The sequence below is a fragment of the Choloepus didactylus genome, chromosome 10 (genome assembly GCF_015220235.1).
Source record: "Choloepus didactylus isolate mChoDid1 chromosome 10, mChoDid1.pri, whole genome shotgun sequence".
In the NCBI taxonomy this organism is placed as follows: domain Eukaryota; kingdom Metazoa; phylum Chordata; class Mammalia; order Pilosa; family Megalonychidae; genus Choloepus; species Choloepus didactylus.
Window position 1 is genome coordinate 118,157,589 of NC_051316.1, and position 288,358 is coordinate 118,445,946.

Sequence of the window (288,358 nt, forward strand, 5' to 3'; positions counted from 1 at the left end):
GCCCCCTTCTTGATCCAGCAAACTCCCACTGATCCTTCAGATCTCAGCTGAAGAGACCCCTGCTCTGGGAAGGCACTGGTGCAGCCCCCACCCCCACCCCAATACGCCCCCACAGATGACCTTCTCTGCGCTCCCCTATTATCCTCTGCTAGCCTCTGACCCTGTCCTTGATTTATTTGTCTGTTTTTCCCAATGGCCTGTAAGCTATGCGAGGGAAGAGTCATTGAACTGTACAGTGGGGCATTATAGTGTAGGAATTCAGCAACAGTATATAAGCTTTGAAGTTGGCTTTAGAGATGCGGTTCAAATCCTGACCCAGCATTTATGGCTGGGCCTTTGGGCATCTCACTGACTCTGAGCCCGTTTCTTGACATTTTAAGTGAAGATACAAATATTGTAGGGCTGTCGCGAAGGTTATGAGAAATGAAGAGCATAAATTATTCAGCAGACTGACTAGCTAGCACATACATAATGCTCAATAAAGATGTGCTGAAAAAAAGAGAAAAAGAAAGGAAAAGAAGAGAAAAGAGATGAAGGGAGGGGAGGAATGACTGCTGGTGAAAAGCAAATGGACGAAAAAGCCCCACAACAGTTCAAAGATTCTAATCCTGAGGGTTGTTCTCTAGTTAGCTATGTCCAAATTAGAGGCATGAACATTCTGAAGTTGAATTGCATACATTTGCACTCAGTCTTTTATGGAGAAAAACCTGTTTTCCCATTCCTTTTAGGCCATTGCCCCGTGGGCCATGCACTGATCTGCCTTTTCCATTTCTCCTTACAGACTGATGTGATTTCCATCATTCTGCTGCTGTTGTGTGTCTTTGGGCTCATCCATTGATGAAGGGCTTGTATCCTTTATCAATTTGAAAATTATATTTACTGGGCATCTATGAGTGTGAAGCGTTACAACCAAGACAAATATGAAATGAGATAAATATGAAAAGAGTTGGCAATATGAAGTGTGCATGAGGCAACATAGCGAGCCAAGAAGCTCACGCACTTGGGCATCCACTTGTGGAACGGGTCTCTGAATGCTGGATACTTTCTTCTCTCCAGAAAAGTTCCACCATGAGACCATGTGTCTGGCACTGTAGTAAGACACTGCAGGAGACAGCAAGGGAAGTGAGGCCCAACTCCTGTCCTCAAGGAGCTGATCACTGGGGAGAGGAACTGGTTAATGAGATACGTGCAAGTTAAAGAAAATGTCACAGGAGAAACCCAAGGCAAGTAGGTGAGGTTTCCAAGGAAGGAAAGGATATGTCAGGCTGGAGATGTTATGAAAGGCTTTCTCTATTCATCTATTCAATAAATAAATACTTATCAGGTGACTACTATATGCCAGGCCCTGGGCTAGCTATTCAGAATAAGAGATAAGTGAGCTGATATTCCTAATTTTGAAGACTTCGTAATAAAATGGAAGGGACATAATGTAAGCAAACTATTTCATTCATTCATTTATTCATCATTTATTGTCTATTAAGTCCCTGGTCTGGCTCAGGAGACAGGCATAAAACAAAAAATGTCAATACGGTGTGATGGGTATATTAAAAGAATTGCAAAGTCACAAAGCAGACTTCCAAGGGGAACACAGTGGAGTGGGTAGGAGAGGATGAAAGGAATTTTCCAGGGAATCGTAGAGAGGTGGGAGGAAGAGTATTCCAGGCTGAGGGAAAGGCATTTATGTAGCATGAAGGCATTTAAAAAAATGGGACATTTGAGGCAGGCGCTGTGATATGGCTGGAGGAGGGGGCAGGAGATGTGCTGGAGATAGAGACCAAATTGTGGAGGGCTGTAACCCGTGCAGCTGAGCAGAGCAGAATGTTGAGGTCGACTGACGTCAGGGGACCAGGTGAGTCCCTGAGGCCAGGAGGGCGTGGAAGGAATGGCAGGTAAAGGGTCATGGCGGAGCAGGTGTCCGAGAATCTTCAAGGTGCCTGAGAATCTTCAATGACGTGTAGGAGTTCGTTAGGGATGAGAAAGATAAAATCATTCGATCGGGAAGGAACAGCATTCCTCAGGAGGATGTCCTCTACCTGGATTTTGATAGGTGCAAATAATGGAGGGAAGGAATTCCAGAAAGAGCAGGCAGCTCGAGGGATGACTCGGAGGCAGAAAGCTCATGTATAATCAGGGAAGTGAAAGCTCATGAAGCAGCTTTTGCTGAGTCTCTAACCTCAGTGAACTTCTGTGTCTGGCCATGACTTTGCCCAGTTAACATAGTGGAGGGGCCAGGAGGGGGGCTACACAGCCTCTTTCACCTCTTCAAGGGCAGAAGTAGGCCCAAGTAGGCAGAGTTTTCTGAATTTAGGAGACCAAAGTTATTTTAAGTCCTCCAGACCAACAGTGGCTGCTACCTGGCTTGAGGGCTTGGTGAGGAAAAGGGCCCTGGCTATTAGGAATAAGAGATAAGTGAGTTGATATTCCCAATAAGATAAGTGTGTCTGGCTCCCAGGGCCAGACCCTCCTTCCAGGCTGACCCAACCCAAGGCCTCCTGTCCTGGGTTTGGGGCTGGGAAGGCCAAAAAGGAACATTCCTGTTTTTTCCTTCTGGGTTTGGAACCAGCCAAGAAAGACTGGAAGGCAAACGGTTGGAGATTATTTATTGATAAAGAGGCCCCAGACAGTGTGCCCTGATCTACAGACAAATGGGTTTCCTGAACTGTCCCTCCAGATCTTAGCTTACTGGACAAAACTGCTGGTGTCCCTGTGCAGGGCAAAGCTTGCTTGGCCATGTTTACTACAGAGCAGAGCAGGTGCAAGTGTCCCGTGGTCAGGCTGGCTCCAAAAAGGACAGAGAAATGGCAGAGGCAAATTCTCTAGTCAAGTAAGTCACCCCCTGGAGTGGGGAGAAGTTGGAGAATTCCTCTATACTTTTCCCGTTTGGGGGAATGTCCTGGAAATTCCCTTCTCTCTATAGATAACTATGACCCCTTATCACCACCCCCATCACCCCACTGACTTCACCTTCTTTCCCTTGTAGGATTTTCATTTTCTACCACCTGACTATGCATTTAGTCATTTGCTTCCTTAAGTGGAGAATCTTTATCTCAAGTCTTCAAATGCTTTAAGGTCAGAGAGAAGGAAAAAAGGGAGGGAGGGAGGGAAGTAGGGAGGGAGGCAAGGAGGAAAGGAAGGAGGGCAGACCTATGAGCTGTGGAGACTCTCAGTGACTGGCTCCTTGGCCTTTCCTTGACCACAAGTGGCCCCCAGCTCTCCCCACAATGGAGTGGGGAGCTGTCTTCAGCTGCAGGCTCTGAGCAATCCCAAGGACCAGAGCTGCGGCTCCCAGTCTGGCCTCAGGTCGCCCAGGGTGCAGGTTCCTAGAATGGGGAAACCTAGGATTCAGTCGCAGCCAGTCATTCTCTTGCTTGAATTCCGTTGACTCCCCCTGGTCCTCCTGGAGGTTGACTCCTCTAACTGAACCTTCACTCTTGGGGCAGAATCCGTTTCCCATCTCCTGCATTCCCTCTCTCGGCTGATTCCTGCCCCTGGTGGCATGAAGCTCCAGCACCCTCTTCTCTCTTTTCAGGATCCCACTTCTTGATGGGACCTTCTTCCCCAGCACATGTACTGTTCTGAGCAAGTCTTGCTGGTCTTTGAGCTTCTGCCTTCTATCTCCAATTTGGCCCGTTTGATGTCACCTGATTCCTGGTTCTGACATCAGGAGGCTGATTCCTATGAACAAGAGCTAACACACGTCCAGCTTCGGCCTGCCATTGGAAGGGGTCCCCTGGGTAAGGCTGAGTTACATGTCCAGTCCAGGAATGCTGCTATTGTTCAAGAGCATTTCTGGAATTCCTCTGTTGGAATTCCATAGATTCACAGCCAGAGCAAGATAGGTCCACAGACACACACACACCCTGCCCCCCAGTTCTGCACTCCCTTTATGTGCAGGAACATGGAGGCTCTGGGAGCTCTGGGACCCACTGAGACCACACATGAAATTATGGGCAGAGCTGCAACCTGCCCTCTGCTCCCCTAACATCTGACTCTCCTTTGCAGCCAGTTCACAAGCCACAGAAATGATCTCATGACTCTACAGCAGTGGTTGTTAATCTCTTTGGAATCATGGAGCTCTTGGGGAATCTGATAAAAGCTAAGGGCATGATCCCCCAGGAAAATGCACATACACCCAAAGCACCCCAGGATGAGAACCCTGCCCCATGTAAACAGACCGACACCTTCCCCCCAATTTCAACAGCACCGATGATGCAGCCTGTTTGCCATCTTGTCCTGCCAACCTGCATCCAAATAACTTCTGGCTGTACCCGAACATCAAATCCCAGAAGGAACAAGATGTTCCAGTGCCAAGGAGGTTCAAAGAATGTGCTGTAAGCTTGAAAAGGCACTTCCACAAAGAGCATTCCAAAGATGTTTGAGGAAAGCCAGGGTCCTTGGAAAGTGCAGCTGCTCCGGGGGACCATCTGGAGGAAGACAGCCTTTGGGTGCCTGCCCTGGTGGGCTCTTGTCTTCAGCCCCCTTCTCTCTCTGGCATAGCTCACAAGAGGCTTTGGGGCCATCACTTCCTGTCTGCCAATATGATGGAGACTCCAGTACTGCCTCCTCCATGCAGGCTTCCGGCACCTCTCCAGGCAGTTATGTGCTTCTTCCTTCCTGTTCTTAAGCTTTGTATAAACCTGTATCTCTAGCTTCATCTCTCCTTCTCCCAACAGACTTCAGATACAGACCGGCTGGGCAAAGGCTGAGTTTATGCATTCCATCATTTATGTGTTCTTTTGGCATTTATTAAGAGCCCACCATGTACCAAACCCTGTTGGGTACTGTTCACAGATACAAGTGTGAACAAGACAGTGCCACAGCCTCTCAAGAAAGGCTGACAAACAGGAAATCACACAACAAAGTAAGTGTGATTAATGCTATCCCATGAGAAATACAAGGTGCCCTACACCCCAACCCGACCTCTCTGGAGAAGGGGTCTGCCCTTTATGCTAAAATCTGATGTCGATCTTTCCAGGGCCCAGCACCAAGAACGAGCTCCAAATCAAACATTTCCATAGGCAGACTCCTCAGGGCTCGCTAAAGAGGCCATTAGCTCAAGGGCAAGTGGTCACTAACTTGCAGTGGCTGTGGCCAACCAGGGTTGCATCAGGCCCAGCTGGCTACCTCCTTTAGCTCTTTCTGTGACATCTGTGAATCGGTGGGAAAAGCGCTGGGCTTGGAATCTGTAGGTTGTGGTCCTGGGACGCTGCCACCGACTACACTGGTGTGTTCTCGGGCCACTCACTTGCCCTTCAGTATAACAATGCCATCTCCCAGAGCAAAGGCGAGTGTGTAAGCTTACGGACTCTCCCTCCTCCCCCCACCTCCCTCCCTCCCTCCCTCCCATCTATCTAATCTGTCTCCTAGCTAGTCTTGGCTTTGCAGAGGAATTTAGGGGAGCTGATTTGGGGCAAGACTGAGCAGGGCCTGTTTCTCAAGCCTTTTGCTGCCTTGCAAGACTTCGATTTAGCAGGGAGGGGGCAGCTTAAATCCCAGGCGGCCTAAAAGGCCTTGGCAGAGAAGGTCCAGCGGATTTCACAACAAAGGCAGGGAAACAGTTTCCCACGGAGAGACGGAGGGGGAAAGTTGCGATTCTGCACGTTGGGAAAGGGTAGGAGGTGGAAGGGACCCAAGAAGCAGGATCGGGGGAAACACACCCCCACCCCCCATTATTGGGACCTCCTCGGTCTCCCCGCTAATAAATGCATCCCACAAGGCACACGCCGGGAGCCCTCGCAGAGCTCGCGGACATCACTGTCCTCCAACTCCGGCGTGGATGGAGCAGGGGGCGCCCGGACACCAGCGCATGCGCGCCGCTTGGGCCGCCGCCAAAGATTTTCTAAATCCCCATCAACGGCGCGTCGACCGGCAGGATTAAGGGCGACTCCTCAGTTTTTACCCCGGTTGTACCCCATGTTCAAGCCATTGCGGCTCCAGAGTCTGTAGGAAGCCAGGCAACGGCGAGGCCGGGAGGAAGCGAGTAGAGAACTACAGAACTACAACTCCCAGCGGACGCCGCGCAGGCCACGCCCACTTATAGGCGGGCCCGAGGCCCCCGGCTTCTTAAAGCGGCGAGTTCTGTCCTGAGCCTTGACCGCTGGGCTCCGCAGCTAGCGCTTCTTACTGTAGCTGGGGAAGCTGCGGTGTCTTCCTGATTTAGCCTGTTTCACCTGAGCTGGCAAAGAGTATCATAAAAATCAACAACATCCCAGGTCGTTTAGAGGCTTCCTCAGGTTCCAGCTTGTTTCTCCTGCTTCGCAAGTTCTGAATTGTCGATGTAGCAAATGAAAACCTGAAACATGGTACATTGACTATCTGTAAAATGAATTATTTTCCCCTTTATGTCGGAGCAGCTTTATTTTCTTTTCTAATTTACAGATGGCAGTGACTGATATTTAGTCTCGTTTATTTTCTCTAAAGACAAAGCAATAAGTAAGAAGGGAGTCTGTTTAAAAAAAAAAAACACTGTGATTTGGTCCTGAAAAAAAAAATTATGTTGATTTGGATAATAGTTTCTACTTTGGTTTTCTTAGCTCTAACTTTTGTAATGAAATGTCTTTAAAATGTAACAAACTTGAAATCCTGTTTTTTAAAAATAAGACATTTTGACAATAAAGGGCAGGTTTTAAAATCCATTTTCAGTTGTAATCTAATCTTTAAATAGGCTATAGAGGAATGAGGTTTAACACAACAGATTGCTTCTTGCTATAGGGAAGCAAAAAGTGACTTCTTAGATGGCCTGAGGGGTAACTACCAGTGTCACTGGGTCCTGGGTCCTCACGGCTATAGTGGATTACCTGAACTGAGTAGTCAATGTGAGAACTGATTTAACGTTTTGTTGGCTTATGGTACTAGAATTTGGGAGCTTTTCTGCTGTCTTCCTACCTCAAGTCCTAATCCTGATTTCTTACAGCCTCTAATTAACAACCTCCACATGTTAACAATCAAGTCCTTTTGTTTTTTGCAAACAAACAATATTTAAGGGCCTCAAAGGCAATCAGTTTAGAACTTGAATGTGGAATAATTTGAGTTTTTTTTCTTTGTTTCTGGACTTCTTCACTTCAGCCTGCTGAGTTTTTCCCCCCTTGTGTATATTGAGATATTTTGTTTTCTTTTTATTAGAGACACTACGGGTCACAGAAAAATCATGCATAAAACACAGGGTTCCCATATACCACCCTATTGTTAACACCTAGCATTGGTGTGGTACATTTGGTACAATTGATGAAAGCACATTTTTATCATTGTACTATAGGCCATGGTTTAATTTAGGGTTCACTGTTTGTATCGTGCTGCTGAATCTTATGACTGTGTTTGTGTTGTCTGTTTACTGTGGCATTTGTGGATAATACGAATTTGGCCAACTTTGCCAAAAGTTAATATGTATAAATTTTTCATTTGTTCTCTGTGTGGGAAGTCCAGCAAAAGGCCTACTGAAAAATGGAAATAATAGCTGATATATAGTGATGTTAGAGATGACTAGAGCAGCTATTGTGCTCTGAACAAAACCTCCATACATTCTGAAACATTAAATGGGGGGAAAACGTAATGATATTTGGTAATATTTAAATTTTTCCAAAATTCTCAAGTGCTCTCTTTATAGTCACAAGCAGAATAAGTGGTGTAGCTATCCCCTCTTCTATTAAACATTCGATTTAGGAAGATCTATCCAGCACAGTAAGAAAAGAAAGTATAAGAGATAAGGCAATGTTAGTATCTATAAGAAAATTTCAAGAGAATCTACAGAAAAATAATTAAACTTTTAAGAGAGGACAGCTGAAATAAGTGCAATATACAATAATAAATGTTATTCCTATCATCACCAACAAAGGACAACCATTAATATGAAAAATATATACCACTTATGTAGCAACAAAAAAAAAAATAAGGAACCTAGAATAAATCTAAAAAAAGACAGTTAAGATCTTTATGGAGGAAAGTATAAAGTTTTATAGAAAAACATTTAGAAAACATTTAAATAAATGGAGGGATGCATCATGTTTATAGATGAAAGGACTCTATTTTATAAAGCTATCAACTCTTCTCAACCTATACATTTAATGCAACTTGAATCGAATTCTCAATAATTTTTAAAATGTGTGTGTGACTTACAAGCTTATTCTAAGATTTATATGGAAGATCAAGGCACATATATAACATATTCCTTAGACAATAAAATGAAAGTGTTTGCCCCACTAGATATCAAGACATCTTATGACGCTGCAGTGATAAGACAATGTGTTGCTGCTGCTGCTTTATGCAAATAGAGAACAGAACAGGGATGCCAGAGCCAGGAGACGGAAAATTCAATAAGCGGTGCCAGAATACAGTAACTGGCTAACCAAAGGAAATAAAATAGATCTTTCTCTTACCATACCAAAAATGAATGAATAAATAAATTTTAGGTGAATTAAAGACCTAAATGTGAAAAAAGAGGAATGGATAAATATTTCAATACATTCAATGGAATAGTATAAAACAGTGAAAATGAATGAACTAGAACTACACATATCATCTCATATGAATCTCAAAAAATATGGTTTGTGCAAGAGGAGCACATTGCAGAAGGGTATGTACAGTTTTGGTATGATACCACTTATGTGAAGTTTGGAACATACAAAACAAGACTAGTTATTGATTTTGGACATTCTCATATGTAGAGAAAGTATAAAAAACACACAAGGGATTAATAAATGTCAAATTCATGGGGAAGGAAGGAAATTAAATCAGAGTTTCAAATGTATCTGTGACATTTTCTTTCCTTCTTTCTTTAAATCATCCATTTAAAATGAAAGAAAAGAAAAAGACTGAGTGGCCTGTTTGATGAACTGAAGTTCCACCTCTATTTTCAAATAACTTTCCAAGTTTCCCTATAATTCAAGCCAGTGATCGATCCCTTTCTGCAGTAGCTCATCAGCACTGAAGACCAAGGCATGTAGATGTCTTGTGAGGCCACCTGCGCAGCTCTGTCTTCACAGCCGTACAACACAGCGGGACGAGTGGGGATGACATGGCTAGCTGGCACCAGGAGCCTAAATGTGGCTGAGAATCCTTACTCGTGAAGTGGGAGAGGAGCATGCTGAGGACATGATTCTCTACTACTGATTCTGGAGTAGAGGCAGATAGAAGATCCAATTTCAGGACTTAGACACCCCATTTCTCTGCCAGCATCTTCCCATCAAAATGGGCATATGAATCTACTGGAATCCTACACATCAGAGGTTGGCAGTTAAGCCAAATTCTTGGATGAAGATCACTTCTCTCCCTCTGCAGTTTTTCATGTTTTTTTTTTTAAAGGATGCTTTTTATATCATTTTTAAGGGATTGAAACAGTAAGAGACCCATCGGCAGAGAACATACTATTTTTTGCTTTATTAAAGATACCTAATAGTGAAAATCAAATTTTGCTGAGAAGTTTTAATCCTTGCTTTCTTATTATGTTGGTACCACATAGTCATTATTGTAGTAATTAGCTAGTGAAAAATGTATCCTATTTGTTTTTCCATTACAACGGCACTTAGAATGAACACTTCATAAGATTTGTTGGCGCTTTACCACCTTTGTCTTTATACCTTGAATTGCAGGTCCAACCTGGATTCTCAAGTGATGTATGTGACCTTGGAATGCTTTTCCATTTATCAGCAAAGTTTATTAATTAGTCACCCACATGTGTACAGTACTCTGTTGAGCTCCTAATAAATAGGTATTAAAAAGACACTGACCCAATTGAGCTTACAAACTAAAGCAGACCAGTTGTACAGTTTTTCATTCTTCCTCCTTAGCCAAACTATCACTGCTTGCCCCTTTATAACCTCTAGATTGTTGGACTGTTTGTACCCAGGACTATCCTCCCGTGCAGTGAACATTTACCACCTGCTTTGCCTGAAAGGTGGAAGGAAAGAGTTTCTCTGTCTTTAGGGATGTCTGTTAGGGTTTGCTGTAGGCAATTGGCTTTTTACTTTCTCATCCAGTTTTAAACATGGTTTTCTGGGAGTCCAAAAGCTAGATCTAGCCTATTCCAGTCAAGTTGCACCCAGAGAAGGGGCAAGCAGCCCACACTGAGTCCAGTGTATGGAGCTCCAGCAAGCAGGAAGTCCCCAAGGCGGAACCAGCTTCTAACAACACCCACCCATGTACACACGTGAATTCATTTTATGGGGCTTCTTCCCATAAGAATTAAAGCTAAACAGCATTCACCTGTATAAACAGTGATAGCGTTCTCTCATACCACTGAAAAAAATAGCAGCAGTTTAGAAAAAAATCTCTTGGCCAACAGAAATGTGCTCTGCACAGTTTAAGGGGAGGAGTTCCATTTGTGCACACATACATACACACACAAAGAATGATGGTGTTTTTTAAAAAATTTATTAGAGAAATTGTAGGTTTATAGAACAATCATTCATAAAATATAGGATTCCCATATACGACCCTATTATTAACAACTTGCATTGGAGTGGAACATTTGTTACAATTGGTGATAGCACATTTTTATAGTTGGGGTATTAACTAGTCCATGGTTTAACCTAGGGTTCACTGTGTAGTGTAGCTGTGTGGAATTTTTAATTTCTATTCTGTTACCGTATATACAAACTAACATTTCCCCTTTTAAGAGTGAGTTTCTGTCTTAAAGCTTCCCTTGTTACTTTACTTGGTTCATCAACTTACAGCCCAGGCTACCTGTCTCTTGGAAAATGGGGCTCTCCAGAGCCCAGGTTTCAGACTTGTGGGCAACTAAAAAGAGGGACTTAGCTTTCTTGGAGAAGTGTGTGTGTGTGTGTGTGTGTGTGTGTGTGTGTGTGTGTGTGTGTGTGGTGGGGATAGTGGTTGGCCTGTGCTTTCTAACTTGAAAGAACAGGTAGTGCTGGTGACTGGTGGAGCCAGGTGTATGGGGGCTGGAGGGGTTTGTCAGTGCATGGGAATGCCGCACAACCTTCCCAGAGAGAAATGGGGGTGTGCAATTTGTTTCTCCACCTTTTGTTGTATCATTAATCATCAAATACTATCCACATCGACAGTAGAACCCTTGAGGAATGGAGAAGGGGAGAGTTTATTTCTTAGGGCTTTCTCTTCCACTGAGAGATCTGAGAAATTGAGTGTCACAGTGTGGTCATTTATTATTTGCAAATACTCTATCTACATGATAACAAAAAGAACTATACCCATCTTTCTCTTCCTTCCTTCTTTCCATTATTTCTCTCCCGTTTTCCCTTTCCTCTCTCCCTTCCTCCCTTCCATCTATCCATCCTTCCTTCCATCCATCCATCCATCCTTACATCCTTCCTTCCTTCCATCCATCCATCCATCCATCTATCCATCCAATATTTACCAAGTATTTCCCATGGGCCATGGTCCTTAGACCAATGGCTTTGGTCCAGGGATAGAAAGGGTAGAGGCTGTTCAAGGTCAGGGAAGGTGGGGATGGAAAATAGGGCAGAGGAGTGGGGGAGTTGACAAGCTAAGATAACCAGTAGGAAGTGAGGGATGATGGAGGAGAAGCCAAGGGTAACTCCTGATTGGAAGCCCCCCCCCCCCCCATCTTGTGGAGGTCTACAGTCTCTGCCAGAAGCTCTGGAACAAACAAAATGTAATAAATACTGTGCTATCTCTGTGTGTATTTAAAATGCTTTGGCATGCCTCTCCAAGGTTCTGCTGGGCAAGGTTTTCACTTAGTAACTGTAGTCAACCAACTGACATGCCACCATCCATGATTGTTTGAATATCAGTCTGCCTAACCAAAAGTTATAAAAAGCTAAAATAGCTAAACTGTATAAAAGAACCCCCAAACATCATATGAGGAAAACTATTGAAACATAGAGCAGTCGAATAGCCCAGGAGACCAACCCTAAAAACAGAACACTGATGAATGAGGAAAAGAACTAGAAATTAGACTTGTACAAATACCCAAGGATGAATCATATGGAAATGCTGAGGGTCAAGCCTCAACAAATTTGGAGAAACAGCACAAGAAATATTTGTTACAGCAAAGAACACTTCAATGCAGGAGTTAAAAAATAAAGATGGTCATGATAGAAAGATTTATTGTGACCAGCTGTTTGAGACACCTACTGTATCGCAAGAGCTGTTTACAGAGGCCATGGGTAGAGCCCAAAGCTTCAAAAATATGTACAGGAGGACAAGTCAGTACAGACATTTCTGTGTTGCCGAATCTAATCACAGACAACCACATGTTGCCGTCCCAAGAGCCCAATTATTGAACTCATCGAGTGTATCTAAGAACGTATTTGTTACTTTTGTTTAAAATGAAATTTATGAATAAATTTCTGCATTAAGACTTGTGATAGTTTGAAGCTGTTATGTACCTCAGAAAAGATCATGTTTTTTTTTCATTTTTTAAATTGTAGAATATAACATATATACATAAAAGTGATAACTTTCAAAGTGTGATTTAACAAGTAGTAGAGAGAAAATTTCAAAGAATGCTATGGGTTACAGTTTCACAGTTTCAGTTATTTCCTTATTGTGGAATATAACATATTACAGAATGGTGATAACTTTCAACATACAATTGAATGAGAAGCTATAGAGAAATTTTCAAAGAATGTTATGGGTTAGAGTTCCACAATTTCCATTATTTCCTTATTGTGAAATATAACATATATGCAGAAAGATGTTAACTTTCAAACTATGATTTAACAAGTAGTTATATAGGAAATTGCAAAGAATGTTATGGGTTACAGTACCATGGTTTCAGTTATTTCCTTATTATGAAATATAACATATATACAGAAAGGTGATAATTTTCCAAGTACAATTTAACAAGTAGCTATAGAGCAAATTTCAAAGAATGTTATGGGTTACAGTTCCACCATTTCAGTTCTTCCCTTCTAGCTATTCTAATACCCTAACAACCATGAAAAAAAAATTATATAAAGATTCAGTATTCTTTTTTTAAAATTTTTTTTTCTATTTTTTTTATTGTGAAGTTTAAAATAACATTGATAACTTTCATTGTACGATTTCACAAGTAGTTAGAAAATCTCAAAGAATGTCATGGGTCACAGAGACTCAGTATTCTTATCTGTTGGTACCCCTTCCTCTAGTGTAATCACTTTCCCAATCTTCAGGGATGTCTAGGCAGTGACCATCCTAACCTGTTCATGTTGAAAAGGGGTGTTGACATTATGGGAAAGGGGGATATATCTGGTTGATGTTCTTGAAGATGCTTTTGCCTCTGGATCTTGGGATGTATCTAGCATAGGAGCTCTCTGGAGGATTGGAGTTTCTGAAGAATAAACTTAGTGAGCGACACTTTTATGAGTCTCAGATAGGGACCTGGGTATTACTTAGGGTTTTCAGGACTATTGTTGATTTGGGCATGGCATACTGTGGCCATTTGGAATATCTAGCTGAAGCTTGCATAGGAGTAACCTCTAGGACAGCCTCTTGACTCTATCTGAAATCTCTTAGCTACTGAAACCTTATTTTGTTGCCTTTCTTTTCCCCCTTTTGGTCAAAAAGGCATTCTCAATCCCTCAATGCCACGGCCAGGCTTATTCCTGGGATCTGTGTCCCACGTCGCCAGGGAGACTCACTCATTTGGGACTCCTGTCCCACGTTGGAGGGGAGGGCAATGAATTTATCTGCAGAGTTGGGCTTAAAGAGAGAAAGGCCACATCTGAGCAACAAAAGAGATTCTCTGGAAGTGACTCCTAGCATAATTATACGCAGACTTAGCCTTCCCTTTACAACCATAGGTTTCACTAGAGCAAGCCTCAAAATCAAAGGCTTGATTCATTAAATAGGGGGTTCCTAATTTCACATAGCATATGTTCTGTCCAAGATAAGCAATCAATGTCTTATATTATTTTCACTTAGTTGTACAATCTTCATCACTCTCCATTTTAAACAATTCTCATGACTCAAAACACTCCAAAGCTCTTATCAACCCTTATTTTTTATCCCTAGTATTTGTGTAGTACTAGTGTGGTTTTCCTATTAATTACAGTCCCTAGAATGCAATAGGTAATTTTTCCCATTTACCACTCTGTTGTTAACTCTTTGTACCAAGGTCATACCTTAGAACTATATCATGCAAGCACTTATTTATATTTGTAATGCTAATCTGTGGGACACCTGCCTTTAAACAACCCCTTTCAATTAAGTTCAACTTCAATGCATCTCTGATACTTATAATCCCATTAACAAACAATCATCACCCCTGTCTATTTCCATACCTTTAAATTCACCCTCATTAACATATCTGAACATATTGGGTTATCATTTCCCCTTCCCTAGCTTTTGTCTATCTCTAGGTCCCCAATATTCTACATTGTAAGACACTGATTTTACATTGTTCAGGGAGCTCATAGTAGTGGTAACATACAGTATTTCTACTTTTGTGTCTGCCTTATTTCACTCAGCATTATATCTTCAAGGTTCATCTATGTTACCATATGTTTCAGGACCCTGTTACTTCTTACTATTGCATAGTATTCTATCATATGTGTATACCACATTTTGTTTATCCACTCTTCTATTGAAGGGCACTTGGATTGTTTCCATCTCTTGGCAATTGTGAAAAATGCCACTATGAACATTGGTGTGCAAATGTCTGTTCATGTCACTGCTCTCAGATCTTCTGGGTATATACCGAGAGGTGGAATCGCCAGATTGTAGGGTAACTCGATATTTAGTTTTCTGAGGAACCGCCAAACTGTCTTCTACAGTGGCTGTGATCATGTTCTTTTAATCTATTCCTGTGGGTGTAGACCTACTGCGGGTGGGACCCTTTCGATTAGTTATTTCAGTTAAGATGTGACTCACCTCATTCAAGGTGGCTATTAATCCTCTTACTGGGGTCCTCTCACTAGGGTCCTAAGAGGATAAAAGACAGAAAAAAGCCCCAGTGAAGTTTAGAGAAAAGCCCTGGAGAAGCTAAGAGAGGACCCACAGAAAACAGAGAGGAAGCCACCGAAACCAGAAGCTGAAAGCAACAAAACCTGGGAGCAAAGGACCAGCAGAAGTTGCCATGTGCCTTCCCATGTGACAGAGGTGTCCCAGATGCAGGCAGCCTGTCTTCAGAGTCCAGGTATCGTCTTGTTGATGACTTGAGTTGGACATTTTCACAGCATAAGAACTGTAAATTTTAAGTTAATAAATCCCCATTGTAAAGGCTAGCCATTTCTGGTATATTGCATTTCATCAGCTTTAGTAAACCAAAACAATTACTAGATTAGTAAAATCTAGTAAAACACGATCATTCGTGGAGGTGCAAAGCACCAGGGAGGCCTGGGAAGGGGGAGCATTCGACTGCGAGAGATGATGGTGATTTGCTGGTTGTTGCCTCCAATGCCCCAGAACATTTCCTAGTGGCCCGGAGGTATTGGAAGTTGACATTCCTCCCCACCTCCCACCCCATGTTTTACTTCTCTGAGAGGAATCTTAGAAAGTCTTCTAGTAATAATAAAATAAAACATAAAATTTGGCTGTTGTTTTAGAAAGGGGAATGTAGCTAGCAGAAGCAGAACTTCCATCCCCTGAATTCCAGCCCAGTGGTCTCCTCCTACATCACACAGCAACTTAAGGTTTTTTTACATTTATTTATTTAACGAATTGACACAGTAAAATTCACTCTTCGTGGCATACAGTTCTACGGGTTTTGACAAATGCATACAATCATATAACTACCACCAAAATTAAGATGCAAAACAGTTCTATCACCCCCAAAAGTCTCCTTGTGCTCCCCCTCTTAGTCAAATCTTCCCCCTATTCCAATCCCTGGCAACCACTGTTCTATTCTCTGACCTTTTAATTTTGCCTTTTCCAGAATGACATACAAACAGAATTGTACAGTAATGCAACAACATTTTAACCAAGGAATTAAAAACAGAACCAAATCCAAAGAAAAACAGAACCCCATTCCCTGAATAGTTGAGTTACATGGAATTTACTATATGGGACTCCTGACATCTTCCTCTTATATCCCCATATATTTTCCTGATCAAAACAACTTTTGTGTCTCTTTCTCTGGGTCCTTGCCCTTGACTGCTTAAGCATTTGGGGGGCAGGGGGGCAGATAACTTGCAATTGTTTCCTGTGTGGCGATAGTAGTGACTTGGCTGCAGAGCGGACACTTGCTTTGTAATATTCTGAGAGGCAAAGTTGTATTTTGCTATTCATTGTATCAAGACAATCTGAACTATAGAGGAAAACTCATTTCATGAAGTTCAATTTGGATTTTTCTAAAAGAAAGCAGACAAGAAGGGTGTGGGAAGCACAGCTAGCTACATAAAAATTGGAAAACCCGTAAGGTTGACTGGGAGGGTCAGCTTCCTACACGGAAATACAAAATTGCAAGGCATGTAAAGGAAAAACAAGTGCTTGTGGATTTGTTCCGAGGCCACACAAGCTCCGCTGCCTGCTTTCGTGAAGCAGACGGAGCCACTCTGGTTCAACATGAGTTCATCGTCCCGTTCTCCATCACACAGGCTGCTCTTAAGCTTCCTGATCCGGAGCACATGGAAAATAAAAATGAACATCACGAGAGCAGGATTTTACCTTGGCTATTATTATTATGACTTTAAAAAGATTTGGGAATGAGCTTATTTTGCTCCATTCCATGAACTATGGGAACAGGCAACATTAAATATGAGGGGTAAAAACAGGGCAGAATATGGGCTCCTTGCTGCTTTCTCTATCTTCATTGATAGCGTTTTCTGGATTAGGATGGTTGCTGTTTGGCTGGTGCTATCTTGGTGGAGTTAACCTTCTTTCTAGTATGTCACCTTGCTTTTCCTATCAATTGGTAAATCATTTGGGTCAAACCACTATGTATGGCTGCTGGACTGGCTCTGCCTTTGTGCTTATCGCCTGCTTTAGATAGACAGGATCATAGAAGGGCAGTAAGGGAATCACCACGTAAATGCAGCATGGAGATAGTGGCACGGTGACGCAGGAGAAGGACATGTGGGTAAGACACCATGTTTTCTCAACTCGGGCATTAAAATAAAATCAAGATTCTGACAAGCCATTAACATACATTTTTGTTTGTGAATGCATCATTTTCAAAGTCTTAACCTAATCTGTTATGCTTTACTAATAAACTGTAATAAAACAGAATTAATAAATTCTGTTCTGCATGTGATAAATATAACTTTCAAGATGGGATAAAGCAATTCTTGAAGTGGTTGAGTTTGCTCTTCAATTCCTGGCATCAGATGGAGAAACAGATGGTTTATAAGCACATAGCAAAGAAAACAGCATGGGTTTCCTACCAGTGAGCCATGCTGAACTAACCTTGCTCCTTTTTTTTTTTTTTTTTTTGGATAGGATTGACATAGACGGAAAAGAGAAATTCCTTAAAATCAGTGTTTCTGATTTTAGTAATATTGAAGTGGTTCCTTGGGGACAAGATGGAAAAAAAATTCAACTGAAGGGTGATGTGGTAGATGTGTCACAGGTTGAACAAGTGGGTTCAACTTCAATGGAAATATATGGTGGCTTGCCAGAGGACTCTTGGTTGTTCCACAGTTTTATCAATAATTTGAATGAAATTTGTACATATCTGCACACAAAAATTTGAGAAATATTGAATAGAATGAATATCAGAATCAGGATTTTAAAAAAAAGAAGGAAAAAAAGCAGGCTGGAACAATATCCAAAAAGTAACAAATGATTTTTAACGTAGATAAATGTAAAGTCTTGAGTGTGTGTTTTTAAAAAAATGCACAAGTATAGAATGGTGGAGAACTCACTTCTTGTCAGTTCATAAGAAGGAGACACGGGGTTGTTGTCAATTTCAAATGTAATTTGAGTCAATGTGATCCCATCACGTGAGGGAAGGGGAAAGGCTCCACCACGTTCTGTCTCCTTTGAGCATAAGGGAAGGGAGAAAGGGCAGAAGTAGAAGGGAGAATGGAGTAAGAATAGGTCAGCTCCTTAGGGGTTTAAATACTATGAAAATGTTATGAGAAGTAGCTGCAGAACACAAGTTATCAAGAAGAGGGAAGGACTCAGGCAGGACACATTCCACAGTAAGGTGTGTGTGTGTGTGTGTGTGTGTGTGTGTGTGTGAGGCGGGGGGGGGGGAGATATTGAGAGAGAGAGAGAGAGAGAAAATACTGACCCACCTCCCTACCCCCTACTCTCCAGGGGACTCTCATCTGCTATCACTTAGGCATTTTGTTCATTCCCTTTCCACTCTTGTCACTTTGTGCCAGGCTTTGTGGTAGGAACTGGGGACTCACGGTTGCATAAACCCAGTTTCTACAGGGGTCCCAGTCTAGAGGGGAAATGGGCAGCGTGCCCACAGGTTGGCCCACTGAGAGCCAGAGAAGCGAAGTTTTAGGTCCAGATTCGCTCAGTTACCCGTGAAGGGCCTAAACCTCATCTGCACAGACTGCAGAGCTGGGGAGACTTGTGGAACCCTAGGGTTTTGCAAGGCCTTCCTAGGGGCTGCTGGGAGTGAGAGGGGAGAGCAAACCAGAAGGTCTATGTGGTCCTTCCCCACTCACATTTCAAGCAGAGCCACCTTGCTTCTATCTCTTTCATTTATTTGTTATCCTTGTATGAATTAATTTGAAGAAAGGGCACTACTGCTGGTAGGCACTGAAAAACCATGCCCCAAGCCCATGGAGGAGGACATTGAGCAGTGGTCAAAAGATACTGTGATTTGCCTGATTTACTTCAAGAAAACATTTTTGTTCTGTACCTATTATTGTGCCTATAAAGAATAGAAATCTACTCACTCAGTGAGGTGTTGAAATACCAAATAAGCAAAGAGCCTATGCACTTTCTTCTGAAGTCATCCTAAGATATTCTCTCTAAGGGTATATTTTGCTCTTTCATAGGACTTCAGACTCCCTGAAGGCAGGAACTTTACCCTATTTATTTTTGTTTCTTAAGTGTCCAACACAGTGCTTGGCACATATAGGCATTCCTAACATTTGCTTAACAGATGAGTAAAGAAATAAAATAACCATGAATTGGACTTGGAACAGATGTTCAGATTGATTATGGAAAACAAAATACAAATCTGAAACCTTATTCAATTCTCATTAACCTAATAAACTGAAGATACGTGCATGTGTAAATACATACATTCGTACATATACATATATATATATATATTTACACAACCCACCTTCCTTTTTCTAGAGTAAATGGAATTATTTTACAAAGTGTTCCTCAGATTCACACTGGTACATTGTGAAACCATGACCTTATAGGATAGGATCTTCCTCATTCTGGACAACCAGCATCTGTAGCTGAGACACTGAGGCAAACCTTTAGTTGAGTATAGATGAGGGATATTGTTTCTTTGCTAATGAACATGAAATGGCACAGGAAGCAAAAGCCCACTTGCAGCTCTGTGCCCTAAATCAAAAGTACCTGTTTTATTCAGATTTCATCCCCAAATTTCAAGATGACCTCCTTGTTTTCAGTGAAGCTCTTTCTTTCTCTGAACTTGATTTTCAAAACTGGAACCATGTTTTATTCTTTCACCCATTTTCTTTAGTGACTACTTATTGAGCACCTATTACATGCCAGGCACCATGGCTGGGTGCTGGGTATACATCAGTCCATTAGCCACCATCCTTGTCTTTAAGAGGTTTACAGTCTACTGGGAAAATGGACAAGTGTTCCTGGTGTGTATTGCTGCTAAAATAGAGTGTTGAAAACAAAAGCCATAGTTTCTGTTGCTCAAAAACCTGCCATTTGGGCAGGGCTCAGCATATCGACTCACCTCTGCTCCATGGCATCACCGGAAACCTCCTGTCTGGAGGGGTATTTTCTGGGTACATTAAGCCATGGAGATGACAACTTTGAGAACACCAGGCACAAGAGGAGAGAGATTAACAGCAAGTTGACAAGCTGGTGAGAACCAATCCCCTCTCCTCACTGCCGACAAACCTCCTCCCTTTGGGTGGCTCCCAGAATGCCTATAGCCAGACTTACATTTCCCAGGTAGGAGATTAAAGAATGAATTTGAAGAAAGGGCACTACTACCGCTAAAGATGGAAAAAACATGCCCCAAGCCCAAGGAGGAGGACACTGAACAGTTTCTAGAGAAACTGGTCTACCCCCAGGAAAATATTAGAGGCACCATTGATTGGGCTTTCCCAAACACATTCTCTAGAGCCAGGACAAATCACCATAGAGTGAAGTCCACCAGTTCATATGCTAGACCCCAGAATAACCAGACAGACAGACAAAAAAGAGCAGCAGGCAGGAGAAACATTTCAACATAAACCCTTTAGTTAATAGCCTCAGAGCAATAAGGGTAGTTTTTGCAACTACGAAACGAAAATAAGATTCCCTAAAAGAGGAACAGTTAGGAAATAGGAAAAACATTTTGAAAATTAAAATATGAAAACAGAAATAAAAGCAAATAGAAAGTTTGACAAATAAAATTATGGAAATATCCATGAAAGTAAAATGAAAACACCGATGAGATAGAAATAGAAGAAATTAAAAGCAAGAAAATTGGAAGATCAATCCAAGTGGTCCAGTAATAAAAGAGACTTCCAGAACAAAAAAGAGAAGAAAGTGAAGGTTGTTTTTTTTTTTTTTTTTTTTAAATCAAATTTTACAAGGAAGTGATTCAAAATGGAAGGCTTTGTTTCCAGAATGAAAGGACCCACTGAGTGATGGGCCCAAAACAGGGAATTGGGTCCAACACAATGAATGAGAAGGACCCACACCAAGGCACATTGCTGTGAAATTTCAGAACACTGCATCAAAGAGAAGATCCTAAAATCTTCCAGTGAGAGGGGGAGAGGAGAGAGAATAGAAAACACATCACATACAAAACATTAGGAACCAGAATGCTATCTAATTTCTTTATAGCAATCCTATATGTTAGAAGACCAGAAAGCAAAGTCTTCACAATTTTCAAGGAAAGTGTTTTTCAATCTGAAATTCTATATTCAATCAAACTGCCAATAAAGTATGAAGATCTTTAAAAATTTACTTCCAGTGTAAACTTTCTCAAGAAGCTAATAGAAGATGTGCTACACCAAAAAGAGAGAGTAAACCAAGAAAGAGCAGCATATGTTCTGGAAGACAAGGAGTGTCCAACACAGGAGAGAGGAAGTCTCTAGTAGAGGGCTCCAATAATCAACTCATACATAAGACAAATGGGGGGGCCCCTCTGTCATCACCGATTCTTTCCCAAACCCACCTCTTGTCCTACTACAGTATTGCAAATTTGAGATCCTTACACAACTCTTTTGCTTAAACCTCAATCCCTTTCTATCAACAATCCACTATTATTATGGCCCTGAAACCTGGTCCAGCGATTTTCTTCATTCATTTATTCATTAGCTTACTGCCCACTATAGTGTTGTTGAATTTGAAAAGAAACAAATGGGTAAGATCAGATTACTCTTGAAAACCATTTACATCACATTTAAAGCTGGGCTCTTGGAAGCTCGAAAGTCAAAAATTATCTTCTTTCGTTCCTCTTTGCAGTTTGGTTAAGCCTTCCTTCCCCGGAAACAGTGGAGTCTAAGGTTTGACTTGGACGGGGAACAGAGTGTAGGCGAAGGGATCTCACCCTTTCTGGATTTTGCCTTGTGGGGCCCACTGCAGGTGCCGAAGCCCTGGGAAAAAGGAAACAGAACAAAACACAACCTCTTTCTTCCAGGGAAGTTGTCAGGACCCAAGTGCTGCTGTAAATCTTATGAGTTTTCTAAACTTCATGCTTCTGAAATCTTAGCTTTATCGTTTATATTCTGCACCTTCAAGTGCAGAGTGGTTTTGCCTTCAACCTGCTTTGAGTTTTGAGAGATTGTTTGCGTTGTGGGAGGCCCAGGTACTTAGCAAAGCCGGTGTCTGCCTGTGAGTTTCGTGTGTATTCAGGATACCGTTGGTATTTGTGGGGCATGTAGCAGAGGCGGTTGCTGCCCTGCTCCTGTCGCTCCCGCCGTGGACAGCTTCCCACACTTCCACTCCAAGCACCTGCATCTCTGTTTTTCTGCCTAAGTGCTTTCCTGATACCACAAGGAGCTAGACTCAGGGGCATAAGGACTACTGGAGAAGGGGACAATTCTCAGCCAAGGGGAGATGATGGAAATCCGTGGAGAAAAGCTCCTGCCTCCCATTCCCTGGTGGGACGAAGTTGGCCAAACCCAAGAGTCGCTCCCCCTGGATTTCATGCCCTCGGAGCCTCACTCACTCCACCTTAGACCTGGTCCTGCTTCTGGAGATGGTGTCTCATAGTTTCTGAGAGGGTCTCTGGCAGGACTGAGCTTCAGTGGCCTGTGGTGTAGCCTGTGGATTAACACACACTTTACTGGGGTTTCTCTTTTCCTGTCTCACTTTCCCTACTTCTCACTGGCACATCCTGGGATCACTTTTTTAATATAGGGCCTCCTCCCAGTTCCTTCCCAGCTCTGCTTCCGGAGGAACCCAAATGAAGGCAGGCATTGCTTGGAAGTGATCTGTTTATTTTCTTTTTCTACAAATGCTTTGTTTAAGCTCCTATGATAGGTTTATGCCACAGTGCCAGTAGCTCTAAAGGCTTTTCTTCTTTGAAACAGAACCGGGACTCAGATCCTTCTGGAGCTCAGGGTCAGGCAATTCTTTTCTTCCATGAATGTCTTTGTAGGCATGCAAATACATACATGTGGGCACTTTTGTTCTTCAGCTGGTGGAGGGAGGAGGGCTGGCCCTTGTCCCTGCTGGGTTTTGGTGGACTGGCATTTGGGGAGGGGTGAGGAGGCGATAAGGACCCTGGAAGGACAGGAGGATGAGAATTCTCTGTATAATTGCTTCAGACTTTTCCCTCATTTCGGCCTTAGGGCTGAGGGCCTGGTGGGGAGCCCCTGTGGCAGTGGTGCCGGGGCCAGAGACAGGAGCTGGGGTCACCAAGGCCTGGGGAGGCCTGGGGTACACACACTCCTGTTCCAGGGCCCCAGGTGGCCCCCAGCAAATGACACTTGCCCTGTGACCTCCTTTACCCCTTGGCTCCAGCCTTGGCTCCCAGACCACAGAGCTCCTTCTGGCTCAGGACCGGTCAGCAGAAAAGTTCCAAATCAGTGGAGCAGAGGGGGTGACTGCAGGGCATAGCAGTTGGGGCAATGGGAGTCTGCCCCTCTCACAGGGGCCTGTGGGCTGCAGACCATCCCCAAACAGGACAGAGCAGAAGAGCTCGAGCAGGAAAGTCTTTGGGAGGAAGAGAAACTCTAGAATGAGCAGGGAGGTGCACAGAGCTGACAAGGTTTAGGAGCTTTTGATAATATGACCGAATATGTACTCATGGGCTGGTGAAACCTGGGCTATTCAGCTGTGTGACATTTGCCATAAGCTTGCTGGCATCCAAGTGCTTTCATCATCCTGTTGTGCAAACAGCCAGACAGTCAAATATTCTGGGCTCTGGCTCTGTCAATTGCAACAGCCTTGGGGAAGCTTCTTTTTTTACTGAGATATAATCACATAACATACAATCATTCAAAGTGTATAATCAGTTGCTCGCAGTATCGTCATATAGTTGTGCATTCATCCCCACAATCAAACTTTGAACATTTTCATTATCCAAAAAATACAATAAAGATTAAAATAAAAAGAACATCCAAAATGTCCTGTTCCCCTCCTCCCCCATTATTCTTTTAGTTTCTTTAAATACAGTTTAATTGAGATATATTCAGACACCCTACTGTCATCCACAGGTGCAGTTATTCACAACACCATCATACATTTGTGCGTTCATCACTAGAATCAATTTTTGAACATTTTCCTTACTCCAAAATAAAAATAAAAGTAAAAAAGAGCACCTAAATCTTTCTGTCCCCTCCATCCCACCCTATTCTTCATCTAATTTTTGTCCCCATTTTTCTATTCATCTGTCCATACACTGGACAAAGGGAGTGCGAGCCACAAGGTTTGCACAATCACACAGTCACACTGTGCAAACTACATAGTTATACAATCATCTTCAAGAATCAAGGTCACTGGGTTGCAGTTTGACAGCCCTGGGTATTTCCCTCTAGCCATTCCAACACATTAAACACTAAAAGGTGATATCTATAGAGCATATAGGAATACCCTCCAGAGTGACCTCTTGACTCCATTTGAAATCTCTCAGCCACTGGAACATTATTTTGTTTCACCTCTCTTCCCCCTTTTGGTCAAGAAGATCATCTCAATCCCACAGTGCTGGGTCGAGGCTCATCTCCAGGAGTCATTTCCTGCTTTACCAGGGAGATTTACACCCCTGGGAGTCATATCTCATGCAGGGGGGAGGGCAGTGAGTTCACCTGCTGAGTAGGCTTAGAGAGAGAGGGCCACATCTAAGCAACAAAGAGGCTCTCAGGGGGAGACTCCTAGGGACAATTATAAGCAGGTTTAGCCTCTCCTTTTGGTCAAGGTTTTTGACATCTCTGTCCCTCGGTTTCCTTAATCTCATAATGACCTCACTGTGCAAGATGAAATCTGAAGTTCTTTCAAATATTGAAATGATCAGAATTCTTTCACCAGAAAGTGCTGCTGGACACTTTGAGGCTTAAAGAATGTTCAATCATTTGGCGCCTGCCCTTTGAGCTCAGAAGTGACATGTGGGCCACAGGTCACCTCTTGCCATGTGCTGTTGAACAAAATACCAGGTTTTGGTCAGACACTGTGGAAATGAAGGAGGGGCCTTAGCCACAGTTTTTCCATGAGTGTCCTACATTGGGACTTTATCTTAAATGTGCAAGAGACAACTCTTAAATTGATGTTTTGCTGTCCTTGAGCCATCATTCCTCTGTTGAGTTCATTCTAGATCATAAATTTGAGCATGAAACACAGTTTGCCAAACTGGCGACTGACCACACCCATTTGTGGTTAGTTTGGAAGGAACCTGAAAGTGCCTCTTGCAGCTGTCTACTTATTCCCTGCCAGTCTTCTGATTTCTCACCCGTGTTTTATAACTGACACCTTTTTATTATTTTTGCTCCCACAGAGTTGGCAGATTGCTGATTCAGAAAGTTAAATGGAATGCCTCCAGTGGCGGGGGGTGCGAGGGTGTGATAACATGGTGTCCCTGCTTTCTAGAGTGGAAAGTCCATCTCCACGGTGCCCAAATCTGGAAGCCCTGGGCTGAGACTTTTCTGGGTTTAGTAGCCTCTCCTGAGCCAAGCTGTGCTCTGGCTACAACTGACTAGCAGCCAGGCTGGACAGGGATTACACAAGACCATCCTAGCAAGAGCAATGGGGGGCTCTGCTTCAGAAGTAATTTTCCAGGAGGGACTTTGTGCTTGGGGGGTGGGAAAGCCTGTGAAAATAAAATCACATGTGGCCTAATAGGGGGGCCAGTGTTTAAGCACCAGCTGAGCAAGAAACGTTTAAAAGCATGTTATTAGTTTCCGACCATGCCAATACAATTTAATAACAACACCAGCTAGTGTTGATTGAATGTGGTCTATTTGCCATGTTCCGAGCACTTTTACATTCATCGTTACACAAACCTATGGGGCAGTGTCTTTGTTTGCTAGGGTTGCTGTAACAAATTACCAAAAACTGGTAATTTGGCTTAAAAAACCAGAAATTTACTGTCTTGCCATTCTGGAGGGTAGATGTCTGTGATCAGGGTGTTGGCAGGTTGGTTCCTTCTGGAGGCCATGGGGGAGAATCTGTTCCACGCCTCTCTCCTGGCTTCTGGAGGTGGCCGGCCATCCTGGTAGATGTGTCCCTCCAATCTCAACCTCCATTGTTACATGGCCTTCTCCCTGTGGGCCTCTGGGCCTCTTTGTGCACATTTCCCTCTTCTTATAAGGATACTTGTCATACTGAATTTAGGGCCCACTCTACTCCAGCATGACCCCATCTTAACTTGATGACATCTGCAAAAGCCCTATTTCCAAATAACATCACATTTTCAGGTTCCACGTGGACCATGCATTTGGGGGGTGGGGGCACCATTCAATCCAGGACAAGCAGGTACCATTATCCCCCTCGCTTCATAAATGAGAAAACGGGGGCTCAGAAAGGACCATAACTGGGTCGGAGTCACTCAGCTGCTCACGGCTCAAGACCTGGAGTTGAAACCAGGCCACGTGGTCTCAGCATCGTCACCTGCACCATTCTCCTGCCTCAGGAACAAGCCGGCTTCCATTCACATAGCAAATGTAGAGGGGTCTCGTTAATGATAAGCACATTTCAGGCCAAAATAGAAGTGGAGGGGACATCATCCACCCAAACCCTCTGGTGCAAGGCTCCCATGTGCTTCCTGAGCTGCCTGGCCAGCCTTTCAGCCTTGTTTGCTGCTACTTCCCACTAAGCGCCTTTCCTGGGCTTTAGCCACAATGAGCAACACTTAGTTTTTGCCCAGCTCCCTCTGCCTTTCTGTCCTTAGACATCTGTGGTCAGTTAAAAAATGCACCACCACCCCCATCAGAGAGCCAGGTCCTAACCTCTGGAATTTGTGAATGTTTCCTTATGTGGCAAAAAAGGACTTTGTAGATGTGATTGAGCCAGGGATTCTGAGATGGGGAGATTATCTTGGACCGTCTGAGTGGGATCTTAAATGCAATCACATGCTCCCTTATAAGAGGGAAGCAGAGAGAGGCATAACACAGAAGAAGAGGACAAGGCAATGTGGCCACAGAGGCAGAAACTGGAGTGACGCAGCCACAAGCCAAGGATTGCCGGCAGACACCGCAAGCTGGGAGAGGCAAGGAGCAGATTCCCGCCTATAGTCCCTGGAGGGAGTGTGGCCCCACTGACACCTTGATTTTGGCCCAGTGATACTGATTTCCAACTTCTGGCCTCCAGATCTGCGAGAGTTGTTTTAAACGGCTAAGTCTGTGGCGAGTCGTTACAGCAGTCATAGGACACTAATACAGCAGCCTTCCTGGAAAGCTCTTCTCCCATCCAAATTTGAAGAAATCCTCGTCTTTTTTAACTCAAAGGTCGACTCTTCTTTGAAACTTGCTCAGACCTTTCAGGCTGGGCTGTTGCTCATTTGTGCTTCCTCAACTCCCGGCTTGTATCTTCGTCATAGCTTGTTCCAGGTAATGTTGTAATTGCTTATTTTCCTTCTCTCTCCACCAGGCTGTGAGCCCCTTTAAAGCATGGGCAGAATCTAACACAGCAAATGGCGCTCAGCTGGTGCTCCACAAATGTTTATTGAAATGCCTAAAGCAATTGCTACCATCATCATATAATACCGTCTTCAAGCTACATAAAGAACTTTTATTATTATTTTTTTGGCTCTAATTATTCTGATAATTTTCTCAATCCTTTCTCTTGTTTCGGCGTGTTTGCCCAAGTTGTTGACACTTGGTAAATATTTGACAATTTGATGATGATGATACAAAAATATGAATTAAGTAAACACTCTAATGATGATGAGGTTGATGATAAAACATATACACAGGTAACACCCTTATTTGCAGGGCCAATTATGGAACCCTCCCTTTGCCTTTGGCAAGGTGGGCAGGTGTGCAAGTAGAACTCGTTAGAGGCTGTGTGGTTCACAACTCTGCTCAGCACCCTCCAGTGGCTCCCTCTTTCCCTCAGCCTGAAGGCCCAGCCCTCACCATGGCTTACAAGACTCTGTAAGCTCTGGTCCCGGCCAACCTTTCTGATGGGCATCTCCTACCATGCCGTGCCTCAGTCATCCCAGCTAGCCGGGTTCCTTGCTAATGTTCAACATGATGGGCAAGTCTCCTTTTCAGGGTCAGTCAGCTTGGAAACCTCTTTCCCCAGAGATATGCGTGGCCACTCCCTCACATCCCGCATGGATAACACCTTCTCAGTGAGGCCTTACCTCACCATCCCAGATGCAAGGGGATGCTCACTCTTTTCCATCTGAACCCCTGCCTTGCTTTTTCCCTTTGCTTTTCTCTCTCCGTTGCACTTGCCGCCATCTGGCATACTATAAATTTAGTTATTTATTGGATCATTTGTCTGTGTCCACCCACATGAATGGAGTTCCAACAGAGCAAAGACTGTGCTGTTTTGTTTAGTATCTGGCACACAGTAAGCGCTAAATAAGTACTTAATGAATGAAAAAGAAAAATGAGGATATGTTGTTCCTCTCCTGGATTCAACAGGAGTTTGGAATTTTTGACATAACTAATGAGCATCTGGGGTTCTTAAATGGAGTCTTTAAAAATGGGATGAGTTTGAGAATAATTTAATTATAAAACATGGACAAACCATTAGTTGATTTTACTAAAGAGTTAACATTACAGCCAATTAAAAGTCAGCCTTTGCTAAAAGTGTAGCTCTGATGTCTCCCTATATAGGTCGCTGCTGACCTAGTCAGGGATCCTCAGATCAGTGGGCCTCGACCCCTAAACTTCTTTTTATCTTGTCTCCTGCTTTGCTATGGAGCTTACCAGTTTCCCTGCAGTGAGTGAATACACAACCACTGATTCCATTTAAGGCTCCTTCTCACTTGCACCTTTTTTTTTTACCATGTTCTTTCTCCTTGTGAAGTTTGTTCTCTTGCGTGTTTATTTTCTCTGCTCGTCTGTAGGTTGTTTCCCTGGTTCTCCCCAACACCAGGCCCCCAATTATGGGGCCTTTTTGCTCCAACTTTACCTGCAGATCACATTTGGGGCAGACTCAGCTTAGCTCAGCGTGAATCCCACCGACTCATTGAAACTGTTCTTTGAGGTGTGTGGAGTCCAAATCAGGACCATCAATTCATTCTACAAAATAATTGTTGCCTTCTTCGAAAAGCCATTTTCTTGCTCTTTGGGGGAAAGAGATGGAATTCTTAGCAAAGTTTCATCAGGGAGAATCTCCTCTTCTCCCCCATCGTCCTCACAAAGAATCAGAACAATCCTTCTGCTCTTGCTATATCTTGACTTCTTCACCCTAAAGCTCAGCAGAAGATTTTACACAGGGTTTTGATGTGGTTGTGTGAAACTGACCCCTTGTTGAGAGAGAAACACTTTTGAAAAAAGCTTTAATTATCTTGCAATGAGCCCAGCAGACTCCCCTGATCCTCACCCCAGGTCTGAGTCTCTCCCCACCAGGCCTGGGGTGAAGGCAACTAGTAATAATAAAGCTGAACGTTAAATAATTTAGGGACGTGCTGGAAGAAATGAGGTTGAATGTTTCTGTAATCTTGAAATGGAGATGGAATCTCTAAACATCAAAATCAGAAATGCTGAAGGAAAAAACATATGCTTAATTCAGGAAAAAAAAGATAGTAAGCTGGGAAAATATTTGCAACATATGTAACAGGGAGTTAAAAGGCTTGGTTTAGCAAAAGCTTTAATAAATAAATAAGAGAAGGTCAATAAACATATAAAAGATGTTCAATCTTACTAGTAATCAAAGAAAATATAAATAAAAATAAATTAGATTGGACACAATTTGAAAGATTGCTAATAATGTTGACAAAAGAATGAAAACCTGGGCATAATCATACCAATATATTCCTATTAGAATGGATAAAGCAAAAAAAAAAAATTGACCATACCAAGTGCTGACAAAGGCTATTGGGAAGTGAAAATCTCATAAATTGCTGGTGGGAATGCAAAACGGTATAGTCATCCTGGCAAAAAGTTCGGCAGTTTTTAATGTTAACCATACACTTACCATATGATTTAGCAATCCCGCTCCTGGGTGTTTATGTTAGAGAACAAAAACTTGCAGTCCTACAAAAACCCGTATGTGACCATTTACCGCAGCTCTGTTCATAATGGCCAAAAACTGGGGAAACAAAAACAAAAACAAAAACAAACATCCTTCAATGGGTGAATGGATAACAAACTGTTGTCCATACAATGAAATCCTATTTAGCAATAAATAAACTGAACTATTGATATGTGCAACTTCTTGGGTGAATTTCAAAAGCATTATGCTGAGTGAAAGAAGTCGGCCTCAAACGATTTCATATTACATGATTCAATTTATATGACATTCTTGAAAAGATACAATTATAGTGACAGAAAATAGATTAGTGGTTGCCAGGGATTTTGGCAGGGGGTGGCAGGGGTAGGGTGTGATGTTGTGGTTAAAAATGTATAGCACAAGGGAGTTTTGGGGGAGATGAAGTTGTTCTGTGTCTTGATTATGGTGGTAGTAACACAAATCTACACACACTTCAGTTTTACTTGGAGGAATTTATCTTAAGGAAATGCCCCCCACCGCAAAAATGGTCAAAGACCATTTAAAAAATTTTGTTGCTGCTTACTCATAGTAGTGAACATTTTAAAAACATTTAATCATCTAACAGCATGAAAATTCTAAAGTAAACTATGGTAGATGTGTATGATAGAAATAAAATGCAGTCATTAAAAATAATATTTTTAAAGAGTAGTGATATAGGAAACTGCTCATGATAAATAAGTGAAAATAGAAAAGTTTCAGCTATGTGTGTGTCTATGTGGTTACTCTTTAGTAAAAAAAAATTGTTAATGCCTTCACTAGTCATTTTCATTGGATATTTGTACATAGAAAAGACTGGAAAAAACCCCATCTGAATGTTAACTGATTTTCTGTGGATGGTGGGATTAGGAGTGATTTTTTCCATGCATGTTTGTGTTTTCCAAAATTTCTAGAATAAACTAAGCAAAATGGTATGAAAAACAGAGTTGCAGATAAGTAATGGGAAGAGAAAGTTTACAATTGCGTAAAGGCAAACCATAAATTGCCAACTGCATGGAAACAGCAAATCCTAACATATTTTAAAGGCATGTGTGCACATTAACAAAGAAAAGAAGAGAATCAGGAGAAGTGAAAATGGTTAAGGCAGCTAGAGCTTCTTGGTGAGTAGGTTTATAAAATGTAAAAGAAAATAAAGGGAGATGATTTTAAACCAATCCTAGGGGTCCACGGCCAAGTGAAAGCTGCTGTTGTTCACATCTCCCTACCTGTCTGATCTTCTGATTCATCCCTCTTATTTGTACAGCATATCTGTATGTCCTTGGGCATGTTACTTCACCTCTTTGTGCCTCGGTTTACTCATCTGTCAAATGGAGGTAATAGCAGAACCTACCTTAGAGGGTTCCTATGAATATTAGATGAGTTAGTACATGTGAAATGTTTAGTACTGCACTTGATACACACTACTCAATAAATGACAGCTGTTATTATTATTACTATTTATTAACATTATTACTATTATTATCTGTGATGGTTCACTTTATGTGTCAGTTTGCCTTATGGTTAATAAATTTTGCCTTAAGACTACACCATCTACTTCTCTCTGGGTTTCCAGCCTGCCCACCTCCCCTATGTATTTAGGACTCAAAACTACAACAACAACCTTTAGTGGAATTTCCAGTCTGCTTGCCTGCCCTACGTGTTTAGTTCTTGTGATCCTTCCCCCATAATCACATGAGCCAATTCTTATAAAACAAATTTCATATATATATATATCCTTTTGGTTCTGTTTCTCTGGAGAACCCTGATTGACACCTTATCCCAAGCAACAATATGACTGCACCACAACATCCAACAATAACTTAACACATGCTACTCCTTAAAACTCCAATCTGTGGATTTTTCAACTGATGTCTTCAATTACATTAGCCAGGAAGAACCACATCGCCAGCCTGGAGTTCAAATATGATCATATCTGTTTTTAATTTTCTATTTACTCACTCAAAGTCCCACCTGCTTATAAGCAAGAAGTCTAGGATCTCTTAAAGACTTCTCTCCCTCCCTCTCCCAGAATTGCCAAAGAGCCCCTGGGACCCTGCAGAGATCTAGGGAGGCCAATCAGATCACCATCAGGCTCCAATTTTCAGCAAGGGATTGCTCTGCCACCAGCACACAGCAGCACCACTGAGGACAGGGGCCCAAAATCCCATGTACTCTTGTCTGGCCTACTGCTGGAATGACATCCATCCTTGTCCTGCCCTTAGGCTCCAAAAGTCAAGGCACCTTAGCTTCTATCAGAGGCAGCTTACTGCCCACATCAGCTTTCTGATAAATGTGTTGGCTGGGAGTATTGGTATTTTATTTGAATTAATTGACAAGATTGGAATTGTCTCACAAAAACCTGTATTTCTCACTTCTGTTGACAAGATGGAAGATCTGATGACACTAGACCCATTCCCCCAAGAGAGAAAGGGCTTTCTTCAGTTGGAGCATGCAGTTTCCATTTTGCCAAAGTCCCTACTATTCCCTATTTTTCCTAGACAACCTTCTTTACTCAGTTTGCATGACCTGCCCAGCCCCTGGCAGCTTCTGAGTTTGTGAATCCTGGCCTAGAAGTTCTTGTGGGGCAGGAGAGGGTTTGTGCGTCATGCACCCTGAGAATGTGTCGGGGGAGGCAGCTGGGCATGTGAGTGTACGAGGCAGTCAATTACCTAACTCTAGATGAAACAAAACTGAGCTGCGAATCCGTGTGCAATATAGCTGAACTCTCACCTACCTCTGCGTCAGTAATGAGACTCACCTCTACACTAAGGATCACAGCCTGGAGTTTCTGCTTTTGCATTTGTGGTTGTAATTGAACACAAATTGAGTCACAAAGCGATAAAAGAAAGGCTTTACCACCTCTAACCAAAGCAACGTCACTTCCTCAAAAATCTCATCCTCTGTAATTATCAAAGGCCTAGTTAAGTCAGCAGGGAAGTCAGAGAGATCAGAAGCTACACTCTGTTGGTAACTAAAATTGAGAACAAAGAGAAGATCCAAATCTGTAAGAGCTCCAAGTTCAATCCAAGCCACTCTGTTTATTGACTCAAACCCTGAGAGAAACAAAGGAAGCAAGATGAAAAAGTCAGCATTCCACCGGAGGTGGGCACCAAGGCAAAGCTGGAGAAGAGATGTACCAGAGAATCCTGTGGGCAGCTGAGAAGAAAAAGGCATTCCCAAAAATCTTCAGTGTGTGCCGGAGAGTTTTTGAATGACCTAAGATTCAGTGAGCTAATGCCCAGATAGTTCAATTATTTCTTCTGCAGACAATTTATTTGTCACCTCCCATTTCTATGAAATGAACAGTGGGTCATAAAAAATGATATGATGAAAAGTAAATTTGCAGGTTCACACCCTTCATTTTCTCAAAACCATGAAAAGGCAAACAAATGTGATACTATGAGACTTCAAGGAAACCGTGGAGTCATAGTAATTTGATTCTACAAACATGCTTGCCAAGAAGTTATATTTAAATCAACCATCAATCTATCAGTACATGTTTTCTAAACTTAGGCATAAATAACCTTTCCACTTCATCCTCCACATCGCTATATGCTTAGAATTATATTTTAATTAATTAATCAAACAATGAGGTGCATTATTTGATTTTTAACTACATAAACACCTGGAGGTTATGTTCCTTCAGCCCAAGAATTGCATTTTTAAATATAAAAGTTGTCTCTTTAAAAATGTGGGAGAGTGTTTGTAACCCACACATAGCAGAGGATGAAAAATCAACCAATGGAAGTAATATTGCTGTGTTAGCAGTCCCAGAAATATGCAGCTAAGTGCTATCATTTATGGTTGGGATTTTGGGACACTACATGATATGCGAATAAATCTGTTTGATTAGGGAAGATTTTATAGTGGTCTAAAAAACAAACATTTAAATTTTACAGGTGTTTTTTTCATGAAAATAAATTTTAAAAATAATATCTTAAAAAGTAATATGTGCTCAACATCAAGGATATGTACTCATAGTCAAAATATACTTCAGACTATAAAGATAAAAGGCTATGAAAAAGGCACAAAGAGGAAAGTGAGAATCACTGCAAGCCCGCCACCCAGAAAATGACTTCTGTTTATGTATCTGCTGAATATTCTTCCACTGTTTTTTCTATGAATAATTATATATTTGGACATGTGCTTTTCATTTTGAAGAACAAGCTCATACCATGTATGTTATTCATAAACCATTATTTTCACTATACCAAAATACCATGAACATTTTTCCATGTAAACAAATATAGATTTATAGATTTATATCAATATTTTAAATGGATGTATAATATTCCACTGTATTTATGTATCATAACTTGAAAGCAAATCCTTACAAATAGGCATTTAGTCTGTATCTATTTTTTTATAATTATAACAAACACAGCCATGAACAACTTTGTACTATCTTTGCACACATACCCAAAGATTCCTTAGAATACTTAGAATATACAAGTGGGATTGCCAAATCTTAGTCATGCTTTACACTTTGATACATATAGAGAAATTGCCCTCCATGAAGTTGGTGCATCGTATTTCTATCGTATGAATTTACCATAGTTTATTTTAGAATTTTCATGCTGTTAGACGATCAAATATTTTTAAAATGTTCACGACTGTGAGTAAGCAGCAACATTTCTTGAATGGGCTTTGACCATTTTTTGGGGGGCATTTCCTTAGGAAATTCCTCCAAGTAAATTAATGTGTCAGAGCCTCCTAACATATGTTAAATTGCCCGTCAGCAGCTCAGTTTTTCTGACCTTCAGTATGACATCATCTTCCCCTCATTTCTCTAACCTCCGACTTTATTTTCCTTAGATTCCTTAGGCTGAGACTTCCAATTTATCTTTCCTTTCTAATTCCAGCAGGGCGTCCAGGGCTTCCCAACTGCCGGACTCTGCTGGAGAAGGGAGCCAAACATGAGGAAACCAGCTTTAGAGGCAGCGCCGAAGCCCCAGATGTCCGTGAACGGAGCCCGTTACCCACTAATTTACATACACATGTAGATCACTGGGACAAGCAGCCAGCTAAGGAATTGCTCCCGATTTTCCTGGATGACCATCAGTCAGGAGAAGCATACAAGGAAGGGAAACAAAGGACTGTTCCTGGATGTTTCATCTTTGAGGAGGTAAGAACATGTGTCTCCTCCAGGCAATTTCACAAGCTCTGACGGTTACAGCTGCAAGAATGGATCAAACCAACACAAGACCACTGAGGAGGAGGACAACAGAAAAAGTAAGTCCTCCTGAAGGGCTCTTCCACAAAGGGAAAAAAAGAGAGAGGCTTGTCTCCCTAAGGATCTAAGAGAAAATAGAGATCAGGAACATTTCCTAGTATTTTTTTTTTGTTTCTTAATGACTTAGTCTTTTATTAATATGTCAAAGAGAAGGAAAACCCCTGGCTAAGAAATAAAAGTCCCTCATTCCCGAAATCACAGCCAGGAGTATGGATTCTTAACAACTGTCAAAAAACAAAAACAAAAACAAAAACAAAAACAAAAACACTCTTTAGAATAAGGAGAGAGGAATGCAGATAGCTCTTCTGTCATAACAAATGCTTAATTTCTTTTAATTCCCAAATTCCGGTTATTTTCTTTTCAATCTTTTAAGTGTACTCACTACTCTCTGAAGCTATTGTTTTACTTGCCAATGGATCTGAATTGGGTGTAATATTTTAAATTTAGTTTGGGTACTCACAAAGTTTTCCTTCCTTCTCTTCCTTCCCTTCTCTCCCTCCCTCCCTTCCTTTACCCTAGATCCCTCATCTTTCCATCTAATGAGGGAAGTGGTTTCTGTATCTCTCCTTTTCTCTGTCCCTTTTGTCTCCTGCTTCTAGAATAATAGCATAAAAGAGTTAGTTATTTAATCCCATTCATCTCTTTCAATGCACAGTTTAAAGATACCTCAAAAACTTTTCTCTCTTTCAATTTACTCAAGGTCTTCTTAAATAGGAGGACATCAGAGGAGATGTGAGGAGGGTTTCCAAGCAGTGGAATCTGCATGAGCAATCACGTGGTAAATTTGTAGAATTAGGGGTGGGTAGGGATGAGACGGGGTATTGAAGGGGGTGGAGGAAGTAGTAGGGTATACAACTGGACTTTGAAGGCCTTCAACTGTCATGTTTCCAAAGGTCTTTGTAGGCCTTCCTAAGGAAGTTTGAGGGTGTTTTTTTTTGGTAAGCTATGGAAAACCACAGGGTGTTTTGAGGTGGAAAATGATATGATCAGAGAGTTTTTGTTTTTGTTTTGTTTTGCCTTTAAAAAAATCACTCCATCTGCAGTAGAGAAGATGAATAGGAATAGGGAAAAACTAGAGTCAGGAACAGCAGTTGGAGGTTACTATAATACAGTAGCCCTGATGTTTCAACCAGGACTAAGCAGTGGGGATGGAGACGAGGGGACAGATTTAAGAGATATTTGGGAGGTGCTTTTTAGGATGAGAGAAGAAGATGGGACAGAGAGATGAAAAAGTTAAGCAAGAATGACTATGATTTCCCATAGACATTGGCCGGACGATGATGTCATTAAATGATATTAGAAATAAAGGCGGGGAGGGGGAGGGAGATTTAAGGGGGAAGAGAAGAAATTTAGTTTTGGATTTATTTGCAGAATGTCCCGCTCAGCGGTAGATGTTAATGACTGGTTTTCCAAAATAAGGAAAGTCCTGATTTGTGGTGCTTATGGGTTTCCCTGGTGTAAATACTCCCACTCACTGTTGACTGATTTCAAGCTAGCTAGGTAGAGGTCACTTCTTGCAGATTTTGGAAGAGATCTGCACAATCAGCTCTCCTGAACTGGCTTGGGCCAGCTCCAGCACACTGCTGGTCCTGCTGGATATATCTACCATGCATTAGGAAACCCGGTCCAGAACCTCCTCAAGGAGCTGAGAGCTGGAGATACAGGTTTTAAATGAATCCAATGGAGCAGATAATATTGCTTTGGGGGTGGGAAAGGTGGCATGTAAAAATGTGAAGAGAAAACTGTATTAGGAAACATACGAAGAAAGAGGAGTCAAGAAAAGAGCAGTTAAAGAGGCAGGGCAATCAGAAGAGAACCAGATTCATGAAAAACAGAGGGACTAGTTTCAAGAAGGAAGGTGTGGCCGATAGCATCAAAATACCAGAGATCACTAGCATGGGATTTAAAAGAGGTCATTGGTGTGATCAATTACCTGATCTTTTTGTGTGCTTGGGGGGCATTTTTCTCTGTATTTTTCCACATTTAAAAAACATTTTATAATCAAACAAAAATAAACACATACCCCCCCTCTATTTTAAAAGCAGGTCATTAATGAATTTGGACTCAGAGTGGTAGGGGCAAGAATTTGATTACAATGTGCTGGGGAGTAAATGAGAGGGAGTAGTAGAGATTAAATCTTTCAAGCAGTTCAACTCTTAAGAGAAGGAGAGCTTGAAGGGAAGCAGGTTGGAAGGATGGCTTTAAAAAAGAATTATAATTCATTGACCTGCTGCTAGTAACTCAGGGGAATATATCTGTCTATGACCCGGGCTAAGTTGTTGATGCCAGTGACAAGCAGAACGTCTTACCCAAGTCTAGAAGTGGTAATTGCTTTGAATCTATTGCTTTCGTGTCAATAGGCATCACATTAATACAGAAGGAGATTGCACTTGGAATTGAATTAGCAGATATTGAGAGCCTTAGCAGTGCATGACTACTCCACAGATAATGGGGTGCTTTTTTATGTGAACACTGATGGTTTGATGATTGGTTTCTGTGCCTAACCATGTATTGGAATTAAGCTGACCCAAGTACGAACTGTAGGTCCTTTTATTCTTCTTTATATATGAAAGTTGAATTACCTTCTTTTAAAAAAAATTTTTTTGAGACATCTCTCATTCCCCAGGAATTCTCCAAGATTCCAGATATTAGGTCTTTAAATTATAACAAACTCAGGTTGAAAAGTTACTTTTAGAATACTTTCTTTTTCATTCTTCATTGTTTTCCTGTGATACTCTAGAGTTTCCAGGAACAAAACAGTATGCATACAGACAAGAAAACACATGTGTAGTGAAAATTATTTATACTTTAAACAATGTGTATATGTACATTTACATGAACCAGTTAACAGATATTATATATATCAAAGCAATCTCCAAGTAAATCCTTTTAGGCAAACCTTAATTTAAAAGTCTCCATGGAATGATAAAATTGAGCTTCTCTACAGCTCCATGACCTCCAGGAGGGTCTCCAAGGCCTAAGCTGCCCAAAAGTTGATTCTGTAATTAGAAGATGCCACGGTCATCTCAGAATAGAACCTCAAGCCACCCGGGCCACAATGATGGAATCAGCTTCTTCAACAGAATGGCAAGGAGGAAGGGCCTTCTTTCTTATTTGGGAAGGGTCGTCTAGAGTGGGGCATGAAGGGCTGGTGTTGGAGTCAGCGGGAACTGACAGACTTGGGGGAAAATTCGCTTCAGTATACTCAGGAGCAAATCAGCCTATGGCAGTCGAGGACTGGGGGGAGAGAACGCATACCTGCCAACTTCTCCCTCAAGTGGTGCATTCTCTAGGGCTCCAATGTTTGGAATGTAGGACTCTCGTCATAGGAAGCTGTTGCAAGTTTGTGCTAGGGCTCAGCAGACGTCTGTCCGCATGTAACCTGGCCAAATTCCTTCACCTCTTTGGGGACTTGGACGCTTGTATTGGTGACGATCAGTGAATCTAAGAAATGTTTTCCACACACTACGCAGTGTTTTCATGTATTCACTGTGGGAGATGAGCAGATTCTGGATACTATAGGTTGTTCATAGTTAAAAATGGTCAAGCTTGGCTTTGGGGCCATGGACTTAGGTATTCAGAATCAATAGCTGTCCCCTTTCTGGGGTTTTAATCTTTCTCTTCGACTCAGCCTTCTTTCTCCTGTGTTTTATCCCTATGGGACTTGCTGTAACCCATACTCCATTACATATTAGGTCATAACAACTAGAGGGATGACCTTAATTGGGATGCTCTTAGGAGCCAGAGCCTTCAAAATTTCAAAAGAATGATTTTAGTGGTGGGATTTTAAGTCCTGTCATAGATGCAAGGGGAGTAGGGAGGTGAGGGAGGTAGGAGGTGGGAGTGTGAGTAGGGGGTGGGTGCGGTTCAGGGAAACCTAATCACGTCCTAAAATCACCCTAAAACCACAATGGGAGCCTTCCTCTACACAGAGTGTCAGGCAGATTCCTCTTAACTTTTGGCTGGCCCTGGAGTTTTAAGTTTGGTGTGGGAAAAACTTTATAGACTCTGGCTGGGACCTGAAAAGACATTAATAGTCAGCTAATAACACTTTCTGAGTTTACAGGGCCATTCTTCCAAGGAGCTCAAAGGTTTCCATAAAATTCATCTTCCGCACACCCCCATGGGGCAGAAGCAGCATGTATGCACCTTCACTCCATTTTACAGATGAAGAAATGGAGGCAAAAGACACCACCTAAGCGGCTGATCTTGAGGTTGAGTCAAATTTGACCCCAGAGCCCAGTCTCTCACTCAACCAGGGTTTGACCTTGGCAAGAGGGGCTACTGTCCTGGGCTCTGGGGCGACCAAAACCTAGAAAGCTCTGCTCCTCCTCAAACTGCACCCTGTCTTCCTCTACAGGGCACTGGGACCATACCACCGGGAGTTCTGAGTAACTGGGAGCTCAGAATTCCTTGCTCTAAGGCCCCCAAATGCCCTTCCAGGCCTGCGTGGGCCTCTTCTCTGAGTCTGTTCTAATGCTGACAGAACCACTCACATATGGACCCTTGAGCTCAAGACGTGGCCCAGAAGCGCCCACCAACCTCTGGGGCTTCTGTAAGGGGGTGTCTTGTCCACCTATGCACAGTGAAGGTTCTTCTGGAAGAGCATGGAGCTAGTGGTGGGAGGAGAAGAGGTTGGAAGATGTTTACTTTACAGCTTGCTGGCTTGATTTACAACTTGAATATTTGGACATATGGTATGTGGGCTCCCTTTGTACTCTTGTCTCTGCCCCTCCAATGGTTTGCGCCCTCTTGCTCCTGGAGTAACTACATAATTTTACAGGACTGATTCTCTAGCTGCACTCGCCAAAGCTATCCAGGCTGAAATACAAGCCCCTTGGATTTGTCACAGGGACCCTACCGATGCCAGGAAAATAAAAAGGGGGCTGGTCCACGTTGTTCCGAGGTTTACACACCCCCTTCCTCCCAGTTACCGAAAGAAGGAGCAAGGGGGCTCTTCAGTTGCTCTCCCAAGGGCCCTGGGGTGGGGTGGGGGGAGAGGGGCGGACGGGGCTGTCAAAGGCAGTGGGTTGCCGACTGAACATCAAAGTCAAGATTTGAGATGAAGAACAAAAGCAGCCGGCTATCCCGAGGGCGGCCCACCTCCCCCCCACCCTGGACCTCTGGAAGGAAAGCAAGACTAAAGTATTGGCGCCCGGCTGGGTTTCTGCCTCTTGCCCTCTTTCCCTCAGTCCCTCCGACTGAGTAGTAAACTAACAAAGGAAAAAAAAAAAATGCGGACAGCGATTTCCACCACTACTGTAGTCTGCCCGGAACGTGGACTGGAACTCGGGCGCAGCTCCAGGCCCCGCTTTTCCCGCTTGTCCTGGGCTGGCAGGCCGGGCGGGGGCTGGGGGCACGGACCGTGGCCCTGGCGCTGCCTGCACCCCTTTCCCATCCCGGGCCCTGCGGAGGTCGGAGGGACTTCGCCTATTTAAGGGGCGGGCCGCGGCTCCACGTGCTCTGTGCTGAGTGACTGAACTACATAAACAGAGGCCGGGAAGGGGGCGGGGAGGAGCGAGAGAAAAGGCTTTGACCGATAGTAACCCCTGCGCTCAGCTCAGCCGAATCTATAAAAGGAACTAGTCGCGGCAAAAACCCGGTAATTCCGAGCGAGAGTGAGTGGGTCCGCGACCCGCCTCTCCGAGCCGATTCCTCTCTACCCTCGGCGCGGGTGGGCAGGGCAGGGGGCGTCGCAGGACCCTCGCCAATTTCGCTGGGCGCTTGGCTGTTTTTGTTCTTTTTTCCCCCTCTTCTCCAGAAGGGTTTGCAGGGGGTGGGGGAAAGAGTCGCAGACACAAAAGTGGAAAACAGGTAAGAGGCTCTCCCATGACTAGGGCGTAATTGTTTTGTTTTGTTTCGGGGCCGAGGAGACTTTGGGAAGAGCTGGGTTTCGGGGACTTAGTACCAGGTATGGTATCCCTTGCTCCCCCACCTCTAGCAACGCGAATGGGGTGGGGGCTGCCGTAAAAGGGGAGGGGATATCCCAGGACAAAAGACCGCGGGACGCGGCGCTGCTGCGTTCGGGGCTCGCCCGGCTGTGCGGCCCGCGAAGCATCTTTTGGCGTGGAGAGCTGGGGCGCAGTGCCTCGGGCGTAGGGGGTTAGGGGGCTCCTGGGCATGCTGGGGTAGGGTGGGGGGCGCTGCAGGGGTCGGGAGAGTGGCAGATCCCCGGCACAAAGCGCTTCCCTTTGTTCCGGAGCTCCCGAGCCTGCTGGAAACCCCTCTGGCTGCGGGTCGGCTCGCGCCCACCGGGACAAATGCCGGCTCTTCGTCCCCGGCTGCATCCTTGGGAAGCTGGTCCCAGCCGGGCTTTGACCCGGGGATCGGCTCCGTGCCCCGAACTGAAGCAGCGCGTCCTTTTTCTCCAAGAACTGGAGTAGGAGGTGTCCTGAACCGGGTTCCTAGCGCAAGTGCTCGTTTGAGGCTGCGGGGGCTTTGTGTTTGGCCCGGGGGTCCTGCCTACAGTCCCCGTGCGCGCACCCGAGGTGGTGTCCCTAACGCAGCAGGGGGACGGGTTTTATTCCTTTGGGGGGAAAAAAAAAGACTTATAAAGCGAAGGGGAGCCTGCGGAAACCCGGAGCTAGGGTGCCCATTCCGCACCCCTCTCCAATCTTCTAGCCCTTTGCTGATTGTCTCTTGGGGCAGCCTCAAGCCGGGCACGGATGGGGAAGCTGGGGCGAGACTGTGCAGAGGAATGACCGCGAGTAACCCCTGCGGGCGGCGCAGAGCTCCGAGCTCCGCGGCGGGGGTGGGGGCGCTGGGGCGCGGGCTGCGGGCGGCGCCCGGGACTAGCTCGCAGCGCCTCCTGGCCGGGCGGCCTGGGAATCGGCCCCGTGGCCGGAGTGAGCCCGAGGGTTCCGATCAGGATCCCGAGAGGATGGAACTGGGAGGAAACCCGAGGGTTCTGGCTAGAGCTGGTCTGCTCGTTTCTCGTTAGCGTGTTTCCCGACACTCAGAAAGGCACTAAGTCAGAGAAAGTTCCTGGGGCGTCGGCCGGGGTCAGGGTTGTGTGCAGGGGTCTCTTACTCAACGCTTATCAGAAAGATTGAAATAAACACGATCTTAAAAAAAGGAAAGAAAGAAAAAGGAAGGACAAACGGAAAAGAACAAAGTGTTTGGCTCTGGAGGTAATCTGCCCTCTTTTGCAGCATAAAACCCAGTAAGACTTTCCAAGGACATCTCACAAAGTGAGTGGGTGATACATGCAACCATGTAATAGAAGACAAATGTGAAATTTTTAAAATCTTTGGTGATGAAAAACAGGAAGTCACTTTACCTCTATCGCCTTTTCCCCAATCCCCACAAAAATTTCTCCAAAGAGTGTATGTTTGGTGGATATAGAGTGTTTGTAAATAAAATTAATTAAAAAAATATGCTCCCCAAGTTCAAAAGGAGAGATTTACTGGTACTTTTAACAATAGTTTGGGCCCCAAACTTAAGTTCTGATCTGCTTTTCAGACAAAACTTTTATAAATGCCCTAACAAAAGTACTTAGTGTCTCATCTCCCCTTTTATTTCATCCTATTTTTTTTTCACACCCACCCCCAAAATGATGGAGACTTTCTGTTGTTCATATTACTCCCTTGAGAAACTTCTAAATCAAAGTAAGTGTGCACACATGAGTAGAACCTCTTAGGGAGAGTGTAATAATTTTCAAGTACAGAGTCTCCATTGTCAGCTTGTTTCCCAAGTGTTCCCATAAAACCATCTATATAATTCATGATAGGGGTTTTTGGGAAAATGTTGGCTATGCAGAGCAAATCAGAATCTGCTAGAGAACAATCAGTAGAGTTAGAAGGACCCAGAAAAGGGTCTCCAGCTTTCCTGATGACCACAGTCAATTTAAGGGACCAGAATGACATACCTCAGTGTGACCAGGGTCCAAGATCTGAGTGTCTCACCTGCAGATGAACATTTGAAATCTCAGTTTTTATAAGTATTTCAATTTACAGCTAAGTGCATGCCCGTAATGGACCCTGGACACATTTCGACTTAAAGCATATTTACAGTTCATGTGGGAAGTGCATTTGTCTAGGACTGGGAAAGGATGGTGGTTTTCAGACTCTGCTCAGGGAAGTCCCAGTGCAAACATTATTAAAAATGAATGAAAATGAATGAAATTCTGCTACTCAGCTTTTTATTATCTTCTGTACTACTTACCTTTTATGGAGAGGAGCTGGAGTATCTTTTGCACTTGAATCTTTTTTTTTAAAGACATCCTCCCAGGTTGCTTATGCTAGCTTCATAGTGATAGCAAATTGTTAATATCTTTGCTATTTTAATTTTTACCTCCTAAAATATTGAATGGACATTGTCTTAGGCTCTTTTTAATTATGAGTCTTTTGGATATCTAGAAAATACCAATGGGCAGATATGTTTTGGCTTTCTAAAATACTCTTAAATCCAAATGCATTTTTATTTACCCTCTAGATATTAAAGAAATAAGCAAATATAATGCTTCCGATGGCCAATTACTCCAGCATCAATTTTTTTATCATCATTTTATTGAGATATATTCACATACCACGCAGTCATACAAAACAAATCGTACTTTCGATTGTTTACAGTACCATTACATAGTTGTACATTCATCACCTAAATCAATCCCTGACACCTTCATTAGCACACACACAAAAATAACAAGAATAATAATTAGAGTGAAAAAGAGCAATTGAAGTAAAAAAGAACACTGGGTACCTTTGTCTGTTTGTTTCCTTCCCCTATTTTTCTACTCATCCATCCATAAACTAGACAAAGTGGAGTGTGGTCCTTATGGCTTTCCCAATCCCATTGTCACCCCTCATAAGCTACATTTTTATACATCTGTCTTCGAGATTCATGGGTTCTGGGTTGTAGTTTGATAGTTTCAGGTATCCACCACCAGCTACCCCAATTCTTTAGAACCTAAAAAGGGTTGTCTAAAGTGTGCGTAAGAGTGCCCACCAGAGTGACCTCTCGGCTCCTTTTGGAATCTCTCTGCCACTGAAGCTTATTTCATTTCCTTTCACATCCCCCTTTTGGTCAAGAAGATGTTCTCCGTCCCACGATGCCGGGTCTACATTCCTCCCCGGGAGTCATATTCCACGTCAGCATCAATTTTTAAAAGAGTTTTCTGAACGCTCATTTGATTTAACCATGATGGGAGAAGTCCTAAACAAAAAACTGAGACTGTCTTTGGAAATAAACATAAATGCCAACATTAACACAATTTTCAATTTAATAGACACTTACTTTGGGCAAAGTATGGTTCCAAGCCCTTTTCAAATTTTAGCTGACTTAATCCTTAAATGAGAGAGTCACTTACTATCCCCATTTTACAGATTAAGAAACTGACAGTTCAACTACCTTGATTGATCACACTCCTCACAAGTGACAGAACTAAGGTTTGAACCCAGTTAGGCAGGCTTCAGAGTCCTTTAAATCCCTCACTGTGCAATGAGTGGGGTGTAGCCGCAGCCTCTGAGAGCCGGGAACTTCCCCAGGATGCTCCCTGTAGGCTGTATGTTTATCTGCTGTAGTATTATCAGAATCCATAGCCTGGATCTTATTTTCTTTGTTTCCAGGAGTGGCCAGCCATATTCTCTCCAGCTTTTTGAGTCCTTGGTTGCATAGGGATTGCGACACCATGGAAAGAACAGGCAATGCAGTGTACTCAGTTCGGATTTCTTTACTCAGTTTAAAATGAGAACTTTACTCTTGCTTCAGTCAAATATTGATGAGTAGGTCTGTGAGCTCAAAGTTTTTTCCTGTGTGACACATAGAGGGTATTTGGCTATAAAAGTATAAGGAACAAAAGAAAAAGGGAAGAGAACTATTAGTTTAGATGTTAATCCTATAACTTTGGTGATTTTTGTTGTTGTTGTTTTTATAATACAATGCTGCTTGTCCTGTTGCTAATTATGTTGTGGCTCTTTTGAAATAAGCTGTTTCTCTGATTTTTTTCATTAATGCCAAGAGGTCAAGTTTTAGCCTTTTCTCAAGGTATCTTTCTTTGAAAGTAAATAATAAAGTTTCAAAGTCTGCTTTATAAAAGCGAAATAGGATGGGAAACTGCTTTACTTATTAATTGGCATAGCACATGAGAAATAAACACTTAAAAAACATTTCTTCTTGTTAAAGAGTTACATTTATTGTTCACTTCCTGAATGCTGCATGTTGTTTTAGGCATTTTAGAGGTAAGAACTCAGTTCATGCTCATAGGAAGTGCATGGCATGGGTACTTTATCTTCCTGTTACAGACAGGGAAACTGAGGTATGGACAGGATAACTGGTCACGGAGCTTGTAAGTGTGGCACCAACGTAGAATCCTTGGCAGTTTGATTTCCATGAGTTCACCAATCTCAGGGTAAACTTTGGTAAAAAAAATGAAAGTTTTGACAAAAAATGACTTTTGCTTTTCATTTGAGTATTTTTATCTGAAAATAGTTTACAGGATAGGTAACCACCATAGATGTTATTAGACAGGTGCGTTTTAGAGATACATGAAATCAGAGATTGATAATCTTGCATCCAAAATTGCTTTCAAATGGGGCCTCTGGTTGCTCTGCTTATGTGAGACCATAAATTTTATTAAAGCAAAGAGCACTCATTCTAACATTGGAGAAGCATCAGATTTGGTTTCTAAAACAACATAAAGTTTGAAATCCTACTTTTTTATATTTTGAAAAAGAGCTTTGGAACAAAACCCCTCTAGCTTTTGCAAACCTACTTTAAGATCTGATTTAAATACCAATGTCCTCAAGAGCTCTCCTGGCTCCACTCCACCTTCCCAACATGCGTTAAAATTAATCAGCCTCTTCTTTTTATTCCCATAGGACTTAGATTATAGCACTGTTTGTGTCATGCATTTAATTTGAGTTTTTATTATAGCTAATATTTAGCTGTTTTCCTCTTGAGTGCATGCTTTTCAAGAAGTCCTTTTCAAGGAGGAGGTCTTCAACTCATTTTCCTCAGTCCTTATTTCATTCCCCTTAATATGGAATAGTTCAATAAATGTTAAGAAAATGTTGACTTGAACTGACTTAAGTCACACAAAGAGAATGGGACTCTCAAACTTGTTCCCTTATCCTTAAAGTCTACTTGAGATGACTAGATAATCACAGAAAAGCATTATGAATAGAATTATGTGAAAATTACTAGGTTTATGGTAGGTTAAGAAATCTTAGCATATACTTAAATTATTTAAGCCAGATTACTTTTACCAGAACAAACAATTCCATTGTCTCACAGTTTCATTTCCCTTTTTGAGGCAGCTGTGACTGGAGAAAATGCTATATAGTCTGTGACATTCCACATTCAAATAGTTTGATTTGTACATTAATTTATTTTTATTAATAGGAATGAGATTATTCACTAAGTAATGTACAAATTTAAAAACTTCTAAAAAGACAAAATAACCTCATATGCATTGGATCTATTCTTTTATTCATTCATTATTATTCCTTCAAGCATTTGTTTAAAACTCCTTGCAGTGTTTTCTGTGCCAAATTAAAACTTCCAAGAAGCATTTGGAAGTCAAATCATTTTATCTGGCTAGTCTTTAAGTCAAGATATTTGTTGATAATTGGCATTTTTGTAATAATATTATGACAATTTGTTGATAATTGGCACTTGTGTCATATTTCCTGGGAGGAATTTTCTATTAGTTGATTTAAAAGCCTCTTTTAAAACTATCTTGAGAGTATTTGTTATTGAGGACCTCCCTAAATATGTAAATAGAGTATATTCTTAGTTTCAGGACATCTTGAAGTATATAGGTGCAGTTAGTGAAAAGTTTGGGTATCAGGGTCGTGTAAACATAGGTTGGAATCCTGGTTTTGCTACTTAAAAGGCATCTGAAATTAGGCAAGTCTTTTTGCCTCAGTTTTGTCATCTGTAAAGTAGATATTTGTATGTGTGTGGGTGGGTGTGTAATGTAAAACATACAATACAGTGCTTAGCAAATAGTGCTGTTTATTTCATACTGGTGTTTTCAGTGATTTTAAAAGCTTTGGTTTTTAGTTTACTTCACCTCAAGTTGCTTTCATCCCGTGATACTTGCATTGATATCCAGGCATGAGAAAATGACGGTAGAGTAAATTAGCTTTCACTCTTATTCATATTACAATTCATATTACAATTCAAACTTGGAATAATTAGATTTTAGTGCATATGTATAACATATACAGTCTGTCTCTCTCCTCTCTCTATGAAACTGTATATATAAACCATCAGTGCTTATCATTTTTTGGTTAACCATTTTATTGTGCCCCTTGAGCACATGATGAAAGCTATGAATTCCCTCTTCGGGAAAAATACATTTGGGTGCATATACTCCAAATTCTACATTAAATTACAAGGTGCTTATCGACCCCCTAGAAACTTACCAAGTAGCCATGTGACCTTGGGCAAGTCGTTCTACTTTTCTGAGACTTAAGTTCTTGGTCTATAAAATGAGAGAGGCTGAGCTATATGAGTTTGAGCTTTTACTTTCTCTAACTCCAGGTCTGTATTTAGGAGAAAGGCTGAGCATCGCCTTCCTGAGGTATGTGCTGAGACATCTGCTCGGCATTGGTGTAGTGGACCATTTGGATCATGAGAGTTCATTCCTGATGAGAGTAGCAATGGAAGAAAAAAGGGCAATGGAAGAAGAGGATGGTAGAGGAGAGAAAGCTTCTGAAATGGTCTATTTATCTGCATTATGTAGATTAAGACTTGAATCACAGAACCAGAGATTCTTATCTGAAATGCAAAGGTAGGAGAAGTTGGTTCAATTTAATAAATATCAAGAGCACAAACATGATATAGTTCAACACAGTGAGACACTGTGTTTGCCTTGGTCCCAATATTTGGAAAATCTCTCTGATATAAAATATCCTCTTGGACTCTCCATTCTGGATATCTCCATTTTGGATATAGGTTTTGCCTCTTATTCTTATATGGTGCAGTCCTGTTAAGCCAATACATGAGGAAAAAAAAAAAAAGCTCATAGACTCCTGAGACTCATTCATCTGCCAGGAAAACAGTGTGAGAATGAAAACTGGATTCCACCTTCTAAAATATTTTGTAGGTCCCTCATTGGGGTAGGTGGGCCAAACACAAAGCTTTCTAAAGCATTGTTCTGACTTTTGTTGTTTCTGATTAGCATAGGAAGGGAGAAGAAGGGAGAAAAGAGAGCAAGGAGGGAAAGGAGCTGCTAAGTAGTCGTTTGGGTTTCATATTGTGGTTCACCCTTGCTTTGCAAAATTCCTGTAGTATGCCAGGTTGGGAATAATTGTTTTTGCTAAGAGTCAAACAAAGCTTGTTTTCTTGAAGAAGCAAGTCCCTGGGGATGGTGGCTTGAAATTGATTGGATCTAGTATTTAGTTGATTCAAGGTTGACACAAGGCAACACTGATGGAAACATTAGCTTTCAATGAAAAGGCAGAGAGAAAGTGGATGGCCAGACTGATGAGTTTCAACTGAGCTGCAGACCCTTCTCCAGTCTCAGATGCAGGTTCTTTGGAGGCAGGTGGCAGAGTTAATCTTACCTGGGATCAGGTGTGATTGCAGGTTCTGGGAGAGGGGAGAGGAAGGCTATATATATATATATTATAAAGTGTAAATACAATTAAATATATACTATATAAATATAAAATGTCTAAACTATAAATATGCATAGACTATACAAATTATACTATGCTATGAATAAATTATGCACAGATAAATATAATTATATAAAATATATAGAAAATTAAGTGCCAATATGCAAAATGTGCTATTAAACTGAAATTCATGTTTCCAGCAAATATTGATCAAACACCGTGTGCCGTGCAAAGACCTAGGTGCTGAGCAAATGTCGGAAGGCTTTAAGGAGCAGCTACCCTGCACAATCTCTTTAGCTTGGCTTTTTGAACTGAGGTTCTGTCCTGTTCTGCTCCAGCTTTGTTCCAGATTCCAAGAGGCAAACTTGTAGGCACTGCACCTGGTTTTCTCACCAGACGGCTGGCACCAATAGGGCTCGGTACATATTTGTTAACTGAGTCTCTTCCTACTGTTTTCACCTTCCCTCTGACCTCTACTTTATGAATGCTTTCCAGATATTTGTTGGCTCTTTGTTGCTCTGGAATCTCACATCCATCCCCCTGACTGCCTTTGTTTGCACTCTGTTCTCTCCTCTTATTCCCCACCTGCTGAAATTTTACCTGTCGACCACAGGTTGGGGAGAGCATAGCATGGGCTGGGGCTTCCCCTGCATTATTTTATCTTATCTTCACCATAACCCTTACACAGGCAGCATTTCACAGGCTCATTCAGTGAAATAGTGCCTGAGAGATTTTTGCCATAATAACTTACCATATGTACAATTATTAAATTGCTATTTTCCTTTAAATCGACTCACATTTTTGTTAATATATCTTTTTAAAAATTAATGTGTTGGTATATTTTTAAAAAAATTATACTTGATATTAGCCCTAGAAATTGAAAACTGGTATATATGTCATAAATGGAAGGTAATTTAAAAACAATCAGAATAAAACAAATCATTTTTGCTTAAGTCTGTCTATAAAATAAACTATGCTTTCCAAAGGCCTTAGCTGAGCCAGAGGGTTGCTTTCATTTTGTTAAATAGAGAAATTAGCAAGTGTGAAAAAGACTTTCTCCTCAATTAGTAACATGTTTTAAAAAAATGAAGGAAGAGTTGAAAAGAACAAAATTTTTTCACTAGGTAATTCAGCGTTGCTTACTATTGTATGTGTGCATCTCCTAAAATCCTGTAACTACCACTTAAATTCATCTTGTGTAACTCTCCCAGATTTGGGGAAATACTGAGGTTGCCTCCCAGTAGCCCATTTTTTCTGATCATGTCTCTTTAAGAGAGGAGTTAAGTAACTGGTTCACCTGGCCACTGGCAGACCCAGGGATTTGAACTCAAGTCTTGCTGACTCCAGAGGTTTTGCTTCTTTTCCACCTTGCTGAACATCTCTTCCATGACACCTTAAGAAATGCATCTCCTTGTCCTCTGTGTTCCATAGCCCTTTAATATAAGGTGCTAAAATGGCCCAATTAACATCCCAACCAGCAACATGTGAGGAAGTAGAGAGGTAATTGTGCTGTCAGGTCTAACCTGGTTTCTTAACACTCTTCCAGGTGTACTTTTCATGGCTACTAGCAGTTCCTTACACTCAGGATTTTAAAACTCTCAGAGGCTGAAGATCCTTTACGGCAGCCTATTTATTCATCATAAACACTTGTTTTGTGTTTTGTGGCTCAAAGTGGTAGAATGGCTTGCTTCAGTTCCTTCCCCAGCCGTCATTAGCTGGAAATGAAAATCCTGGTCTCCTGCCCCTTCAATCCAGGCTACTTTCTGTCAGATCGGTATCGAGGGTTATCTTTACAGTGTCCTTTTAGGAGACGACAAAAGAAATCATGTCTGTAAAAGTCTATCCTTGTCAGTTTACAATGGACACTGAATCTTTGAGTACTGACTGTCCGTTGGAGTTGTGTTCTGTCTGTCGGTCTTACACGACCCTTAAAGTGTTTTTTCACTGGAAGCTTTTTCTCTCTCTTAAATAAAAATTGCTCCTTGGTTATAAGTTTGAATCAGAAGGAAATCTCCCTAGAAATCCTGATTATTGAGGGTTTCCAAGGGACCTTTTCTTCAGACAGAAGTCTAAAAGCCTGATGCTGAATTTGGCTGGTTAAGATTAATTGTGATTCAAAGCAGGATATTTTTTTACTTTAATGATTGTGTTGATTATGGTAAGGATCTTGAATTCAAGCAAAGACAGTCTTTGGCCAGTTATGTTTATTCAGTTGTCAGTTCTGTCGCGAGATTTGCAAATTTAGTGACATTAGTGCTGTTTTCCAGCTGACAACTCCAGTCACACTTCACGTGACGGCAGCGTGGCCTTCCCCCTCGGGGTGCAGATGGAGGGTTGGCTGACACTTGGTTCCCGTGGCCCTCAGTAAGGGGTGGCTGTGCCTGGGAGCTTGCCCAGTCCAGCTGGGCACCCTGATTTTAGACAGAGCTCCATTTGGGGACCCTGGAGCTCACCTGATACAAGTGCAGCCATGGTCACTTACTGGATGGGATCGTGTGACTGTTAAAACACCACCATAAAACCACTGTTGAGAAAAGAAGGCTCGCAAGAGATTAGTTCCATCTTTCCTTGGGCACTTTTTTCTCTGGCACACAAAATGTTTGATGTGTGAACATCTCAATGACTGTAACACTTTCTATAAGGAATATGGAGAGCCTTGATCATATTGGAATAATACAGATTTATTTCCTTTAGTTGGATCCTCCCCGACATCAAATAACAGAATTCATGTTCCAGTGTTTTTTTTTTTTTTTCAAAGGCAAACACCCTTAAAATTTTGTTTTTCAGTGTCTCAAGTATGTGAATTTAAAACTTGTGACTTTATTCCTCTTTCTTTTAATGTAGTGAGGCAGCCAGCAAAGGGGTTTGCTTTGGTGCTGCAGAGAAGGCGTTCGGTTATAAGGTTGGGAGGGCAGGACTGACACCTGGTACCTGCCCTGGAACCCAGATGAAATTCTCACCGACCCAGTTAGCCAGCCCTTGTGGGGCTGCAGGAAAATGGGGTCTCTGACACGTGACTTGTGCCTACACCCCACCAAGAGCTGGTTGGCTAAAGAGAATGTTCTGGAGAAGGATGATGGTTCTGGTCACTCACCCTATGAGCTGTACTGTGCAAGAGCCTGGAGCTTGGCTAACTTACTTTGGCAAAAGTCAAAGGAACAAAGTCTTGAGGTAGAAAACTTGTACCCAGATTTTGTATACTTTTCTGGGTGAGTTCTTGACTGAACCTGTGGATTTAGAGTTCAAGGCTACTGACCAATATTGGCCATCTTGTATTCAGGGTCAAGCCCCTAAGAGTGACCTTGTTCCTGGCTGTAATTGTAGAACCTCAACCTGGCGAATTACAGATTCTCCTTTGCCCACGTGAAGTCAATGAAAATGAATGTCCTTCCCAATGTATTAGAGAGGCTTTGAGGAGAATCGAATTAAATGCACATCCACTTGACCTTGTGTTTCTTTGAACACAACTGGAGATTTTGTCATGGTTTTAGGCTACCTGCACCCTTACTTTTGATTACATTTCTGATTTTTTATAGTGGCGAGTCTGCTTTAACTGAGTTTTCTCATCCCCAGGGGTTTATGTAGAGGCTCCATTCCACAAATGATTATGGAGCATCCTGGGCACTGGGCTGAGTGGGGTGGAGAATAAGAAGATACTGAGACACAGTGACTGGCCTCATGTAGCTTCCAGTTTGACAGAGACCACCCGGTGGGTTGGTACAGTGGGGAAGATAATGTAGGCAGAGCTGAAAAGATGGAGGAGTTGTAAGTTCCAGAGTTCAAATAGGTGATGGGCATAAAGGCTGGAAGGAGGGGAAGACAACCGAGCCAGGGCTGAAGGCTTGGCAGAAGGTGGCAGTGTGCTGTAGAACATAGGAGCGGCCGTCCCTGGAGTGTGGAGAGAATGGGGGAAGTCAGGAGTGGGGTCCCCAAAGAGGGGGTTTGATGGTGAAACAATGACCAGAAGTGGCTCCAGGATACCAGGTGACCCCTCACCTCTTCTAAAGTCCTTGGCATGGTGAGAGCTCCAGTTTGTCTGGAAAGGCCTTGGGGGGAAATAGTATCTTCTGTGGACAAAGAAGAGAGAAGAGAACGTTCTTTAATAAACTGCCTGCTCTGAGCCACACCCTTGGCAGATGCTGTGCCCGGTGAAGTGGGCAGCATTAATCATTGTCATAGCTACCCTTCTCTGGACACTGACTTTGTTCCAGAAACTGGCTAAGAGTTTTCTAGCAAGATTGGCTCTGTTTTATGGAGAGGACACAGGGGCTCCCAGAGGCCCTGGCGTCCCAGAACTGAGGAGTGGAGTCAGGATACAACCCAGCTTTCTCCAACTCCTAACTCTCCCTTCTCCCAACCAGGCCAGTTCATTCAAGAGAATAAAAGGGTGAAGGATTTGGGGGAGTTTGCTGCAGAGTAGAATAGGCCCAAAGGAAGGGAAAGGCGGTGAAGGGATTTGATTTTGCCTGTTCCCCCTAATCCTTGGAGTGTTTTTATAAAGTATAAGCCCTTGAGGCTGGGTGCAGGCTGGATGTCCGAAGATGTTGACCCTTCAGAGATGTTAGCCAGACAAAATGGTTTTTGCTGATACAGTCACTAACCCCTGTCTCCTGAAATTCTCTTGGAAACCCCGTCTAGAGCAACAGGGAACATTATCCAATCAAGTTTTTCTGCAAATAAAGGATTGTTCATGGAGGCTTATTGGCTTGTGTTTCTGTAACTCAGGGTGTTGGTGAATTCAAGGTCCCTTCCCTGCAGCTCCCTCCTATTCTAGTATTATGTTTGTGGTTAAGAAAATTTGATTTTTTTTCTAGGACATATAATGTTGACAGGTTGATTTTTTTTTTTTTTCCTAGGGGAAAGGTTCTTTTTCCTATGGGCTACCTGCCTTTGACCACAGAAAAAGCAAATAGTTGTATTGTTTGTTGAAGGCTTCTTTTGAAGGTTGCTCTGTTTGTTTGGTGAAAATCAGTGGGGGAAGTACGGCTGCCTCTAACATTTTGTTAGGATTTCTTCATAATTTTACAACAATGAAACATGGACTTGGGGACAGGTAGATCTGTTTCAGGAAGCCTGGTTTTAGAAATCCTGAGACTGTGTTAGTTGGTTACAACAGGAGGGTCAAGGGTGATAAATTGGGTCTTTCATTGTCCAAATATCAGTGACATAATAGAAATAGATTAAAACCTGTAGAGTTTCTTTAAAAATAGAAATTCTTGATACCGGGAGGAGTTTGGCTTCTCAAAGGCTAGTTACAGGTTTGTATAGTATTCATGGATCTCTTCTGACTTTGAGCTATTGTATATACATTTCAGAGCCCTCATTTTGCAAATTAGCTAATAACAAATAATTTTGGCAAGGACATTGGTTATGCATTGCAGAGTGAAGGAAGGGTGTGCAGTTAGTGTCATCTTATTGTTAGTAATGATAAAGTAAATAAGAAACATGTGATACTTCAAAAAAAAAATCTGCCCTTCCCTCTGCTCAGTTATGTGTTGATGAACTTGATACAATGCACTGGATCTATAAGTGAGCAGCGTGAGAGTAGAGCCTCTTCTAGAATGATAGAATGACTTCATTTCATCCTGGATTTATGCCTTGGAGGATTTCTCACCCCTTCTTGTTATCTCAAATTTGGACATTAAAATGTTGCAGTTTAAGCAGGAACACAAGTTCAGGGGTGGCTGGGGGCCATGAATTCTAGGTCTGAAGACCCCCAGCCCGCGGCCCTTTGGCTGGTATCTCCAGCCAAGGGCAGTTTCTCTGGAATAGAGTGTCTACAAGGAGGTTGGGGAGTGCGAGGAGGTGGAATTTAAACAAGGATAGCCTTGGGAGTCGCAAGCCCAATAGCATCTGGAGATGAGAAAAGTTAAACTGGGCAGTCAGGTTAGCTTCATGCTTAATAAAGCTGCTGGGTCGGCCTGGGAGAAGTCTCAGGATGACTCTAGATCCCTTCCCACTGCGGCGCGGCTGGGGCTCTTGGCCATCAGTAAACTCGCTAGACTTTTCCCTAAACGTGACTACTGATCCAGAGATCTCTGCTCAGGGAGGCCATAGAGACCTTTTCCAAGGCCAGCATGCTCTGTGGGACTGACAAGTTTCATTCTCATTTTGCAGGGCCCTGTGCATCTCTCTAGAGATGAGACACACATGTGGCAGCTGCTTTTGCCTCCATGAATAGGCAGACAGTGGAGCTTTAGTGCCAACATTTTCAGTTTGTATCTGATATAGCTAAATCCTGCCTTAAATCTATCTCTCTGCTTTGTAGATTACTGTTTATTGATACAGATATCTAGAAATATATGCATCAAGAGGGAGACTGGTAGTTGTCAGGAATTTCAGTTTCCATCTCACTTCTGGTAGCTGTGGAAATTGGTCTAATAAAGCAGAAAACACACACACACACACACACACACTTTTAAAATTTAGAGAAACAGCTGTCGTAAAACAACTGCTTTTGAAGGATGAAGGTTGGTTCCTGAATGCACGTTCTGGCCATGTGAATTATTTGGACAGAACTCATCGGACAGAACTCTGAACTGTGTTCAGAAGCATAAAGAGGATCGTGGAAGAAATGGTGCAGCCAGAAGGGGCAGATAACGGTTATTGTACAAGTTATCTCTTGAGAAAGCTGGGGGCCTGCTCTAATTGAGGGGGTGGCTCTGGGTAAGTCACTTCCTTTCTCTGGACCTCAGTGTCCCCATCTCTCAGAGTGCGGCGGAATGCTTACCTCTGCCCTTACAGCCATCCAGTGCAGCGTGGCCCTGGGAACGGTCCTCTCCTTCTTAGGGGGCTACCTCTCTGTCCCCACAAGAAATGGCATTTGGGGGGGTCCCTGTGGGAGACCCCCTCTTCTGGAGCATGCCCTGGCAAAGGCGTTGACCCCCAACCTTTAGATGGGAGCCCAGCACTAAAGCTAGAGGACACGGGGTCAAGTGTTCACGGCGTTTTGTGGGAAGGAAAAAGACCCCTCAACCCTCAACTAATGGTTTCTGGCAGCATTGCAAACATGAATTTTTTTTTTTCCCTCACCACATTTCTGTAGACAGAGTTAATGCTTTAGAAGGGTAAAAAGCAGTCACGGGAAGAAGTTCCTATTTTTCTTTAGCCTGCACCAACTGGGAAACAAAAATCCTCCTGCCTTGCCTTTTTAGCCTGTCTTCTTCCTTCTCCTTTCTCCTTTGTAGTTTTCTTCTTTCATCTCTCTTTGAAACTTACATGTGAAGTTCAAAAGGGCCAAGGGCTTTGGAGAGGAAGCGGGTGGGGTGGGGCAGGAGTGCAGGGTCTGTTGGGGATCATCGTTTCCTCTTCACACCAAACTTCCTGGGAATCTCTACTTTGTTTTCTTTGCCATGACAGCCTGTATTGTGCCTCTGCTGAGACTTTCTGGCATTCCAATGATAGGCTTGGGGAAAAGTGAAAAGGCTCCGTAACTCCCGCTGTCACTTAACTGACCTCTTTGCAGGTAGCACAGGGTGCAGGGGCCACGCCCTGCCTTATTCTAGAAGCCTTTCCCTGCCACTCTCCAGCACTCTCGCTCCCCTTACTCTGCTTTATTTTCCTTTCATTACTCCCACCACCCACTGATTTAACAACTCCCTACTATCTGTCTCTCTCATGCCCTTTGCTGGAATAGAAACCCCGTGAGACGAGGAACTTGGCCTCCTCTGCCCAGTGCTGGACCTCTGGTGTCTAGAATAGCCCCTGGCATGTAACATGCGCTCAGTAAGTATTTTTTGTGGCCAGTGGGAGCCTTGCAAGTGAAGGCTGCGGTTGTGTGTGGAATGAAGACGTGGTGGTGAGTATTTATCTGCTATTCACCTTATGAGTGAATCACGCAATGATCAGGCTTTGCACTCTGAGGTCCTTAGATTTTCTGAGGCATGATTTGATTTGGGGGTATGGTAATTATTGTAATAGAAAACAGGGTTTTTTTTTTGGGCGGGGGTAGGTTCATTGACATAATCGGCACATGGTAAAGTTCACCCTTTTTAGGTGTACAGTTTGATGAGTTTTGCAAATGTATACAATTGTGTGACTACCACCAAAATCACAATATAGAATATTTCCATCACCTCATGCTCCTTTGTTGTCAGTTCTCTCCCCCATCTCTAACTGTTGGTAGCCACTGATCTCATTTCTGCACCTATTGTTTTGCTTGTCCTGGAATGTCATAGGAATGAAACCATATGGCATGTACTTATTTGTGTTTGGCTTGTTTCACTTAGCATAGAGCTTTGCAATTCATCCGTGATGTGTGTATCAGTCATTTGTTCCTTTTTGTTTCTAAGTAGTATTCCATTTTTTATTCTTCCCTAGCCAGAGGACATTTGTGTTGTTTCCAGTTTTGGGCTATTTTGTATAAAGGTGCTATAAACATTTCACAGACAGGCCCTTACGGGGACATATGTCCTTATTTCTTTGGGGTAAATACCTTGGTGTGAGCAGACTGGGTTGCATCATATGTCTTTGTTATACCTGACAAGAAACTGCCAAACTGTTTTCCGAAGTGGCTTTTCCATTTTACAGTCTCACGAGCAGGGTATGAGAATTCCAGTTGCTTCATGTCCTTGCTGGCACTTTTTAATTTTAGTCATTCTAGGGGATGTGTGGTGGTATCTTCTGTGGTTTTATTTTGCATTTCCTTGCAACTAATGATGTTGAGCATCTTTTCTTTTGCTTATTTGAAAGGTTGTATTTGAGCAGTCTATTCTATTCATTAGCTTTGTTTAATAACTTTAAAATATCAATGTCATGCAAAGTATTTTCTAAAAAAGAAAAAAAATGGTCAAAGGTCTGAGTAGTCACTTCCTGTGGGTCCGTGCTGCTCAAAAGGAGATTGGGGTGTGGAAAATCTCAATTTTGGCAAGGGGTGGTCCATCTGGACAGCTGATGATGAGACCCAGAGAGAGTGCAGCTTGGACGTGAGTGTGAAGGTTGGCAAAAAAGCAGATTTCTTGTCTCCGCTGGCCTTAGGAGGGCGGCTTGGTCCTTAGCCAAGCCTGGCATTTATGGGAAGCAGCCGTACTTTGCAGGATGCCCCAGGAGTCACCTGGGAGGCTCTTTCTCTTCTGAAGTTGCTCAGCATTCCTCGGTGGCCACCGCGCATATGTGGAAAGGCTGCCGAGCTCAGCGCTCCCTCCCTGGGGACAGTTTGTCCGCATCAGCTAATCAAGCCCGAGAAAGCGGTTACCACAGGCCTGGGAATACCACCACCCGGGGAATTCCGCGACCCTATTTCTGATGTCCCAGCTTGCCACCTCTTAGTTAATTAATTAAATGAATTTTCCCCGAGTGCTTCCTGCAGGCTGGGTACCGTTTTGCATCCTAGGGACTACGGCGACGAAGGAAACAGGAGTGGCCCCTGTCCTGACGCAGGATGTAGGAGGAACCACGCAAGGGACACTGAGGCTGCTGTGGGAGCCCCATGGAGGATCCCCTAATCCAGGCTTCGGGCAGGGGAGGTGATGAGGACAGGCCCCCCCAGGAAGCGACAGCAGAGTGGAGACTAGGGTTGAGGAGGAGTTGGCCCTTGGAGAAAAGCGTTTCTGGAAGAGGGAGCACACCAGGGAAGTCGTGGGGGGAGGGGTCTGGTACGTTGTCTCCTGGGCATCGCTTAGGGGTTGGGAAGTGATGAGGGAGGTGGCCGAGACCGGCTGCACTTGAGTGAGGACTGGACTTTATCCTCAGGGCTCTGGGGAGCTGTGAGGGGTTCCAGCGGGGGAGTGGCTTTACTCGGATATTGGTTTACTAGTCTGACTTGGTTGCCATGTGGCACGTGGATTGGGAGGAGGGAGGCCGTGAAGTGGCTGCTGGGTTGATGGGGGATGACAGTGAAGTGGGACCCATTCCAGCCAATAACTGGAAACGTGTCTGAGGACAGAAGTGAGCGTGCTTCTAGCTTTGGAGACATTGAGAAATCTAGTACAGAGTACTGCCGTTTTTTGTTGTTTTGATTTGTTTGCTCACTTCCTTGGAAAAGTGATGTGGAAATGTCCCTTTGGCGTCAGTTACCTGAGCAGAGGGGTTGGGCGTTGCCAAACTCTCCTTTTTGGACAGCCTTTGTCCCAGTAAAGCTCGTGTTCCCAGGTGCAGGGTTGGGAATTGTGCAGGAGGTAAGGGTCGGGCCATGGTGAGTGGGTGGGGGGAACTGGGGCAGGACATTGGCCCATTTGCACCCAGCAAAGCCAGAGCAGAACCTTCCACTACTTCTTGCTAACCTTCTCTGTGAGTTTCTGGAAGAGTCCCTGGGGTCAGAACCTGTGTTTGGAGACCCAGAAACTACTTTTAGGGGCTTTTCCAAGAAAGCCCCTCAAGACCTTTCTTTTCTCCCCTTTTTGTGAATGCTCTGTAGACGTGTGACTTGTCTTCCTCTGCTCAGGTTTAAGGGAGGCAATTTTGTGCTGTGGTTTGGCCTCAGGGATGCTGGCCATTCAGATTTCATCCTTCCTACTTTATTCCCCCTCCAGAAATTCCTGATGGATTTTCTAGAAATAATGGCATAGTAAAGAATGGACAAAATGTAACCATGTCTCTGCAAAAGGGTACCAACAGAAAGGAGCTGGGAGAAGGGGATCCATATTTGTTATTTCCAGTGTGCCTTGTACTATGCTGGGAGCTTATTTATATTATCTCATTTATCCTTGAAACCACCATGTGAGGTATCGGTGTTGTCACCCATTTTATAGATGAGGAAATGGAGGCTCAGAAAGCCAAGGGTGCATAGTTTGGGAGCATGGGCTAATTCATGTCTTCCTACTAGGTCCGTTTTCCTTAGCAAACCGACGTCTAAGTGATTTCCTGGAGAGCAGCTTCTGCATGAGAAAATCTGGCCAATTATTTATTTCAGTGTTTTTGGAATGCAAGCCCTGTTCTCAGCCCGTTACAAAACAATTTGGGATAACAAGCATGTATCTCACTGTGAAGTTCTGGCTCCCATGCTCGAGGGCTTTAAGCAATGAAGTGCCATCAAGCAGTGCTGGCTTAAACCTTCCTCCTTTCGGAGTGAGAAATTTGGGGGTTTGGGTCTATGTTCACCTAGAGGTTTGCTGAGCAAATGATGAAGAAATAAATCCAAAAGCTTGCATGGTTTAGAGGAATTTCTGATATGTTGAATATGTAATGAATGAAGGGTCATTCCTTCCCTGACATGGCACATTTCCTCCAACTCTCTTTTCTTTTCCAGAAGTTTTTAATCCAAGTCCTTGTGGGGTGAAGGGCCAAGGAGTCATATCCTATTAGAGATAGACCTTGGTTTTGAGATCTGATTTTTAGTAAAGTACTTGATTTTTGTCTCTACAAGTGCTTACAACATCTGTAGCTCCTTCTGCTGTTTGTTCCTCATGTTTGTTCCTTACCCCTACCCCTACTAAGGTCACAATGATTAACTGGTACATAGTATAAATAAAGCATGTCTCCGGGGCTGCCTTGGGTTCAGGATTCCCCATTGTCATCGGGTTTAATTTTAACCTGTGTGTCCCTCCTTTCTTCTTGTGAGTTTCATTTCCTGCCCCTTCCCTGGGGAGTATCTGAGCATTAACTAAATAGAGCTGTTGGGTGGGCAGCGGGGAGACAAACAGTGTTGCTTTTCCCATTCATCAGATTCCACAGGAGCCAGGAGCCACCTGTGACACCTGACAAGATGCAACTGGGCCATATGTTCAGGTGCAGTTTGAACAAGGCCAGGGGTGTGATGTCCAGACTGGGGGAGCTTGTCAGCTTTACAGATGATGCCCCGTGCCTGCCCTAGCAGACTTGTTTCTCCACGGGGTACTGCTGTCCTCGTACAGAGACACAGCGCTAAGGTTGTCCTTGTCACCCGGGAGCCAGGAGTCGTGACATTTCCTTGGCGTTTATACGCTGTCATCTAAAAACATGCCGTGGCTTTCTAAGTTGGGAAATGACTTTATCGATGGCATCAAGTGTCATGGGAAGGACCCAACTTGGTGGCCAGATGAAAATGTAGTCTGCAGCAAATTTCAAGGAATAGCGCAAGTCATTCCAGGCTCGAGGCAAAATTTCTAAGTGCTGCTGACATTTTGTGGAAGGGGGAGACAGGACCTGGGATTCCAATATGCCGTTACCATCCTCAGTGTTTTGGCCACTTAAGACTATTTACTCAACACTGCTTCAAGAGTGCATTTTTTGATTCCCAAACGATCATACGGATGGAACTAAAATGATTAGGACTCTAGTGATTAGCTCCCAGGCTGCCACTAGCAAACCTCTGGAAGCCCCGTCTCCTGGAGGACCCCTGGGCTGGCATTGAGGGCTCGTGACCCATCAGGGAAGTCCTGAATCAGACCTGGGTTCTGGGGGGCTCAGGCGAGAGAGCTGGAGCAGCAGCCCTCATTGGCATGTGGCTTTGCAGCAATAACTGACGGCATCTCCCCTCCCGCTTTATCTTTCAGTTAATGACCAGCCACAGCGTCCCTGTCCCTGCCGTGAGCTCCGGCCACTGCCTCCGCGGGCTCCCGAGCCGCACGCAGCTCGCCTGGGCGCCGGCTGAGGGAACATGGCTTGCTGGCCTCAGTTGAGGCTGCTACTGTGGAAGAACCTCACTTTCCGAAGAAGACAAACAGTAAGCTTGAGTTTCTTGGGGGCGTTTCTCTCCTTCAGACATTCACTGGTTTTGAATTGGGGGCTGGAGGAGGGGGAGAAGGGAGTCGTCTTAGTTTTCATGCTGTGACTGAATGATCTGGCCCCTGGTGGACCTAGGACCCTATGGCTTCTCAGAAAAGGCAGATTTGCAACCAGACAACTTTGGTTTTTGCAAGCGATGAGGCCTGGGTTCTGGGCCCTGGAAGCCGGCACAGAACTGTCCCTGTCCACCTCGCTCTTTCCTTTAGTCCGCAGTCCTGGGGGCCACCTGACTTTCCAAAAGCCACTCAATGCGCCCCTGTATTGTGGGAGGTGGGAGTGAAATGAGTTAGTGGCCCAGATCTTAGAGTTCAATGTCTAGACTGTTTAGCATCTGTCTGGAGACCCTCTTTCAGCTTTGACCGCAGACCCCGAGGAATACAATAACTGAGCCCTGTTTTGTTTCTGTGGAGGGTTCTAAGGCTCCCATATCCCAGATGGACCAATTTTGCTTTGAGGAGTCTTGAGATGATCCTCGTTAATGCCCAGGTGAATCATGCTTTCCAGAGAGGAAGTTGAGGGGTGATACGGCTTGGTGAGCTCCCTGAAACTTACATGTCAGCTCTTTGCTTCTGTCTTTCTAAACCCCCTTCCTTTGGGATCCCATCTACTCTCCTGGGTTTGTCTGCAGCTCTCTGTGGTCGGCTTCTGAATCTGTTGCCTGCTCTGTTTCCTGAGTTTCAAGCCTGCATCCTCACTTGGCTGTCTTAATGAAACTTCACATGACTGAAACCAAAATGATCATCTTTCTTAGACTCAAAGAACTGTAAGGGAACTTGGAGATAATTAAATCCAGTATAATGCTTGGACCTTCTTTAAAAGAAAAAAAAAAAGTCGAGGTACCTTTATGTTCACTAAATTCTTTTTATTATAATGTTATTTAAAGATGTATATATGTGAAACTAGATATAAATCCCTTATAGTTCTAGGCTATTATGCAACTATATGACCCATACATATTCACTAGTTAAATGCAAACAAAATTGCAAAACCAATACAGTTCAAATTAACACTGTTACTGCAGTGGGATAATCGATGTTGTTTTACTGAAAACAAATTATAAGTTGCAATGTGAAAATGCTGGTGGGTGGTATAGTGCTGGTTCTTTTGAGGTTGGCTGGTGTATGTTACAATGTCTAATGATTCAATTCTCCAGCCATTTTTTTTTTATTTGAATGCCCTTCATTTGATGTCATTTGGCTCTCATTTAGTGCCATGTGATCATTCAGAAATTGAATCTGCTTCTGTTCCTTTCATTAGCCTGCTACAATTAGACTTGTGCCAATACAGTCACAAATGCAAACAGAAACTTGGGCTCTGAATTCTTAAGTCAGAACTTGGTTATAAAGTGGGCATGCAGAAAATCCATATTGGTTTATTAGAAATTGTTTAGATAGGCAATGAGATTAAAAAAACACAAAATATTTAAAGTGCTCATCGAGAACTTGCAACCGCTCAAGTATATGTATATTCTAGTTAGAGAAACATTGATTTTGTCCAGTCCCTGATATTACAGATGGAGAAACTGAATTCCAAGGTTACTAGTGAGAGAGTGGGGATTAGTATCCTATCCCATCTTAGTAATAGTAATAGTAAAATATAACACATAATATTACATTAACATAATGAAAGCAAACAGAGTGAGAGTCCATGTTCTCTGCACTAAGTACTTGATTAACTGGAGTAATCCTTTTAAGACCCCATGAAGTATTGTAATTTCCTTGTTTTGTAGTTAGGGAACTTGAAGCACAGAGAAATTAATAATTTGTCTGAGGGCTGCACTGCTAAGAAGCAGCAGAGGTTGGGTTCCAACTCAGATACTCTAACTCCAGAGCTGGTACTCTAAACTGGTATGTCAGATTGCCTTTCAGTAGTCATCAATAATTTTTCTATCCCTTATCTCAAAACCTTTGGCGTTTCTGGCTTCTTCCTTGCCTTTTACCTGCCTCCTAAGGTAGTTCCCAGGTCCTGGTAGGCCCAGGTACTATATGTTCATCTCTTGTCCTCATTTCTCAACTGCTGTGTTGTCCAGGTCCCTGTCTCTTCTGCAGCCCACATAACGGGAACTTGTCTCTGTCATGGTGTGTCCCTAGCCAGTGAGTAGTGGGAGAAATTGTAGGGGGTCTCAAAAGATTGTCCAGTCTAACCCTCTCATTGGACAGATCAGGAAACTGAGGCACAGAGCAGGACAGGGATGTCCCCAAGGTCAGCCAGCCAGCAACCAAGCTGGGAGCAGAGAGCTGGCATCTCTGAAACTCAGGCCAGGTGTCCTTCCATTTCATCACAGTGACTTTTCTTCCCTTTCCCAAATCCTCTGCATCCCCGGGCAGTGCCCAGCCTGGCGGTGGAGGAAATGGGAGGCAGGGAAGAAGTCTCAGCCCAGGAAGGAGTAAGGAGCGCAGGGTTCCGAACAGGACTTGGAGTTGGTTATCCAGACTGAGCCAGTCTCCACTGGTACTGAGCTTCTTGCTTCTTGCTCAGGAGCTCATGGGTTTAAAAGTGCTAGGATTTGAGAGATAAGCAGGCTTAGTCCAAGGCAATTTGTAGCTCTTGTGGAAGGAGGTGGTACACACTCAACATGCGGACACAAAAGGGCTTTTCTAGATAATACACCACTGCCTACTAACCTGTCCTAGTTACCTTCCTTCCTGATTTCTAAAGGAAATGTATTTTTGCTGAATCAGAAAGGAAAGTGGTTTATTTCACATCATGAATATGTAGGTTTTCGAGTGGGAAAGATCTGGCCTGCCCCTAGCACAATTAATGGCACTGGTGTTCAGAGGGGGGGTAGGGGTGCAGAGTCAGCCCTTCACGGAAGTAGCTCAGAACCGCTCTCTTGGTGGCATTGCAGGCACAGGCTCTTTTTAGCAGGCTCTGCTTAATCAGCCTGAAAGTTTTTGTGTCCCTCGATCTTAAGTTCTGAGTGGTAGCTATTTCCCCGCTCTACTGGCTTGGATAATATGTTGTTTTAGACATTGGGAACCGTTCAGGGTTTTCATGCCATTTGGTTAGCGCAGTCAACACCAGCAGTGCCTGTTAGGCAGGGGATGAAGTTAGCAGCCCCCAACAGCTCTTGCCCATCACGTAGGGAAATTGAGGGCTTGTTTCCCTTCTTCTGAAATCCGGGAGCCTACACTTGGCACTAGAGTCAAGCAAAGAACCTGGCACCTGGAACTTAAGAATTTGCTAAATGAGTGGTGAATGTGTCCATGGTGCTTTAGTTTGCAGGTCTCTAGGAGGCTCCCCTGCAAATGCAAAAATGCAAAGCTTTGTGCATTGCTGCCTGAGAGAATAGAAAGAATATGCAAACACCTGGAGCTGTGCAGTATACCCTGGAGCAATCCTGCAGAAAGGCAGCCATTGCATCTTAGCTCTGTGTCCTTGTGTGCTGATGAATATGGTGGCCTCTCTGCCCCATTGTACAGACTCGTGGAGACCAGGGGATATTTCCCTGTTTCTGTTGGGCAGAGAGAAGACACTGAAATTCAGTTGCACAAGTAGGGTGCAAAGCTCAGTTTGGGTCCAGAGTAAAGGTTAACTCGCCGGGTGGCAGTCACTCCGCTCAAACAGGGTTTGGGACAGGAAGGGGGAGGGGCTTCAGAGTTCTTAAGCTCCTCATCTGGTTTTAGGTTGAGCTGTGGAACAGATGGGACAGAGTGTGGCCATATGGCCTCTTTTCTCTTGCCTTTGTGATTAATTTTACCTATTCAATCTGACCAGCCATGCGGCTGGGAAAATAGTTGGTTCTAAGTTTTGCATAAATTAGAACACCAGTATTTGGGAACTGTTTAGTGACAAGGAATACGCGATCATAAAATGAAAATCCCTCATTAGAGAGAATTTTACAGGGTAGATGGGGGCTGTCTGTAACGTGTCTCCACTTCCAGCCTCTCTGGCCACGGGCACACCCTATCCTGGCCTAGCAGTGATGTGGTTCGGGTTCTAATTCCAGCTTCCATGGCCTTGGGGAACTCGTTTCTCCCTGAGCGTTACCTTCCCCTTCTGTTGAATGAAGAAGGTTCAGACAGTCATTTATTGTTTCATTTGGATCAGTATTTATTGAGCATCTCCTCCCTGTTGGATAGGGTGCTGGGTATGCAGCAGAGAATCAGAAAGACCTGATCCCTGCTCTCAGAGAACTTAGAGTTAGTGAAACTAACTTATGAAATTCTCACATAAGTAAAAATATAATTACAAACCATGATGACTATTATAAAGAAAAAGAAAAAGCCAGACATATGATGATGCCATGTTAGAGTCTAGCAGGTTATGGTGGAGACTAATTGAGAATGGAAGGTTGTGACATTTAAGCTGAGAGCCCTGAAATTGGGCAGTTTTTAGCCAGGTGAAGATTAGGGGCTGGGAGATCAAGGGTACTCGCCTTCCAGGCAGAGAGACAGGGTGTGAAGGCCTTGGGGTCCCAGGCATGGGCTGCAGCATGGCCCAGGTGGAGTGAAGGAAGACAGTCCAGGGCTGAGTGGGAAGTGGAGGGGCAGATCCTGCAGCCAGCAGGTGAGGGAGTGGTTGCATTTTCTTTTACTTATAAAGCGATTCCCTTAGGTGGGCTGGCCATGGCGCGAGGGTCAGATGGTTGTGAGGTCCCCCCACTGAGGGGACTTGAATGCCCACAGCCCGAGGCATCAGTTGCACTCGTGATGTCCATAAGGCCAGTTTCGTGTTCTGCTTTCTTCTTCCATTTGACATTATTTGGTGTGGATGTTCCCATATTTCCAAACAATCTTCATGTCTATATTAATGATGCCTTATGTGTGGGCTGCATTTTGTGGTTTTGAAAAATACTCATGTCCATTTTCTTCCCGATTCTTGCAGCAATTCTGAGAAGTACGCATTATAGTTTCTGTTTCATAGGTGAAGAAAGCAAGGCCCGTGATTTGCAAGTCAGTGAGTTCATTAGCGAAGGGACTGGGTCACAGACATGGATCCTTTGTCTTCAGAGCTGTCATGGGATGATGCCATTGATATTCCTGAAAGCGTTACAATATTCCATCAACCCAGTTTTTATTTTGCAAGTTTGTACCCTATTGCCAACATTTAAATTGTTTCTGGTATTTACTATTGAAAATAAACTACTACAAAGATGTTAATACAGATAGACTTTTCTTACTTTTATTTTTTTTCTTTAGGCCAGAATCATAGGGATAGGATGGAGGTGATGGTAGCACAACATTGTGAATGTAATTAACAGCACTGAATTACATATTTGAATGTGGTTAAAGGGGGAAATTTTAGGTTGTATAGATGTTACTAGAAAAAAAAAAACTCATAGGACCGTGCAACACAGTGAACCCTAATGTAAACTGTAGTTAACAGTACAATTATAATAATGTTTAATATTAATGGTACATGGGAACTCGGAATTTTCTGCACAATTTTTCTGTAAGCTGACAGCTTCTCGTTAAAAAATAAATTGGTTTCACGCATGTTGAGTAATTACTGATAATAATGATAATAAAAGCAGCTGGATGTGCCAGACTCTGTGCTAAGCCTTTTCCACAAAATGACATTTAATGTCTCACAGTCCTAAAGCAGCGGTTCTCAAGTGAGGGCGATTTTCCTCCCTGGGGACATTTGGTACTTTCTGGAGACATTTTTGGTTGCCGCCATTTCTCGGGAATGGTGTGGCTGATGCCTGGTGGGCAGAGGCCGGGGATGCTGCTAAATATCCTATGAGCATAGGACGGTCCCCACAACCCAGGATTATCTGGCCCAAATGTTGAGGTATTGAGTTCAGAAACCCTACTCCAGAGGTGCTTGCTCATCTAGCACCCAGGCTACAGCTGAGGAAGAGCGAGATGGAAAGTGTGGAGTAATGTTTTGGGGCTCCTTGGAGCAGCTCAGGGTAGCAATTCATTTAAACAACAGAATGATTATTGTTAAGATCCAACCCTTAAAGGAAGCTCTCAAGTTTCTGATCTTAGTATGAAACACCTTTTGGAAACAGTGTTCCTTCCCATCTTCCCACCCCATGGTGCTGGGTGGGTGGGGACCAAAGCAATATTTAGAAGAGTTTTCTGTGAGAGTTTATAGCAGTAAAGCATCAACTTATTTCCAAGCTGTTTGTGGGGGCCTAAGTTAAGAAACAGTGCTGGCTCAGAGATAGGGCAGATATCTGCTTTTGATAGTAAGTGGAGCCAGCGTGCCAAGTCAAGTTAGATTTCTAGGGGAAGGCTACTGGGAAAGAAATCTCCAGAACATCTCCCTGAGTTTAGAAGGTGAGTTCTATGTTCAGTGACAGAAATAATTTTGGAGGTACAGGGAACAAGGGCACAGGTTAAATTTTGTCTCCCATAAGTTCTCTGGTTTGGGTGTTGTGAGCTTTGGAGGCAGTCTCTTTGTTTGGAAAGGTGTTAGCATCTCAGCTCAGCCAGAACTTTGAAAGATTAAGAATCTAGATACTCTGGTAATAAGGCAGAGGGTGCAAGAAGGTTGGGGTGCACCATGGCTCAGAGAAGGGGGACCCTTGAGTCAGATTGGCTTTGAATCTTGCTTCTGCCGTGTGCCCGCCTTGTATCCTTGGCAGTTTATTAGCTTTCTGAGCTTCAGTTTCCTCATCTGTAAAATGGGGGATAATCATAGTGCCATGAGAATTGTTTGATGATTAAATGAGTTAATACAGGCAAAGCACTTAGGACACTGGTACATGGTAAGACCCACTGAAGTGTTAGCCATGTTACTACTGTCAGTCTTTTTCTTACCTCTTTCCTTGATCTGCTCACACCTGCTGGCTTCAGCTGCTGAGAAATGGTTTGTAAGATCCTCTTTGTGTCCTTTGCTGGGAGTGCCACAGGGAGGATCTATTCACTTTTTTCAATCAACCAGTAGACTTTTGATAGCAGAATCTTATGGGCCCTAGGTGTGGGGGCTGCAGAGCTGGCCGGGAATGTAAGGTTGACTCATTGGGTCAGAGCAGTGCTCTGCAGGACTGGGGAGTGCTACTCCGTCCAAAGTGGCATCTTAAGAGTGAAGGGTCCCAGACACAGCTCAGTGAGAGGCTGCCTGATGGGTGCAAAAGCTCCAATTTAGGGTCTGGTAGATCTGGGTTCAAACACTGGGGCGCCCTTTTACCAGGCTAAGTCCCATGACCTCTCCTAACCTCAGTGTCCTCACTTCTAACATGGTGACCATATGACCCACCTCACAGGGTTATGGTGAGAATTGAATATTAGAGATGAGATGTGTAAAAATTCCTGACACGCAGTAGGTATTTGGTATCAGCTATCATGGCCTGCGATTATAAATCGACAGGCCATGTGCCAATTTAGACTCGGTGGAACCTGTTGACAGTTTTAGACAGTACCACCTAGTGGGGGTCATATATCATCTATCCCCTGCCTGTGTGCCAAGCAGAATTCCACGTGGAAGAGTGTTTGTGGCCATGACCTCCCACATCAGACAGAACTAGCCACTAATCTCCACCCCACCGTTGACAAGCTCTGTGACTTACCCTTCCTTGAGCCTTGGCCTTGCCGCGTATAAAATGGAGATAATAGTTGTTCCTACTTAACAGGGTTGTTCTGAGGTTACATGAAGTAATCCATACAAAGATATGCTTAGGACTTATTGGGCTCTAAATCAATGGTAGCTACTGTTTGTCCAAAAAGTACAAATGGTAGCTTCAGAGCATCAAGATTTGATGCCTGTTTATCTTACCCTTACCCCTCACTTAATTTTATTTTTTTTCTGAGTTCATTATTTTTTTCCTGAATTCATTCACTGTGCTACCATTTTTCCAAGTTTTGTTCTGTCTTTGTCAGTATTTGGAGGAGATTTTAGTTAGCTGTAAGCTTGGAATGCCTACAATTTTATGTTCTGCTTTTTTCTCTTAATATTCTATGGATAACAGTTTCTATGTTGCATAAATATTGTTGTAATGACTGCATAATATATCATCAAGTTAATGTACTGTAATTTAATCATTTCTCTATTGTCATGCAATTTGCTTGTTTCCAGTGTTTTTCAATTATAATATCTTGAGGAATGAATAACCATGTGCATATAGCTTTTTGATATTTTGAATTTAGTTCCCTAGGATGAATTCCCAGGAATGTTACTCAGTCAAAGGGGATAAACATGTCTTTTGGATACGTATTGCCAAATTGCTTTCCCAAAGGGTTCTGTTGATTTATGTTTTCATCTTCATTATTTTATAAACTTCAGTTCATTCTCTTACTCAGACATTTTTAAAACCCTTATCATGTGGCAGGCTTCATGAAAAGAAAGTGACCCTAGGCGAAAAGCTCATATATAAATAGGGTCCCTGCATGCCAAGTGCTCATGAAGGCACCGAGTACCTGGGAACCTCGGGGAGGGGCAGCCAACTCAGCGGGCAGAGAAGGCAAGCGTCTTGTCATTAGCAAGGTTGGAGATTTTGGTGTGTGCTGCTCTTTGGGTTACTTACAGAAATATTTTTTGGAGATTTTGGTGTGTGCTGCTCTTTGGGTTACTTACAGAAATATTTAATAAGACCCACTCCATCTTTGATTTTGCGGATCCTTTGGCCAACATGCTTCCTTCCAGAGAGGGAACCACTTGTCCTTTTTTATTTCTTATTTTGCTATCTACCACAGACTATTCTTCATAGTTACATGGTAACAGTGGTTTTTTTTTTTTTTTTTTTTTTTTTTTTTTTGGTCCACTAGAGAAGTAATATATGCTCATTATTGAAAATTTAGGAAACACAGGAAATTATTTAAAAAATCATCCATGTTCTTATCACCCCAGTACAGCCATTGTTATCATTGAGCTGTATTTCCTTCCGAAAAGAAAATTTTAAAAAGAGCTTAATGTGGAATCATGTAAAGGTCTTTGGGAACTAAGAACTGGCCGGTTAAAATAACATAAAACAAACAACAAATGATAAACAAAAAAACCAAAAACAATCTGAAGCACCAGCACCAGCAGAATGGTTAAATTAATTATGATCTATTCATAGAGTGGAATAGCGAGTGGTCATTAAAAGCCATATTTTTAGAGAATATTTAATGCCATGGAAAATGCTTCCAGTAGGATATATAATGAAAAAGCAGAATACAGAATTATATAAGCTGTATAATTCCAGTTTTGTAGAGAAAAAATATTATTCATAGACACATAGAAAAAAGATTCAGAGATAATTAACAGAGAACTATTGTCAGCTTGGTTTACTAGGGATTATCTCTGAGAGGTAGGATTAAGGGTGATTATATTCACCTTTTTCTACTTTTCTGTTTTTTTTTAATCTTCATTTTTTTTTACAATAAAAATATATGGACTCAAGCATCAAGGAAATAGTGCTGTTGTTTGGAAATAAGAGGGGATTTCATATCACTGTTCTCTTGGCTTTGTGACTCTGAAGCCACAGTCACAATTAGCCACAAAGCCCCGTGACTCTTCTGGGCTTTTTGGTGGTCATCCTAATTAGAACTTTGGAATCAAGACATGAAAGGAATGGAGGAGATGGGAGACTTCAGGCAGTGTAACTAGTTGTCTGAACACCACTGGTCCCCTTCAATTATGTCTAGTGATTTCCATCTTGTCTCTGTGTATTTACGCCCCAGCAGGGTTCCCCTTTAGAGAAACTTCATTGCTATAGCCAATGGATCATGCTTACCTCTAAGTTTAATGACCTTCTAACCCACTGGAGAAGATGGCGCTCAGGCCTCAATGGATGGAGAAGGACTTTGCACTTCTCCCAGCTCCTTCCACTTCTGGGTGCACACAGGTCAACATGGAACTGGGTGTGACTTTCCATTATTCTTTGGAGCCGGCTTCTGAGCCCCCAGGGAGCCACTTTGTGTGTCTTTAGAGGAGCAGAGCTGATGTGTGTTTAGCATAGCAGTAGGCCCTGGTCCCTTCCTCTCAACAAATGTCTTTACATATGTGCTGCAGTGTTGAGGCTGGGAATGCAGAAATGATGACGGGGACCCTGTGCCTGCCCTGTGGAAGCCAGTGATGGAAAGACTGGATTCCAGGGGCTTGAGGAGGATGCAATGGGAGGAGGACTCAGGGGGTAGGAGAAGGGCTTCTAGTTCAGCCTGAGATGTGAGGAAAGGAAAGAACGCCTGGTTGAGTCTTGAAGAGTCTCGAAGAGTGGGAGCCAGAGAGAGCAGGGTGGGCAGCATCTTCCTCTGCTTCTGGGAAGCCCGGAAACATGGAATCTTATACGGTAGGCTGAGAACTGCAGACAATTCGATGTTATTGGAGCTGAAGAGGTGAGTAAGTGAGTAGTGTGGGAGAGGCTGGAGAAGCTGATCAACTGTTTAAATCAGCTTTTCTGTGGACCTCCCCACACCCAGTAGTGTTAGGCATCCGTGTTACTTTTAAAATTCACCAGCACTGTCTTATTTCCCACCTAGTGTCAGCTGCTGCTGGAAGTGGCCTGGCCTCTGTTTATCTTCCTGATCCTGATCTCGGTTCGGCTGAGCTACCCACCCTACGAGCAGCATGAATGTGAGTACCCACGAGTCCTGCCTGAGACTCACCACCAGCCAGCGAGATGCAGGCCATGGGACATGTGACGCTTGCCCTTTCCAAGGAAGCTAAGTTTAAGAAATCCCTTGGAAGCTTTGGAACAGAAAATCTAGGCCCCCAAATTTTCGAGAAGGCATCAAAGGAGCCTGTTTTCCATCCTAGTGAATGGCGATCATAATAATTATTATAATAGCCAACATCCATTACTTGCATTTGACTTCATGAAAGGAAAATAACTTCACGGGTAGCTCAGAAAGTGGTGATTAAGGAGCCCTCTTAAAGCCTTAACACCTCTGATATGTGATCCCAAACAACCTTTTTCATATGCATATGCCTTTATTACACAGTTGTAATATATGTGATCATAAATCTGTAAATCATGGAAAATATAATTTTAAGCATTTGTATAAAACTTCATAGTTGACTAATATTCTTTCATTTGCTTCTCATGACAACCTTGTGTAGAAGGCTTTATTATTATCCTCATTCACTTTAATTTCATGATAAGTAAATACAGGCTCAGAGATGTGCAGGGACTTGCCTAGGATCAGACAGCTAGTGAAAGAGGTGAAGTCAAGCTCAGATTATCCGATCTGAGCTCCCAGTCATGTGCCTTGACGATGTCCTTCACCATGGGGTTAGAAAATATAATACAGTGCTAGGAACATTCACTCTAGATGTCAGAGTACCTGGGTTTGAAGCCAGCTAACTTCAGTACTTAACTAGCTGTGTCACCTTGGGCAAGTGACTTAGCTTCTCGGTATCTCAGTTTCCTCCTCTCTAAAAAGGGAGTAATAATACCTTCTTGTGGTGGTCATGAGCGTTAGCATCCTACAGATGCGGTCTGTCTCCTGACTGGGCTCACGGCTGGGTTGTCCCAGTCTCAAGGATCAACACTTATAGAAGGGGTTTAGCTGAGAGCTCTGTTCAGTTGCCCCAGGGCTGCTCCCTACCATTAACTAGCTCCACACCCCAACCCTCCCCGCCAGCCCCATGCGCTTGCAGGATACTTTTTGGAAAGTGATGGGGCCCTCCTTTTAATTGTGTTCTTGCAGTTCTAGCAGGTATTTATCTGTTAATTTGCTAAAGCCCATTAAATATATATATATATATTTTTTTTACTCAAAACCTCAAAAACATTCCTCCAGAAGTGGTTGTCTAATCTCACCTGCAAGGAAATGAGCATTAAGTTGAAATCTGCACTGAATTTATGGGCTGTGAGGTGGTTCTGCTTTCTCATTTGTTGATTGATGAGCAAAGGCGTCTTTGATTTTGTTTGAGCATTACCCCAAGACCCCCCAAAGCACAGGCATTAGGCCAAACTTAGCTGTCTTTTACCTGTTAGGCTATTCTCTCTTTCTGGAAATAGCACAGACTTGGCTATCAGACAGATGGGGGTCTGTCTGAATCCTGGCTTTGCTACCTGCTAGTGTTGTGACCTTGGACGAGTTTTTGAGTTTTTTACCCAGATCCCTCGGACTCCAGACCACACGTTCTCAGAAATGTGGTGAGATTCTTGTACCCCTAGAGGCCGGATAAGACGTTTTCTATCTGTCTGTGCACTTTTGGCCACATGACTTCCTGTTCTCACTACTTTCTTGAGTTGAGTTTAGAGATAAGATGAAGCTTACAGAGGTGTCTTGTCTCTGGGAATAAAGGATTTGGTATATAATTCTTTCCCATAAAGCTTTCCCAATTCAACGCAGAGCTACCAGGTCCTGCAGACTTGCCTGGGCCTTGGGCCCTGGGAGTCCTTTATGCTATTTTAGTGTCATCCTGTGCACACAGTGCCAGGTCTTCATCCTGTTTTTGTTTGTAAATAAGATGGGCCATACATGCAGGGTTTAGCCTGATGGACCTCACTGTCCTGCACTGCCTTTGACCAATACCACCCTGTCCTGGGTGCCAGTATCTCTTGGAGTTTAAAGGGGAGAATCTCTTGGTCCTTCGTGTATTTGATTGGGTTGCATAAATCTACCCTGAATGAGGAGCAGCTGACTTAGGCAAGGGGCCTTGTTTGGTTTTCCTTGAACTGTTAACAGGGAGATAAGGAGATTGAGTAAATATTCAACAGGCCAGAGTCCCCATGGAGGGTGGAGGCAGTGGGTCAGATCTTGTCACATCCTTGCTTTAGATGTTGCCTCTCTGGTTGGAGACTGGACGTAAGGAAAAGGCCAGTAGAAGGGCCCCAGTGCTGATGTGCAAAAGCTCTGGGTTAACTTCTTGGGAGGCTCTGTTAGCACATACATATGAAAATATAAAGGTGAATAATTAGGGCTCCCGCTTTGGAGGAAGGTGGGAGCTGTGAGATGGGAAGGAGTGTTCCTGGCTGGGCAATGGTGGAGCGAGGCCACCAGTGACTCGATAGTCACAAAGGGCCCATTCATTGAGCTTTCCTCTGAGCCAGGCACTCTGCACCTCTGCCTGTGAGAGCCCGTGTGATACCATGGATCTGTGTAGTAGACTGTGCTTTTATCACCATTTTACAGAGGAGGAAACTGAGTGTTAGGCGGCCCAAGGACATGGGCAACATTGCTGCTTGGCAAGTTGTAGGGACTGGATGTGAACCCCAATTGATCCAACCCCAAAGCCTGTAAGAACATGATGAAAGCTGGAGCCAAGGCTGTTCTGTGCAGGGGACTCCCTGGTCCTCAGGTTAAGGGCCCCTGGCCCAGGGTCCACTTGTCTCGATCTTCATAAGCAGCATCCACTGATGACTGCACAAACCCAATGGTGTCTTCAAAGCCCAGGACCAGCCTGTCTGTAAGAACCTCCTCCACAACGAAGGGGGAGGAGTGAGAGAGATGATGAGCAAGAAAACAAGAAGAACAAAACAAATGTAGTCAGGTGTTTATTAGGTACTCTTGAGGAGCTTTTGGGCTGGCAGACGAGATGAAACCAACCAACACTTGACAATGGAGGACAGTACAGGAGGGGATTGAGGAGAGCTGGGTTACGAAGGAAGTGGATCATGGAGATGCAGGGTCTACTCCGGGCTGACCAGGTCCGCTAACCCCTGAGTGTTCTTTGTCAGCCACTTTATCTTGCTGTAGTTTCCTTTTTTTCAATCCAAAGGAATTGGAATAGGTCATTTTCACCCCCCCCTTTTTTTTAATTCATTTTTATTGAGATATATTCACATACTGTGCAGTCATACAAAACAAAGTGTACATTCAGTTGTTTACAGTACCATTATATAGTTGTGCATTCATTACCAAAATTAATTTTTGATATTTTCATTACCACACACACACAAATAATAGGAATAAAAATTAAAGTGAAAAAGAGCAATTAAAGTAAAAAAGAACACTGGGTGCCTTTCTTGTTTGTTTGTTTGTTTGTTTCCTTCCCCCATTTGTCTACTCATCCATCCATAAACGAGACAAAGGGGAGTGTGGTCCTTATGGCTTTCCCAATCACATTGTCACCCCTCCTAAGCTACATTTTTATACAATCGTCTTCAAGATTCATGGGTTCTGGTTTGTAGTTTGATAGTTTCAGGTATTTACTGCTAACTATTCCAATTCCTTAGAACCTAAAAAGAGTTGTCTATATTGTGCATAAGAGTGCCCACCAGAGTGACCTCTCGGCTCCTTTTGGAATCTCTCTGTCTGGCCCTTTTATTACTCCAAAAGGTTTGGACGTCTCATCACCTGTCAAAGGTTGGTATTGTGAACCCCATTCTACAGATGATGTTCAAGTTGATCTCAGATCTTGCCCGGGGTCACAGAGGCCCACCATTAATGCCAAGTTTTCAACCTGGGGCCAGATTGGTCCAGAGGAGGCAGCACTTTGGATGTGGGAAACGAGACAGACAGATTTGGGGCCGAGCGTTGTATGGACAGAGCCAGCAGAGATGAGGGCGCCGATCAAGTCACAGAATCGTGTAAAAGAATTAATATTTCTCCCCCTGTGTTTTTCTTCTCGATCTCAACAGGCCACTTTCCAAACAAAGCCATGCCCTCCGCAGGAACACTTCCTTGGGTTCAGGGGATTATCTGTAATGCCAACAACCCCTGCTTCCGTTACCCAACTCCTGGAGAGGCTCCTGGGGTCGTTGGAAACTTTAACAAGTCTATGTAAGTACCAGATCATGTTTTCTTTCCCAAACTTGTTGGTTAATACTTTTCCTTTGCTTCTCTTCCTCTGGAGAATTTCGAGTGGTCAGATTTGAGTGAAGTTGCTTTGGTAAAGGTTTGTGTGATAAAATCTGCAGAGTGAGGGGAGAAGACTTGCTGCCAGGATTTAAGACTGGGGGACCTTGGCTTTGGTGCATTTTAGGAGTAATGTTGCTATGTAGCCAAAAGCCGTTGCTTGTGGGCAGTTCCTCCAAAAACTGGGCAGAAAGTAGGAAGGGGAGACACAGCACATTAGCTCCATGTGTTAATTTGTCCACTCATTTAACAGATATTTACTGTGGTTCTGGGAGCTAGGGGGCAGGGGGACAAAGAGTGAGCCCAGGAAGGGGTCCCAGCCCTCACGGAGCTGACAGCCAAGACTGCGGGACGTCTGTCCTTTCTGCTGTCTCTGAGCTCAGACACCTACTCTTACCTCTCTCGCTGCCCCATCACACTGCATCGTCCCTGCTGTCTGCAGGTCTTTTGCTTTCTTGGGGGTGAGCTCCTTAAGGGACAGGCTGCTGCTTTCTTCGCATTTGGATTCCTCACTCCTGGCTTCCCCAACAGACATAGTATAGGCTTAATAAATGTTTGCTGAAATGCACAGAACTGTGGCGTGAGCCAGGATGGACTGAGGGCTGCAGGGGGTGTTTCTAGCCAATTCCGAGGAAGCTGCAGCTGGGGCAGGCAGGGCTGCATTATGACATTCATGGGCCCCTTCCTCCACACGAGAATATGAAGGATGATATTTTCATGACTGCAATGGTATAAAGATGAGCCTAACCCAGGCGGAATTCATTAATATATATTCCTTCTGTTATATTCATTTTTTCCTGGTTTTAAAAGAAATGAAAAGATTTGTATGGGTTCCTAAAAGTAGCGTGGGCTTGTTGGCCCTATGACTAAGCTGGCCTTGAGAGCATGTGTGTTTGTGTGTGTATGAGCCAGTGGAAGAGAGAGAGAGTGACAGAGAAAGAGAGAGAGACTGGGGGGGGGGGAGGAAGAGAGAGAGAGAGGGAGAGAGAGAATGAATCAGGGAGGACTTCCTGGGGGTGGAGGGCCTTGAAGGGTGGTAGAATTGGTCGTGTGGACGTGTGGGGAGACCATTCGGGGTGGTAGGTGGATGAGTGGGAGCTTAGGGTATCAGTGAAGCTGGGGAGTGGGGAGAGGACCTGGCCAGGCTGGGGCTTGAGTACTTGACAGTCACTTTCTTAAAGTGGAAGAGGCTGCTGACCTAACTAGGGTTTTTCTTTTCTTACACCCCCTGCAGTGTGTCTCGCCTGTTCTCAGATGCTCGGAGACTGCTGTTATTTAGCCAGAAAGACACCAGCTTGAAGGACATCCACAAAGTTCTGAGCACCTTGCGGCAGATAGAGAGCTCCAGTGCAAGTAAGCCAGTGCCTTCCACGTCTCGGCTTCTGGTGGGAGGCTGAACTGCACCAGGGGGAGGCTGCAGCCCCGTGGCCTGGAGCTTGTTGCCTTTAGCTCTTCCCCGTGGTATTTTCCTCCTCCACAGCTGGCCTGTCAGGAGGAGGAGGTGTTTGGAAGGAATGTGGGAAGCAGGCTGCCCCAGTTGGGGCCCTGGCCTTTTCAGGGGAGACAAGAAAGATCCCCATGGAGATGGCGCAGGCCTGGCTTCCAAGAGAGCTAGGGGTGCTGGTTGCTGCCAGCTGAATTTTTTTTTTTTTTTATTAGAGAAGTTGTGGGTTTACAGAGCAATCATGCATAAAATACAGGATTCCCGTACACCACCCTATTATTAACACCTTGCATTGTGCATTGTTTTTGGAGGTGGACATCTGGTGGTGGTAACAGTGGGCCTATTTAGAGACAAGAGATCCTTCTGTGCACAGAAGTGCAATTAAAGATGCAACTTGATATGGATAAGTGAAAGTTAAACGTTTATGGAAAATGCAATTCATCTTCCCTTAGTCACCTGATTTAGTCTGATGGGCATTTGAACTCTGATCTTTTAAAAAGTGAACTTTTCACCTGTGATCCGGTTAAGTGCTCCGGAACTTTACTGTGTGCCCTCGAGGAAGTGTCTGAGGGGCAGGCAGTTTGCTGAGTGGGGCACAGGTGGCAGAAGGCTTGGAGCCAGCTCCAGGGGGGCAGGAAATGATGGTGTGCCCGGTCCATAGAGAAGCTCAAAGCAACCAAGAAGCTGACTAAAAGCCAGTGTGCTTTTTATTATCACCATGCGCAGGTGGTTCCAAAATGTCAGTGATAAATGACTCCACCTATCACAGGCTGACAGCGGCCAGTGCCCCAGGAAAGCACTTTTCACTCGGCGGTTTGGTGTTTTGGAAGGGGAGGGATGGGCCGGTTGTGGCTGAGAGGCCTCCCTGTTTGTCTCTCCTGTCTGCACAGGATGCAGGCGGGTCGTCTCCACAGATCACAGCCTCAGTTCTTACTAATCTGCTGCCCAGTGAATTAGAGGCCGAGCCGGGATTATTTCTTCTACTCCCAAGCAACATTGTGGCCCAGAGGAAAGAGAGCTAGGCTTTATTACTTTGTAGCCATGTAATCTCCTCTGGGACATATTTCCGCATCTGTAAAATGGGGATGATTGAAGAATAAATGAAATGAAACATTTAATTGCTTAAGAACAGCGCCTGGTACCTAGGAAGTACCTAGCAAATATTAGTTCTGAGTATTCTGGTGTGGTGACATCTCAGCCTTCTCTGAGCGTTAATTTCCTTGGCTATAAAATAACAGCTAACATGTCACCTAACTTGCAAAACCTAACAGTATCTGGGCACATAGTAGATGCTCAGTAAATGGGGGCCCAGTATCTTTCTCGTATGATGGTGATGCATTTGCCTGATTCTTCTGCACTTGGTGGGCTCGGCTGTTGAACTCAGCTGTCAAGCAGAGTTTCAGATCTTAGGGGAGGTTGCCTTCAAGATAGAACTGTTCTTTGAGCAACTGGAGACTTGATTTGGGATGGAGAAGAGAAGGCAAACCTGTGTCCAAAATACCGTCTCTGCATAGCTGTGAGGAGAGCAGGTCTCCTTTAGAATTTGATTTCTTCATACCAATGCTGAATATTCCCTTTTCTGCTCTGCAGCTATTTCTAAATCACTTCTAACTTTCTTCGTGTGTCCTGCACCACAGAGCCAAGCCGCAGTTTAGAGGAAAATGCACAGCAGCTTGGCTTCTGCCTAGAGGAAATAGTAACTTTTTGCTGATTTTGAAGCACACTCTCTGGATTGCAGAGAGAACCCATGCTGGGACATTTATGTACAAATGTCTACGTAGAGATCTGTGTTTATCTGCACTCACAGCATGCTCTCAGCATGATGGGCTCAGCCGTCTGGGACTAGCACCCCCAGGGGTGGAAGGCTCCCTAATCACAACCTTCTCTACTCCACACCTGCTTCCCGAGGTGGGAAACTACCACCTCACAAAGTAAGTGCATTTTGGGGGTAGGCATCTCTAATTGCCAGAAAAATACTCATAACCCTGCTATCCCTTCTAGAGAGTGAGTCTAATTCTATTTCCTTTGAAACAGTTGAAGGCAGCTCTCATGTTTTCCCTTCTCTCTTCCCCAAGTCTTTGATGTTTTCAGACTAAATATCCCCCATTCCTCTTACGAAATTTTTTTCTCCCAGGTTTTGCCTCTTCTCTGGTTGTGTTTCAGCATGTCTGAGTCCTTCTTGAAGCTTACCGGAAATTACAACATTCTAGTATTCTAGCACAGAGTAGAAAGGGACTTTTGTCTCCCTGATTCTGAACACTGTATTTCTGAGATTGCATTAGGCTTTTTTGGCATCCACGTCATGCGGTTGACTCATACTCCAACTGCAGTCAACCCGAACTCCAGAGTCTTTTAAATACACAGTATGGTAAGTTACTTGTTCTTGATCTCTTAATTGTGCAGTTGCCTTTTTGTACCTAAAGAGAAAATACCTGTTTCTTTTCTATTTTACATTTTTAGATTACATATGCCATCACGTCTTACAAATACTGTTTGTAGATTCTGATTTTGCCATGCATTGTAGTTGCTTTTTCGCCTTGTTTCCTGCCATCTAGGAATTTGATAAATAGCTCTTCTTGTTCTCATCCAAGTCCCTGATAAATGCAGGACCGAGGCTGGAGGTTTGGAAAAGTCCACTGGAGACTCCCTCTCGCTAATCTTTGGACGTCACTGCTAGTGCGCAGACAAATCCATCAACGTATGTTCTCACCAGGGTGGGGCCCCTGGGCTCCTTCTGCTTCTGTGATTCAGTTGGAGGATTTATCTTGTTCTTTCCTTCAATTTGCATCTGTTAAATCCACTGGGTTCTCTAAAGATGATTTGCGGATAGGGGGATCTCTACTCAGATACTCTCTTCTAGCTCCTTGGTTTCCTGGGATAGAACATCTTATTTCCACTGTTAGGACTGTTGTTGGGAGAGACCTCAGAGGCCAGTGAGTTCCCTTATAGATAAATGGGTTGACTGATTCAATCATTCAGCCAGTATTTATTGAACATCTAATATGTGTCAACCACAGTTAGAGGTGCTGGGCACACAGGGGTGTACAAAACAGATATAGTTCTTGATTGGATGGAACTTACAGTCTAGAGAAGAATGTGATCCAGACAGGGAAGTGACTGTCCCAAGTTTGCACAGCCATCAGAGGGATATAGTCTGGGGATGGGACACAGCTAAACCCCAACTGCTCCAGGCAGTTCTCCTTCTACAGTGCTCTCTTGTGCTCCTTTAATAATCTTCCAACTGGGAAGTCATCCAGTTTTAAGAATTAAGTCAGGCAAATCTTCTAATTAGCCTTGAAACCATTCTAATAAGAGAGCCAAGTAGGAAACCTCGTATAGGTGCCTTACCCAGATTTTTTCTTCCCTGAATCTTTTTGGACATTTTATCATTTTCTTCCTAATTCAGAGAATAGGCAAACAGGGTGACTGGTGGCTAAATTGATGCTAGGGCGTCAGTTTGAAGAGCATTCCTTCTTCTTAAATCCCTGTCATGACTGCCACCCAAAAGAAATATAAAAATTGGACAAATTCTCAGAAACCCTAGAAAAAGTGACAGGCCTAGATTCCATCTGGGTGAGATACAGACTGGCTACATGTTGTTTCTCTGAGTGAGTTTTGGGTGGCATCTGAGACGATTTCAGGCAGCACAGAGGTGACAACTTTTAATTTGAACTCAGGTCAAACTAACAATTTCATGGATATTATTCTTTCAGGGATGTTATTGCTTTTAAGATGCTAAAAGGAAAAATTAAAGTTGATTTAGACACTACATTATCTTATATGGATATGGTCAAACTTGTGAGGGTAGTGTGTAAATGATTGAAGATTGGGAAATGCTGGTCTAAGAGGAATAATTTTGGTCTTTGGATTCAGATCCATTTGGGGACAATCTACAGTTCTATCCTTCAATAGGTGTAAAGTTTGGGCAAGTTTTGACTCTTTCTGGACCTCAGTTTACCTGAAAAATAGAGATGAGCTGCCTCCTGGCGTCGTTGAGCATTAAATCAGATGCCATCTGTGATGACAGATAGTGTGGCCATAGCAGATAGTTGACACACAATGAATCTTAGCTGGTTACTTTCCCCTCTGCTCCTGGCTGACCCTTTGACCTCTGCAAATTTGCTCAATCTCTCTGGGCCCAAGTTTCCTTGCCTCTAAATCAGGACTTCGGAGAAGCGTCCTGCAAATGCTCCATCTCAGACACTAGGTTAGTACTTGCGTGGGAGGTTGTGGGCTGTCCACTAGACTATAAGCTGTTGGAGGGCAGGACTGGACATTGTACATGGCCCTACCCCAAGCCTCTCAGCATAGGAGCATGCACACGGCAAGCAATCGGTACATCTTTGTGGAAAGAGGGGATAGAAAAAATTTCCATCCTTTCTCCTTCCTCTGTAAGGGTCAAGTGAAATCATTGCATATGAAAATGCTTTGAGTAGTATGAAATCCCAGGCATGTGTAATTGTAGAGTTGATTCCCTTGTGCAAATCCAGGTCTCTAAATTGATAATAACTACAGAAGTTCGTGAACAGTCTTGGCTTAATTTCTCCACAAGGTTTACTTTCCAGAACTTTACAGGAAGGGTTGCCATGAACTCAGAAGCATGAAATGGATTCATGGGGAAGCTAAAGAAGCTTTGCCTTCACAGCCTCCTTCCAGGACTCTGGAGGGGTCTTAGCAATGTGTTCACACAGTCATGTGTTTTTGTAAAATTTGCAAGAGAAGGATATTTTAATCATCTTTTTTGTAAAGTGAGCCCCCCTCTCCCCCCAATTCTTTCAGCCTTGGGCCTCACAAAACCCAGGCGCTGCAGAGATAGGGGGATCCCCGCCAGGCGTTTGGCAGCCTCCCCCCTTGCCCGGTCCCTCAGCCTCATTCACCTGCTGGGCCCTGCTCTCTATTTGGTGAATCTGGCCTCTTGGGCTGGGGTGACCAGCTGGCTGGCTGGAGCTAAGCCCTCCCCGCTGGTGCTGGTGCTGCTCGTACTTAGGCCCGGGCTGGAGAAGATGCCACGTGCCGCCTTCCTTGTCTTTACAGTTTATTTCCTTTTCAGCTATTTAAGATGCATTTCTTTGTGATACCTAACATGCTTATGAGCCCCACTTCCTGCTAAACATCTATGCTCAGACATGCACCTTGCCACAAGGCCTGCTCCTCTTCCAAAGCCTGGTATCTTGGCTTCAGAATTTCCTTCATCCCAGGTGACCCAGGGCCCAGGCCCCTTGGTCAGGGTTGGGTGTTAGGACGTGCGTATCCTGGGTCTGAGGCTTCTTGGCTTCCTCACTTCAACTATGAGAAACTCCCCAACGTCCCCACTGTCCCCATTTCTGCAGTTAGTTAGGCCCTCGCTCACCTCTCCATCTCCCACAGCTGCTTCCTCAGCCTCACCTTTGCTTGTGCTGGTCCAGGGACAATTCCTGGACTTGTGAGGTCCTTTGGGAGTTCTCCCTCTTTATCTGCTGTGGTGTGGCCCAGTGTGGACAGGGCTATAGGTACTGTGGTGTGGCTGGACGCCAGACCCCAGTCCCCCATGTGCATGGGAATTGGTGCCTTATGCCCCCAGCCGAGATCTTAGTTCTCCAGGTGTTAGGCCCTGTCCCAGTCATGGCTGGGCCAACGCCTTTTAACTACAGAAGCCCAGTGCGTGCCCTGTAGGACTGTAGAACATAATTTTCTGGACCTGCTGAATTGCGCCAGGCTAGGCAGGTGGGGATGGCTTTCATGCTGTGTTGAGGCTGCCAAGTTACAGATCTCTGGAGATACCATGTGCGCCAGGCCCTGTGTGAATGTCGCTTCCATGTGTGCTGTGCTCCTTGGAGTTGGTAGTGCACAACCCACATGACTATTCATCATGGCCTGGGCTGTCTTAGCTCAGCTCCCCCAGCAGGACTCCCATGGCCACTGATTCAGTACCACCAGAGAGGGGTTTCTGAGCTGCCTTCTCCCCAGGAAGGATAGAGCCTTCTGAAGCTTATGAGAAATTTGTGAGGAAAGAACAGAGAAGAACTTTGGGCACTTTGTCCCTGGGCTGGAGATGGCTTTCTGGGGGACATGCCCATGACTGGGGTCTAGGGCTGGAAAGAGGAAGGACTGGAGGAGGTAGAGATCCAGGGCAGTGACCACGCATCCAGACATCCTGACTTGGTCTTTGGCTAGATTTTTGTGCTCAATCAATGGTATGGCTGCCATATGCCATATGTTCACGGTACAGATCTGGTTCATTTGGTTTTTCTGATGTGGCTCTGACCAAGACTTTCGTGGAGTAAGTCCTGAGGGTTATGCTGAGACTTCATTTAGGGAAAACAGGTGTAATTTCCTGGCTGGATTTACTGGTAAGACTGATAAATCAGGGTGTGGACCTTTGATTCTGCTTTGATCTTGGAAAGGGATGGAGCATGAGGCCCAGAGGGCAGGGCAGGCTTTGGTGCCATGGCTGCAGCAGGGAGCTGAGGGAAGGGGGTGTAAAATTAACATATGTAAGCATCCTCTGGGCAATGTAATTTAGTGGTTAACGGAACAGACTCAGTAGCTAGACTGGAGCTGCAGCTTGCCAACTATGCAAACTTGGACATTCTATAACATCTGCATGCCTCAGTTTCTTCATCTGTCAATATGGGGATAATAACAGCACCTCCCTCAGGGACACTGTGGGGAATAAATGAACTAATAAAAGTAAAGCACATAGTACAATCTTGTACTTTAGTTCATTGCATTGTAACAACCGTCATATCAGGTGGGGCTTTTTATTCCTTTTTCTATACATGGAGACACTGAAGTTCAGAAAGGTTAAGTAACTTGCCTAAAGAAGCACAGCTGGCAAGGGGCAAAGATAGGACTAGAACTCCAGTCTTTCATACTCAGCTGTTGCATCTTAAAGAGAGCAGCCCTGGGTCGTGAGAAACTTCCCAGAGGTCATAGGACACTGGGCATGGTGGTGGGAGGGCGGGTGGCTGGCATCAGACAGGAGCAAGGAGGGCTTCCAAGGGAAATGCCAGAATGTCCCCACTTCCCCGTTTCATGGGTAACAAGCACGGGTGGAACATTTTCCAAGGCCTGTCTAGAAAGAACATCCCGTGACTCACAGCCACTTCTCCTTTCCCGTTAGAAATCCCTCAGCTCATTTGGGCAGTTGCTGAAGTTAAGGGTGCAGCCCCAAAGTTTGTTTTCCATCCTTCGGGGCCGCCTGTGTGTCATCTTCTTGGGAGATCTGATGACATGTGTGTCAATATTATGCAATCAAACAGGAAATTCCTTGAACTCTTTGAGTGATCACAGTTGACGTTCTTGTATGCACTTGTCAAAGGTTCTGCTTTGGGGGTCTCAGAGTTTTACATATTTTGAAAGCTTTTCACCTAACGTGAGAAGGTTTGCCCAGACCTGTCAGAGCCAGGCTGCGTCCTAGATCTCATGCAGTTGGTTTCTCACCAGGGCAGGGAGGGGCCTGGCCCCTGCTGGGCTGTAATCAGAAGGATGCAGTGCTTGACTACTGTGTTGAAATATTGCTTGAACTAAATCAAATCAAAGGTCAGCTTTACCCAGACAAGAATAGAAAACAATTGTACTCAATTACAGGACAGCATGTACCCCATAATATCAGACTGCCTTTAAAAATTTCCAAATTGTTAACATCAAGAACAGTTTTTTTTTTTCCCAAACTGTCTCCTGATTCTCCAGTATAAGATTTATTTACTCTGTGGGTGGCAAAGAGCAATTTGGGAATTCAGTTTGTTTCTGGCTGCTGCATGGCTGTTGAATTGAGGCGCAAAAGGGCAATCTTCCAGTGACACTTTGCCCAACAGATTAAGTTGCATCAGGAAATAATGCCATTTTACATTTTAAATATATTATCACACTCAAGCCTTACAAACAATTCTGGCAGGGTGGTGTCATCTCCATTTTACAGATGAGGAAACTGAGGCTCAAAAAGGTCTCTGTATGTTTCCCAAGGTCACAGAGGATAGCTGTGAATTGAATCCCAGGCTCAGCATCTTTCCACCATGACATGTTGCCCAGCCACCTTATCCCAATACCAGGAAGTGACGGGGGCATCACCCAGCTTTTGATGCCCAAATCAGAATATAGCATTTTGCAAGAATAAAATGATTTGTTTAACTGCTGACAAGGTAGTATGATGTAGTGGAAAGAGCCAAAGCTTTGTAGCCAGAGCAGATGGGGTTCAGATTTACCACTCGCTTGGTCTGTGACTTTGAGCAAGATAGCGGCCTCTCTGGGCCTGTTTCCTCATTTGAAAAATGGGAATAATTATACCTCTCTTGTAGGCTTCTTTTGAGGATTCTGGAAAATGATGCATATAAAGTGTCTGTTGCTTGGTAAATCTTAATCACCTTCCTCTGTCCACAAAACTTTACCATGTTCCTTAACTCATTTTATTAATTTGTAAAATTAGAAAAAGAAAGCTATTTATATTTTATGTACATTAATAGTTCTTCCTAAGCCCAGCCTGAAATAATCCCATCTGAGCCTCTAACTCATAAGATCCTCTTCCTTTCCACTCTATTGCCTCCCAAGCTTCTCAGGGCTCTGCAGATTGAGTTTCTAGTCCTGTATTGCATGGTGTTTGGGGTGTTTGGGCCCATTTTCAGTCAGAGACCAGCTCTGTCAGTGAGAACAAAAATGCCTCCACCTCTCTGCTCCTTGTCCCAGGCTCTTTTTTCTCTTTGCCTCTTCTACTTGAGACTCTTCTGCTCCTGGACTCTGTGTGGCTTTCTTCTTTTGACCACTTACCTTGCCTTTGCTCCTTGCCTTTTCTGGGTGCCCTCTCCCATCTTTCCACCTCTGGCCTTCGCGGAGGCTCATGCAGGTTTCTCTTTTCCACTATTTTCTTGATTGTCTAATGTGGGCTCCTTTTCTCTTCCTCTCTTTCTCTTTAGGTCCAGAACTCAGCTGGGCCAATGTTACCTCCTCAATACACCTTTCGTTTTCCATGTCTTTCTGGGCCTCCAAAGCCAGCTGGACAATGCCCGCCGCCTCCCGTTGTAGCAGGAGTGTAGCTGTCCGGTCAGAACAGGCCCCCCTTTTCCCTGGGACCACAGGTTCTTCCCAGCTGGCTTCATTCCGGGAGCTTCCTACAGCCTCTCCGCCTTGCCTACCTCTCAGGAGGATGATGATGTGGTTATGCTGTTTGTTCCCTAGTGGAAGAGCCTAGAAAAAGGCAAGTGATGTGTCCCCAGCCCTGATTTCATGACCACTGATTCTGGAGAGGCAGAGAGGCCACATCTCTGCTCCCTGGATCCTCTGCCCGTCTCCTGTAGGAAGGCAAGGCAGGGAATCCTGTCTTCATCCAGCGGCTCTTGTGTTACAGGCTCCTGCCGTCAAGAAGTGCAGGGAAAAGTATTACTCCTTTGAACTGGTGTTTTAGGTACAGTGGCCATTTAGAAGTTTATTGAGTAGATGCAAGTTTGCCTGACTATGTGAAATATGTTAAGGAACATCTGGTTCCTAAAGTTACAGAACTCCCACTTGGGATCAAGAGAAGTTGGGCTCTCTGGTGCCTGTCTCAAGGGATTCAGGGAGCGTGACCCCAAACATTCTGGTTTCCCTTAGGAACCCTCCACAAGGTTGTCATCCATAATTTGTTCAATATTTTGAACTCGTTTATTCTCCAGCTTGTATTTCCTCTTGTAGTACGTGCAAGTCACTATTGGGTAGTTTACACACCTGTTGCATTAGTTCTCACCTAACCCGCACCCCTGTAAGGTAGGCCTCCATGTTGCATAAAACGGAAGCTCAGAAAGCCAAGGCCATCCATCTGGTACCTGCCGGAACTGAGATTTGAACCAGGGTAGTCAGGCTCCAGAACCTGATCTCTTCTGAGTATGTCTCTGTAGCCCTCAGCAGGCCCTCACTGTGGAGAAGGAAAGTCCTCCAGGGCTGGGTGGCCCAGATGGAGAGCAGGGAGGTCCCAGGACTGTGTGCACCTACCCCCTTCCCCCTGGAGTCACCCCAGGGAGCACCCACTGCACCCTAAACAACAGGTTCTTCCCAGAGAGCCTTCTGCCATCTCCGTGAAGCAGGCAGCAGCTGTCCTGGAAGGAGAAAGTAGCTCCCCACCCAGCATCAGGAAAACAAACCAAAACACAACACAATACAACAGAACACAACAAGAAAGTACCCACTGAAAACACCCGAGTGTGTTTGTTCACGAGCTCTTTCATAGCAGAGAAATATTTTCAGGTCATGTTTATAAGTCCCAGACAAGTTTAGGTTGAGTAAAGCCCCGTGTTAGAATTTGGCCCCCGAGACCCCTGGCCATTGCCAGAGCTCCTGGGCCCCTTTGAAGAAGAGCGTCGGGCGCGGAGGCTGATGTGATCTCTCTCTCTTTCCCCTTCCTTTTTTCATCTGCCTCCTCCCCCCGCTTCTCGAGCAGCTGGTTGCTGTGGTTCCTTTTCATGTTGAACAAAAGCGACCACAGCGATCTTGAAACCCGAGAAGGGGACTGGAGGGCATTGACCGAGGGTAACCCCGGCCGGCAGGCGGCTCACGCGGAGAGCTCCCTCCTCCGCCTTCCAGCCGCGGCCTCCCTCCTTCCCTTCTTTCCCCTCCCTCCTCCTCCTCCTCCTCCTCCTCCTCCTCCTCCTCCTCCTCCTCCTCCTCCTCCTCCTCCTCCTCCTCCTCCTCCTCCTCCGCCGCCGCCGCCAAGGTGGAGACCGGCCCGCGCTCCCGGCAGCTGCAGCGGCAGAAGGCACACCAGTGGCGGGGAGCGCGTCCCGTGCCGCCTCGCCCCGCCGGCGCGTCCACCGCCCGTGGGAGTGCCTCCCGCTGTGGCCAGCGCAGCCGGCCCGGTGGAGTGGGGAGAAGCCGGGGACTCGCTCCTGCTCTTCCCGCCCCACAAGCACACAGTTCACCTGTTTTCTTCTTAGACGCCAAGCTCCTGATCCCCCTTTCCTTTGCCCCTCCTCACTGCACCCAAAGCCAAACTCCAGGGACACGGAGAAGCCACTGTTTCGCCTCGAGGCAGAACCTAGCAGGCTGAGCTCAGGGACCAAGTATTTATTCGGGTCCAGGTGGAAGAGGGAGTGGCAGGAAGGCTGGCTAGGCCCTTGCCTGGATGGCTCCTTTCCCTTTTCTGCGCCGGCTGCGGGGATTCACATTTAGTGCCGCGGGAACCCAGTCCCCGATGCCTGCGCTTTGCCGCTGCGCCCAAGTCCCCCGCCGCCCTTGCGGCCGTTTCCCACTGAAGGCGCACTAACGCGTTTGGTTTTCACCGCGACCTGTGAGTGCTGTCATTACTGTTTTACATCGAAGGAAGGCTCGGAGAGATCAAGAAAAGTGAGGTTGGTCATTCCCAGTTAGTAAAAGGCCGAGCTGGGACTTGGATTCCCATCTTCTGATTCCCTGTGTCCAGGGCTGATTTCATTTTACCCCAGTAGAACTTTCAGTACGGTGGATAAGGAGAACTCAGAGATCATCTTCTCACCCAGACGCTTCAGACAGGAGAACCCAGGTCTGCATTTGCTACTTGGGCTGACTCCCCTTTCCACGAAGTGCTCCCTATCTTGCTTCAAATGCCGGGTCTTTCTTATTGGTCATCTTCCACCCATGCCCATCACAGATGTGGTCATTTCCATTAGTTCTCTGTAAAGTGCTAGCTTTATTTATTCTTCTAGAAAGTTCTGAACAGACAAATCAGTCAGCTTCAACCTCTCCTTCACCTTATAGACAGTATCAGTGGCAAGAATTAAGTAATTCTGTCTGACTCAGGAGTCTAGCGAGGCAAATGCATAAACAACACACTCATACATACACACACCTACACACACGTGCACATCTTAGATCACAAATTCAGCATCTCATCTTAGTTGGCAGAATCACTTCCATGTTCATCTATAATGAAAACATATTTTAGGCCAAATTAGCAATGAAGCTAATGAGACCGTTCATTTATGGAAATGATTATATCTGCCATCCTTTACTGAGTACTTTACTTGGAGCTAGGCATTATAATGGGTCTTCAGATCCATTTTCTCCTTTAACCCTCAGCCCAGTGATTTAAATGCTGTTGCCATGCCATTTCATCATTTAATTGACTCGGCCTTCCTCTGTCCTGTTGACTCTTCCCCACTCCCTCCTTCCAGCTTCCACTCACCTGACTGCTCTTGACCTGGGCTGACGCAACTGGATGGGCTTAGAGGCACTCTAGCACCATCTTGCCCTGGTTGGTTTCGTGTCCTGCTCCAACTCTTCTCTAACCACTGCAAGGGGAATTTACTTCACACTTGGCCATTTCCCAGGTCACATCAGTTCATTGATTTATTCATTCATTCATGCTCATTCATTCATTCATTCATTCATACATCCAACATTTACTGAGTGCTGCCTCCTCTGTGCCAGGCACTGCCGGGCTCTGGAGGTACAAGGTCCTTGCCCTCTAGACACATCTCTTCTTCTGGGGAGAGAGACCTGGGCACAGACAGCTGCAGCTGGATTTGTATGGTGCCAGGGAAATGTAGGATGCTTTCGGGGCACAAAGGAGGGCCATTTAATCCCACTTGAGGGTGGGGAGGCCAGGGCAGGCTTCCTGGAGGATCTGACTCACAGGCCATGTCATGAGGAGGAGTAGGAATTAGCCAGGCTGAGAGGAGAAAGGCTGTTTCAGACATCTGGCCATATTTTGGCTTCTCCACTCATTTTCCTGCCAACCGACACCATGGAGAAGATCAAGACCAGCAGGTCCAAGCCATCCTACTTGGGCTTCACGATGTCCCGTCCTACTCCCCAAATCTTAGGGTTGGGGACTCTCCTCTCCCAAAGTTTATCTCCTTGTTTGTTTGTTTATTCAAGACACACAGAACTACAACTACGGGATGGCTGGTCTCTGCTATCTTAAGGGGTCTTAACCCTTTCCTCACTGGCCACAGCTTCTAGAGACTTTTGGTTCTCTGTCCCTTTCCAGACCTTGGCACCAGCCTCACTCCCTCCCGATGAAGCACTGGCATTTTGTTCAGATGCTTCCACGAACTATCTTCCTCTGGCTTTCTTATCCCTCCTTCTGTGTTCTCTGTGGATTGACTTCTTCATCTCCCTTGTCAGCCCTAAAAGTTTCTTGAAGGCAGGGACTGTGTCCTCATCTTTTTTCTCTACTCCCTGGTGGCACAGTGGTAAAGTTGAGTGAAGAAACCTCTTCAATAATGATAAAATGATTACCATTCATTGATTGCCTACCATGTGCCAGCTGCCCACTGGCCACGCTTTACTTATGAGTATCTCAAATGCTCGTGTCTTTGAAAGGTAGAAACTGTTCTTTTCACTTTGAAGGTTAGAACACTTGGGGTCAGGAAGACAACCTGACTTTCTTAAAGCCACACAGGTGATAAGCAGCAGAGCCCAGCATCAAACTTTGGTTTTTCTGGTCCCAGGGGTTTGTTTTTCCAATGCTTGATTGCTTGTCAAACTTTGCTGGAATAACCTGGGAAGTTTTTAAAACTTCTGATGCCTGGATGTTACCTCTGGTGGTTCTGATTAGTTGTTGGGGGTGTGGCGTGGACATTGGGGTTGTTTTTAAGGCTCCCCAGATGAATCTAGTTGGCTGCCAAGGCTGAGAACCAGGACACCACACCATCCTGCCTCCCCACGTCTACACTGGTTGCAGCTGTGCTTGGTGGTGTGTGAATCCCAGCCCACACGTGAGACTGTCCATGTGATCAGACAGCAAGTCCAAAGCAGCCAGGGATTTTTGGCCCTCCCTGCTGCTTCCCCACCCAGCAATCCCACCACACCATGCACGTGCACTGCCAGGGGTTGTTGACTCTTGAATCAGCCTCTGGCTTCTTGAGTCTTATCCAAGGGATTAATCAGTAGGCATTGGTGTTTGATCACATCCAGCTCCTCTCATCCTCAGGACCTGGTGACATAACAGGGCAGCCATATAAACACACTGAGCACATCACTGGCCCAAAGAGTGTGGCCGTATGACCTGGATCGATGGCAGGTGTGGCCTGAACCAGCCTCCCACACACCTGCAGCCCTGCACTAAAAGGGTGGGGGGCTCTTCTGAAGCCCCTAACACAGGGTTTGGGGCTGCTCAGGAGGAATTTGTGGCCCACCTGGTCAGTAAGGGTCAGCCAATATGCTTATTCTGTTCTGCTAAGGTCATTTTTTACCACTCATTTTACAGGTAAGGCAGCTGAGCCACAGCCAGGTGAGATGACCTAGCAAGTAAATGGATGCATTTGCTTTTCAGTGTTCCCTGTTAGTCAGTGTCCAGCTTTTCACAGCAGGCCTCAAATTATCCCCAATTTTCCTACCTTCCCTCCTGCTGTTTATCTCCTACCATAGGGGTACTGGGACACACAGGGCATCGGTTTTTGTCCCTGGGAAGACACAGTTTTAGATACTAGGGGTCTTGTTTCCTCTGGGGATGTGACTTGGAGAGCTCCTGACATTCCAGGGCTCTTCCTGGACTTGCTCAGCTGAAAGGAAATCTCAGCTGCTCAGATAATTCTCGAATCTTTCTGAATCTAATCTGATCCCCTTGCATTTATTATTCAGCCATCATTCACTGAGCAGTAAATCTGTGCCAGGTCCTGATCTGGGGTCTGTGGAGACAGAGAAAAAGACATATTTCATGTCCTAGAGGGATAGTCTAGTGGGGACAACGTGCAAGTTACAGTGTGGTCCTCAGGCCCTCTGCATTGGAAGTGCATGGCATGCTTGCTAAAATGTAGATTCCTAGGCCCCATGCTTAACCCATTATTTCAGAATCTCTGGGGATTGAGCTCAGGAGACTGCATTATAGCCTGCTTCCTGAAAGAAGCTTAGGTGCTTGGAGGTTTCTCTGCTGCAGAAGTGAGCCAGTGCTAACAGTTGATGACAACAGTACAGCATCCAGTGCACTGGGGAGCCCCAGGCAGGGGTCCATCCCTGGGAGCACCGACTCCGAGGAGGGAAACTAACAGGGCATAGGAACAGTTTCTTGAAGGTGTCGTGAGGAATAAGCAGGAGTTCACCAATAACTAGAGTTGCCACCGTAAAATAATTTTTCTGGGGTTGTGGACCATGCTTAAGGCATCCTTTCTCCAGCCCAGCGTTACTGAAATCTGCTTCACTCAGAGCATACCTGGATCACGCGGTACTGTGAGAATCTCATTGAGCTTTGGGGACCCTTCTCCTACTTGATCTCTGCATGTGACCACCTGAGTCCCAGGCTTCACTCTTGTTCTCTTTAAGCCCCGCACCCCAACCCCCTTTAAATCCAACCTTTATTTCTCTTCAGGTAGATGATTTGGGTTTGCAAGGTTTGCCCTCTAGAGGTGAGTTAGTGCCTGGTCCACAGTTCTGTGGTTCTGCAAAGGATCATGAGTTGGGTTGTGGGTTGTTAGGAGGGTGGGGAGATGGAGAAGAGGTGGACAGCCAAATGAGATGGGGTGGGGAAAGTGAGAGCATTTCAGAGTCGGAGGGGCCCCTGCAGAAACCCTGGGCAGAAATCCCTTGCTTTAGATAAAGATGAAGACTGAGGTCCAGAAAGAAGATAGGAAACACCCAGGGGGTTCCACCAGGCCCAGCCTCCAGTGCTTTTTTTCTGCTCCCCACACTGCCTCAGAGCCTGTTTTTATGGATTGAGGGGCTTATTATTTAAAGGGATTCTGTAAGAAACCCTTTAGCAATCCAGTTATTTAGCAGGGCTGGTTTATTAATATAAGCTTACATGTTTTGTTTTGTTTTTAAGGTACGGCTTTGGGTCTCTGTATCATATGTTGCATGTTTCAGAAGCAAGGAAATCAAGTTTGCCAAGTGCTTTGAGACCCTAATGTTCTACACTAAGGGTTCCCCAAGGGTGGTTCCCAGGCCGGCAGCATCACCTGGGACCTTTTTAGAAATGCAAATTTTCTGGCCCCACCCCACCTCCCTGAATTGGAAACTCTGGGGGTGGGACCCGGCAATCTGTGTTCTAACAGCCCTGTGGAGGGTGATTCTGATGCTGCTGGAGTTTGAGAACCACCCAGCTCTCTGCATCAGGAGGAGATCAGCCCCCAGAGCTTGTGGGAATGAAGGCTTAAATTTCTCCGATTTTAGCTATGTGAGGTGGCATTCTCAGAGCCCTTGTCATAGCCCTCAGGTGGGATGGACAAGATCATTTAAAAGGTTTAGCTTTTTGCTTGGAAAGCAAGGCCTGCACGTTCAGCCCTGCCACACTGTTTGAGTTGAAGAACACGTGCTGAGCACGGCTCGACATATGTCCAGAAAGCAATCTTTTCATGCCTCTGATAAGGTGAAGCTCCCCTAACCTCATTTCTCCGTGCACTTAAGCCAGAAGCCTGTGGTCAACCATAAGTTTCAAACGAGGCAATTGATATGTTTTTTCCTGTACCTTCCCTGTGTTGCCGATTTTTTTTTTTTTTTTTTGAGTTATTTCTTATGTGAAAACAAAATACCACCTATTTCTTGATAGGCCTGAAGCTTCAGGATTTCCTAGTGGACAATGAAACCTTCTCTGGATTCCTGTATGACAACCTCTCTCTCCCAAGGACTTCTGTGGACAAAATGCTGGGGGCTGACGTCAGTCTCCAAAAGGTAAGCTACCCCCTCAGGCTTCCTCGGTGGCACCAAGGCCACTGCACCGAAATGAATAAACCCCAGTCTTGGCAACAGCGAGGAAGGAGGTAGGTAGCTGCAGCTGGCATTGCCAAACGATCCGGAGTGTGGTTGCAATAAAACTGACTTCCTGCCTGTCAGTTGACATTTATGATGGCTTCGCCTTAAAGGGTTACATTTCAAATTAAGATGAATTGATTGTTTTTTTTTTTTGGTGGTTTGTTTTTAGAATTTCACAATTCAGGAGACAGCCACCAGGGTTGAGGTTTATTGATCAGCAGTGGCTGTGCCTATAAGATCTAATGCAGGGGATTTTAAAAAAGAATGTAATGCTTCTTTTAAAGATAGACAAGAAAGATGCATCAGGAGAAAATGTTTTGTTGTTTTATTAATTTAGTTTATAAAAGTAGGAAGTAATGTTAGTGCTTATATAGAATTTTACTTAGGTTCTTAGGAAACCTGCTCTGGTGGTGTCTGTCATCCCTCAGGCCCTGTGCAGGAGGTAGCAGACACAGATTGCATGGGTATTGATTTTCGGAAGCATCTCAAGTTTCTTCTCTGGCAGAAAGGGGAACTGCTTCCTAACCGTGCCCCACGTCTAAAGACTGGCTTGCTTTACAATAAGCAGAAGCGGAAATGTTTATGCTTGAAAATAAGGCCTTTGCTTCACGAGACCTAGAATTTTTAAAATAAGAAAAATATGCTTATTGCTTACCCTTATGAAACTAGGAAAATATGCCTTGTGCTTGCCAATTGTGTGGTTGTGGGAAGGGCCATAGGCAGCAGGCTTTTGTAAACAGTTGGATTTAACGTGATTCCAAGTGCCCCCTGCCAATTTCATACCTGTCACATCTGATCAGTTTAAAAGAAGGGGCATTATTTAGAAGTGGTCCTTCTCTGTTGTCTGTCCTTAAACACAAAAGGTAGGCTGATTGCCTGGCAGCAAGGACTAGTTAGAGCAAGGAGTAAAACTGAAGGATGCTATGCTGTCTGGCAGAAGGTGAAAATTTAATGGAAACCTCAGGAGGCCAAATGGTTTGCAGTCTAGAAAGCTTCTGCATGGCTCTCAAAGGCCTTTGGGCCATCCTTCACGTTAGGTTATGCCACAAGTGGGTCCCGCTGCGCTAATTTAGACTATCCAGGGAGGTAGTCACAGGTTGATAAGAGTTGGCATCATTCATTTACTCATTCATTCATTCAACAGATACTCATGGTCAATAATGTTTCAGCACTACAAATACAAAGGAAGTCAGATAAGCAAGGCCCTTCCAATTACTGAACTTGCCATCTAATGGACATTAAGGGCCATATATGAAGGAGCACAATTTGTTTAGGCCCAGAAAGGCTAATTAAACAAAATACTGCTGTAATGAATAGAGAAGAATGACTTAGAACTGGCCTATCGATGAAATGAGAAGAGGCCTGGCAAGTAAAATGAAAAGTTCCAAATTCTAGTTTCCTGGTACAGTTTCTGTGCAAAGGTTAAATATTAGTACCTAGAAATAAATAGTATAAAGTTTTTTCCCTCTGTAGATCAGCCCAATCCCATTTTAAGATATCATAACTTTCTAAATAATGAGGATGTTTTTCTCTAATAAAAGTGGCTCCAGGAGTTCAGACTCTGGATTCCTATTAACTGAATCATGCATCCCTCTTTTGAGAAAAAGAGTTGGGCTCAGGATTTCCCTTTGCAAGAAGGTCAAAAGTGCCAGGGATGATGAGTCAAACAACAACATTCAGGTTTGAAATGTCCTGCCAGATCGTTCTGCATATTCTGAGGCTCTAGAAAGTTGCATGCATTGGACCATTGCATGGTGTCCATTTTCAGATCCTCAAAGCTGTACTGATATGTTGGCACCCAAAAAAGGCTTCCAGGAGCCACTTGCCGTCATCGTAATGTGGTTTTGCTTGTCTCTCTGCATGAAATGCTTCCAGGTGTTTGTGCATGGCTATCAGTTACACTTCATCAATCTGTGCAATGGATCAAAATTAGAAGAGGTGATTCAACTTGGGGACCAAGAAGTTTCTGAGCTTTGCAGCCAGCCAAGGGAGAAACTGGAGACAGCAGAGCGAGTTCTTCGTTCCAACGTGGACATCCTGAAGCCAATCCTGGTGAGTGTACTTGCTGTGTGAAGTGTCTCATGCTGTTGCTTTTGGAATGTGAAATTTTTCCTTAGACAACGTGACTTTGTTTTTGTAGTCATCGGGCTAGCCAGGAGTTTGTATTATAATTTAGCCAAGCGGTTTTCTAACTGTTCTTTCAAATGTTTGGCCCACTTCCAATAAAGAGCTGGGTGCGGCTCTGAGTCCGGTCCCAAGGTCTCTTGTGCTATTTCAGTCAGAGAAGAGCTGCCTTTTTATGTTGTCTAAATTATAATTCTGAGTCACCTTTCATTTGAATAAAGAATTCCCCAGATAAAAAAAATGTCTCAAAACTATTGAAGGAAAGATGGACATGTATTCCTCTTAAAAGCCCATCAGGAAAGGAGACCCTTGGAGCTGCTGTAGTAGGAAAACCCTGGAACTGAAAAGGGTTAGATTAATCAATTACAAAAAATACATTCAAAGAAACCAAAATGTTCCAGCAAAAATTTAATCAGCCTCGGAAACACTAGTTCAGAGAAGCAATCCATGAGAATAGACATACATTCTTAACCAAAGAATGCGGGGGAGCCGGAGACTTTTGGTCATCCAGGTATTGCTTATAGTTCCAGAACTGTGTATTTCTCTGGGTTTTCTGAGAGCTCTCATGAAATGGCCCTTCAACAACATCATTTAGTATCCAGTGTTCTGGTTTTCCACTCACCAGATAGCTCTCCAATTTGCCTGTAAGTTCTCTCTCCCTTTTAAAAATTATTTAAAAAATTAATTTATTAAAAAATTCCCCAAAATTTCAAGCACTATACCCATCAGCAACAACTCTTTCCCTCCTTCATAGCTAACTTCTAATCTTTCTGTCTCTACAAATTTGCTATTTCTAGATATTTTATATACTTGAAATCCTACGTATTTGTCCTTATGTACTTTGCTTATTTCACTCAGCATAATGTTTTCAAGGTAGCATGTGTCAGAACGTCATTCCTTCTTCCAATTGGATAGTATTCTATTTGTGTGTGTGTGTGTGTGTGTGTGTGTGTGTGTGTGCGCGTGCACCACATTTTTTTTTTTAAATCCATTCATCTATTAACGGACATTTGGTTTATTTCCACCTTTTGGTTATTGTGAATAATGCTCCTATGAACATTGGAGTACAGGTGTCCGAGTCCCTGTTTTCAGTGTCTTTGGGCATATAACTAGCAGTGGAATTGCTGGGCCTTATTGTAATTCTATTTAACTTTTTGAGGAACTGCCATATTGCACAGTGGCTGCACCATTTTACTTTTCCACCATGCTGGTAGGTTCTCTTAAAACTAGAAGGGGAGAAGACCCTGAAAGGAGGATGTGCCTCAAGAGAGATGTTCCCCATTCTAATAAAAAGAAACTGGAATCCTGTGGGACTTTGGGCAGCATGATTTCTTACAGAGAAATGGTCCTGCCAGGGGTGCTAAGAAACTCTGGTTTCTGTACCCCAGGCTTGGATCAGACCCTAGACAATGACCTTAGAAACACATCCAGCTTTTACGCTCTTTACTGACCGCCAAGAAGTCCTTGGCTCCTGCTTGTTTCTCTGATGCTGCAGCTTCTGCTGGAAATGAAGGTGGTAGTGAAACTGTTGGTGTGAGTTCTTGGGTGCTCCTTGGTGGGGTTCACAGTGAACTGGTCAGAGTGAAGGGCTTGGGCCTTATGCTGAAGATCTGCTTTTGTTTTATTCCAGAAGTGGTATTTTCAGTTTCAGTTCTTAAGAATTACAAAGCGCTTTGTTCAGTGACCTGTGATTGCATGGCTTAATGTTTCTAAAATTCCAAAAATGATGTATTTCTGTATGGGGCTGTTTGCAGCCGTAGGTAAGTGGCCTGACTAGATAAGCTCATTTGTGCAGATATTCATAGCCTGCTGGCTCTTTTTTGCATGGTGGACAGAGAGGGTCAAAGGGTACAACACATCATAAACCATTTCCTTGCACAGTTTTTGACTTCTTTGCTTCACTACAAGACAGAAATGGTCACCTTTTCAGCTGGGATGATTCAAATTTTGGAAAGATGGATATTTTTAGAAGACATAAAAATTCATTCTGTTTCCCTTCTGTTTACTCATTAAACACCCATTGTGTACAGAACCCAGTAAAATCCTTCCACTCACATAATGTCTGAATTGTGCTTAGGGGAGAATGACAGTATAGTCTCCTGTTACCTGACAATCAACAGCTCAGGTTTTGACTTGAAAATATCTCTCTGGTTTTGAGGACTAAGCACGACAGGGCAGGGAAATGCGCCTTCAAAGCTGCTGGTTGCCTTACATCCCATCTCGTGTTGTGTTTGGGCCACGGTCAGGTGTGGATTGAGATGGCCATTGTTGCCCTCATGCCTATCTCTTGGGTGTAGGGAGCATTTTGGGTTTCTGCTGCTGCCAAGAGAAGCCCTTCCAGAAAGTTGGAAAATGAGGCTCTCGAATGAGAGCAGAAAGACTGGTCAGGATCGTTCTATATAAAGATGATTTTGGGGACAAGACCCATTGGGATGAAATGACTTCCAACCTTTCATATTTTTTGAATTGAATAAATTGAATTAATTTAGTGCTCCCTAATAGGAGTGCTGGAATCAATATTTAATTTACACTAAGCAGCCTTTCCCCTCTGCCACTTGGTTGGTTAAAATTTCAACCTTTGTGTGACATGTGACATCCCTGCACATGGACAGTGAATTGTGCCAAGAGCTGCAGCAGGAGTTGCAACCAGATGCAAGCCCCATGTGGTGAGGAAAGAAATTGTTCCATCAGTATGTGTCCACGTGTCACAAGTAGATTTGCAGAGAGGCATGTTTTGAAACGTTCCACCTCCTTCTTTGGGTGTGGGTGTTTCCCTGTATTTTGGCCAAGGGAATTCTGACTCTTTTCCCTGTGCATCCTTCATTCTCCATTGACGTGTAGACAACATGTTTTGACACCATAGGGGAAAGTGCGGCAGAGTGCAAAGGGCACGGGTCACCTGGATCTGGGCTCCAATTCTGCCTCGGCATTTATCAGCTGTGTGGCCTTGGATAAATTATTTCACCTCTGTAAGCCTCAGCTTCCTCTTCTTTTACATGCAGATAATATGTTCTTCCCTAAGTAGTGAGGATTATTTGATCAGGTATTTGAGGTACTTGGTGTGGGGCCTGGCACATATTAGGTGCTCAGTAAACAGAAGTTAATTTAATTGATAGGAGTAACATAAATTATGTGCTGAAAATAATTGCTAGCAAGATAGAAATTTTCTTCTGAAGATCACTGTTAGGAATGAGATTGACAGCAAGCAAAGTGGTCCTGGAGAACATTCCAATGAAAAATTTATGGTTTTTCCCAGATATTGCCAGGATCTCTTATTTATAGCTTTGCCTTAATTTATAACTCACATGAAAATTAACACTGGATATCAGAGTGTTATGGCATCCTTGAGGATCTCTGAGACTAATATTGGTTTCCATTAGGCATTTTCTGTTTTTCAGTTTAAAAGCTTAATCGTTCATTGAGCAATATTTATTGAGTGTCAGGTATGTTCCCGAGGTAGACTCCGCTGAAATCCTCAGATAGATGGCTTCCTGATGAGTGCAAGGATCAGTCGCTATATGAAATACTATCTCTAGGCTACATGCATTTAATTATGAAGGGAGACTCATATTTGAATTGTTGGGGTAGTGACCTCCAGGAAGGAGTCAGGGTGCATGCCCGTGACTTCCACTGCCTCACTGCTCAGCAGAGTGGATTTGGCTGAACTGGATGGCTGGGCTGGTGGACTTGCCCTCACCCTCCCTACAGCTGCTTCCAGAGAGAGAAGAGGGAAGTCGGTTAGGGGCCTCTCTCTGCTGTCCCATGGGAATCTCCAGTCTGTTTTGTACTGCAGGGTGGAGCCATTAAAACAGACCAGCAGATTTTGGCCAGAGGGATTTACTTGCTTCTGCCTTCAAAGTCCTTGCTGATTGTATTAGTTTTCTATTGCTGCTGCCACAGATAACCACAGACCAAGCAGCTCAAGACAACTCACGTTTATTATCTCATGATTCTGTAGGTCAGAAGTTTGGCTCCAGTGTGGCTCAGCTGGGTCCACTCCCAAGGCTGAAATCAAGGAGTCAGCAGGGCTGCCTTCCTTTGTGGAGGCTGGGAAGATGGATGTGCTTCCACACTCATTCAGTTCCTTGTGGTTGTGGGACTGAGGTTCCTGTTTCGTGGCTGTCAGCTGGGACCTGGTCTTAGCTCCTAGAGGCTGCCCACATTCCCTTTAATGCTTTCCGTAGGCCCCTCTCCAGCAGCAGCGGTCGAGTCCCTCTCCCACTTCGAATCTCTCTGACATCCTTTTCTGCTGCATCTCTCAGCCTCCACCCAAAGAAGGTTCTCTGTGATTAAATTGGTCCTATCCGGATAATTCAGGATGATCTTCCTTTTTTAAAGGTCTGTAACTGTAATCACATCTGTAAAGTACCTTTGGCCATGTTAGGTAACATATTCACAGGTTCCAGGAATTCAGGTGTGGACATTTTGGGGGGGGGTCCATTCAGCCTACCACCACTGCCTTTTGATTGGACCATCCATTTTATTAGGTCTTCAAAGTGTCTCCCCAGTGCCTTTGGCTTTTCTTGACCCCTCTTCAGCTTCCTGCTGTTTTTTGCCCGTATCTTTGACTCTAAAGCATGAGAAACATGACCCATTGGGATGTTTATTGCATAAGCAAGAGGGCAGCGACTTTGGAAAGTGGAGCGTCCCTAAACAAGCCTTATTTCCTACTCATGGTACAGGGGGTAGGCAACCAAATCAACAGATATTCTGGGTCGTGCCAGGCCCTGTTCCAGGCACTGAAGATTCAGCTGTGAATCAGGCAGGTAGGATGTACATGGGGCTTTCATCCCAGTGGGCACGGAGAACCCACTTTATTTATTTAATTAGAGAAGTTGTAGGTATACAGAAAAATCATCCATGAAATACAGTTCCCATATGCCCCCAATTATTAACACCTTAGTGTGGTACATTTGCTACAATTCATGAAAGAACATTTTTATAATTGTGCTACTGACTATAGTCCATGGTTTACCTTATGCTGAGAACCCACTTTAAGGCTGAGATTGGGAGCTTGAGAGATCATTGACAGGTTTTGGGTCTGTAGAACCTGTAGACCTGTCCTCCCATCTTAGTTCCGCTGATGACCTCCCAACTGCCTCCCTGACAGCAGTCTTTGCCAACTTGGGACACTGTGGACCATGGTGGAAAGAAGGTGGGGTTAGGATTAGCCAGACGCTGACTCCAATCCTTGCTCCCCTTGAGTGATGTAAAAGTAATGTCTTATCCTTGAGATGGGGAGGACAGGCATACAGATTTTTCTCCATTTCAGTAATAACTTGGATATTGCCCAGCACATGGTTATATCTTCTTAATATAACCCTGATGATTCCTTCATCCATAAAAGGGAAGTGATGCTGCTGGGAAACAAAGAGTTCTGTTCCCATGTCTTCTGCAGCACTTTCGTGCAGATGCGGAACTCAGCTTGGGAGGCAAAGGAGGTGAAGTGAGGGTGCCCTGAGGTCCAGGGAGGACCAGTGACTTCAGAGCTTTGTGTAGATCAAAGATGCCGATGCACAAGGGCCGGACAAGGTCATCCTTGTCTTGAAGGATCTTTGTTTAGCATCTTCTGCCTCATGGCTTTTTAGGGCTAGACACTTGAACTTGCCACATGCAGGCTGTAAAGTGTTTATTTGGGTTCTTGCAAGAGAGAATGCTTGCTTTTCCTCTCCCCCTACCCGAAACTCAGACATTTGTGGGAGGTATCAGATTTTGTTTGGCTTTGTTTGATTTTACCGCCCACCTGTTTACAACATGTGTGTTCACCCGGCGATTATAATCCTCACCATTTGGTATTTGGTAGATTGGCGTGTCTTGTAGATTTTCTCCTCAGTAAATCATGTTCTTACGGGAAAGCGGTAGCACACAACCGAGGGATAAAACAGTGAATTTAGCTGAGTATTACTGTTATCACTCAGCTCCATCTGTACAGACATTTTGCATCTGTACAGACTCTTTCTTCCTTGAAAAGTGGTGCCATTTATAAAATCAAGGTTTGATTTGGGGTCCTGAATCATGTGGCAGTAGGTGTATATAACTTTTTAAAAAACAACAAAAAAATTGATTTTAATAAACTAGACACACCAAATTTAAAGATTATTATTTACAGTGTCAAACTGTTTTTAAAAGATTAGTAGCTTCCTCAGTCTGATGGTTTCTGACTTCAATAGAAAATATTAAAAGTCTCCTCAAAGGAAACCTTTATTGTCAGGAATATCGCTGGGCAGAGAGAATGATTGTTTCTGGGGGTGATGATCGTTCTACCTAGTATGTGGCTTTCTTATTTTCAGTTTGAACTGAAACATTAATGCTCACCTTGAGTCTGGTTTTCTTCCTATGGTCAAAGTGAAGTAGAGATTTGAGTCTACTTTATGAGGGTGTTTAGGGGAAGTTTGAAATGTCCTGATGAACCTATTGTGACATGCCTTCACAGAGGAAAGCAAAATTGAATACTATCTTGAAAACTCTATTCAAATATATATGTACCCACATCTCGCTGTATTTAGTAGAGGAGTCCCTGAAAAAATTTGGGTGTGAACAAGATTTTTGAAAACAGGAGTTTTGATTATGTTATATTCCAGTTTCACAGATGCTCTGCCTTTGATTTCTGTTTGCCTGTGACTTCTATTGCATTAGCAATAATCTCTTCCAAGTCTTCATTTTGTGTAGTAATAATCTGTACACAGACACTTAAATTCATTCGTTCAGCATGTATTTCTAGAGCCCTGATCTGTGCCGTGGACTGGGTCAGGGAATCAGGGCTGAGCAAGGCAGAGCTCTCTACATGCTCCCAGTCTGGTGGAGGGCCTGGGGGGACAGACCAGGAAAGGGACGGATGTGAGCCGAGCGAGAGGAGCTCTACTGGGTGCCGCAAGGCCCAGGTGGGGGCTCCAACCCAGTCTTTGAGGACCTGGAAAAGCATCTTCTAAGGTGGCACTTGAAGAAGAGAGGTTGGCCGGGTGAGGAACAGGGAGAAGGATGTTCTAGGCAGAGGGCACGGCACATGCAAGTGTCTAGAGATGAGAGAGAAGAGAAGGTGGCCTTGAGGGGAAACTGCATCTGATTTAGGGGCGTTGGGCAGTTTGATGGGGCAAGGTGGGATCTGATGCTGGAGAGATGGGCAAAGGTGAGATAGGGAAAACCTTCGTGTGCAGCATTAAGATATTAAGCCTCATTCTTGGAGCAGGGGGAGCCCTTGAGAGGCTCCAGGGAGCAAGAGACTTGAAGAGGTCCGTACAAAATGCAGAGTATTTCTGTGAATACTTTTATCTGTTGGGCCATGTGATGTTGCCTGCGTTTGAAGCAGGGCTCACGAAAGTCCCCTTACTCGCTGTTCAGGCACTTCTCCCTTCTTTTTGTTTTTCTTCCATAAACATTTCTTGAGGGCCTGGTTATTATATGCCAGGAACTGTGTAAGACACCAGGTGGAAGTAAAGCACCAGTTCAGAACTTCGAGCAAAATCAATTGTGCTGGGCCACTGCTTTCTTTATTTTTCAGTCTCCCCTAATTTAAATACTAAGCTAGTGAGGTTAGAAAGATGACAATGAAAGCCCTCTGTTTGACCCAGGAAAGGGGGGGTACAATGACCTTTGTCATCCCGGAGCCAGCACCCCAGTGTGTCATGCTTTTAGGAAATGTTGGTTTGTTGCGATTAACACACTTTGCAGAACTGGGTGGGAGCTTTTGAATAATACAATAAGCAATTGTGAATTCTTTCCCTATTGATAATAAGGGATTTAGTTAGATCTAAAAATATTGAATAATACATGAATTCCAGTTAGCTTAGCACAGAAAGCACAGTTCTTGTGAAAGGTTTTATTTTCCCTCTTTCCCCCACTTTGCCTCACTTCATACAAGAAAAGCATTTGCCTCCTGATGGCACTGGGAACTCACACAAATCCTTAGCAAAGGGGATTTTTTTTTCTTTTTCAGTCAAGAAAAATAGTAGTAGGAATTCCAAATTCTGAATTGTTTACTGGAACTCTTTGGAAATATATGACGTGGCAAACATTGTCTGCCTTTGTCAAGTAAAAGTATGAACAAAAGACCACAGTTTTTAGTAGGTGCAGGCTGTGATGCTCATTTTTTTTTTTAATTAGATTCAGCTTTACTAAGATATATTCACATACCATACAATCATCCATGGTGTACAGTCAACTGTTCACAGTACCATCATATAGTTATGCATTCATCACCCCAATCTATTTTTTTCAATCTATTTTTGAACATTTTCCTTACATCAGAAAGAATCGGAAAATAAGAATAAAAAATGAAAGTAAAAAAGAATACCCACACCATCACCCCTCCATCCCACCCTATTTTTCATTCAGTTTTTGTCCCCATTTTTCTACTCATCTGTCCATACACTGGATAAAGGGAGTGCGATCCGCAAGGTTTTCACAATCACACTGTCACACCTTGTAAGCTACATTGTTATGCAATCGTCTTCAAGAGTCCAGACTACTGGGTTGGAGTTTGATAGTTTCAGGTATTTACTTCTAGCTATTCTAATACATTAAAACCTAAAAGGTGTCATCTATATAGTGCATAAGAATGTCCACCAGAGTGACCTCTTGACTCCATTTGAAATCTCTCAGCCACTGAAACTTTATTTCGTTTCATTTCTCATCCCCCTTTTGGTGAAGAAGATGTTCTCAATCCCACGATGTTGGGTCCAGATTCATCCCCGGGAGTCATATCCTGCGTTGCCAGGGAGATTTATACCCCTAGGAGTCAGGGCCCACATATTGGGGAGGGCAGTGAGTTCACCTGCCGATGTGGCTTAGTTATAGAGAGAGAGGGCCACATCTGAGCAACAAAGAGGCACTCAGGTGGAGACTCTTAGGCACAATCATAAGCAGATTTAACCTCTCCTTTGTAGTAACGAGGTTCTTAAGGGCAAGTCGCATGATAGAGGGCTCGGCACATCAGACCGCCATTCCTCAATGTTTATGACAACATCAGTATCATCAGACTCTGTTTTGTGGCCTCGTTTCAAGGCATAAGTTATTTCCTGGGGTTAATTTTATTCAAGAAAGTTAGATAGCTTTCACATTTGATATCTGCTCAAGCCAGCATATATTTTTTTAATCGTTCCTTTTTTAATCTCAACCTCCCTCCTTCCCTCCTCCTTTCTTCTCTTGTCCTACTTTGAATTAAAAAGAAAATTGAGATAGTTCTAATATACGAAAATCTGAGAATAATATAAAGAACAGCCATATACTATCGTCCATCATTTTGCCATTGTTGCTTCAGATTCTATTCAAGAACTGAGACATTACAGATAGGGTGATGCCACCTGTGTACCCATCTCTTTCTTAAGAGATAACCACTATCCTGAAGTTTGTGGTTTTATACTCGATATCATATATATTTATATTCGGTTGTAAACATTATATAGTATTAATTTGTATGTCTTCACACTGCATAGATGCACATATTGTTCAGTGATTTGTGTTTTTCACTCAACATTATTTCTGAGATTTAGCAATGTTGAAAGATATTGGGCTTCTGGTTCATTTTAACTGCTGCATAGTATTCCATTTCATACTACCATTTTAAAAACCTATTCTCCCAGTCCTTGGCTGGTTTTTACAGGTTGTTTATAGTGTCATTTGATGCACAGTTGCTTACTTTTAAAAGTTGCATTTATTTTTTTTTCCATTTTGCTTTGACCTTTTATATTTCATTTAAGAAATTCTTCTCTACTCCAACCTCATCAGATTTTTTTCTCAAATTCTCTTCTGTTTTAAACTTTCATTTTTACTGATAGTTCATTCATCTACTGAGAATTTATTTTTGTATAGTGGTGTGAGATGGAGAATCTATTATTTTTCTTAAATAATAACCACTTGTCCAGGCAACAGTTATTAAATACCCAGCCCATCCTTTCCCTATGAATTGGTATTATTAAGTTTGTGCATTTGCATCCATCTCTTTTCTGTATTTTATAATGCCCAAGCACAGAAAGAGCAAGATGGAGTTCTGAGCAAAATATCTGGATAATCCAAGCTGTAGACACATTGCTGAATTTGAGTTGTATGTGCTTTTAACCTTGTGATATCAACCCAGACCTGTGTGTGTAACTCCAACCAGCGCTTCTGTGAATATGGAAGCTTGTTTATATTGATAATGGGTTGGCAGCACTGTTAATGAAAGGTGAGCATTACATCTCAAACACATGATTAGCATAAAAAGGAGCCTCTTAATGGTTTTGACTGTTCTACATTATTACTTACATCCGGATGGGTTTAGCCAATATTTCTGTTAGAGACCAAATCCTAAAGCAAGCCAAGGAACAAAGGAAGGCACAGACTTTTGACAACAAAGTCATCTGGTAAGCTTGGTGTTGCATTGGTGTCTGCATATGCAAAGATTTCATGTCCACAGCAGATCTCACGAGGTCCTTGGGTTTGCGTCCTTGTCAACTGCATTCCTGAGTTAAACCATCAGGTAGCAGACCCTGCTGAGTGCACGGAGTTTTGCTAACTTGTGTAGCTTTTAAAATACATTTAAATCGAAAACCTAACGGAAGAATCACTTCCTATGAAGATTTTCAGTTTATTTATGTGGAGAAAACATAATGCAAGAACAAAACGGATTGTGCATTGCTCCGTACGCTTCACAAGGAGGATGACTGGTCATGGCGTCGATGGCGACTTGTTGGGTCTAGGGCTTTTGGAGACTTCTTTTGTTTTTGAAGACTTGTGTCATGCTTGGCCTCACATGCATGTGGCACCTTATGGATCTTAATCAGGAGCAGGTGAACTGATTGGCCTCTCTGCACTCCTTCACAATCCGAAGCAGACGATATTGTATGAATCAGACTGGAATGCACAGACAGCTGCATCTGTGCAAGGAATACTATGAAAAAGAGGTGTGGGTGCTGTCCAAGTGCTGTGCCTCAGTGGGTTTCAAACTTTAGTGTGCAAAAGACCCCCGCTTCCCCCCTTCAAGGATTCCAGGGTATATGTTCAGCTTCTGATTCTTTAGCTCTCAGGTGGGCTGGGAATCTGTGTATTTAACAAGTACTACAGCTGGTTCTGATTCAAGAGCCCCCAAGACTACAATGTATTAGTAAAATCTGATCATTTGCAATCCTCTGATTGTATTTTGGTCATATCCAAGTGCAACCGGGCCCATTTTAACTTACTATTTCCTTTTAATAGACTCACTTCTTTGTGAAAATAAATTTAATTATAGAGGAAACTTTATCACTACTGTAAAAGTAAAATCAATATCACTTGCAATAAATAGAAGGTATGCATGAATATACATTAAGATAATGATGTGTATACACACACTCATATATTTCATCCACTTAATATTATCTTTTGTTTCACGCTTTAACTAGCACTTAGTAAAGGAAAAGGATCACGGGGTACAGAGAGGCATTTTGTCCTCAAGAATTCAGGAATTAGGGCAAGTGCGCTTTAGCCTTGCAGTGAGGTGTATTTATAATTTGAGAATAGCACATTGGAATGTAGCTGGTGTGCTGTGAGAGGACAGCTCTAGCTCTCTGGCTAGGAGGAAGGACACCCCAATGGGAGGAAAAGCTCATCTAGAGTTGGCCAAGAAGAAGGGAGGATGTAAGTCTTTCCAAGAATTGGACCACCCTAGGGCAGACGTGAGCCCTTCAGATTGGGCAGGGAACTTTCAACGAGGCGAAGAGAAAGGCAGGGGAGGAGGCTGTTCGCATTTGTGAGAACCTACTGTGTGCCCGCGCTGTGCAGGTTGCCCTGCGCATGTCCTCTGGTTTACCCTCCATGAGAACTCCGTGGTATTTGCATCGCATCATCATCTCTGCCATTCAGTTGAGAACGTGGTGCATGGGGAGTTTTAGTCATTTATCCAGGGTTCTGTGGCCACCCCAGGTCTCTGTGATCAGAGAGACAAGGAAGAATCCTAAGAATATTATTTCCATTCAGACTTTATACAAGAAATGAACTCAATACCAATTTTAACTTTTAAAAATTTTACCTTAAAGTTAATGCAGCATTTTTTTTGTTTTGTTTTGGTTTGTTTTGTTTTGTTCTACAATCCTGAAGCCTTGACACTTTCTACCTTTATATCTTCCTAGTAGGACCTCTCAGTTTGTGAAATTTGAGTTACTGCCAGGTCCCTCTAGGTTTAGCTTTTGGTTTGGTAACATCTAGTTATAAAGCAAATCCGAAAAGAGAAAGTAAAAAATAAAATGCCCCAACCTGTTTTGCTCCTGAGAAACTCTCCACGTAAGGAACAATCACTAACACTGTGCCTATGAGCTGCATCCTAGAGACCTCCCTGAATTTCGGGTTTAAAGGGAATTCTGTTTCTGTTGGAGGACTGTGAGGGTGGGAATGCTGGGATTCTGTTGGCCGCCGTTCTCGGGGAGCATATGGGTCAGGCTGGATGAGTTATTTTGCAGAACTTTTAGACGAATTTTCTTGGAAATACTCATTTCAGGATTATGCCTGCTTGTCACGATGACCATGACAATGCTAACTTGATCTTATGCATTTGGGATTTTTGAGAAGAGAAATAGCCTGGACTACTTTTTTTCAGAGATGGAAATGAGTTCTACTCACTTCCAGCCTCTGTAACAACCCCTCCCCTGCTTTGTGTAGTCCTCGTTATGATTCCATAGCAACCTTTGATATAAGACAAGTGTCAAAGTAGCTTGCCTCTCTCTAGACTTCAGAGATGTCTGATATTGAATAAAACAATGCCCATAGAAGCACGGAGGAAAGCTGGGTTTTCCCTAAAGAATTGTCTTTTTCCTATCTGCCAAATAGGAATGGTGACATTGATTTTTTTCTCTTTGGAAGCCTGGAGACTCAGAACCAAATTTGAGGCTCTTCTTTGGCAGCTCTGGCATCAGAATCTGAACATGGTTGATCTTTTTTCTTCTTTAGCTTCAGCTTTCTGCCCTAATTTATCTCTTCCTTGCACCTAATTAATTATTTTCTTATATTTGTTTTGTAGTTAGGAGGCACATAACAGCAACTAAATATATAAATTAGTAAATATAAAAATTTGATTAAAGTTAGAGCATTAAAAACAAATGTTCTGTATTCAGTTTCCAGTGTTAGAAACAATGTGGACTTGAGCAGAGTGAAAAGAGAGAGAATTCTCTCTCCCTGCTTTTGGCAGCTTTACACTTCGCATTTTCTTCCTTACTTGTGAACCACCAGTTTGTGTCTCAGGGTCATTGTCTGTTTTGCAGAATCATGGACAGAGTTGGGAATCTGTGGTCAGATTTGCAATGGGACACACACACACACACACACACATCACGAGATATTTTTATCTATCGTCTATGAACAGTTGAAAATGTATATTTGTACATATATCTAAAAACATCATCCAAGTAACAATAATTCTCCTTTGAAGAAAACAACATGCAAACTTATAGTTAGAATAAACCTAGTGTCTTTTCTTTCGGCTAAGAGTGGGTTTCTTGTTTTTTTAAACTCAGGATTGTTCATGGTTTTAATTAACTTGTTTATTTTCAGTAGAGATTTCAGGTTTACATTTGAGCTCAGAAACAAAGTATCTTTTCTCATTCCAGAGAGGACTAAACTCCACATCTCCCTTCCTGAGCACAGAGCTGGCTGAAGCCACAAAAATGTTGCTGGGGAGTCTTGGAGTTCTGGCCCAAGAGGTAAGTTCTGTCTTGTCTGGCCCCAGATGCAGCTCCATCTGCCATCCCTTTTTTGGTTTCTGAGTTTGGCTAAGTCAGAGCCTGTGGACATTTGGGCAGCAAAAGGGACAGTTGTATTCACGGGGTCTTTTGATGTGAATATCATTTGAAATGTAAAGTCGCTAGCTATAGAAACATAAGAGATCTTGAAAATTATCTGGTTTGATTTCCTTACTTTACACTTCAAGAAACTGATACCCATGGATGTCTCAGAGCTAATTAGCAGGAGCTGATATGTAGCCTAGAACTTTCTCCCTTTGTTTCTTTTTGCATCTAGGTAATAACATATTTGCAAAGAGGCGAACCCACCCCACCCCTGCACCCCCACACTATTTTTCTTTACCAGTGACTTCTCCATATTTCTTCTTCAATAGCAAGGCCAGACGATTGTTTCCCCAAACATTCATTTGCTCCCAAAAGGGAGTAATGTGGTCCCCATGATCAGATCTTTCCCCTGTAAACATCTGGCTTCTGAGGCTCAACCTTGGGGATCTGGTTTCTTGAAGAACATCAGTTGAATCTGCCTTTCGCCCAGGCCCACAGTGGGTCACCATTGTCCTGGGATCAGTGGTCAGGAGGGTGCTTGCGAAAGCAGTTATCCCTTCCTCTGGCTCCCAGCCAGTGCGCTCTCCGTCTCCTGACTCCCAGTCTTGGTTCAGAGTAACCTTGGAAGGGGAAGGGGGTTACTCACTGGGGAGCCCCAGTGTGTGCGGGGCTGAGCCTGGGGGCAACGGGTAGAATCAGTGCAGGTGTCAGTGTGTAGGATATTAGAGAGGAATAAAACTTGTGGGGAGATTTTTTTTTTAGACTTGGTCAGCCTTATTTTTTAGTTGCTTCTCTACTTCACCCCACTTTTTTAGTGCTTGTAACATTTTTTTTCAAGTATTAAAATTTACTTTGTTTTCTGAGAATAAATGTATTGCGTTTTCATTATGGAAAATGCAGAACATTTGGAAAATACAGAAAATGCGGAGATTAAACACTGTTCGCACTTTAATGTGTTTCTTTCTGGGTCTTTTTCTCTTTTGCACTTAACATTTCTTCTCTTTTCTTCCCTCTTTTGATTCTGCTCATGTGTCTCTGACTTAAGAGGCTTGACTTCTGGGTCCCCTTCCAGCCTGCCCCTGTTCCACTTATGAACACTGGGGACCTTGCACGAGGTGAAGCTGGATCAACCCGGGCTTTCTAGGAGGCAGGGAGAAGCAGAAACTGTTCCGCAAGCCGGTTGCTATTTCCAGAGTCTGAAAAGGCTCCGGATTACTGGCTTCTGAAAGTGACCCTCCCAGAAGCCCTCCCAGCCTTCCTCCCTCTCTTTCATTTCTGGCCTTGGAGAAAGTGAAGCAGGGATGGCCACCGAGGAGGCTGCCTGTAAACCCAGGGTCTGCTTACTGCTCTCTCCTCTTACATCACTGGGCCTGCCTTTTGTCTGGGGTAAAAAAAAAAAAAAAAATAACTGAAAGCATGTGATGTTCCTGTTGCTGATGTGGTGGAAACTCTCCAAGGGAGCAATATACATTTTTCTTGGCAGCTGTTTCCTTGTGCCCTGCTCGCTCGCTGCTCCAGGGCAAGCAAGGGCCACTGGCTCCTCTCAGTGCAACCCCCCTATGTGACATTGACTCATCCTCTAACTTGCTATTTCTCTGGGAAAATAGGAGCAGCTAAATAAATGTACTTGTTTATGGGGTCAGTGTTTGGAATGATGCTGGTTGTTTCGACTAAAGCACAGGCACCTGAAAAGAAATGTGAAATGGTGCTGGCATCTTCTGAGGGGCTGCTCTGGTGCAGGCGGATTTGCCCAGTTTCCCTGTATAATCCACGTGAACAGTGTGCAGTGGGTCTTGTACCCATTCTGCAGATGGCACCAAGGCTCAGAAAAGTTCGGCAACTTGCCCAGAGTCACCCAGTCAGTTAAATGGCAAAACTGGGATTTGAACCCAGAAGTGTTGGGCTGCAAAGCCTGTGTGCTTGCTGTACAGCCCAAGAAAATCCTTCCAGGAAAGAGAATGTGGAGTAACAGGAGCTGGCAAGTGAGTGGATGCAGGGAATTTAGGAGCAGCTGTGTCCACGCTGGCAGGAGCTTCATGTCTGGGTGACAGGGACGGTTTGCCTGGCGAGATCAGGAAGGCAGGACGGGAATGCAGCCCCACTCTGCCAGATGCTGGAGACTCAGCAGCGAACAAACGAACTTCTCTTTTCTTGTGGGGCTTTCATGGGACAGGAGACAGAAATAGATAAACCTATGATGTGGCAGCAGGGGCACTTGTGATGAAGAAAAATAAAGCAGAGTAAGGGGAATAGAGACTGCTGCTTGCTGTTTTAAAGGGGGTGGGTGCAGAAGTCGTCTCTGAGAAGGTGACAATCGGGCAGAGACTGGAAGGAAGTGATGGTGTGTCCCTGGGGAGGGAAGAGACTGACGCTAGAGCACACCCAAGGGACAGGTTTCTAGACCAGGAAGGAAGCCAGTGAGGCCAGAACACAGTGCTCAAGTGGGGAGATGGCCAGAGATGGGGTCAGCGGGCAAGGAGGGGAGAGTCACACAGACCTGGCATGGACTTTGAGTTTGTGTTGAGTGAGATGAGAAGCCTGTGGATTGTCGGAGCAGAGGGCGATGGATGAGACAGAAGTTGGTGACCTGTTTATGCTCTGGCTGTTGAGTTAAGAAGAGACTGGCAGCGAGGGTGAGGGAGGGTGGAGGACACTGCGGTGCCCTGAGAAGGCAAGGTGTCACTTATCCTTTCATGCACTCCACAGGGGATTAGCGCCCATTCCTGGGCTGGGTGTGGCCAGGCCTGGCGACCCAGGGCTGGAGGACAGAACGGCCACCTGTCCCCATGGATAAGGGAGCCAGCCCTTCACAGAGGAGGTGTGGGGCACGGGCTGGGGCGTCTAGGAGAACGAGCCGGAGGTTGCCCCTCCCTGCCTGTGCCCTGCCTGTGCCTCTTACACAGGTTATGAAAAGGTGAAGCCGGGAAAAGCTGTCCGCCTCACTGCATTCTTGTCAAGGGCACAAGGGGCTCCCTTTCTGGAGGGAGAGGTCTTGGTGACATCTGGTCTACCCCTGACGCGCCCAGTTCCCCTCTGGAGGCAGAAAACAAGGGTCAGGTTCTCACCGTCCAGGAGCGGGCCACTCAGCTGGCCCAGCAGGCTGGATGCGGTAAAAGGCCGGGTCCTCGAGTCCCCATCGGGGCCTTTCCAGGGCACGCAGGGGCCATGGACTCTGAGCTCTGTTCCCCCCGGCTCCATCTGCCTGGGTGGTGGGAACGTGCGGTGCTGTTTCAAGGAATGTGAGGGCTTATTAATGATTTAGTGTGAAATGCTTGGAAATACAAAGTGCTCCCTAAATATTTAATAATAAGAGTGTGCGGGCCCAGAACCCCACAGGGAGCTGACGTATGTTTGTGGGTGAGACTTGGAGCCGTGCCTGTCACTGATGCTTTTTGGGTGTAAGTTGCGGCACCTGTGCTGGCTGCCGGGGCTTCTGACCTATTCCATTCCAGGGCTGCCCTCTGCGGGCAGCTCTCACCTAGAGCGTGCGATTTACTCTTCACCACTGCTCTGTGTCCTACCTTCATCATCTTCATGAGAAATTAGGCCTTGGAGCAGTGATGTGACTTTTCTAAGACTGGAAGCCATTGAGGGACGTGGGTGGGATTCAAGCTCAGGTGTCTCCCCCTTATGCTTCTTTCATTTCCCGACACACAAACAAGCCCAGGGTAGGGGATGTCACACAGAGCCCCTTTCTCCCAAGGTGGGAGGGGGCTCCTCCATTTCCACACTGGAGCTTGAGTCTGGGCTGATCTAGGATGTGCGCCGTTGCTGATGTAAGCTCTCACAGTCAGACGTGGCTGTTCAGAGGAAGACTTCTCTTCCGTCAACCAGGAAGTAACACCCAAGGAAATAAAGCCACCCCCCAGGGGCTCTGCTAACTTCCAGGCTGTGCTTCTTGAACTTCAGTGTGCAAAGGGATCCCCGGGCGTCGTGTGAAAAGGTAGACCTGGATTCTGCAGGTCTGCAGGAGGAACCTGGTGTCTGCATTTTAAACACACTCCCAGGTGATGCCTCTGGTTCCCAAACCACAGACTGAGTTTCAAGTTCTAGGAAACCCCTCAGAAGGCATCAAGAAGATGGTGCCATGCAAAATGTGTTCTGGGTTGTGGCTTTGGAGAGGTCAAGAAAATAAGATGTTTCTTTCTCCTCTCTGTCCCCACTCCCTTTCCCCTCGCTCCCTCCCTTTCCCGCTCTTTTTCCTCCCCTCCACTGCCACCAGCTGTTCAGCATGAGGAGCTGGAGTGACATGCGGCAGGAGGTGATGTTTCTGACCAACGTGAACAGCTCCAGCTCCTCCACCCAGATTTACCAGGCTGTGTCCCGCATAGTCTGTGGCCACCCCGAGGGTGGGGGGCTGAAGATCAAGTCCCTCAACTGGTATGAGGACAACAACTACAAAGCCCTCTTCGGTGGCAATGGCACCGAGGAAGATGCCGGCACCTTCTATGACAATTCTACAAGTGAGTGTCTGGGCTGCCCAGTGTCCTGGGCCACCCCCTCCTTGGTTCTAGACTCAGCCCAGTGTCACCTTCTCCAGGAAGGCCTCCTACCCTTATCCTCTGTAGTGGCAGTGGGCTGTCACCTGGCTGGCTGCCCGCCTGGCTCCCAGCTCTGGTGGAAGTCTTTTCTTAATCAGCAGTTCTTTGAAAGGTACCTGGCCCATCTGAGTTGCACAGTGAGGTTTATCAAGTGAATGAAGGGTTGCAAGCCCACCTCCCTGTTTGTTGAGATGTAGAAGGGCGGGTCCCAGAGGAATGATGGATGAGATGCTGACCTTTTTTTCTTTCCATTTTTTTGTTTTTTTTTTTAAAATTCAATTTTATTGAGATATATTCACATACCAAGCAGTCATCCAAAGTGTACAATCAGTTTTTCACAGTATCATCATATAGTTGTGCATTCATCACCCCAATCTATTTTTTGAACATTTTCCTTTTACCGAAAGAAGTAAAAATAAGAATAAAAAATAAAAGTAAAAAAGAACACCCAAATCATCCCCCACCTCCCACCCTATTTTTCATTTAGTTTTTGTCCCCATTTTTCTACTTATCCATCCATACACTGGATAAAGTGAATGCGATCCACAGGGTTTTCACAATCACACTGTCACTCCCTGTAAGCTACATTGTTATACAGTCGTCTTCAAGAGTTAAGACTACTGGGTTGAAGTTTGATAGTTTCAGATATTTACTTCTAGCTATTCCAATGAGATGCTGATCTTTTTAAAATTGTTATTTTATCCAATAATAAAGACTTTAAAATGACAGCCATCAAAGCTAATTATTTAGGGAACATTTCCTGGATACTCTGCATTCTATTTAAGTTATCTTGTTTGACCCTGATGATAACCCTGCAAGGAAGGTTTTCTAACTCCTCATTTTCCAGGTTCAGAGAAGTTAAGTGACTTGGCGAAAACCAAGCTAATCCGTAAAGGCTGGGATGCCAGCTTGGATCTGCCTGGTGGTAGGCTTTTCCTGGTAAACCACACTGCCTCTGAACTACCTGTTAACGGAGGTGTGTGTGTACCATCGGGCCAGCACATTTGAGCTGCTGTTTATTTTGGTTCCTGGCTGTGAGATGGTGTTCAAGATCCTCGTATCTCCATATCCGCTGCCCGCACTTGGGCAGTTTTGGGGGCCATGTGCCCGGTGCCTGGTGGTGGCGAGGAGCCCGTGTTACAGTTTTAGACAATGTCACCCTTTTCCTTGAAAATGTGTTGCAGGTGAGCCTGTCTCCATTTCCAACTGCAGGTGTGTCTTTCAGACACTTAGTGAAGCAGCTTTTTGTGTGTTGCGGTAATTCAAGAATCTTCTGTTCTTCTCTGGAGTAAAGCACTCCCGGATACTTGCATGTTGCTTTATAAGCTTGAAGAGGGTGGCATTACAGAGAGTTTTATGCTACGTCATCCCCCCCTTTCCCCAGCTCACAAGTCAAACCCAGGGAACTTCCTTTGGCAGAACAGATAAACTGTGAGCAACTCCTCTGTTGTTTCCTTTTTAAAGTTTGATTACCTTTTCAGCATGTAGAGGAGGCTTGATATCTAAAAAAGAAAACCCAGAATGAAATTTAAAAAAAATTCAGGGATCCTTCTGGAGAATCAAATCCTATTCGTCTGTAATAGCTTTGGACTTGTCAGTTTGGGCTTCATATTAAATTTAAATACACTTGTGATGAGAAGGAGGAAAACTGCATGTCTGATCTATTAATTAAAGGGAAAATTGAGGTTTTAGTGTAGAAACTATCTGGATTCAGCTTTCTGGTTGTCTCTCAAGAGCCCTAGGTTGCTTTCAGAGTGGTAAGATCTGACATGAGGGTATGAATCTAGAGTTATGAGGGCTCATGTATAGTAAAAAGATTTTTTTCCGAATCATCTGCATTGTGGGTTATCTATTATCAGTATTATAATAATCTGTGATTATTTATCAAGCATTGTTCTACAGGCCTTACAGATACTCTCAGCTAACTCTTCCCTACGTCTCTGCTGAGTAGATATGATTAATTTAATTTTAACAGATGAGCAAAGAGCCGCAGAGAAGTGAAGGCATTTGTTACATGATTAGCAAGTGACAAAATTGGTATTCGAACCCAAGACTGTCTGTCTGGCTTCCCAGTAGTAGATGACCACGTCTGAGTATCTGCCATCCATCTCCTTTGCAGCTCCTTATTGCAATGACCTGATGAAGAATTTGGAGTCCAGCCCTCTTTCCCGCATTATCTGGAAAGCTCTTAAGCCTCTGCTTGTAGGGAAGGTCCTGTACACCCCTGACACTCCAGCTACGAGGCACGTCATGGCTGAGGTGAGCTGCCCAAGCCCGAGTCCCTCCCCAGAAGCCTCCCAGAATTAGGGGCAAAAAGATGAAGGCACCTTCAGATGGCGTGTGCCGAGGACACTCAGGGCTCTTCTAGGATTTCCCAAGAGAACCTCGAGCCTGATCCAGGCCACAGCTGATGTTGGAGGCCGGCACCCCAGCCTGTGTTTGAATCATGGCTGCGGGCAGTTCTTGGTGATGGGGCAGGACTGGCAAAGGGCTGTTGTGATGGCGTGCCTTTTCAGTAGACAGCTGAGTTGCTCCTTGTCTCTGCCCTTCTCTCCTTCTCTGCTGACCCTGACTCCTACCTGACTCCAGGTGAACAAGACCTTTCAGGAGCTAGCTATGTTCCATGATCTGAAAGGCATGTGGGAAGAGCTCAGCCCCAAGATCTGGACCTTCATGGAGAACAGCCAAGAAATGGACCTTGTCCGGGTGAGTGGCCCTTTGATGACCACCTGCCTGCTGAAAGCCGGAGAAGTTCATTTCCAGTCACTTTCCCGGAAGTGACTGAGATGAGAATTCTCTAAGTTTAACCAGAATAGACATACTGAGCCTGGGGCATGGCTCAAGCCACAGGGCTGTGGCCTCTCCAGAAGTGTACAGGGTGTAGATAACGCTGTTCCTCGCACGTCAGGATGGAACACTTCTGGTGGTCAAATAGTGGTTTCCAAAGAAACGCAGTGAGGTCTGGTGTTTGGAGCAAGAGTTTTTGTTATTGCACGGCCCTGCCTCTATTTTCATTTCTGGCTCCAGCCCCTGAGCCAACACAGCATCTTGCTCAGGCTTCCTGTGTCTCAGTGGGTTCTGGAAAGAGATGTGGGAACAAAAGCATCCTCTACCTGTAGAGGGGTCTGAGACACTCACTCCCAAAGGCTCCGCAGGAGTGCAGAGCTGCTGTTACTGCGGGGAGGCAAATTGCATTTAGTGCTTCTGTGCCACTTGAAAGGGATCAGTGCTCTAGAGACAATTGAATTCAGAAGCGGGGGAGTCTGAGCAAGAACAGAACGTTGGCTCTGCTGGAGCCTGAGTGCCGTTTAATCCCATCATCCCTGAGTCAGAGAGTCATTAGATGGTTTCCTGTCTCCATGGAGAGGGAGACCTCTTCCATTTGTTTCTGCTGACATTAAGAAGCAGGAGATAGATCTTGCCAGGTTTCTTTCTTGGCACCTCACGGATCCAAGAGAATGGGCTGGGTTTGGGAGCCTGGGGTGTGGGATCCCCAAGGGAATTGTCCCAAAGTTTAAGAGCTGATCTTTGACCCCCTGGGAAGCCAATGACGGAGAAAGATGGAGAAGCCAGGGTCTACTTTGCTGGACTCTTAAGTTATATAACTTTACTCTTAAGTTATATACTCTATAAAATGGTTATGCTGCCATTAAAGTAAAAAAATGTACATCCACATGGGAAAAAAAAAATAAAAAGCTATGATATTAGTGGAAAGAAGACATTAAAAAATAGTAGCAGTTTTCAGAAACTCTTGGAGATTCCAGTTTGGTTGAGCCAGGGTCTGCGCATCCCTCTCGAAGCTGTGACAGGAGTTGCAGGTGCTTCTTGTCCATGACCTGAGTCTGAAGTTGCTCTGCTTTCCTGGCAACACATCCTTGCAGAGCTCTTCTCCAGTCCCTGGGATCTGCTGGTGAGCACCAGCCTGACTTCCTTCTCTTCCACCGTGACCCCCGTGGAACCAGCCAGTCAGGGAAGATGTGGGAGGCAGTGCTCCCTCACGCCACGTCCCACGCGTCCTGCAAAAGGGAAATGCCATCATTTCTTGGTTTTGCTGTTGCATTATTTTCCTAAACTAGGCAGTAAAAGGAGTTTGTCTAGGGATAGTGTCTTTATATGGGGTCATCAGACTGGGCCTCAAAAGAAGAAAGTGAGATATTGCCATGTGGAGGTGCCCTAGGATCAGAAGGCCTGAGCTGCACATCCTGGCTTTGTTACTTATTAGCTGGGCAATCTTGTGTCAGTGACTTAACCTCTCTGAATCTCAGTTTTCACATCTGTAGTTGGGAACTATTAAAGGCACCTTCCTCAGAAGTAAATGAGGTAAAGCACGTAAATCACTTAACACGATAACTGTACAGAGTAAATATTGTTATTGTTTTTGTTTTAAGCTGGGTTGCTGGGTATAATGGGAAAACATGGACTCTGGATTCAGACTGGCCTGACTTTGCATCCCAGTTCCCAGCTATTAGAATTTTGACCCAGCCTTGGTAAACATCACATCCTGTTTTTTTTTCCTGAGTTAGTCTTCTCACCTGTAAAGTGGGGACACAGTTTTCCACCTCGCAGGTCTCAAAAGAGACAATGCATGTGAAAGGGTTTTGTGAATCATACAGTACCCGCCAAGATTGATTCAGTGTTTGCTACTTGCACTTTCTCCTTGGAATGGCAGACGCTCTTCAACACCAGAAGCAATGACCTCTTTTGGGAACACCAGTTGGATGGCTTAGGGTGGACAGTCCAGGACGTGGCAGCATTTCTGGCCAAGCACCCGGAGGATGTCCAGTCTGCGAATGGCTCCGTGTACACCTGGAGAGAGGCTTTCAACGAGACCAACCAGGCCGTCCAGAGCATCTCTCGCTTCATGGAGGTGAGGATCTGCTCTGAGGACCATTTGGAAAAGGCTGATGGCCTCTTTCTATAAGATGTTGCAGTAAGGTTCAGACAGGAGGAAAGTGGAGAAATGATGATTGTAAATTTATTTACAGTTGTAGCCCTCAAGCCAGACACAGGGCTCGGTGTGCAAAGGAGCTCAATAACTGTTTTCCAGAATTTTGAGGAAGACGGCTCTGCCAGTTTTTGCTGGTTGTTCAAAGAAACTGTGGAGGGGGTAGGGGTGGCACCCCAGAGTGTCTTATGCTGCCATCTTGGTCGACTGGAAGTCTAGATATATCAGCACTCAATAAATATTAGTTAAGGGATGGAACAAGTCTAAACAAATCTAACTCTGCCTTTGTTCCATGTTGACTAAGAGTGTTTCTGTCCATTGTTTTTGAGGTTTTTTTGCGTGGCCTAAATGTGCTCCTTATGTTTTGATGTCCCAATGCCTAATGGCACCAAAGCATTCCCTTAAAAAGCATTATTTGTGAAACTTACCTAAAACTGAATATAGGACAGATTAAATTTTTTCAATGCAGCACTAAAAAATTATGTCACTAAATAGTAGAGATATTTTGGTCTGTTTATGTACTTGTTTTGTTAGTTGCTATGACTAAAAAGTACTCTTTTTCTCTGCAAAAAAATCTGCACCAGTAATTTATTTCTGAATATTTTCTGCATTTCTCTTAAATTTCAGTTAAAAAGCAAAATGATCCATTCTCGGTTAAAGATTGGAAAACTATTTTAGGGGGAGGATCAAAAGGTCATGCAGTGTAGCACTTCCCTCTTAGGGTTGGCTCTGTCGTGGCCGCTACCTGTTTTCCTGGCCACTGGGTTTCTCACAAGGGCTGTTCTCCCATCAGTGTGTCAACCTGAATAAGCTGGAACCAATAGCAACAGAAGTCCGGCTCATCAACAAGTCCATGGAGCTGCTGGATGAGAGGAGGTTCTGGGCTGGTATCGTGTTCACTGGAATTGCTCCTGACAGTGTTGAGCTGCCCCATCATGTCAAGTACAAGATCCGAATGGACATTGACAATGTGGAGAGGACGAATAAAATCAAGGATGGGTAAGTTGAATCCATGACACCTGCCCAGTGTTGGGAAGTTCAGAGCAGCTAAATATCATACCTTTTGATTTAGCATTTCCACTCCAGGAAATTAATTCCAAGGAATTAAGTCAACAGAAAAAAAAAAGACTTTCAGTTTTCCCGCCGACATTATCCATTTTTACAAAAAGGGGCAAATAACCAATAAAAAGGGAATGGTTAAGTAAATTTTGGTCTGACCACCTGGTGCAATGTTAGACAGCCAAGGTGGGGGGATACAAACCAACAAATAGTATGTTCGCTCTGATGATATGTTTTTAAGAATAAGCGCACATGTCAAATGAGACCAGAGGGTGAGATGCAAAAACAAAAACAGTGGCTCCCTATGGGTGGCGGGATTGTGGGCAATTGACTTTTTTTACTGTGTGGCTCTAGGGAAGGTTCGCTCACCTGTGGTTTGGTTTCAGGTACTGGGACCCTGGTCCTCGGGCCGACCCCTTTGAGGACATGCGATACGTCTGGGGGGGCTTCGCCTACTTGCAGGATGTAGTGGAGCAGGCGATCATCAGGGTGTTGACAGGCACTGAGAAGAAAACTGGAGTCTTTGTGCAGCAGATGCCCTACCCCTGTTACGTCGATGACATGTAAGTTTCCCACAAGCCGCCATCATTAACTAGTGAACACTGTCCCCAGGTGGAGCAAAAAAAGAAAAATCCAAGGAAGAGACAAGAATGCTCTGGTTTTATTCAAATTTACATGTGTGTAATGCTGGCCAAAAAGTTGTCTTTGAGGTTCTGTGAACAATCAGGAAATAGAATGCTGAGTGTAGGCAGTTGGCAGTTCAGCCATGGCATGGGCAGACACGGGTGCACACAGCAGTGATCCTCCCTCCTGTCTCTTTCATGATAACCACCACTTTTATTTTTGACAGGTCACCATTTTGGTCAAAATTTACTCAGTCTTCAAGTTTAAGATGTGTCATGGCAAACACAGGCACACAGGCTTGCACACACACATACACGGGCACATGCAAACACAAAAGCAACTGTCTGGACTTGTCAAGCCGGTTTAGTATAAATTTGTCCACTTCTTGTCTGTAAGGGTGAACCACATTTTGACAACAATGCAAATAAAATGGAACAAGGCCTCCTTATCTTGAATTTTTGAGATAATCTTTTAGTCCTTCACTAAGCTGCCAGGTTCTCATTGTGGGAAATGTGCCTTTGAATCTAATGATTTCTTGGAAAGGAGACTGGGCAGAGGTGTATTAATTGCAGGAAATATTGAATTAAATCATAAAATATTTAATGCGCCTTCCAGAAGCTGCGCACATTCTCATTCTCTGTTGCTGTGTGTGTGTGTGTGTGTGTGTGTGTGTGTGTGTGTGTGTGTAGAGATGAGGATGGAGAAGGAGTGGGGCACTGCTCCTTGTGCTTGCTCTCTGTTTTGCATTCAACAACCTACTTCCTCTCGTGGCCAACTCCTGCTTTTCCAGATCACCAGAAATTATCCTATATTTCACCTTCAGAAAGATTAGCCAGAATTTTCCAAAGGAGGACTTTTCCAAAGGCTGCTAAGCCAAAGGTTACTCTAGAAAGCGTGTCTTAATAAGGACATGGGAGTTCAAGAGGTGCCTCTGTCTCTTGACACGTAGCCAGCAGGTGGTAAAGCTGGGACTTGAACCTCCAGTTTCAGGCTCCAAATCCTGACTCTCTTTTACTTCATGGCACTGTATTTCTTTTTCTAATTTGCAGTCTGAAATATGACGAACAACAATTGCCTGAAGTTGATTTCTGCACTATCTGTGATGAGTTAGGTTAAGCAAGTCAAGAGTGGGATGACCTTGGGGATATTGAGCTTTGAGGAGAGCATGAGTTGCTTTTTTAGAGTCACTTTTTAAAGAGCCCAGATTAGCTTAATGACATGTCACAGTTACCTGTGATGACCTCCAAAGACATTTTGCATGGCAGCGCTTTGCTAGTCTAGTTTTCCTTGCTACGTCACCGCCTTCTTATGAAGCGTTCTGAATCCCATACGTTTCAGAGTCCAGAAGACCTGCCCTCCTTGGGGCCACATTTGTGGTTCTCTCTTGCATGCAGGCTCTGAGCCACTGGCCCAGGAGCCTGGCTCACTCATGCTGGCCTTTAATTCTCTCTCGCCCTCTCCTGGGGCCTCCAGCTTCCTGCGGGTGATGAGCCGGTCGATGCCACTCTTCATGACGCTGGCCTGGATTTACTCTGTGGCCGTGATCATCAAGGGCATCGTGTACGAGAAGGAGGCGAGGCTGAAGGAGACCATGAGGATCATGGGCCTGGACAGCGGCATCCTCTGGTTCAGCTGGTTCATCAGCAGCCTCATCCCGCTGCTGGTGAGTGCGGCCCTGCTGGTGGTCATCCTGAAGGTAAGGCTGCCTCGGCCCCTCCTCCATGCCAGGGAGCTCCCAACCCAGAGGGGAAGGGAGGAAAAGCAAAGCAAAGACTGAAACAGAAGGGGCCATGCACGTCATCCCCTGCAAGTCCCTGGGAAATGGGGCCAGAGAAGGGCAGTGACATGTCCAGGATCGGTCCAGCTAGTTAGCAGCTAAGCAGGATTAGAACCCAGGGCTCTTGCTTCCCAAGTGAGCCTACTCTTAGCTATGCCATGCTGCCTGCTTGGCTGTCATGGTGGCATCTGAGAGCTCCCCATTTCCTGAGATGTATTGGGTAGGATTCCTCCAAGTTTCTTAGAACTATAATCAGAAGGATGTTGAGTGCTCTGGAGAGCACAGATGGCTTGGAGGAGCTGTCCCTCACTGAGCTGAAATAGCTGGGCCTTGATGCTTCCTCCCTGCCCCTCCCTGCCAGCCTCTGCCAGCCCCCCACTCCATAAACCAAGAGATGCAGGCTGCCCTGGGAGGGGCATGTCCTGGGCCAGATGGCCCCTGCAGTTGTGACAACCCCAAGGAGCTGCCACCTGGAGACTGTCAGCTGGGTGACAAGTCCTCCCTTAAAGGGGCATCTGCGCGATGCATTTCCAGGTTCACCTCCTCCATTAATATATTTATATATCAATTTTCTTTCTCCACAATCATTTCATTTAAGGACATGTCATGTAAAAATAAATGTTTTGGAAGAGGCAGAGAGTGGAAAGGGATAGGAATTAGCATCTCATATGATCCTGGTTCCATTTGTTACTAATGAGCATGTACTGATTGCTGAGACTGAAGCACGTCACCTGCTCTGCCTTATTATGGCCTCACTGAATAGCCTGTTTAACATACAAGGAAATGAGGCTGGGGGAGGTTGAGGACTTCACTGTGGTGACCCAGCTAAAGAGTGGCAGAGGCAGGGTCTGAATGCAAATCTCCCCCCTGCTCTGACATTTTCCTGCAAGGCAGTCCTGTGGCAGGTACCTGCGAGACCTACTCTGGGACAACCGCATGCTGGCGGTACCCAGATACTAGAGAGAAGCTCGAAAGATGGCTTTGTCCATGAGCATGTGGATGATGGAGGCAATGCAGAACGCATGGCAGGCTCCTAAGGGGGACTTAAGGCTGCCTGGCCTTTGTCTTTGGCTTTTGGAGAGAGAAGTTGCATGGGACGCTGTCTCCCACAATGTGCGTCGGTGCCAAGAGTCACAGTCCTTAGAGAGGGAGGAACCAGGTAATATTACCTGTTAGAGAAACAAAGAATGAAATTATCCACAGAGATGGACTAGACCTGTTCTATTCTTAAATCCACCATTACTTGCTGAGTGGTCTTGGGTAAGTCATTTCCCCTTCTCTGGGTCTCAGTTTCCTCATCAGAAAGAAAAAAAAATGATCACGTGCTCCTTTACATGATGTCTGAGTGTGAAAAAGCCCTGAATTATTTTCTGTAGATCGTCCAAAGGCGTGCTTGGGCTTGTCAGGGCAGCTCGTTGAATGGGCCTCTTCCTTTCCAGTGGGGAAACCTGCTGCCCTACAGCGACCCCAGCGTGGTGTTCGTCTTCCTCTCCATGTTCGCCGTGGTGACCATCTTGCAGTGCTTCCTGATCAGCACGTTCTTCTCCAGAGCCAACCTGGCGGCCGCCTGTGGGGGCATCATCTACTTCCTTCTGTACCTGCCCTACGTCCTGTGTGTGGCATGGCAGGACTACGTGGGCTTGACAGTCAAGGTCTTTGTGGTAAGTGCCTCTGGCCCGCGCACGGTGGCAGCAGCCACGGCCACCCTGGGTGTGTGACCTCCCCTCTGTTGCCCATGTATAGAAGCAGCAGTGTGGAGAACAGAAGACGAGCGAGTTTCTTGCTGATAGGACTTGAGCCTCAGTTCTCAATTCCAGGCTCCTTGACGTCCAGGAATTGTGCCTTAATACATTATCTCTAGTGCTCTCACTGAAGGCTGATTGAATGGAACTGAGTGGAAATTTTCAGAGAACCAGGCTGGGCATGAATGGCTCTGGGACATGGTGGATGGGCTCTTTTAGGCGATAGGTACCTTCTTCTGTGTGGTTTCTTTTGCTGACCCTGTTAAGCTCATCGCAAACTCATGGCCAGGGATAGAACTGTCAGCTCTGGGGTGCATGGATGGCTCCTCCTTGCCCCTTGCCTTCCTCCTGCCCGACATGATGTTTTGCTTGAGTAACGTTGTCTGACCTGCACGAGTCTGGGTAGCAGGTGTCCCAGCTCCCTGCAAGTCCACTCTGACTTGGACACTGCATTCCCTTGCATAGAGGAGGGGAGGCCTCGGAGGGCATACAAGTTGCCAGCTGTCTCCTGAGTCACTTAGAAGGAAAGCTGAGAGCCACTCACTGGATGCTGGGAGTTCCAGGTTGCTCAGTCTAGGCCACATTGGTATCAGATGCCCCAGACAGGCTCCTGTGGCCCCGAGCCAGCTCTGGTGAGCAGGGAGCCTCAGAGGACCCTGATGGATGCCAGTGTGTGTGCAGCATGTGTGCATGTGTGCATGGGTGCATGTGTGTGGAGGTATGCGTGCGTGTGTATGCGTATATGTGTGTGTGTATAGAGGGCAGTATGGTGGAGCCCTTGGGCCATGTTTGCAAGCATAAAATTCTAAAAGTATCAGTCTGTCCTCCATGCATTTCAGAAATGTGTGTGCCTAATGAATGGCTATAAATAAAATCATTTTATATGCTGCAAGAGAACCCACTCCCCTAAAAGGACTCTGTAGGTGAATACTTCCTCATCCTGTAATTGATCCATTTTGTAAATTCAAATTTCTCCAGGTGGAGTTTGCATGGAAAGTGAGAGACAAATGAGGGAGACAAGGAGATGGATAAATGCCCTTTGCCTCTTTCTTGCAGAGCTTGTTTTCTCCTGTGGCCTTTGGGTTTGGCTGTGAGTACTTTGCCCTGTTTGAAGAGCAGGGCATCGGGGTGCAGTGGGACAACCTGTTTGAGAGCCCCGTGGAGGGAGACGGCTTCAATCTCACCACCTCGGTCTCCATGATGCTGTTTGACACCCTCCTCTATGGAGTGATGACGTGGTACATCGAGGCTGTCTTTCCAGGTTTGCTGAGGGTCCACTCTGCCCGAACCACCTGCTGGGGAAATAGGATTTCTAGATCCAGAGCTTACCTCCCTTTGTGCTGGAATTTCTGCAGGGGCTGGGCTCCCTGGGAAGTGGCCGGGGCTTTATACCCAAGGCAAACACAGAGACTGGGAAGGAGAGGCAGCTGATGGCCAGAGGGCCGAGATAGCACAGCTGTGGCTACTAACCAGGGGTGCTCATTTCCTCTCCAAGGTGTGCCGGGCACTGTGCATAGTGTTGTATATACCTTAGTTTCCTTAATCTTCCTAAGAATACTCTGAGGCATAGATACTGCTAAGAGTATTTTGCAAAGGAGAGAACTGTGAGTCAAAGAATTTCAGTTACATGGCTGGTCGGTGGTGAAAGGTGATGGTGAACACAGTTGAGGGGTACTGGGCCAGCTCGCCCCAATGCGAGACTGTTTCTGTAGGTTTTTATCCCCTGGGGTGGGGGGTAGCACTAGGAGAGGCCCTGTTTACTGAGTATAGGTTGTAAAATAGTGAATTATAACATATACTGACTCTTACGTCCTTGCCTATGATTTAAGCAGATTAGTATTCAATAAATACTCACTTTGATGCTTCCTTTAATAAATCCCCTTGACCAAGTCCAAGGTGAACCTGCCTGGGATAAATTTTCTTGTAAGACAAATCCAGGTGGTTCGCCTTCCGATTCTCCTCTAAGGAGGTATACGTAAAATGTTTATTACCCCTGACCTGAAGTTCTGGCATTGAAAATGCAATTTTGCTTCATATGGATCTGGGTTCAGATACCAAGTCCTTCTTTTACCTCCGTGTGACCTTGGGCAGGCTACTTATCCATCAGTTTCTTCATCTCCAAAATAGGGGCGACACCTGCCTCCTGGGGTATTGGGAGGGGTTAAAAAGTACAGAATGTACCTGGTATATATATAGTAGATCTTAGCAGATGTTAGCTGCATCCACTCCAGCTCCATTCCGGTCTGCCCCTTCTCTGAAGGGCACAGGGTGTGTCAAGGAGAGAGTATCTGGCTGGGATAGCCCATGAATGCTGGGATGGCACTGGACTTGGCTCACAACTGTGCTTTACTTTCAGGCCAGTATGGAATTCCCAGACCCTGGTATTTTCCTTGCACCAAGTCCTACTGGTTCGGTGAGGAAAGTGATGAAAAGAGCCACCCTGGTTCCAGCCAGAAAGGAGTGTCAGAAAGTAAGTGCAGCTGACCTGCCCTCCTCTGACCCTAGTGCTACTGTCCCCGCTGACTTCGGGGGCAAGGGATGGCTCCTGCCCTTAGAGACTGAAACCACTCTAGGGTTGGAGAAACCACTTGGGATGCTGCTTTCCAAATTCTCCCCAGCCATTTGTGTACAGTGTCTTGGTCTATTGGGAACTCAAAGTCTGGGTCTCTGAGAAACATTCCCTTTGTTTTCTTGGCTCTTGATCTCTATACCTTTACCCTCTCTTCTTCTCCTCTCCTTTTCCTGCTATCCTGACTAGCCAGAAGGAAGAGGTAAAGACAATAGGGTCTGTGGCATTGTGACCTGCTTCCTCCCTTGGTATAGTGAGATGTGTATGAGCCTGTGTACGCCGCCACCAAGTGGCTGCCTTGATGGGAATTTGCAAGCACTCAATCTGTGCTTCTAAATGTTACTGCCTTTCGTTACCTACAGCCCTGATCTTCTCCTGGCTCCTGAATGCAGGTAGAGATGCCCACAGTTCAGCAAAGGCTCTGCCTTTTGGGTTCTTTTCTCAGGTTCTTGAAGGGAAACTCTATCTCTGTGCTCAGTGTCCCTTCCTAAGCAGTTAACGAGTCCCTCTTCTGTGCCTTTCCCCAGTGGCCAGTGCTAAGGTATAACGTTCCCTAGCCTGGCACACTAGGCTCTTTACAACCTGCCCTTGCCCCCCAGTCCAGTTCCTTCCTTCTCTTACTGTTCCCTGCTCTTCTTCCTTCCATCCTCTCTCCACCCAGCTTCTGTCTCAGTCGCCCAGAACTGCTCGCCGTTGCCGGGACGTGTTCCCACCTCCACGCTCTGCGAGTACTGTTTTATTATCTCACAGGACAACCCTCTCTCCAATTTGCCTCCCTGCCAAAGTGCAACTAGTTCTTTGAACTGGATCTAGTTCAAATGCTTCAGCAGCTTCCCTAGTTCTTTGGGCAAAGTTTCATTTTGAAATGATTAGACATTTACGGGAAGTTGCAAAAAATTGTACAGGGGAGTCCCATGTACCCTTCACCCAATGACAACATCTTGCATAACTATAGTACAATATCACAACCGTGAAATTGACATTGGTACAATTTACAGACCTTTTGAAGATTTTGCCCATTTACGTGCTCTTATTTGCACGTGTGTATTTAGCTCTGTGCAACTTTACCACCTGTGTAGACTTGTAATCACTCCCACAAACAAGTCACAGAACTGTTCGATCACCACAAAACTCCCTTATGTTTCCCCAGTGTAGCCACAGCTACCTTCCCACTGTCCCCAGTCCCCAACCCCTGTCAGCCACTAACCTGTTCTCCAGTTTTGTAATTTTTATCATTTCAAGAATGTTATATAAATGGAACCATTCAGTAACCTTTGGAGACTGGCTTTTTTTTTCACTCAGCATAATCCCTCAAGATCCATTCAAATTGTTGCATCCGTCAGTAGTTTGCTGTGTAATATTCCACGGTCTCGATGTACTATAGAACCTTGGCATTTTAGATTTTTTCTTTCAACAGATTTTAGCATCCTCTATTTTAATTGCTTTTCATGTCTTTCTCCCACAAAAGACTGAGTGCTCCTTTACCATTGTATCCTCATCACCAACACTAGTGCCCAAATAGGCACTAAAGAAATATTTGTAGCCAGCCTGCCTGTGAGCCCGAGAGTGCCCACGGAGAGTGGACAGGCCTGACAGTTCCAGTGCAGCTTCCGAGCCTTTATATTTCCCCCCACCAGTAACTTTTGTGCATTCACTTCTTTCTTCTCTCTCCTTGCAGTCTGCATGGAGGAGGAGCCCACACACCTGAAGCTGGGGGTGTCCATTCAGAACCTGGTGAAGGTTTACCGAGACGGCATGAAGGTGGCCGTTGATGGCCTGGCTCTGAATTTTTACGAGGGCCAGATCACGTCCTTCCTGGGCCACAACGGAGCGGGAAAGACCACCACCATGTAAGAAGAGTGGTTGGCCCAGGAAGGTTCTGACGTACAGTTAGAAAGTCACACCTGAGATGCTCGGTGGTTCAGTGGGGGCAAAGGCAGAGTACCCAGGAGACGATGAGGGTGAAAATATTTTCTAACCATGAGAGTGCTTTCCCAGAGCTGGTTTTGGCTAGATAGTATATCTTCGGCCCCAAACAGGCCGGGGACCTTTTGATGACCTTTTCCACTTAGTTCTCAGAATTCTGCAGTGTTCTTGGAACCTGGGGCCCTACTGGTCTGAGAAAGTCTCTTCTTTTGAGCTGGCTTGGTCAGAACTGTGAAGCAAGGGTCTGCGAAGAAAAATGAGCTGTGCCGGAGGGAGGCGGCGATTTCCAGGAACTCTGGCTCTAGGCAGATGTGAAAGCAGCTGGGCAGTATCTTCTGTCTTTTCTGTTAAAATGTAAAATCAGTATGTTAGGAACATTGCAGAACCCTCTAAAAAGGCACTCAAACATTCTACCACCCAACACAAGAATTATTTCCTTTTCTTTGAGTAATTTCTCCCAGTTTGCCCATTTTTCTTGGACATAATTTTAGGCATACACAATGTTAAGTGCACTTTTCATTGTAAATTGGAAACTTCTTTTAGAAGAGGGACTATACTAAAATCACCATTTCTAACATCTAGTCCCAAGCCTAGTTATTCATTAAAGCTAAGGCTTCTTGGCTTTGTGGGGGGGGGGGGGGGGTCCATGGCAGCCCATGAGAAAGGAAAACCCACTGCTCTGCTCTGTCTCCCTGGCCTTGAAGCCTGGCCTGGAGCATCTCGAGGGGATGCTGGCTTCGCCCTGATCCTGCACCCTTGTATTGTTGTCCTCAGGTCCATTCTGACGGGGTTGTTCCCTCCAACCTCAGGAACCGCCTACATCCTGGGGAAGGACATCCGCTCTGAGATGGGCACCATCCGGCAGAACCTGGGGGTCTGTCCCCAGCACAACGTGCTCTTTGACATGTGGGTACCAGCCGTGGGATGAGGGGAGTGGACAGTCTCCTGATGTGTGGGTTGTGGGGTCTGGGGCAGAGTAGGACTTCAGTAGTTTACCTTTTTTGGGGGTGATAGGCTTGCCCCCCTCCCCTGACACTTTGAGAACTGGTTGTCCTCGTTCGACTTTAGGAAAAGTAGGAGGCGAGTTGTTGGGCCGGAGACGTTACTCCTGTCCATGGGAGAAAGGGCCGTCTCCATTCCTGTCCTCCTGGGGGTGCTTTGGGCCCGTCCTCTCCCTGCCACCCGCCCTCCCTGATGCCTCCTGCAGCCCTAACGCCTGTCGTGGCAGCACATCAGGGCCCTCGGTATGATATCCACATGTCCCCTGCTCGAGGCATCTGCTCCCACTTGGGGAGCCTTCACGGGGCAGTAGACAAAGAGCGGAGCCCTGCGATGCTGCCCAAAGCCTTCCCCTGCTGGGCCCCCGTTTCCTTTTAGCTACACTGAGCAGCTTGGGCTCATGCTTTCTGCGGGGTGTCCTTTCCCCCAGAGTCTGAGCTCCTTTGAGCTCTAGGTTGGCTGCTCCCAGTCAGGACGGGCTGGCTTCTTGGTGAGGAGCACATCTCGGGGGCCTGGTGCATGGTGGCCAGGCCTGCTGGGATTAGGTTGGAAGTGGCCCATCCCCTTTCAGCTTTGGCCGCCTGGGCCCATGTGATGGCAAGCTTGTTCTGCCTCCAAACCGTCCTGAAGATTATTTTCCAGAAGTTGATAGAGTGGAAAGCCAAGTGCCCATTCTCATCCATGCTGGGCCCTGGAGAGACTTGTGTTCTGGGGCATCCTTCAGGGCCCCAGGAACCTGGCCCCGGCTGAGCTGGCCCTCTGTCCCCCAGGCTGACCGTCGAAGAGCACATCTGGTTCTATGCCCGCCTGAAAGGGCTCTCCGAGAAGCACGTGAAAGCCGAGATGGAGCAGATGGCCCTGGACGTGGGGCTGCCGCCCAGCAAGCTGAAAAGCAAAACAAGTCAGCTGTCAGGTGAGAACCCAGAGCTGCCTTCCTGCCCACCCCAGCCTGACACACACCCCTCCAAACAGCAGCTGCGCAGGGGCTGGGCGGGCCTGGGTGGGTAACGGGCAGGGCACCTGGCTGTGCCGACCCTCGCTGGCTGCGGCTGGGTCCTGGAGCTTGCCTCTCTCTTGCAGGTGGAATGCAGAGGAAGCTGTCAGTGGCCTTGGCCTTTGTGGGCGGGTCCAAGGTTGTCATTCTGGATGAGCCCACGGCTGGTGTGGACCCCTACTCCCGCAGGGGCATTTGGGAACTGCTGCTGAAATACCGACAGGGTAACTGATGTGAATTTGTTCTGCTCGTGGACCGGGAGGGAGGGGGTCTCCAAGCAGTGTGGCTGTATCTCCTGGCTGTTCTTTTTTTATTCTTTTAATTTAAATTTTTATTGTGGTAACATAGATACGACATAATGTTTCCCTTTTAAACCACACTCAAATGTATAACTCAGTGGTATTAATACTTAGGTTCATCATGTGCTACCATCTGTGACCCAAAACTTTTCCATCACCCCAAATGGAAAATGTGTACCCATTAAACAGTAACACCCCATTCCCCTTTCCTGCAAACTCCTGGTTCTCTGTAACCTACTTTCTGTCTCTGTGATTTGTATATTCTGGTTATTTCATGTATGTGAAATCATATGCTATTTGCCCATTTGTGTCTGGCTTGTTTCATTCAACATGATGTCTTTGAGGTTTATCCATTGTTGTCGCTTGTGTCAGAACTTCATGCCTTTTTACAGCTGAATAATATTCCACTGCATGCATTTAACACATTTCATTTATCCACTCATCTGTCGATGGACACCAGCATTGCTTCCATCTTGTGGCTAAGAACATTGATGTGCAAATATCTCTTCGAGTCCCTGCTTGCAATTCTTTTGTGTATATACCTGGAAGTAGCATGGCTGGCTCATATGGTAATTCTATACTAACTTCCTACCTGTTTTCCACAGTGGCTGCACCATTTTACATTCCCAGTGCATCTTTGGCAGGCCTGCTCTTGCTTGGGCAACAGAATTTCTTAAGGAGATGCGGGCCTTCTTTTCTTAAAGCTTGATTGCTCACCCACGGATTGGTGGGGGGAGGCCTGATTTCCAGTGCATGTAGGGTTTGCACTTTGTTACCTTGGGGCCTGTGAGAAGACGAAAAGCAGAGATAAGGGGCATCTCTCCCAGGCCCCCTCTGCCCCCAGTGCCTCCCTTGAGCATGGAGCTTATATACGTGTATTATAATTATTTTCCCCCGTACACTGAGGTTCCTGAGAGCAGAGGTTGTGTCTTTGTTTAACTCTTTATACCCAACACAGGGCACTTAATCTGTGTTTGTTGAAAGAGTGGATGAATAAATGGGTGGCTGGGAGAGATGGAGAACTGGGACTGGTCTGGTGGTGCAGTCTGGGAGCCTGGGCTCTGGGGGCCCGCTGCGTCAGACCCCGAGACCTTGGGAGTCGCTTACCTGGCCTCAGTTTCCCCTCCTATGAGAGCAGTAATGCTTGTCTCTTAGAGGATTAAGTGGGATAAGAAGGCATGTGAACCACCCAGCCCAGTGCCTGGCAGAGAGCAAGTTCCCAAATAGGTGCTGCTGTTTTTATTCCTACATGGTGGCAGTAGCTACAGTCAGGGCTTTGCCATCCAGGGCTCATGGCCATGCGGGGTTGAACTTCCAGGTCTTCCTCTCACACTGACCATTGTTAGCATTCCTGTCGTTCCTGCCTCTCCAATCAGTGGGAACCAACAGGCCTCACCTGCCCCCATCCTTGTGTTTGTCTGGCAGGCCGCACCATCATTCTCTCCACACACCACATGGATGAAGCGGACATCCTGGGGGACAGGATCGCCATCATTTCCCATGGGAAGCTGTGCTGTGTGGGCTCCTCCCTGTTTCTGAAGAACCAGCTGGGCACAGGCTACTACCTGACTCTGGTCAAGAAGGACACGGACTCCTCCCTCGGCTCCTGCAGAAATAGCAGTAGCACTGAGTCGTACCTGAAAAAGGTGAGTTGCAGGCTCAGAGCTGGGCAGGTGTCAGGGCTGGCAAGCCAGGACTCGGTGGTGGTGATGGCCTGTCCACCCCACCCCACTGCACCACGTTGAGGTCCACTGTCTCCACTGAGGCCCCTTTGGAATCCTTCCCTCATCCATGGAAAGTTCAGGAGACTCCCTTTTCCATTGCACTAGCTCTGTTGAATCCATTTCCTTTCTTCTATGGAGGTGCCATGAGTGATGGAGAAGGTCCTCAGAGGGCTTTGTTGTGTCAAAGAGAACAGGAGTGCCAAGAGTTGAGAGTCTTGGTTGCATGAAGCCCAGCAGTGCCTGCTTATTGTAGCACTAAATCTCTTTGACTTTAATGTCTAAACTACAAAACAGCAGATATTTATTAAGCACCGATTTCATGCCAGGCACTTAACTGTAATACACTCTGGGTATAAAAGAAAATGATGATGATAGTTAATTTTTTTGTGGCCCTGTTACCATTTACAAGTGTTTTTTATATCTACCATCTCAAAGCATGGAGCCACTTAGATATTTCAATTATTATTCCAGATGAGGGAAGTGAGGTTCAGAGGGATTTGGTAGCCTATTTGAGGTCACCCGGCAGGTAAATAACAAAGAGGGTGTGGGGTGCAGAACCCAATAACAGGTGTGCTTGCCTCTGCACCATACCACATGCCTGAGATCTGTCTGTGTGTTGAAACCAGTGGTGCCACATTTTCTTTGTGACGTGAGTCTTCCTTCACCGAAATCCTAAAAACGTTGACACTCCAGCCTTGAACGCCAATCTACTCATTTACCTTTTAACCAGTGCTTTGTTACTCAAAGTGGGGTCTGGGACAAGTGGCATCAGCATCGCCTGGGAGCTCATTAGTTTGCAGAAACCTGGGCTCCAACTCAGACCTACTGATGCATGATCTGCCTTTTGACAAGGTCCCCTGGTGGCTGAACACACATGCAAGCTTGAGAAGCCCCGAACTCTAGCCCACTAGCCAGGTAATTTGCAGGCCCGAGGCAGTTGGCGAATGCCCGGTCCCAGCCCCCGTGGGCAGGCCGTGGAATGGAGGCTGTCCACACTGCAGACGTGTGTCAAGCCGTGGTCTCTGAAGCCAAGCCTGCCTGGTTGCATCCTGCCCAGGAGACACTTTTGGCTCCGGTTCTCATGCAGCAGAGCCCCTTGGAAGCCCTCGCTGGTGAAGGGGGTGGTGGCTGTACCTTTGCCCGGTCCCTCACCCATTCTCACCTCCTTCTTTGCCATCAGGAGGACAGTGTTTCTCAGAGCAGTTCTGATGCTGGCCTGGGCAGCGACCATGAAAGTGACACGCTGACCATCGGTAAGGACTCTGGGGTTTCTTATTCAGGTGGTGCCTGAGCTACACCCAGCTGGGCAGAGTGGAGGCAGAGGAGGACAGGTGCAGAGGCTGGTGGCGCTGACTCAAGGTTTGCTGCTGGGCTGGGCTGGGCTGGGCGGCCGCGGAAGCGGGGGCAGCTTGGTGGCGTGGCTGGCCTCGTGCTTTCTGGGGAGCCTGGGGCTGGGCCTGGTTGTTGGCAGGGCAGCGTCCCAGAGAGCTGAGATGATGGCGGGGGGCACTCAGTGGGCATTCTGAGGGGACTGGACCTGGCTGGACACTGGACACCAGGGAGGAGGAGCTGGGGCCAGCCAGCAGGGAGAGATTTGAGCTCAGTACCTGGGGAGTTGCCGAGCCCGGGAGATCAGGACCAGCTTGCCAGGGTTTCCTCGGGGGGTGTGTATGGGGGGCTCGTGTCACCAGTAGCTTATATGGAACAGAATCCTTGACCCTGGCCATTTCTGCCCAGTCCTAATGGCTGGCTTTCCCCAGAAAGACTTCAGCTTCCATGAACTGCTCGATTAACCCTCTTTTTGAGGTAAAAGGAGGGAACTTCCTTTTAAAGTTAAGGGAAGGTAGAAGAATTTTTTAAAGTCCACTTGCTCAAGTTTTCCATCAGCAAATCCTAGAGTTGAGGCAATAGACACCAGGCTTTCAACCTCAGAAAGTGATTCATTTATTCAGTCCCCACACACTGAGTCCCTGCCTTGTACCTGGCTTTGGAGATCCCGAGATGAATGATTCACAGGCCTTGCCCCGCAGGACGGAGCATGCAGAATGACTTAGGCATCTGGGGTTGTGGTGGATGAGCAGCAGGTTTCTGGGCTGGCTGAGCTGTCTTTGTGCTCTGGTCCCGCAGACGTCTCCGCTATCTCCAACCTCATCCGGAAGCACGTGGCCGAGGCCCGGCTGGTGGAAGACATTGGGCATGAGCTGACCTACGTCCTGCCCTACGAAGCTGCCAAGGAGGGAGCCTTCGTGGAACTCTTCCACGAGATCGATGACCGCCTCTCAGACCTGGGTATTTCCAGCTATGGCATCTCAGAGACCACCCTGGAAGAAGTGAGTTGAGTGGTTGCTTCTGGTGTATGGTTGAACCAACCACCCCCAGGTCGGGCGGGCAGCCTGCGTTCCTGCTGGGAGCAGGGTCACCGTGACATTGCTCATTGAGTCTTGAGGTCACGGATAATCTGAGTGATTTTGGCCCCACCTAAGCCTTAAAGGTCCTAGTGGGAGAAAGCAGGAAAGAAACATTAAGATTGTCCATTGGACTCCTGTACAGAGGAAGTGGCCAACATTTACTAAAATCTGCTTGTCAAGTGCTGAGCTTGGAGTATTTTGTTGGAGCATTACTGTTTTTAAAATAATCATTGTAACTTCGTTTAATCCTTACAACAAGATGAGGAAACTGACACCGAGGGATGCTGAGCTGGGATGCAGAACCAGGTGTTTGGGGCTGTCTCTGCTGTGCAGCACTCTCCCCCCCACCCTTTGGGGACACAACACCCCAGGCCTTGAGGGCTGGAAGGGATGCAGAGGTTGTCTGGCCCCATGGTTCCCAAGCTTGGCTGTGCAGCAGAATCATCTGGGAACTTTTGGCAATAAAAATTCCTAGGCTCAACTGCAGAGCCTTTGAAGCAGAATTTCTAGAGGCAGGGCCTCCAAGTCTTGGTGTGGTTTTTTAATTAGAGAAGTTGTAGGTTTACAGAAGAATCATGCAGAAAATACAGAGTTCCCATAAATCACTCTCCCCCTACATAGTTTTCCCTGTTATTAACACTTTGCATTGGTTTGGTATTTTCATTACAACTGATGAAACAATGTTGTTGCCATTAAACTATTAACTGTAGTCCATAGTTTACATTAGGTTCACTGTTTGTGTTGCACAGTCCTATGGTTTTGAAAAAATTATTCTAGTAACATATATACAACTGAAATTTCCCTTTCAAAGTATATTCAAATATATAATTCAGTGGGAAGTACATTCACAATGTTATGCTATAATCGCCACATCCATTACCAAACTTTTCCGTCACCCCAAACAAACTTGGGACCAATGAAGCATTAACTCCCCATTCCTTACCCCTACCCCAGCTCCTGATAACCTGTATTCTGGTTTCTGACTCTGTTAATTTGCTTATTCTAATTACTTCATAACAGTGACATCATACAGTATTTGTCCTTTTGTGTCTGCCTTATTTAACCCAACGTGATGTCTTCAGGGTTCACCGATGTTGTCTTATGTTTTAAAACTTCATTCCTTTTTATGATGGAGTAATATTTTATTGTATGTACATATCGTACTTTGTTTATCCATTTATCAGTTGATGGACATTTGAGTTGCTTCTATCTTTTGGCAGCTGTGAATAATGCCACTAGGAGCATCGATGTATAAATAGCTGTTCAAGTCCCTGCTTTCAATTCCTTTGGTTAATACCTAGAAGTGGGATTGCTGGATCATATGGTAATTCCATACTTAACTTTCTGAGGACCAGCCAAACTGTCTTCCACAGCGGCTGCACCATTTACATTCTCAATCAGCAATGAATGAGTGTTCCTATTTCCCCACATCCTAACACTTGTAATTTTCTGTTTTTTAAATAGCAGCCATTCTAGTGGGTGTGAAATGGTATCTCATTGTAGATTTGATTTGCATTTCCCTAATGACTAGTGATGTTGATCATCTTTTCATGTGCTTATTGGCCATTTGTGTGTCTTCTTTGGAGAAATGTTTATTCAGGTCTTTCCTCCATTTTAAAACTGGGTGGTTTGTCTTTTTGTTGTTGAGATGTAGGATTTCTTTTTTCTAGTCTGGATATTATAAACCCTTATCAGAGATGTGGTTTCCAAATAGTTTCTCCCATTCGGTAGGTTGTCTTTTTACTTTCATGATGAAGTCATTTGATGCACAGAAGTTTTTAATTTTGATGAGATCTTATTTATCTATTTTTTCTCTTCTTGCTTATGCTTTTTGGTATCAAGTCAAATCTTGCATTTTTACTGTATGCATCCTAGGTGATTTTTATGCATCTGGCCTTGCAGTCATCTGTAGATTAGAGATGGGAAATCGATAGTCTTAAGTTCAGATTCTCCTCTGATGTTTGAATCCCTGCCGTAATATCCACTCTTGAACATTTCTGGCCCTGGGGAACTCATTACCTCCTGATCATTTTGCCTTAGATAACTTATTACAGGACAAAAGCACCCTCAGAGATTTGGGGCCACAGATCAGGAAGAAGCCTCTGTATGTGTTCCTGTAGGTTCAGAGCAAATGTCTTCTGTGGCAGTATCCCAGTGCTATAGCTTTAATTTGAAAACGATTGACAGCATTGACAGCTTTCACCGCTGAGGAAATGTTCTCTGGCTAAAACAGCTTTTTTCCCAAGTGACTCTGACAAAGTGTTGTTAACAAATGTGGCTTCTACTGTCTTTGTCTTAAGGGGATAACATGCCTTTTTGTAATGTGATGGTGACATCACTCTCATAATGTTGATGCTCATTATGGACTCACCTCTTATTTTTCAGATATTTCTCAAAGTGGCTGAAGAGAGTGGGGTGGACGCCGAGACCTCAGGTAACCCACTGGGGTGGCTGCTCGATGGCTGCCCAGTGCCTCCTGCTGGCTGCTTTGTCCACCCGCATTTGCCTTTCCTTTGAATTGTTTGAGTCCATTCTCATTTTAGTGTATAGATTTGCTACAGATAGGAAGGCTTGTTTTGTTAAAAATAAAATAAAAAGCAGAATTGCTTCCCTTTGCCTTCAGATGGCACCCTGCCAGCAAGACGAAACAGAAGGGCCTTCGGGGACAGGCAGAGCTGTCTGCACCCATTCACCGAAGACGACGCGGTTGATCCCAATGATTCGGATATAGACCCAGGTCTGTTGGAGCAGACTCTTGGCTCTGTTGTTTGAAAATGAATTTCTGTCTTACGTTCTTCTTGGGTGTTTTCATTTGATGGCCTGTAACCAAGACGATAGATCTCTGTAGAGCCCAAAGAGAAGTGGGAAGGGGACAAAAGCCACTTTCCTTTTCCAGCCCTGTGCATGTGGCCAAATCTGAAAGAACCCATCCCTAGCATTTCCTTAATTTAGCTAAGGTCTTTCTCTGAAGATCCACATAAAAAGATGGTCCCTTACCCTTCTGAACCCACTTATTTATTATCTTTTCTGTGAAGTCCCAGTTTCTCGCATACACAAGGTGTATAATTGTTGAATAAATATATCTTGAATGGATGAATGATCCTGAAAGAGTCAGAAAGGTGAATTTGCTTTTAGACTCAATTATACCCTTACATTTAGATATTTTGGATATGTGTGTCCTTGTGTGTTTGACTAGGTCATGCAGAGGGGAAGCAAGAGCTCCAACAAATATTGGTAAGATGACAAAGCACCTCAGTTAGGAATCTTTAGTTTAAGACAAGGATTTCTGTAAAATTTTAGGAAAAAACCTTTCACGCCTTCTAGTTCCTGGTCATGAAAGTGGTTCTCACATTCTCCTTGGCTTCATACATTGCCAGTACTTAGATAACACTTGAGATGTGTCCATCTTTTTACCAAAAACATAATAGACAGGAGACAAATCACCCTCGTATGTTCTCATGTATGTCAGCCTGCATACGTGGCCTGTTTCATAGAATATTTCATAAGAAATTGAGGGTGACTTGATTCATTTGTGTGACTTGGCGTGACACCCAGGTATGTGTCAACACCTCTCTTTAGTTGTTTCGAGGCACCTTCATTTTCTGCTCTCATAGACAAGACATGGAAGGCAGAGGCCGCTGGTGTTGGAAATTGTGGGTCGTAACTTTTTAAGACACGGATTTGTCATGAAGCTCTTTACTTCTGAGATACTTTTAGGCTCAGATGCAAGCCTCCAAGATGGTTGCTGATGATGCTGGAGCGAGGAATAGAGTGGTGTCGATAATGCCTAAGTAACAGGTGACCTTCTGTGTTGTCTTCTTGCAGAAACCAGAGAGACAGACCTGCTCAGCGGGATGGACGGCAAAGGCTCCTACCAGGTGAAGGGCTGGAAGCTCACACAGCAGCAGTTTGTGGCCCTTCTGTGGAAGAGGCTGCTGATTGCCAGGCGGAGTCGGAAGGGATTCTTTGCTCAGGTGAGAAGTGCTGGCCCAGGCCAGGAACTCGGGGTTCACGGGTGGGCTGCAGGCTCCCTGACCAGCACAGGCAGGGGATAGCATCCAGCTATGAGATGGATGCTGTGGCCAGATTATCTGCATTTCAACCCCAGTTCTGCTTCTTGCCAGATTCCACTGGCAAGTTACTTCTCTGTGCTTTGATGCCCTCATTTGTAAAATGGGAATAATAAGAATACCTATGGCATCAGTTAAAGTGAGTAAGTGCTTAGAACTTTAGAACAGGGCCTGACATTAGTAACTGGTTTGTATGTGTGTGTGTGTGCATGAGTGTGTTAGTTTTATTGCAGAGCTGAGCCAGTTTTGCCTAGAAAAACTGGGCAAATTTAACTTTCATGGCATGGGAGATGTTCTGTCCAGATGCACTTGACATCTGAACTTACTGGGAACTTGATTTTTCTCTAAGCTGATGTTTAACTACAAACTGATAGCAAAGATAGCCAGAGAGATCAGGATGTAATTGGTGAACAGAGAAGGCCCATCATGCTGTTGCCTGTGTGTCGGTGTTTGCATGTGAACTTAGTCAGTTAGGAAGGGAGAAATTATTTCACTTGATAAAATCAAGATGTATAGAGGAGGGAATTCAGAGATTCTTCCCTAAAGAGTGTGCAGATAAATGCAAAGGGTGTGAATTTGGAGCAGACAGACCTGTGTTTGATTTCTGCCTCTGCTACTTATTGGCTGTGTGACCTTGGGCAAGTTATATAACCTCTCTGGGCCTCAGTTGCTTTCTTTGTAGAATGGTGATAATGATAATGTTACTTAGGGTTGGAATGAGAATTAAATGAGATAATTCCTCATGCCAGTACCGTCCCATAGAGTGCTCACCAAATGATTATTGAAACCTGCATTGAAACCCCAGGATATGAGAACCAGGGGCATTATTTCAATCTTTAAATATTTTAAGGGAAAGTTTCTCAGCAATAAAAGGAAGGAACTTTGCATTTACTTATGATGTATGTACAAGTCATTGTTCTTAGAGAAGGTCCTTGTGTAGAGCTTGAGGAGGTTCAAGAAGGATTTAGAGAATAATGCTTTTTGAGATGGTCGTAGGGGATACTGGCTACAGTTGCCTTTCTGTGGCGCCATTGCTGTAGAATTGGTATCATCAGGCTGTGGGAGCCAAATGGGTCATCTAGTCTCAGCCTGCAGATTACCAATGAGAAAACTGAGGCCAGAGGGGAAATGACTTCACAAGGTTGTACTTGCAGTAGAGGCAGACCCAGGATTCTGGTCTTGGGGTCCCAGCCCAGGCCTTGTTCCGCTCTGCACACGCCTGCCTCCAAGCCCAGCTGGGCACATGGCCTGGTGTGGTCTTTCTAGATCTTCAGAGGGAAGAGGGGCAGGAACTGACATTCTGAGCCAGCCTGACACATGGTGACCGTTCACTCTGTGAGGTTCTCAGCTTAGTGCCTCTGCCAGGTGTCCATGGCTTCTGGCCTGGTGCTCCACTGCTTCCACAACGCCCGGAGGGAAGAGTTTAGCTCTTCAGGTGCCATTGCTTCCCAGCCACCCAGAGTGCCTTGGTGGAGTATGGCTGTGGACCCTTGCTCTCTGCAGTCATGTGCTGGCTGGGTACATAGGGGCTTTCCCCTCTGCCTTCTTTCTAACACTCCCCCCTCTATCTCCTTGTTCCTGGTTATAGATTGTCTTGCCAGCTGTGTTTGTCTGCATTGCCCTGGTGTTCAGTCTGATCGTGCCACCCTTTGGCAAATACCCCAGCCTGGAACTCCAGCCCTGGATGTACAATGAGCAGTACACATTTGTCAGGTATGTGTGTGCCGTCTGTATCCATGGAGAGTGGAGAGCTCAGGCAGACCGGGTGTTTACTATGCTGAGGACCAGCAGCTGGTGGACTCAAGAATTGCACAGTGGAATGGATTTTATCGGCCGTTGCTAAGTCCCCCTAATATTAGATGCAAACATAGCAGTGAACAGAACCTGAAATAGGCCAGTCCTCTGTTGCTGCGTTTAAACCCTTCTTCTCTTTATACTACGTCAGGAAGAGTCAGATGTATTTTAGGGTAGAATAATCTGCTCTTGCTAAAATCTGTGATTAAATTTTAATGTGTTTGGGTTTTCATAGCTGTGTTTTAATTCTGTAGTTGAGTCACAGGGCTTCCATACAATGTCAAAGCATAACACCCCCAGGAAGTTAATGCCCTGTTTTCTGTATAGTAGAATCCCTGTATTTATCATCTTTTCTCTTAAGTTGTGGATATTAGCTAGGGTTTGTTCTTTGACCAGAATGTCCCCTACTTCACAGCAATCCAGTATTTCAAACAAAAGGACAAAAGAATTTCTGGATCCTGCTAGGCAGGTATTTTCTTCAGTCTTGTAGGATTTGTAGACCTGTAGATGGGGGGAAGCATGTCAGCGATATAAAAGGGAAGCTTTTACAAAAGTTTTATACAAAATGTGAATTGGTCTCTTTCTCTCTAAGTGCATGTTCCCTCCACCACCTCTTCCTCCTCCTTCTTTTGGCTACATCTTGTGCTAAATGCTTAATTCATTTATTTCATTCTTTTTATTTCTTTTCCCCAAACAAGCACTGCCCCTCTGTCCTATCCCTGGTAACCTCTAGAAATTTTCTATTTCTAATCATCTCTTATACATGATGCCATATAATATTTGTTTTTATGTACTTTGCTTATTTCACTGAGTATGTTTTCAAGGTTCTTCCATGTTGTAGCATGTCTCATAACTTCGTTTTTTCTTATGGTTGAATAATATTCCATTGTGTGTATGTACCACATTTTGTTTATCCATTCATTCGTTGATGGACACTTGAGTTGTTTCTGTCTTTTGGCTATTGTGAATAATGTTGCTATAAACATTGGTGTACAAGTATCTGTTTGAGACCCTGTTTTCACTCTCTTTGGGTATAGACCTAGAAGTGGAACTCCTGGGTCATATGATAATTATGCATTTAACTTTTTGAGGAACTGCCATACTGCTTTATTCAAAAAGGAAAATGCACTCGAGTTCCAATTTCTCTGCATCCTCTTCAAAACATGTTATTTTCCATTGAAAAAAGATAGCCATCCTTGTGGATTTGAAGTAGTAGCTCATTGTGGTTTTGATTTGAATTTCCCTAATGGGAAGATGTTGAGCATCTTTTCATGTGCTTGTTGCCTATTTGTATATCTTCTGATACGGATTTCATTGAATCTGTAGATCATTTTGGGTAATATTGACATCTGAACAGTATTGACTCTTCCCATTCATGAGCATGGGATGTCTTACCATTTATACATATCTTCTTTAATTTCCATGCTTCTTTCTTACAGAGCTCAGGCTTACTTTATACTGTCCTATCCCAGCTGCCGATGTTGTATTCCCCAGGGCTGTGGAAAATGGGCTTGCTTTGTGATTGTGATCTGAATCTACCCTTGTCTGTGTTTTCTAGCTGTCAGTGTAAGCCTTCAGCAAATAAAATTTGCCTTCCTTTGCCTGGAAAATCCTGGTTGTCTATGCCTATTGGATAATTGTGAAAACTCTTTTGAAACACTGATCCTTAATGAGCTTCTTTACTTTACATTAAATATATTTATAAATGTGCATTTACACATACCCACACAATTTCATATATAGTAGTCTTTGTTATTCATGGATTCCATATTTGTAAATTCACCCACTTGCTAAAATTTACCTGTAACCACAATAGTCATTCGTGAACATGCACAGAGTAGCAAACAATTTGATTTAGCGACCTGCATGTTCCCAGCTGAGGTTGAACGAGGTGATGCTCTGCCTTCTTGTTCAGCTCACGTGCTGCAAACAAGTGTCCTGTTTGCTGTATATTTAGTGCCACACTTTTCACGTTTTTGTGCTTTTTTTGGTGATTTTGCTATTTAAAATGCCACCCAGCATAGAGCTGAAGGGTGTCTGTGTTCCTAAGTGCAAGAAGACTGCGGTGTGACTTACGGAGAAAATACATGTGCTGAGAAGCTTCGTACAGGCATGAGTTATAGGGCTGCTGGCTGTGAAGTCAATGTTAATGAATCAACAATATATATTAAATAAGGGTGTCTTTAAACAGAATCACACATTAAACGAGATTATGTATTGATCAGATCATGAAAAATGTTGTCACCAGAGGCTCGCAAGAACCTGCCCCTGCATTTCCCCTGGGGACAATGGTTCGGTATTTGCAGTGACTTCATAGAACATAACTAATGTGAATAATGAGAACTGACTGCATCTAACTTATTTATACAGCTTCCACTTTGGAGTGTTGAATATCCTACTGAAGCCAAATATATGGCCAGAGTCTGAGTTTCTTGTGGGTGGGTTCTGTATTTTATTCATTTCTGTTTTAGTGCCTGGCACACAGGAAGTGCTCAATAAAGTGTTAGAAGAGCTTTTCCACATTCCTGATTACTGAGCCAGCTGCCTCTCATGTACCCACAGTAATGATGCACCAGAGGACGTGGGTACCCAGCAACTCCTGAATGCCCTCACCAAAGACCCTGGCTTTGGGACCCGATGCATGGAAGGAAATCCAATCCCGTAAGTACAACAGTCACCATGAGACCCTCCATGGCTGGCTTCTTGTGCTTGTCACCTGCTTGATCTATAATACCCTGCATTTGTCAGCTGCACGCTGCATCATGACCACTTTGAATCTTTTTTTAATTAAAAAAAAAACCCAATATACTAACCTAGTCAAACCACCTAGGAGCAAACGTTTGGAGTCTTCTAACATCCTGTGAAGCAAACCATTGCAGAGAATTGCTTACTGCTTTAGAACATTAGTATTTCATTTAAACAGCACTTTATACTCAATGATCAAATGCTTTTACCTCCCCCCCAATCCTGTACATTGTATTAAGCGCAGCCATTACATATAATTTGCAGTTTAGCTTTTCAGATCCTTCACTTTAACAACCTGAAAAGATGACAAGCTAATTTAGACAAAAAAGGACATTTTCTTCTTTTACAGTTGCATATTTTTGACATAGTTTCCTTCAAAATCCCTTTTTAAAAACTAGGCTGGGTATAAATAAACTCAGCAAAATACCCATATGACTCTATTCTAAGTGTATGGAGGGGAGTCACGTCAGGAGGTTATTATGCACAGATAACGAAGAAAGGCAAGGAGCTTTCATGCTGGTAGGGATGGGTTCAAGTTTCTAGGCTCAGGCAGAATTTACAGCTGTGGTTGTTCAACCACAAACAGTGATCTCTGGGTAGGTGCCAGAGATTGGAGAAGGGTGACTTTGAATTCTAGGTGCCTTAATTTCCTAGGGCTGCTGTATCAAATGACTGCCACCTGATAGCTGTAAACAGCAGAAATGTATTGTCTCACAGTCCTGGAGATGAGAAGTCTGAAACCAAGGTGTCAGCAGGGCCGAGTGCCCTCCAAAGACTCCAGGAGAGACTCCTTCCTGGCCTCTTCCAAGCTTCTGGAGGTTCCAGCTGTCCTTGGCGTTCCTTGGCTTTTGGCAGTCACTGCAGTCCCTGCCTCCATCCTCACGTGGCCTCCTCTCTGAGTCTCTGCATCTGTGTCTCTTCTTCCCTTCTTATAAGCACAGCAGACACAGTGGATTAGGAGCCCCCTACTCCAGGGTGACCCCGTCTTAACTTGACATCTGCAAAGACCCTTTATCCAAATAAGGTCACATTCATAGGTACCTGGAGTTAGGACTTCAGCATACCTTTTTGAGGGACGTAATTCAACCCCAAACACCAGGCTTTAAAGAAGGGAGGTGGGTAACCTTGCAAGGGACAGACCAGTCAGCATGAAACCTCTGCAGACAGGGTGCTACAGCAGGTGTTCAAATGGATAGTGACTAGGCACTGCTTAGTTTTTACTAAATGGAAAGCCATGCACGAAATATTTGTTAATAAGTCATAGTTAGTACTTGGTGAAGGGTGAATCCCAGCAGCCAATATTGATTCCTGAAGACCAAAATGACTAAAGTTGGGAAGGGCACGCACACAGCCTCCCTGGATTTCGAAGACCTCTGATGAGATTCCACGGGCAAGTTTGGAAAAGAAACAGGAGAATCCGCGGAGATGATAATATGGGCAGGCAGATTGACCACTGGCCGGCAGGACCACGTGGACTCGTGGATCGACGCCAGCCTGGTTAGGATCTTTGGCACCAGGTCTGGGCTGAGAGCTAGCCTCAGAGATGAAAGAGGCCCGGCCCCTGACACCAAGGAGTCTACAACATGGATGAAGAGGAGGCAGTCTGAAGGAAGGGCCTCTATCCTGGTGACTCTCATGGAAATTTAAATTTAAAATTTTCAAAAAGTGGTAGAACTGAGGGAAAGTTGATTGGGACCCATCCCAGTGGTTTCCTCTTTTGAGGGTTTTAGAGTGTGAGCTTCAGGAGACCATCATGGCTTCGTGTGACTTTTCCCTTTAGCCGAGGGATGCTTTAAAGAGAGAACTAGAGAATGTTCCGCAGAACTGTTCATTTGATTTTTCATTACGTACAAGAATCACATAAAGACTAGAGCTCTTCTACAAACAGTAGAATTTTGTATCTGGAAAGGATACTAGAAATGACTTGTTGAAGCAAATCATTTTGTACTTTATCAGTTGAAAAAGTAAAGCCTGAGAAGGCAAGAGATTTGTTGAAGTTCTCATAGGAATTCAGAGCTCAAGTCAGGGAGCAAGTCCTTATCTTTGTCTCCTGGGATGGATGCAAAAAACCTTGTTCTTCAAGCATCAGGCTCTAGGACTGGCACAAAGGAGGTCTCACCACGCACACACCCTGCCACAGTTTTCCACTCATTTTAAGAGATAATTGGATCTTGCTATTCTCCGCCATATTTCTAGCACATTAGGCATAAAATCCCGACTCCCTACCTGGTCTCCGTGATCTGGCCCTGGCCTAACTCTCCCCCTCATCTCCCTTCACACCTCCTCTTTGTTCCCCACCTTCCAGCCATGCTGCCTTCTGGCTGTTCCTGAACCTAGAAAGCTCATTGCTTCTCAGGGCCTTTGTACCTTATACTTTTTGTGTTTCTGCTTATGAAGATTTCTTCTCCCCAAATCTTTGTCTGCCTTGTCCTTTCTGATCATTTAGGTCTTGGCTGAAGTATCACCTTCTCAGGGAGGCCTTTTAGCTAACCCAGAACCCCTTCTTCCCAATCCCTCCCCCCTTATTTTGCTTTTTTTTTGGCTGTCTAAATTTAAATTGTTTCCTTTTCTTATTTCTCCATGGGAATGCAAAGACAGTCTCTTTTTTTAAATTTTTATTTTAATAACATATATGCAACTAAAATTTCCCCTTTTGACTGTATTCAGGTGTATGATTCACTAGTGTTAATTACATCCACAATCTACCATCGCTGTCATCCGTTACCAAAACTTTTCCATCATCCCAAACAGAAATTCTCTGCCTCCTCTCCAGCCTCTGGTAACTTGTATTCTAGTTTCTGATTCTATGAATTTGCTTATTCTGGTTATTTCATAAGCAAAGATTTAGTCTTGCTCACCCTGGACTCTCAAATATACAGAACAGTGTCCAGCACACAGATGCTCAGGGGCTATTGGTTGGTGAACAAATGGATGAGTGGCTGGATCTGGTTGGCTAGACTGAAGGGAGTTCAGTCTGTGAGCTTCAGAGCCTTGCTGAGTTCCAAGTCCTTAACCTTTTATGTTGATGCCATGATGTTGCAGCTTCCAAAGCTCCAATGGGGTCGTGCTCGTCCTTTCCATATGGAGAGGGGATAGATGCATGTTTGTGGTTGCTATTGATTAATCCTGCCCTCCAGAGGGTACAGGATCGCCAGTCCCCTAGGGAATTCCCACCCTTGATGTCCTCCTCCCTCTGCAGAGACATGCCCTGCTTGGTTGGGGAGGAGGAGTGGACCTCTGCCCTGGTCCCCCAGACCATCACGGACCTCTTCCAGAATGGGAACTGGACAATGCAGAACCCCTCGCCCACCTGCCAGTGTAGCAGCGACAAAATCAAGAAGATGCTGCCTGTTTGTCCCCCAGGGGCAGGGGGGCTGCCTCCTCCACAAGTGAGTCATTCTCAGGGTGCAGCAGACCAGAGGGGGTGCCGAGTGGGAAGTAGGAATGAATGTCATGTCATATCGGGGGGTTGGACGTGTTTCAGGCTTGATCTCAATTCTTGTCATAGGGAAAAGCGTGTAAGTCTTTGAGGGAAGGAGGTCCAGATTACATTGTTCCTGTATCCAAGGGAGCCCAGCCTGTTTTCCCATTTAGAAACGTCTGCCCAGGTTACTTGCTTGTTTGAGTTAAAAACAGAAACAAAAGGCTCTAGGTGATTGGCCTGGGGAAGATGTGTGGCGGTGCCACAGGACACGCTCCAGGCTGGGAGGGTGAAGCTGCCTTCATCACTGGCTCTGCCACCAATGAACTGGTGGCGTTGGACAGGCTGCCTTTTCTCCCTGGCCTGTTTTCTCCCCTGTGAATTGGGGTGATGGACCATGGCTCTGGTCAATTCTGACCTTCTCTGAGACTCGAGTTTGGGATGGAGTCCAGAGCTGTTTTTTCCTGAGAATGATTTCAGGAAGAGGCTTGCTTATGATCTCTCTGCCACTTTATGAGCAAGGACAAGCAATCCTAAACAGGTGTGAGAACTTGAAGTCCTGGTTACCTCTCTTTGAAATAATAGCTCATCTATCTCTCAGTATAACTCCAATGAGTTAAAGAATTCACCAGGCATTGTCAGTGAAGCTGATCCCCAAAAATCTTTTCTCTAAAAATCTGCTCCCGAAGAATCACATTTCACTGTGTGTTGTTTTAGTTGATCAGAGTCATTTTCTGGGGAAGTTCTCAGCTTGACATAAATGAACGGCCAGTGCCAAGGGTAGTAGGAGGGCTGGGGCTTGGGGGTGGTTGGCTGATGGCAGTGCCTAAGCCTGTGGCCGGAGCTCCTATCATACTGGTCCACACTTGAGGGACATGTGTCCCCCAGAATCCTCGATTTATTTTCTGCCCAATTCTGGTCCATAAAGACACATGTGCTTGATTTTTTATGTGATGACAGAGAAAACAGAACACTGCAGACATCCTTCAGAACCTGACGGGAAGAAACATCTCAGATTATCTGGTGAAGACATATGTGCAGATCATAGCCAAAAGGTGATTATTTTGTAAACTTGGCCTCTGCTTTGCTATTACTGATTAGACAAATCCAAGGCTCAAAAAGCAGTAGATGGGAGTGCTGGAGTAAATATCAAATGTTTGACCCGATAGCGTCAATTGGGAGTTTAAGACAGTCTCTCATACTAGACTAGATGACCAGAGGTATGGGGAACTTCAGGGGGTCAGTCCAAAAGCTGAAGCATCCTGGTCCAGAGTGAAAATAAATCTGGATTCAGATTCCAGTTCTACCCCTTACTAGCTGCTTGTTCAGGACAATCAGTAAACCTTTTAAAGGCTCAGTTTCTTAGTGGCTCTTTGAAGTCCGCTGTGGGGATGACATGAAATGATATATGTCAAGTGCCTTGGGTATTCTCTCCTGGGTGGAATCACTGCTAACACGTGGCATTGGGGAGGGTGCCCTGGGCAGGAGTGGCAGCCTGCGGCGGCTGTGGAGCCTTCGAAGAAGATGTAGCCTCCTGGGGCATCTCAGCATAGTGTCGAGTGCTCAGGTGAGGCTCGGGATGTTTGTTCTCGTGTCTTCCCCTGGGTTAGGAGTCCTCAGTGACTTTAAATGGCAAGGGTATGCTTTAATTACAATGACAATGAATTCCCAAGAAAGAAGCATAACCTCTCTTTAGACCATTTATCTTCGAGGTATTCCTTTGAATTGAAATGCTTCTATTTGAATCACATATGGTCATATGCACCGTCTCTTGGTCTAAAAGGTGATAGATAGATAAGTTGGTTTAATCCAGGGCATGACTCTTATATAAATAATATTTTTAAGATGGAGAGAGGAAAAGACATGCTGATTAGGGCTTCTTTCCAGTGGCACAATCCTACAATACCACCCTACCATGGAATCATTTCTGTCCCTTTGATGTATCCTCAGCTAGGTAGTCACTCTTTTTTCATCATCAAAAGGAGGTGTTTTTTTCTTTCTTTCTTTCCTTTTTTTTAAAAAAAACCTGATGTCTGGTTTCTTTGTCTTTGATTTCTGCAGCTTAAAGAACAAGATCTGGGTGAATGAGTTTAGGTGAGTTGATCACTTTTCTGCTCTTTCTTTCAGTTTTCCTTGGTTCCTCTAGCTCAGGAGGAGGGTTTTGGTGCAGGAATGCTGCTGTAGGAATGGTGTTGGTTTGGGGATTGACAGCTGCACATTCTCAGCTGCCACCTCCCTGAGGAGGAAGAATCCCTGAGGAAGGTGTGGGACATACAGGGGCTCGGGGAGATGTGGGTGAGAGATGCCCTGGGGGTTTTGCCTAGAGTGGTTTCTGCTGGGTGCTCAGTTGCCGAGGCTGAGTCCTCTAAAATATTTGGCATGCTGATGTCCTCTAAGAGGCCTAGAATTCTCTTGTGGGTCTCTAGCAATTTAGCAGAAAGTACTAGAATGTTGTGAGGGGAATACCAAATCAGATTCCCAATGAGTCTTAGGGACTCAAGGACACATTTCCAAGCCTTTGGTATGGGCCCAAGACGGTCTTGAGATGAAAGAAGAGGCTGTGAAGCCATTTATTTCCAATGCCTTGCAGCCTATTTATCTATTCTTCTGGGTTTTAAAGAAACTGGTGGGGAGGAAAGGGGAAAGAGAGAAAGGCTTGATGCCAATTTGTACCTCCTGATGTGGCTGCCTCAGGGACCTCAAAGCTTGGCTCCCTGTCCCTGCTTCCCATCTTTCCTCTTTGCTTTTCTCCCAAGGGGCAGGACTCGTGGGACTCAGAGCAGGGCAGATGCAGACCCTAGAGTGGTCCTCAAGTGGTGATGGGTCCAGGCCCGTCCAGAAGCCACACCTGGCCTGCTCTGCTCAGTGCCTCCCACCCCCGACTCCCCGTCTGCTGGACCCAAGTCTAGACCCGAGCCACCAGGGTGGGAGGCACGTCTGTGAGATGAGGGACCACTCTTCCCCAAAAGTCTCAGGCATCCAGCTCTGTCTAATCAGGCCCAGGGCTCCCACCACACTTAGTTTCTCTTAGCACCCCAGACAGGAACCCTAAGCTTTAAAAGCGATTGCCAGAATCCATTAGAGCAGGCCAAGGTAAGACTGTCATGGACTCTAACTTCGGATTTCCGTTGAACAGGAAATTCTTTTAACCTCAGCATGGACACTGCACGTGCGGTGTCTGCTGCTGAGCGATATCAGGTGCCAGGCTGTGTGTTAACGTCAGGCTCTTCTTTTAGGTACGGCGGGTTTTCCTTGAGTGCCAGTGACTCTCAAACACTCCCTCCGAGTGAAGAAGTTAATGACGCCATCAAGCAAGTGAAGAAACAGTTGCAGCTGGCCAAGGTACGCTATCCATCCCCAGCGTGTCAGGCAAATGGGTCCCAGAGTTGCTGGTGGAGGGAAATAGCTGGCAGGTAAATCGGATCTTGTAGCAGCTCATTGTTTTCTAGGCTTTTGAATACAAAATCTGCATTTAGTCATCTCGTGCCAGCAGCTGAGACGGAGTTAGTGCACATTTTAAAAGCCCAAGAGTGTAGATCAAAAACAAATTCAGAGATTTGAAAGCTCTCAGAATAACCATGCTTGTCAGTCCAGCCAGTGTAAATGGGGCTGCAGACATACTTTTCTAAAACAAACACTGGCTGAACAGGAAGTGAATCACTGTCGTTTTTGAGCTGATGAGCTGGTTTTCAGGACTGATAGGCTCTCCCTTGGTTTCTCAGCACCACCAATTTCTCTTTTTTTTTAATGGGAATTGAGGGGGTCACATGACATGGGCTCCGGGATTCTGGCACAGGCCCTCTGTACCTGACACATCTGTATGTAGCGTGGTGTAGACACTGCGTTTGGCTCTTGGGATGACACCAGGGCCCCACTCTGAGGGATCCTCACCACCCAGGTGCAGCCAGGCACCCGAGCCTTGGGGCTCTGAGTCACAGAGTTTCCCATGATTCCTCCACGGCTTGGGGCATCCTGGCACCATCAGTGCCTTCACACGTCCGGCCACGTGGTTCTGAGGGGCCACCGGTGAAATGGCTTCAAGTTTCGTTTCCGTGCACGAGGTTGTAGTGGTGTTCTCTTCCCAGGGTCGTCCTCTTTTCCGCAGATTCCAGACATAGTGGTGCCCCTTCCCCGAGAGAACCGTCACAGCTGAGTCAGGTTTCTGTTCACAGGACAGCTCTGCGGATCGATTTCTCACCAGCTTGGGAAGGTTCATGACGGGGCTGGACACCAAAAACAACGTCAAGGTAAAGCCCTGCCTGGTTTCTGGTAGCTTCTTGGTGAACAGAAGTCCTATGTTCCTTGAAGTACACTCAGCCAGCTCACGATAAAGTTGATAGGAGCTGTTCATGGCTCTCCCAGCGAGGCAGTATATGGGAAAACCATGAACAGATCATGGATTTGCCCCCAGGTAGATCAGGGAAACCCTTGTGGTCTTGACCCAGTTACTTAACCTAGGTAAGCCTCAGTTTCATCATCCATAAAGTGGGGATAACAATTGCAGCAGTCTTAAAGCTGTGGCGAGGATGAAATGAGTTAAAGAATGAAGCACGGGCCCTCCTGTGGGTGGCCCGGGATATCCTGGCCACTCTCATTACTTTGCCGTGTTCTCCGACTATATTCCTCCGAGGTTTCCGATATGTTTTGTGTGTGCACGTAGCCCTGGGAGCTGGCTTTGGGGTGTTACCCTGTGTCTGGCATGTTTTATTTTAGGTGTGGTTCAATAACAAGGGCTGGCATGCCGTCAGCTCTTTCCTGAATGTCATCAACAATGCCATTCTTCGGGCCAACCTGCAGAAGGGAGAGAATCCCAGCCAGTATGGGATCACTGCGTTCAACCACCCCCTGAACCTCACCAAGCAGCAGCTCTCAGAAGTGGCTCTGTAAGTGTAGCTGCTTCGGAATGGATGGGGTGGGAGAGGGGAGGGAAGGAGAGGGCGGTGGGGGAATCGGAGCAGGGAAGGAAGTCTGAAGCTGGTTGTAGGGTGACAGCTGAGGAGATGGTTACATGGTGGCACCTCTGGGTTGGTCCCAGCTCTGGGCAGAAAGTGATCAGTTTATGAATTGGCTGACAGGGTCTCTTGAAGCACAGAAGAGAAATGACACTGATTTGCAAAAATCATTGCATTTAGTGAATTCAAAAAAAGTGAGTTAAAAAATAGTTAATAAAATCCTACAATAATTGAACTTACTATTAACAAAGTGTTTCAGAAAAACTAGTTTCATTTGTTTTGAAACCACTGTTTTAGTTCTGTTAGCTTAATTGTACTTTTAATTCCTGAAGTACGGTGGTTTTGTTTTGTTTTGTTTCGTTTTGTTTTCTTTTGTAGGTCTTCTAAACCGTTTGTCAAGTTTAAAGCCAGTATGATCTAGTTTAAAGCATACAACATTTGGAATCATAGAGATCTGGTTTTGAATCTGGTGTCTAAGACTTTCTAGATGTATGATATTAAATGAGGCAATTCATGTAAATTGCCCATAGCAGCACCAGGTTCACAGTTGATATTCGACACAAGTTAGATCCCTTTCCTGTATGTGGGGCTTGGGCACAATTATCACTCCTGCTTAACTCCCATAGAGTATCAGCCTAGGTCACTGGGAATTTTATGTCATGAGGCTGCCTGATGGGCTTTAAGAGTATCCTTTTTATAGGAAGAATCTGTTAGAGTCTTTGCATCTGGTAGAGTGATCTGCTACACACTGTTGCTTTCAAATTTATTTACAGCCAGAAAAAGTGCATTTATTTGAGTAGTTTCACTCTGATCTTTCTAGTCTTCTTAAGTTTTTAAGCCACATTGTGTGAAAATTTTGCCCCCTGCTGCTCTCACTAGGGCATGAACAGTGGGCTCCCAGCCCTCCTTGGTAGTTACATCATGGCAATGGACCCTGTTGATCTAGTGAAATCGGTTTTGCATTTCAAGTTGTGGTTTTTCTGACTTGAAAATGATCATCTTTTACTGCTGAATAAAATAAGTTTGGTGGACAGATGTTTGTCCCTGGGCCGTGACTCAGGTGTGCGTGCGAGCTTGTTGACTGAGTTCCCGACCATGTCAAAGGCCGCTCCACTCCTCACTGCCCTTCTCCTTCCAGGATGACCACGTCGGTGGATGTCCTTGTTTCCATCTGTGTCATCTTTGCCATGTCCTTCGTCCCGGCCAGCTTTGTTGTGTTCCTGATCCAGGAGCGGGTCAGCAAAGCGAAGCACCTGCAGTTCATCAGCGGAGTGAAGCCCGTCATCTACTGGCTCTCCAACTTTGTCTGGGATATGGTAAGGACACAGGTCCACTGCCTCCTTGTAAATCATCGTCAGGGCCTGGTGCAGTATGTGTCAGGAAGAAAGAGGCCTTGGGTATCACTGTGGGTGTTCAGACTCATCTCAAAGATGTACGAAAAGAAAAAGGCAGAGATCGTTGTACATGTTCATGACACCAAATACAGCACTGGGTTGACAGCTGATCTCATACTGGAGAAAATGTGTCCATACTGGCTGTAACTAGCACCACCAGCACCCAATTTCCTAAGTGAAAACTTCTCCAAGGAACATAGAGTTGGAAGGACCTTCATCCAGACTCCAAGCCAGCACCTCTAACTTCTCTGATAGGTTTTTGCCTCCACAGTCAGGGTGTTTGTTGCCTTACTAGGAAACACATCTGTCATTTGAAAACACTATACATTTTGCCAGCAGCTCATCCATCCATTGCACTTATGTTTTTGTGTTATGTATCATATATTGCTTCAGCTTGGACCCATATGCAGGACTTACAGTATATTCTGAAGTTCTAATTATTGTGCATCAGAGCTAAAATATATCTTCTCCCTATGACTTTTATAAATTGGTAGCCACAGAGAACAAATCTTAATCTTCTCCCACTGGACAGCCCCTCAGATATTTGAAGACAACTCTCATTTAATCCATATCTTCCCAAGATAAGATGATAGATGAGAACACAGTTTGTTAATGGTGGTGGTGATTGTACCAAGCCTCTCAGGCTTGTCACTGTTCTGATCCCATTGCCTTTCTGTGCCCCTGCCCTGTGTTGTTGATGTCCCTTTTGAAATGCAAAGCCCAGAATCAACCTTGATTTCAGGCTGTGGTCTGTATGGTTGTGTCTAGAGGGAGTTCATCTTTATCAACACTGTATTAACAGAGCCCAAGGTTATCCTGCATTTTGGACGTAGTGCTGTCTTATTGGCAACTTAGTAGTGAATGAAACCTCCTGTTTCAGTTTGAAAAGCATGTCTCTCTCATTTTATATCAATGCAGTGGACTTTTTGGACTTTAAACACGATATTTATCCCTCTGAAGCTGCATCTTACTTGTTTAGTGTCCACTTGATTATTTTATCTGGATCTAGGAATTAATTTATTCAACACACATGCTGTGTGTGCACTATAGGTTTGCACTGTATCAGGCAGAGGAGACAGAGATAAGAGATCCAGTCTCTGAACTCAAGGACATGGCTTATCTGCGTGGAGCATCTGAAATTTGCTAAAAGTATATCTTCATCTAAACTGTTGACAAATACATCGAGTAGGATGGGTTGAGGCCAAGCCCTGTGGTCCGAAGCTGCAATCCTTTCCACAATGGACAGACCCACTTGTTGCCTCCCTCCCTGGGCTTTGTTCTGCCAGCTATGAATTCTCATAATTGTCCTATAGTCAGGTCTTTATTTCTGCATCTTAATGCTTGATACCCTGTCAGGACAGACTTTAAAATTATCCTCAGCATGATGAAACACTTTTGACATCCGTGTTATGAGCGCTTACCTCATAAATAGATTACATGTGAGATCGAACCTGGGCAGGCCGTAATCTAGCATTAATGATGAAGCAGACACAATCATCTTTGGGAAGAATAATGGACGCTTATTTGCTGCCTGTGAAATTGAAATTACCCTGACTGAGAATCCATCGTTCAGTAAGTTTACTGAGTGTGACACCTTGGCTTAGCTGTTGGAAAGACAGAAAGGGCATGCAGTTTATAAAATCAGCCAAGGGTAAAATGCTTGTCAAAACGTATTGCCCGCTATTTTGATTAATAGTTTATGGGGCTTCATTAATTCAGAGTTATTTCCCTATATGTTTATCTGCCCTTTCTTGTCCAAAGAGGGTGAAGACTTGGGATGTGTCGTGCATTTGACTTAGGGGGTGAACTTGATTTCCTTGTTTTCACTTTTAGTGCAACTATGTGGTCCCCGCCACGCTGGTCATTATCATCTTCATCTGCTTCCAGCAGAAGTCCTACGTGTCCTCCACCAACCTGCCTGTGCTAGCCCTTCTCCTCTTGCTGTATGGGTAAGGCACCTCTGGGTGGGGGATCTGTGTGGGTCAGGCAGATGGCACCCAGTGTCTGAGGGAAGGGTGGGGACTCCCAGTCGACATTTCTCTCTGTCTCACCAGGTGGTCCATCACACCTCTCATGTACCCAGCCTCCTTCGTGTTCAAGATCCCCAGCACTGCCTACGTGGTCCTCACCAGCGTGAACCTCTTCATCGGCATCAATGGAAGTGTTGCCACTTTTGTGCTGGAGCTGTTCACCAACAATGTGAGTTCTGCAGAAAGAGTGGCTTCCCATTGGGATGAGCGTCTCTGGGAGCCGGGGGACAGATGGTGTTCAATCCTGACCTCATTCTTCTTGTCTGAGGCATGGATACCACCGACCACTATTCATTAGCAGATTCTCTCTTGCCTGGGTTAACACAGTGTTTCTCTCTCCAGCTTTTCCTTATAAACCTCTGATCAAGCTTTTCAGTTGCCTTTGACAGCTTCTTTTATACCCTGTCTGTATAAATATTGCTTTTCCAGGATTCTATCCTCTGCCATCTTTGGTTTCCACTTTAGATACTATCCCTGGGTGATGCCATTCATTCCCAAGGCTTCAACCATCTCCATTAGATGCCTTCATGTGTTATCTCTCAGATATGTGCCTTTGGCCCTGATCTTTCCCTTAAACTTTACTCTCATATTCTCACCTGCCTATCAGATGACTCCATTTAGATATTTTACAGATACCCCAAGCTCAACATATCTCTCCATCCCTGTCACACTGGGTGGCTTGACCATCTACCAAGTCATCTAAGCCGGCAACTTCGAGTCAGCCTAGATGCTTTGCTTTTGCTTAATCCCCTCATTCAAATGGTCACATAGTGAGCTCCTTCAGTTACGGAGCTCTTAAACAAGTTTCCCTCTCCATTCCCATTGTCATCGCCCTTGTCCAAACACCTTAGCTTGGCTTGCAAGGCCTTGCATAGGGCATGTCCTTCCTAGCCGGTCCACACCACCCCCTTTCCCAGTGCACCATAAGCCTCAGCTGAGCTGTCCCATAAACCTACCGCCATACTTCTCATTGTCTGAAGGTATCTCACTTACCCTCCAAGATTCAGCTCAAATGTGAAGCTTTCCTCAACCGCCCTGTGAGAGGTGTCCTCTCCTTTCCTGTGTTCCCAGAGCCCTCAGTGCATGCCTCCAGTACAACATATATCCAGTTAGGTAGTAACTTCCTGTTTACATGTCTTTCTTCCTTACAGTGGAGACTGTTTCTTAGTAACCTTCACCTGCTCAGTGCTGTAGCATAACATCTAGCACGTAGCAGGTCACTCAGTTGTTGAATAATGGCCACTGTTGGCTTTTGGGGTCTCAATAAGCTTTGGAGTATTCAAGAATGATTCTTAAAAATTACAATAGAATGAAACTCAACTGTTGACCTAGACATAAAAAAATATGCTTTTAAAGTACCAGGCAAAACTTTCGTTATAGATTGGCTTCTGATTAAGTAATAGCCCTGTCTGTGAACTTTGTTCATTTGTCTCTCCACTTAGAGCATTATTCCACATTTTCTAAAGAGCAAACTTTTATGATGCTCTATATCATCAGCTATGGCTGCTGAGATTTACTGGTATCTGAATTCAGAGGTCTGGTTTTACCCAGGGAATCATAGATTTTCTTCAGACTTTGATACATTTTTAACTAAACCACAAATGACAGCCTGTCTCAGTGTCTCCATCTCTGGGTCTTATTTCTGACAGAAGCTGAATAACATCAACGACATCCTGAAGTCTGTGTTCTTGATTTTCCCACATTTTTGCCTGGGACGGGGGCTCATTGACATGGTGAAAAACCAGGCAATGGCCGATGCCCTGGAAAGGTTTGGTGAGTATCAGCAGGGCCTGTGAACACCTTAATGGAGATGTCCTTTTGCACAAGCCTTGGTACTCTGGAAAGATGTGGTGACCGGGCTTGTGCCAGTGCAGCTGGATGTGGTGTGGGTCTTGTGACAGCCGTCTATCAGTTCCTTGTCTCTGATGGCTCTGAGAAAAGTGAGAGGGCAGTTGTGAGGGTAAAGAAGCTGCTGGCTTTAGCTTGGACCCTGCACCTAATGCCACTGGGTGGGTGTGCCAGAGTCATTGGAAAAGTCAAACCACTGCTTTGGGTATTAGAGACAACCATAGAATCAGAAGGAAAGATGCAAACTCTGGCTCTATTAGGCAAAAATATCAGAGCTGCAGATGTGATCACATATTATGATCTTTTACACAATTGATAAAAAGGTAATTTACTGCAGCTCTTTCTACCTTTTGAGTCTTTAAAAATATTTCTCCTCTGGCTGCCTTACTGTTTTTCATCCACTGGCTAATATAGTTAGATGGGGCATGTCATGTAATAGACAGAATAGGGATGTTTTGTTTTTCAACTTGGAGGGACAAAGGCATTATATAAGGAATTTAAGGAAGGTTTATGTAATGACCAGGTGATTTGAGTCCCTAAGTTACATTGTACACTACTGAAAAGGGCATCTTTTTAGTTCAAAGTGATTTTGAATATTTTTCTAACTAGTGAAATTTATAATTTATTAAAATACCGATCCTAAGAATTATCCTAAATTGGAGGGGAGTGTTTTCCTTTTAGCAGACGATTTTTGGTACGTCTCTTTCAAAAGGAAACATCAAGTGTCTTAGCTGAAGTTGCAGATCTGATACACCCTGGATCTGAAATGCTGCTTGGCTGTGGGGTTGCAGTAGGTTTCCCTGACTCCCCACCCCACATGAGAGTAGGGAAGGCATCACACTCCTGTTTTCTCTCCTTGTTGTGGGTGACAGCCATTGGTGTTTTTAGGCAGATAGGCAAATTTGATGCTAAATTTGAGGAAGGCTCATGGTTCGATGGCTGCATCCTGATGGGCTCCCTGTGTCATGTTTCCCAGGGGAGAACCGCTTTGTCTCACCGCTCTCCTGGGACCTGGTGGGACGGAACCTCTTCGCCATGGCCGTGGAAGGGGTGGTGTTCTTTCTCGTCACTGTGCTGATCCAGTACAGGTTCTTCATCAGGCCCAGGTGAGCTTTATGTCAGAACCCATAGGGCTCATCCCACCCGAGGGTCACAGGAAAACACATCAGTGGTGGCTGGATCGAGTGGAGCTCAAAGTGGTCCATCAACCCGGCTTTTATAATGTGGGCGTCTCCCAACCCTGCCAGTGCTGGAAACCGTGGAGAGTAGGTTTTACAGGGCTGCTTTAGAGAGGGGATCTTTGTCTTGAAAAAAGGCTCAAAAGGATGATTTTTCTGAATTTTTTCCCCCTAAGGCCTATAAATGCGAAGCTTCCCCCTCTGAATGACGAGGATGAAGATGTGAGGCGGGAAAGGCAGAGGATTCTCGATGGTGGAGGACAGAACGACATCTTGGAAATTAAGGAGTTGACTAAGGTGAGGCAGGAGTACAGCCTGTATCGCTGCTTGTCTTCGGTTGTTTTCAGCTTTGTGTGTCAGGAACCAGCATTTCGCAGACTTGCTTTATGAAAAGAGCGTGCTTTCCAAAGCGGGCAGGCACGCCAAGTATCTGCCAATTTAATTTTATTTAAAATGCACCGTGGAGACTCCTTAATTAAAGAAACCCTACCGAGAATCCTTTTGTAATGTGAATCCTCATTCTCGAATATATTTGTTTTGTATATTTAAATTTATGTCAGTTATTAAAACCTACTAATATGGTGTATCTAGTCTAAGCAGATGTAGGGAAAATAAATGGTTGGTTTTGAGTTTAAGTCCAAAAAGCTGATTTATCTCTAGTGCTCAGGAGGAAGGACTGTTTCAGCCCTGTCTAGGTGCCAGAATTTCAGCAGTTCATTAATTTACAATAAATACTTGTCAGTTTATTTTGAGGGCAAATTTCTACTCTGTAGAATCTCTCTGATTTAATTTTTAAACATATACAGTATCTTTATATGCTAACTAAATGAAAAAAATATTAATGTTAATGATCAATAGGTTTTCTTAAAAGTTGATTTTAAGATTTTTAAAAAAGGGAAATTCACTTGTATTTTGAGCTTCAAAGTCAGTCGGAAGCTGGTTGCCACAGAGATGGCTCAGCTCTTAGCACTTCAAGTCTGTGACTTAGTCTTATCAGGGGACTTACTCTGTGGTTTGGCTTGCAATTCCCTCTTCTGTGGGTGCTTGGGAGAGCTGTGAGTCGGAGGCTCGTGACGTTTGGGATTTTGTTCACTGCAGGTCTACAGAAGCAAGAGGAAGCCGGCCGTGGACAGGATTTGTGTTGGCATTCCTCGAGGCGAGGTAAAGACATTTTCTCCAAGCTGCATTCAGCTTGTGTCTGTCCCTGTTTGTGTCTGTCCCTGTTGATTCAGACTTGTCTCTATTCAGTCAAAACAAAATGTCTGTGAGGGGTGAAAGTGGCTTCAAAAGCTGTTTCTGCCCATGTCCGTGTGAGCAGTCAGTCCTCGAGAGGATGCCCACGTGCCTCATGTCAGAAGACAGCGATTGTGAACCATCTCAGGCAGTTTAAGGAAAGCTTACACACGCGCAACGTGCTTTTTTGTGATCCATTTGCAGTGATGATGAAATTCAAATAGATTTAAAAAATATATTTTTCTCCTTTCTCCTTCATGTTTGTGTTCTTTTCTGGCCTTTAGCTGGATTTGATGGTGAACTTTGACTGCTTGACTTTCATTATTGTTTTTCACACAGTGACTTTGGCCTCTACCTGATGACTCAGATAATATTTACCAATATGCCAATACATAAAATGTCCCATTATAAGTGCATGTTCAAATATCCACAGGGTTTCTTAAAAGCAAGAAAATATTTGACTCTCCATTAATATTTTAGAGTGATTTGGGGGATCATGTTAAATAAAAGCTGAGCTGAGGTGGTGGTCTTAAAAGGGTGATTTATATATTTTTTTGTAATTGGTTGTAATATAGTTGACCCAATCTTTTGTTTTCAGTGCTTTGGACTTCTGGGAGTTAATGGAGCTGGGAAATCATCAACTTTCAAGATGTTAACTGGAGATACCACTGTAACCAGAGGGGATGCTTGTCTTAACAAAAATAGGTGAGCAAAGAAGGGGCCTGCATTTTGCCACAAAGTTTTTTTACTTGATTAAAAGAAATACATTTATTATTTTTTTCTGATATAACAGTACTATATGGAGTTTGTACATATGCTGAAATATAGCAAAGTATAAAGATAATAAAAATCACCCCAAATCCTACTACCTAGAAATAACCAATATTTTCATTTCCTTTTGGTCTCACTGTCTTTTTTAACAGCTTTATTGGGGTAAAATTTATGTACCACACAATTTACCTGTTTTAAGGGTTCAATTCAGTGAGTTTTAATAATCTTACAGTTGTGCTCCCATCACCATAATCTAGTTTTTGAACATTTTCTTCACCCCAAATCTATTTTAGATATGCATATAAATGTATTATAAATTGAGATCATACTATATGTAGAGTTCCAAATTAGTTTTTGTTGTTTATGAGTGCATTTAGAATATTTCCCAGTGGGTAACATATTCTAAGATGTAGAATTTTACATAGCTACATGAAATTCCACCATGTATGTGTACAATGATTTATTTAATCAATCATTTATTGTTGGACATTTATTCGTCTCCATTTTGATTATGTATTTTCTTGTTTTCATCTTTGATTATTTCCTTAGGGAAAATTCATAGAAGGTCAGGGGATATTCACCTTCCAAATTGCCCTCTCTAAAGGCTTTACCAGTTGATGATGCCACCGTCAGGTTATTTTCTGAGAATGCACAAGTCACTAAGCAATCAGATCTTTGGGGTGCAACTACACTTTAGAGACCTATTAGGCAACATTACGCTTGGATGTGTGGGGCTTCTCTGGGCTTTTTATATGGGTTAAAAATGGTATAAGGCAGTGATTCTTACACTTTTTTGACTGTGATCCATAATAGGAAATGAATTTTACATCTCAACTCAGTATATACCCACAGACACATAAATGCTTAAGTACAAGTTTCATAAAGCAATACCTACTCTTACCACCTGCACTGCACTCTGATAGTTCTTATTCTACTCCATGTGTAATGACATTCTATTCCATGTCATTAGAAAATGCTGGTCATGAACCACTAAATTTATCTCACAACCCGCTACGGGGTGGTGACTCACAATTTGAAAACACTGGACTGGGGGCTAGTAGCCAACAGAATTGAAAAGAGCAGGGAGCTTAAGGTGCCCATCATCAGTCTCCTTCCCACTCCCATCAGTTTTTTCAGTAGCAATGGAAATGCCGGTTACGAGAATGGAAATTCTGGGACTGGCAGGGCTGAGCCTGCACTGCTTCCCCAGGCTTGTTCCCTTTACCAGAGTCCTGGCCCATACAGCAATGGCAGCAGTAATTGGCCCAAACAAAGGTTTGTTGCCCTGGCTGGCAGTAAGAGCTGGCTTGAGCTGTTTAGCTGAGAGGGCCAGGCATGTGTCCCTGGGCTGGCTGCCTCAATCATGCTGGTGGAAAAGGCTGGTCCTGGGGGCACTAAGCAGATATTCAGAGAGGAATAAGTGCTGCTGAAAGGCCAAGTTCACGGCAGCTGAGAGGTGGCTGAAGCACAGCCTTCAGGCTGGAGGTGGACCCCAAACTCCCCCTATATTGGGGATTTTTTTAAAAAAATTTATTGTGGCAACATGCATGGAACATAAAATTTGCCGTTGTTACTGTTTTTAAGTGTGCAATTCAATGGCATTAATTCAATTCATAATGTTGCACTACCATCACCACTATCCATTACCAAAATTTTTCACCACCCAAAACAGAAACTCTGGACTCATTAAGAAATAACTCTTCACTCCCCACCCCAAGCCCTAGGCAACCACTAATCTACTTTCTGTCTCTTTGAATTTGCTTATTCTAGGCATTTCATATAAGTGGTATCATATGGTATTTGTCATTTTGTGTCTGGCTTGTTTCACTTAGCATAAATGTTTTCAAGGTTCTTCCACGTTGTAGCATGTATCAGAACTCTGTTCCTTTTTATAGCTGAGTAATATCCCATTGTGTGGCTATACCACGTTTTGTTCATCCATTCATCTGTTGCTGGACATTGGGTTGTTTCCAGGCTTTGGCTATTGTGAATAATGCTTCAGTGAATGTCCATCAGGGTTTCGTAATCTGAGATTGGCTTCATAGGGCCTACAAGCCCCCCACCATTATATATAAAATTCAGTCTGTAGGTGTTTTTATTCCTGTCACCAAATTCTCACTGAGTCTGTGATCAAAGCAACCTTAAGAACGAGAGGTTACTTGGGTTGGGTATTCAGTGGGGCCAAGGAATCTGGAACACACCCCTTTGGCTGAGTCAGTGTGTGTGGGTCGCAGAAAGCAGGGGGAGCTTGCACCCAGAATTGCTGGGCCACCTCTCGTCCAAATGGCCATAAAGGAGGCTTTGGAGCAACCAGGCACTTGGTGTAGACTCAAGGTCTGGGAGGGAGACTTAGCTTTAAAGTTCCAGGATGGTGTGACTGTGGTAGTTGGTAAAGATTGTGAGACATACTTAGGAATTTCGAAATGGGACAGTCTGCAGATTGAGGTGTTTGGGGAGCCGGCTGCAAGGCCTGGGAAGGGAAGGGACAGGTGGGGCGGACAGGCCGGTTCCCCTTTGCCTCCAGCATCCTGGGGCAGAAAGGCTGTTCCTTCAGCATCTGTGCTCACTGATAACTTTATCATGCTGGAGCACACTTTCTAGGAACCGTAGGCCAGTCTGTCTGATCAGTTTTGTTCTTCTTTGCAGTATCTTATCTGACATCCATGAAGTACATCAGAACATGGGTTACTGCCCACAGTTTGATGCCATCACGGAGCTGCTGACTGGGAGGGAACACGTGGAGTTCTTTGCCCTCTTGAGAGGAGTCCCAGAGAAAGAAGTTGGCAAGGTACAGGCGAGGGCACCAGAACGCCAGCCTGCCTCCTCTGGCATCCCGACAGTGCACCTTAGGGCTTTGACTTCCATGCACAATCATCGACTTCAGGCCCTTTTTCCTCATGGGTACAGCAGCATGGAACTCTGGCCCCTGCACCTGCTTCCAGGGTGGGGATCCAGGTTGCGGGGACTTCTGGGCTGGCATATGCTGCTCCCGCCCTCACGACTCCCCTCCCACTGCTTCTGGCTTCTCAGCAGTTGCCAGCTGGTGCCTACAGAATCCAGTCCTACTCAGGGAAAGAATTTGCATATGTAAATGTAAGAAGCGTGATAAAATCACCAGGCCAGATAAGTCAAGTTGATCTCTATTGCTCTAGGTTGGGGAGTGGGCAATTCGGAAACTGGGCCTGCTGAAGTATGGAGAAAAGTATGCCGGTAACTATAGTGGAGGCAACAGGCGCAAGCTCTCAACAGCCATGGCTTTGATCGGCGGGCCCCCTGTGGTGTTTCTGGTGAGTGTGGTGTGGAAGGAAAACTACTGATCTGGCCTGAATGGGAAACATCGCTTTGTAAAAGTCCTCTGGGTCCGGGGATTTTGCATGCCTCATCCCCTTCCCGTCCCCCAGGAAGAGTAGGGTAGGCTTGGGGGACAGGGCGTTCCTCTCCCTGGGCCCCGAGGTGGCTCTCCGTCGCCCTCAGACACTCCCCAGTAGAGGAGCTCCAGGAGCCTTGTTTCTCTGGCCTGGAGAACCTCACGTGTGGCTGAGGCTAGATGTGTGATCTGACCTTTCTCTAGGACATTCTTTCTGACCACCTGTGGGTTCATTCCCTGAAGACGGAGTGTATGCACATGGCTTTAAGATCCTTAGAGCAGCACCTGGGTCACCGTTCCTTACACACAGAAGAAAGGGAGAAGGTTGGTCTCGGGCAGCAGCCCTTGGCCCGTGTTCTTCTGTAAACTGGATGAGCACTGACATTATAACAGGAAGTCGTCTTAGGTTGAGGCTTTAATGTTACCCAGATTACATGGGTCTGGAACTTGTTTCTCTAAGATTAGCAAATGGAATATGTCATGTTAAGTTGGAGCAAGCTAGAATAAAAAAAAAAAACAAAAAAAAACGAAGAAAAAGACTGTTACCCAAACCTTATACTGACCTCAATAGAGATTTCAAACAAAAAGAACTTTTAGTTCATACTTATCAGGTCATAAAAAGATGAAATTGAAACTAAATGGGTAGTCCCATTTCTTTCTGTTTAACTGGAGAAATTTAATTTCATATAAATTTACTCAGAATTATTTGAGTTTCCTGCTTCAGTTAGACAACTGGTAGAAATGAACTGGTTACGAATGAAGCTGAAACTTACTCTCATACATAAGGTCTGATTCTTTGTTCCATCTAGAAATAACTACAAGTTAATAGTAAGCTAAGATTTAGGCTGTTTCAAAGATGCTTCTGCATTTACAAACAAATCCGTATTTGAGATGTTTTTTCAGCCATAGGAAAAGACTTATTTTTTTTCTGAAAACAGGATGAACCGACCACAGGCATGGATCCCAAAGCCCGGCGATTCCTGTGGAACTGTGCCCTAAGTATCATCAAGGAGGGGAGATCAGTGGTGCTTACATCTCACAGGTCAGTAGTGAAGACATGGCTTGGTTTCTATGTTGTGTGATTTTAAAAAATTGCTAAGAAATATATATGATCATTGTGTAAAAATTAGAAGATAGAGAAAGGCCAAGAGAAAAACAGTTATAATCTTCTAAAATTATATGACTTGGAAACAATTATCATCATCATTGGGCTATATTTCTTTGCAGACAGTTTCCTATGCAAATCCATTTACACAAATATGTGCATGTGTGTATACATTCCTTTTTATAAACAAAAATGCAAGCATAGTGTATATACTGCTTTATATTGTGAACATTATTCCCAGTCAGTAAATTAGGATATATCCTAACTGAATACAATCCAGCTATAAGAAATGATAGCACATTGGGATCTATCCTAATTTATTTAACTGTCACCCTTTCCTTGGACATTTGCATTGTTTACAACTTTTTTTCACATTTGTAAAGTGATGCTATCATGTCCAAGGAAGCTGGGATCTGTTTCTTTGAAATGCCAGATGTCTTAGTGCACTGATGATTATAGGAGCTTCTTCCTAGAACTAAAACCTTGTTTTGTTTTCCTGCAGCATGGAAGAATGTGAAGCTCTTTGCACTAGGATGGCAATTATGGTCAACGGGAGGTTCAGGTGTCTTGGCAGTGTCCAGCATCTGAAAAACAGGTAAAGGTAGCTTTTGGGGGATAGCTCCTAGAGAGCCAGCATGTTGTTTACTCTTTTGTGAATGTATAAATGGTAGGTCTGAAATAAAGGGAAATAAAACAGCAAAATGATGTAGTGGAAAGAATGCGGGCTTTGAGGTCAAACAGGGCTGCATTCAAATTCTGTCTTTGCCAATTGCTGTGTGCCCTTGGGCAGGTTACTTAACTTCTCTGAGACTCAGTTTTCCAGGAATATCTACTTTCTGGCTTTGTTATGTAGATGAATAATTTGCGCATACCAGTATGGTTAACCTCACAGGCTTTGGAGTCAAACCTAAATGGGTTTGCATCCTGGCCCTACCACCTATGAGCTCTGCTGTCACGATCAAGTGTTTCCATGTTTGTAATATCTGGGCTTCAGTCTCTCTTTGTGGTATCTGTCAGACCTCATGGGTCAGGGTGAGGATCAAATGAGATCACAGATTGAAAGCACTGAGCAAGGCACCTGACATCTGGTTGGGTATTCAGTAAGTAACTAGTTCATCCTCTAGGAAATGTATTTCTGGATCTGTTAGGGACACAAGTTGTTTTCATGACACAAGTTGGGTTCTCAGGGTTAAATATTCTTTTGAGGAGTTTCCTGGGGATGCTACATTTGTTTTTCATTTTTCTGCTTTCAGGTTTGGAGATGGTTATACAATAGTTGTACGAATAGCAGGGTCAAACCCTGACCTGAAGCCGGTCCAGGACTTCTTCGGGGTCGCCTTTCCAGGAAGTGTCCTAAAAGAGAAACACCGGAATATGCTACAGTATCAGCTTCCATCTTCATTATCTTCTCTGGCCAGGATATTCAGCATCCTCTCCCAGAGCAAAAAGCGACTCCACATAGAAGACTACTCTGTTTCTCAGACAACACTTGACCAAGTAAGCATTGAGTGCAAAAAGGGATTTACTTTTTGGGGTGTGGATTCTCCCCAGTGTGGGTCCCAGAACAGTTTAGACTATCTGAGCTTGAGTTCCTGATCTGCTCCTACTAGCTCCGTTTTTTACTAAACCTCTCTGAACCTGAAAAGGGAGAAGCTGCTGTCTGCTTTACAGGGCTGACGTGAGAATAAATTGTAATAATAATCGTAACTACCATTTATTGAGTACCTACCACGTGCCAGGCATCTTGCCAGGTGCCTTATCCCATTTAAATTAAAAAATATGAAGTGCCAAACCAAACCTGGCAAGTAGGTATCTGGTAAATGTTAGTTTTCTTCCCTCATCCTTTTAATGAGGTCTGTATGTGCCTAAATCAATAGCTGATCGAGCAGTTGGTGAGTTGGGGGGCAATATAGAAGGTCAGTTTAAATGGTTAATGCTTTTTCAAAAATCCCCCCAAACATACACACACACAAATTTTCTAGCTAATCTACTTATGCGATCCTGTATTCTCCTACCCAACTTAATTTCAACATGGTGAAAAATGCAACTAGAATATAGAAAGAGCCAGTGGGGAGGTATTTACAGAGGCCCATCTTTCTTTTGACAGGTATTTGTGAACTTTGCCAAGGACCAAAGTGATGATGACCACTTAAAGGACCTGTCATTACACAAAAACCAGACAATAGTAGATGTGGCAGTGCTCACATCTTTTCTGCAAGATGAGAAAGTGAAAGAAAGTAATGTATGAAGAATCCTGTTCCTACAGGTTGCTGAAAGAAAGGAGGAACTAGCCTTCCTTTGCACCATGTGAAGTGTTCCAGAGGAAAGAGCCAGGAGTTTTTGTGGGGGAAGAAACAAACTGGATACTGTTCAATGCAATGCAATTCAATGCAATGAAAACAAAATTCCATTACAGGGGCAGTGCCTTTGTAGCCTGTGTCTTGTATGGCTCTCAAGTGAAAAAGACTTGAATTTAGTGTATTACCTTACACCTATATGAAACTCTAGTATGGAACTCAATGGACAAGTGAGTTTGAAATCATGTTTTTATTCCTTTGTATTCTCACTGGGGTTGCAACAATAATTCATCGAGTAATCATGGCCAGTGATTATTTATCAAAATCAAAAGTCATGCACCTCCTCATTCATTAAGCCATGCCATGCCAGGAGACTGGTTTCCTGGTGATACATGCATTGCTGGCAATGAATGTGCCAGAATTACTAGTGCCAAGTTGCTCAGAATGCCTGAAGCACCGCAGTGTGTCACGCACATTTTTGTGAAAGCTGCTGTGCTCAGTCTGTTGACATCAAGTTTCAGGTGACAAAATGGTGCCATGAGTGGTTAAAATCCTACTCTGATTTCCTCTTTGATGAGCTGCTCTGGCGGTGGTGACAAGCAAACTGTGGATGTCTCTAGACACGTGAGACTTGGTTCCATTGTCATACTGCCCTCTGCTGGGAGCCGTGGGTCTCCAGGGCTGTCTTTCTGGGACTCTCACATAAACTTAGATCCTGGTAAGAAGCAAAGAATGAGTGGCCCAACTGCTGGGGCTGCAAGCTGCTGAGTCCAGGGCATGGGATTAAAGAGACGGCATCAAGCCTAGGGAAGGAAGCCTGTGCCCATTCGTGCCCATTTGTCTTGATTGGTAACACGGTACATTGCATCTCAAGATCGTTACTGTTTGACCCCAAGTGTATTATCATTTCTGGCTTAAAGTAGAATATAAAAAGGTGGAGATGTATTTTGACAAAAGCCTTTGTACTTTTCATGTTATTTGGATTTTTAAGTTCTGTCAGTGACTCCTGAAACCTTAATATGGACTCTTGCAGAACCCTGTGGGACGAGGAGTCTGACCACACTGCCTCACTAGCTTTATCTTCTCCTGTAAGTTTGCAGATGGAGTGTCTGCCCAGTGAAAAAATGATGATCAAGGTCTCAAGACAGTATTAGATCCGAGATTCTTTAAGGTCATTTGAAATTCTCCTTGTTTCTGTCCATCTAGTATTTTTTGAGTGTATGTGATACTGAATGAGTTATGTATGGATGGGGGTGGGGTGGGGATTAAGTCTTATAGATTTCCTGTGCCATGTTATTCAGCTAATTGGTTTACAAATATAGGTTATTTTTGTTGTCGTCATTGTGCCTAGCCCACTTTTTAAAAATAGCAACAATGCAAAAGCCAAGAAAGTGTGTCATAGTGTCACTGGTGAAACAATGAATCCTTTCACAGACTGAAAGGCTGATCAGGAACCTGGTGAATACAACCTGTGCTTAGGTACCTATGCAGATGTTATTTATACCCCGTTACATCTATGACAATCGCAACCTTTTCAGGTTTTCAATTACTACCCTATCATGAAAAAAAAATAAAAAAAGCATAGGCACCCACATGAAGTGTTTTTCAGACTTTTCTAACCCAATCTTATTGTTTTAGGCAACACTTTTTGTTTGAATATTTCACTAATGTTTAAAGTCTCTGTCTTGAGACTAAACAAAAATATGAGAGAACTATTTGGTGAAGTTCAAGTGATCTTTTAATATCATTAATTGGTGAAGTTCAAGTGATCTTTTAATATCATTACTAATTTTTTCTCCCTTTTCTAAATTTCTAGAATTTAAATATTAACTCAAAAGGTATAAGATTTCAGGTCTATTACAAATTAATCTATTTTGCTTTAAAAACTTTACAGAATGTTATATAATTCGTTACTTGAAAAGAGAAAATGACTTTTAGAAATTGTCAATATTGTTTTCTAAAATGATAAATTGATGAAGGCGTATTTCCAATAATTACTGGCATGAGATAGTTAAATCAAAAGGTACTATGTTATCTTAATTTTGGAAAAAAACAATATAAAGTTTCAATACAGATTTTAAAAAATCTCTTCTGAAGCTGGAAACAATCTACATTTACCCATCAACTTCACTAATACTGTGTTACCTTTGAGACTATCCAAATAGTAATCTCTTAATTTTTCCAGTGTAAACTTAATTATGGTAGGAATTTTGCTAGTTCTATACTCCATCGGGTAAAATTTCTATATAATCTCTGTGGAATAGAACTATGTGAGTTTCAGAAATTCTCAAAAGAAGGTGTTCAAAGATTCTGTCTTTGCTCATTTTGGGCACCTTGGAAACCTTATTAACAACTGTGAATATGAAAAAATAAAACAATAAAAAAAGCCCGCTATAAATAAACACCCAGCACAGTTCATTATTCAAAACAACCAAACCTCAAACTACTGTATTTTAAGATCTGTACTGAAAGCAGATGCTCTGTGACTATTAAACGTTGCACATCATTCATTCACTGTTTAATAATCATTGACTAAAGGGATTTACGCTTTCTTCTTGTGGTTGTATATATCAGGTAAATTTTTCCAAAGAGCCATGTGTTATATTATACTGAACCACTTTGATACTGAGATATTAATTTGTACCCGTTACCATTTACTAGTAATATTATAGTACTATAGTAATATTGCCCTAATACTTTTCCAAATTGTTGCATCCCTTTTAATAGAATGTTTATATTTCAGTAAAGATTAAGTATGCTATTCTCCCTCCTTCTACCCTAGGAGGAAGCTATGTTTTTGTGCTTTTTCTTTACTATTGGCCTTTCATTCCAAGCACTTTATGCTGTCTGTAATGGGATCTATTTTTGCACTGGAATATCTAAGAATTGCAAAGCTAGACATAAGTTTCACAATAGATTTCTAAGTTAAATCATTTTCATTAAAAGGAAAAAAGAAAAAAAATTTGTATTGTCAATAACTTTATATGAAGTATTAAAAGGCATATTTCTATGTTGTAATGAGTCACAAAATAAAGCTGTGACAGTTGTCTTGGTCTATGCTATTTCCTTTCGTGCATTCGTAGCACCACCTACTGTTAAAGCATTATAAAGCCACTACAAGAGTAAGACATGTCTGCTTGTAGAGAAGCTATTTGGATTGAAATGTCCTGTTAATCACAAAAATGAACTAAGTCAAGTCTATTTGGAAATAATGTTTTGCTTCCTTATGATTCAGTTAACAGGCATTAAGCAAGTTTAAGGGTCTTAGATAAACTTACTCTGGCTAATAATTTTGAAGCTTGCAGAAATCTCTGAAAAATACTCTGTAGCTAAGCTTATCTAATTGCCAAAAACTTGACTTGGTTTTGAGGCTACAAAGACAGCCTTTGGTGTTTTGATTCTTCAGCCCCAAATACAAGGACACAGTGTGCTGAGTATATTGACAAGGTGGGAGGGGGTGGGCATGAGGATGCAGGAAAAGTGGGAAAACGTGGCAGGGAAATGATACTAAGGCTAGTATCAGAGGTTCCTACCTTTTCTCCTATAACAAGTGCAGTGGGGTCCACACACATGACGTAGTGCTATTGTGAGACGTGTGGATGTATTTTTCATAGCTAGTCAAGAACCAAAGTCTCAGAGAAAGATGTCTGCTTATCTCAGTACTTGAAGAGCCCCCTTTACGACAGACGGTTCAGGCAGCGTCCTGGCTATACATGGGACCTGTTCTGAACAGCCACGGTGTGCCATGAGCAGTCCTTTTCCTGAAGCACGGGTCTGAACCCTGGTGCAGAAGGATCTCCTTGGCTTGTCAGTGAGCCTGGATGACTTGCTGAGCATCAGCATCACAACTTGGTCTTCCCAACATGAACTTCAAATTACAGTGACTTTAAAGAAACGATAGAAAACTGAGTTTCTTAGTGAAAATGACAATTGAGAGAGAGAAAAAAAACTTTATTAAGAAAAGAAAAGGCAGTTAATTTAGATGAAGGCACATGAGACCCATGAGTCTTGACCAAAGCATTCTTCTCTCAGAGAAAGCTACATGAACATTTCCAGATTCCAAAACCTCTGGAACCTTTGGAAAGCTAATGCATATATTGAGTAAGAAAAAGTATAAAAGAAAATTATCTAGCTTTTTCAAGTGTTTACAGTGTTGTCAAGCACTTAAATCCTCATTTAGTACCTGCCCTAAGAGGTAAGCAGTACCATTTTACATGAGTAAATTTTAGCTGAAAGAGGACAAGGAACTTGGCCACGACCACATGGCTAGTAAGTGACAGAGGGTTCTCTTCGGTGAAGTTGGGTATCAGTTAAAATTGTTCTGTTCAAATCAGTTTGGCATCAGTATACGTTAATTTTACAAATATTTATTGAACTCCGTGGTGTACCAGACACTATTAAAGGTGCTGAGGATACACTGTTGAAAAAGACAGAATTTCTGCTCTAATGAGCTTATATTTCAGTGGACAACGACAAATGGAAATATAGAAAGACAAATACAATGAATTTAGAATTTAGACAGCAGTAAGTGCTAGGAAGGAAATAAAACACGTTAATGCAAAATGATGGGTAGAGGCAGAGATGATCCGTTCAAGTGACATTTAAGCTTAGATCAAAACAAAATGAGCAGGAGTCAACATTTGACGGTGTATTGGCAGAACATTCTGTGAGATAAGAACACAAGTGCAAAAGCCCCAAGTGGAAAAATGCTTGGCAAGTTGGAGTAAAAAAAAAAAAAAAATTAAATAAATCCAATGTCTGGTGCAGAGTTAGTGAGGAGAGGAGTGACAGAGGATAAAATCTGAGAGATGGCAGGGACTAGAATTCACTGGGCCAGTAGCCCACGTTGAGGTCTTTGGATTTTATTTACAGTGCAATGAGAAGCCCCTGGACAGTTTTACACAGTAGAGCTGAGTGGTCTGTTCCGTGTCTCAAAGAATGCTGACTGCTGTGAGAGAATGGACGAGGGAGGTCAGGTAAGAGATGATGGTAGGTTGGATAAGGTAGGTAGCAACAAATCTAGCAGGGAGTGGCAAGGGTTAGGATCTATCTTGGTGATGGAGCCAGCAAGACTTACTGGTAAGTGCAGGTAGGGGATGAGGGAAAGTTAACAGGGTGTCTTCTAGTTTGTGACCTGAACAACCAGGTGACTGGTGTGTCAAGAGGGTAGCTGGTATTTCAGTCTGGAGCTCAGAGTCAGTGACAGGAAAGGAGATAAAAACGTGTGGATCATTAGCATAGAGATGGTGTCTAAGACGGGGCTGAAAGAGCTCACCTAGAGAGAGTGAAGATAGAGGACAGCTTGAGCCCTGAGGCCCCAGGACATTGAGAAGAGAAGCCAGCAAGAGAAATGGAGAGGGACTGGCCAGTTTTGAGAAGGAGAATCTGAAGAGGATGATGCCATACATTGAAGCTCAGGGAATCACGAGTTTCTAGAAGACAGAAGTGGTCAGTTGTGTCCAACACTGCTGAGAAGATGAATAAGGTAAAGGCAGAGAATTGACCACTGAATTTGGTAAGATAGAGACATTTTAGCAGATGGATGAAGGCCTAACTTGAATGGGTATAGGGGAGAATGGAAGGTAAGGAAGGGAAGATACTGAATATACACAAACTTGATAGGAGTTTTGCTTTGAAGGGGAATAGAAAACGCCAGGACAACAGCTGGGTTACAAAACTTTTAATTGGGTTCTTTTTCTGTGGAATCGTAGTACAGACTGCACCTGGGCACCATCTCACCTTTCCTTTTTTTTTTCTTCCCAATTTTGTAGGCATTTTTTTTTCCATTAGAAGCTTTATATACACTCTGGCTGGTTCAAGCCTACCATGGGAGACAGCCTACTCCAATTTGCCCTTTCAAGGCATAAGTCTAGGATACAAAATTTTCCATTTCTCCCAATCCGCCATAAAAAAATCTCATTCCTGCAACAGTCCAAACTTCCTTTTCCTCAGGGCTGTTACTGACTTGACATCCTCCTCTGGGGGAATTTGCTTCTTTCAAGAAGACTCTTGGAAAGCAGGCCTCAAGGTGACAGAAGTTATGGAAAAGATCTCTAATAGCCTAACACTTCTGCTAACATACTTCAGATTCATGGTCCTTTGATAACTGAAGATAACATAACTTTGATTACTATAATAGCCTGGTTCTTAGGGCTTGTCAGTATGTAAAGAGCTGGTGCTAAGAAGGAAGTCCAGGGTCTGAGTCTAGAAGGGGCAGTTTGCTTACCCTGGAGGTTAGTGGCAGGGGGTGTAATCAGACCAGATCAGTTGCGTATCATTTTCTCTTCCTGGAAATACAATTCAAATACCTTCCTAGTCAGTGTTATCATCTTTCTAACCAAACAGACAATAGTACTAGTTTTATTTATTGATGGTATCCATGGCCAGAACTTCTACTAAGCCATTTACTGTGTCTTCCAAGGATACTTTTTTTGAAAATGTTTCCAGAAGAAAGGAGAAGTTAATTGGTGAGGCAACCCCAGAGACAGCCATGTAATCTACTGAACCTTGATAATGGCAACACCATATGAGGTGTGGATGAATGACAGATATCTTAAAACTCAAATATCTCATATGTTAATTCAATCAACAAATACTCAGGGAGGGCTTACTATGTGCCAGGCAGCAGTCATACTATAATGATGAAAACAAAAGCACCTGTTGTCATGGAATTTCCATTTTAGAGGGAGGAAACATATAATAAAAAAAAAAATCACTTAAGTAAAACTGTAATTATGGTGGTAAATGACATAGAGGAAAACAGGGCTGGAGAGAGGGAGAGGCTGCTGTGGCAGAAACAGCAATTTTAAATAGCTCTACCAGGAAAGGCATCACAGAGGCCTTTGAGTAAAGATCTGAAGGAGGTGAGGAAGTGATTCTCGCAGATGAGTGGGAAGACCTTCCAAGCAGAGGGAAGAGACCCTGAGGAAAGCATCTGGTGTGTTCAAGGCAAAGCCTCCCAGGCCAGGTATGAAGCTGACAGAGAAGAGGAGCAGATGTGGGGAAGGATAACAGAGACCAGACCCTGTAGGGACATGATGACCTTGGATGGCTACTATGAATGAGATGGGAAGCTGCTGGAGGATTTTGAGCAGTGAAATGGTCTGGTTTGTGTTCTAGATTATTTTGGCTACTGTGCTGAGAGTAGACTGGGGTGGGGTCAGAGGGAGCAAGAGCAGATCAAATGGGAAACTTTCTAATACTCAGGTAAGGGGCACTGATTGGCTTGAACCAGGATGGTGGCAGTAGGGATATGAAGCAATGATATTCTGGATATTTGGGATTTGTTACCATATATAACAGGATGTGAGAGCAAAGAAGGAGTCAAGAATGCCTCTGAGGTTTTTGGCTTGAGCAAATGGAAAGCTGGAGTTGCCATTTACTACCGTAGGATTTTTGGCTGAAAAGCTCTGGGGGCTTTGAGGTTTGAGATTTCTGTTAGACATTCAAGCGGAGGTGCTGATAAGGTCCTTGGATATGACGAAACTAGAATTCAGAAAAGGTGTGGACTAGAGGAGTTGTCTGCATAGGATGAGATTCAAAATGGCCAGACTGGATGAGATGACCTAGGGGGTGAGTATAAATTGAAAGAAGAGGGCCACGGAATCAGCCCTGGGATACTCCTACACAAGAAGTCAAGGAGACAAGAAGGAGACTGAGGGGGAGTGGCTTGTGAGAAAAGCAGGCTTTGTGTATAGTGTTTGGAGAACAAATAAAGAGAAACGAGCTTGAGAACAGCAATTTGGCTGCTGTGGTGATTGGGTTAGTTCAAGAGACAATCTGAGGAAGGAAAATGGAGGCAGCAAGTAAGGACTACTCTTCTGGGTTACACTGTAAAGGAAAAGAGAAGTGCGGCAGTAGCCGCAGTGGGAATTGAGTGTGTGTGTGTTTTCAAGTGGAAAAAATAAAAGTATATTGGTATGCTGATGAAAAGGATGCAGTAGAAGGAAAATTACAGCTTTAGGAGACAGAGGAAAGAACTGTGAGAGCTGTATCTTTGAGTGAGTGAGTGTACAAATGGAAGAATCTGTCTTTGCCTGGAGCATGGACTGTTCAGCCATAGTAAAAAGAGAGTAGGCAGGGTATATGGGCTTTGCTGCAGAAAAGTAAGTAGACACAGGGGTGGGAGCAGGTGCAAAGTCTCTTGATTTTTCATTTTCTCAGTGAAATAAGATCAACAGCTGAGAATGAGGATGGGGGTGTAAGTGCTGAGAGGTTTGAGAAGGGAGGATAAAGCATGAAAGAATCATAGGAGAATGGAAGAATGAACAAATAGAGAAAAACACTATGATATGATACAAAGCTACATATTTAAGTCATTTTCCTCCTCAAATTAGTCCTCTTAGAACATAAAGTCTCTGTTATCCTAAGTTTTGGAAAAAGTCAAAATCCACTTGGAGCTAAGTGTGAAGAATAAGATACAGTAATCTCAATTTGGTCCAAACTAGGGACATCCAATTTAAGACAGTTCTGAAAGTATCCATCATAAGGATCAAAAACACCAGCCTGCTCCTCAGCCCCTGCCTTTTTTTGTTTGCTTAACATAGTATGGATCAAAGATATGTAATGCTTATGATAACTCTAATGAAACATTCTGAAGCAAAGCATTAAAATATCTTCTGAACTACTTTACAGTTTATTTAACTTTAAAATTTTAAATTTAATTCAACGTTAATATTTTTAATTGGTAATTTCCTTATTGTGGGCTAAGCATATACCCATACTCCAACTATTTCACATAAATGTGACACATTTTAGGATCCTTAGTCCTTCTCAAGGAAAAGGATACTGAGGAGGTATGCCTCTGTTTAAGCTGCAATGCCCTCTTGCCTTTCATGAATAATGCCTGACATTGCATAATGGTCTGGATTAGAATAAACTAGAGATCCCTGGGGGTGAGAAAAATGAAAATTGATTATATTTTCTGTTTTCTAAATTTCCTTCAGAAAACAAATTCATAATTTACTATCTTATATTTACATATGCTTTAGAAACGTAAAATGATATAGCTGTACATATAGACTATCAGGAGACCCTGGAAGTTTTAAACCAAGTTTTATAAGGCAGAAGCACTCAACTAAAATAGAAATTAAAGGTGTTTCAAGGAAAAGCTTTCAGTGATCATATTAAAGAAATTCTTCTTCTGAAAACTAGCATGCTATTTTCCTGATGCAACTTACCATTTACAAAAACGTTGGTAAATTCTTATTTTGTGACTACCTTATAGCAACAGAGCAGTAGTTCCAAGAAGAAAATAAAAATACAAATACAAATAAAAAGAATCAGAATGGATATGCAGACTTTTATTAGGGCAAGCATTTCTATAACCATATCTCTTTAAAATGAATAGACAGCCCAGATATCTCTACAAAACAGTGATCCAAAATGAAGCAAAAATTAGTAAAATTAATTACAAATGAATACATTTGAGCATACTAATCAAAAAGTCTTCAGAAATTAACTTTTTTTTTTACTACTGAGACCTAATTATATTATTTTCCAACTTAGACTAATAATTAACATGAAAACCATAATTAATACAGATGACAGATGAGACTGTATTCTAAAGTAAAGAAATATGTTTGATCTAATATTTTTAAGAATCCATTCTTTACTGGGCAAAAATAAACTTTAAAAATCTCAGGAAAACACATGATAAAAAGGTAGCTATTGTATATAAATAATTTAAAAATATTGTCACAGGCACAAAAATTTAACACCATCACTTGAATATAAGAAAATGCTATAAAGCAAAGGGTTGTCAAAATACAGATTTAGAAACAAAAGAAAAAAAGGAACATCATGAAGTTGTAGCAGCTATTTCTAATATCTAAGAGATACCAAAATGCCATGGGGGAAATGAGCAGACTATTTCCTGAAATAAAGGTGACACAGGACAGAGGTACCATTCCCCAGTTAAGTAAGGAACACAGCTAATTAACTTACCACTGCCTTCAAAGAAGAGTGAGAACCTCCTGGAGAAATTAAGCACCATTAGCAAATACACATTAAAGCAGTTAATGAAATGCCTCTTATTTCAGCGGAAAACTATTTCAATGGTGAAAAAGATGCAGGAATCAGATGCATATTCTGCTGGGATACTAGGAAGTTGGCACTTTCCCGAACTGGAAAAAAAAAATCATAAGGAGGCTTATAGTTATTGACTCAATCAAATTTGTTCTAAAAATAATTCATGCCTATTCAAATAGCTTACCAGCTGCCACCACTCTGGGATCCTCATGAGCCTGATGTCTCCCAGCTGCACGACTATCCAGACTCTCATTCCACCAAAGAACATGAACTACAGAAATAAACCAAACAGATCCTAAAGAACATGGCACTGCTACAAATAAGAAACACAGAAAAGTGAAACAAAGATGTTAAAAACCAAGCAGTGAATATCAAAACAGTAAAACTTAGAATATGACAAGATTTCAGAGGTGTTAGAGATTTGGGGGAGAAATTTATAAACTAATTAACCAAATAAGAGATGAAGAAACACAAGGCTGCGCAGGGGAAGTAAAGTAATGCACATGAGGGCCGAATCAAGATCAGACCCAATTTCATGACTTACTACATTTTATTAAAACAAAAAGCAAGAACATAAACACACACATACACACAGAACTGTTTTACTGTAGAAAATTTATATGATACTAAGAAGAAAATGAAAATCAGCATAATCTTAAGTTCTTGGAGAAAACCTCTGTTAATAGTTGGTGTATTTCCTTTAAAAACATTAGTAAAAATAAATTAGGGTCATACTGTATATGCTTAGTAGTAGATTTTTAAAATTCAACAATATGAATATTTTCTATGTCAAGAATATTAATTTTTAATGGATATGTGACTTTCTCCTTAAAGATGTAACAACTATTTATCCCAAACCCTTGTTGTTGGTTATTTAGATTATTCCCAATATTTCAATGTTCTGTAAAATGCTGAAATAAATGTTCTTGTACATGATGTTTACAATTTTAAAAAATTACAATGTAAATATGTTAGCTGTAGAGATTCTGGAAAATCTAATACTCTAATTTTTTAAAATTTCTTGGCTATTCCTTTACAGTCATTCATTAATTTGAACCTTTAACACATATTTACTGTATGGCTACTAGATACCAGGCACTGGGATGGGGAATAAGTGGTATAAAACAAAAAAAATTCCATATGGAATTTACTGTAGCAGAGGCAACAGTCACTGATCAAGTAAACACACAAATAAATACATACTTTAAAAATGAGACAAAAAAGAAAAAAAGAACAGGCGGCTATGAGAGAATAATGGAGAGACCTACTTAGATTGGGTGGTCAAGGAAGGCCTTTCAGAGAAAGTGACATTTAAGCTGAGGACTGAACATGAGCTGAAGCCAGCCACAGAGCTGGCAGAAGGAAAAGAATGTGCTGGAAAAGAAAAGTGCCTGGCATGGTCCAGAAACTGAAAGATGGTCAGGTTGTGTGGAGCGTGGAGTGTGGCTGGGCAATAACTTAAGACAGGCCTGGAAAATTGATAGGGACCAGTATAGGGCCCGACAGGTCAGGCTATGGAGCCTGGATTTTGTCACATGTATGACGGGAACGCACTGAATGGCTTTGAATGATGGAGTAACATGAACTGACTGATGATTTCAGAAGTCCACCACAGAGGGCTGTGTGACAGGGACTAGAGGTGGGAGACAAGGGAAGTACCAGTTACGGCAGTTTACGCAGGAGATGGTGGCGGTTTGGACTAGGATGACAGGTGGCATTTATTCTTCCAATGAACTTTAGAAACATCGTCACGTTTTCTCAGAAAAAAAATCAACAACAAAACATATTTTATTCTTCCTCTCTAACAACAATGCATGTCTATCCAATATTTAATTCTTTTATTTCCTTCAGTAAGGTTCTATAATATAAAAGTTGTGGGCATTTCTTAAGTGTATTCTTAGAATTTTAATGTTTTTCTTATAATTATGAAGAGGACTTTCCTTCAAATTAATTTTTCTTCTCCTCATATATTTTCCCATTTGAACATTTTAATACATATATATATTCTGGTTATTTTCTTAGGATTACTCAAAGTTAACTTTCTGGGTAAAATCAGGAGCACAGCTTTGGATCTGTTAGTTTTGAAATGTCCATTGGACATTAAAGTGGAGAAGGTGAGGAGGCAAGTGGATACTCTGAGTCTTTCACATATTTTATTAGCTAATTTTTAGTCATTTATCCCTCCAGATGACCTCTATAAACATTTTTAGTTTGCCACAAAAAACTGGGATTTTGATTGCAACAGTATTTAACTTTAAAAGTTAAATGCTCAACAACAGTAAAACAATAGGTGTTTTATAAATAAATTAAGATATATATGTCTTAATGCTGGAATGTTATGAACTCATTACCAATCATGCACATGCATTTGTTTCTAGTCTCTTTGTGTGTGTGTATATATATACATATACATATATATATATGCATATAATCTAAGAATAGAAACATCAAAATCTTAACAGCTTTATCTCTTAGTGAGAAATGGATAATTTTTTTTCCTTTGTGCTTGTCTGTGTTCTTTATATATACCAAAATAAATATTACTTTTGAATTCATAAATAATTTCCCTATCCCAAGAAACATTATTTTAAAAAATTTATAGAAGTCCACTCAGAAAAAAGGGTTAAAGGAATAGATGATTTCTTGAGGTTCCTTCTAGTGTTTAACTCTATCATTGTGATGTATCAGGAAATAAGTTCTGCATTGTGCAAAAAGCTTCATAAAGTGTTATTCTAAATATTTAAAGGTATAAAAGGTTTTTTCTATTCTTAAAATTACAAAAATCTAAAAATTTCACAATAAAGAATAAAATATATGCCATAATGAGAAAGAGAGACCAACTGACACAAGGAACTTAGTAATCACCAATATTCTTTTCAATTATCATTTAAAAATTGGCAACCATACCTCTGTTGAGTACACCATATTCCGAGTGGAAGACTCCAATCAGTTTTGCGTACCCTAGAGCGACATGGACTTTAACTGCCTTTTGAAAAGCATCACCCCATACAGCTGGTCCACCAGGTTTCATCTGAAAAGTAACCAGTTCATAGACTCCTAGGGTAGGGAGAAAAAGAATTATTTTACAGAAGACATCTAGGCAGTTTCTTGTCATGTTTTGCCTCTGTGGTGGTTTGGAGCTGTATGCACCCCAGAAAAAAATGTTCTTAAACATAATTCATTCCTATAGGTGTGAATGAAAGTTTTATAAGTAAAACTTTTTGATGAGGTTACTTCAGTTAAGGTATGGCCCACCTCAATCAAGATGGATCTTAATCCTTTTTCTCAAGTCCTTTATAAGCAGAATGAAATTCAGACAGAGAATGAAAAAGCCTTGGGAAGCAAGAAGCTAAAATTCAACAGAACTTGGAAGGGAACTGAGAGGCCAGGAAGGGTCACCATACACACTGCCATGTGACAGAGGAGCCGAGGGCCAAGGATCAATGGCAGCCAGACCCAGAATGCCAGTTTTTGGGAAGAAAGCATCACTTTGATGCTTGATTTGGACTTTCTCTTAGTCTCATAACTGAACTTTTTAAATTCGCATTGTTTACGCAAACGCATTGTATGGTATTTGCTTGAGCAGCCAAGGAAACTAAACAGATTTTGGTACCAGGAGAGTGGAGAGCTGCTAATTCAAATACCAAAAAAAAAAAGGAGAAATGCCTTTGGAATGGGTAATGGTCAGAGGCTGGAAGAATTGTGATGCGCTTGTTAGAAAAAGCCCAGATTGCTTTGAAGAGACTGTTGGTAGAAATATGGATGCTAAAGGTACTTCTGACAAGACATTAGAAGGAAATGATGAATGTGTTATTGGAAACTGGAGGAAAGGTGATCCTTGTTTGAAAGTAGCAGAGAACTTGGTGAAAGTGAGTTCTGATGGAAGGAAGGCAGAACTTGAAAGCAATGAACCCGGATCTTTAGCTGAGGAGATTTCCAAGCTAAGTGTAGAAAGTGCACTCTGGTTTCTCCTTGTAGCTTATAGTAAAATGCAAAAGGAAAAAGATAAGCTGAGAAATGAACTCTTAAGCACAAAGAAACCAGAAACTGGGAAATTCTGAGCCTATCCAGATGGTGTATTCTGAGCCTAGGGCCAGAAGCAGCTCTATCAGAGACCTCCCTGAGCTTCTAGAAAGTGAGTCCCTAAAGAATAGGGCTCCATGTGAGGGTTTAACTGAACATGGAACCAGTCAGCAATTTCAGTGGAAGTCAAGACTGGAAATGCAGTTATCCAGGAAGGATCTGTGGAAAGTCCTTTTGTCTAATGGTTGGACCCCTGTGAACTACATGCAAAGCTGGCAAGTTATTTGTGAAATTTTATGAGTGGAACCACTGCTAGCCTGGGCTGAAACGGAAAGAGAAGGGACAAACTGAAGGCAGAATGACGTCAAGAGCAGAACCATGGAAGCCGAACTCTGAGCCAAAGATATGTCTGCCCCTGTGCTTGGGCCTTGAACCTTGTTTTTCAGGGAAAGTACTGCCCCCTAAGGTTTGGAGATGGTGGGGCCTATGTCCCTGCATTTGTGTAGAGCCTGGCCACCATCCTGATGCTTGAAGAGGTGGGGCCTATGCCCTGGGGTTCATGGAGAGCTTGGCCTCATCCTGATGCTTGAAAAGGGTGGAGCCTTCACTCAGTGTCTGGGGAGCACATGGCTGCTGTGCAAGCACTTGGAAAGTGTGGGGCAGCTGTTCCATCAGCTCCAGAGGACAAAACATCAATCCATAGATGATTCTCAGATTTTGAAATCCAATGGAGTTTTCCCTGCTAGGTTGCAGAATTATCTGGGACCCCTGACCCCTGTTTTCCTTCCAATTACTCCCTATTGGAATGAGAATATTTATCCTAAGTATATTGGAAGCAGATAACTTGTTTTCTAGATTTCACAGGTCCATAGACAGAGGGGAACTGTGCCCTAAGTCAGAAAACACCAGTAACTGATTTTCATGAGTCTTTGTACTTAGTATTGCTACTGAAATGCTTTAAGGTTTTTGGGATGTTGTGATGGAATGAATATATTTTGCATATGGAAAAAATGTATCTTTTGGGGTCCAGAGGGTGGAGTGTGGTGGCTTGGAGCTGTATGTACCCCAGAAAAAAATATGTTCTTAAACTTAATTCATTCCTGTGTGTATGTGAACCCATTGTAAGTAAAACTTTTTGATGAGGTTACTTCAGTTAAGGTGTGGCCCACCTCAATTAGCTTGGGTCTTAATCCTACTACTGGAGCCCTTGATAAGCAGAATGAAATTCAGACAGAGAAAGAAAAAGCCATGGGAAGCAAGAAGCTGAAATTCAACAGAACTTGGAAGAGAACTGAGAGGCCAGGAGGGGTCACCATGTGCACGGCCATGTGACAGAGGAGCCAAGGGCCAAGGATCACCGGCAGCCAACCCTAAAATGGCAATCTTTAAGAAAGCATCAATTTGATGACTTGAATTTGGACTTTTCCTTAGCCTCAAAACTGTAAGCTTTTAAAAATTCCCATTTTTTTCAAGCCAATCCATTGAATAGTATTTGCTTGAGCAGTCAAGGAAACTACAACATCTGGTTACAATGGATGGCTAGTCTATGTACTGACTTGGAGGATCATATATGGTACATGGTTACACAGAAATATTTATTTGCATTATCTTTTTTAGCTTTTATGTTTAAAGTCCCTGTCCATGTTTGGGGATAAGTTGTTATTAAGCTTAATCATACAAAAGAAAAAGGATTGGAAAATGTGTGTGTGTGTGTGTGTATGTATATGAAATAGTTTCAATTTGTAAAATTTGTCAATTAAACAGATATTGAGAATTTACAGTGGAATAGGATTTTTTGAGCTGCCTGAGTGTATACTTTTAGAAAAAGAATTGAATAAGAAAAAAGTCCTGCAATCTCCTGCATTTCTCTTCTATCCAATTTTGAGAGGAAATACTTTTTTCTTTGCATAGTTTCCCCAATTGGTTTCCATTTCTACCAGGAACAGCAAGCAAAAAGCAAATATTTCTGAGTTTTTGAGGTAAAATCAAAACAAAATAAACCCTGAAGATGGTTTGGTTGTTCTAAATACCCAAATATATATTTGAAAAGAATATGCTTTTACCTTCTGGTAGGGAGTATATGGTGGGAGAAGAGAGAAACTAGGGGACTGTGCCATTTTGAATGTATTATGTCCCCCCAAACACCATTGTCTTTGATGTAATCTTGTATGGGCAGACCTATCAGTGTTAATTAGATTGTAATTCTTTGTGCCTCACCCAAATGTGGATGATGACTCTGACTGGATAATTTCCATGGAGGTGTTGGCCCACCCATTCAGGGTGGGTCTGAATTAAATTACTAGAGCACCATATAAGATCAGACAGAAGGAGCAAGCTGCTACAGCGAAGAGGGACACTTTGAAGAATGCACAGGAGCTGCAGATGAGAGACATTCTGAAGATGGCCACTGAAAGCAGACTCTTGCTCCGGAGAAGCTAAGAGAGGACAAATACCCCAAGTGCAACTAAGAGTGACATTTTTGAGGAACTGCAGCCTAGAGAGGAACGGACGGGGAGAAAGCCATTTTGAAACCAGAACTTTGGAGCAGACGCCAGCCGTGTGCCTTCCTAGCTAACAGGTTTTCCGGATACCACTGGCCATTCTCCAGTGAAGGTACCCGACTGCTTATGTGTTACTCTGGCCACTTTATGGCCTTAAGACTGTAACTGTATAACCAAATAAACCCCCCTTTATAAAAGCCAATCCATGTCTGGTGTTTTGCATTCCAGCAGCATTAGCAAACTAGAACAGGGACAAACAGATTTGTGAAGTTAAAAGAAAAACAGTGCAAAAATTACCAAAGAATCATTAATGACCTAGAAGAAGAGAGTCAAGATTTGACACTGTCCTAGAAGCCAACTAGTTTATTTAGATGAAGCTAAAAGTTGAGGGGGAGATCTCAGTGGATAAGGATCCAAAGAAGACTTTTCAAACTTTTGTAATCTATAATACACTACAAAGTCAGAAATAATGAGTGAAATAAAATAAAGTTTAAATTAATTTTTGCTGTTCTAACCTGATCTTTGTTTAAAACTTGACTTAGTATTTCTTGCTATAAGTCAAGAAAGTGACTTAAGGAATGAAATTGGCAAGAAGACAAATCTTTAGTAATTATTTTCAAATTGAGAAATAAGGAAGAGCAAGGCAAAAAACAAAAGTTAGACCAAAGAAATTTCAGTTAATTTCAGCCTACCAATTTCAGTTAACTCAATCTGTCAATCTTAAAAGCAAAGACATATTTTAGAATTTAAGATTAGCTGTATTTTGTGGAAAAATACATCTATATGTAAAAGTTGCTATCATTTCAAAATTATGACAACATTCCAAACACTTTCCCTCACCTACCCACATGGGTTCCCTGTTCTCAAATTCCAGACTTTTACTCACCATGTCAACTTTATATATAACATGGTTAAGCTTTAAGAATCAGTAAAATGCCAATTTGGAAACACACTTCATTATTTAATGCTTATTGTTTTAAGGATAAGCAAAGAGCTCAAATTTCATTTTTATCTCAACAATCACCATGTTCCTATAGAAAACAAAGGATTATTTTTATTTCTTTCCTGTGGATCTTTAGTTTTTTTTAATAGCTTAAGATCATTCGATATATTATTCAGCAATATTCAAAGTGACTAAGAAAAAGGACTTGCCTTCTTTTGGAGGCTTTTCTATTTTGCACCATGGTACCAGATAATTAATCTCACATTCTTGTTTATCAATAAGCGGCAAATTTGGAATTAGGAATTGTTCTTGCCATTCCTTATCTTTGGCCACGGCTTTCCGAACTTCAGTTCGATGAGCAAAATTATCTATGGGAAAAAAAAAAAGTAAAAAGAAGAATAAAAATTTTTGGTTTAAAATCATTGCACTTTTAAAAAAAAGTTTCATTCAATTCAGCAAACGTTAATCAAATTCCTAAGGAGACACTGTGTTATATCATTGGGGACACCAACATAGACATGACATCTGTCCTCAAGTTATTCATGGTTAACAGGGAAGAAGAAATGTAAACAACTAATTGTAATATCACAAAATGGGTCTTACAGACTCCACAACTTATTAGGTAGTTATGTGACTTAGGTGAAGTTACTGAACCTTTGCGTCTCAATTTCCTAATCTATGAAATGGAGATACAACACGGGTTTTATCTCTAGAGTTGATGAGAGGATTAAACGGAGCTTAGACCAGAGCTTGGCACCTAGTTAGTACTCAATAAACATTAACTATTCTTAAAAATTTAATTGAGAGGGGTAACTTATAGTCCTAGTTTAGACAGACTATTTTTCTTTGGTGTAGTGGTAGTGATGGTGGTAAGTGGTCAGGTCGAGGTGTACTTTGAACCAAATTTAACATAAATGAAATTAAGATGCACTTTTTAAGCCTTTCTCCTTTAACAAATAGTTCCCAAAGAAATGCTGCTAATTCTCTTACTTATTGCCACCCATTCTTTTTCCTTATTACTTATTTCTCTTCTACCTAAATTCTCCAAATAGGGTAAATACACATTTATTATATTTATTATTAGGGCCTCATAAGACCAATGGTACAAGAGTTTTATATGGTTTATACTGGCACCAAGCAATAACAAGTATCTTGCAGCTTAAGTGAGTTATATCAGGACTTCACTAATTTTTTTTAATGGGATATGATTTAATTTGTGGTACATCTAAAGCATAAATTGTGTTTTAAAGGATCTTGTCTATTATAATAGAGAAAAACACTAAAGTATGGCCACATTAAGTATGGAGTGTGCAATTTTCATATTAAAAAACTTAGTGAGTATTAACTGTGGACACTGATCACCAAACACTAAAAAAAATTATTAAAAGTTCTTTGGATATTGTTAAGTCCATGTGGACTGTTACGTATAGAGACTGGAATAACAAATATTCTGGGGAGTTCTGTGACATGCTCACTTTTGCTACTAAATCAGGGGCAGGTCAGCTTTGATATGGGAAGAACTCTCTTTGATTCCTATGCCTTTACTTTCCTAAAGTAGTATAATGACAGTGAATTCCCTGAAACTTTGGGGTACAGAAATAAAACAAAGGTGGTCTCCTGAACATAACATACTAAATCTCAGGGCTGTGCAAGGGCTTAAAAGTTAACTATCATCACTCATCATCCTACACTTCCCTGAAGCCCTTGTATATCTGAATTGTTCCCACTGAAACCCTGATATCCATTTGTAGCTTTAATAATAAGAATAAAATAATTAAAAATTTTCCTTTCCTTTTGTAGTATTAACCCACTTGGACTCTTGCAAACACTGATTTAAATTTTTCATAAGTCATCTTTATAATAAACCATTCTAAAATTTTTGAGAATTAAAACCTAGTTCACAATTTTATGATTTGAGATAAGAAATTCCACATTTCCTCCTTTAGCATAATGTAGCGGTTTGTCAGAGGTGCATAACTGGGAAGAGTAATCACTGAACTCATTTTTTTGGTATATATTTTTTTTTAACTTGATGAAACAGAACTTTATTAAACTAGTATGCCTCAGTCATCAAATCTGAATGACATCTGACAACAGTCAAAGGTGGTATTGCTTTTTAAGAAGTTTTACTTAACCTGTGTGTATTTATAGCAGCTCAGATCCAAGATCTAAGTTTCATGATATATCTAACAGAACGAAAATCTGTAACGAACACTTAAGTTGGGTATCTCATACCATACTTCCAAATATGAAGCACTTTATTCATTCTGCCTCCAAATTCTTGACTCCAATATCCAACCAACTCAGAGTGAGCAGTCCGGAGATGAATGTTTTTCTTAATATTTTCCTGAAACTCATTCATTTTTGAGGGTTTAAGGCAGTAAGTACGAAATTCATAGAATGTTCCATCGTACTGTCGGGGCCCTGTAGCAAAAGACGAACATACCTGAAGAAAGATAAGGCAAATTTAAATATTTGGGGAAGGTAGGATTTATTATATTACATTACACCCAAATTTGAATCTGAAAACAAGAGACACTCATTCCAATTACAATCCATGTTTGTACTTCTGTTGTCATCTCTATGTGGGCATGTATTCATGAAAAGATGTCAATAAAGATAACTACATTTAAATATGTTGCATATATAGCTACTCTTTCTTAGCAGGATCCACTTTGAGCCACTTTTTCCCTTCTTCATGAAGTTGCTCACAAGAAGGCACCGGAATCGTTATGATGTTCCTCTACCCAAGAACTACAATTAGGATCCTAATTAATTTATAAAAAGTTTCCACTTATTTAGCTAATTTTCCATACTTAGGCAATACCAAATGTGTTACAGTTACATATTTAAAAGAACATTATATTAAAAAATAAGCAGCTCTTTTGGCAAGCACAATGGAAATGTATTTATTAGCAGAAAAAAAATTTTAGGTACTTAAAAAAAATGAACATTGCTATTCAGCTGAAAGTATTTCCTAAAATGAATGAGGCAGACCACTAGTCAAAAACAGGACTGGGATGCAACCTAACACAAAAGAAAGCTATAATCTGATTACACTGAAACATGGTAGAAGACTGTATCAATAGTAGAAAGGAAAATCAATGGTTCAATTGTTTGACTTATTGTTAGTTTCTAATTACAGATGCAACGTGAAGGACATTTAATCCATCCAGTTTTACAAGGTTGCTGGAAATATCCCTTAATAACCTTTAGTTCCCTTTCTAATAGCCATATGCTTGCTACAAAACCTTCTGCTCTAATCTGGTCCCCGGAGTGAACTAAACTTTCAATAGCATATGCCCTGCCAGAAATAATCCTACTAGAAATTCCTCTGTGTACATGTATATATGGACACATATGGCATTCTTTTCTACAAATCCATTTTAGGAGTGTTTGGTTAATTTGTGCCCATTCCCTAAAGCTGGCTAGATAAGAATAATTTATTAAAACATAGTTTTGGTACCTCTAAAGGTCTAGATGAATTTTGGGCTTGTATTGACTACCTGGTATGTCAAATGAAACCAGTATATTCCTTACTGATAAATTTTTGGTTATAAAACATAATTGGGTATTTAGTTTGTGTATAATAAGGCTTAATTATAATTGTTTTCCTTGAGGACATTCATGTCCACTATGAGCTATATTCCTGTTGTGCAGATGCCTAAACTTGGCTTGGAAAGCAGGTACTCCAACCGATAACAACTGTAGCTACCCATTCTTTCGGTGGACATTCTTTTTTGCATCATTCTAACCAAACTCTAATAATAGAATGCTATACAAATAAGCAAATGCCTAGTATCTCTAGTTTAAAGAATATTATAAATAATGGGCCAACGGGTATCTGTAACAACTTATTTTAAGTTGATTTTCAGGGAATTTGTATTTGGAGAGCTAAATATTTGGTCAAAGGCACATTATTATTATTTTTCACAGGAGATTTATATAGGAAGGAAGCCCAGGGAAAGGGTCACAGCAGTGAAGCAGGTTTTGGGCGGGGATGAGATGATCTTTGTTGCAGGCCTGAGACTAGAATGCTGGGGAAGGCATCACAAGTTAGGACTCATTCTCGCCAGCAATGACTTCCAATTTACTTATAAGAAAGTTAAAGATCAGAATAAAGTTGTAAGGAAATAATCCTTGGCCCTGCCCTGGTAGAGAAAGAACTGTTAGAACGGTAATGCTAATCTGGCATCAATCGCTCTTTAGTGTTCACCAGAAAGTCTGTCTCCATAAGAGATTAACACACCCTATCCCTTCCCCTCCCGCCCGCTGAGAGGAGTAAAAGCCTCAACACCGAAAAGGAACGAAAGAAAAACTTCTAGGTTGCCTTCAGAGCATACGCCATTGCCTGGCAGTTGAGGCAGCTCAATTTTGTACATTTCTCACAGCTCACATTTTGTACACAGCTCTATTTTGCACATTTCTCATCTAAGGCTTGGACGAGTTTGCTAAGAGGTTCTTGACCCTGCCTGTCAACAACGCAAACCTCTTGCCCTTTTGAAAAGCCCGGGTGGGGTGGGGGGAGCAAAACCGCAACAGTCCTCGCGCCCGGAGGTCTTCCTCAGGAATGCCTGGCATGTAGGCCAAGAAAGCCCACCGCTCAGGGCTGCCCGTTGAGCCAGGTGAGAGGCGACCCCGGCAGGAGGGTCTCCTAGGGACCCCCTTCCTCATCACGCGCGTTCCGCAGTCCCGGCCCGGGGGTCCGTGTTCGCACCCGACATTGGGTTGCAGCTCCGCGGAGACCGCAGGCCCAGACGCGCGCGCCGAGTGTGCGCATGCGCGGGCTCGCGCGCTTCACACAGGCCCCCCAAGCCTCCTTCCCCGCTCAGGGCGCAGCTCGGGCGCGCTCCCGCGGCCGGTACCTGAACTTGAGGCGCGGGCGGCCGCGCGGCCAGAGCCCTCGCCAGGACGCTGCGGAGGGCGAGCATGGCGCGGTTTTGAGAGTTGCAGAGAAGGGCGGCTAGCCGACGTTCTTTCCCGGACGACTCCTTCTCCGGCTTCCCGTGGGGAAACAGCGGCGACGGGACGACTGGCCGACGCGGCTGCCGGCCGAGCTCGAGCGGAACTGTCAGTCGCGCCAGCTCCGCCCCCAGGGCCTGGTGGGCGCGGCCGGCCGGGCCTGTTGGTTCGGGGTCCGCCGCGGTCCTGCAGCTGAGCGCGTGTCGCGTCAGCCCTGGCTCTTCGGGCCCCCTGTGCCTCCCCACGCGTCAGAGGAGCTGTTAGAATTCGCTGAGGTCGTTCCTGCTGCACGGCTCTGGGCCCACCCCTCACCGTCTCCAATACGCAGTTGCGTAGCTTTCGTTACCTGTTTATAGAATATGGTGTGTTTGTCCCACTGAGAAGGAGCTATGGATGCATCGATGGTGCCTATATAATACTTTGCATATAAAATCATTGAATTTTTTTTTTTTTAATTTTTAGCAGGGTTAAATTATACAGTATATGGCGTGGTATACATATAGCAAAAGACAGTGGGCCTTCACTTTTCTGCATGAAGTGCGTTCTCAAGCTCCATCGCCCTCCCTACCCATGTGACTTTGGACTGCTGCAGATAGTGATTTACATCGAATTTCCCACGACCTCAAAAGAATGGGGGCACCGAGTCAGATTTTAAAAAGTCAAATTTAAGCACACATAGTTTGAAGTTAAATCCTTCTGTAAGGTTTAAAAGCAAAATAGCAGATCCTTGATCTAGTCCTCCTTATCCGTGATTCCTGGCTCTAGAATAACCACTTTTAATGTTTGAAAGCTGTTTCTTTTAATGATTGTTTCCATATAAAAGGCATGTTATAGGTATATTCTGCTGTTTCTTGATTTTTCAGTTATAGATAGTCTGTTGAAGTCTATGGAAGATGAGGACTTAGGTCTTACATACCACTGCCCCAAAATACAATTCCGTTCATGTATCTAATGACGTTTGCATTATTAATTATTAGTTGATTGTATTACAAATTTGCATTATATTAATGTTTGCATTATTTTTTAATCCAATTTTATTGAGATTTATTCATATAACATACATTCAAGGTGTACAATCAGTTGTTCACTGTATCGTCACATAGTTGTGCATTCATTGCCACGACCAATCTTTGAACATTTTCATTACTCCAAAAAAGGAAAATAAAAATTAAAATAAAAAGAGTATCCAAAACATCCCCCTTCCTTCCTCCCCCGCATTGTTCATTGTTCAAAAAATACAGTTTTATAAAGATACATTCATCCACCCTAAGTCATCCACAGGTACAATTGATTCACAGCACCATCATACATCTGTGTGTTCATTGCCAGAAATAATTTTTGGACCTTTTCCTTACTTCAAAATCAAAATAGAAGCAAAAAATAACACCTGAATCTTTCCATCCCCTCCATCCCACCCTATTCTTCATCTAATTTTTGTCCCCATTTTTCCACTCAACTGCTCGTACACTGGATAGAGTGTAAGCCACAAGGTTTCCACAATCACACCGTCACACTGTGCAAGCTACAAAGTTATATAATCATCTTCAAGAATCAGGGTAACTGGGTTGCAGTTCGACAGCTTCGGGTATTTCCATCTAGCCATTCTAACACACTAAAAACTAAAAGGTGTTATCTATGTAGCGCATAAGAATACCCTCCAGAGTGACCTCTCAACTCCATTTGAAATCTCTCAGCCATTGGAACCTTATATTGTTTTATCTCTCTTCCCTCTTTTGGTCAAGAAGATCCTCTCAATCCCAGAGTACTGGGTCCACGCTCATTCCCAGGAGTCGTTGCCTGCATTGCCAGGGACATTTACACCCCTGGGTGACATGTCCCATGTATGGGGGAGGGAAGTGAGTTCACCTGATAAGTGGGCTTAGAGAGAGAGGGAGAGGCCACATCTGAGCAACACAGAGGCTCTCTGGTGGGGGGACTCCTTGGCACAATTATAAGTGGGCTTAGCCTCTCCCTTGCAGCAACTAGCCTCACAAGGGAGAGCCCCCAGCTCGAGGGCTCGGTCCGCTAAATTGGCAGTCCTCAGTGTTTGCGGTAAAATCAGCAATTGCGCAGAAGGGGAAGTCCAACACCTCTGCATTTCTCCCCAGTACCTCAGGGGGCCCCACAAATATACTTTTATTCGCTGCTCGTATCACTCTGGGATGTGTCGGGATTTCACCCCAGCTTGTACAAACTCATCAAGTCCCACTTCCCTTTCACAGCTCCATGCACCGATGGTGTTCAAACAAACTGATCATACAGGTTAAATTATCTAGTGTGCTACTGAAAATACAGATCCTGCACCAAATAAACATCTCCTCCCTTGGTCTCACACACAAGTTGTAGTTTTAAATACCAGTCAGTATTGTTCTTTACCTTGGGCCTGATTTGACTTAGACCTAACCATATCTGCTTCGTTCATATCTCTAATTGAAGTCTGAACTCTTATTCAGCTCTTTCAACGGTTGCCTTACGGGGTAATATTGACATTCATAGCTACCAAGTTCTAGCTCCGAGTCTCATGTATCACACAGATACCCAAAGTTCCAGAGATCAACCAGGTTATACACAAGGAGCTCAGCATCTCAGGATTTGGAGATAACCATTACAACTCAGGAATAGATGTGACTGCTGTAAGAGCTTACAATCTAGGGGCCATTACAATAAGCATTCCCCTGATAAGGTGTGCCCTAAGATTCAGTTCTCAGAGTTTACATGTTGTTAGTCCATATTAGGGAAGCATTATAATGTTTGTCCTCTTGTTTCTGGCATGCTTCACTCAAAATGTACTCAAGATCCATTCACCTAGTTGCGTGTCTCACAGCTTCATTCCTTCTTGTAGCCGCTCAATATTCTATTGTATGCATACACTACAATTCACCATTCTGTTCCTCAGTCAGTGTACTCCTAAATGGCCTCTGTCCATTGCAAATCGTGAATACTGCCACCATAAACACCAGTGTATAAATGTCTCGTCATGTCCCTGCTCTCAGATAGTCCAATCATATACTCCATAGTGGAGATGCAGGACCTTTTGATACCCACATATCTTCTTGTGGAACCACCACACTGTTCTCCAGATAGTCCACACCATTCCACTTCCCCACCAACAGTGAATACATACATCTCTCTCTCCAAGTTCTCGCCAGCACCTGTGTCTCTGTTTATTTTTTTCCCTGCAATTTTATAAGGATATATTCAAATACCATACAATTATCCACAGTATACAATCAATTGTTTACAATATTATCATATAGTTGTGCATTTGTCACCACAATTAGCACTTACATATATTTATTACTCAGAGAAAGAATTATAAAAGAATTACAAAAGAATAATAAAAAGGATAAAAGGAAAATTAAAAATAAGATAAAATACAGCCTCAAAGAAAGAGGGAGAGGGGAAAAAAGTAAAAAGACCAAAGAAAAAAAGAAAGAAAAAAACTGGCAACTAAAAAGCCATGAAAGAAAAGGTTAGAATAAAATAAAATACCATTAAAAAGTCAGACAACAACACTAATGCCAAGAATCCCATACACCTCACTTATGGCCCCCTCCTATAGGCATTTAGCCTTTGTGTATTGCCCTTGTTTCAATTAAAGAAACCATATTGCAATGTTACTGTTAACTATAGACTCTAGTTTGCATTGATTGTGTTTTCCCCAATACCACCCCCTTTTTAACACCTTGCAAAGTTGATATTCGACTGTTCTCCCTCATGCAAAAACATATTTGTACATTTTATCACAATCATTGACCGCTCTAGGTTTCACTAAGCCACACAGTCCCAGTCTTTATCTTCTATCTTTCCTTCTGGTGTCCTACATGCCCCTAACCTTTCTCTTTCATCGGTACTCACAGTCATCTTTGTTTCAGCGTATTTACATTATTGTGCTACTATCTCCCAACATTGTGCTCCAAGCCTCTCTCTCCTGTCTTTTCCTGTCTGGGTCAGAGTGCTGCGAACTGAAAATGGCCGAGGCTCTCTCCACTGAATCACTCAGGTTGACAAAGAGAGAAAGGGAAAGAAAGCCCCTTTTCAGAGCCAGTCCACAGCCCCCCAGTTTTGCCTGTTGGCCAGAGAGAACCCGTGGTCTTTCTGGCTCTTTAAGGTCAGTCATCTCTAAAAGCCTCTGTCTGCTTGTTAGGGGTTTTGTCTATATTCGAAGCTTGTATTCAGCAGTCCACATTTGTTATTAAAACCCCAGTTGGACCTGGGCTGAGCTATATTCTCTTGCTCTGAGAATGCTGCTTTCTGTTTCTGCGAGGTCTTGCAGCTTAGCCTGCCATGGGAGGAGGGGGCTCCAGGTGTGGTTCCACAGTTTTAACTTACAGATTTTATGCTGCAATCTTAGCCATTCCACCCAATCCAGGTTGGTGTACGATGTGTGGACAGTCACGGTTGTCCCCCAGCAGTTGTTCCAGATTATTTACTAGTTGTTCCTGGTTGTTTATTAGTTGTTCCAGGGGACTAACTAAATTCCAATCTTCTCTATGCCGACATCTTGCCATGAGTTAAGCTTTGTCTCCGTTTTATAAGTGAGAAAGTTGAGGTTCTGAGAGATGAAACAATATTCCCAGCTTAATTGCTGCTACGTATTACAGTCATGGTTTGAAGCCTATTGTGAAACCAGTTCAGTACCATTTATTTTTAAAAGATGTGTGATATTTAAGGTAGTTTTAACTTTGTGGTAGAATAGAGCCTTTAAACAGCATTTAAAATAATCTTTTCCTGTGACTGTGTGTTTGTGTGTGTGTGTGTGTGTGTGTGCGCGCGCGCGTGCATGTGTGTGACAAATCTCTAAACTGTGGGGGACATATAAGGTAAGCATTTTGAAAATTATTGTTGCAGATCCAAAGCTTCTGATAAGTAATGCAAGGACAAATGGTCCCAAACCTAGAAAAATTGTACAAAAAACTGGATTATTAAAATAGGTTAATGTGGTATAGAGTGAGTAGTTATTTTAGATTAGGTGGACAGAGAAGGCATATCTAAGGAGGTAACATGAAACATTCATCACACATACGAAAGTGTATATAATGTATCCACACACTTTAAAGAAGAAGAATAAAATGAATACCTGTGCCCCTGCCACCAAACTTAGGAAATAGAATATTGCAAGGAATTTAAAAGCCTGTTATGCCTTCCTTCTTGATCACATTCTCAGTCCTACATCATCTCCCAACTCCTTCCAGTAACCACAATCCTGAATTTTGTTGATTATTTCATTGGTTTCTTTAAAATTTGACTGTATTTTTATAACTCTAAACAATTTTGTCCGGCGCTCTCTCCGCCCCGCCTCGAGTCCTCGGTCGGCCGGCGATGGGGACCAGAGAGATAAGGGGAGAGAGGGTGCGGACAACGTCTTACCCGGAGCACTTGTGATCACTCAGGACTCGCGGTGGTAAAGCAAATAAACTTTTAATGAGACTAGGCAATCATCATCTTTACAGGTTCCACCCGGGGCGAGACACCTCGGGGGAGAACAACCTCGATGCGGCCGTCAGGTACGGCTCCTTGTGGGCTGTCTCCCCGAGCTCTGCCCGGGAACTTTCTTATAAACCTTGCGTGTATCCAATGGGCTAACGCCACGCACACAAGCATGATTGGTGAATACAGCGGGTGGTTACATACATCAGAAGCCGGAAGCAGGATGTGGGCGCCATCTTGGCACCACTCGATGGGCGGGGGGACTTTGGAGCAGGTTTACAGCGCATGCGCTATGCCGGTCCCGGGAGACGGCTCTCCACACAATTTATTGTTTCAATCTGCCTATTTTAGAACTTTCCATAATTGAAATCAGATTCTTTTAATCTGTAACCCGATTCTTAGCTTTAACATTAGGTTTCTAAAAATCACCCATATTGATGAAGTCACAGTAATTATTTCATTTCTCTGCTGTATGCTTTTGCATTGTATGAATAGGACTTAAAGTATTTATTCATTCTACTATTATGGACAAAACTGGTTTGAAAGTCTTTGTAGATGTCTCCAGGTTCCATTGGAAACATTTCTCTAGTAGAGGGGTTCTTAACCTTTTTTATTGTGCCATCAAACCATTGGAAATCTTGTGAGCCTATGGACTCCTAATGTGCTTAAATGGTTAACAAATTTGTAGGATTAAAAGAAAATCAATTATAACAAACTAATGTCATCAAAATATAAAAGCAAGTTCTTGATAAATTGGCATGCTGCTTTATTAAGGCATTGAATAACAAGATCAATGGTGGGTGTAACAGCTATGTAATTTTGAAGTAGAGATGAGCATGAAAGAAAGTTTGATATATTTGCAGTAACTGTGATGAAATTTGAAAATATCTGTGATTTTTGTTGGTCATAAGGTCACAGGTCCTGCTAATAATATTGTGGTTTGCTGCCTACATTTATAATGAAAGGAAATGCTTAATTGCAGTTACAAGCTGGTGACAATAGAGATATAGCTTTTTACTATAGAAGCTACCAGGCACCTTGAATTCTATCCATAGATCCCTTGAGTATATGTGTACTGGAGGTTAAAAACCACTGTTCTAGAGCACATATCTAGGAATGGGTGTGGTCCCTAGGCTGGGCCATAAGACAGGCACATTTTCATCTATACTAAAAGGAATGCCAAACTGTTTCCCAAATTTTACCCTGAATTGCAGTGTGTGAGATTTTTTTGACCAATTTTTAAATTATTGCCCATCTATACTGGTGAGTGTGGAGAAGCATTTTTTATGCCTCACATACGTTATCAGTGTGATTTGAAGGGCAGTGAGAGGGGCAAAGGGAACAGTCTACTTGCTAATGATTCTGCTTGGTTCCATCCACAGGTTCATGCAGATCTACAGGAGGACGCACGAGAGGTGCATCCAGTGCTGGCCCAACTGGGTAGGAGGGTAGTAGCTCTACGTGTAAACTCTAGAGGTTTATATTTTGATGATACATCCCTAGATAAGTGCTTTCATTTCTTAGTGCTATATTCTTAGGCCACTAGATGGTAGCATAGACTAGCTTTTCCCTCAGTAGGGCTTAGTGTGTGCATAGGTATCTCTTTTTGTTGCTATTTTTGAATTTCTGTAATTTAAGTTCTAGGTATTTAAATAAGGTATTTAGGGATTAGTTTATGGGTCTTTTTTTCATACTGGATTAGGTCTTGGAGGAAAATATTTCAGTAAAGGTGAAGTACAATTATAATGTTTATGGGTTGCTTTATTATTATTATTGTTAAAAATAACTGGTAATAAAAAGATATACTTCAAGTTACATTCAATGTTCCTTAAAAAGTATCCTACTCATATCAGTGAATATTTGTTAAGTACCTGTTGTGTGCTGAGCATTGAATTAAGTGCCGTGGAAAAGGGAAACAAAAAGACCGGATTCCTGTTCTTGAGCTTTTTAACATATTTTTATATTACTATCTCAGCCTTGTTGCCGTTAGACTTCTTATTAAGTGGCAGGAAATATCTGTGAACAGCTTAATATTTAACTATAGTACATATTTATTTAAAGTTGCTTCTATTAGTAAACAAATTATTTTATTATTAAAATACATAAACATACAAGTTTAATATATTTTCCATTATATTCTTTCAAGATACCTTAAATGAATAGTCTTTCTTTAGCTCCTGCATTCACAAATGAATTTTATTGCTGATGACATTTTATACACTCTCATTAATGAAAGCAATTATTTCCTAAAATTGCCCTTACAACGCTATTGCTTTGATCTTTCTGCCTGTCAACTAGAGTTAGGGAGAAAGGTGGTGGTGAAAGTATTTCTGGGTCATTTGCTATTTGTTTTCTATTTTCTATTGCTAAATATGGCTGGTTTCTTTCCTAGCTGTAAGTAGAGACATCTTCTAGATTTAAGCTCTGGCATACTTAGTTTGTAACATTTTTCTTCATGAAGTTCCTCTTGCTAATGAACACCCATTATCCATTGCTCTCCAAGATACCTCTCTTCACCTCCACAAGTTGTTTCACAATAATTACTGAGTAATTAATTTACTTTTTAACCTGTGTTAGCGTTACTTAGTCCTCATTAATTGCTTTTTGGCATCTTTATAATTTATGTTTTGTTTTGTTTTGTTTTTCAATATCGTATTGAGGGCTGGATGCATTAATGCAAGTGCTATTTAGGCTGTGTCCAAATAAGAGGAGTCTGTGATCCCATTTGCCCCTTGTCAGGTAGTTCAGGATACTTCCTAGGATCTTCCCAAGGAGATTTTGTGATGAAATTCCTTATGAAAGTTGACAGAAGCATAGCTTATTGGAAACCAGCACTATTCAGTTTAAAATTCCCTCTGAAAAACATTCTAAGTTGAATTCTCAAGACAGCTTAATAGTACTACTAGAACTAGGCTTTACATCCAAAATGTTTTTCTTCTCATGCAAGAACACCAAGAATTAAAAAATACGCTCCCAATTTTCATATTCTCTTTGTTAGGGAAATCAAAGACCCCTGTTACATGGCTATTGCCCAGGCCTCACCTACCCCTACCACTTTCTCTAGCAAATACACCATCCGGTCTGCTGCCTCCACCTCCTTTTCTATCCTGTACCATTCCACAACCTGGGAGATGTTAAGTCTAAAGAAAAGCCCTGGCCAGACCTTAAACCCAGAAGCCAGGAACAAGTAGCCCCAGATGCTCATCAGAACGGGAATTCTCAGTGGTAGAGCCCCTTCCCCCCACCCAGGTGGGTAAAAACCACACTCAGGCAGTGCAGATTTGTCTCACTTCTCCAGTGCAAAGTGGGGTGTGGCAGGCCGCCATCTGTGGACACCGACCTGGAGCAGTTTCTGGCCACCCTGGGTGATGGGCAGTGATGGGACTTCTTCCTGCTCTTTTGGACTCTGGGCTAAGTTTTAAGGAGATTATTTGCCCTTTCCAGGCTCTTTGTCTGTGCAAATTATAAAGGAATCATTTGCAGAAAGTTTTTGTTTTATCCTAAACCTGTATTCCCATGACACACAGTTATAGTAACTCATTCTGCACCCTTGAAATCATCTGAAGCTTCCACTTGGCACAAAATAAAAGCTAAGAAAATCACTGAAAAATCATACCTGTAGTGGCTGCCTCAGTATAACTCCTATTTTGTACTATTTTAGTTGAAAATCAGTTGGTCCTGTGCCTCTATGTTTCTTCGAATGAGGCATGTTGGATAATCTGTGTACTGGAGTCTCTTCTATGATTACTTCTTTAATGAGACCTGGGGCCTCAGTGAGTTGAGTAAACTGTTGCTCATTCTTGTTTAACCATCCTTCTCATTTTCTTAAAGGTTTTAGTAAACACTTGCTTATTATTCTCAAATTGGATACCCCATTCCTCTTCCCCTTTCTCTCAGAGAATGTCAGTGATACCTATTTCACAAACAAGAGATCATCAGATTCTACCAGCATTTATGGAATACCATCTAATAAACCCAAAATCATGTAGGTACTTTCATGTACATTACATATTTTTACTTAATCCTCTCTTACTCTGTTTCATTTAACTTTCTGTTGTTGAGGTTTCCATTAACAGATAGAAATAAAAACAGGAAAGAAGCTAAAAGAGGTTTAGTGACTGCCAAAGGGCACAATGTAAGTAGTTTAGAGCTGGTTCATTCATTTTAGTTGCTCTCCAGTAATCAAGTGTGTGAGTATACCATAACTAAGTTATTTCTTCCCCTATTGATATTTAAGTGTTTCTATATGTTTATTTTATAAATAATGTTACACTGAATATCTTTGTACATATTTCCTTGGGTGCATACCTCTAGGTGGAATTACTGAGTCAACTTCACCAGATCTTGTTTGTTTGCTCTTGCAACTCTTAATTCATATTCCCACTGACAGTGAATGCAATTTCCTATTTCTGAAAATTCTTGCCAAATCTTGTTACTGGAAGACTTTAGTATTTGCCCATTTTTGGATGTAAATGATAGCTCACTGATTTAATTTTTACTTTCAATTTCTTATATTTGGGCATCTTTTTATAATTTTATAGGCTATTTCATTTTCCTTTTCTTTGAAGTCTCATCTTTTTCTTATTGATTTGAAGGCTTTATTTTGTAATATTCTGGATTCTATGTCTTTGTTGCCTGTATTTGTTTCTGATATGGTCTTCGATTTGTGACTATTTACACATTCTTAATGGTGTCACCTTGCAATATAGATGTTACCAAATTTAAATTATCAATTCTTTATGTGTTTGCTTCTTGTGGCTTATTTAAGATTTACTTTTCCTATACCTATGTACATAGATATTCTCTTATATTTTCCTCTAGATGTTTCATACTTTTGCTTTTGGCATTTAGATATTTAATCTGTCTCAAATTTATTTTGGGTACAGTGCAGTCTAGAATTTTAATTTAATCTCTTTTCTATGTGGGTAGTCCATTACTCAAGCACCATTTGCTAAATAATTCATCCATTCGATACTGATTTGTAATGTCATCTTATATCAAATACCAGTTTATTTAGGATATAAATAAAACTTCCACATGTGCCCAGGCTATTTCAGGCTTCATTACTGTGTTCCATTGATATATTCTTCTTTATACCAATACCAAGCTATCTGAATTACTATAGCTTTATCATCAGTCTTTGGTATAGTAGGTATGCATTTCTTATTCTAACATTGTCTTGGCTATTGTTAAAAAAATCCCAATTTCATTTTGATTGAAATTACATTAGTTTCTATAGAAATATGGGGCAAATTAGCTTATTTTTATAATTTTCTAACAAGCAAAATATGACTCCCCAATTTACTTGGTTTTCTTTTATGTTCTTTAATAAAAATTATAATTTTCTTCAAAAATTTCTAATACAACTTTTATTGATTCATTGATAGGTAGTATATACCTTTGTTGCACTTTAATAAAAGATAGAGATGAGGTGAGAAGGGAGAATGTGAGAAAGGGAAGGTGGGAGAGTGGAAGAGGAGATGTAAGGACAGGAAAGAGATAAACAAAACTATCATGACTGCTTGAAAACAAGGTTATCTACTTAGGAAGTCCAAAAAAGCAATGAAAAGAAAACATGTTTAATTTAATAAGAGGCTCCAGCAAAATCAATATATAAAATTTGAGAATTTTTCAGCAGTTGAAACTGGTTAGAAAATACACTTTAAAAGAGCAGTTTAATATTTTTCTATGTCTATATGTGAAATTGGCTCAATTTTTCCTTTCTTATATTGTCCTTCTTCAATTTTTTTCATAATATTAGGCGTATCAAAAGAGTTGGGAAAGCTTATACCCCCCCTTTTATATTTATGAAACAATTTGTTTAAGAGAAGAATTTGTTCTTGGAGAATGTATTAGAACTCACAGGGAAACTGTTTGGCCTGGTTATTTTTAAAATTACTGATTCAGTCTTTACTCTTTTTGGATTTTATCATTTTCTCTTTTTCTAACTCTGAGTTAGATGCTTAGTGTATTAATTTTCAGCGCATACTATTTTCTTATATACATTTAAGACTTACACGTTCTTTACTTCACAAATTTTGCCTGTCTTTTTATCAAATTTAAATATTTTGAATTTCTTTCATAATTTTTTAACCTTTGTGTTATTTAAAAGCATACTTTAAAATTTCAATCAGTATTGATTTTTAATGTTGGTGCATTGTAGCTATTGATTGCAGTTGGGATGATATTCTTTGTATTCATTGAGACTTTCTTCCTTCATAATTCATTCTTAGATTTTATAAATATTTCATTGTTTTAAAAATATTCTCTAATGTTTGAGTGCAGAGTTACACATACGCATATGATATATACACACAGATGTATATATAATGAATCAAAACTTATTTTTTACATGTTTATTATTTGACTTAGACATGTATATTAAAATCTCCCGTTATTGTAGATTTGCATCTTTCTTGTAATTTTGTCAACTTTTGTAGATGTTTTTTGAAGTTATGTTGTAAGATGCATAAGGTTCAAGATTGATATTTCTGATGAATTCCCTAGTGATGCTTTTTGCTGGCAGATCTATTTTATCTAATTTAATCAAAGCACCAGCTTCTTTTTGGTTGGTGTTTATGTAGTATATCTTCACTTTACTTTTGACCTTTCTGTGTTACATTTTTGGTATTTCTCTTGTGAATAGAACATAGTTTTATTAATGAAATTTATGCCATTAGGAAGTTTTAACATTAGAAAACATGTTTGTCTAATTCTCCACAATATGGAGGGATACCTTCTAACAAATGTGTTTAACCTATTAATATTCAGTGTGAATACTGATACAGTATAATGTTTCCTTTATCTTACGTGTTGTGTTTTTTATCCACTGTTCCCATTTTTTTTTTCTTTCCCTGCCCTGACTTTCCTACCTTCTATTGAATCAATGTAAACTTTGCTCCCTTTATTTCCCTGTACTGATTGGAAATTCTGTTTCTTATTTCTGTTGTTTTTGTGATGATCTTAACTTTTAAGATACACATTTAACTTAACTAAGTCTCTATTTAATATCTCTGCAATCCTCCTGAATCCTACCCTGCAATCTTCTAAGGACCTTCATTTATTTATCTCTGATTTTTGTCCCTTCCCATCATCTTACTTGTTATTAATGATTGATGTCTAAGATTTCATTTTTACCTTTAGTACTCCAATTTTTGCTATCTTTTTTTTTTTAACCTGTGACGATTTGGCTTTACCCACCTATTTACCAATTTCTTTGTTTACTATGGCTTCTTTTATCCCACACCTTCTATCTAGATACAATTTCTTTCTTTTTAGGTTTGTGTGTGGTAAAATTTCTCAGGTTATTTCTTAAAATGTCTTTACTTTGCCTTCACTCTTGAAAGATAGTTTAGTGTGGTACAGAATTCTAGGTTTTCTGTTCTTCATCTTGAAAAATTTGAAGATATTATTCCATTGTCTTTTGGGCCTCTATTCTCACTGACAACATTTCTACTTTATTTTTTATTTTGGAGCATTTGACGAAATAAATACTGTACTATATTATACAATATTAAATAATATATAAGATTATTCCTTATTAAGAGCAGACTATACCTCATTGCTTTTAACTGCAAAAAATATTCTATGTGAAAGCATCATTTTGTTCTTAGACCAACTTCCGTGGCTCTCCATGGGGCACTAACTTTTTTTTTTTTAATTCATTTTATTGAGATATATTCACATACCATGCAGTCATACAAAACAAATCATACATTTGATTGTTCACAGTACCATTACGTAGTTGGGGGCACTAACTTTACCATTATATATATTGCTTTGTTATAAACCTCCTTATACACATAATAAATACAGATTTAAAAAGTGATTTGCTTTGTTGTAAACTTTATCATGCATTTAAAAATGTTGATTTAAAAATACTTTTTATGTGTTTTGGAATTTGAAATTTAAGTGTACCTACCTAATCATACTTTAAAATCTAGACTATATGTCACACCCAAGAGAATAAACAGGAAGATATCTTCTGTGGCATCTATATGTGGTGTGTTATTGTTGGGCTTTCTTTTTATACTGTAAAAAGAAGATCAAAGAGTTCATATCTCAGGGAAGAGATTCAAGGCAAATACTAATAAGCCATAATATAATGCATATTGAAACATACACTATATGTATTTTGCATATACTATATACTACTGTACAAGCCGTCTTAGAATTTTAATGATTTTACCTTTATAGTAAGTAACTGGTTTGAAAATGTGGTAAAATTTCCTAGCCTAGCCCTAAGCTAAGACACATAGGTGACAAAAACTTCCTTAAAATCTGTTTTGTCTTGTATCTTCTGTATAAGTTTTGGCATCTACCTTTCCCCCTGCCAGAATTATTTTTTCATATTTTCCTGAATTTTAATCTACCGTGTTATGTATCTATAAAGATATATAAATCTACATGCATTTATTTCTCATAAAAACATCATTTCATTTTCAACCAAGATTAATATGATAGATATAGTCTTTGTTTCCCATGTAAATAGTCTTGATTGACTTTCTTCAAGAATTTCTTTCATTTGCTAATCAGTCACTGATGTGCATTTATTTTATCTTTCAAAATGCCTCGGATTTTAAATCTTTTGATCAGAGGCATAAATTTATTTTCAACAGTCCTTTCGTTATTAATACCAATAGTGTTTATTTTATTGTCTAAAGTCTTATTTCCCCTTTTTAAACAATAGTATGCATTGCAGCATACATGTTAAAGTTATATTCTGTAATCCACTGAATCATTATTGTAACACAACAACTATTAATTTATGTTGTCTTAACCTATAGCCTCACATTTATAATCATTGTATTTTCCTCCTCTGGTATGAGAATTTGAGAAACATAAGGGAAAGAAACAGTTCAGCCGACTAACAGTTTAATTGTTTGAATTTAACTTCAATTGCTTTGGTTTCATTCAAGTTTCAGATCAGAAAGGACCTTGGAAATGTGAGTGATTGTTTCAACTTGGTTGTTTTAAGAACAGAAATCTTATAAGACATATAAGTAATTATTGTATGACTATATAAGAATGGCATTATCAAAAACATCTTTATGGACTTAATAGTATTGAAAAACAGGACTTGCAGAGCACACTGTAGAAAAAAACCACTCTTTTTGCTAAAGTTTGTACAATATGACATGCCAAGGGAAATCAGTAATCCCCTCAGAAATAGCCAAAGACAGATAGATGAAAGAATATCGTGGACAACTTGTCATGTCAAAGAAGTTTGCTGTTTTCTTTTTCTCATTATCTTAGAACCCGGTTCTGATAGATCTTCTGATATATTTCATTTCTTCCCTCTCCTCCCCTTGCACCCACCCGCCAGGAATAATAACTGAAATCCTTGCAAGGGTTCTAGTAGGAAATAAAGTTTCACAGGGACCATTAAAATCTGTTTTTAATTTCTCTCTTGTTAGAGTTGTAAATAACTGATTAAAAAGTTTTGCCTTTTTAAAATAGTAGAACTTGTTTCTTTTTTTTTTTTTTTTTTTAATCATCATTTTATTGAGATATATTCACATACTACGCAGTCATACAAAACAAATTGTACTTTCGATTGTTTACAGTACCATTACATAGTTGTACATTCATCACCTAAATCAATCCCTGACACCTTTATTAGCACACACATAAAAATAACAAGAATAATAATTAGAGTGAAAAAGAGCAATTGAAGTAAAAAAGAACACTAGGTACCTTTGTCTGTTTGTTTGCTTCCCCTACTTTTCTACACATCCATCCATAAACTAGACAAAGTGGAGTTTGGTCCTTATGGCATTCCCAATCCCACTGTCACCCCTCATAAGCTACATTTTTATACAACTGTCTTCGAGATTCATGGGTTCTGGGTTGTAGTTTAATAGTTTCAGGTATCCACCACCAGCTACCCCAATTCTTTAGAACCTAAAAAAGGTTGTCTAAAGTGTGCGTAAGAGTGCCCACCAGAGTGATCTCTCGGCTCGTTTTGGAATCTCTCTGCCACTGAAGCTTATTTCATTTCCTTTCACATCCCCCTTTTGGTCAAGAAGATGTTCTCCATCCCACGATGCCGGGTCTACATTCCTCCCCGGGAGTCATATTCCACGTTGCCAGGGAGATTCACTTCCCTGGGTGTCTGATCCCACGTAGGGGGGAGGGCAGTGATTTCACCTTTCAAGTTGGCTTAGCCAGAGAGAGAGGGCCACATCTGAGCAACAAAGAGGCATTCAGGAGGAGACTCTTAGGCACAAATACAGGGAGGCCTAGCCTCTCCTTTGCAGCAACCGTCTTCCCAAGGGTAAAACTTATGGTAGAGGGCTCAACCCATCAAACCACCAGTCCCCTATGTCTGTGGTCATGTTAGCAACCATGGAGGTGGGGTAGGCGAATACCCCTGCATTCTCCACAGGCTCCTCAAGGGGGCACTAAATCTTTTTTTTTTTTTTTCCTTGTTTGTCTTTTTTCTTTTTTTTTTTTTCTTTTTAACTTTCCCTTCTTTTTTCAAATCAACTGTATGAAAAAAAAAGTTAAAAAGAAAACAAACATACAATAAAAGAACATTTCAAAGAGACCATAGCAAGGGAGTAAGAAAAAGACAACTAACCTAAGATAACTGCTTAACTTCCAACATGTTCCTACTTTACCCCAAGAAAGTTACATAATATAGCAACATTTCAGTGAACTTGTTCCTACTACATCCATCAGAAATTAACAGACCATAGTCATTTCTGGGCATCCCCAGAACGTTAAATAGCTTATCTGTTCTTCTTGGATTATTGTTCCCCCTTCCTTAATTGCTCTCTACTGCTAGTTCCCCTACATTCTACATTATAAACCATTTGTTTTACATTTTTCAAAGTTCACATTAGTGGTAGCATATAATATTTCTCTTTTTGTGCCTGGCTTATTTCGCTCAGCATTATGTCTTCAAGGTTCATCCATGTTGTCATATGTTTCACCAGATCGTTCCTTCTTACTGCAGCGTAGTATTCCATCGTGTGTATATACCACATTTTATTTATCCACTCATCTGTTGAAGGACATTTGGGTTGTTTCCATCTCTTGGCAATTGTGAATAGTGCTGCTATGAACATTGGCGTGCAGATATCTGTTCGTGTCACTGCTTTCCGATCTTCCGGGTATATACCGAGAAGTGCAATCGCTGGATCGAATGGTAGCTCTATATCTAGTTTTCTAAGGAACTGCCAGACTGACTTCCAGAGTGGCTGAACCATTATACAGTCCCACCAACAATGAATAAGAGTTCCAATTTCTCCACATCCCCTCCAGCATTTGTAGTTTCCTGTTTGTTTAATGGCAGCCATTCTAACCGGTGTTAGATGGTATCTCATTGTGGTCTTAATTTGCATCTCTCTAATAGCTAGTGAAGCTGAACATTTTTTCATGTGTTTCTTGGCCATTTGTATTTCCTCTTCAGAGAACTGTCTTTTCATATCTTTTGCCCATTTTATAATTGGGCTGTCTGTACTATTGTCATTGAGTTGTAGGATTTCTTTGTATATGCAAGATATCAGTCTTTTGTCAGATACATGGTTTCCAAAAATTGTTTCCCATTGAGTTGGCTGCCTCTTTACCTTTTTGAGAAATTCCTTTGAGGTGCAGAAACTTCTAAGCTTGAGGAGTTCCCATTTATCTATTTTCTCTTTTGTTGCTTGTGCTTTGGGTGTAAAGTCTAGGAAGTGGCCTCCTAATACAAGGTCTTGAAGATGTTTTCCTACATTATCTTCTAGGAGTTTTATGGTACTTTCTTTTATATTGAGATCTTTGGTCCATTTTGAGTTAATTTTTGTGTAGGGGGTGAGGTAGGGGTCTTCTTTCATTCTTTTGGATATGGATATCCAACTCTCCCAGCCCCATTTGTTGAAAAGACCATTATGGCTCAGTTCGGTGACTTTGGGGGCCTTATCAAAGATCAGTCGGCCATAGATCTGAGGGTCTATCTCTGAATTCTCAATTCGATTCCATTGATCTATATGTCTATCTTTGTGCCAGTACCATGCTGTTTTGGCAACTGTGGCTTTATAATAAGCTTCAAAGTCAGGGAGTGTAAGTCCTCCCACTTCGTTTTTCTTTTTTAGAGTGTCTTTAGCAATTCGAGGCATCTTCCCTTTCCAAATAAATTTGATAACTAGCTTTTCCAAGTCTGCAAAGTAGGTTGTTGGAATTTTGATTGGGATTGCATTGAATCTGTAGATGAGTTTGGGTAGAATTGACATCTTAATGACATTTAGCCTTCCTATCCATGAACATGGAATATTTTTCCATCTTTTAAGGTCCCCTTCTATTTCTTTTAGTAGAGTTATGTAGTTTTCTTTGTATAGGTCTTTTACATCTTTGGTTAAGTTGATTCCTAGGTACTTGATTTTTTTAGTTGCTATTGAAAATGGTATCTTTTTCTTGAGTGTCTCTTCAGTTTGTTCATTTCTAGCATATAGAAACATTACTGACTTATGTGCATTAATCTTGTATCCCGCTACTTTGCTAAATTTGTTTATTAGCTCTAGTAGGTGTATCGTTGATTTCTCAGGGTTTTCTAGATATAAGATCATATCATCTGCAAACAATGACAGTTTTACTTCTTCTTTTCCAATTTGGATGCCTTTTATTTCTCTGTCTTGCCGGATTGCCCTGGCTAGCACTTCCAGCACAATGTTGAATAACAGTGGTGACAGCGGGCATCCTTGTCTTGTTCCTGATCTTAGAGGGAAGGCTTTCAGTCTCTCACCATTGAGTACTATGCTGGCTGTGGGTTTTTCATATATGCTCTTTATCATGTTGAGGAAGTTTCCTTCAATTCCTACCTTCTGAAGTGTTTTTATCAAAAAGGGATGTTGGATTTTGTCAAATGCTTTTTCAGCATCTATTGAGATGATCAATTGATTTTTCCCTTTCGAGTTTTTAATGTGTTGTAATACATTGATTGTTTTTCTTATGTTGAACCATCCTTGCATGCCTGGAATGAACCCCACTTGGTCATGGTGTATGATTTTTTTAATGTGTCTTTGGATTCGATTTGCAAGTATTTTGTTGAGGATTTTTGCATCTATATTCATTAGGGAGATTGGCCGGTAGTTTTCCTTTTTTGTAGCATCTTTGCCTGGTTTTGGTATTAGATTGATGTTAGCTTCATAAAATGAGTTAGGTAGTGTTCCATTTTCTTCGATGTTTTGAAAGAGTTTGAGTAAGATTGGTGTCAGTTCTTTCTGGAAAGTTTGGTAGAATTCCCCTGTGAAGCCATCTGGCCCTGGGCATTTATTTGTGGGAAGATTTTTGATGACTGATTGGATCTCTTTGCTTGTGATGGGTTGGTTGAGGTCTTCTATTTCTTCTCTGGTCAGTCTAGGTTGTTCATATGTTTCCAGGAAATTGTCCATTTCTTCTACATTATCCAGTTTGTTGCCATACAGTTGTTCATAGTATCCTCTTATAATTTTTTTAATTTCTTCAGGATCTGCAGTTATGTCACCTTTTTCATTCATTATTTTGTTGATATGGGTCTTCTCTCTTTTTGATTTTGTCAGTCTAGCTAGGGGCTTGTCAATCTTGTTGATCTTCTCAAAGAACCAACTTTTGGTGATATTTATCCTCTCTATTGTTTTTTTGTTCTCTATGTCATTTATTTCTGCTTTAATCCTTGTGATTTCTTTTCTTCTACTTGGTTTAGGATTGGTTTGCTGTTCATTTTCTAGCTTCTTCAGTTGATCCATTAGTTCTTTGATTTTGGCTCTTTCTTCCTTTTTAATATATGCGTTTAGTGCTATAAATTTCCCCCTTAGCACTGCTTTTGCTGCATCCCATAGGTTTTGGTATGTTGTGTTCTCATTTTCATTCGTCTCTATATATTTAGCAATTTCTCTTGCTATTTCTTCTTTAACCCACTGATTGTTTAGGAGTGTGTTGTTTAACCTCCAGGTATTTGTGAATTTTCTAAGTCTCTGATGGTTATTGACTTCTAATTGTATTCCATTGTGGTCAGAGAATGTGCTTTGAATAATTTCAATCTTTTTAAATTTATTGAGGCTTGTTTTATGTCCCAGCATATGATCTATTCTGGAGAAAGTTCCGTGAGCACTAGAAAAGTATGTGTATCCTGGTGATTTGGGATGTAATGTCCTGTAGATGTCTGTTAAATCTAATTCATTTATCAGATTGTTTAGGTTTTCAATTTCCTTATTGGTCTTCTGTCTGGTTGATCTATCTATAGGAGAGAGTGATGTGTTGAAGTCTCCCACAATTATTGTGGAAACATCAATTGCTTCCTTTAGTTTTGCCAATGTTTCTCTCATGTATTTTGTGGCACCTTGATTGGGTGCATAGACATTTACGATTGTTATTTCTTCTTGCTGAATTGCCCCTTTTATTAGTATGTAGTGGCCTTCTTTGTCTCTCAAAACATCCCTGCATTTGAAGTCTATTTTATCTGAGATTAATATTGCTACACCTGCTTTCTTTTGGCTGTAGCTTGCATGAAATATTTTTTTCCATCCTTTCACTTTCAGTTTCTTTGTGTCCCTGTGTCTAAGATGAGTCTCTTGTATGCAACATATTGATGGTTCATTTTTTTTGATCCATTCTGCGAATCTATATCTTTTAATTGGGGAGTTTAATCCATTTACATTCAACGTTAAAACCGTGAAGGCATTTCTTGAATCGGCCATCTTATCCTTTGGATTATGTTTGCCATATTTTTCCCTCTCTCTATTAATATCCTTTATTGTACCCATACCGAATCTCTTTAGTACTGAACCTTTCTCCAAGTCTCTCTGTCCTGTCTTTGTTTCTCTGTCTGTAGGGCTCCCTTTAGTATCTCCAGTAGGGCAGGTCTCTTGTTAGCAAATTCTCTCAGCATTTCTTTGTCTGTCAAAAATTTAAGCTCTCCCTCAAATTTGAAGGAGAGCTTTGCTGGATAAAGTATTCTTGGCTGGAAATTCCTCTCACTCAGAATTTTAAATATATCGTGCCACTGCCTTCTCGCCTCCATGGTGGCTGCTGAGTAGTCACTACTTAGTCTTATGCTGTTTCCTTTGTATGTGGTGAATTGCTTTTCTCTTGCTGCTTTCAGAACTTGCTCCTTCTCTTCTATGTTTGACAGTGTGATCAGTATATGTCTCGGAGTGGGTTTTTTTGGATTTATTCTATTTGGAGTTCGCTGAGCATTTATGATTTGTGTATTTATGTTGTTTAGAAGATTTGGGAAGTTTTCCCCAACAATTTCTTTGAATACTCTTCCTAGACCTTTACCCTTTTCTTCCCCTTCTGGGACACCAATGAGTCTTATATTTGGACGTTTCATATTATCTATCATATCCCTGAGGTCCATTTCGAGTTTTTCAATTTTTTTCCCCATTCTTTCTTTTATGCTTTCATTTTCCATTCTGTCATCTTCCAGGTCACTGATTCGTTGTTCAACTTCCTCTAGTCTTGTACTATGAGTGTCCAGAATCTTTTTAATTTGGTCAACAGTTTCTTTAATTTCCATAAGATCATCCATTTTTTTATTTAGTCTTGCAATGTCTTCTTTATGCTCTTCTAGGGTCTTCTTGATTTCCTTCATATCCCGTACTATGGTCTCATTGTTCATCTTTAGTTCTTTGAGTAGCTGCTCTAGGTGTGTCTCTTCTGGTCTTTTGATTTGGGTGCTTGGGCTTGGGTTATCCATATCGTCTGGTTTTTTCATATGCTTTATAATTTTCTGTTGTTTTTGGCCTCGTGGCATTTGCTGAACTTGATAGGGTTCTTTTAGGGTTTGTGGACCAGTTGAAGTCCTTATCTCTAATTTATCAGATCTACAGCTTCGTGGAGTACACTTTCTCTAACTAACCAGCAGGTGGCGTCCACGAGCCACCTGTTCTCCACAAGCCAGATGTCCCCTGCTTAGCCTTTTTGGTGAGTGGGGGAGTGAGTCTTGTGGGGCCCAATTGGTGTACCAAGCTTGCGTGTGTAGTTGGTGTTGCCTGCCCTGTATGTGGGGCGTGTTTCTGGGCAGTCGGGGAGGGGGGGTGGCCCTAACAATCAAATCTCCCTGATGATCCTAGAGTTTTAAAGCTACTGCAATAGTCTAATCCTTCAGTTCAGTCCTGCCACAGTTTGTCTCTGCCACTGACCCACAAGTCTTTGGTATTGGCGTATGGCTCCTGAGACTTGCAAGTGGGCCCCTCTTCCAGGCTGTGCACCCCGGGTCCTCTGTTGAGGGATGACTGTGCTATGTCACAGGTGAGTGCCGTCCCCCCAGGGCAGTTCTGGGCTGCTGGGCTGTGTTGGGAGGCTCCCAGTCTGCTCAAATGATGGCTGAATGGGGCTCTGTTAATTCACACTGCTCCCTCTTCCCAGCTCTGGGACATTCAGCTGAGGTTGCAGGGAAGGCTAATGTCCACGCCCAGTTTTGTGGTGTGTGCCTGTTATTTGAAGCACTTCCGTCACAGTGGGTTGTCTGGGGCAGCTCTGGGCTATGGGGCTGGCGATGGGCAGGAGTGTTTCCTGTCCACCAGGATGGTGGCTGTGAGTGGACACCCCCCTTTTCTTGGGAAGTTGTGTTGTTTAGTGAATTTTCTCAGCCACTGGATTATTGCCTTTTGTCTCAGAGCTCTCTTAGTTCTGCTCTTGATTTGACGTGCCCAAATTTCAATTCTTTGAAGCTTTCTGTATTGAGCTTCTTAGAGTAATTGTTTTAGAAAAAGCAAAAAGGATTTAAAAAAAAAAACAAAAAAAAAAACGGCCCTCCTCAGAGATCTAATGGGTTATTGAAATGCTAATAGACAAAGCAACCAGGGCCATTAAGGAAAGGTGCACAGGGCAGAGAGATCAGCCTTGCTTCGGGATTTGCATATGCGCCTCAAGGCCTGATCTCCGCCCTTCCCCTTTCTGTGTTCACCAGAACTCCAAAAATCCTCTGCTTTTATTTTGGAGTTTTTCGTGTTGTTTTTTTTCTATGCCTGTGTCCTCTCTGCTGGGCTGGCTGCTCTCAGAGTCTCTGGTGTCTGGTCTCAGTCTATCTATGGTTGGAGTTTGAATCAGTAGAATGAGTTTCCGATAAGAGCAGCCACTGCAATTCTCCCTTCTCCTTCCTGGAGCTGACAGCCCCTCCTCCCCCGGGACTGAGCCTGGCAGGGAGGGGCGCGGGTCCCCTGGCCGCAAAAAACTTACAGATTTCGCTGATCTCAGCAGTTCCACGTTTTCATGAGTGTTGTATGAAGTATGCCCAAAGACAGATTGCTCTGTCGTGTCCAGTCCACGCAGTTCCTGGCTTTTTACCTACTTTCCTGGAGGAGTAACTAAAACATACAGCTCACCAGTCTGCCATCTTGCCCCGCCTCAGTAGAACTTGTTTCTAATTGAAAGTTAAGGGAATTTATGAAGACACCATTTTTGGTCAGTTTTCTATCCTTGTCTCATTCATTGAAACAACATTCATTCAAGAACTGTGTCCCTGATAGGTTTTGTGTAATTTTTTTCAACATTGTATTATAAAATTTTCACACATAAAGCAAAACTGAAGGAATTTTACAGTAAACATCATATAAGCACCAACTAGATTCTACCAGTAATGTTGTACTATATTTACTTATATCTGTGCATCTATTCATTTTGTATTCATCCATTGAATTCATCTCACTTTTGATCATTTCAAAAGTAAATTGAAGACATCAGTACACTTTTCCTAAATACTTCAGCATGCATATATTTAACTAGAATATAATATTTGTTTACAGTTTTTTCTTTTGATTTAAGGTTTACATAAATTAAGTTCCAAATGTTAAGTGTAATATTCACTGAATTTTGACCAATGCTTACCTATGTAATTCAAACCCCCATCAAGATGTAAAACATTATCAAACCTCAGAAAAGGGTCCTCATGCCCACATGTAGACAATGCCTGCTGTAAGCCTATCCCCAAAAGGCAACCACTACTCTGATTTTTAAATACCGTTAATTAGTTTACCTGTTCTAAAACTTCAGTATGTACTCTTTTGTGAAGGATCCTTTCACTCAACTTTTGCTTTTGAGATTCATACATGCTAATATGCAAAAGTAGAATTTTATACTTTTTATTGTGGAATAGTATTCCATTGTATGACTGCACCACCATTTGTTTATTCATTATCTTATTAATGGAAACTTGGGCTGTCTACAGTTTTTGCCTTTCATGAATAAAGCTGTTATGCTTTTGTGGGCATATGTTTTCATTTCTTTGGTAAATACTAAGAATGGAATTGCTAAATCATAGGGTAGGTATATGTTTAGTTTCATAAGAAGCTGCCAAAACTTTTTCCAAAGTTGGTGTACCATTTTACATCCCAATCACAATATATGAGAATTACAGTTGCTTCAAGGAATTTGTCTTCAGTCCAGTATTCTTATATTTTCTGTTTGCATGGGTAAATTTTTCCATCCATTTACTTTCAACTCATCTGTACATTTATATTTAAAATGAACTCCTGCTGGCAACTTAGAGTTGGGTCATACTTTTAAATCCATCTGATAATTTCTGCCTTTTAATTGGTATCCTGGTTTGGATATATTATATCCCCCAAAAGCCATGTTCTTAAATGCAGTCTTCTGGGGGCAGAGTTATTAATGTTTTTGATTAGGGTGTGGCCTCTTGATTGAATGTTTCCATGGAGATTTGACCCCGCCCATTCAGGGTAGGTCTTGCTTAGCTTCTGGAGTCCTTTAAAGAGAGCTCAACAGAGAGCAGAGAGGAAAAAATGCCCCAAGAGATGTTCACTGATATTTAGAGATGCTCGGAAATGCAGACAGAGGGACATTTCGGGATGCTAAGCTAAGAGAAACCCAGAAACATTTTGGAGAAAGCCATTTTGAAATGCAGCCTGGAAGCAAAGGAACAGCAGACACCAGCTACTTGCCTTCCCAGCTGACAGAGGTGTCCCAGACGCCATCGGCCATTCTTCTGTGAAGTTATCCTTTTGTTGATGCCTTAGTTTGGACATTTTTATGGCCATAGAACTGTAAATTTGTAGCCAAATAAACCCCCTTTATAAAAGCTAATCCATTTCTGGTATTTTGCATAACGGCAGCTTTAGCAAACCAGAACAATTAGACAGACTCTGTTGGCATTTAATGTAATCATTGATATAATTTATTTATTGCTACCATTTTAGTGTATGTTTTCTGCTTGTCTCATCCGTTTTTAGCGCCTCTGTTTTCCTGACTTCCTTTGGATTATCTCAATATATTTTAGAATTCCATTTTAAATGTACCTATTGGTTTTATAGCTCCATTTTTTGCATTATTTTTAGTGGTTGCTCTAGGGATTAGAGTATATACATTCTTAAATTTTCACAGTCAACTTTGAATAAATATTTTACAACTTAATTTAAAATATAGAAACCTTGAATCTGCTCCATATTTTATGCTATAGTTATTATATTTACAACTTAATTTAAAATATAGAAACCTTGAATCTGCTCCATATTTTATGCTATAGTTATTATATATATTGCATCTATATATGTTGCAAACCCATTAGATAGTGCTATAGCTTTTGCTTTAAAGAGTCTTTTGTATTTTAAAGAAACAGTAAAAAAGAATTTAATTTTTATCCATGTATGTGCAATTTCTTATGCTAGTCATCCCTTTCTGTGAGCCATATTTACTTTTGGTAACATTTTCCTTAAGTCTGAAAATTTTCATTTAACATTTCATTTAGTGCCATTATGTTTACTACAAATTCTATTAGTTTTCACTTATTTGAAAATATTTTTATTTCACTTTCATTCTTTAAGAATATTTTTTGCTGGATGTAGAATTCTGGGTTGGACCTATCATTTGAATTATTTTTCTCTGGCTGCTTTGATTTTTCTCTTAATCTTTGATTTTTGGTATTTTAACTATGATTTGCCTAAGTGTGTGTGTGTGTGTGTGTGTGTGCGTGCGCGCGTGCATGCATGTGTATATATATATATATATATATATATATATATACACCCTGCTTCAGATTTTCTAAGCTTCTGAAATCTGTAAATTTATGTCTTTCAATTTGGCCATTTAACTTATGTATTTTTTCTGTCCCATACATTTCTATGTAAGGTATCTTAAATTTCAGTAGTTTATTGCACCACTAAATAATTATTCAAGTGTATTACTTCTGTCAGAGGAGATGACAAATGGAATTACATAGGAAGTTGTATATCAGTGTTAAATGGGAAACTGATTGCTTGGACTTCAATCAAGAAATGACTCCAGCAGTAGAAGTAAAGTAGTGACCAATTACAGCACAGTACAGAACATGAAGTTCATGTGATATATAATAGAATCTGCAGAACCTGGGAGGAAAAGTGGGCGCACAGGGTAAGTATAAAGAATAGTACTGTAGCCAATGGCTTAGGGTTCCTGCTGGTTATTTAGTCAGGACAGATGCTAGCATTGGTTGTGTCACTGGGTGTTCTGGTTTGCTAATGCTGCCAGAATGCAAAATACCAGAAATGGGTTGGCTTTTATAAAGGGGCTTTATTTGGTTACAAATTTACAGTCCTAAGGCCATAAAAAGTATCAAAATTAAGGTATCAGCAAGAGGATACCTTCACTGAAGAACAGCTGATAGCGTCCAGAACACTTCTGTCAGCTGGGAAGGCATGTGGCTGGCATCTGCTGGTCCTTTGCTCCCAGGTTGTGTTTTGAAATGGCTTTCTCCAAAATCTCTCTGGGATTTTGTCTTGTCTTCTCTCTCTCAGCATCTGTGCATCCTTGCTTCTTTCTCTCTAAGCATCTGGGGGATCCTCTCTTAGCTTCTCTGGGGCAAACTCTGGGCATCATTGCTTAGCTTAGCATCTCCAGACTTCCTTCTGTCCACAACTCCAAGCATCTCGCAGCAGAGCAAACATTTGTGTTGACTCTTGAGTTCTCTTAAGAAATCCAGTGAACCAATCAAGACCCATCCTGTCTGGGTGGGGCCATACTTTCATGGAAATAATTTAATCAAAGGTATCACCCACAGTTGGGTGAGTCACATCTCCATGGAAACAATCAAGAGGTTCCACCCAACAAGATTGGGTTAAAAGGTCATGACTTTTGTGGGGGACACAATATATCCAAACCAGCACATTGGTGATATAGCAAGAATGAAGAAAATACTTCTTTCTTATATTCTGGTGGGGAAGATATTCAATAAACAGATAAAATGATAAGAATAGCATGCAGTTTTAGAGAGTGACGAATCCTATGAAGAAAAATAAAACTCACTAAGGTTTTTCTATAGAGAAGATATTTGAGAAAGGACCTAAATGAAGTAAAGGAGGGATTCCAGGAAGACATGGGGGAGGAGTTTTTGAGGCAACAGAGCAGCAAATGCAAAGGCTTTGGGAAGTTTGAGGAACAGCAAGAAGATAGCGATACTGGATTCTAGCGAGTAGGATAAGGTGGTAGGAGACGAGGTTGTAAAATTAGATGGTGGATGGGCTACTGTGCAGAGAGTTGATTGTAGCAGAATAAGAATGGAATCAGAGAGATGATTTGGGAAGCCATTGAGAGGATGATGGCTTGGATTAGGGTGATAATGGAAGTGGTCAGATTCAGATTGAATTTTGAAAATAGAGTTGATAGAATTTGCGAGGATTGGATGTGAATGTATGGTGCTGCTTCCTAAAATGTGGAAGACTCGACAAGAAGTAGTTTGGAGATGGAAGAATTAAGATTTCTGTTTGGGACATTTATATTTAAAATGCTTATTAGACTACATCAAAGGGCAAGAGATACACCTGAGGGAAGTCATTTTTCTGTAGATTAATTTCTTTTTATTTTAGTCATTATCAAGTTATGAAAACTCAATGAAGTAGTCCAGGGATTATATCTACTTATAAGTGGGTTAGGTGGGCCCTGCCTGATCTGTGATAGTCATACTTCTGATGCCCAGAATAAACAAAACCATATATAAAACAGAGAAAATGTTTTTAACCAGGTGTATTGCTCGTTATATGTCATACTGTACATATTATATGGAAAGAAAATTCTATTAAAAATCAATATATCTTACACAAAAAAGCAACATGCGATAATCCAAAGCATCAATCCATTGGTTAAAGCCCACTCTGTTGTATCTTCTGGAATTATAAAGATAAATATCTCACAGGTCCTGCCCCTAATGACCTTTAATAGAACAACAGATATATTATGTACATAAACAAAAATAATGTAATTCTTCACATAATAAATACCCCAAAGCTATAAATAGATTTCTAAAGAACTTCAACTTAAAGGAAGAAGAGATAGAGTTCAGTTAGGAAGATAATAAAAGGCATTAAGTTAGAGGATGCTTTCTTGAGGGGCACCTTGAATTTTTATAGATAGGTTAAAGAGAGGATGCTTGTATATGGAGAGCTTGGCAGAGGCAAAGATGCTGAGATGGCAATCACAGGGATATTTCAGTCAATGGCAAATAAGCCTGTTTGCCTTCAGAATTAGAAAGACAATCAACATTCATTCATTCATTTAATACATATTATAATGAATATAATAAATATGAGGACCCTACAATAAATATTAAGTTCATATTTTATCCTCATGGAACCCACAGTCTTATTAGAAGAAGCAGGAATGCATGGATAAAGCCAAGCGGAATGAAAGAAGCCAAACACTGAAAAAGCCATTTTGCATTTTTTTTCTTATTCAGTCCTCATAAACCGCCCCTGATGTAGAGATTATACATTTTATGTCAGGGGAAATGGAGACTCCAGTAGGTTAAATTTATATCCCTTGTTAACTGCACTGGAGAGCTCGTACTCATTTCTTTGTGACATTCAAGTCCCATTTTTTTCAACCATGCCACATAGCATAGATACAATACAACATAATAATAAGATTAAGAAGCACAATGTTTAAACACAAGTTTAAAAGGCACAATGAAAAATATATGGAAGAATAGAGGAGGGAAAAATAATTCCTTCTTGGAGGCTTTATCTAAGAGTAGAAGCTGCAGTCCATTTTTTGGGGGGACTCGTACTCTCCACTGGGAAGGACAGCTGAGGAAGAGACTGAGGAGTGCTTTGAATTATGCATCCACTCATTTTTGTTAGGAGAAATGTTGAGTCTTATGGAAAAGGAAATGAACAGACTCTATCAATCTAGTAGCAGTCCAGGTGCTAAAAAGGAAAGTGGACTTAAGAGGACCCATGTAAAGGGGCATGTCTAATAGATACTAAGAGCATGATATTTAATATTAATTTCTTTTTCTTATTGCATCACAGTCTCTTTGTTTTATTCTTAAGTCTGAATAAAGGTGTTAAACCTGCTAGTCTTTTGAATGTGGATATTTAGGAGACTCATGTCTATTCTTTGTGGGCAAAATGTATAATTAAGAGCTTAAACATCACAGAGAGCTACTTGCAAAATTACCAGAGAGGGATGGTGGAAAAGTTCAGAGCAGTAGTCTGGGGTAAAAATGAAAATCAGAAACTTGGAAGATGTAAAAATTCCTCAGAAATAATTGGGGAGGTAAGTGGAGTGCCTACAGAAATGCAGAATAGAAGTTACATTATTATGATTTAGTTATTAAAAGAAAGGGGAACCCCTAACAGTTGGAAAACTTGGATGATTCAAATAACATACCCTCAAAACTTTTGCCTCAAACATTTGAAGGGAGAGAGAAAGAGCCAAGTATTGTATCAGTTAGGACTATATAGTTGCTAAGTATGAAAATCCACTCAAATTAGTATTTTTAAAAAAGGTAATTTATCGACTCACAAAATTAAAAAGAATAATGGTGAATCTAACTTTAGACAATGCTGGATCTGGGAATTAAAATGACAGCATCAGACACCCTCTCACTCCTTCTCTCACTTCTCTCTGCATATTGACAAAGATTGGCTCAAGGCTTACATTCTACCAGTTTAGCATTAGAAGGAAGGCTTTTCTTTTGAGTTTGATCAATCTGGCTTGGCTCCCTTGCTCCCTGAATGAATGACTGTGGTGAGAGGGATTTGCTTCTTTAATTGGCCAGGTCTTCGCTTTGTTCTATACTTACCCCTATATCCAGGGGTGGGGGTGAGGTAAGCCCTACTTAGCACAAATGGACTGATAGCAAGGAATTGGTGGAACCTCAAAAGAAGAAGATGCATTCTTTTACCAGAAGAAGAGATACTGGACAATGAAAACAATAGATGCCTGATTGAAAGACACTGAGGAAGGAGACTAGGAAAAGAAAAGGAAGGAAGGGAAAGAAAGTAGATGGAGGAGGGAAGAAATGGAGAGAAGATGGAGAGAAAAATAGGAGGAAAAGAAAGAGAGAGGAGACAAAGAAGAGGGATGAGAGGACAAAGGGGAAAGGGAAGGGGGTGAGGTTTTTCTTGATGAAAAGTCATATGCCCTTTATTAGGCCAATTGACAGAGCTACATACAGCTGGAAACCCTGCAGACAAGACAGTATTCAGAAAGGTTTACATTATCACTCTATGTTGAAAAGAATAGGAGTCCCATATTTGGTTTTACAAGCACACTAGCTCTCTGTATACTAGATTCTGCATCCTCATTTTTGAATGCAAAAGCCTGAACTGGTCCTGCATTGAAGATATCATATGCCTTGAGGCCTTTCATGTTTTCCATAGATGCAGGTGTTTGCTGAGGATTTTCTTCATGGCTGCTTTTATCTCCTTATTTCTCAGGCTGTAGATGATGGGGTTCAACATTGGGGTCACCACTCCATAAGACAACCCAATGAGTTCATCAGATGTTTTTGTAACCTTTGATTTGGGCTTTGTGTACATAAAAAGAGCTGAACCATAGAATAAGATGACCACAGTCAGGTGAGCGGAACAGGTAGAAAAGGCTTTCTTCCTTCCCTCAGCAGAATTGATTCTCAGGATGGAAGAGAGGATGAAAACATAGGAGATGAAAATTAACAGCAAAGGAATCATCAGTAAAACAATACTTGCCACTGTCATGATGAGCACATTGATGGTGATATCTGAACAGATAAGTTTAAGAAGAGCTAGGATCTCACAGGTAATGTGATCAATGACATTATTTCCACAGAAAGGCAATGTCATTGCTAGCACTGTTTGCACTAGGGAGTTCAGACAGCCTATGATCCAGGACCATGCAGCCATGTGCACACACAGCACCCTGTTCATGATGACGGGGTACCTCAGTGGGTTGCAGATGGCCACGTACCGGTCATAGGCCATCATGGCCAGGAGGACACACTCAGTGGAGCCCAAGCCAAGGGAGACAACCATCTGCAGAGCACAGCCAATGAAGGAGATGGATTTTCTCTGAGATTTAAATACACTGAGCATTGGAGGAATGGACGATGATGTGTAGCAGATGTCCAAGAGTGAGAGGTTCCCAAGGAAGAAGTACATGGGGGTGTGGAGGTGGGAATCCAGGATGGTGAGGATAATGAGGAGGCTGTTTCCCAGGAGGATTATCAGGTACATGATGAGGCAGAGCAGAAACAGAGAAAGTTGGAGCTCTGGATATTGGGAAAATCCCACCAGAAAGAATTCAGTCACAGTAGAGTAATTCCCCATTTCATTTGTCTGTGTACCTGCAAGGATTAGAAACAGATATAACTCAGGGATTGAATTTGTAATGTAGATTTTAAAACACTTTCACTTCAATTATTATCTATATGTATTATATTTATTATGTTAATTTTATTAACGATCATACAGAGGCACTGAGATTTCAATATTAGGATCACACAGCAGCAGAAACTGGAAATTGTGCTGGAAAGTGCCAGGTCTGTGATTAAATAAAATGTAAGCGCATGTTACTTTCAAATGTGGATACATAAGGATCTCTTTTTTAATGAAGATTTTGTAATTAAATTGCATTTCAATAAACCTGGCTCTAATTTAAAATATCATATAGATTTAGCAGCATGCCATTTATCCTGGGTATGATATTGGCAAGTAACTTAACTTTTCTGAGTCTCAGCTAGCTCATAGTAAATGGGGGGAAATCAATAACTTTTGGCAGTTTGTTGTGAGAATCAAATAATATAAAATATATTAGGTGCCTGGCATAATTCCAATGGGTAGTTCTAATCTGACATCTATAATTAAGTAATATAATAAATTAATATAATATTAAGTATATATTTATATATGCATAAAGTTTATAAATTATAATGTTTAGGTCTACCTGACTGGGTCAGAAAGGAAAATTTATTTTTCTTAACATAATGGGATTTAAATTTGGGACCCTGATTGAAAGACTCTAAGCATTTTTTTGTACCTAGTGGGGTATCTAGCCAGTTCAGAGTCTGGGGGTCATTGAGCCTGGTTCTTAGTACCTCACATCATTTTATAAGTAGTTATCCATATATTTTTTCTCTAACTTTGTGTATTTGCATCCCCAGTTCTTCCATATTAGTTTTATTTTTGGCCATGGAGCTTCAGTATATGGCTGGACTAATGTTTAATATTTATTGAGCACTCATGTTCTCAGCACATTACACAGTTGTAAGCACATTACATGTATTAACTCATTTACTATTCAATCCTACTCTATGCAATAGGTAACATTTTTACCCCCATTTTGCACGGAGGAAATGGCGGCAAATTAAAGTTTAAATAACTTTTTTAAGTCCATACAAATAATAAGTTTTAGAGTCAGAATTCAATAGCCAGCTGTCTGTCTCCAGAGTTACTCCTCTTCACCACTATGTCACACTAAGTCACACAGACTCTTATTCTGACCCTAAGCAAGATAAGAGTATTACAAAAATGTATTTTCTAATTTGTTACATTGAAATAACTTGCTTGTTTTGAACCTGGTCATATGTGATGTGATGGAGAACCTAAAGGCTGGATCACATCCTCCATTTTTTTCCCCTTTGGTGTATGGTCTTCTCACTTTTCTACTTGTAGCAAGCAATTTCACAATTACGAGAAGTAGCATGATCAAAAATAATGATTTGAGGGTTCTGCCTTCACGTTTGCCTATACTGATCATACATCTGGAATCCCTTAGCCTTTGCCTTTACTCTAAAAATCAATATTCACTTCTGGACTTTTCATGGTCCTTATTTTTGCCTTTCCTGCCTTTTCCACCTCAACTTGTCTTTTCAGTTGCTAAGTTCCATCCACTTATAACTTTGGCCCTGCATCATTAAAAACTAACTGCTCCAGTTGTTTCATATTTATTCTAAGATGCCCAGATACGATTATAGACTCATTGTATAAAGGGCTCTGTTTTATACTTTGTTATACTGTTGCTGGGATAGTTTGTATTCACTAGGTTGTGGTGTAGAATGAGAATATTTCTTGCTTTTATTCTCCCCACAGCACAAACATTGATTTGGTCTTTTTGTATCCAGAGGATTTGAAGACGGAATGTGAGGGCTACTCCTTGGCTAGTGATAGTGGCAGTCCTCCTAAGTCTTTGTTCTCCATTCCCCTTCCTTACAATTTCTCTTTGTCTTAGAGTGTGATTTTGGTAGGGTTAAAAAAGATAATGGGAGTAGTCTCTTAGTTTATTAGAACATACTCCCTTCCTTCTGCACCTCCTTTCCTGTCTCTATCACATCGGCACATGGACGTGCTTTCAGAAAGGAATCAGTTAAGGCAGCTGTATAAATTTCTTTGAGCAGAACCATTTTGAAGGAAGAAAAGGAGAAAGGGGAAGAAGGTGAGCTGAAGGAGGCAGATGAGAAGAAGGAAAAGGAAGAGCTTTTTTTTTTTTTTTTTTTTTTTTACTGTTATAGAAAAAGCACTAAACTTAGCATTTGTATCCTGGAAGGTGGGAGTGCTGAAGAGAAAACGATGAGGGAGGAATGTCTGCTTCTTTCTGTTCACAAAAGGTCTCAGGAGAGAGAGGTCTTTTTTCCAGAACTTAGAAAAAATAAGAGAAAGAATCAGTAAATTCACCATACACACTGAATCAGCTCTCCATGAAAGACCTGTCTTAACCTCTTCCCAGCTCTGCCACTTTTTCCTCCCCATGATGATGTCAAGGGAGAAGTTATCGGGTAGATTGACTTCATCAATCTCCCCACCTAAGATACCCTAATTGAGAAATAAAATCTAATGAAAAACAGTGTGCTTGCTATACAGCACAACTTCAAGAAAAGTCCTCTAGCTCCCTCTCAATCACATTGTCACTCCTAGATACCTCTAATGTGGTAATTCTTGATTCACTACCAATACCCCCAATACTCTGCAGTGGTTGTGCTGAATTCTTTCAGGCTCTTCAAAGTACTGCACTATTTCTTCCTTACGCACTTGCACATGCTATTTTCTTAAGGTGGAAGAGCTCCTCCCAATTTAAATATTACCTTTTCTAGGAAACTTTCTCACCTGCTGGTTTGAGAAGAATGTCCTTCCTATGTGCTGTCACAGAACCCTTTGCTTACCTCTCTCATAGCATCCTTTATTTATTCAGTTATTCTACACATGCCAAATTAGTAGGTAATAGAGATCACATTGTGAGCAACGAGCTCTCAAAATGGATCCTTGAGGCAGAATGCTTATAAACTTATTTTGTACTTTCAAGAAACAAATAATTCCTGTGCTTTATAATGTGTCTCAATGTGAAAAATTCGTGGAACACTTATAAAATCATTTCATCAAACTAAAGTAGCCTTTTTACCCCAAACTGTCAAAGATAGAATAAAACTATGGATCAAATCCATATACAAATAGATATGCAAAAATTATAAAATATTTCCAAACTGTATACTGATGTGATGTTGTTTATTTCATGAATTTATTGAATTCCAAATTAATCTTTGAAAAATCTATCAATACAATATGGGAAATACATTGTCATCTTACTAGATGATAAAAGGTATTTGATAGAATTCAACATTCAGTCTTGGTAAAACCTTTTATTAATCTAGACTAGAGAGGATACATCATTAAGATGGTAAAGATTATCTCTTTGAAACTATTGGTCAACATAATTCTTTCAAATGATGAAACTCTTGAAATATTTTCCTAAAAGTCAGTCAGAGATGTTTCTAGCATTATTATTATTTAACATTTTCCTCTGAAATATCCAACAATAGATTAGAAAAGGAAAAAGAATAAAATAGAAAAGAAATGACATTGCACATACTCTCGTTTCAAGTTCAATCATGCTTTAGCAGTATCTATACATTTTTCTTCCAGGTGCTGGAATTCTGGCGTATGATGATGATAGCTCAATAACACATGTGAAGCTATACTGCCACATGTAATATCACCAGTGCAAATTGTAATCTTTGAGAAGAGTGAAGGACAAGAGACAATGCTCAAAATATAATACGACATGAAAATAGAATGTTGCATAATTGTACATTTTTGGCTAGAAGCAACTACACCAGAAGTTAACTGGTTTTCTCTGGAATGTGGGATGTGGAGAATTATAATTTCCTCTATCTTCTCCATATTTTCCAAATCGTTCTTGATTAACCTATATTTTATTATTATAAAAGATCAGAAAAAATATTTTTGAATTTTCCTTGGAAGGGGAGAGTGGTATGGCCTTCCAGAATTTTGGTCTCAGTTTTCTCTAAAACTCAAGTAGTGAGTAAATAGTCAATGGACAGGAAATTGAGGGAGACTTTGTTACTTTATATCACATAGGCTAATTTAATGTCATTTGTTATTCTGATCTCAGCTACTCAGTTTCAAACATATATTCATCCTGAGCAGATATACTGACTCAATCTCAATTCTTGCAAAAGGATTCTAGAGTTCACTATTTAGAATGTGGCCTAAGTTAGCAGCACAGATAGGATACAGTATAAAGCAGTATGAAACATCCAACAGTATCACACTATAAAAAGAAAGAGGAGATACCTAGTTTGTAAGAGGGACCATGGGGAAACACAGGGACTTCCATTACCTCTACTTCTTCCTTCCTGCCATAAAGAGGCAAAGTTTCAGTTTGTTGGTTCTCCAGATTCATACATTTCTCCCCAAAGGCTCTGTCATTAGAGGGTCCTCACCATTGGGCATCACCTGTTGGAGGAAAGCCAACTCTGCTTGAAGACTATAGATCATGAAGCATTCCCCTCCTTATCCCATGTTTACCAACAGGAAAAAGTGGTGGTTTAGTTGTAAGACACATCCACTCTCCCCGACTTCCTGATTTTAACCCAAGAAACAGCCTCTTGGAACAGACTAGAGCACATTCACCCTAGAAAGCTTCCTCAGGAGGAAACTGTCAACACTAAATATTCCATCCTATATACTTCTTCAATCAGTTTTCCCTAAAATTTATAAAGCACATTTCATCTTCACAATAATGAGATATTCCTGGCCCTGGCTGGAGATCCCCAACGCTTACCTAAATAAATGAGCTCCTGTTAGTCCCCAAAGGCATTGATAATACACAATACTGGGCAAGTTAGAATTAAATCCTTTTCTTCTTCTTCTACATGGTCTTAAGAATTATGCAACCCCCCTCTCCCCCCACAACACACAGATACTAATGTAGCTGTGTGGCTTTCAAGTGCCATTCTTTGCTCCTGGGAGCACAGCAGTGCTTTAAGCTAATATCTTGTAGGAGTCATTATCAAGCAACAGACTCATGTTTGGGATTAATTTACCCAGCCTATCCTGCATATTCTAATAATATCTTGGTGTGTGCCATGGAAACCTATTGTGCTCCAGTTCTCTTACCCCCTTGTTCTGATTGCTAGTAAGGAATCTTTATGGAGTAATAAATGGAAAGAGAAGTTGGCTTGAAGGACCTAGATTCAGTTTTGGTTCTGTGGCTTCTTAGCAGTCCACACCTTGGGCAAGATACTTAATGTCTCTGAGCATGATGAGTCTTATGTAAAATGGGTTAACAGTACCTAATTTATAGAGTTGTTTTGAGGATTAACATACCTGAATGTTCTTGGCACAGAGGGAGTGTGCAATACATGTTAGTTTAATTTGAACCCCTATGCTGACAGTCTTTCATGTTCCATTGTAAGGAGTAACAACTAATTTGAAGTGATGTTTATAAGAATCCATGGTATTTCCCTCACTCAGTAATTTCTTATTGCCCATGATGTTTTCACTTTTCAAAACTTTAGAAATAAAATAAATTATTCAGAATTCTTAGTTCCCATATACTTTATCCCTTCTGAAAAGAACTCTCCCCAAATGTGTTCTAATCTATGTCATTTAAGCATCAATGCAGTATCTTGAACTTCCCCACTTACAACAGACTTTTTGGGACTTCCTTTTTCTAAACAAGGGACCCAATGTAGACACAAGTACAAATATCTCTATTCTGCATTCTCTTTCTCCAATGTTTCTCTAACTTCTTGTGTTCACATACTGATGTCATTGCAGCTGGGCCTTCTCAAATCAGTTAACTTCTTAGCTTTCTTCTCTTTGAGCTATAGCCATGATCTAGAATCCACAGTCAAGTATCCCACGGTCCCAGACGACTGCCCGTAGTGATTAGGGTGACAAAGCAAAAATAAAGCTTTCGTTTTCAGTGGAATTTCCTGTCATAAATATGTATCAATAGTAATCAGCTTGCCACATAAGTATTCTTAAACCTCAGGGCCCTACATATTTCCATAGGACCTGCCAGTGGCTCTGGTAACTAATTAAAATTATCCCTTGTTTTCTTCTGTGAGTCTGTGTATTCCCAGAAGTGATTTAAAGTCACACCTCTAAATCTTGTTGAAGATAGTAGCTTTTAGATACATTAGGGATAATTTCTCCAAGACTTAATTGTACTTATTAAACTGTAATTTTTCTTTCTTTTTGAATAAACTTGTTCCCTGCTATATAAATAATATATATCCATTGCAGAAAATTTGGGAAATTAAAAAAAAAAAACTCTGAGGAAATGAGTTATCCGTAACTTTAGATATAACTATTGATATTTTTATAAATTTTTATGTGTATATTACAGATAGCAAAAACTTGAGAGCCATTACATTTCCTGTTTTATGAACTGCCTTTAAAAATTAGTGCTATATTATGTATATTTTTTCATGTATTTTATTAGGCATTTTTAATGATGTCATAATATTTTAAAATGGGAAATGGGGAAAAACATGTAACATGTGGAGGTGAAACAGTTTCCTGTTAGATTCTCAGCAACTTTTCATTTTTCTTTGACTTTTTGTGGGTAATGACAACATTGAAGGACTGGGATCAGAGATTTTCCTTATTTTCGATTCCCTTTAAGAAAAGGGATATTCCCATTGTCAGAAGTTCTCATAATGCCCTTTTTATAGAATGGAAAATGAGTACGTATGCATTTTTCCTTGGTGGGATGGAGCAGATGTAAAGATTTGATAACCAAAGCTGTAGAAGTTCAGGCTCAATGGAATATCCAGAATTGCCTGCCATTGCTTACCAGCTGCCTCCCCTGACTCCATTTATCTTCTGCCAACTTTCTGGCCCCTGAACCTGATGTGACACCTCCAGTTCTTAGTATTCTAACTCCCTCCATATTTATATTTTTCCAGTGCTTGAGTAGGCCTTAGTTAGGAAGACATTCACTTTAGCAAAGAGATTTTAGCTCATCTGTAGTAAATCTGTGAAACTAGGGGAAGAACGCATAATTTGCAAAGAGGAGCAATGAATTTCACTTCAATTATATGGCATGTATTCCATTATTTCCATTATTTCAATTCTATTCATATATTTTTAATGCAATTTTTTGAGATATATTCACTCTATACAATCATCCAAAGTGTACAATCAGTTGTTCACAGTGTCATCATTTAGTTGTGCATTCATCACCACAATAAATTTTTGAACATTTTCTTTACTCCAAAAAATAAAAATAAAAATAAAAATAAAAATAAAAATAAAAATAAAAGTAAAAAGGAACACCCAAAACATCTCATACTCCTTCTCCACTTTTATTCATTTACTTTTTTTATTGAGATATATTCACATAACATACAGTCATCCAAAGTGTACAATCAGTTGTTCATAGTACTATTTTTAGCTGTGCATTCATCACCACGATTAATTTTTGAACATTTTCATTACTGCTAAAAAAAGAATAAGAAAAAAATTTAAAGTAAAAAAGAAGACCCAAAACATTCCATACCCCCCATCCTTCCCTATTATTCATTTACTTTTTTTTTTTTTTTTATTCATTTACTTTTTGTCCCCATTTTTCTACTCATCTATCCATACACTGGATAAAGTGAGTGTAAGCTACAAGGTTTTCATAATCACACTGTCACACAGTATAAACTATATAGTTATACAATCATCTTCAAGAATCAAGGCTACTGGGTTGCAGTATAACAGTTTCAGGTTATTTCCTTATAGTTATTCGAATACACTAAAAACTAAAAAGAGATCTCTATATAATGCATAAAAAAAACCTCCAGAATGACCTCTCAACTCCATTTGAAATCTCTCAGCCACTGAAACTTTATTTTGTTTCATTTATCTTCCCCCTTTTGGTCAAGAAGGCTTTCTTAATCCTATGATGCTGGGTCCAAGTTCATCCCTGGGAGTCATGTCCCAAATTACCAGAGAGATTTACACCCCTGGGAGTCATGTCCCATGTAGCAAGGAAAGCAGTGAATCTACCTGCAGAGTTGACTTAGAGATAGAGGCTACATCTGAACAAAAAAAGGAGGTTCTCTGGTGGTGACTCTTAAGCACGATTATAAGTAGGCTTAGCCTCTCCTTTGCAGTAACAAGATTCATAAGGGCAAGCCCCAAGACTGAAGGCTCAGCCTTCTAAATTGGTAGTCCCCAGTGCTTGTGAGAATATCAGGAATTCCCCAGGTGGGGAAGTTCAATATTTCCACATTTTCTCCTAGTCCTTCAAAAGGGCTTTGCAAATACATTTTTATTCTCTGCCCAGATTACTCTGGGATGTATTGGGGCTTCACACTAACCTATACAAGCCCGCCAGATCTCACTCCATATTCAAAGTTCTGTATAATTATGGTGTTTGAATAAACTGACCATAAGAGTTCAATTATATAGTGTGCTAGAGAAAATGGAGATTTTGCACCAAATAAACATCTCTTTCTTTGGTCTCACACAGAAGCTGAAGTATTAAAACATCGTTCCCAGTATAATCACATAGTTATGCATCCACCAGCACGATCTATATGAGGAAATTTTCATTTCTTCTGCAAAGAAAAAGGAAGAGAGAGAAAAGAAAGAAGAAAAAAACTGACATTTAAAAAAATAAAAGAAAAAAATAAAATAGAAAGTTCAGATACCAACACCAACACCAAGGGTCCCATACCTCTCCCTTATGTATGTCCCCCTCTTATAGACATTCAGTACGGTATATTGCCTTTGTTATAATTAATGGAAGCATCTTGCAATGTTACTATGAACTACAGACTCTAGTTTGCATTGATTGTATTTTTCCCCCAATACCATCCAATTTTCAACATCTTGCAAAGTTTACATTCATTTGTTCTCCCTCATGTAAAAACATTCTTATATTTGTACATTTAATCACAATTATTGATCACTCTAGGTTTCACTAAGTTATACGGTCCCAGTCTATTTTCTTTCCTTCTGGTGTCCTACATGCCTCTAACATTCCTTTTTTCAACCATACTCACAGTCATCTTTGTTCAGTGTACTTACAATATTGTGCTACCATCATACAGTATTGTGCTATCCATTTTTGGATCTACAAAGTCAGTCTTCTTGAACATTTTATACTCCTTCAATATCAAATGCCTGATCTCTACACTCTTTGTCTACTGATATCTTCACTTCTACACTCTTCACCAAACCTCTCTCTCCCGTCTTTTCCTATCTGTCTGGAACACTTACACTAGTATTTCTTCTAGAGGATATCTCCTGTTGACGAACTCTCTCAGTGTCTATCTGTAAATATTTTAAACTCTCCCTCAGTTTTGAAGGACAGTTTTACCCATATAGGATTCTTGGTTGGCAGTTTTTCTCTTTCAATATCTTGAATATATCATACCACTGCCTTCTCGCCTCTGTGGTTTTGGCTGAAAAATCTGCACTTAGTCTTATTGAACTTCCCTTGCATGTGATGGATTGCTTTTCTCTTGCTGCTTTCAGAATTCTCTCTTTGTCTTTGACATTTGAAAATATGATTAGTAAGTGCCTTGGGGTAGGTCTATTTGGATCAATTTTTTGGGGGGTACACTGCGCTTCTTGGACTTGTAATTTTATGTCTCTCATAAGAGTTGGAAATTTTCATTGATTATATCCTTGATTATTCTTTCTGCCCCTTTTCCTTTCTGTTCACCTTTTGGGGCACCTATAACATGTATATTTGTGCATTCCATGTTGTCATTAAGTTCCCTGAAACCCTGCTCATGTTTTTTCATTCTTTTCCCTATCCGTTCTTTTTGTGTGTATGATTTCAGATGTTCTGTCTTCTAGCTCACTGATCCTTTATTCTGCCTCTCCAAGTCTGCTGTTGTATGTTTCCATTGCGTTTTTCATCTCTTCTAGTGTGCCTTTTTTCCCGATAAGTTCTGCCATTCATTTTTTCAAATTTGTGAGTTCTTCCTTATGGTCACCCAGTGTCTTCTTTATACCCTTCATCTCTTTTGTCACATTTTCTTTCAACTCATTGATTTGATTCAGAAGATTTGTTTGAACACCTTTAATTAGTTGTTTCAACCCCTGAATCTCAGTTAAGGTGTTAGTTTGTTCCTTTGATGGAGCCATATCTTTGTGTTTCCTGGTGTGGCTTGTGATTTTTTGCTGTCTAGGCATCTGATTTTCCTGATTAGTTTATTCTGGAGGAGGTTTTCTGTCTTTTTCTAGGGTTTTCTTTGATCTCTGTCTTTTCTTTGTTTCTCTTGCTGGCCAGTTGTCAGATTGGCTCTGCCCCCCAGTCTTCCCCCAAAAATCAGGGCCTGCCACAAGGATGGGAAGTATGCACTGGGCAACCCGGCATGTTCACTGTGAGTGGTAATACAAATCTGCTGGCTTCCAGCAGTGCTCTGCTTTCCCATGGCCAGCAAGAACTGGATTTGTTTTAGAGCCCTGCTTTCACAGTTGGGTCTTTTGTATTTCTCAGCCAAAAAAGGGCTGGTTTTCCATACAGGGCATGCAGACCAGCACCTGTTGTTCTAAGAAAGGGTCTGGAGCATCTTTTCAAAAATGTTTCATTTCCCTTGCACCTTCCAGATCATCCTGCCAATGGTGCTATTCAGTAACTTAATTGTTCTTCAGAAGCTGCTTTGCTTCTGAGTACAGGTTGTGTCTACACAGGTGATCTGAAACTGTGGGATTCCTATGCCCTCACTTTGCCAGCAAAAATCTGGCTTGATGTGGGGCTCCACCTGTGGCAGAGTACTTCCTCAGCTGACCCAGTACTCCAGCCACCCCCCAGGCAAGGAAACAGCCACCAGCTGCTGCTTCCCTCAAGGCTGGGGGAAGGGCATTCAGATCCAAGGCTGGAAACACAGTGTCTGTCCAGGTTTTCTCAGTCTTCTTGTCCCTTACTGACCTGGACCTTGAAATGTCCTCCCCTGTCCCCTGGGTCTTCTAATGGTGAGGGTATGTCTCATAGCTATGAGATTTTGTAGTCTGTGTCCATGGTGGGAGGGGTCCTGTCTGCTGATTCTATGCCTTTCCCATGTGAGACCAACTGAGGGGGAGGGGAGAGGAGTGACTGGTCTGGGACAGAAGATTCCTACGAGATATTCTTCTCTTTCTTCAAGTTGGCATTTGCAGGGTCCTTCTACAGTCTATATCCTCTTCCAGAGTTTCAAACAATTCAGAATTGTTCTTTTTTAAGTTGAATCTTGGGAGAGAAGTTTTCAGTAGCTGTTTATGTCACCATGTTGATGATGCCATCCTCTAATTTACTTTTTGTCTGCCTTTTTTCTATTAATCTGTTCTAGTTTGCTAATGCTGCTGGAATGCAAAACACCAGAGATGGATTGGCTTTTATAAAAGGGGGTTTATTTGGTTACACAGTTACAGTCTTAAGGCCATAAAGTGTCCAAGGTAACATATCAGCAATTGGGTACCTTCACTGGAGGATGGCCAATGGTGTCCAGAAAACCTCTGTTAGCTGGGAAGGCATGTGGTTGGCATCTGCTCCAAAGTTCTGGTTTCAAAATGACTTTCTCCCAGGACGTTCCTCTCTAGGCTGCAGTTTCTCAAAAATGTCACTCTTAGTTGCACTTGGGATATTTGTCCTCTCTCAGCTTCTCTGGAGCAAGAGTCTGCTTTCAATGGCCATTTTCAAACTGTCTCTCATCTGCAGCTCCTGTGCTTTCTTCAAAGTGCCCCTCTTGGCTGTAGCTCCTCTTCAAAATGTCCCTTACAGCTGCACGGAGTTCCCTCTGCCCATTGGCTCATTTATATGGCTCCAGTGATCAAGGCCCACCCAATGGGTGGCCCAACAATCCATGGAAATTATCCAATTAGAGTCACTGGGTGGGGTGCATCTCCACAGAAACACCCAAAGAATTCCAATCTAATCAACACTGATAACGTCTGCCCAAACAAGATTACATCAAAGATAATGGCGTTTGGGGGACACAATATATTCAAATGGGCACATAATCTTTCCATACACTGGATAACAGGAGTGTGAGCCACAAGGTTTTCACAATCACATTGTCACACCATATAAGCTATATAGTTATACGATCTTCTTCAAAAATCAAGGGTACTGGATTGCAGTTCAACAGTTTTAATTATTTATTTCTAGCAGTTCTAATACCCTGAAAAGTAAATGCATAAAAATAATCTCCAGAATGAACTCTTGGCTCCATTTGTAATCTCTCAGCTACTGAAACTTTATTTTGTCTCATTTCTCTTCCCCCTTTTGGTCAAGAAGGCTTTCTCAATCCCATGATGCCAGATCCAGGCTTATTCCTGGGAGTCATGTCCCACATTGCCAGGGAGATTTACACCCTTTGGAGTCTTGTCCCACATAAGAGGGAGGGCAATGAGTTACCTGCCAAGTGGGCTTAGAGAGAGACAGGCCACATCTGAGCAACAAAGGAAATTCTCTGGGGGTGACCCTAAGGCACAATTATAAGTAGGCTTAGCCTCTCCTTTGCAGTAACAAGCTTCATAAAGGCAAGCCCTAGGATTGAAGGCTCGGCCTACTAAATTGGTAGTCCCCAAAGCTTGTGAGAATATCAGGAATTCCCCATGTAAGGAGGTTTAATATTTTCACATTTTCCCCCAGTCCCTCAAGGGGGCTTTGTAAATACATTTTTATTCTCTGCCCAAATTACTCTGGGATGTATTGGGTTTTCACACTAACCTGTACAAACCAAACCGATCTCACCCCCTATTCAAGGTTCCATGTAATTACGGAGTTTGAATAAACTGACCATACAATTTAAATTATATAGCGTGCTACAGAAAATATAAATTTTGCACCAAATAAATATTTCTTCCTTTGGTCTCACACAGAAGTTGAGGTTTTAGAACATAGACAGTATCATCCCTTCCCTTTAGTCTGGCTTACCTTAGTTCTAATCAAGCCCATTTCATTCATATCTCTAATTGAAGTCTGATCTCTTTTTCAGCCTCTAACATTTGCTGTATGAGGTAATGCTGACATTCATAGCTGCTGGACTCTGACTCTGAGTCTCACATGTCACAGAGATACCTCAAGTTTCAGGGACAGACCAGTTTATACACAAAAAGCTCAGTGTCTCAGAATTTGGATAACCATTACAACTCATGAATAGATGTGACTGCTGTAAGACCTTACAATCTAGGAACCTTTACCAGAAGTCTTCTCCTGATAACCCATGCTCTCAGATTCAGTTCTCAGAGTTTGCACATTATAGTAGTACATATTGGTTGGATATTATAATGTTTGTCTTTTTGATTATGGCTTATTTTACTCAAGATACTGTCATAAAGTTCCATTCATCTAGTTGCATATCTCACAACTTCATTTCTTCTTGCTGCCAGTCAGTATTCCATTGTATGTATGTATAGACCACAGTTCACCGTTTCATTTAACAGTTGATCTACCCTTAGGTACCTTGAATCTACCTCTATTCATTGCAGATTGTGAATATGGCTGCTACAAACACCAGTGTGCAATGTCTGCTCATGTCCCTGTTCTCAGTTCTTCCAAGTATATACCAAATAACAGGGTTGTAGGACCATATGGCAACCCCATAGTTAGCTTCCTGTGGAACCACCACACTGCCCTCCAGCTGGACTGCACCATTCTACTTTCTTACCAACAGGGAATAGGTACATCCCTCTTTCTGCATTTTCTCCAGCACTTGTATCCCTCTGTTTATTTTTTAAATAGTTTTATTCACACACCATAGAATCCATCGTAAGTAAACAATCAATGATTCTCAGTATGATCACATAATTATGCATTCACCACCACAATCTATATGAGGACATTTCCATTTGTTCTGCAAAGAAAGAGGAAAAGGAGAAAACAAAATGAAGAATAAACGTATAAACATAGAATAGAATAGAATAAAATAAAATACAATGAAAAGTTCAGACAACACCACCAACAGGAATCCCGTATCACTCCCTTATATCCCCCTCTTATAGATATTTAGCTTTGGTATATTGCCTTTGTTACAATTAATGGAAGCATCTTAAAATGTTGTAATTAACTATAGATTCCAGTTTGCATTGATTGTATTTTTTCCCTATACCGCCTGGTTTTCAGCTTCTCGCAATGTTGACATTCATTTGTTCTCCCTCATTTAAAAGCATTCTTATATTTGTTCATTTAATTGTCATCATTGGCCACTCTAGGTTTTGCTAAGTTATACAATCCCAGTCTTTATCTCCTGTCTTTTCTTCTGGTGTCATACATGTCCCTAGCCTTCCTCTTACAGCTGTATTCACACTCATCTTTGTTCAGGGTACTTACAATATCATGCTACCATCACACACTATTATGCTAACCATTCCATTTCTTGATCTATAGAGTCAATCCTGTTGAACCTTCTATACTTCAGCATCAGTGCCTCATTTCTAACCTCTTTCTATCTCCTGATGTCCTGTGATCTCAACTCTCAAATTTCATTCATCAATATTAGTTCATATTAGTGAGATACACAGTATCTTTCCTTTTGTTTCTGGCTAATTTCATTCAATGTAATGTCTGCTGTCTACCATTTTGTCTTTGGATTTTGTATGTCATATCTTAATTTATTTTTATTTTTTCCTCACTCTCTTTTCATGCTTACTGATATTCTTCTTTTCTACACTCTTCTCCAAACCTCTCTTTCCAGTCTTTTACTACCTGCCTGTAGTGATCCCTTTATTATTTCTTGTAGAGTAGGTATGTTGTTCACAAACTCTCTGTGTCTGTTTGTCTGATATTTTAATCTACCCCTCATTTTTGAAGGACAGTCTTGCCAGATATAGAAATCTTGGTTGGCAGTTTTCTCTTTCAGTATCTTAAATTTATGCCACTGCCTTCTTGCATCCATGGTTTCTACTGAGAAATCCACACATAGTCTTATCAAGCTTCCCTTGTATGTGATGGATTGCTTTTCACTTGCTGCTTTCTTGGATCTTTAATTTTATGTCTTTCATAAGAGATGGGAAATTTTCAATGATTTTTCCTCTATTATTGCTTCTGCCCCCTTTCCCTTCTCTTCTCCTTCTGGGACACCCATGACATGTATATTTGTGCACTTCATGTGGTCATTCAGTTCCCTGAGAGCCTGCTCATATTTTTCCATTCTTTCCCTATCTGTTCTTTTGTGTGTATGATTTCATCTGTCCTGTCCTCAAGTTCATGAATCCTTTCTTCTGCCCCTTAAAATCTGTTGTATGTCACCATTGAGTTTTCATCTCTTGTATTGTGCCTTTCATTCCCATAGTTCTGCCATTTGTTTTTTTCCCAAACTTTCTAGTTCTTCCTTATGTTTGCCCAATGTCTTCATCTCTTTTGCCATACCTTTCCTCAATTCATTGATTTGATTTTGAATTGATTTAGGAGAGTTATTGAATTAATATTAATTGTTTCAATTTCTTTATCTCAGTTGAAGTGTGTTTGTTCCTTTGACTGGACCATATCTTCATTTTTCTTAGTGTGATTTGTAATTTCTTGTTGTCTAGGCACCTGGTTTCCTTGGTTGCCCCAGTCAGAATCTCCCAGACCAGACAGACCAGGTCTCAGGAGGAGGCTGTATTCAGTATCAGCCAATGATATTGGGTGAGGCCCAGTAGATTGTCAGACTTTCCTGTGAGGCATGTAGACTCTGTGCTTTCCCTATCCTGCCCAGAAGGTGGCACTTGTCAGCCTGCAGCTGCACACCAGTCATTAGATGCCATACAATGTGTGGGACAGCTCCTTACAGGAGAACCATCCAACCCAAAATGTCAGGTGTGCAGACACTGAGAAGCCCTGCTCTGGGCAACACAGGAAGGAGTCTCCACTGCATCCTCACAGGGATGGGGTCACCTCCAGTCTCAGATGCCAAGGGAGGAGCAGAAGGAATTGGAAGGTAAGATGCTGTTGGCTTTCGCACACTGGATGGTAAGATGTGTCAATGATGGAGACTATATCCCAAAACCCTACCCACCTGAGCATCAATGCTGGTGATGTGTCCTAGCTGGCAGGCCCCAAGCACATGAATGGCCACAGCATTGCCTGCATCAACATGACAGTCATCCACATGGCCAACAGAGCTGTCTGGAGGAGGCAGTGGGCTCCAGAGCCATGGACAGAGCCATAGGGCTGTTGAGGGAGAAGAGGTCTATGAAGGACCTTCCAGAGGGAGAGGACATCTGCAAATGGGGGGAGAAAGGACATTAGAAAAGTGCAGGGGGTTTCATCTGTCCCTCCATGGTCCTGCCCCAGTTGGGTGAGAAGGTTTCCCTTTGGATCTGGGTGGAGGGGCTAGTCAGTGGTCAGTGAGCTCACTCATCACCCCTATGCCTGCTTGTACCTGCCATGTGGATGTCTACAAGCTGGGCCTGAGGATCCTCATAAGCAAGGGTTGCAGAATCAACAATGTCACATTCAACAACTACACTGAACTTTGGGCCTGGACTCATCCCAGGAGCCCAGGAGGAAGACATGGTGACTTGAGACTGATATCCTCTTCATGATGCCCACAGAAAGTGCCCAGGCCCAGCACAGAGCCACAGCAAGTGAGGACCTGTGTGAGTGGGTGGCCCCTGGGAGACTCACTGGGGACATTTCACTGTCCAGCCATGGCCTCACTGACAGGTGGCCCACAAATATCTGAGACCCTTTGGAAAGGCTTGCCCAGGTTCCCATGTATTCCCACCTCATCTGATTTTCCCAGACTTGACAGGACTCAAGAACTCCCCTTCTCACCAACCAGTCTCAATGGTGTTTACAAAACCCTTCTCAGATTCGCTGCTCCACCCAGTCATGTACACACTTCCCCATCCTCCAGTTCATCCCATTTGAATGTTCTTAAGTGTATCTTCCATCCGCCTTGCTTCATGGATGGAGAGTTCATGGCATGATGGTCTCTGGTTAATGACTCTGAAGGGCTTCATCTTTGATCCCTTTCAAAAGAGCTTAATTCTCTGATCACAGTAAAGACCTCTATATACTAGTAGTCAATTAAAATAAAATAAGTTAGGACTACTTGAAAGGTAGAAAGACAAAATTATCCAGAAATCTAGGATGAAGCCTTGAAGCAAGAAACCAGAAAATGAAGCTCTGGGCTTTCTTTCAGAGCAAAAGAGGGAAACAACTCAGGGCATATATCTCATCCAATCAAATGAGGAATTCTTGATGAGAAACTATCTTTCTTGACACTGAATTATAGGAAGATGCCTCAGAACTTTGTGTGAGGGTGAGGTATAAATACAATTAAAATTTGCAGGGAAGATGGCAGAGTGGGTTAGGTAGAATGGGCTTCTCCTCCAAAGAAAGAAACTATAAAGGGACCAGAGGACACCTGGGACCACAGATTCAGGGTGTGACTAGTCATAGAGGGAGCCTTACAGTATGTAATGGGGACATGGATAAAAACATGGAGAGACGGTGTCTTGATGGATGGGGTGAGTTTGTTCGGCCAGGGCCAGGACTGCCTCCTGGGGCCAGCAGTGGCAAGACAGCCCCCAGGCAAGGGAGTGAGCAGTGGCTCTCCACTCTTGTGCACCCACTTTGGCAGTTAGTTGGGGAGGTGAACCTCCATAGGCATATGACCGGCAGCTCCTGTGAGCGAACCCAGGAGGCAACATTTACTCTCCCCCCACTGAAGTCTGGGGGGTGCACCAGCAAGAAGCAGGGATAGGAGAGAGCACCGCATGGGCACATCAGGAGCCCCTCCCACACCTCAGAGGCTCACAGTCACACAGCAGGCAGAGAATGGGGCACATTTGATCTGGAGGGTGCCCATGAGTGGACTCCCTACCGAACCGCACAGGTCCACATTTCACCCCAAGGGCAGACAGTCCCTAGTGCCTCCTTTTACAGTAATACCTTGAACTCCCTTCACAGTAGTACTTTGAACTCCCTTCACAGTAATACTTTGTATGTGAATGGATTAAACTCTCCAATTACAAGATACAGACTGTAGAATAGATTAAAATGTATGATCCATGGTTTGGTTGTTTACAAGAGACATATCTTAGACTCTATGACACAAAGAGACTGAAAGTGAAAGGATGGAAAAAATTCTGTGCAAGTTGCAACCAAAAGAAACCAGGGGTAGCTATACTAATATTGGACAAAATAGACTTTAAATGCAGAGAAGTCATAAGAGGCAAAGAAGGACAAAGAAGGACACTATATGAAGGGACAGTTCACCAAGAAGGAACAATTCACCAAGAAGAATTAACAATCCTAAATATTCAGGCACACAATCAAGGAGCTCCAAAGTACATGAGACACACATTGGCCAAGCTGGAGGGAGCAATAGACATGTCTACAATAAGGGTAGGAGACTTTGGTACACCACTCTCTTCTATAGGTAGAACAACTAGACAGAGGAACAATAAGGAAATTGAGAACCTAAGCAATATGATAAATCAATTAGACTTAACAGACATATATAGATTGTTACATCCCAAAGTAACAGTATATACATTCTTCTCTACTGCCCATGCAACCTTCTCCAGAATAGATCACATGCTGGAGCACAAAACAAATCTTAATAAATTTAGAAAGATTAAAATTATTCAAAACACGCTCTCTGGTCATAATGGAATGCAATTATAAATCAATAACCAAAGAACTAGACCTTCCACAAATATATGGAGACTAAACAATATACTCCTAAACAGCCTGTGGGTCAAAGAAGAAATTGCAAGAGAAATAAGTAAATGTCTAGAGATGAATGAAAACAAGAACACAACATATCAAAACCTATTAGAAGCAGTGAAGGCAGTTCTGAGAGGGAGATTTATAGCTCTAAATGCATATATCAAAGAGCAAGAAAAAGCTGAAACCAAAGGCCTAACTGAACAACTGAAGGGGCTAGAGAATTATCAGCAAACTAACCCCAAAGCAAATAGAAGAAAAGAAATAACAAAAATTAAAGCAGCAACAAATGAGCTGGATAACAACAACAGCAACAAAAATTGAATAAATAAAATGAAATGTTGGTTCTTTGAGATGATCAACAAGATTGATGGTCCTTAGCTAGACTGAAAAAGTCAAAATGAGAGAAGACCCAAATAAACAATCAGAAGTGAGAGTGGGATAATTACTATGGATCCCAAAGAAATAAAAAAAAAAATCATAAGAGTATGCTATGAACAACTGTATGCCAACAAACTAGACAATTTAGAGGAAATGGACAATTCCCTGGAAACACATGAACAATCTGGACTAACCAGAGAAGAAATAGAAGACTCAACAAACGAATCACAAGCAAACAGATCCAATCAGTCAAAAATCTACCTACAAATAAAAGCCCAGGGCCAGATGGCTTCAGAGAGGAATTTTACCAAACTTTACAAAAGAATTGATACCATTCCTGCTCAAACTTTTTAAAAAAATTGAAGGAAGAGGAACACAACCTAACTCATTTTATGAGGGTAATATCAATCTGATACCAAAACCAGATAAAGATACTACAAAAAAGGAAAACTATAGGCCAATCTCCCTAATGAATATAGATGCAAAAATTCTCAACAAAATACTTGCTAAATGAATCCAAAAGCACATTATAAGAATTATACACCACAACCAAGTGGGTTTATTCTGGCCTGCAAGTGTGGTTCAATGTAAGAAAATCTATGAATGTAATACAACACATTAACAAATTAAAAGGGAAAAACAGATGATCATCTCAATAGATGCTGAAAAAGCATTTGACAAAATGCAACATCTCTTTAGATAAAAAAAAAAAAAAACTTTAAAGGGTAGGAATTGAAGGAAACTTCCTCAATATGATAAAGGACATATATGAAAAACCCACAGACAGCATAGTACTCAACAGTGAGAGGCAGAAAGCCTTTCCCCTAAGATCAGGAATGAGACAAGGTTGTCTACTGTCACCTCTATTATTCAACATTGTTGTAGAAGTTCTAGCCAGAGCAATTCACCAAGACAAAGAGATAAAATCTATCCAAATTGGAAAGGAAGAAGTAAAACTATCATTATTTGCAGATGATATGATCTTATATTTGGAAAATCCTGAGAAATTGATGACAAAGCTACTTGAGCTAACAAACAAATTCAACAGAGTAGGGGGATATGAGATTAAATGCACATAAGTCAGCAATGTTCCTATATACTAGTAATGAACTAAAAGAAAAGGCAATGAAAAAAAATCCATTCACAATAGTGACTAAAAATCAAGTACCTAGTAAATAAACTTAATCAAGGATATAAAAGACCTCTACACAGAAAATTACAAAACTTTATTAAAGAAATAAAAAAGGACCTAAATAGATAGAAAGATATTCTGTGCTCATGGATAGGAAGGCTAAATGTCATTAAGATATCAATTCTACCTACACAAACTGATCTACAGATTCAGTGCAATTCCAATCAAAATTCCAACAACCTATTTTGCAGACTTGGAAAGACTAGTTATCAAATTTATTTGGAAGGGAAAATGACCTCAAATTGCCAAAAACATCCTTAAAAAGAAGGAAGAGGGAGGATGTACACTTCCAGACTTTGAAGCCTACTATAAACCCACAGTGGTCAAAACGCCATGGTATTGGCACAAAGACAGATATATAGATCAATGGAATTGAATTGAGAGTTCAGAAATAGACCCCAAGATCTATAGTCAACTGATTTTTGATAAGGCCCCAAAATCCATTGAACTGGGGACAGAACAGTCTTCAACAAGAGGGGCTGGGAGAACTGGATATCCATAACCAAAATAATGAAAGAGGACCCCTACCTCACATCCTACCCAAAAGTTAACTCAAAGTGGGTCAAGACCACACTATAAGAGACAGCACCATAAAACTCTTAGAAGGTAATATAGGGAAACATCTTGAAGACCTAGTAATAAGAGGTAGCTTCATAGACCATATACCCAAACAACAAGCAACAAAAGAAAAAAATAGATAAATGGGAACTCCTCAAAATCAAAAGCTTCTGAACCACAAAAAGACTGTCAAAAAGGTGATGAAGCAGTCAACTCAATGGGAGAAAATATTTGGAAACCATATATCTGATAAGAGACTGAGATCCTGTGTATATAAAGAAATCATACAACTCAACAACAATAGAAAAAACAGTTCAATTATGAATTGGGCAAAAGATATGAAAAGGCATTTTTCCAAAGAGGAAATACAAATGGCTAAAAAACTAATGAAAAAAATGTTCATTTTAACTAGCTATGAGGGAAATAAAAATCAAAACCACAATGAGATACCATCTCACATCAGTAAGAATGGCTGCCATTAAGCAAACAGCGAACAATAAATGCTGGAGAGGATGAGGAGAAATTGGAACTCTTATTGGTTGCTGGTGGGAATGCGTAATGGTACAGCTGCTGTGGGAGACAGTTTGGAGGTTTCTCAGAAAACTAAATATCGAATTACCCTACAGTCTGGCAATTCCACTTCTTAGTATATACCCAGATCTGAAAGCAATGACACGAACAGACATTTGTACACTGATGTTCATAGTGGCATTGTTCACAATTGCCAAGAGATGGAAACAACCCAAGTGTCCTTCAACAGACTAGTGGATAAACAAAATGTGGTATATACATATGATGGAATATTATGCAGCAACAAGAAGGATCAAGGTTCTGAAACATACGGCAACATGGATGAACCTTGAAGATATAATGTTAAGTGAAATAACTCAGACACAAAAGGAGAGATATTGTATGGTACCACTACTACGGAACCTCTGAACAATGTAAAATCCATGTCTTATAATGCAGGATATTGAGGAACTATTGATAGACAGAGGCTAGTGAAGGGGGAATGATAATCTTATATGTTCAGATATGTAAATAAGGGTGAATTCAAAGGTATGGGAATAGATAGGGGTGATGATTGTTAATGGGATTATAAGTATCAGAGCTATATTGAAGGTGAAAGGATTGAAAGGGGTTGTTTAAAGGCATATATCCCACAGATCAGCACTACAAATACACATAGGTCCTTGCATGATATACTTTTTAGGAATGACAGTGGTACAGAGAGTTGACAACAGATGCATACTAAGGACTATAATTAATAGGAATACCACTAGTACCGCACAAAATACTAGGGATAAATATTAAGGGCTGAAAAGAGCTGTGGGTGTTTTGGGTCATGAGAATTGTTGAAGATGGAGAGTAGTTCTTTGAGAACATCAAAACTGACAAACATCAAAACTCTTAGCTAGACTGACAAAGTCAAAAAGAGAGAATACCCAAATAAACAAAATAATAAATGAGAGAACGGTATTACTTCACATCCTGAAGAAATAGAGGACACTATGAACAACTCTATGCCAACAAACTAGATAATTTGGAGGAAATGGATAATTTCCTGGAAACACATGAACAACCTAGACTGAATAAAGAAATAGAAGAACGCAACACATCAAATACAAGTAAAGAGATCTAATCATTTATTTAAAAGCTTTGTACAAATAAAACCCCAGGCCCAGATGGCTTCACAGGGAAATTCTACGAAACTTTCCAAAAAGAGCTGACACCATTCCTACTTAAACTCTTTCAAAAAATTGAAAAATATGGAACACTGCCTTAATTTTATGAAGCCAACATCACTCTTATACCAAAACCAGATGCTACAAGAAATGGAAACTATAGGCCAATTTCTCTAATGAATATAGATGCAAAAATTCACAACAAAATACTTGCAAATCGAATTCAAAGACACATTAAAAAAATTATATACCCTGACCAAGTGGGGTTCATCCCAGGCAAGTAAGGGTGGTTCAACATAAGAAAATCAATCAATGCAATAAAACACATTAACAAATCAGAAGGGAAAAATCAAATGATCATCTCAACAGTTGCTGAAAAAGCATTTGACAAAATCTAACATCCTTTTATAATAAAAACACTTCAAAAGTTAGGACATGAGGGAAACTTCCTCAATAGGATAAAGTACATATATGAAAAACCCACAGCCAGTATAGTACTCAATGGTGAGAGACTGAAAACTTTCCCTCTATGATCAGGAATGAGACAAGGATGTCTGTTGTCCCACTATTATTCAACATTGTTCTAGAAGTTCTTACCAGAGCAATTCAGCAAGAAAAAGAAATAAATGACACTCAAATTGGAAAGGAAGAAGCAAAACTCTCATTATTTGCAGATGATATAATCTTATACTTGGAAAACCCTGAGAAATCGACAACACACCTACTTGAGCTAATAAACAAATTCAGCAAAGTGGTGGGATAAGATTAATGCACGTAAATCAGTAATGTTTATATACAGTAGAAATGACATAACTAAAGAGACACTCAAGAAAAAGATTCCATTTTCAACAGCAACTAAAAAAATTAGGTACATAGGAATAAACTTAACCAAGTATGTAAAGGACCTCTATACAGAAAATTACATAACTCTACTAAAAGAAATAGAAGTCAACGTAAAGTGATGGAGAGACATTCCGTGTTCATGGATAGGAAGGCTAAATGTACTTAAGATGTCAATTCTACCCAAACTAATCTACAGATTTAATGCAATTCCCATCAAAATTCTAAAAATCTACTTTGCAGACTTGGAAAAGCTAGACATGAATTAACTTGGAAGGGAAAATGGCCTCTAACTTTTAAAAATATTCTAAAAAAGAAAAACAAAGTGGGAGGACTTACTCTGCCTGACTTTGAAGCCTACTATAAAGCCACACTAGTCAAAACAGCATGGTATTGGCACAAATATAGACATATAAATCAATGGAATTGAATTGAGAATTTGAAAATAGACCCCCAGATCTATTGTTGACTGATTTTTGATAAGCCTCCCAAATCCACTGAATTGGGACATAACAGCTTCTTCAACAAATGGGGCTGGGAGAATTTGATAGTTATATCTAAAAGAATGAAAGAGGCCCCTACCTCATACCCTATACAAAAATTAATTCAGCTTGCATCAAAGATCTCAATGTAAGAGACTGCAAGATAAAACTCCAAGAAGATAATGTAGGGAAACATCCTGAAGACCTAGTATTAGGAGGTTGCTTCTTAGACCTTACACCTAAAGCACAAGCAACAAAAGAAAAAATAGATAAATGGGAACTACTCAGAATTAAAAGCTTCTGTACCTCAAAGGAATTTGTTAAAAAGGTTAAGAGATAGCCAACTCAATGGGAGAAAATATTTGAAAACCATCTATCTGATAAGAGACTGATATCTTGCATATATAAAGAAATGTTACAACTCAGCAACATTAGTACAAATAGCCCAATTATAAAATGGGGAAAAGGTATGAAAAGACATTTCTCCGAAGAGGAAATACAAATGGTTAAAAAACACATGAAAAAATGTTCATCTTTGCTGATTATTAAGGACATGTAAATCAAGACCACAGTGAGGTATCATCTCACACCAATGAGAATGGCTGCCATTAAACAACTAGGAAACTACAAATGCTGGAGAGGATGTGGAGAAATTGCAACTCTTATTTATTGTTGGTGGGACTGCATAATGGTTCAGTCACTCTGGAAGACAGTTTGGCAATTTCTTAGAAAACTAGGTATTGAGTTAGCCTATGATCCAGCAATTTCACTTCTTGGTATTTACACAGAGGACCTGAAAGTAGTGACATGACAGATATTTGCATACCAGTGTTCATAGCAGCATTGTTCTCAATTGCCAAGAGATGGAAACAGCCTAACTGTCCTACATCTGATGAGTGGATAAACAAAATGTGGTACACACATGCAATGGAAAATGATGCAGCAGTGAGAAGGAGTGAGGTTGTGAAGCAAATGACAACATGGATGAACCTTGAGGACATAATGCTGAGTGAAATAAGTCAGTTACAAAAGGAGAGACATTGTATGTTACCATTAATGTGAACTCTGTGAAAAATGTAAAACAAATGTATTATATTCTGGAATATAGAGGATCTAGAGAGAGCAGCTAGTGAAGGGGGAAAAATAATCTAACTAAAGAACAGATAAGATATTGGTAATATTAATGATATGGGAATGCTCAGGAGTGACTATGGTTCATTAATTTTCTTGTGGTATGGTAGGAGCATATTGGAAGCCATGAAGTTATTTCACAATGTTTTTCTTATTCCTTTGCTATGCTTTATTTGGAAATGATTTTTTGACAAAAAAAGGTAAATAAAAAATGGAGAGTGATGGGGATTATACAACTAAGTGATGATAATGTGAGATAGGGATAGATTATCATGGACTGAACACATACAATGTGAATTTAGGAACCCATTATTTATAAGAGGCTTGTTCTTATGACCAAAAGGGGGAAAAGGAAGGAAACGAAATAAGGTTTCAGTGGCTAAGAGATTTCAAATAGAGTCAAGAGGCTGTCCTGAAGGTTACTCCTATGCAAGCTTCAGCTAGATAAGCCAAATGGCCACAGTATGATAAGCCCACGTAAACAGTGTTCCCCTAAACCCTAAAGAATACCTGGATCCCTGTCTGAGTCTCTATAAAAGCTATACTCACTAAATTTATTCTGCAGAAACTTAAATCCTCCAGAGAGCTCCTATGCCAGCTACGTCCCCAAACCCAGAGGCAATAGCCTCTTCAAGAACATCAACCAGATGTGTCCCCTTTTCCCAAAATGTTGACATCCCTTTTCAACATGAACACGTTCGGGTGGTCACTACCTAGACATCCCTGTAGACCGGGAAAGTGATTAAACTAGAGGAAGGGGTAGCAACAGCAAAGATGGAATTTAACAAAGGATTATGAATATTGTATCTCTATATAATTTTCTTTTTCTTAGTTGCTGGGCTATTGGAATAGCTAGAAGGAAAGAATTGAAATGGTGGAACTGTAACCCATAGCATTCCTTGAAATTTGTTCTATAGCTACTTTTTAAATTGCAATTTGAATGTTATTACCTTTTTGCATATGTGTTCCATTTCACAACAAGGAAATAACTGAAACTATGTTTGTAACCATAACATTTTTGGAAATTTTCTATATAACTACTTGTTAAATTGTAATTTGAAAGTTATTACCTTTTTGCTTATGTATTTCACAATAAGAAAATAATTGAAACTGTGGAACTGTAACCCTTAACATTCTTTTAAATTTGCTAACTACTTTTTAAATTGCACTTGGAAAGCTATCATTTCTATGTACAGTATATATGTTATATTCCACAATAAAAAATATGAATAAAAAATTTGCAGAACCATGATATGGCTATAGCTTTCTCTTAACCAGAGATAAGGATCCCAGTTTCCTCATGAGTCTTGAAGAATTCCCCAAATCTTCCATGCTTCCCCACAGCCTCCTTCCATGGCCTTCTCGGGATATGCCCCTGGTGAGCGCCTGGACAAACTGTACAGACCATTCTTTCATCCTCAGGGGTGCGAAGATCTCCACCCACCCATTTCCCATTCTCCTACATGCCCCCTTGCCCCATTTGGTTGGAACACATGGTGACAACATCCAGGAGGCCACAGGGATGCCCTGAGCCACCCCCTTGGTACTGGCCATGACTGAACTGTCAACAAGGCTGTTTTCACCTCCTGGACCAACTCTGTCAGTACCGAATAAAGTGCATGGTGTTGAGCACTTTACAGGGGCAGAAGGCGGGAGGGTCCCAGCCATAGTGAATGATTCAGGCTATAGATGCCTGGCCCTGCTGTGAGCCCTGGTCTGTGTTCAGTCCCTCATCCCCTTACACTCCCTGGGCCACACCACCCCGTCTGTGAAATGAGGACAACAGCTCCCTGACAGAGCCTGACCCTGCAGCAGGACCTAAGACCCTCCAAGCACTCAAGCCAGGGCTGGGGGCACAGGGACATGTGAGACAGAAGCAGCTCTGTGGTTCTCAGGGTCAGAGAAGGCAAGAATGGAGAGTGGCTGCTGAGTGGGATGGGGTTCCTGTTTGGGAAGAAGAAATGTTCTGGATGATACTAATGATGTTTGCACTGGATTGTAATGTACCTAAGACACTGATATGTACACTTCAAAAGGTAACAATAACAAAAAATTTTAATCAGCTATATCTTAAAACTAAAAATAAAGCAATACAAAAAATAAAATATGAAGAAATATGGAGAGAGAGAGCAGGCTCTCATTGGAGCAGGGGAGCTGGAACTCCCTCGGGTTCCTGGGTGGGCTTGGGCTCATCAGCTGCCTCTTGCTGGGATGGTGATGCTCTCACTGAGTGATGGCTCACTGCCCAGGCTAGGACTGGTAGTGCATCCAGGTCAGTTTCTGGTCATGGTCTTGTCATGGACTCCAGCTCTGGAGCTGCCTCCAAATTCATAGTTGGTGATAGCATTGGTTCCAGCTCTAGAGTTGACCCTAGAGCTGACAATGCCCCTGGATCCAGCTCCAGAGCTTGGGCAAAATCTGGAGGGCTCTCTAGCTCTACAGTTATTTATTCCTCTAGTGCTGGTGGGAGATCAAGAGGTAGAGCTGGCAGAGTAGCAGGTGCTGGAGCTGCAAGAGGAGGAATATATTCACCACCATGATGGCCTCCTCAGGAACTTCTCCAAAGTTAGAAAATATCCCACTACCTATGATGCCGGAACCCTTGGTTCCCAATCCAGGAGTCCTTCCTGGACACAGACCCACCAGAAGACAGGTGTGAGGTTCCTCTTCCATCATGGCCCAACACCAGCCCTGCAGCCTCCTCCCTGGGTGCTCCCCCCGTATCCTCCCCTCGGGCTCACAGCCACACCCTCGCAGTCTTCTTACCCTCTGGTGCAGCCTCCACTGATTCAAGTGGGCACAAGAAGGACAGGCTTAGTCATGCAGCTGCAAGCTGAGATTGTTGTTTTCCTTGTAGCCAACCAGCACTTTAAGCCAGGGGAGCCCAGGGGCTCAGGGAAGTTCCCTGTGGTGTGGACCCTCGAACTTATGTGGATGGAGAAGATGGTGCTGGGGGAGGAGCATGGGCAGCAGATCAGTGGCCTGGCCTTACATCCCACCCCAACCCCTCCCTGGTATTCCTGACAGAAGCCATCTTGTCACTGGCCAGGGGCCTGATGAAGATGTTCAATCATAGTGTCACACAATCCATCATCTGAACAAATCTCCCCTTCTCCAGGGAACCCTCACATATACATGTCTCCCTCCCCTGCTCCTTCCCTCAGGAATCTCAGCACCAGCAGGGCGGGGAGGGGCGGTGTCTTCTCTGCTCAGTGCATTGAGCTTGCAGCACTAGGTGCTCCCTACTTACCTGGTGGATGCGGGACCTCCCACCCCTGTCTTCCCAGGACGCTCATTGCACCTCAACCTGAAGCTCGTGCACCAAGTGCTGCCTTAACTCGGCGTGCCTGTGGGGTCTCATCCCTCTGACCCTATCCTCCTTGCACCAGGGGCACAGTCTGGCCCCCCATGCCTGCAGCTCAGCACCCACGAATGAGGATCCGGGCGGAGAGGGGAGCAGAGTGCTCACCACCTCCCAAGCCTGGGACCTTGGTTCTCAGGTTGGAGGTGAGAAAGGGGGGCAAGTTGAACATGATGGGGTGACAGGGGGAAGGTAGGAATCATCAGCTGTGGGGGACCCAGGGATGTGAACTGGTCTTCAGAGCTACTGCCCCCCACCCCACATTTTCCACTTAACTCTGAAGGAAGGAGCCCCTCGTTCTTCACCCAGAGTCCACTCACATGTTCAGCTGGTCCAGGCAATCAACCACACTCTTGATAGAATAAAAGCAACAAACCTAAAGGGGTCATAAGGACGTCACATCTGATGTGCTGTGCCCCTTCCCTGCCCCTGAGGTCTTGGGTGGCTGTCTGACACTGAAATGGAAAGGAAGCCCAGGAGGATGGGATATTTTTCTGCCTTATTCCTCCAATCATGCTAAATTTAGAAATGCTCTGCACACAATAGGCACACAACATCTATTTGTTGACTGAGCCCCACCACCACCTTCGTAGATGTAGAGTGGGTTTGGACCATATCTCCCATTTCCCATCCATCTCCGCTCTGACTACACCTCCAGTGGGGACATCCAGGATGGAATCTACAACCATCTTTACCAAAGGGAACATGGGTGAGTCCAGGATCATGGGTAGGTGAGGGCTGAGTCAGATACTTCTCCATGGGGAAGAGGAAAGTATTAAGTGTGACCAAGCCCAGTGCCTCCAGCAGCTGATCATGCTGGGCCAGGCCTGGATCACCCTTCCTTTGGCCAACCCTACAGCCTTCACAATAACCCTGTGATGTGTGTCCTCTCACCCCATCCCTTGGAGGAGCCCTCTGAGGCTCAGACAGGTGAAGGGACACCCCGAGACCCACAGTGAGGGCTGGCTGAATCGGGGATGAAGAGGGGCTGCGCAGTGACCTGGTGACCAGTTAATAATTACGTGGTAGATGACAAAATGTCCATCATTCCCCAGGAGGGTGGAGGTGCACTCCCTAGCCAGGGGGGTGGCACCGGGCACTGGCGTGTCTCTTCCCACTTGCTGGCCCTGACGATGGTTGTCACCAGGCTGGTCTCCTCCATGTCCCCAGTCTCATTATCACACTGGGTGGGAGGCGGGACAGGAGATCAGTGGCTCCACCAGGACCACCAGGTGTTCAAGGCAGGAGTTCTGACCTGGAAATCCCAAGTCCTCAGGGATCGTGGCAGGAGGTAGGACATCAGTGTCTCTAGCAGAAGAAGGTCTCAGCTTGTGAGATGAAATTACGGTGGAGTAATGATTTAAATGTTAGTGCCTTCAGGTTATTTTGTTACCTGACTAATAATAGCCCCTCCCCTTACAAATAGCCTGTAATAAGAGCATTATCCTTGAGTCCTCACAAAACCATCCCATTCTAGAGAGGAGAAAACAAAGGCTTAGCGAAGGCCTGTGGCTGCTTGGACATAGGTCACACCCAGAACCGTCCCCTGCTCTGGCTGTGAGATATTCCCCAAGTGCTGCCTGAGGCTGGGTCCAGCCCTGGCATGGAGGGGATTCTCCTGAAACCTCCTTCTCCACCCTGTTAGCAACACTGCACAGGGAGACCTGCCCCGATCTTGCATTTGATTTCAAAGTTGTAATCTTTCTCTTCTCTCTTTCATGTTAAGGGACTTTTGAGAACCTGAGGCTCCAGTGATCCCAGATCCCAGATCCATCCTCCCCCATGTTGTCTCCTTACTGTACACACAGTGTCACCCACACAGCCCTCCACACTGGCCCCTAAGGCCTGGGGGCCTCAGGACACAACTGGGGAGACACAGCTGGGTTCAGACCGTCTTCCTCCCACCAGATCTGTGACCCTGGACAAGTCATTGTGCCTCACAGGGCATCCCAGGTCTCCCCTCCTCCTGAAGGGGACAAGTCTAGCTTCTCCTTCCCAGAAAGGAGGCGGACGTGTAAAAATTCCTATAAAACTCGAGGGCTGGTGTCACCCGTAGCTAATACATGAGCTTAAAGAAGGAAGAATTGCCAGAAGGAGTAAGAAGCAGCAGGGAACCGAACTCAAATCCGGGCTGGGTTCTAGGGGTGTGATCTTGGGAAAGTCATGACCCTCCTTGGCTTCATTTCTCCATCCACACCAAGAGGGGCTCGAGATTCAGTGAAAACCAGACATTGCCACCCTCGGGTGTCAACCCTCCAAAGGCTTCCCATTCTATTTAGAATCAGGTCCGAGTGCTTCTCCTTAGCCAACGTGCTCCTCCTCCTGGGGTACACATCCTTGTGGAATCTATTCCTCTTGGGTGTGGGCTCGACCAAGGGGCTCGATTCCAGATAATATAATATGGCCAAAGTGAAGGGACTGGTGCAGTGGCACTTCCAAGATATATTTAAAGAACTCTTTGAATCCATGTTGGTGGTTGTCTTTTGAGTTCTCTTTCTCTCCCTCTCCCTCTGTCTCCCTCTCGCTTTCACCCTCACTCTTGGGAGTCAAGCTGTCAACTGTGATCTGTCTTATAATGACACCCATATGGCAAAGGCTCAGGGAGGGGCTGGGCAGCAGGAGGGAGCTCAGGGCCTCCATCCAGAGTGGGTTCTGCTCTATCCCTGGGAGGGGATGGAAGCAGATCCTCCCCAGTCGAGTTGCTATTGAAGTTGCAGCCCAGCCTGGGGGAAACCTTGAGGCAGGAGCACTAGCCAAGCCTGATCCACATCCTGGGTCCTCAGAACCTGGGAGACAATGAAGGTGTGTTGCTGTCAGACACTAAGGGCTGGGTAACACAGTCCCACACTAATCGACAACTGGAAGAATCTTCTAGGGTGGAGGACCCAGCCCTGCCCCCCTTCCCTCCCTCCTCCCCTCCCGAGCTGGTTCCAGCTGCATAGTCTGCCTTTCTCACCTCCTGTCTAGCCAGGATCCTGGTAACTATACACATCACCCAGAACCAGACTTAATCTCTAAATAGAAGTTTTTCTGAGGTTCATTGAGCAGGATGCCCAAGGAGGGGAGGGGCTGTAGCCACTTCCTCAAGCAGTGTGTGCACGTGGGGTGTCTGCGCCTTGTCTTAAATGTGGACTCACCCACCCACACCCACCCCAGCACCTTTCTGCTGTCCCTGGGGAGCCCCTTTGCCTGTCAGGGTGACTCCTTCCAATTTGGGTGTGAGCCCAGAGCCCAGCCTGACCCACCCCGTATCTGACTCACAGGTGGGTGCCATGTACAGGGAAGGAGGCTTCAGAGAGTCATGGACAGGGAGCTCAGGCTTTTGGGGTCAATGTCCATATCAGCTAAATCCTCCCCCTTTTCACCCCAAAAGCCCTGGAGAAACCCCAGAGACCCTCCTGATTGGCAAGGTGGGAGCCGGTGATCCTTGGCTGGGGTTGAGTGGCAGGGAGCTGACCTCACAACAGGCCCTCCTGTAGCCTGCAGGGTCCCTGAAGGTCAAGGACTTCTAGAAGCGATGCGTGCAGCCCTCCATCACCAAGGTCAACACTGGTGGGAATGAGGATGATCTGATCTTCCACATCTGGGAACCCAGGGCAGGAAGCCCGCCTGTCAGCAGTGCCTCTGTCTGTGGACCCTCACCCAGATTTGAACCATTTGCATCACTGACCCCAAACAAGGAGGTGCTCTTTGTCTTTTCTAAGGGTTTTTTTTCATGCTTTTGCCCTCCTCCCTCCGGATTGTGCACTCCTGGGAGCTGGGACCACATTGGTGGTTTTGTGCACTGGACCCAGGGCCTAACCTGCCACCTGGCACAGGTGAGGGCTTGGGGCACAGGTGTTGAATGAACAATTGAGATCATCACAGGCCCCCACATGCCTCAGACCAGCTCAGATCATGGAGCTGCGTGCTAATAACAGGAAGGGCAAGCCTGAGTTAGGGGGATAACCAGAATGACCCCTGAGTGGCCCTTCCCTGGCTCCCGTGTATTCAAAAAACGGGGCACAGCTGGGAGGAGAGGCTGCCGCCCCCTGGTGACGAGCGCTAGCACTGCAGCCCCAGGCAGGAAAAGTAACCCCAACACAACCCACAACTTTGAGGTTTCAGGGCAGCAGCTCTCTGTTCCTGGGGCAAAGGAGCAGGAGCTGAAAGCCCTTGAGTGATGTGGGGGACCTCAAAATTCCTCTGTGACCCCCTTATTGCTCCATATAGCCTGGGTGCCAGTTCTCTCATGGCCTCTTCACCCAGCTGGGCAACGACACTGACCTACCTCCAAGGGAGGCCCCCGAGGCCCCCACAAGGTCTGCCCTGTCCCTGGAACCCAGACTCATGGTCCAGTGCTCTGCCATCCCCTGTGCTCCCCCAGGTCCTCCATCCCCCAAACCCTGGCCTATTTGCGCACAGTAAGGCCCCCAGGGAATAGAAAGCATTTCCCAGGGTCTCAGAGCACAGTGGGGTCATCAGTGGGAAACAAGACCAAAGACATGTCTCTGAGCCTGTGGAATCCTTGGGGCCACCTGCTCCAAGCACCCCAATTTATGGAGGTGGAAACTGAGGCCTTTCCTGTGTCCTCCCTCCTCACTGGGAGCTCATCCTCCTTCCAGTGTCCAGAGTGCAGGATGCAGGACTCCAGCTCCCTCCTCCCCTGGCTGCCCTCGGACACCTCAGGCAGGTAGACCCCTGGGAGCTTCGGGGATCCCCCTGCCCGTCAGCCTGGCGTCTCCCCTCCTCCTGCTGCGGGCCGTTGGCACATTGCCCAGAGGCTTATGCCACTGCCCCATGGCTGAGCTGCCTCCATCCGCTGTCCTCTCTCCCCTTGTCACCTCCTGGGTGCCGGCTCCTACTCTGCTTCCCCCTCAATGGTCCCCACCTGTTAGAGTGTGTTTGTGTGTGTGTGTGTGTGCATGTGCACGCTTGTGACCACAATTTGACATGTGAGGAAGAAAGCGCTCTCACTTGGTCAGAAGACAGGGGACCCACAGGATTTAGGGCCTCTCATTTCCAAAGAAACCCCATGAGAGAGGGTGGAGCCCTGACTTGGAGTGACAATTTTCTGGGTCCTCTGGGCCCTGCCCGCCCCGTGTGCCCTGGGCCTCTCCCTGCCTCTCTGCGATTCAGTTTCCCAGTTCCACGCTGGGGGTTAGACATGGACCTGTGCTCAGGGAGGGTGGGGCAATGGGCTCTGCACCCTGGGTGGGGGGTGCACTTCAGGGCCCCCATGGCCACAGGATTTCCCTTACAAGGGGTGAGGGGACACCATGTGGAGCGGCAGGGCTTGTAAGTGGGAGAGCCCTGGGAGGAGGGGGTTCCTGGGCTTCCTGAATGGGGAGCAGTTCCTGTGGTTGGGGAACCCATCCTGGGCCAGGGCTGTTCCCCAGTTGGTAGAAGGACCACAGGCTGTGGCATTTAAGGCCCCCAGCTCTGGGGAACGGAGTCCATCTGGAAGGTGGACACAGAATCACAGCTCTGTGTCCATCCCTGGTCTTGGGTGCTGACACTCAGGGGCTTGTCATGGGCTGGGGGTCCTGGTCCCAGCATCCCCCTGAATCCAGTCCCCTCAGGACCTCGTCTGCCTGGCTTTAGTCCCTGCATACTCTCGTGTGGTTGGGTCACTCACCCACTTTGCCATCAAGGACACTGAGGCTCTGAAAAGTTGCCCCACTAACTTGCCTGTCTCAGGGCTCTGACAGGGCTGAGCAGGGGTCCGAACCCCAAAGCTGGGGCTCTGAGCCCAGCCTTGAGGGTGAACGCAGCATGGATGGGGGCTACGGGGTGAGCACTGTGCCAGGGGGCTCTGAGGTGGGCAAGGGCTGGGTGGTTCCCAGGTGAAGGAGGCTTTAGTGAGGGGGGAGTGTGGGTGGGGGAGCCCACTGGGTGCCTTTGGACCAGTTCATGCTGGGCTCTGATGCCTGGTGAATGACCTGCAGGGTCAGGGTGGGTTGGAGGCCCCGATCCTGCAGGCTGTCCTGCCAGAGCCACAGCCTTCCAGAGCTGGAGGGAGCTGAGGGGGCACCTGGCCCCCACCCCCACCTACGGAAGGAACCCTGAGCACAGCCTGAGGTGAGGGGCTGGCCCAGTGCCCTCCTGTGCACACCGGGCCAGGGGTGGGCCTGCTGCCTGGAGGCCCAGATGGGCTACCGGTCAGAGTCTCCCTCCAGGAGAGGACGTGCAAAGGACCATGCATATGCACCCCAACAGTGAATGCAGATGCAGTCATTTGTGCCCCAGCTGAGGGAGATCCATGAAACCCTAAAACCTCCCTGTGCACCCACAATCACAGCCGTGGGAGCTTTGCACCAGGTGACCCTTTTTCCTTCACTCCTCCCTGCAACAAACTCCCCTTGAATGCCTGTGGGAGCATTTGGCCCCTCCAGCCCAAATATTCCAGCCACTGGGAAGGCTGCAGGACCCCATCAGCCAACCACATTCATGCCAGCTCATCAGCCCATAGGCTGGGTTTCCCTCTGCCCTGTCCTCTAAGGCAAACTGCACTGGGGACACATCTTTTGCTCCTTTGACTTTAGGGAAATAAACTATGAGTGCCTGGCAAAAAGAAAAAAAAATATTTTCATACAAATTGACCTCAAATGCAAAGCAACAATTTCATTTGGAACTTACCTGAGTGAACAAAAGCTGTCCCGACCCTGCCTGGCGGAGAAGCAGCTGCGCTGGACCCAATGAAAGTTCCTGCAGGCCCATGTCCCAGGCCAGCTAGGGGGGGCTTTAGGGGACACTTCAGGGGTTCTGGAGGGTGATGCTGACCTCACATGATTATCTAACAGACTAGACCACAGCCCCGGGGGCGGGTGCCTTTTTTCCACTTGTCCCCATCACTGATTCCAGAACTTTCTCCTTCCTGTTTTAACCCCAGTGAAAGGAGAGAGAGAGGAACGGAAGGCAGAGGACACCCCTGGCTTTTACACCAGAGCTTCTCCAGGGGACATGTGGCAACTACTGGAAATATTTTTGGTTGTCACCACTAGAAGGGGTTATAGGAGCATCTGGTGGTTAGAGGCCCAGGATGCTGCTAGACACCCTACAATGCCCAGGACAGCTCCCTACAAGGGAACCATCCAGCCCCAAATGTCAGGACTGCAGGCACTGAGAAGTCCTGCTCCAGGCCACGCAGGAGGGGTCGCCATTGCAGCCTTGCAGGAATGGGGTCACCTCCAGCCCCCAGAGGACAAGGGAGGAGCAGGAGGACACTGAAAAGTAAGATGCTGTTGGCTTTCCCACAAGAGGCCAACTTATCCTTTCCATGCTTCACCATGTTGGTGATGGAGGTGACATCCTGAGACCTTGCCTGCCCACCTGAGTGTCAGTGCTGGGGACATGTCCTACCTGGCAGTGCCCCAACCATATGGATGGCCATGGTATTGCCAGCATCAACAAGCCAGCCAGCCACACATCAACAGGGCTGTCATGGAGGAAGCAGTGGGCTCCGGAGACATGGACAGAGCTGTAGGGCTGTTGAGGGGGAAGCAGACTGTGGAGACAGTTCCAGGGACAGGACATCAGCAAGGGGGGATGAAGGAAGTTAGAAAGTGTAGGGGGGACCCTCTGGCTCTCCATAGTCCTGTCCTGGGTGGGTGAGCAGGTTCCTCTTTCTCACTGGGTAGAGAGCCCAGTCAGTGAGCCCATCCCCACCCCTGTGCCTGCTTGTCCCTGCTGTGTGGACATCCACAAGCTGGGCAAGAGGCTCCCCATAAACAAGGGGCACAGAGTAGGCAATGTCACATTCAATGACTACACCAAACCCTGGGCCTGGACCCATCTCAGGAGCCCGGGACGGAGACATGGTGACTTGAGACTGATCTTGTCTTCCATGGAGACCTCCAGCAGTAAGCCACAGCAAGTGTGGACCTGCACGAGCGGGTGCCCCCCTGGGAGGCCCATGGGGCATTTGACTGTCTGGCAGCAACCTCACTGGTAGCTGCCCTGCAAATATCTGGGACACTTTGGAAAACTTTGCCCAGGTTCCCACCTGTTCGTGCCTCATCCGACTTGCCCAGGTCTGAGAAGCATGAGCAGTTCCCTTTGGTTTTAGTTTCCTAGGCTGCTTAGAGCAGAACCACGACATGGTCTGGCTTAAGCAATGGGAATTTATTCCCTCACGGTTGGAGTCCGGGAAAATGTCTAAATCAACACTTCATCAGGTGATATTTTCTGGCTGAAGACCAGCTGCCAGGGACCCTGTGCTCCTTTGCCACCTGACAAGGTACATGGCGGTGTCTGCTGCTATCTCCCCTCTCTTTCAGGTTATGTTGTTTTCAGCGTCTGGCTTCGAGGCTTTTTCTCTGAATTCAGAGAGAATACAGGAGCATTTGGTCTGTGTTCAGGTTGTTTAGAATGGATTCCAGTTAGGATTGAGACCCATCTGAAATGAGGTGGGTTGAACCTTAACAGATGTAGCCTCATCAAATGGTCCTACTTACAATGGGTCTTGACCCAGAGGAATGGATGAGGTTTGACACGTTTTTCTGGGGTCCATACAGCTTCAAACCACCACACTTTCTAACCTCCTAGACTCAGTGGGCTTTACAAAAGCCTTGCTGATTCCCTGCCCCACCCAGCCCTGCAGGCCCTTCCCCATCCTCCAGTCCATCTCACTGGAAAGCTCTTCAGTGCATCTTCCAGTCCCCTGGCTGCAGGGATGGAGAGAACAGGGCATGACGGTCTCTTCTTAATGATCTTGAGCCTCAATTTCATCCCTTTCAAAAGAGCTTAAACCTGTGAACACATTAAAGATGCCACATAATAAAAGTCAATCAGAATAAAATAAGTCAAGAATACTTAAAACAGAGAAAGAAAAAATGTACCTAGAAGTCAAGGATGAAGCGTTGAAACAAGAAAGCAGAAAATTGAGCTCTGGGCTTCCTGTCAGTCAGGGCAAAAGAGAGAAACCTCTCAGGACACACACTATATGGTCAAATGAGGAAGGCAAATTCACCTGATGAGAAAATATCTTTCTTGATGCTGAATTTGAGGAGGAAGATGCCTCAAAATATTCTGTGAGGGTGAGGTATAAATACAACTAGAATTGCAGAATCTGATGTGGCCACAGCTCTCCCTCCCCAGGCATAAGGATCCCAGTTTCCTGGTCAGTGCTGAGGGATTCCCCAGACCCTTCCCTGCTCCCCCACAGACTCCCCCAGGGTCACCTTTGGGATGGGTACCCACCTGTGAGCACCTGGCCAAACTGGGCAGCCTCCTCTCTCCTACCCAGGGTGCCAAGACCTACCCCTACCTGTGCCCCCATCCTCCCAGATGCCCACCTGTCCACCTGATCATGTGGACAGTTCCCACGATGCCACAGGGATGCCCTTTGCCACCTGCTCTACTCTGGTCATTTCCTCTCAACAAGGCCAGAGTCACCCCCTGGACTGACTCTGCCAGCACTGGAAAAGGCCTGTGGGGTGGAGCCCTGAGCCTGGGCAGAAGACAGGAGGGTCCCAGCCACAAAGTGGCCTGTGTTACAGTCCCTGTTCTCTGACCTTCTAGGCAGGACACATTGTGCAAGTCCCTTATCCTCCCTGGGTCCCCTTGTTTCTCTGACTGCTGGTTTCTCTTTCTGAGGCCTCCACTCCGAATTGGTTTGACAACACCTCAGTAAGCTCTTAGCAGATCCTACTCACAAATGAACCCACAATCTTAACTGAAAACACGTCTTCAAAGGGCCCTGTTTACAAATGAGTTCACACCCACAGATTACTATCAAGAGCATGCCTTTCAGAGGGGCACGATCCAATCTATCACAGTTCCTGCCTCCTCAACTTTTTGGGAAGAGTTTGTGAAGATTTGGTGTTAATTTTTCTTTAAATGTTTGGTGGAACTCAGCAGGGAACCTACCTTATTCTAGGCTTTTCCTTAAGGGTAGTTTTTTGATTACTAATTCAATCTCTTTCCTTGTTATAGATCTATTTGGATTGTCTATGTCTTCTTGAGTCAGTTTTGGTAGTTTGTGTCCTTCTAAGGATTTCTCCATTTCACCTAAGTTGTCTAATTTAAAAGCATGCAATTGTTTATTTATTAAAAATATTTCATCCAGATTTTTTGGTTGTTATCTGCAGGAGGGTTGGGTCAAATATTGCCATTACTGGAGCATACTATTTCATAGAATATGAATATTCTGTTTTATTTTTTATGTATTGTTTCCTTGTCTATGTTCACTAGTGAAATAGGTCAAAATCCTTTATTTTCACGTACTGTCTTTATCTGGTTTTGCAAAAGTAGATGATTTGGGCTGCTTTCTTTTTTTTTTGTTTTGTTTTTTTTTTGGCTAAACCACTTGAATAAGATGAAGACTATCTGATCCTCGATAGTTTGGTAGAACTCATATGTAAATATGTCTGGGACAGGGAAATACTAAAATTCACTTAGCGGCTAGTGAAAATAAAGATGTAATTTTTACCCAGTTAAATTACCAGTCTCTTTGATTTCTATCATAGATGACCTTGGGGATCTGAGTACTAGAAATTAAGGACCACTGCTGGAATGTATATGTCGGAGTCAAATTGCTGAGTGATAAGACACGCATATATTCAACCTTACCAAGTAATGCCAAACTGTTTTCCAATGTATACGCTTAATAGGAGCATATAAGTTTTTCTTTTAATTTAATTTTGTTTTGTTTTGTTTGCATCATATTATTGCTAACACTTGGCACTGACCAATTTTTATTTATTGTCGCTCTGTCCTGGTGAGTATGAAAAAGCAGTTTGCATGTCACACATAACAAATAAGTATCATTTGAAGGGTAGTAGAAATTATATAAAATGTGCAAAGGAAACAATCTACTTGGTTTTGTCAAAAGGTCAGGTTCATGCAAATCTGCAGATGGAAGCAAGAGAGTGGATCCAATGTTAGCCTAAGTGGGTAGGTGACCATAGCTCTACATGTAAACTCAAGATGGTTTTATTTTGGTGACACTTACCTTGGTAAGTATTTTCTTTCCTTAGTGTCATTTTATTCAGCCACTAGATGGCGGCATAGACTCACTTTGCCTTCATTGTGTCCCAAAGAGTATGTATGTGTGGATCTTTATTTTGTTATTATTTTTGAGTTCCTGTAATTCAAGCTGTAGATATGTAGAGTGGGATTAGTTTAGAGTTCTTGTTATCACTCCAGATTATGTATTGGAGGGAAAACATTTCAGGAAAGGTGAATTAGTATCATAACATTTACGGGTTGCTTTATTATTGATGAAAAATATTGGTTAATCAAAAAGAGAAATTCAGTTTTCATTCAGTTACAAAAAGTACCTCAATCATATCAGCGAATATTTATTAAGCACCTGTTGTGGGGAAGGCAAAAAACAAAACAAAACAAAACGAAAACCCAATCCCTGTACTTGAGCTTTTCAACATGTTTTTGTATTCCTATCTTAGCCTCTTTGCTACTAGTCTTCTTAAAGTAAGTGACAGAAAAGGTCTGTGAACAGCTCAACAGTCTAACATTTAAATATAGCACAAACTTATTTAAAGTTGCTTTTATTAATAGAACAGCAATTACTTTAATAATAAAGCACATAACATATATTTAATGTATATGTCTAATGCATCCTTTTTAGATCCCCTAAATGAATTTGTTTTCTTTACATTTTGCATTTAGAAATGAAGTTTAGTGCTAATGGCACTCTTCTTATCAATAAAGGCATTATTTCTTAAAATGCACCCTTGTAACTCCATTACCTTGGATAATCTTTCTGCCTCTCAACTACAGTTAGGGAGAAAGTTTGTGGTGGAAGTATTTCTGGGTCATTTGCTATTTGTTTACTATTTTCTATTACTAAATGTGGCTGGTTTCTTTTCTAGGCACCATTTTCCTTTAGGGACTGAGGTTCTTAGCTAGTGACATATTCTCTCATGAAGTTCCTCTTCCTAAATAACACCCATCATCCCATGCTCTTCAAGATATTTCTCTTCATCTCCACTAGCTGTCCTAATAACCTACTAATTGAATAATTCCTTCTGTTTTAACTTATTTAGTTTTACATGGCCACCATTGATTGCTTTTACTGCATCTTTGTAACTTGTAATGCTTCGTTTAGTTCTCAATGTTGCATAGAGGGTTAAAGCATTAGTACAAGGAGTATTTAGCCTGTAATCCCTTTTTCTCCATAATAGATCCTCCATACACTCCCTAGAATTCCTCAGGTAAACTTAGTCATCTGAGTTCAAACACCCCTCTATGTCTGATGAGGGTTGGTAGACCCATACATATTCATGGAAAATTAGCAATATTTGGATTGAAATTCCCTCTGAAGGAAATTCTAAATTGATTTCTCAAGATAGCTTAATAGTGCTGGGTTTCAGAGCCAAATGAATTTTTTCTCATCTAAAGACACTGAGTATTAAAAGTTAAGGTTCCCAATTTTCATACTCCCTTGAAATCATCTGAAGCTACTACTCAGCACAAAATAAAAATTAGTGAATTAGTAAAAGTAATATCCTTAGAGGATGCCTCGGTATAATTCCTGATTCTGGCTATAATAGTTGGACATCAGTTGGTCCTGAGACTTTATGATGTTTCCTGGACCAAGGCTTCTTGTTGACCTGTTACTATTGCATCTTTAATGAGAGCTGGGCCTCATTTGATTGGTGAATCCTTTATTCATTCCTATTTAACTACTTTCATGTTCTTAGAAGTTTTAACATTTACTTAGTATTTTCAAATCATATATCCCATTCCTCTCCCTCTTTCTCTCAGAGAATGTCAGTGATGCCCATTTCAGACAAGAGATCATCAGATTCGATCAGTGTTTAAGGAGTGCCATCTAAAGAACTGATATCATGTAGGTGCTTTCATGTACATTGTGTCTTTTATTTAATCCTTTCGTAGTCAGTTTCATTTAACCTTGTGAAGTTGATATTTCCCTTATGAGATTAAAACAAAAGCAGCAAACAAGAAGCTAAAGGAGGTTAAGTGACTGCCAGAGGGAACAAAGTAAGGAGTTTAGAGCTGGTTCATTCACTTTAATTGCTCTCCAATATTCTGGTGTATGAGTATATCAAAATTTAGTTATTCATTCTCCTATTGGTATGCAAGCATTTATATATGTCTATGTTATAAATAATGCTGTACTGAATAACTTTGTACATATCTCCTTGGGCACAAACCATTTAGTGGAATTACTGAGTCGGTCTCACTAGATCTTGTTTATTTGCTTTTCAGCGTTGCCCACTGTTCACTGACAATGAATGGTTTTCCTGTTTTCCACATCTGTACAGCTTGTGCTGTAGGAATTTAATATTTTCCATCTTCTGGATGTAAATGATATCTCACTGATTTAATTTTCGTTTCTCTGATTTTTCTTTTTATGAACTGAACATCTTTTTATAATTTTATTGGCCGTGTCATTTTCCTTTCCTTTTATATAATTTGTCTAATTATCTGTTGAGCTTTTCGTATTTTTCTTATTGATTTAAATAAAGCCTAAAAAGTGTTCTGGAAATTAATTCTTTGTTTGCTGTGTATATAACTGTATTTTCATTTTTAGCTATTAAGTTTCCTTAATGGCATAATTTTACCTTATAGAAGTTTCTAAATTAAAATGATCAGTCCTTTATGTTTGTGGAAAAAAGATATATTTCTCCTATCCTTATGTATAAAAATATTTTCCTCTAGATGATTTATAGTTTTCCTTTTTGCATTTATAATCTCTTTCAGTTTTATTGTGGGCACAGTGTGGGAAGAGGTTTATTTCAATCTTCTTTTCTTTTTTTTTTAATGGATAATCTATTACCCAAGCACCATTTATTGAATAGTTCATGATTTCTTTGTTGATTGGTAATGCCTTTTTATGCCAAACGCCAGTTCACTTGGGATATACATAAACTTTCACATATGCCTAGGCTATTTCTGAATTCTTTAAACTGTTCCATGATATATTTGAATTTACCAGGACCAGTACCACAATATTGAAGTACTATAACTTTATTATCTATTTTGGTATCTGGTATAGTGTGTGTACATTTCTTATTCTACAACAAAATAAATAAAAAATTACAAAAATAAAAAAAATTAAATTAAAAAGAACACCTAAAACATCCCATATGCCATATCCAGTAATTAATTAATTAATTAATTAATTATATTATTGTTATGGGCAGATGAGTAATAAAGACAAAAATAAATAAATAATGAATTTATAAGCCCAACTCTGTAAATAAATTCATTATTTATTTTTGTCTTTATTTTATTACTCATCTGCCCATACACTGGTTAAAGATGGTGTCACTAACAAAGTTTTCACAATCAAATGGTCACCCCATAAAATCCATATCTTTATACAATCATCATCAAGAATCAAGGTAACCCTTTTCTTGATTCAGGGCTTGCCCTGTTACTGCAGTTTTTAAATTTTTTGTTTTTGAGCTTTGAGAAAGATATTTCTGCCAGTTCTTGCTGGCTGTTTAAAGCTTCTGTTGGTGGACAGAGCCCTAAAGCATGTCACTCCACATCTTGGTCAGGGTGTGGGCTATTTTGTCTTGTCTTTTATATAATCATTTTGGCAGTTTTGTGTTTTCACTGCTAGTTTTTTTTTTTTTTTCATCTTATATTCCTGAGTTTGCTCTATTGTATGAGAAACCCAAGGGCATTAAACCCAAAGATATCTACACTTGCATGCATTCATAACTCAGGATCTTTTGAACCATGATCAATATGATATATTCTATTTTGTTTGTCATATAAGTAGTCTTTGTTGACCTGCTTCAATAGTTCCTTTCATTTGCCACTCAGTAACTGAGTCATGCATTTATGCTACCTTTCAAAATGATTTTAAATTTAAACCTTTAGATTAGATGCATACAATTTATATGCAATAATCCTTTCATCACTAATACTAATGGCTGTTGGTCATTATACTGACAAAGTTTTATTCCCTTTTTTACACAATCTTAAGCATTTTAGCCTATATACTCAGTTGAATATCACAATGCAATTATTGATTAATGTTGTATCTAATCTATGGGGTCTAGCATTTTAGTCATTGTTTCTCCCATATCTTGTGTGATGATACCAAGTAGTTTAGGGAAATAAATAGTTCCCTTTCAGCCAGTTTATGGATTACATTGTTTGAGTGGAACTTCAAACTCTTACTATTCCTTAAAGTTCCAGATCATCAATGGCTCAGGGGGATGTGAGAGCAGCATTGTTACCAGATTTAGAGGTAATTATTATGTGCATGTAGACAATGGTTCTCAACTGGAAAGATTTTCATCCCTGGGACATTTGGCAATGTCTGGAGACACTGTTGGTTGTCACAAGTGGTGGTGGTGGTAAGCAGGGGGCAGTGCTACTAGTATCTAACAACAAAGAAGTAATCAGCCCAAAATATTAGTAGTGCCTAGGCTGACAAACTGTCATGGAAGAATGGCATTATTTAAAACATATTCATGGCCTTAAGGTATTAAAAAACTTGAATTGCAGAATAAATGCTTTGGGAAAAACCAAACTCCTTTTGCTAGGGTCTATAAAATCTGACATGCCAAGGGGAATCAGTAGACCATTCAGAACTAGCTAGAAACAGATGAAGGAACTTCGCAGAGAACACTTCTTGCCAGAGTAGTTAGCTGTGTTCCTTTTCCCTCATTAGTTTAGAACCTGTGTCTTAAATTTCTGATTAATTTGTTTTCTTCCCTCTCCTCTCCTGTGCCCACCTGTGCCCACCCCACAAGAATAACAATTGAATTTCTGATGAAAATTCATTATAGAAATTTAAGTTTTGCATTTTTAATTTCTTTCTTATAGGAGTTGTAAATAACCTATTAAAAAGTTTTGCCTTTTTAAAACAGTAGAACCTTTTCCTATGAAGTTTAAGGAATTTATAATGACACATTTTTGATTCATTCTCTACCTTGTCCCAGCAGAAGTCTCTAGTATATCATTCATTCAAGGCTATGTCCCTAGTAAGTTTTGTGGAAATTTTTCTCCAACTTTTTATTATAAAAATTTTCAAATGAAGCAGAATTGAAAAAATTTTAAAGTGAATATCATATTGTAACCAGCTAGATTCTACCAAATATTTTACTATACTTACTTATATATATATATGATCTATCCCTTTTTTTATTCGTTAGTCCTATTTTTTTTTCTTTTTTAAAGAAGTCTCTTTTTTATTTTTTCTTATTATGAAAGGAATACTTGCCCATTACAAAAAATGTTGTAAAATATGGATAAACAAAAAGAAGAACAATGAAACCTTTATTACACCACACACCCAGAGTCAATCATTGTGAATACTTGGATGTATATATTTCCAGAATCTTAATAAACATCTTCCCAAATTATCCTTAAATTTATGTATGTAAATGATCCACAGATATCATTCTGAGATTCATTCCTATATCCAATATATTAACTATTCCTAATAGCTCTGAATCAGCCACAACATGGCTCCTGTGTTTTTGTATAACGTGTTGATAATATATTGCACAAGGCAGTCAAGAACAGAATCTTGTGGCATAGCCCAAGAATCTTGTTCTGCAGAAGGCTGATTCATCATTCAACATTCTTTGGGTAGCATTTTTCAACTGGTTAGAAACCCACAGATTTGAACTCTTAGCCTACAGCTTTCCATTTTATTCTAGCATGAGGGGCTTTGCTCATTTAAGTGGTGAGAATCTCTATGCCACCCACATCTCTAAGTCTTGTAACTTTCAAATAACCAGTGTCCCATATTAATTTCACCGTTTTTGGATTCCAAACCCTGGTATTGGGCTATTGTACTTCCTTTCAGAAATAAAGTCATTTGTCCATCTTCAATTTTCAGGCACAATCTTTGTGATTTTCCAAACTTACCAACAGCAATTCTGCAATTACTTTGGTTAGTTCTCTCAGCAATTTGGAAAAGGATACCTCCAGGTGTAAAGAGCTGATTTTTATATTTGCCTTATATCCTATGGCCTTGCTAAAATCACTTTTTAGTTTTCCAATACTTGTTTTGTAGATACCTTAGGATTTTTAAAAATTTTACTTCTTCCTTTTTAATCTTTATGCATTTATTTATACATTCTTACCTTATTCCAGTGGCTAGGAGAATGGACTTTCTTGCCTTGTTTTTGATCATAGGGAAAAATGCTCAACGTTTCTGATTGAGGAAGTTTCCTTCTATCTTTGTTTAATAACAAGTTTTTATCCTAAATTGGTGTTAAATTTTATCACATGGATTTTTGTGCATCTTTTAGATGCTCAGATGATTTTCTCCTTTATTCTGTTAATATGGAGCATTATGTTGATTAATTTTTGAATTTTATATCATCCTTGAATCCTTGGAATAAACCCTGCTTTCATAATTTAATATCTTTTTTTACATATTGCTTGATTAAATTTGCTAACATTTTGTTCAGTATTTTTGCATCTATATTCATGAGAATATTGGTCTGTAATTTTCTTGTTTATGTGAAGTCTGCAGCTTCGGGTATTAGGGTAATTGTGGCCTAATAGAATGAGTTGAGAAGTATTTCATCTTACCTCTTTTTTTTTGACAGTTTGTTCAATTTAAGTGATATTAATTCCTTAAATGTTTGATAGCATCCATCAGTAAAGGCACCTTGGAATGGAAATTTTCTTTGAGTGGATTTTTTTAGTATGTAATTAATTTATCTTATAGATATAGGGCTATATAAATTTTTTTTTGTATTGATTTGGTTTAATAAAACTGTACTTTTCAAGGGATTTGTCTATTTCCTCCAAGGTGTTGAATTTGTTGGTATGTCATTTTTCAAACCATTGTTTTTTTTTTTTTTCTTTTTAATGTCTTCAGGCAGAGTTAACCTGTCTTTCATTTCTGGTACTGATAACTGTGTTTTCTTTCTTTTGTTTTTAATCTGTTGGAAAAAAAAAAACCCAAAACCCTCCTCCCTCTGCTATTTTTTTCAAGTCTTAAATTTAGATTTCTGTATTTGCTAAACAGTAGGTTACAGAAAATGATGCAATTCAGGTAGGTTGATAAATGGAGAAGCAGATAGTAAGATCCTTTGCCCTACCTCTAACTTTTTTTTTTATTATTATTAAGTTCAGTTTTATTGAAATACATTCACACACCATACAATCATCCATGGTATACAATCCACTGTCCACAGTATGATAACGTAGTTATGCGTTCATCACCACAATCTATCTCTGAACATTTTCCTTACATCAGAAAGAACCAGAGCAAGAATAAAAAATAAAAATGAAAAAAGAACACCAAATCATCCTCCCTGTCCCAACGCATTTGTCCTTTAGTTTTTATCCCCATTTTTCTACTCATCCATACACTAGATAAAGGGGGTGTGATCCACAAGGTCTTCACAATCACATGGTCACCCCTTGTAATCTACATTATTATATAATTGTCTTCAGGAGTCCAGACTGCTGGGTTGGAGTTTGGTAGTTTCAGGTATTTACTTCTAGCTATTCCAATACATTAAAACCTAAGAGGTGTTATCTATTTAATGCATAAGAATGTCCACCAGAGTGACCTCTCGACTCCATTTGAAATCTCTCAGCCACTGAAACTATTTCGTCTCATTTTGCATCCCCCTTTTGGTCAAGAAGATACTCTCAGTCCCATGATGCCGGGTCCACATTCATCCCCGGGAGTCATATTCTGCATTGCCAGGGAGATTTACACCCCTGGGATTCGGGTCCCATGTAGGGGGGAGGGCAGCGAGTTCACCTGTTGAGATGGCTCAGTTAGCGAGAGAGAGAGAGGGCCACATCTGAGCAACAAAGAGGTACTCAGAGGGAGACTCTTAGGCACAATTATATGCAAGTTTAGCCTCTTCTTTGCAGTAACGAGCTTCCTAAGGGCAAGTCCCATGCTTGAGGGCTCAGCACATCAAACCGCCAGTCCCAATGTTTGTGACAACATCAACACCAGTCCAGGTGAGGATGTCCAACACATCCCCACCTTCCCCCAGATCCTTGGGGCTGGGGAGGGAGAGGCTGTAAATATATTTTTTATTATCTGCCCAAATTACTCTGGGATGTGTCACTATTTCATTCCAGCCTATACTAACCTACCGTATCTCACTTCCTATTCAAAGTTCCATGCAATTGTGGTGTTTGAACAAATCGACTGTAGAGCTGTAACATTTAGAAAATTTAGATCCTGTACCAAATAGATACCTCTTCCCTTGGTCTCATGGAAGTTGAAGTTTTAAAACACAGTCAGTTTCAACCTTTACCCTTTGGCCTGGCTTGCCCTGGTCTTAACCAGACCTGCTTCATTCATATCACTAATTGAAGTCTGGGCTCTTTTCGGCTTTTTTTTTTTTAACAGTGGCTGTATGCACTAGTACTGACATTCACATCTGCCGAGCTCTAGCTCTGAGTTTCAGGTGTCTCAGAAATATGCATTGTTCCAGAGACCAATCAGGTTATATGCTAGGGGATCAGCATCTCAAAGTTTAGAGATAGCCATTACAATTCAGGGATAGAGTTAACTGCTGTAGGAGCTTATAATCTAGGGACTATTACAATAATTATGTCCACGTTAGGCTATGTTCTAAGATTCAATTCTGAGTTTACACATTGTAGTTAGTCCATATTGGTAAGGCATTAACGTGTTTGCCTTTATTTCTGGTGTACTTCACGCAAATACTGTGTACATGATCCGTTCACCTCGTTGTGTGTCTCACAGCTTCACTCCTTCCTGTAGTTGCTCAATGTTCCACTGTATGCGTACACCACAGTACACCATTCCATTCTTCAGTCAATGTACCCTTAGCCTACCCCTAACTTTTCTTCAAGCAACTCTAGGGTTAAATGATGGGACATATTAGTAATGTCAAACATAGCCTTCTGTCTTGAATTAGGACTTTTCTTAGCCTTGGTATAAAACTGACAGTATACACCTTACTTGTAAAAGATAATAAGGATTGTCATGGCAATTGCCTATGCTTTGATGAAAACTCTTAGTTGAAAGAATTTAGATGTAATCTATGGTAAAAAGTAAAAGGAGATAATACTATTCATTATTTACATGACATTGTATCCTGTTTCATGATTTCCAAGCTTATTTCAGTTGTCTTTTCTTAAACATTTGTATTTTGTCAATTTCTTCCAAGATTGCCAGTCTGAAAAATGTTTTTATTACTGAATGTGGGGGTATGCTTTTTTCTCTAAAGAAGGAGCTGTCTTTATTGACACATTTATCTATTTTCATTTAAATGTCTCCATTTGCAGTCTTATTGGTTTTTTTCAAAGTCTAAATATTCTCTCCAATTTTTAAAAATTTGTTTATAGTGATGAGATATTTGGAGCTTTTCTTAAAGATATGGACAGTTTAACCCTTGTAATGTTTGTATCATAGATATTTAGATTAAAAGTCCAATTTTCATTCCCTTCTGTTGCATTCTTAAATATCTTGACATCCCTGGACTAATCTCTCCACTAGAAAGTCTGGCAATTTGATATTAGCTTTTAATTTTTCAAACAGTTACCAAATTATTAATTGTATATGCAAATGATACTTCTATTAGAGGGTATAGCAAATGGATTTCCAGTAGAATAGCATGACAGTGTGAAAGGCTTGGATTTAATCAAGAAGCAACTCTTTCCAGAGGAAGAATTATATTATCCCCTATCCTCAACAGTATAATAGAAAACTTTGCTTATGGTAGAGTATTCAGAAACGATACAAAACACTTAGCTCAGTTTTGAGACAGAAATTCTTCCTGATATAAAAAAAGAGAGTGTCTTACTTTCTTAGGGCTGCTGTAACCAAGTTCCACAAACTGTATGGCTTAAAAAATAGAAATTTAATTTCTCATGGTTCAGCCAGGCCATACTCCTTTGACACCCCTGTAGGGGACAGTTCCTTCTTGCCTCTTCTAGCTTCTGGTGTTTTGTCAGCAATCCTTGGCATTCCTGGACTTGTAGATATCTTACTCCAATTTCTACTTCCTCTGTTTTTTCATGACCTTCTCTCTAGTGTTTCTGTGTCCAAATTTCCCTCTTATAAGGACCCCATTCATATTAGATTATGGCCCACTCGATTCTAGTTTGACCTTAAATTAAATAATCTTATCATCAAAGACCCTATTTCCAAAAAAGATTACTTTCTTGGGACAGGGGTTAGGACTTGACCATTTTTGGGGACGCTGTAGACCATGGTAAAGAGTTTAATCTTATTCTAAGTATGATGGACGATGCTTGAAGTGTTTTAAGAAAAAGTGAGACATAATATGATTTATATGTTTTAAATAGCACTCTGACTTCTGTGCAGAGAATATACTGTAGAAGAACTACAGTAGAAGCAGGGATGTGATTAATTGGAAAACCACTACAGTGGTCTGGATGAAATGATGGTGGTTTGGATGAGGGTGGTAGCAACGGAAGTGGTTGGGTTCTGAGTAAATTTGACGATAGAGATGACAGAGTTTTCTGGTGGATTGGATGTGAGTGTATGATGCTGCCACTCCCTGCGATGGGGAAGATGCTGGAAGAAGTAGTTTGGGGATAGAGGGAATCAAGAGTTCTGTTTTTGATATGTTATGTTTGAAGTGACTACTGGCACATCAGGGCTGGAGATAAACATCTAGACATCACTATTCTGTAGATCAATATATTACTTATTTTAATTTTAATTTTACTGAATTATGAACTCATTTAAGTTCAGGGATCCTATCTATGTATAACTGGATTAGTTGAGCCCTGCCTGACTTATTACAGTCATGGTTCTTGTGCCCAGAATGGACAAAAGCAGGTATGTGACACCCTTTATGGGAATGCTTTCTTACCCAGGCTTACTATCGGCTGTATGCATTAATATGTAATCCAGTCATATTGGCTGTATTCTACCAAAGGAGAATGCCTATTAAAAATGAATAAACAATATACAAGAGCAAAATACTATAATCCAAAGTATTAACATATTGATTGAAGCCCAGAGAATGGCAGAAAAGTCCAGAGCATCAGTCTGGAGCAAACTAATGAGAACAAAAAATAAGGAACATGTAAATGTTCCTGATAAATAACTGGGAAAGTGACTGTAATTCTTGGAGTCATGCAGAATAGAGTTTAGATTATTACAATTTAGTTATGAAGAGGAAGAGTACCCCTAAAGGTGGGGAATTTGGGACCACTCAGATACCATATCTGTGCCAGTTTGAGTGTATTGTGTCCCCCAAATGCCATTATCTTTGTAGTCTTGTGTGGGGCAGAAGTTTTGGTGTTGGTTAGATTTGCTTGGAATGTGCCCCACCCAGCTGTGGGAGATAATTTTGATGAGATGTTCCCATGGAGGCGTGGCCCCGCCCATTCGGGGTGGGCCTTGATCAGTGGAGCTATATAAATGAGCTGACTTGGGGGGAAGAAAGAGAGTGCAGCTGTGAGTGACGTTTTGAAGAAGAGCAAGCTTGCTAGAGAAGAATGTCCTGGGAGAAAGCCATTTTGAAAGCAGAACTTTGGAGCAGACGCCAGCCACGTGCCTTCCCAGCTAACAGAGGTTTTCCGGATGCCATTTGCCATCCTCCAGTGAAGGTACTTGATTACTGATGTGTTACCTTGGACACTTTATGGCCTTAAGACTGTAACTGTATAGCCAAATAAACCCCCATTTTATAAAAGCCTATCCATCTCTGGTGTTTTGCATTCCGCAGCATTAGCAAACTAAAACAATATCTTATAATTTTTTTGCTTCAAAAATATAAATGGAGTGCAGAAGAGTTGAAACAAAGGAATATATTACTTAAGATTTATATGGTTGTAAGTGGTAAAATACAACTCAATTTTTTTTATGAAGTGATAATACATATAAATAGAAATTAAAATGGTACTCTGACTTTAGCCATAGCCAGATTCAGGAGTTAAAATGACATAATCACATCATCAGGCACATTATCTCCGCTCTGATTTCCTTCTCAGCTACAATTTCCCCATATATTGTCCAGGATGGCCAGCAGGAGCTCCAAGTTCACATTCCATCAATTTAGATACTCTTGCCAAAAGAGTTTCTCTTTTCTGACATGAGGCAGAACTCCTTGGATTGCATTTTATTACCTTGGCTCAGGGCACTTGCTATACTATACCAATGACTGTATTGTAGTCACTGCCTAGAGGAATGGATGTCCTTTTTCACTACTGAAGGCTGTTCCATGATTACTCCTTTTTTACCAGAGGAGAAGGACAGCTCCACCCAGCACAACGTGACTTGAGAGTGTGGGACTGTGGTAAGCAGAGGTGCTGGACAGCACAAACAGACATCCACTCAAAGGGAATGAGAAAGGAGGCAAAGAAGAGAGTCTGAAAAGAAGAAGGAAAAAGTGAAGGAGTGGGAGGTGAAGGAAGAGAGGAAGAAGTGAGGAAAATAGGGAGGAAGGAAGGAGGGAGAACAAGACAGAGGGAGCAAGACAGAGGGAGGGAGAGAAGAGGGAAAATGAGAGAGAAAGGGAGAGAGGGAGGAAGGGGGAATTGAGATTCATCTCGATGAACAACATGACTTTTATAGGATGAATTGGCAGACCTGCTTACAGCTGGAAACCCAGCAGATAAGGAACTATTCAGAAATGTTTATTTGGAATGGGATTCCCATATTTGACTTTACAAAAACACAAGTTCTCAGGACAGGAGGTTCTGCAATATCATCGTTGATTACAAAAGACATGATCTGTCCCCCCACTGAGGAAATCGCATGCATCAAGGCCTTATACCTTTATTTTCTATAGGTGCAGGTATTTGCTGAGAACTTTCTTCACAGCTTTTTTTTTTTTTTTTTTTTTTTTTTTTACCTCATTCTTCAGGCTGAAATGATGGGGTTTAACACTGGGGTTATCACTCCATAAGGCAGACCGATGATCTCATCAGACGTGTGTGTCCTTTGATTTAGGCTTCATGTACATAAACAGGGCTGAACCAGAGAATAAAATTACCACAGCTAGGTGGGCTGAACAGGTAGAAAAGGCTTTTATTCTCCCCTCAGCAGAATAAATTCTCAAGATAGAAAAGAGGATGAAAACATAGGAGATGAAAACTAGCAGTGCGGTCGTAGTTGATTTGACTGGGGGGGGGGGGTGGCGGCCGGTTACCGAATCCTAGGCTCCCAGGCTTGCTCTGCGGGTACCGGCGGCGGGGGCTCTTTCCCGGAGGCGAGGGCGAGGCGGGGGATTTGGCCAGGTCCCCGGCGGGGGGGCGTGCAAGGTGTGGAGGGCGGCGAAAAAGAACAGGCAGGACACGGTTCTTTTAGGGTAATAGAAGAAAACTAAGAGAGAGAGAGAGCTTTATTAGGCGAGAGCACAAGCTTATATTGGGCGATTAGAGGGCGGGGTAGCTGTAGAGGTCGAAGGCTTGGATTGGTTCGGAGAGGGTGCGGAGGTTGATAGACAAGGGGTGGGAGTTGTTCTGGTAACTGCGCATGCGCACTGACGGTGGGGGAGTTGCTCTGGCAATGGGGAGTGTCAGGGGCAAGATAAGGGGGTGGGGAAAAGGCGGTTCCCTCCGGCAAGCCTCCCCTACGGTGGTATTTTGGGTGAGGAAATGGGGCCTGCCTCCGGCTCCACTTTCCCAGGCCTGGGGGGCAGTGGAGGGCGCTGTCGCCCGTGCCCACCACCCTCCCCAGGGGCTGATCAGGTCCCCCAGCCCAGGCCCACCAAGTCGAAGCACGTGATCAGTATCCTGCATAGCAGTACAGGAATCACCAAGAAAACAATATTTACCACTGTCAAGATAAACATGACATCTGTGCTTATTGATGCTGATATCTGTGCAGATGAGTTTAAGATGAGCCAGGATCTCACAGGTAATGTGATCAATGACATTATTTGCACAGAAATGCGATGTCATTGCTAGCACTGTTTGCACTAGGGAGGTCAGACAGCCTATGATCCAGGACCACGCGGCCATGTGCACACACAGCACCCTGTTCATGATGTTGGGGTACCTCAGTGGGTTGCAGATGGCCACGTACCGGTCATAGGCTATCATGGCCAGGAGGACACATTCTATGGAGCCCAAGCCAAGGGAGACAACCATCTGCAGAGCACAGCCAATGAAGGAGATGGATTTTCTCTGAGATCTAAATATGGTGAGCATTGGAGGAATTGATGATGAAGTGTAGCAGATGTCCAAGAATGAGAGGTTCCCAAGGAAAAAGTATATGGGGTGTGGAGGTGGGAATCCAGGATGGTGAGGATAATGAGGAGGCTGTTTCCCAGGAGGATTATTAGGTACATGATGAGGCAGAACACTAACAGAGAAAGGTGAATCTCTGGGGTTTGGGAAAGCCCATTTGAAAGAATTCGGTCACTTCGGAGTAATTCCCCATCTCCACATGTCCATGTCACCTGCAGGGTTCAGATAAGGACATGACTTAGGGAAGTTTAAATTTATAATGTATATATTGGGCACAAGGGTACTGCCATTATTTTGTTTGATTCTTGAACACTACTAGAAATCAGGAAAGGCAGGGAGATTATAATAATTTTATTGATGATGAAACTGGGGCACTGAGAAATTACAAAGCCTTTTTTGTAGCAGCAGAGGCAATGCTACAAAATCTCCAAGAAATCTGTTCAGACAAGCCAAATACACACAGTGACAAACGTTTTTCAAATGTAGATACATAAGGCTGACTTTATTAAGAAATATTTTGAAATGCAAGGTGTCTTCTAATGAATCTAGCTCTGTTTAAAACATTATGTAGACCCAGCACAATATCATTTAACCTGAGTATACCTTGGTAAATTGATTAATTTTTCTGAGTCTCAGTGAGGTCACAGTAAAACGGGGAGATGTAATCATTATTTGTCAGGTTGTCATGAGAATTAAACTAGGTAAAATCTGTTAGGTGCCTAGCATTGTACATAATTCCAATCTGGCATATATATGACATATAATTTTATCTTATATAATAAATTAACATATATGTACATTTTGTAAATTATAATTTTTTAAGTCCACCGGCCCAGCTTAGAAGGATAAAAAATGATTTACCTTTCTTAGGGTAAGTTTGGGAGCACAGTTGACAGACGCACTTTTTGCTCTCATTAGGGCATCTAATTGATCTTCTTTCAAAAACCAGTTGAAGTCTGAGGATCATTGGAGGATTTTTCCCAGGAGCTCTCAGAGTTTGAGGATCCTGAGCCCCATCATGCACAGCTTTCTCCAAGGGCCTGGAATTCTTCCTCCTCAAGTATAGATCATGTGGAAATGCCTTATTTCATAATCTTTATACTTTTCTAATCTAAGTTCTCCAATCTTCTTTCTTTAATACCAAACTCTTATATGCATAGTTTATGCCCCACCCTCCACCAGGTAGGCTAATAATTTATTCAGTATTCATTTTTTAAAAAACTTTCTGTGGTAACGTATATACCACTGGGAATTTCCTGTTTTAACCACTTTCAATTGTACAATTGAGTGGTATTAATTACAATCTCAATTTTGGGCAGCTCTCATCACTGTCATAATATCCAGTATTATTGATATATATTTTAGGTGTTAATTGTTGTATCTGGAATATGGAATGCATCCATAAGGCTCCATATTATTTTTATTACTGGCCATGAAGATTAAGATAGTGACATGTATGGCTGAGCTGACAACAGCCGCTGTTTATTGAACTCTTTGTGCCCGGCACTGTTGTAAGCATTTTCCGTGTGTTAACTCTATTAATCTTCAGCACTATCCTGTGAGATAGATACCATCATTGCACCCATTTTACAGGTGAAGGAACAGAGACAAAGAGAAGTTTATTAAGTAAATTTCCCAAAGTCAGGGAGATAGTAGGTGGTAGAGCCCAAATTCAATATTCAGCCACCTGACTCCAAAGTCAACCCCTTAACCAATATGCCAAACAACCCTTCACAGATTCATACCCTAACTCTAAGGAAAAGAAAATTATGACAACAATTCTATCATCTTTGCCTCTGCTGATCACACATCTGGAATCCCCTAGTCCTTGTCCCTCTGCAAGTCTGTATGTCTTTAATGGTCCTTCTTGCCTTAACTACCTTTTCCAGCCCAACTGATCTTTTCAATTCAGAAGCTCCTCCTACTTGTAACATTGTTTCATTTTGATTCTGCTAGGGAGCCCAAGCAAGATAAGAGGCCCCATATAGAACTGTCTCACACTTTGTTCCACTATTACGTGGTAACTGGTACTTACTGGGCTCTAGGTGTAGAATGAGCATATTTCTTGTTATTCTCCTCACCCCATAACCACACATTTGCTCTGGCCATTTTGTATTCAGAGAGTTTGAAGACAGGATGTGGGGCTTATTCTTTAGCTGGTAGAATGACAGTCTTCCTCGGTTCCTGTAAGGGAGAGAGGAGGGGAAAAGTTCTTTTTGTCTCCATTGTTTCTCTTCTCTTTTGAGTATCACTTAGACAGAGATGTTGAAGAGGTACAATATTGTGAATGTAATTAATAGCACGTTTATACCTGGATGTGGTTAAAATGGGAAGTTTTGAGTTGTATATATATGTTACTACAATGAAAAGTTAAAAAAAAAGAGGGATGATGGTATCAGTATGTTAGTTAATTGGAAAATATTCCCTTTATCCTGTACCTCCTTTTCTGACCCCTTCACATTGGCTCATGGACTTGTTTCCACGAAAGGATCAGTTAAGGCAGTAGTTTAAATGTGTTTGAACCCAGCAGCTGTGAAGGAAGTAAAGGAGGAAGAGATTAGGTGGGAGAAGAGGCCAATTTCACAGTTACAGAAGAGGTACTTATATCCTGGGATGTGGGGGTGTTAAGATGAAGGAGGAATGTCTCTCCTTCTCTTTATTCAGAAGGTTTCAGGCCATGGAGACTGTTTTTACAGATCTAAGGCAAATGAAAGAAAATAGAAACAGTAAATTCACCAAATACATCGGAATCAACCCATCATGAAAGGCCTGTCTTAATCTCTTCTGTTTCCTTTTCTCCCACTCCTGCTTTTTCTCCTCCACATGATGGTGATAAGGGAGAAGTTGTTGCAGTGGATTTGCCACCCCCTCCATAATCTCTCTCAACCTCCCCACAAAAGACACCGTAATTGAGAAATACAGTCAAATGGACATCTGTGTGCTTACTTGCAATACGGTTTCAAGAAAGCTCCTCTAGCCCCTTTCCAACCACATTGTCTTCCCTAGGTTCCTCTAGTGTGCAAATTGTGGATCCACTACTGATACCCCCAGGACCCTGCAATAGCTGTGCTGAATTCTTTTCAGTCTCCCTCAAATATTACACTCTTTCCTATGCATTTGTACATGCTGTTTTCTTAAGGTGGAAGGGTCCTTCCCAACTTAAATACTGTTATTTTCTAGGAAAACTTTCTCACCTCCTGGTCTGAAAAGGATGTCCCACCCATGTGCTGTCACAGAAGACTGTGCATACACCTCTCAGGGCATCCTTCATTTATTCATTTATTCAACACATACCATGCCATATAGTGTGGTAGATAATGTGGATACCATTGTGAGCATTGGATTCTTGAAATGGATTCCAGAGGCAGAATGCTTATGAAAGTTATTTTATTCTTTCAACAAACAAATTATTCCTGTGCTATGTAATATGTCTCAATGTGAAAACATCATGGAACACTTTGAAAATCATTTCATCAAACTAAAATAGCTTTGTTATCTGAAATTGTCAAAGATAGAATAAAATGATCAATTTCATTTATAAATATATACAAAAATCATAAATAAAGTTTATCCAAACTGTATGGTGATCTAGTTAAAATTGAAGTGTTCTACTTTTTTTCATTACTTCCTGAAATTCCAAATAATTTTTTGAAAATCTATCGACACCAAACAGGCAATTCCCCTGCCCACGGTCATTAACAAGATGCCAAAGAGCATTTCATAGAATACAACGTTCGTTCTTATTAAAACTTCTTAATAATCTAGATATGGTGAGGATAGACTTTTAAGATAATAAAGATGATCTCTTTCAGATTATTGGATAGAACAATTCTAAATGGTGAAACTCTGGAAGTATTTCCCTAAAAGTCAGTCAAGGATTGCTGTTAGAATTATTATTATTAATTAACTTTTTTTCTTTGAATGATCCAAACAGTGCAAGAAATAAGAATATATGCAATACTACTTATTTTTAACATTTTCTTTAATGAGTATGTATTTTCTGATTATAAATATAAAAATAGTATTTCAAAATTTTTGCTTGCAGGAATGGTGGCTAGCATTTGCAGAATTTTGATTCCATTTTCACTAAAACCAAGGTGTGAGAATAGTCAATGGGAAGGAAACTGGAGAAGACTTTCTATTGCTTTATTACATAGACTGATTTAAGGCCATTTAATGTATAATTTCAAGCAATCAACTTCACAAATATGTCTACTCTAAGTAGACACACAGACAGTCTCAGTTCTTGCAAAAGGACACTAGCGCTCACCATTTAGAATGTGGCCAAGGTGATTGCACACACAGCATGCAGTATATCCACTGTATCACAGCTCAGAGAAAGGTAGAGGAGATCTCCCATGGAGGTGGTGGTGTTCTAGTTTGCTAATGCTGCAGAATGCAAAACACCAGAGATGGATTGGCTTTTATAAAAAGGGGGTTTATTTGGCTACGTAGTTACAGTCTTAAGGCCATAAAGTGTCCAAGGTAACACATCAGTAATCGGATACCTTCACTGGAGGATGGCCAATGGCATCCGGAAAACCTCTGTTAGCTGGGAAGGCACGTGGCTGGCGTCTGCTCCAAAGTTCTGGTTTCAAAATGGCTTTCTCCCAGGACGTTCCTCTCTAGCAAGCTTGCTCCTCTTCAAAACATCACTCCCAGCTGTACTCCGTGAGTTTCCTTTCTCTGAGTCAGCTCATTTATATAGCTCCACTGATCAAGGCCCACCCTGAATGGGTGGGGCCATGCCTCCATGGGAATATCTCATCAGAGTCATCACCCACAGCTGGGTGGGGCACATTCCAAGCAAATCTAATCAGCACCAAAACGTCTGCTCCACAAGACTACATCAAAGATAATGGCATTTGGGGGACACAATACATTCAAACTGGCACAGTGGGGTATGGGGAAATAGTCATAATTGTTGTTCCAGTGCTTCTTTATTTCTGACAAAAAGAGGTAAAGTTGCCATTTCTGGGCTCTTTGGTTTTTGTCCATCTCTCTCTTGAAGCGTCAGACTTAGATAATGCTCATGATTGGGCATCACTATGGAAAGAAAGCAAACTCTGCTTTAGGACTATAGACCATGAAGCATTCAACCTCTTCCTCTTGCATTTACCAACAGGAGAGAGCAGTAATTTGTGTGTAAAGAAAATGTATACCAGACTCCCTGACTTATACCCAAAGAACCTCTTAAGACATGCTATGCCCACTCACCCTGCAAGGCTTCCTTTGAAGGAAATTGACTGCACTAGGTATTGCACACTATCTCCTGAATCAGCTAGTTTCCCATGCTGTTTATAAAACAGCTTTATTTTTCACAGTATCAGGCATCCCCGGTGGGAGATCTCCAGAGCTTGTCCAAATAAATGAGCCCCTGTGAGCCCCACAGGAGCTAGTAATCAACAGTAGTGCTCAAGTAAGAGCAAAGACTTCTGTTCCTTTTCTTACATGGTTCTGAGAATTGTCCTGGATTTTATCACTTTCATTTCTGTGTGTAAATCAAGAGTGCCTTCTTGTTTTGGGAAGTTCAATCTGAGCAATAAGCTCACAGCTGGGATTGGTTCACCCAGTCCATCTTCTGCAGGCTCTGCCATCTCTAGGGCTATGCTAGAGTGTAATAGCCCTGTGTTTTCAAACTCTACTGTGCCCCAATCCTTTAACTCCTTTGTCATCTTTGTTGGTAAAATTAAAGTGAAGTACTATGTCTTAGTGGAGAGCACCTGGCTTGGAGTGAGAGGACCTAGAGTTTAGTCTTGGTTCTGAAACATCTTAGCTGTACAAACCTTGGGTAAGACATTTAGTCTTTCCGAGCACATGTCATCTATAATATCAGGATAACAGTACCAACTTTGTAGTGTTGTTTTGATGATTAACATAACCTGATGGTTCTTGGCACAGATTGAGGTACAGTGAATGTCAACTTCATCTGAACTCCTAGGCTGACATTCTTTCATTTGTTGATATGCATAAATATCCAAGGTATTCCTTCCCTCAGTAATTGCTTATTGCTCATGTTTTTTTTCATTGTTTTATTCTGAAATTTTCAAACAAAAGAAATTATTCATAATTCCCAGTTCCTATTTACCCATTCTTTTTCAAAAACCCTTCTTCCCAACCCTAATGCTCCCTATTCAAGCATCAGTGTAGGATTTTCAAATTCTGTACAAGAAACATGGCTTACTAGGACTTCAGTTTTCCAACCAAGAAAATCATTGACTTTCCTTTTCATCAGTGTCACCAACTTCTTGCATCCACCTACTGAAGTCACTGTGGCTGCACCTCAGTTGGTTGACTTCTTAGCTTTCTTCTTTTTGAAATATGTCCATGCCCTAGAACCCACAGTCAAGTATCCCACAATTTCAAACATCTATTAGTAGTGGTTGAGGAGCCAGAGCAGAAATTCTAAGCTTCTTCCCCTATAGAAATTCATGTCATATATTTGCATCAATAGGAAATCAATCTGCCACAAAAGTAGTCTCATACCTCTGAGCCCTGAATATTTCCAGAGGACCCACTAGAGGCTCTGGTAGGCAATTTACATCCTCCTTTGTCTTCTTCTATGAGACTGCATAGTCCCAGAAGTGACTTAAAGCTGATGTTTTAAATAATGCAGAAGGTAGTAATTTTTAGAAGCTTTAGGGATCATGTTTCTAAGACCAAATTCTACCTAGCTTATAAGACATGATTTTTTTCTTCTTTGAGTTAATTTTTCCCCAATTATACAAATAATACTTACTCACTATAGAAAATTTGAGAAGTTCAGAAAAACTTAAAGTAGGAAACACATCATTTATAATTACAACTGTAACTTATTATTTTGATATATTTCTGTGCATATACCATATAGGCACACTGCATCTCTTAATATACTGTCTGCTTTTAAAAATCAGCAGTATAGTATATATATTTTTCTATTTTATTATATTAGGCAACTTAATGTTATGATATTTTTTAGTGGAAAACAGGAAAAAAACACATAACACATGGAAGTGAAATATTTTCCTTCTGTATTCCAGGCAGCTTTCCACTTTCTTTGGCTTTTGAGGGTTATGACAATGGTGGAGGACTGAGATCAGAGATTCTCTTCATTCTCTTTTCTTTATGAGTTAAGGCCAATTCCCATTGCCAGAAGTTCTCATAATGCCCCCCTTTTAATCATGGAATGCTAAGTGAGTGTGACATACATTTTTTCTTGGTGGGGTGAAACAGACATAAGTATGTAATATCCAAAACGTGGACGCCCAGCCTTAAGGGAGTAGCCAACGCACAGCTGCTGTTGCTTCCCAACTGGATCCCTTAACTCCAGTTTTCTTCTGTCTACCCTCTGGCCTCTGTCTCTGCTGTGACAGCTCCAGGTCTTAGTATTTTAACTCCGTTCACATTTATATTCTTCCAGCACTTGCAGAATTGTGTATACCTTAGTTAGGACAATATTCATTTTAGGGAGGAGATTTTAGCTCATCTGTAGTAAATACACTGTGAAACTAGGGGATGGAACACATCATTTGCAAAAAGGAACAATCACTTGCAATTCATTTATATGCCACACATTCCATTACCTATTACTTCAATTCTATTCTATTTTAAGATCCAAATGTATGGGACTTTGCTATCTTGATGTCTAATATGTTCACTCAGTGTTGTGGGGAAATACAAAGATGAAAGAGACAAATTCCTTGCTCTCAAGAAACTTTTGATTTGGTAGGGAGTACTCACATATGAAGGCAGCGTAAAAATGAAACTTACAGAAGGATTAAAATAAATTATATACTGGGATTCAAAATAGTGACCATGTAATTTATCTTCCAAACTCAAAATTAAAATTTCAGGCATTGTTTAGAATAAAAGGGGACACTATGTTAATGAAGCTGGGAAACATCACAGTAGGACATGTCACGGGACCTATGTCCCTTGTGATTCAAAGGAAGATGTTACCTCATCTGGTCATGGGAATCAAGGAAATCTAGAAGGAGCTGTGTGTCATGATGGGCTTTGGTATCAGCAAGGATTCCTTTGGATGCAAGATAGAGAAAACCCAACCTCAGAGCATCTTCAACAGTAAGGCATTTTTTTTAATCTCACATAACAAGAATTCCATAGGTTTGATGTTTCCAGATTCAGCACAGTCATCCAGTACACAAAGCATTTTCTGTGTTTTTTTTTCTGATCTCTTTTCTCAGCTATTGTTAGTGTGCTGGTAGCTCCAATTATCATATCCTCACACCTCAAGAGGCAGGAAAATAGGTTATGTCCTTTGTTATTGCTCTTTTTAAGGGTTAGAAACTTCCTAAGAAATTCCTCATTTTTATTCTCCAGAACCAGGACATATTGCACCTCTGTACCTTCAATGGCAAAGGGGAATGAGGTCACCATGATTAGCCTGTGTCTTAGTTTCCTAGGGCTGCTGTAAAGTACCAGAAACTTGGGGTTTAAATAAGAGAAGCTTATTGTCTCACAGTTCTGGAGGCAAGATTCCAAATTTAAGGTGTCAGAAGGGCCATCCTCCTGCTTCCTATCCAGTGTGCCCTCATCTTAACTAATATACTAGCATCTTTAAAGACCCTATTTCCATATATGGTCACCTTCACAGGACTGGGGGTTAAAAACTTGAGCATGTTTTTTATGGGGACACAACTGAATCCATAACAGCTTGAGATAAGCTTCCTATGGTCCCACCATTCCTGAGCATATTGTTGCTTGAGAGTTAAACTAAAAATATACAGAATTTGTTAACAAGGAAGATTTTTTTTAATTCCAGTAGAGGTTCCCAAATGAACCGTAGTGAGACTATTGAAATAGTCCAGATGAGAGTTTTGAGGTCCTAGACTGGATGGGAGGGTGAGGCAATGAGGAAGGTTATAGCCGACTCTCAGCTCCAACACCCAGAAGAGTAAAGGTTTAAGGACACAGACTTAAACGGGAGAAACCTAAATTTGAATTTTGTTTTTATCACTTAGCAACTGTGCAACTTTGACTACCACATCTTAAGTGTTGTGAGGGTTAAATAAGTCAATGTCATGAAGTTATGAGGAGCTCAGTCAAGAAAATCTGCTGTTACTATTTACCTGCTTAATCCTCTCTGAATACAATTGAAGAGCTGGCCAAGTTGCCCAGAATCTTTCCTCATCATGTACCATGCCTGAGAGTGTTGTTTTATGAATTCTGGTCATTGAGCACAATGTGACAATCGAGGGAATAGAATGAAAAGGCACTGAGTTGAATCAGAGTCCGGCCTGAATAGGCAGAATAGGATGAGGGCTGCCTCCACTTAATGCTTATGGCTGAGTTCAGAGTTTCAGAAACCTAGATTCCATACTGCCACTTGGCCTGGGGAAGACCAGAATAGAACACAGTGGGACACCCAGGCTGCTCTCCCTCTGCAATCCTAGACTGTGGCCTCCAGCTCTCAGAATGAGATCTCTGTTTTCCTTTCTTATTTCTTGGATGGACTTACTCCCTCTACTCGAGATCTTAAGCCCAAACGGTCCTGTCCCTTGACTTCTCTTTTCACTTATGAACCCCAATCTTTGTGTTGGTTCTGTTATTCTCAGCCTGGACCCTAGGTTTGTTCATAAACTGCTCTCTCACCAAACTCTCCTGTACCCCATTATTTTCACTCAATCCTGTAGGCCAAACTCCACACCTGAGTTAATGGTAACTGTATAGTCCATTTGTCACCTTCCCCTGTCCTTTTGTAATAAATATTATATCCATATATGTTATAAACTCAACAATGCTATGTTATAGTTTTTTTTGGCTTTAAATAGTAATATGTATTTTTGGTTTGTTTTATTAAAGCAGTTTTATTGAGATATATTCACATGTCATACAATCCATCCAAAGTATATAGTCAATGGCTTTTACTATAATCACAGAGTTGTGCATTGATCACCACAATCAATTTTAGAACATTTTCGTTACTCCAAAAAGAAAGCGCCATACCCCTTGGCAGTCACCTCTCAATCCGTTTATCCTTCCCCAGCCCTACATAACCACTAATCTAATTCTGTTTCTATAGATTTATTTACATTTACATTTTATACAAGTGGAATCATCATATATAGTAATTTGTGTTTGGTTTCTTTCACTTAGTGTAATGTTTTTTTAAAAAATATATTTTTTAATTAAAGAAGTTGTGGGTTTACATAAAAGTCATGTAAAAATACAACATTCCCATATACCCCCTATTTTTGACACTTTCTATTGTTGTGATACCTTTATTATAATTGATGAAAGAATATTAAAATATTACTGTTAACTATAATCCATAGTTTGCATTAGTTGCATTTTCCCCATATACCACACTATTATTAACATCCTGTAATAGTTATGTATATTTGTTGTAATTCATGAGAGATCTTTCTTATATTTGTACTGTTAACCACAGTCATCGACTACAACAGTGTTCACTGTGTTATACAGTCCTATGTTTTAACCTGTAACTTTCCTTCCAGAAACATATCTGACCCAAAACTTCTCCTTTCAGTCACATTCACATACAAAATTTAGCAATGTTAATTCATCCCACAATAATGCACTAGCATCCTCACTATCCATTTCCAAATATTTATAAGCAACCTAATTTTAAATTCTGCATAAATTAAGGATCAATTGCCCATTCTCTACCCACATTTTTCTCCTACTAACCTATATTCAAGATTCTAACTCTATGAGTTTGTTTATTATACTTAGTTGATATTAGTGAGATCATACAATATTTGTCCTTCTGTGTCTGGCTTATTTCATACAACATAATATCCTCAAGGTTCATCCATGTTGTCACATGCATCAGGACTTCATTCCTTCTCACAGCTGGATAATATTCCTTCGTATGTATATACAATATTTTGTTTATCCATTCATCAATCAGTGGGTACTTGGGTTGCTTCCATCTTTTGACAATTGTGAATAATGCTGCCATGAACACTGATGTGCAAATATCTGCTCAAGTTCCTGCTTTCAGTTCTTCTGGGTATATACCTAGTAGCAGGACTGCTGGATCATATGGCAATTCTAGACTTAGCTTCTTGTGGAGCTGCCAATCTGTCTTCCACAGAGGCTGCGCCATTTTTACATTCCCACCAACAGTGAATAAGTGTTCTGATTTCTCCACGTCCTCTCCAACACTGGCAGTTTTCTGTTTTTTTTTTTTTTTTTTTTTTTTAGTAATGGCCATTGAGAAGGTGTGAAATGATATCTTATTGTGGTTTTGATTTGCATTTTCCTAACTAGTGATGCTGAGGATCTTTTATGTGCTTTTTGGCAATTTATGTTTCATCTGTGGAAAAATGTCTATTCAAGTCTTTTGCCCATTTAAAATTAAATTATTTATCTTTTTATTATTGAGTTGTAGGATTTATTTATATATTATGGATATTAAACCATTAATAGATATGGGATTTCCAAATATTTTCTCCCATTTTATAGGCTGTCTTTTCACTTTGTTGACAAAGTCCTTTGAAGCACAATTTTTTTTTAATTTGAGGAGGTTTATTTTTTTAATCTATTTTTTCTTTCATTGCTTGGGCTTTGGGTGCAAAGTCTAAGAAACCATTCCCTACCAGAAGTTCTTGAAGATGCCCCCCTACATTTTCTTCAACATGTTTCATGGTTCTGATTCTTATATTTAGGTCTTTGATCCATTTTGAGTTAATTTGTGTATAAGGTGTGACATAGGGGTTGTCCTTCATTCTTTTGCATATGGATATCTTGTTCTCCCAGCATCATTTGTTGAAGAGACTATTATTTCTCAGCTGAGTGCACTTGTCCACTTTGTAAAAAAATCAATTGGCTATATTCAGTGGCTGAGAGACTTCAAATGGAATCATGACGTCACTCTGGTGGACATTCTTATGCACTATATAGATAACACTTTTTAGGTTTTAATATATTGGAATAGCTAGAAGTAAATACCTGAAACGACCAAACTTCAATTCAGTAGCCTTGACTCTTGAAAATGATTGTATAACAATGTAGCTTACAAAGGGTGACAGAGTGATTGTGAAAACCCTGTGGATCACACTCCCTTTATCCAGTGTATGGATGGATGAGTAGAAAAATGGGGATAAAACCTAAATGAAAAATAGGGTGGGATGGGGGGTGATTTGGGTGTGCTTTTTTTATTTTTATTTTTTATTCTTATTCTAATTCTTTCTGGTGTAAGGAAAATGTTCAAAAATAAATTGGGGTGATGAATGCACAACTATATGATGGTACTGTGAACAGTTGATTGTACACCATGGATGATTGTATGGTATGTGAATATATCTCAATAAAACTGAATTAAAAAAAAATGAATTGGCTATAGATGTGAGGGTCTAATTCTGATCTCTCAATTCAATTCCATTGATCAAAATATCTATCTTTTTGCTAGTACTATAGTCTTGACCACTGTAACTTTGTAATATCTTAAATTCAGAAAGTGTGAGTCTTCCAAATAAATTTATTTACCCTTCCAAGTAAATTTGATAATTGACTTTTCCATTTCTGTAAAGTAGGCTGTTGGAATTTTGTTTGGGATTGTGTTGAATCTATAAATCAAATTAGTTGGAATAGACATCTTAACAATATTTAGTCTTCCAATCCATGAATGTGTGCTTCCATTTGTTTAGGCCTTCCTTGATTTCTTTTAACACTGTTTTGTTGTTTTCAGCGTACAAGCCATGGACACCCATGGTAAAATTTATTCCTAGATATTTGACTCATTTGGTTGCTGTTATAAATGGATTTTTTTTCTTGATTTCCTTCTCACATTGCTCATTACTAGTGTATAGAAACACTATGATTTTTGGGTGTTTATCTTGTATCCTACCACCTTGCTAAACTTGTTTATTAGTTCTAGTAGCTCAGTTGAATATTTTTCAGGATTCTATATATAAGATCATATCATCTGCAAGTAGTGAAAATTTTACTTCTCACTTTACAATTTGGATATCTTATATTTCTTTTTCTTGCCTAACTGCTCTAGCTATAATTTCTAGCACAATGTTGAATAACAGTGGTGATTGTGATCATCCTTGTCTTGTACCAGATCTTAGAGGGAAAGCTTTCAGTCTTTCACCACTAAGTATGATGTTGTTGTAGGTTTTTCATATATGACCTTTAGCAAGTTGAGGAAGTTTTCTTCTATTTCTATCTTTAGGAGTGTTTTTATCAAATGCCTATTCTCCATCATTCGGATGATCATGTGGTCTTTCCCCTTCAATTTGTTAATTGGTGTATCACATGAATTGATTTTCTTTTGTTGAACACATGCTTGGTATAAGACCCTCTTTATCATGGTGTATAATTTTTTGATGGGCTGTTGGATTTGATTTGCAATATTTTGTTGAGGATTTTTCCATTTATATTAATCCAAGAAATGGGTCTGTAATTTTCTTTTCTTGTAGTATCTTTGTCTGGCTTTGGTATTAGGGTGATGTTGGCTTCATAGAATGAGTTAAATAGTGCTCCCATCTTGAAGAGTTTGAGCAGGATTGGTATTAATTATTCTTAGAATGATTGGTAGAATTCACCTGTGAAGCCATCTGGTCCTGGCACTTTCTTTCTTGGGAGGTTTTTGATGACTAATTTAAACTCTTTACTTGTAAGTGGTCTACAGAAGTCTTCTATTTATTCTATATTCAGTGTCAGTTGTTTTATTTCTGTGGAGTCATTAATAATGTACCCCCTCGCATTTCTGATTTTGTTTATTTGCATCTTCTCTTTTTCTTTCTTTGTCAGTCTAGCTAAGGGTTGTCAATTTTACTGATCCTCTCAAAGAACCAACTTTTGGTTTTCTTAATTCTAATTTTTTTTCTTCTCAATTTGATTTATTTCTGCTTTAATCTTTCTTATTTCTTTCTTTCTGCTAGCTTTGGGGTATTTTGCTGTTCTTTCTCTAGTTCCTTCAGGTGCGCAGTTAGGTCTTTGATTTTAGCTCTTTCTTCTTTTTTAATGTAGGCATTCATGGTTATAAATTTACCTCTCAGCACTGCCTTCACTGAGTCCCATAATTTTTTTATATGCTTTGTTCTTGTTTTCATTTGTCTCAAGATATTTACTGTTTTTCTCTTGCAATTTCTTTGACTCACCGATTGTTTTAAAGTGTGTTGTTTAACCTACATATATTTGTGAATTTCCCAGTTCTCTGCCTGTTATTGATTTCCAGCTTCATTCCAGTATGGTCAAAGAAAGTGCTTTTATAATTTCAATTTTCTAAAATTTTTTGAGACCTGTTCAGTGACCGACATGGGGTCTATCCTGGAGATCGATCCATGGTCACTTGAGAAGAATGTGTATCTTGCTGTTTTTGGGTCCATATTTCTGTATATTTCTGTTAGGTCTAGTTCATTTTTCATATTATTCAAGTTCTGTTTCCTTATTATTATTTCCTTATTTCCTTATTATTCTGTCTTGATGTTTTATCCATTCATGCGA

The 288,358-nt window shown here is 42.3% G+C and overlaps 3 protein-coding genes, 1 long non-coding RNA gene and 1 pseudogene across 7 annotated transcripts; 1 reads left to right on the top strand and 4 right to left on the bottom strand.

Annotated features, from left to right (window-relative positions):
* Positions 1-22,495: 22,495 nt before the first annotated feature.
* Positions 22,496-34,383, bottom strand: LOC119505607. Its single transcript, XR_005210776.1, has 3 exons — positions 34,305-34,383; positions 29,497-29,610; positions 22,496-22,695 (listed from the first exon to the last, which is right to left on the bottom strand). It is a non-coding gene; the product is annotated as an uncharacterized LOC119505607 (long non-coding RNA).
* A 5,998-nt stretch (positions 34,384-40,381) lies between these two features.
* ABCA1 (ATP binding cassette subfamily A member 1) lies at positions 40,382-170,378 on the top strand. Of its 3 annotated transcripts, none has more exons than XM_037797716.1 (50): positions 40,382-40,594; positions 60,756-60,925; positions 71,340-71,433; positions 75,392-75,533; positions 76,843-76,961; positions 93,458-93,579; positions 95,536-95,712; positions 109,335-109,427; positions 113,734-113,974; positions 116,172-116,311; positions 116,642-116,758; positions 118,722-118,919; positions 119,791-119,996; positions 120,443-120,619; positions 122,154-122,376; positions 123,897-124,118; positions 125,256-125,460; positions 126,556-126,669; positions 128,447-128,618; positions 129,469-129,600; positions 130,464-130,606; positions 130,774-130,911; positions 132,412-132,632; positions 133,891-133,963; positions 134,838-135,040; positions 137,504-137,552; positions 137,742-137,855; positions 138,944-139,092; positions 140,777-140,901; positions 143,545-143,643; positions 146,927-147,116; positions 148,109-148,203; positions 149,210-149,242; positions 150,385-150,490; positions 151,321-151,395; positions 151,862-152,031; positions 153,239-153,416; positions 155,328-155,443; positions 155,549-155,693; positions 157,174-157,297; positions 158,349-158,478; positions 158,727-158,847; positions 159,649-159,711; positions 160,382-160,488; positions 163,201-163,342; positions 163,707-163,841; positions 164,860-164,963; positions 165,529-165,621; positions 166,280-166,523; positions 167,134-167,274. In XM_037797716.1, the coding sequence occupies exons 2-50, from the start codon at positions 60,860-60,862 to the stop codon at positions 167,272-167,274; spliced, it is 6,786 nt and encodes a 2,261-aa protein (XP_037653644.1). In that variant the 5' UTR covers positions 40,382-40,594; positions 60,756-60,859. The 3 variants fall into 3 exon arrangements, with proteins under 3 accessions (XP_037653644.1, XP_037653645.1, XP_037653646.1); XM_037797717.1 differs by lacking the exon at positions 40,382-40,594 and adding an exon at positions 59,947-60,009; XM_037797718.1 differs by lacking the exon at positions 40,382-40,594 and having other exon boundaries at positions 60,860-60,925; positions 167,134-170,378.
* A 6,239-nt stretch (positions 170,379-176,617) lies between these two features.
* Positions 176,618-190,047, bottom strand: NIPSNAP3A (nipsnap homolog 3A). Of its 2 annotated transcripts, none has more exons than XM_037798396.1 (6): positions 189,685-190,047; positions 187,055-187,265; positions 185,029-185,187; positions 180,260-180,409; positions 177,537-177,665; positions 176,618-177,447 (listed from the first exon to the last, which is right to left on the bottom strand). In XM_037798396.1, the coding sequence occupies exons 1-6, from the start codon at positions 189,748-189,750 to the stop codon at positions 177,371-177,373; spliced, it is 792 nt and encodes a 263-aa protein (XP_037654324.1). In that variant the 5' UTR covers positions 189,751-190,047; the 3' UTR covers positions 176,618-177,370. The 2 variants fall into 2 exon arrangements, with proteins under 2 accessions (XP_037654324.1, XP_037654325.1); XM_037798397.1 differs by having other exon boundaries at positions 176,620-177,447; positions 177,537-177,623; positions 189,685-190,039.
* Positions 190,048-219,750: 29,703 nt separating this feature from the next.
* On the bottom strand, positions 219,751-220,689 carry LOC119545343 (olfactory receptor 13D1). Its single transcript, XM_037850829.1, has one exon. The coding sequence runs from the start codon at positions 220,687-220,689 to the stop codon at positions 219,751-219,753; it is 939 nt and encodes a 312-aa protein (XP_037706757.1).
* Positions 220,690-272,606: 51,917 nt separating this feature from the next.
* On the bottom strand, positions 272,607-274,852 carry LOC119545344 (annotated as a pseudogene).
* Positions 274,853-288,358: the final 13,506 nt, after the last annotated feature.

Coding starts and splice junctions, on each gene's coding strand:
- ABCA1 (XM_037797716.1), top strand. CDS start 60,860: ATGGCTTGCTGGCCTCAGTTGAGGCTGCTACTGTGGAAGAACCTCACT. Junction 93,580..95,535: donor CTGACGTCAGTCTCCAAAAG/GTAAGCTACCCC, acceptor AAATGCTTCCAG/GTGTTTGTGCATGGCTATCA. Junction 143,644..146,926: donor ATGGAAGGAAATCCAATCCC/GTAAGTACAACA, acceptor CTCCCTCTGCAG/AGACATGCCCTGCTTGGTTG.
- NIPSNAP3A (XM_037798396.1), bottom strand. CDS start 189,750: ATGCTCGCCCTCCGCAGCGTCCTGGCGAGGGCTCTGGCCGCGCGGCCG. Junction 187,266..189,684: donor CGCCCGCGCCTCAAGTTCAG/GTACCGGCCGCG, acceptor ATCTTTCTTCAG/GTATGTTCGTCTTTTGCTAC. Junction 185,188..187,054: donor GCTTCATATTTGGAAGTATG/GTATGAGATACC, acceptor TTTTTCCCATAG/ATAATTTTGCTCATCGAACT.
- LOC119545343 (XM_037850829.1), bottom strand. CDS start 220,689: ATGGGGAATTACTCTACTGTGACTGAATTCTTTCTGGTGGGATTTTCC.